Here is a 288,358-nt window from a genome sequence, read left to right on the forward strand (position 1 = left end):
AGCCTTTATCTCACCAGAGTAGGGAAAGTGATTGGTATGGCTTTTTTTTTCCCCCCTATTTCTCCTGGGAAAGGTGAGAGGAGAGTTTGTGCCTTTCCCCATGAAGAGAATTCTAAGAGAGTCAGTCATAAAGATGGAGGAGGATGCTGGGTACTGGTGGCTCACACCTGTAATCCTGGCTACTAAGAGGCTGAGATCTGAGGATCAAACTTTGAAGCCAGCCCTGAGCAGAAAAATTCATGACACTCCTATTTCCAATTAACCAGCAAAAAGGTGGAAGTGAAGCTATTGCTCAAGTGTTAGAGTATGAATGAAAAAACTGAGGGATGGATGGCACCTAGGCTCTAAATTCAAGCCCCGTTACACACAAAGATGGGGGAAGTGATGCTAGATAAATGGAGAATGAACGACATTGTATTTCTTATTTAATTTTTTAGGCAAAGGAGATGTCCATTTGCTTTTTCTACTTAGTTCAACAGAGGCAGGAGGTAACTAGAGTGTTGGCAAGAAGGATAATGGGTCTTCAAAGATGTTGGGGCAACCTGTGGATATGTTTGTTACCTTCCTATATCTGGAGGAACTTTGTAGATACGATTAAGTCAAGGACCTTGGGGTGGCAAGATTATCCTGGATTATCCAACTGGCCTAATCTAATCACAAATCCTAGAAAGCTGACAACCATTCTTGGCTGTCCTCACGAATGAGATACTGGGTGATGAAGAGGCAAAAAAATCAAGTGTCGAAGAACTGGATCTGCCAGTGTGGGCTTGAGAGAAGCCAGGAGGGTACTGTGAGCCCCAAAGAGATGGGCTTCTGGAGCTTCTAGAAGAAGGGGACACAGCTGTCCCCACATTTTCAGATCTTGCTGGCTTCTGACCTACAGGACTTCAGTATGATACATTTGTGCTGTTTGAAGTTACCAACTTTGTGGTAATTTGTCACAGCAGCAATAGGAGAGAGAGGGGGGTGTTGGAGGGAAAGAGAGAGGGAGGGAGGGAGAGAGGGGGGAGAAAAGGAGGGAGGGAGGGAGGGAGAGAGAGATCACACTATTGAATTGGAGAGAAAGTACTTCATTCCGGCACAGCCAAACTGTATGAGCTGTCCATGAGTTGAGTGGACATTTTGGAATGCAGCTAGACTTGAACCATTCTGCCAAGGCTCATCCTGCAAGCTGGCTACAAGGAACCCTGTGGATTCCACAGCAGATCCTAGGAATGTATAGCAAAGAGCTCCTCTTTCTGAGTGGTCTCCTGGAGAGCTCACCCATATTTTCCAAATTTTTTGGACCCATCACATGGGGATTGTTAACAAAGATGGTGAAAAGAGAGCCATGCAATAACCATTAGCCACTAGCATCAGATAATTAGGTCTAGTTTATGCTAAGTAACAAACACCTCCCTCCCAAATCTTTATATCTGTAACAATGAGGGTTGATTCTCTGTGTCTGTTTTCATTCCACCTGGTTGGATCCATGCTCACATGACATTTACTAAAACAAATAATATGGTTCTGCTTAAACTCAAAGGGACAGAAAACAAAATCCTGTTAAGTTCTTAGAAGGGGTTAGCAGTGATTATACTTGTTTGCCAGCAGTTAATGCCTAGACATTCTTGTGTGTGTGTGTGTGTGTGTGTGTGTGTGTGTGTGTGTGTGGACTTGAACTCAAGGCTTTGTGCTTGTTAGGCAGAGCTCTACTACTGAGCCACATCCTCAGTCCTTGATCCACCTTTCTATCCTTGCATCCACCTGCAAAGGCACTTTAGGAGAAAGGGCCTCGAGTAGAAGGGAAGGAACCCAGAAGAGAAGCCATACTTCCTCTTTTACACCAAATTCTTTTTGATTCCCACCTAGCCCAGGAGGAAGGGGAGGGTACAGAGTACTAAATCAGATCCATAACTATGATTTCAGGCCAGACTAGACTTTCAATTTAAATATTAAAAATGAAAGGAGACTGGAAGGCTTTCCCTGTAGTATGATTACAAAATAGGAATTGGAAGATCTATCAGGGCAGATAGATCCATCAGGTGATAGATCTAACAGATCTATCAGGTGAAGATAGTGCTAAGAAAGACACAAAGCTAGCTTTTTTTCCCTTAAAGCTTTCCTGAGGGCTTATTACAATGCCCCAATACAGCTTTATTTTTTCTTCTCTCATACCTGTAACCTTAGCTACTCAGGAGGCTCAGGCTTGGAGGATCAGAAATGAGCTAGGGCAAAAAAACATTTGAAAGATTTCATCACCAGTTAACCAGCAAAAAACATTAGAGAGATTTCATTACCAGTTAACCAGCAAACATCTGCACTGGAGGCATGGTTCAAGTAGTATATTGATAACTATGAATGAAAAAGGTGAGTGAGGGAGATGCACTGAGTTCAAGACCTGGTGCCAGTGCACATGCAAAACAATCCATCCTTGCTTTATTGTGGCAAACCTGATTCAAACAACCCTTCTGACACAGGCAAACAGAGACACGCCTGCAGACATGGGCAAGCCTTCCTCTTTCAGAGGTTCTGTGTGCAGCCAGCTGGCTGTGTTTTTCCTGGGCTGTGGTGGGGCAGAACACCATGGTGGGAAGGCATGTTGGAGCAAAAAGGTGGCTCAAAGTGACTGTGGAGTGCCCAAAGGCAGACAGGAAGGGGCCAGGGATGAGGTGGGCCCGTCAGAGGCATGACCCAAGGGAACTTACTTCCTCTAAGTAGCCCCCCCACACCCAATTTCCACTATTTCCAATAGTGCCATCAAAATATAACTCCATCGGTGGACTAACCCATGGACTGGGTAACAGCACCATGAACCAATCACATTCCCAAGCTTCATCAGCTGGCAATCAAGCCCTTCACTGAGGAGCATTCTGGAGACATTTCAGATTTGCAGTTTAACATATCTAGGGGCAGGCTAGACACTTGGTATGCATGATCTCACAGATTCTTGAGGCAACTCTACAAGGTAAGCAAATCCATACTAATTTGAGGCTTGAACTCAGGGTCTTGCACTCTTCTTGCTTAGCATTGTTTGTTCAAGGCTGGCACTTTACCACGTAAGCCAGGCCTGGTTAATCAAAGTGGAAAGTCTGAGAGTCTGCCAGGGCTGACTTTGGCTCTCCACCCTAAGCTCTCATTCTCCCGAGGAGCTAGGACTTCTAACGTGGGTCATTAGCAGTAATCTTGCAGATGAGCTGAAGTGAATGAAGCCTTGAGGAGATGATGTGGTTTCCCCAATGTCAAGCAACTAGCAGACAACATGTCAGCCCAGCTCTCTCTGTTTTTCAGCTTCCTCCAGCATCAATCATCTTCCAGTGGAGGGCCATTGGAAGAAGAAGAGGCTGTTGTTAGACGGAATTGTCTTGAGGAGGGGGCATGGTGGAAGCCAGGGGTAGCAGGGGAAGGTGCAAAGGCGAGACTACACATGGGGACTTCGGGGACAAAGAGTGTGTGCATGTCTGGCCAGCACCATGAACATGGCAGCACAGTGGGAAGGGAGGGGAGGAAAGGCAGCTGGGAGCCAGATGGCGAGTCCTCGAATGCCAGGTTGAGGAGTTTGGCTTTGTTCCCTGAGGCCCTTGGAGACCATTTGGAGTGAGGTCTGGCACGCTGATGGAGTAGCAATAGGAAGCTGGAAGTCTGGAGTCTGGAGCTACTGCAGAGCCCCCAGTACTGGGGTTCTCTGCTTAGGCACTCATTATCCCCTTAATCAGGTGAAAACAAGAAGGGCCTCACTTGGGCAAAAGATAGGCACTGGAGAAGGGCAGGGTTAGAGGAGACTATGAAGTCCCATGTGCAGCAGGACCAGTGCAGCTTCATGGAGGCTGCGAATGGCCCAGAGAAATGCACCTTCCCTCGAGGGTGTGACTAACCTGGTAGACATCCTCCACCCCTCTCTCATGCCCAGTCTCGGGGCTTGAACTCTGGGCCTTGGCTCTGTGCCTTTGCTGATCTTGCTCAAGGCTGGTGCTCTACCACTTGAGTTACAGCTCCATGTATGGCTTTTTTGGTGGCTGACTGGAGATAAGAATCTCACAGACTTTCTTGCCCAGGCTGGCTTTGAACCTCTATCTTCAGATTTCAGACTTCTAAGGATTATAGGGTCGAGTAATGGGTGTCAGACCTCAACCTTGTTTTCACCATCTTTGTGGCCCTGAACATGTTACTTTTTTTGTGTGTTCTTGACATATGCACAAAACCAATGAAAAAAATGAACAAAAAAGCCCACCAAGGCCATAACCATCACCACTCCCATCACATCCACCCAAATCCATGAGATCATGTGGTAGCACCTGCAGAATCCCTCACACCACCTTTCACACTAACACAGTTCCACATGCAGTCTTTTAATCTATCCAGCCTCCCTGTGAGCTCCTTTCCTCTGAGGAACAGGGAACTTTAACATGCCAAATGACAGTGGCTACCAGTCTCTCCCATTTCCTTTCTGTGAAAATGTTCCTTCTCTTCCCGTCAGGACTGTTTGATGCAGTTTCTTTGGGGTTTCCACTGTAGTTCTCGTGGTAATCACTCCATTTGCCCGGAGTTCACTCCTTCCTCTTTGCTTTTCCAAGATGGTTCCAGGGTTCTGGAGGCATTAACTGGAATGTCAAGTACAGAGAGAGGGGCTTAGATCTGTAAGCCATTGTTCATATCTAGGGATAAGTCTGGGCAGCTCCCTGACTCGTGGCCACTGAGGTATGGCTTACCTCTTTTGGCTAGAGATGTGCTCCTGACTCAGGCCGTGGTACGGTCTTTTGTCCTTAGATCCCATGATCTTGTCCATGTGGCATCATTTGGTCTCAGGTCTTTGCCTCCCACTCCCTCTGTGTACTGTCTTTGATCTCCACTTTGATAGAGATTTTGGTGGCTTATGGACCATTTCCTGTGGTTCCTTCGGTGCCACACTCTTCCATGTTGGAAATTTTAGGATTGAGTGGCTTTTCATGGAGGATGGTGAACTCCTGTTTCATTAGACATGGGAAAAGACCTAAGGTATGGCTTGAGATGAGACTGTCACTGAGAGGGAGTGTAGAATGCATTGCCTGGGTTTCCAACTTCCTCTATCTTCACTCATCTTCTCTTCAAGCACAAATAGATGCATGTCCTGGCTTTGAAGAAATAAATACCTTATCCCAGATGAGGTGATTCTAGGGTGCTGACTCTAAGTCTCCTTCAGCTCATAGACAGGTTAAGTCAGGACTGGACAGTCAGACAAATCCTCCTCTTCTCCCAACCTGGACCAGGGAATGGTTTGGGGACGGGCCAATGAGATAGTTCTGGGAGCTCATTAGAACGTCACGGTCACATTCGCTTTTGCTTTGAATTATGCAATTTATACAGAGCGAAAATGTATACATCTTTAATGTCGTGTTGAAGATTTTTGACAAACCTGTAGCAAACACTTCAGTTACAATACAGATCATTTCTGTCACGTGAAGAAGTTCCTACCAGGTTTGTTTTTTTTCATTCAGGTCCAGAAAGTTCCTTCTTGTCTTTATCCAGTCAGTACTGTCTTTCCCGGATGCACACATGGGTATGTACACACACACCCCACAAACCATACAATATACTACATACCACAAACCATACACATATACCATATACCACAATAGGACACACAGCACATACATACCCCATCACCATACCACATTATACATCCACCATAAAGCACACACACACACACACACACACACATACACACAGAAATTCAACTTCAGGATTCCAGGACATTCTTGAGAATCCTCAAGATCCTAAATTATTCTTAAGATTCTCCGGGTCTCAATTTCCTGTTCTCGTCATTTATTTTCTCATTATTATGCATATTTAGATTTTTTTCACCTCCTGCTTGCTAGGCAGGCACTCTATCACTTGAACCATACTTCTAGTCCAGCATTTTGCGAGTTAATTGGAGATGAAATCTTATAAACTCTTCTGTCTGGGCTAGCTTCCAATCACAATCATTCAGGTCTCAGTTTCCCAAATAGCTGGGGTTACAGGCATGAGACATTGTGCTTGGCTCCAGCTCTTTATTTGCTCTTTTTTGGGGGGGGAATATCTTCATTGTGTTGTCATCAGACTTTTCTTTCTATAGAATAATGACACATCTGTGGAAGTCAAGAAGAACAATGTGGCGGGTACTACACCACACTAACATCCTAGAGGGATAGAAAATGGGAGGTCCAGAGAGTGCTCTTCCTGAGGAAAGCGTCAGTAGCTCACAGGCAGAGACATCATTCGCAATCCCAGCTGCCTCACTGCTAAGTGCTGGTCCTTTCATCTGAAGGCTTGGAATGTCACTACCTGGCAGGCTATTTTCAGCTTCATGTGCAAATGCCCCGGCCATATGCTGATATTTCAAACTGACTTCTACCTCACAGGCAAAAGTTTACAAAACTTGGCTTAGGCAAAACAAAACAAAACAAAAGAAAAACAAAAACAAATAAAACGGCTCAGTCACAAAAGCAAAAAAGAGAAAATGTATATCTCTAGTATAAACCCTGTGTTTGTTTCTCTTATATATATCTAGTCCTGGGGCTTGATCTCAAGGCCCCAGCACTGTCCTTGGGCGTTCTCAAGGCTAGAGTTCTACTACTTGAGCTACAGAGCCACTTCTAGCTTTTTCTGTGTATGTGGTACTGAGGAATTGAACCCGGGTCTTCATGCATGCTAGGGAAGCACTCTACCACTAGGCCAAACTCCCAGCCCTGTTTCCAATATTTTTAGAAATAAACTTAACAAAAGAAGAAAAGGAAATTGTTAAGATTGCTCAGCTGTGACTGAAGGCAAAGCATTTTTGTATGTTGGGGTACTGAATCAATATATAAATATCCGTAACAAAATAGTGTTCTGTCATCTTGAGTTCCCAGAAACATTTCCTGAAAAGGGTATGGTAATTAAGAAAGGCATATAACCACTGTGATTTCATCTTGCCTGGTTACTGGAGAGAATTTCTTGGTTAGGTTGTATCTGAAGCTGCTATATAACTGGATTTGATTACTCTGAATTAATTTATGGCTAAACATCTTTTTGTAAGGCTCTCTCGTGATAATTTACTCGTGTGTGTGTGTGTGTGTGTGTGTGTGTGTGTGTGTGTATTGGTACTGGGGCTTGAACTCAGGACCTGGACAGTCTCCCTTAGCTTTTTTACTCAATGCTAGCACTACTACTTGAGTCATAGCTCCATTTTCAGCTTTTTGGTGGTTAATTAGAGTTAAGTGTCATAGACTTTTCCTTCTTGCCCAGGTTTGCTTTGAACCTGGATCTCAGCTTCTAGTAGCTAGTATTAAAGGAATGAGCCATGAGTACCAAGCTCAGGCATTTTTTTGCTAGTCCTGGGGCTTGAACTCAGGGCCTGGGCACTGTCCTTGGACATTTTTCGCTCAAGGCTAGTGCTCTACCACTTGAGCCACAGTGTCATTTCTGGCATTTTCTATGTATGAGGTACCAAGGAATTGAACCCAAGGCTTCGTGAATGCTAGGTGAACACTCTATTACTAGGCTATGCTCCTGGCCCAGGCATTGTGTTTTAATAACATTTCTTTTGTTATTTATGTAGCTATCTTTTTATCTATATATGTATATGTTTATTTGTGTATCTATGTGTATTAATCTATTTTTAACTTTTATAGTGAAATATTAGAAACAGGTTAAGTTTATTGATTGATTGATTGATTGATTTTTTGAACTCAGGACCTGAGCATTGCCCTTGGGCTTTCTCAAGGCTAGCCTCTACCACTTGAGCCACAGAACCATTTCCAGTTTTTCCTATGTATGTGGTACCGAGGAATTGAACCTGGATCTTCATGCATGGTAGGCAAGCACTCTACCACTAGGCCAAACTCCCGGCCTAAAGTAGTTGGTTCAGCTCATTTCCCTGGAGGCTCAAATGACAAGAAGGGGTTGGCTACTCTTCATGGCAGGAGTAGGAGCATATGCAGGAGTGGCAGGCAACCAGAAAGTGACTCAGGGGACAGATTCCTTCTTACACCACTTGCTCTCTGTGTTGATCAGCTTTCTATGACTGTGCTAAAATACCTGAGACAATCAACTTAGAAGGAAGGACAGGCTCATGTCAATGGTTTCAGCCCATGGTTGGTTGGCTCCATTGTTTTTGGGCCAGTGGTACATCAGGGCATCGTGGTGGACACTTTGTGATGGAGCAAAGATGCTCACATTATGGTGTCTCGGAAGGACAAGGGAAGAACAGGGATGGACATGTCAGGAAGACGCCAGTGTCCTTATATCCTTTTCAAGGTCACACCACCAATGCCCTAACTTCCTTCCATGAGGTTCCACCTCTTAAAGGCTCCACAACCTCCCAATTGTCCAAGCCTTCAACCACATGGTTTTTGGGGGTCATTTAAAATCCAAACCATAACACTCTCACAAGAACTCACTCCAGGAGAACACATTCCTCTTTTGAAGGCCACACCTCAGTGACCTAACTTCCTCTCACTATGCCTTTACCTAGGTTCCATCAGCTCTCAGCACCACACCAGTACACTAAGGATCATGTTCCTAACAATGTAAAACTTTGGAGGACATGCTCAAACCATACCCACATTATAGCACTATATTGTATATCTAGGTGCCGATGTCTGTATATTTCAGGGATGTATAGAATCACCTACTTATGAGCAGGGCGAGGTGGCTCACGCCTGTAATCCTAGCTACTTAGGAGACTGAGATCTGAGGATCAAGTTCAAAGCCAGCCTGGGTACAGAAGAACCTGAGACTCTCATCTCCAATTAACCTCTAGAAAATGGGAAATGGGGCTTGGCTCAAGGATAGGGCAATAGCCTTGAGCTGAAGAGCTCAGGGACAACGCCCAGGCCTAGGGGTTGGGTGGTAGTCTTGAGCTGAAGAGCTCAGGAACAGCGCCCAGGCTGAGATCAAGCCCAATGACCCACAAAAACAAAGAAAAAAAGAGAATCACCTATTTATGTATTTCTTATGGATGCAGTGGTTTACACCTGGTCATCTCTCCCTCTTCTTTTGGCCACAGGAAGCTTAATCTGTGTATTGGTGACATAGGATAGTCCCTCTTTCTGCATGCTGACCAAATCCGTTTGCTTTATGTTTTCCTCTTCCCTTTTGTCCTTCTGCCATTTATTTTATCTTTCAGCATTGGGCACATTCATCCAAGCAGCCTCCTGTTGGAATATAATTAGCTGATTAATTGAGAATGGCTGAGACATTCTAACAGTCAGATGGGCAACAGTATTATGTGTTGCTATGCCAGGTCATGAGCTCTCGGTGGCCAGAGGTGTGCAAGAAGAGGTTGGAGGGCCACAGGCTTTAAGATCTCTTCTGCTCCTAGAGTTTCTGCTTTGTAAGAGTTGAAATAGGTCATGTTGTCACTGTACCCACAGCTGTCATCCAACATGCTGCACCCTTTGCTCAGAATAAGGTCCTTTCCCTCCCACAGGCAGGCCTAAGGTCTGCTGGATGCACAGGCTAATGAGACTTTGGGGCATGGGGATGCAGGCCATCCAGCGCTAGGGCATAGGTACGGCTGACATTCAGAGCATGTGACTACTGGGGGATTGATTGAGTAAGAAGATGTTAAGGTTTAGGCTGGTAATGATTCATTACTGTTTGGGACAACCCGATAGGGCTACTCTCACTCCAAGAATCCATTAGTTTCCGCTTCATCGGTTGTATCGAGTGGAGTGTAAATGGCCCTTTGGAGTGCAGAGCTCTCCAGTTAGAGGAATTAATATTCCTTTCACCTAGAAGGACATAGGAGCAGGGAGCTTTCTTCCACGGAAGAGCAGGCAGAGTGGGAGGGAGAAATGAGGAGGCAACCGGGTGTAGATGCTCTGTGTTTGCCTGCCCAGCCCCCCTCTTCCCCTCCTCCTGTTGGACATCAGAGAATGCTCACCTTGGCCATTTCCAGTCTGTGCTAGAGGGGAGCTCCTCTCTAGCTCAACTGTGTGTGTGTGTGTGTGTGTGTGTGTGTGTGTGTGTGTACCATGTGACCAAGGCTGGGCCAATCAGCTCGCTGTATCCCCTAGTCTTCAGCAATAAGTTTGGGAATGTGTATCTGTGGCCCATTCAGATACTCAGATCAATTGAGACATTATCTGAGTTCTTAGGCAAGACCATTCCTTCACTGTTCCTGAATAGCACATGAGTGGCAATCTGTACTAGTCATTTGTGTGTGTGTGTGTGTGTGTGTAAATATATATAAATATAAATGTATATATATACATATATACACGCATATATATGTATATGTATATATATATATATATATATATATTGAGACACAGTAATTCTATGGACCTCAGGTTGGCCTTGAACTTCTGGGATCAACTGATCTTCCTGCCTCAGCTTCCAGTGGCTAGGACTACAGGTGTGCTATTGTAGCAGGCTCCATTGTGCAGTTCTAGCCCCTCAGCAACTGAGCTACCCCCAGTTGATGTTACACTGAGCAGAGACACTCTCCATGATTTGACCTGACTGGTGGCTTCCTTTATTTTCCTTTTTTTGACACTACAAACGTCTTTTTTTTAAAAAATTATATTATAAAGGTGATATACAGAGGGGTTACAGTTATATAAGTAAGGTAATGAGTATATTTCTTTTAGAACAATGTTACCCTCCTCCCTGTTCTCTCTTGTTTTCCCTCTCCCTCCCCCCACTCCCTACAATTTTTAAAATATCTACTTTTCCATATATTGATACAGAAAATTTGAGCCCTAAGGTAGAGCATGGAAATGATGGGAGACATAGATTTTGAATAAACCTTTACTAAATAAAATAACATGTATGTAATGAAACTAGAAGTACAAGTCTGACAAAAGTATGGAACCCTAGGGTTTGGGAATAAAACCAATGAAAAGGATAATAATAATTTACATCAAATACACTTAATGTTGTCAATTTACTACTAGAATAACATTCACATGTATATGGGCTACCTGAGAAGTTTGTTCATAGTTTCTTTTCTTTTTTCTCCAGTTAACTTTAATGTTGTTTTGGAGGTGATATACAGTGGGGTTACATTTACATACGTCAGGTGTGTTTGCAGATTCTGATGCAGTGCAGATAGGAGTGGATTCACCATTCTTAGCATTCATGAACTACCAGTTGACATCATTCTGCACTGACGAGAACGGGACAAGATTGTTTTATGTACTCAACAATTCACTGATGCTGACATTACCTCCATCTTAAAGAGAAGGACATTTTTAAAAAAGTAGTCAAAGTTGTCTTAAAAGATGCAATGTTAGTGACTGTGAAGTTTGTTTAGCCAATGAGTGTAGCTCAAGAATTAGTGTTGGTGTTCCCCTAAGTAAATGCCAAATGATAAATAAATGTTAAGATTAAGAAATATTTGCCATGAACACAGGCATTTTATCTCTCTGCTTCCTGGCTGCTATGTTGTCAGACAGCTGCTGTCCTGTCACAAACTTTCTGCAGTCATGGAAAGAATCAGAAACTATGAGCCTAAAGGAGACTTTCCTTCCCTTAAGTTATTTATGGCAGGTTGGCAAAGCCATGAGAGATCTAAAAATGCTTTCCTCTTTCTCATGGCCTCTTTACTTAGATTTATATATACTAAAACATGCACTCGAAGAAAGTAGAAACTTTTCAATTTCCAGTACTTAGAACATGGTAAGCACATAAGAAGGATTTGTTTAGCAGTGGTAATGACAAGTCTCCTAAAGTCTGAACCCTCCAGCTACCCAAAGATACAATTTCTCTGGAACCTTCTGCCAGCCAGAGACAACCTCACAATCAATAAACTGTATAAGTCATTCACTTCTATGGACACACAGAAAATATGACACACAGACCTAACAGAAGGCCACCGAAGAGCACAGTGCTCAGCGGGTTACTTGTAACGCCATCTTCCCTCCAGCCCCTCCCACAGCATCACAGAGGGGCTGCATAGCGGCACGGTTACAGCTTGCGTTCACATTCTAGATCCAGATTGTTCTCCAAATTCACTTCGTTTTAGATCCAAGAGTGAGAGTCATGGCACACACCACAGCTCAATTTTAGGATTTAGAAGCTGCTAATTTTGAACTGTTTTTATAGTGAAGGATATTTCTGGTAAGATACAGATTGGAGGTTAATCCTAAAGAGTAGGACTTTAGAAGAACAAGGCCCTGGATCCCCAAGGGGAGGCCAGGGCAGTAGAGCCCAAAGGGCAGAGAAGAGAAGGCCAAATCACCGCCAGCCATCCATTTGCAAGGGTGACTTCTATTGACATTCAGGAAGTGAATCGGCGCCGGGCCTCTTTGATAACTGTCTATGGCAAGTACCTGAGTGCGGTGGGCCCCCAAGTGGAGGAAAGAATCTCAGGGCTATCATCTACTGGGTCTCCCATCTGTCATGAAGGAGCGTTATCAGCCCAGGCCTCCTAGTTTGCCAATTCTGGCAAATATTCCATCACTATGTGTCTCCATATAGTGTAATACACTGCACTCCAAAAGCCCTCATCTGCTGGGGCTCCTGTTTATGCCATGGATGATTATAATCTGTATAGACGCTCCTGGCTTACCAATACTGATAAATATCCAGCCACCACAGGTCCCCATACAGTGGAGGATGGAGTCCCCCGCCACATCATCTGGTGGGGTTCCGGTTTTGGCTTAGAGCATGGTCATCTGTGAGGACCTTCTTGGATTTGGGACCACAAATGTCAGAATTTGCTGTACCCCACTGTAGTGGAGGTCACACCCAACAGACTTTGCCTGGATGACCAATGATGCTGATTGTCCAGCCATCGTGGATACCCCCTCCCCATTTGCATGTGGAGTTTCTATCTCTTACACAAAGAATAATCTGTGCAGACCCTCTTTTATGATCACCACAACAAATTTTCAACGACTGCATGTCTTTAAATCTTTAATGATGGAACCCCCAGGCAGACAGCCTCTGGGACTCTTATCTCTTCCTTGAGGGAGAGAGATGTGCACAGAACCCTTGCAATGACCAACCTCTACCATCTGAATTTAAAACATGAAATCTAGCAGGGCTGAGCTTAGTTTAGAGGGAGTCTAAATCACTGACAGAAGAGATCAAACCCCACAGAACCTCCTCAGCCAATGAGAAATATCATGTTACTGTGAGCCCTGAAAGAAATGCATGAACTCTTGGACTCTCAGCTTCAGCAGTGACTCTCTCAGTTGAGGGCCCAACTGATAAGTGCCAGTTTGCCAAGGCTGAATCTGCTGTTGATAAAGTTAAATTGCACAAGCCTGCTTTGATATCAAGAATATCTCAAATACCATCAGTGGCCAATTTTAATTGAAGGCAAAGGTATTGGTAACCTGGATGCCAGCAAATGTCCAGCAGGGAAAGAGACTAAACCAAGCAAGGATGAGACAAAGGTAAGCAAGACTGTGTGATTTGAGTCCCCACCCTCTCTCCCCAACCTCTGTGCCTCCTGCTGCCAGGAGAGGACATTAAACTTTTCTAGGCCCCTTTGAACATAAAGGAGGGGCATCAAAAGAAGAGTTGCCCATTCACGGACAGCTATGCTGAATTCAAAGCTAGATCTTATTCTATAGGCAAAGCAGAAAAAAAAAAGCAGGCGCATCCTCGATGCCTCTCACCTTGAATACACAACCACTGGAGTAACAAGGTTTTAAACTTTTAAATAACCTATTGACCACAGAGAGAGGGGGGGAGGGAGAGAGAAACCTATGAGCTCTCCAAGAGTTGAGGACAAAGTGGTTGGAGACATCAGCACAAAGGCGAATCCTCCAGCAGAGGACGTTACATTAGGCAAGTCCTCCTCAAAGATCACCAACTGGGAAAGGTTTAACCTGAACCCCCAAATAACAGAGGACCCATTCACTAAACATCTGGTCATCAAAATGCTCAAATGGTGTGGGGCTGCCTCTCCCACCAAGATTGTACACAAAGCCTCAAACCTCCAAAAGCCAAAGGGAAGAACCCCTAGAGCTCAGGCTGCCAAAGCGACTTCGGTAGTAGAGGATTTAAAGCAAGGTGGGGCCATCTTGCTCAGCAAAAGTGTGCAAGGAATGAAGAGCCCTCAGTGGGCTGAGGCCATAGCTGTTGAAACTCAGGCAGCTGCAATTAATTCAACCAAGGACACGGAACTGGATGAGGCCATTAGGAACAGAGATCATGGATCACACTGTTAGAACGCCAAAAGTAGCTGGCCCGCCCACTTGACTCCTACCTACTAGGGCTAACTCCTCCTAAAAGGTTAAGCTTCTCATGCATCAATAGTCACCACAAGTGCAAATACCACCACAAATCTCCAGGGCCAAACCACTGGACTTCTGGCTGCCAGAGCATAATTTGAACACCAAAGAAGCTCAACTACTCACGGATGATTCCACAATAAAATCATTTTTCCAAACCCTGTACCTTGGATGAGTTATATATCTGTCTTCCAGGGTTAATTCAGAAGAATTTCAATGGCAGAGGGCTGCTACCAGCAGGAATAAAATCATGTGTGATCTTGGACTTCCAGACACCAAACTGGAAGAACTGTTAGAACCTACTAAACCTGGATGCAGTGGGAGTAAGTGCTCAATGCCTCAGACTGGTCCATGACTTGGGTGAATTGACAGAGTTCATGTGAACACGTGGATTCTGAAGACATACTTCCTGAGTACCCCAGAAGGTATACACAACCACCAAATGGTAGAGACAGAAATAAAAGCTGCACACAACAGAAACTGTCCAGATTGAAAGGTAACTTAAAAACAAGGCACTGAGGAAGAGAATCTAGTCAAGAAAAAATTCAGATCTGTCAAGGACAGCCCCAACAAAACTGGAAGCATCTATATGAAGGCACTTGTGTTTGTGAAGGGCCACAACATATCCTTTCTGGAACATTCAGTCATAAGTAATGCGCCATCTAGAAAAACATCTGACCAGCCACCAAAAGAAGTTTTTCAAGAATAGACAGAGAACACAGAAGAAAGGATTCTGTATTGAGCTATATGAATCCAATTACAGACCTTAAATAATAATGCTTGAAGGTTTATAGAAAGTTCTCACTGGAGGTGAGGAAACAGTGGCCAATGCCCCTGGCACTTTTCACCTAATGGAGGCATCAGACACAGACACACAGAGCCACAGAATGAGAAAACCGACGATGACAGAGACGCTAACGAATGGAGTGGATGGAGCCCATTTATTCAGTAACAGCGTTTCTATAGAAAAAAGTGAATTAACTAGACACTATCCAACTGGGAGATAACCACAATGAGAACATATAAAGGGGGAGGAGGGGAAGTTGAGGGGTAGGGAAATGATATAAACATAGACAAAGAAAAACTACAAGATGCAAAGCAACCCTCCTTTTTTTTTTTTCCATCCAGAACATAGATAGAAAACCTAAGTAGAAATTGAAGGAGAAGCTGGGTGCTGTTACTGCTCTGGAGGCTGGGATTTGAAAGGATTGCAGTTCAAAGCTAGGCTGGGCAGGAAAGTCTGTGAGATTCTTCAATTAATCAGATAGGAAATGGCATTGTGGCTCAAAGTGGTAGAACACTAGTCTTGAGAGAAAGAGCTCAGGGACAGCACCTAAGCCCTGAGTGCAAGCTATACAACTGAGAAAGAAAGAAAGAAAGAAAGAAAGAAAGAAAGAAAGAAAGAAAGAAAGAAAGAAAGAGATTGAAGGAGAAATAAAACAAAATTACAACAGAATAACAAAAATGTTAATGAAGGAGAAATTAGACTGAAAAATGGATATGAGCATAAGAATAACCTATCCATCAGATACTACAATCACCACACAGAACCATCCAGAAGACACCCCGAATGCATTCAAAGTATTTCTTATGACTACTCATGAGCTTAGAACTGGAACAGATACTTGCAGAAATTGCTCTATAAGCAAGTCTTAAAATTTGCAGATAATAGAACATTTCTGCCACGGATCATCATTTTGAAGTTTTTCATAACATTTTTTTTAGCTATATAACATTGATTTATTTTCACAGAGATGAGCACAGTTGAAATGTTTAGAACCTTACTAGACTATGCTTAACTTCGCAGCAAATGGAAAATGGTAGAAAATTTTATTTGAAGTTTTTTTCTTACTTACAATTTCTGGCACACATAAAGTTGATTCTACTTTCCCATACCTGAAACATTCCCATACATAAAACATTGGTTCATACAGTCAGTCTAGTTCCACAAATGACTGCAAGTGACCCTAGCCTGGAATCATGACCCAATAGTTCAGCTGTGCTCCTGAATAAGAAAGCAGAGCTACCTTTATGTGTTCTAGAAATTGCAGGGGAGAAAAAAAATTCAAATGTAAATTTCCATTTTATTTATAAAATATATTTATTGAAAACTTAGGCTAGAAACAGAATTCTTCAATGTGACTTCAGGTACAGCATTGAAGTTTTTAGTATATATGAATATATATATATATATAATTTTGAGAAATTGTAACCAACAAAAACATAAAAAATAATTTTCCAGAAATCTTCTTTTATTTGCGTATGAAATGAGTGCATATAAAATTGGATGAAAGATACCATTCTTCAATGTGCTTTAGTTTCAGCATTAGCATTTTCCATATGTACTTGACTATGCTTCCAAAATTTGTAAGGATTGCAAAAGTAATTTTCCCTTACGAATTAAAAAAAAATTGGACTAACACTGAATTCTTCTTCAATGCAATCTTAAATACTAGCATTGACATTCTTTGGAAATGTGTGCTGCTGATTAAATGTACATTAATAAAAACAATAAAAAATCCAGCATTCACTGATTGCTCATGCCTGTAAGCCTAGCCACTCAGGAGGCTGAGATCTCTGGATTATGGTCAAAAGTGGTAGAGAGCTAAACTCAAGCAAAAGAGCTCAGGGACAGTGCCCAAGTCCTGAATTCAAGGCCCACAACCAACAATCACAAAAAATCTTATTTGTGATTATAATTTTAAAAAGAAAAATATGAGAGACAGAGAATGGCCTATGTGAGGGATCATGTAGGAGGGATGGAATGCAGGCATGAAGAGAGACAGCCTAATGGAAGGCCAAGTATGAAGGTCTAGGGGGAGTAGAGCAACTTTGAGGAATCTGGAAGAATCCAACTTAGTAGTAAATTTAATGTTGGATAGGGCTGTAAAAAGCCACAGAGAAACATAGAAGGAGATTCAAGAGTGTAGGTGACGGGATAAAGTAATGAAACTCTGCTAATCAGATTTTCATTGCTGATAAGCATCTGAGAAAATAGCTTCAGGGAGGTAAAGTCTGATCTGTCTCACTATTTCAGATTTCATGGCAGGGAGGGGTAACAGAACAGAGAAAAGAGGAGAGAAGATGGAGAAGGATGGAGAAAAAGGGAGAAGGAAAAGGAAAGAACATTCTTTTCCCCCTTCTATTTCATCTGTGCCCTATGGGATGGTGTCACCCTCATTTGGGACAAATTTTCCCCACTTTAGTTATTCCTCACTTGAAATGACCTCATGTACACAACACAGAACCATGCTTTCCTAATCTTCTAGCCACTTCTCAATTCTATTAACCCCACCTGATTAACCATCTACCTCTTGTCAACTCTACACCCAAACAACATTTCATTTAACCTTAAGAGACATCTGATAGCTATACCCCCCCAAAACAATGGATGCTCATGTTTTTCTCAATGCAGAATGTATTCAGTTCCTAATCAAGAATCCTGACAGTTTCACAGTTCTGGTATTGCTCAAATGTTCAATCCCAAAATTTCTTCTGAGACACAAGGCAAACTCTTAGTTGTGGGGCCAGTATCTCATGTCTTTTCTAGGTTGCATCTAAAACATTTCCAGATTCCTCTCACCATATATTTGCAGAGCTTCTGATTCACATCGATGGGAATAGTAACGACACGAAGTCCACTCCTAGTACCAGTTCTTACGTTAGGGACTTTTTCTGTCATTGGAGAATTCTGCACTGCTATCTTTATTCATGGTTCCAGTGCCAGAAGCTCCATCTCTGCATTGATATGATGGACAATCAGAGAGATGGCTTTCTTATTCCCCATTTTCCAATGCTGTAGGCTGGCTCTCCTCCCATCCTGCACCATTTAGTCCCATTGTTTCAGAAATAAGTAATATCTTTATTGATGTGTACCTTTATTCCTTTTGTTGAATGGGGTTTCTACACTTAAAAATCTGTGTGTGTGTGTGTGTGTGTGTGTGTGTGTGTGTGTGTGTGTACACACCTGACAGGGCTTGAACTCAGATTCCTGTGCTATTTACTTGACTTTTTTGTTCACTGTTGGTATTTTACCTGTTGAGTCATATCTCCTACTTAGCTTTTTGCTGGTTAGTTGGAGATAGAGTCTCTTTAGCTTTTCTGATCAGGTTAGCTTATAACTTTGATCCTTCAGATCTCAGCCCAAAGTAGCTAGGATTACAGGTGTGACCCACCAGGATCCTGCTCCACAGATGTGTATTGTCATCTACAAAACGAGGATAAAAATATGGATTTTTCCCCTCCAAGCATGTGGAAAATTTCTCCTGTCTCTTTTACCACTGCCATTGTGAGATCTAATTCTTACTGAAAAATAGACTTTTCTTCTATTTGTCTTGCCTCCCTTTAAAACAGTGCATTCCCAGCAGGCAAGGACTGTGGCTTAGTCACCTTTGTCCCCTCTAGAAAAATGAGCAGAGTGGTATACCTTCTGCCTCAGCAGAATACCAATGCAAAGACAATGCAGGTCTCAGCTCCAAACATCAACAGCTGTGTGCTCCCAGGAAACCAAATTACCATCTTTGGACCACAATTTCCTTAGCTGCTTTTCGAGTCTCAAAGGAGCCATAGTCTCCACAAACCTCAGGAGGTCTGAGAGGAAGAATTTCTGAAGTTCTTGAAAAGCTGAAGACACTGAACAGATTGTGTGTGTGTGTGTGTGTGTGTGTGTGTGTGTGTGTGTGTGTGTGTGTGTGTGTACATGTGTGTATGTGCACAGGTACGCACACACACACACGCTGGTGTTGAGGCAGGACCTCAAGCTTTCCACTCAGATTTCTGGCTTCAGGCTGGTACTCTACCACTTGAGCACTCCTCCACTTTTGGCTTTTGGTTGGTTAAATGGAGATAAGAGTTTCATGGATTTATATGTCCTGGGAGGTGGTGATTCTCAGATTTCAGTCTACTGAGTAGCTATGATTACAGGTGTGAGCCAGCTCTCAGCTAAGGTGGGCTTCAAGAGATGGAATGTTAAGCCATCTCAGATGGAATGGACTACTTGGTAGAAAGACAAACATGCAAGAGTGATAGAATGTCTAAACAGATCTTGTTAGGGATGGGTACGACATGTCCTGCAAGAGGCTCTTGTGCTGAAGGACTGGCTTCTTGTCAGTGGATCCAGTCCCTGAGAGATGACTAGGGTCCCTGAGTCCCTGAGGACTCTGACCTAATCCAAGGATAAATTTCTTGGTAGACTCCTTTCACATGAGGGCATTGTCAGGCAGTGGTGGGAAGTAGGAGATAGGGTCAGGCAGAGGAAGCAGGTGTATGAGCACCCCTGACTCCACCAATCTTCTCTCTGCTTCCTGGCTGCCATGAGGTGAGCAATCTCCTCTGCCACATGTGCCTGCTGCCATTATGATCTGCCTCATCTCAGGCCCAAACAATGAACCCAACCAACCTTGGAGGTGTATCTATATAGAATATGTGCATCCCTATACATCTATATATGTACACAGATGTTATATACATATATATAATCTATATCTGTCTGTCTATCTATCTATCTATCTATCTATCTATCTATCTATCTATCTATCTATCTATCTAATCCATTTACCTGGAGGAAAGCAGTCAGTCTCTGGAAAGAGTTCTTTGGCTTGGCAGACTGAGCTTCAGGCTCAGCAGCTCTGAACTTCCCAGAGCAGGGCCTGGGATTGGCTGTGTGTGCCCATTGGGTCTCACTTTGGTCTTTATGATAAAATGTAGATGATTCTGCTTACTCTGCTGCAGCAGCAGGGAAATATTAAAGGATAGAAACAAAACCCTCAGCATGGAAACTCAGAGTCATTTCATCCACGAAAGATAACCATGTTTACCATTTTAATCTGTTTTCGTGCCACTCTTGTCCCCAAACATAGAAGTACTTCAAAATAGGATCATTCTTTCTGTTCTCTTCTGTAATGTGCTCTTAACACTTAAATATATAGTAAGGACAATTTTCCATGTCATTATGTACTTTTCTATACTATCATTAAAAGAGTAGCTGGGGATCATTCCAGTAGGTGGACTTACGGTTGTTGGTAACTACTTCTGATGGCAGGCAGACATCATGTGATCATGGCTCACTGCTTTCTGATATAAAAAGCACCACTATCAACTTCCTGTTGGCTGCATTTGGCCTAGGCTGCATTTAGCTTCTTTTTTGGGGGGGGATTCCATTTGTAGCAATAGAATTTCAGCCAGGTTGTGAATGAATCCTCTCATCTGCTTGCCTTTCTCCAGGATTTGGGTGCTGGCACATGCAGGAGGATGAGCAACGGGACCCAAGGGTGCTGCTGCATAGGCTTCTGTCTTCCTGGATGTAGGTATCTGAGGGCCATATTCCTACATTCTGGAACTTTGTACTCTCTCTTGGCTTTTTGAAGGCTGACACCCTACCACTTGAGCCACACTTTCACACTGGGCTTTTTAGCTGGTGAATGGGAGATAGGAGTTTTGTGGATTTGTCTGCCCAAGCTGGCTTCAAACCTTGACCCTCAGAGCTCAGCCTCCTGAGTAGCTAGGATTACAGACGTGATGCTAGTATCCAGATACATTGTGCTATTTTCACCATGATAGCAATTCTCAAATCTAGATTAAAAGTTAAGGCTGGAAGACATTGGACTGGACATCAGGTCATTGAAAAACGCACAAGGGACCAATGAGCTGTGCTTACCTACAAGACATCTGCAAGATGTCCAGCAACTGTACTCTGAGTGCAACCTAGACCTTGTGTTTGAAATGCTGATAATTGAGAGTTCAGCCAACAGCAATGACCACCAAAGTTGCTCAGGCTAGTACATGATCCAGGACATTACTTTTCAAGGGGAATATAATACAATCCATATCCATCCATCCATCCATCCACCCATCCATCATCCATCCATCCACCCACCTGCCCACCCACCCATCATCCACTCATCTATCCACCCACCCATCCATCCATTCATCCATCCAAGCACACAGGAAGATGATACCCAGTTTCTTCTGTTGTCTTTCTTTTCTTCATTTTTATTTTTATTTCATTTTGTTGGGATAATGTATAGAGAGGTTACAGTGACATTCGTCAGGTAGTAGGTGCATTACTTCTTGCACATTCACTCCCCTTCTCATGTTTTTTGTCCCTGTTTTCCTCCCTCTACACCCTCCTTGTTGTCTTTCTTAACAACCTACACAGAACACTCCTATGGCTATATACATGTGAATGTGTGTGCATGTGTGTGTATGCGTGTGTCTACAAGCAAGTAATGGAATGTGCAACAGATGCCAGCTGGGTGTCCCTTAATTCCATCCTGACCCCAGCTATCTGGAGAGTGTCAGGTCTTACAGGTTGAAGACTAAGTCCTCAAGACAGCATCTAGACCCCACTGCAGGTCATAAGCCTCAGGTTGTTTAATCTGGGCTTCAATTACTTTCCTTGAGTACATTACAGAACCAAAATGAACAGTGTAACATTCACCAGTTTATTATTAGAGGAATGATAGGGATAAAAGTGTAGTTCCTTAGAAACTGTAATGTCCTGAGTTCTAACCCCTGAATTGTCAAGAAAAAGAGAAAAGAACAAAAGAAATGACAAATGTCCTGGCTGGTGATCATAGCTATTCAGGAAGTTGAGATGGAGGTTTGAAGCCAGTCAGGGCAGAAGAGCCTCAGTGAGACGCTTATCTCCAATTAATCACTCAAAAATCAGAAGTGACACTGTGGCCCAAAGTTATAGAGTGCTAACCTTGAACCAAGAGAGCACATGGACAGCACCCAGGTCTTGAGTTCAAGCCCCACAACCATCCCCCCAAAATTGTGAGGCATAGTAGATGGAGATGGTGTTTTGGTTTGAGTAGAATATGTTACATCTGAACATTTAAGTTGAAACTTCATCTCTAAAACTATGAGCTAAATAAACCTCTTAAAACTTTTCTTCATAAAGAGCTCAGCCTTTTTTCTTTTTCTTTTCTTTTATGGCCTGTGCTGGGACCTGAGCACTATCCTTGATCACTTTTTGCTCAAAGCTGGTGCTCTGCCACTTGAGCCACAGCACCATTTCTAGTCTGTTCTGTGTATGAGGTACCGAGAAATCAAGCCCAGGGCTTCATGCGTGCTAGGCAAGTGCTCTACTACTAGGCCACGCTCCTGGCCTGAGCCTCTGGTATTTTGAAACAGTTGGCTAAGGCAAGACATAGGGAAGGCATATATAGCTTCTATGGCTACCCTGGGTACTCCACTTTTTAGAAAACTTTGCATGTGTGTATGTCTCGAGCAGGAGGGAAGCCTTCTAGGAGTTACAGGGAGAAGTCAAAAGCTTATATTGTTTATTCAAACATCTCTAGGTCTGGGGGCCAGGAGTTTGCCCTAGTGGTAGAGTGCTTGCTTAGCACCCACAAAGACCCAGGTTCGATTCCTTGGTACCACATACATAGAAAAAGCCAGAAGTATCGGGGGTGGTGGTTCACACCTGTAATCCTAGCTACTCAGGAGGCTGAGATCTGAGCATCAAGGTTCAAAGCCAGCCCGGGCACAAAAGAACCTGGGACTCTTATCTCCAATTAACCTCTAAAACTGAAAAGTGGGGCTTGGTTCAAGGGGGTAAGGTGGTAGCCTTGAGCTGAAGAGCTCAGGGACAGTGTCCAGGCCACGTTCAAGCCCCATGACCCCCCCCCCCAAATCCAGAAATGGTGCTGTGGCTCAAATGGTAGATTGCCAGCCTTAAGAAAGTCCAAGAACAGTGCTCAGTCTCTGAATTCAGGCCCTGGGGCTGGCAAAAATAATATCTCCAAATCTGTTGTAGGGAGATGGAGAAGATATAGTCTTAACGGAAAAGCCAAGACAACAGAGGGATGGATATGGATAATTATTCTCTCAGTTCTTATAACCAAAGATCTGCCAGTTGGAACTAGCATCAGTGGCTCATATCTGTGCCCCTAGCTACTCAGGAGGCTGAGATCTAGAGGATTGAAATTTGAAGCAAGCCCATGCAAGGAAACTTCTCAAGATTCCATTTCCAATTAGCCAACAAAATGCTGGGCTAGAGACATGGCTCAAATAGTAGAGCATCAGCTGAGTAAGCAAGGCAAGCAAGCATGAGGCCCTGTGTTCAGTACTGTCCCCAAATCTGGTCCATTGCCCCCCTCAAAAAAATCTGCCTTTGGAAGTTAATCAGCAATCCCATCACAGTTCACTACTTGTAAAATGGGAAAGAATAGTCTATTGCTAACATTGGGTAAGGATTAAATTTGCTGCCTTGGCCATATCACCTCTGGGGTTGGCACCGACTCTGCCCTCCATATCTGTTTCTTTGTAAACTGAGCAAGACTGTGCCCTTAGAAGTGTGGCTATGATGGCTTTCAGTTGTCTTATGATTTGAAGTGGCAGCTTGCATTTTTCAGTTCACACAAACGAACCCAGCCCCCAAGCTGCTACTTCCCACAGGAAGCTCGTTTTTTATTTACAGCTTCAAATTGATCGGGATCGATCTATTCTCAAACCTTTTCATCAAGAGAGTGCAAACAGAAAAGCAAGAAGGGGAGGCCGGGGCTCCTTCATCTTTCCTTTTCCAGCCAGTGATGCTAGGTCTCTGGTTACTTTCCAACTACTGGAGCAAAATATCACCGAGCACCAGGTCACTGGAGAGGGGAACGTGGGTAACTTGGCCCAGAGAAATCCTTTGCATTCCTCTGCAAAACATCCCATCACAGGCTCGCCAAGCCACATCTGTGCTTCTGTCAAATAAACAAAGAGTATCTACTGCTCTCAGGCAGGCACTAACATTAGTCGAGTAAGAGCTCTTTGGGGACCAGGGAAAGGAGGTTCGTGTTTGAAAATGAACCACTGTACGTGGATTTATTGCACTGATTTTCCGATGGAGAGGGGGAAATATTTTTCTCTGGGAGATTAGAATTTACTAGTGGATTCAAGTGTAACTTTGGAGAGTGGCGGAGGTATTAGATGTGGCAGTCTCACAGTATTGTTTTATTGGCAATTAGATTTCAAACTGGCACGAATGTATGAAAATAAGTCTCAATTATGGGCCTGTGAAGTTTTTCCACCATCTGTCAACAGTTCCCTCCTTATGTCACAACATGTGTACCTTTGGAGGGAAAATGATTTAAGAGTCCAAAGGAAGAGGTACAGCTCACCAAATTGTACCGGAGTTTATAGCCAGTGCCTGCACTTATGATTTCTGATGCAGGGAAAGCAAATTTGAGCATCTCTCTGTGTGTGTTGCACACACACACACACACACACACACACACCACACACACACACACACACACACCTGTCTCAGAAGCTCAAACTATCAGAGATAGAACATAACATCCAAAGGGATGAGAACAATCAAGTTCAGGGGTTACCAGAAATACATCTGAGGGTCATCTTCACATCTGGGCAGAGCTGGAGTTCCAGCCAACAGGACCGAGATGCTGTGGGTAAACATATTACAAGCAGTTCTTTGGGACCTTGAAAGCCTCAGCCGAGTGTGTTTGCCCATGGACGTGGTGTAAACACTCCACAATAGCTATCTTCAGACTGTCATGAGAACTACAGTGGGTCAACTCCAGGCTGCCACTGATAAGGCCTGGTTCAAGTGGTGGGATACTAGCTATGAAGGCAAAACAGATGAGGAGAGAATAAAGCTCTGAGTTTGCTGCATGGAATATGTGGCTTACTGTTCAGCATCTGCTTCCTCTTTAGGCAAGAGTTCCTGATCTTCCATAAGGATGTCTGCTCCTACCCTATTCTCAGACTCTGGACTTCGTGCTGGGTGCCATGTCATCCCCTGATCCAGGTGTGGATTGTGACTCAGGACCAGGCTACTAAGTGTATTCTGTCTCTCTAGACACTGACTGGTATAAGCGTGGGCTTGTGACTGAATGCAGCTCTGAGAGTCAGACCCAGGGCTTTTTACAAATTGTTATTATTTTGGTATTTGGTCTTCAACTCGGGGCCTGGACACTGTCTTTTAGCTTTTTCACTCAAAGCTGGCACTTGACCACTTAAATCACAGATCCACTTTTGGCTTTTGTGGGTGGGGAGTGGGTGGCAATGGTGGTTAATTGAAGATGAGTCTCACAAACTTTTCTGTCCATGCTAGCTTTGAACTGCAATCCTCTCATCTCAGCCTCCTGAGTATCTAAGGATTATAAGTGTAACTCGCCAGTGCCTGGCAAAACTTCATATGCTTAGGTAATGTTCAGTTTCCCTTTGGCTGTACTAGGGTTTGAAGTCAGAGACTCATGATTACTAGGCAAACAGCTTACCACTTGAGCCACCACCCAAGCCCTAGACATTATCATGTGAAATTAAGTGTTTAAATATTAATCCAGTCATCCAGCCGTTCCTCTCCTAGACATGAAACCCAGACTGCCTCTCAGGCAGCATAAAACATGCACAAATGTTTGATGCAGTGCTTGTCGTGTGTGTGTGTGTGTGTGTGTGTGTGTGTGTGTGTGTGTGTGTGTATGTATCATATGTGCGTGCACATGCATGCGTGCCAGTACTGGAGCTTGAACTGAGAGCTTTATGCCCTCCTCAGCTGTTTTTCCTTTATAACCAGTATTTTACCACTTGAACCATGCCTCTACTTCTAGCTTTTGGCTGTTTAGGTGGAGAAAATAGTCTCTCATATTTGTCTGCTTGAGCTGCCTTTGAACCACAGACCTCATATCTCAGCCTCCTATAATCCCAGTTAGAATCATAGGCATGAGCCATCAGCAATGGGATCAGGTATACATTTAACATTAGAGCCCTGACAGCTCAAGAATCTGCAGAAGGGTGAATAGATGCAGGAGTGACAATGCATTTTACACAGGGGGACGTTCAGCCTGATGCACAGCCACAGCCATTCAGAACCACCAGGCCACTTCTTCGAGACCTGATATTGAAGGGAATAAACAAGTCTGTAGAAGATCTCATGTAGTATTCCAATTTTATCTTTCATTTATGTGGGAAAACACTGCACACAGCACATAAAGGAATGATACACAATTCAAGACTTGGCACCTTAGGCCTGGAGAAGTATGAGCATGAGGATTTGACAGTAAAGATTTATTTCTCTGTACAACCTGGGTTTTGAGTTGAGAGGGAGAATGGCAATTTTAACATATCACTTAATTCACATTTTTATGCTTATTTTTTCATATCAGTCACATATTATCTGAATATAATTAGAACATAGAAATAGCAGGTAGGGAGGAAAATCATTTTGTGACTCTGGGGATGGAAACCAGGGCCTTGGGTATGCTCTGCAAGTATTCTACCACTGCGTGACAGTCACAGCCACAGCCACAGGAGGTCATTTAGAAATAGAATTTGGCAGAATTTTATTCATGAAAAGTCCAGAGATTTGGGATCTCTGGTTCATCCAGAGAGACCCTCAACTCAGGCAATCCAGCTTCTCCATGCCACACGGGCATGTGAGTTCCCACTGGCCCTACTTCCATGCTCATTAGGGTATGTCAGGAGCTGAGGTGCCTGGAGAAAGTTGGATATGAGGAGGTTGGGCATTTTGAGTATTTGGAGAAGACCACTGTGATGGATGTTTGCATTGGCTAGTGGGTTTGTCCGAAGCTGGTGTTTTGATTGTGTCCCTGAGAGCATAAAGAAGGCTCCATGTTGGTCTGACAAAGTTAAAAAGGTCATATTAGTAAAGTTAGTCTTGTGTGCAATGGTCTCTACCTCCAGTGGAGCTGCAGTCCGCCAGATTCCCTAACCTGCTTTCCAATTTTCAGACTGGAGATTCCAGATCGAAGTGATCCCCAGCACCTGCCCCTGCCAGGAGGCTAGGAGGTGGGACTCTGGCAGGTTGTTCTGTCTGTATGTGTGCACGTGTACATGTGAAGATTGTGTGTGCATGCGTGTGTGTGTGTGTGTGTGTGTGTGTAACTTGTTTTACCATGGCAGGTGCTCTCCCAGCACCCAGACTGCATCAGAAGGGTAGCAAGCACCCCAGGGCAACAGGCCTGTGGTTTGTAGAAAAAAAATGCCAGATGGTAGAGGGCTGGGGTGGGGGTGGGGGTGGTGCCTGGCAGGGCTGTGGAAGCCAAGGATAGGGCTCTCCAGGGCTCTGCAGAGCAGGCCTGGGAGCTGTGCATGGGCCGTGGTGGGGGTTTGTGTGTGGAGGTGACATGTTTTTGAATATTTCAAGGTATATTTCCCATTGGATTTCTATCAGCTTGTTAGAAATGTGTTTCTATAAGGCTTAAGATATTTGGATACAAAGAGAATACAGGTTCCTGCAAGAAAGCCAATGTGGTTTTTCAAGAGAAAATATTTATTGGTGAGTTATAAAGCATAGTAGCACCAACGCGACAGGTTTAGACTAGGTGTTTGGGCTGCCTGCGAGCCTAGGGGTAGGACAGCCCAGTCTCTTCCCTCCCTCTCACCCTTCTCCCTCCCTCTCCCTTCCCCTCTCCCCCTCCTCATCCTCCCCCTCCCTCTGCTTCCTCTCTCTCTCCCTTCTCCCCATCCCCTCTCCTCTTTCTCTCTCTTCTTGGAGTTTGAACCCAGGACCTGGGCTCTGTCCCTTAGTTTTTCACTCAAGGCTGGTGCTCTACCACCTGAACCACATCACCACTTCTGGGTTTTTGTTGGAGATAAGAGTCTCATGGACTTTCTTGTCCAAGCTGGCATTGAACTTCACCCCTTAGATCTGAGCTTCCTGAGGAGCTAGGATTGCAGGCATGAGCCACTGGTGCCTGGCATTGGTTTGTTTCTTTAAAGACTTTACCTCCTATTCGGTGTCTGTCTAAACTTCATGCCTCCCCAATCCCTAGTGCTGTAATGGAGGGAGTTTTCCATGTGGATGGACCAATCTACCTGGGTCATTTCCAGGTGCTACTGGAGGCATGACACTTCCTGACATACAGGCTGGCCTGTGTCACTATCTCTGTAGTGGAACGCAGCACTCTGTGCCTGCAGGATACACATGTGTGAACTGCACAGCCATGAGCAGAGCCTGCAGAGTCCACAGACATTTTTGCCTTATTGGCAAGGAAACCAGCGAGGAGAGGGTGGTGCTATGGGGGCGATGTTCTTTCTGGCTATTGTCTGTTCGGGAGCCCTGGGAACAAAGGGCAAAGCCAGAGGCTGTGTTGGAAACAAGTGGAGACTTCACAACCTCACAGAACCAGCCAGCTACCAGTCTTGGCCTCCATGCCCTGTTCTCTGAGCTGGATATTGTCATGATTACCAGGTTCTGAGACCTCTGATGGCTTCACATCGAATAAAGCTCAAATTCCTTAATGGGGCCATTCAGGCCATCTGTGTAGTCCCCTGCACCCCCTTTATGCTTTATCTGTTATTACAACTTTGTCAGCTTCAGGCTCTCAGTGCCATAGAGCAGGGAAAGCAGAGAACAAGCTGGGCTGTCATACAAGCTATGTCCTCCTCAGAAATGTCCTTTCTGCTCCTCTTCTGTCCAAGGCCTCTTTTTCCTGACTTAGCTTAGATGTCTTCTCAGCCTCTTTTCCCCTCCTACGTGTTTCTCCTCTCCAATTGCTCACACGGTTCCTGTCTAAAGTGACTATTTTCCATGGGATCAGAGGACATGGCTCAAGTCCACCTGGCTGCCCTGGCTGTGGCATGGGTCCTCTCACATAGAAAGTGTTCTTGTTTTCCCCCTTCTCTTCCCTATTTCAAATAACACAAATAAACATATATACAATATACTAGATATATACAAAGTCAGAAACAGTAATCACATTAAATTGACCATAAGTGGAAAAAGAAAAGAAAAACTTCATACAGTATATTAAGAACAACAATTATAAAGATAAACCTTTTGTTTCCATGGAGGGGGTAGGAGTAGGGAAAGGAGGACAAAAGCAGGAGAAATGTTATCAAGGTTGGAGAAGAAATGTACCCACCCATTACCTGACAAATGCAACTGTAACCCCTCATTATCCCAATAATAAAATACAATTAAAAAATAAATAAAGCAATACATGCTGATGTTCCAAAAGTCATCCCCCCCAAAAAAGTGTTCTTTTGGCTGAGCAAATAGAATAGATTCAAGTGCCAGCCTTCTTTTTTGAATGTGTACCACCAGATATAAATACTATAATTCTTAGCCTGGACATAAGAACTGATCTGCCATTATAGGCATATTATCATGGTTATGAGGGGTGTGTCTGTGTGTGTGTGTGTGTGTGTGTGTGTGTGTGTGTGTGTGTGTGTGTGTATGACTGTTGCATGTATATATGCCTGGGGTATGATCCTGGTCAGTGTTGAGGGCATGTGACACTCTGTGTGCAAAAAGATGAGAAACAGCTTTCACTCAGGAAATTATAGACACTGAGCCCAAAGACTTCAGTTATTCATTCACCTGCCACATGTTGACCCTTCAAACTAAGAACCTGGAAGTTGAGCCTCCCCCCATCAAGCAATGGAAACTGAAAGGCTCACAGCTCTTTGGAAATGGGTGTCAGCGTGTGTGTGTGTGTGTGTGTGTGTGTGTGTGTGTGTGTGTGTGTGTGTGTGTGTGTTCAATACATGGCATAGGAACCCTGACTCCTGTACACGTAGGGTTTACTTTATCACACAACAATAGGATTGATGACAGGCAACCTCAGGCAGTACCTGATGGCAGAGCCTACATTTTTCATGTTCTTTCTGTTTTCTCATTATTGACCCAGGATGACTGCTAGGATTCCAGAATCCTAACTATTGCTTAATTATTTCCCAGGCAATGCCAGTCCCACCAGTTTATACTATCAAAACGGTCAACGAAGTCGTTAATATTATCTCCAGCTGACTTCGGTTTGGGCCTCATTGATTTGATCTGCATCACATGACCTCCCGTAGCTGCAAGGGAAGCAGGGAGTAATGAGGAATAAGGTTGCTGTGCTTGCCCCGAACACTTGTACCATTACCCTGCTCCTAGTCCTCATCAGTGAGCTGCAGAAAATAAAATGACCCCAATTGAGTTGAGGTAACCTGTGGAAATCCCCAAGAAGCTGGACAGGGTTATTCAAATCTGGGGGGTGGTTTTTTTCCACAGTGGAAATGGCAGGACTACCGTTTGCTGGGACCTGAGCTCACTGTCTTGGGTTCAAGTCCTCAGCTCAGGGTAGAAGGGACCAGAGTGTCCTCACTCTCCAGAGGGCTTAATTCTTCCTCTTCTTTCCTCTTCCTCTTCCTTCTCTTCTCTTTCCCCTTTTATTCCCCCTTTGATTTCTCTCTTTTTCTCTTCCCTTCTCCTCTTCTTCCTCTCATTCCTCTTCCTCTTCTCCTCCACCTCTTTTCCTCTGCTTCTCTCCTCTCAAATCCACAGCTGATTTGGAATAGCTTGACGAGGGCCACATCTATCTTGGAAGGTACTTATCTCATTTTCATGGTCACTGGAGACAGCCAGGGAAGATAACCAGATGTTCCAGAATCCCCTACTCCCCCGAGCTCAGTTGCTCTCTCTTTTTTTTGTAAATTGAATTTAAAGGGCCTGTTTCTTAGCAACAGCAGCAGTCAGTGATTCCAAAGTCCTCCTCAGCCATTTTGGCGCCCAGGGTTTCTATGAACTGTTGGGCATCTTAGCACAGGCTGGGGATTGGGACAGAGAGCAAGGCTATTGTGAAGTCAACAGTTAGGACTGTATTTTAGGGGAAGGTGGGGGGTTCCCAAAGATTCAGCTGAGTGTATTTGCTCCAGCTCTGTCCTGGATAGGCCATTAGCTTGGATAGTGTTTTGTCTTTGTGTGCTAGAAGTAGGGCTTAAACTTGGGGCCTAGATGTTAACAAATGATTCAGAGGTCTTTTTGCCATATCCCTTTTCCCAGGCCCATTGATGCATCTCTTCCAGGTTTCCTCACCTTCCACCTTCTTCCTTCCAGGCTCTTGGCTTACAAGCTATGCAATTAGCTGCTTCCCATTTATCCTGCCTTGGGCCCTCTCTCTTTGATGCTTTACTTCTACCCATCAAGAGGGTTTCAGGATACTCTGAATTGTGGCTCTGGCACAGCAATACCGGTTTTCATTTTGAATCAGCATCTCTGAACTGAATTTGAGCTTATGCCTTCCTTTGTTAGCTGGCTACAGTGTGGACTGAAGAAGAGGAGATGGTGTGAATGTGTTTGTTACCTAGAGGATGGGCTACCTGTTCATTCAATTCTGCCCTCAGCACTTACTTGAACTTGACCCTGAATCTACCACTTCCATCTTCTGACCTTGTGATTGAGTGGCACTGACAAGTCTGTCACTCACGATGGGTAATTCTAGTCTCTTGGTTCCTTGGTGTCCCAAGGTCAAATTCTCATCTTGTCTCTACCGCAGTGTCTACCGCAGTATGCTATGAGCTATTTGGGAATGATGTATGGCTTGTCACTGTGCCGAGGTAGATTTTGTTTTTGTGTATTTTTAACTCTAGAACCTCATGGGTTTGTCTATGTCGTCTTCTAGCACTTATCAGATTCCACATAGAATTGCTTTCTATTGAGTGAGAATCAGTCCTGAAGCCACAGGGCCAGCAAGATTACATGTCCCAGGTAAAAGGTGCCTTTGTCACAGTAGGAATTTATTGCCTAGGCTTTTGTAGCTCTAGGTCTTGCTAAAAATGCTCAGACTCAAGCATATTTCCAAGCATAAGCATGGTATCTAAAGCTCGGTGCATCTTTATCTTAGTGGAAGGAGATAAAAAACATATTCTATATGTTGGAAGAGAAGCAGGTAGTAAAGAACCAAGCACCGATGATCCTGTCCCTCTTAGAGCTTACACACACCTGTATTTTGTGCCTGACTGGGTGGCTTTGGACTCTGGCAGAGGACAGGATGGGGAGGGAGCCAGTACATTTGATGGAGGAGAGGAAGAATGAGGGGCTGCGGGTAAGGGTAGGCTCAGTGGCGTCATCCTGGAAACTCCAGAGATGCTGCACCAGACTGCATGTGGCTGGCTTCTTGCAGTCCATCCCAGCCCAGCCTCGAAAGTAGAAATCTTAGCGGTGTCATGTGTTTCACTCACCTACTTCTCCACCTGCCTCAGGCCCTGAGAGTCTGGTCCTCTCCCGAATCTCATCTTTAGATCTGCTTCCTAGTTATCTCAACCTTTGAGTTTCGAGAAGACCAGGGAAAAAAGAAGATCAATGGCCTCTCTGGGCATCTGTTGGAAGATGGCTCAGGCTCCCAGACTCCACAGGGAGCCGATGCCAGGCTATATTTAGGAGGCACAGCTGCATCCCACAGTCCCTCTTGAGTCACTGCGTTTTAGTCCTCCTGGCGCTTGGAGGAAACACATCACCTGCCTACACTTTCATTTTTTAAAAAAATCTCTGGGTTCCTCCCCTCCCGCTCCCCGGCCTGGCCCCCATGAGCACATCCCCTCCACTGCACAGGCTCCATGATGAGGGCTCAGGAGGGCTCCAACCTGCCTGCTTTGTAGCAGCCGTGGTTTCCGCCTCTTTGTGATGCTCTCGCAGCTGGGCGCGTGGTTCCCACTGGTGCCCCGTGTGTAGCCATAGCAACCCGATGAGCCACATTTGCTCAGTGTTTCTTGTTTACCCAGCGCCTTCCCAACCCTCCCCACTTGCAACCTCCAGATGGGTGGAGAGCGAGTGTGGCAGTCGCATCACGACCCCCCACATCTCTCGTGTGAGGAAATGGAGGCTCACAGAACATGAGACTTGCTTAAAGGAAGCACAAGCTTTGTGAAGACCTGAACTCAGGATATGCCAGTATTTATTATTATTATTTTTTTCTGTGAAGTTGTCATTGTACTCAATGTGCAATCTCATAGGGCCTAGTGGAAAAAAATAATATTCCTCTATGGCCCCACAACTAGCACAAATGGTGCCTACTCGGGGAAGCCCTCCCTCTTCCTCCAGACGACCATAAATTAACTCATGAGCACTTCACAATGCAATGCAAAATGGTGACAGAGGTGGCGTCTGGCTTAGCACAGGTCACATAGCCACTGTGCACCTTTTGCTGCATCTTGGGCTTCTTCAGGACAGTGTCGGTATCCCTTCTCTCCCTGCACCATCTGCTGTAGACTGCATGAACTTCCAGTTGCAGAAGTTCTGATGCAATTGAATTCCAGTTCTGTGACTAGATGATGCCCAGGGCCTGCCTTGTTGAGTGTTTGATGTTGGTCTGGGTAAGTTGTTTGGGCTGTTTTCACAACCAGTGGGGCCTCAGGTTGCTCATTTGCCATGTGGAATAACCGCAAAATAGTCAAATATTAACAGAGGCTACATGTGGTTTTTGCTCAGCCATTTTATCTGATACTCATCAAATGGCTAATGGATGGTACCAGCTACCCTGCAAAGCATGATTCCACCATCAATTCCTCCTCCTCCTTCTCTCCTCCTCTTGCTCTTTTCTGTTTATACCAGTACTAGGGCTTGAACTCACGGGCCTGGGCACTGTCCTTTGTAGCTTTTCCAAGATTGGCACTCTACCATCTGAGCCCACAGCTCCACTTCTAGGTTTTTCTCTCATTTTCCTTCTTCTTTCCTTCCTTCCTTCCTCTCCCTCTCCCTCCACTCCCTCTTTCCTTTTATTTTTATTTTTTTTTTGTCCATCCTGGGCCTTGAACTCTGGGCCTGGATGCTATCCCTGAGCCTTTATGCTCAAGGCTACTACTCTACCATCTGAGCCACATTCCACTTCTTGCTTTTTGTGGGTTAATTGGAAATAAGACTCCTACAGACTTTCCTGCCTAGGCTGGCTTTGAACCACAATCGTCAGGTCTCAGCCTCCTGAGTAGCTAGGATGACAGGAGTGAGCCAGTGGTACCTGGCTCACTTTTGGATTTATTTTTTTTTTGCCAGTCCTGGGCTTGAGCTCAGGGCCTGAGCACTGTTCTTGGACTTTCTCCAAGCTAGTGTTCTACCACTTGAGCCTCAGCATCACTTTCAGCTTTTTTCTATGTATGTGGTACCGAGGAATTGAACCCGGGTCTTCGTGCATTCTAGGAAAGCACTCTTCCACTAGGCTAAACTCCTGGCCCTCATTTTAGATTTTTGCAGGTTAATTAATTATGGAATTTTCTGACTAGACTTGGCTTCCAACCTCAATCCTTAGGCCTCAGCCTCCTAAGAAGCTAGAATTCATAGGCATGACCCTGACTTTTGATGGACCCCACTGACTTAAGACATTTTTTAGGTTGCACAACTTCATCCATTTGATACGCAATTACTGTGCATCAATTTTATTAATTTGATACACAATTACTGTGTCTTTTCTGTGTCCTAGCCCCTGGTGTCAAGGTATTGACAAAGACTTTGAGGAGGCTGGAGCTTCCTGGAGAGATAAGAGAAAAATCCATGAATCTGTGGCCCAGATCTAAGGTGGTAGACATTTTCTTGGAAGGTCCCTAGAAGGCTCTGGCCGTTTCTCAAGGTTAGGAGGGGGTGCTTTGCAAGCCGCAGGGAGGAAGCAGCCGCTGCATCTGCTGGGGATTGAAAGGCTGTGAAGGTTTTGATTTAGTCTTGGAAGAGGCTGCTCTTAAGGCAGCAGGAAAGGAGGGGCTACATCAACTAAATGTGCTTCCATGAGGAGGATGGCATTAAAAAAACAACCGGAAAGCCAGATACCTGTGGCTCATGCTTATAATCCTAGCTACCCAAGAGGCTAGGATCTGAGGACTGAGGTTTGAAACTAGCCAGGGCAGGAAAGTCCAGGAGACTCTTATCTTCAATTAACCAGCAAAAAGCTTGAAATAGAGCTGTAGCACAAGTGGTAGAGCATCAGCCTTGAGAAAAACAAACAAGCAAACAACTAATAAAAACGGTTGTGATGATAATGCCTAGATCCTGAGTTTAAGCCCCGGTACTGGTGTGCATGCGTATACACACACACACACACACATGTACACCCATAGGGGTGTACAAAAGGAACTGGACGTTAACCTGTAATTACCTGGCAAATGTCAACAACTCCACCATCTATGCAATGTGTTCTATCCATTAAGCTTTTCCTGTTCATGTGTAGTGTGCGAGGCTCCACCCACACACCTCTTCAGGCCCATGCTCCCCTGAAGACCCCTCTTCTGAACCCCAAGGCAAGGAGGGGTACTGCTCATCACACACATTCTCTCTGCTCCACACTGAGGCACCATGGAGGCCCGTTCCAAGAGGATTGGAAATGTAATCACAACAGTTTTTATTAGCAAAAGAACAGCAGGATCCCTTCTGCTGCCCATATGGACGGATCCCAATGGGGATTCAGGAAACAGTTTGCTACTACAGGAACAGCGTGCTTAAAGTGCCTCGGTCCAATTACCTTTGAACTTGCCTCTTCGGCTGTGGTGGCTGTGGCTGCCTGCACACATCTCACGTGCTCCCCTTCCTTTGCTCCTTTCTCTCCAAGAGGGAGGGACTGCCTTTCTCTGTTTCAGGTTCTGTTGCCTTGCAGGCTGTGCAGACAGGAGTGGGCCAGGTAGGATTCAGGAATCAGGGGTCCTGGTCATTCATTATAGATGTCATGATCTCCTCAGTTTCCATCCTAGGTTAAATGGTTCAGTTTTTGGCAAAGTCCCTCTGGTTTGTTGGAGATCAGGACAAAAAGTTAGCGAGAGTAATGCATTACTAATGCAGGCACCATTTCCCATTATACCTGCATGTTGTCTGGGTAGACTGTCATAGGCATAATGACCATACAAGCTGGGTACTTGGCTATGTCCTAATTCCAAACACCCCTTCTAATTGTTCCTAAGGAGTAACTAGCAAGTGGTGATATGTCCCAGTTTTAGGGAAGAAAGTAATGTCGTGCGTGTGTGTGTGTGTGTGTGTGTGTGTGTGTGTGTGTGTATCCTGGGATTTGAACTCAGGGCCTGGGTGCTACCCTCCCTTCCTTCTTTCTTTCCTTCCTTCCTTCCTTCCTTCCTTCCTTCCTTCCTTCCTTCCTTCCTTCCTTCCTTCCTTCCTTCCTTCCTTCCCTCCTCTCTCTCTCCCTCTCCCTCTCCCTCTCCCTCTCCCTCTCCCTCCCTCCCTCCCTCCCTCCCTCCCTCCCTCCCCCTCTCTCTCTCTCTCTCTCTCTCTCTCTCTCTCTCTCTCTCTCTCTCTCTCTCTCTTTCTTTCTTTCTTTCTCTTGAGACTCTACTTTTACAACTTCCAGTTCCACTTCTGGCTTTTTGACTTTTTGATGGTGACTTGGAGATAAGGATGTCACAAACTTTCTTGCTTGCCTAGGTTCAAACTGTGACTCTCAGATCTCAGCCTCTTGGGTAGGGTAGCTACAGTTATAGGTGAGTGCTATGAATGCTCAGATAAAGCACAACTTGTGCTTGTGGAGAACACGACAGTATTAAACCTGGAAGCAGACAGCAGCTGGTGCTTTCTGAAGGTTGCAGGGGCCAGACTTGAAGTTCACAAGCTGGAAGAAGACAGGGAGGGTCAAAACAGTTCCAAGAGGTGAATCCAATCAGGTGAACATCATTTTCTCAGCTGGTGGCTGTGGTCTGAACTTATTTGTTCAGGTAGTTGGCTCTGGGCAGCTGAATGCACATCTGACCTGTCTGCTATGGTGAAGGTCTTATGCCACAACAAAGGTATTCCTTTGGGGACACACTCTCCCCCGATGCAGGCAGGAGGGGCGGTCCCGCCTGGCTTCCTTTCTTTGCCTCTGGGAGAGGCTATGGAGTTTCAAGGATCTGTTCTAGCATGGGTTGACTTGGAGAAAGAAAAACCTAACTTGGGAACTCTCCTTATAAGAGGCTCCAAAGCCGGACAATGGGACACCTGGATGTGTAGATGACCACACACGGGTTACCTGGGCTGAGGCACTGAGAATGATTCCATCTCTATCCAGCAGAATACGGGATCTCTCTCCTCTGGCTGCTTGATGTCAGAACCCACAGAACCAGTGTGCTCAGATCTTCCAAGGAGCCTCCAGGTTCTGACTGAACGAGAAGATCCTCTTCCCAAAGGACCACCCCTCCTGGGTCTTCTCTGTTTTCAATTCATCCCCTCAGGCCTCCTTTCCTGGCTAGGGCCCAACTTCTTGCCCTGGCTGCACAAGAATCAGGCCTCTTCCCTGGTTGTAGTCACATATGGCCATGCCAAATGCTCCTGGCTTAACGGAGTGGCTCACTAAGTCCTGTTAATCATCTGCCTACACACATTTCTGGGGTCTTTGCATTGACCACCCCTGAAGACAGGCTCACCACAGGCTTTGATCTAACATGTGGGCTCTGGGATGAGATTGATCCAGGTCCTTGTCTAGTACTACCATTTCTAGCGAGGACTTAGGCAAGTGGCTCAGCTTCTGTGGACTCAGACTCCTCAAGGAATGATATAATGATGTTTCTCCCACACTGGGTGTTTTGAGGGCTGAATAAGAAAGTTCAGACATAGCCAAGCATAGCCTGCATGATACGTGTGGGAACTGTTAGTATTGTAACTTCTAGAAACTTCTCCAAACAAGTGTTTCAAGCTATGAAAGCAATGTACATCTATTGTTATTCCATTGCATTTCTGTCTTCCTTTCCCTCTGTCATTCCTTCTTCATTGTCTATAAGGACTGGATTTATTTGCTGCAGGTACCTATGTACTTTGAAAGCTTTTGGGCAGAAGCCACAAGTAGGAGTCAGTCAGGAAGCCCAGAGCAAAGAGTTGTCTATGGAGAGAAAGAGCAGAGCTCAGGTGCCAGAGGAAGGGGACTATCCTGCTGAGGGCTTCTGCCTACCACTCTGACCCCGTGATGGGCAAAAATACTCCTTATTTATTTATTTCAAGTACTAGGGCTTGGACTCAGGTCCCTGAGTTTTTGCTCGAAGCCAATTCTCAACCACTTAATCTACATCCCTTCTGGCATTTGTTGATTGGCCTCCTGAGTAGCTAGGGTTATAGACATGAGCTACCCGCGCCCATCACTTACAAAGGTTAATGTGCTAGCCAGCCTATAGATATGTAGAAGAAAAAGAACTACTTAGAGAGAGGAAAGCATGTGTAACTAGTCATACAAACATTGTCTATGTAAGGATGTGCACATATGGGTGTTCACAGCAATTTTGTGCACATCAGTGTGCATTGCAGCTTTCCTTGTAATCATCCAAACCTAGAAATAAAGCTGAGATCAGGAGGCCTGCAGTCTGAGGCCATTCTGGACATACATAGGAGTCCTGTTCTCAGTCAGCCGTAGATGTGGTGGCTTGCACCTCTCATTCCAGCTAGTGGGAAGCTGAGGTTGGGAGGATTGCAGTTCTAGGCCAGCCTGACATAAAAGTCTGCAAGTCTCCATCTCCAAGGAAGGAGTCCACACCATGGCAGGAAGTGTAAAAGAGATGAACTGAAGTCCAGATATGGGTCTTTCAGCACCACGAAAACCCATCTCAAAATAACCAGTGTGTGTGTGTGTGTGTGTGTGTGTGTGTGTGTGTGTGTGTATGTGTAGGCTTGCAGTGTGACTCAAGCAAGATTGCTGCCCAGCAAATGCGGGGTTCTAGGTTCTAACTCAGGTTTCACCAAAAAAAAAAAAGTCAGAAAAAATCTCAACTCCCTGGAAGCAATCCAAATGTCACTCTGCAGAAGACTGAGTACCAGACCAACTCTGGTATGTTCATATAGCAGAATACTGCTCACAATGAAAAAAGAATGGACTGTTACTATGTACAATAATAGAATCTTAACATAATTAGTCAGAGAGAAAGAGCCAGAAAACACGATTCCATTTATATAAAGTTCCAGAAAAAGCGAGTTAATCTGTAATAGGAGAAAGCAGATCGGTGGTTGCCTGGGGATGAGGGGAGGGGGCCGGCAGGGGAGGGAGGTGGGGTTGGGGTGTAGGAAGAAATTTCTGGGATTGATGGATAAGTTCATTATCTTAATTGTGGTGATAGCTTCCTGGGTGTCTATATATGTCAAAACTTATTAACATGTACACTTTAATTATGTGCAGTTTATTGCATGTCAATTATATATTAATAATGCTGTTAAGGAAAGGAGAGAATATGGTTCTCCCACCGCACTTAAATCAGGGAAGGCAGTCTGAGAAAGAGCCGCCCTGTGCTGGGCAAGAGGGAGAAGACTGGGCCACAGGCTCCAATGTCCTTCACTAGTTCTCTGTCCTGATGCTGTCATACATACTTGATGTAAACAAACTAAGGGAGGAAGGACTTATTGTAGCTTGTGTTTGGAAGTTTCAGTGTGTGATCACTTTGTAAGAGGCAACTTAAAAAATGTTTTTGGACCAGAAGATTGGCCTAGTGGTAGAGTGCTTACCTGGCATGCACAAAGACCTGGGTTAGATTCCTTAATACCACATACGTAGAAAAAGCCACAAGTGGTATTGTGGCTCAAGTGGTAGAGCGCGAGCCTTGAGAAAACTCAAGGACAGTGCTCAGGCCCTAGGTTCAAACCCTGGGACTGGCAAAAAAGTATTTTTGCTGGGTCCTGTGAATTGACCAGAAGCCCTCCCCCACAATTTTGTTGATCTGAGCTATTCTCTGTTGCAGTCAACTTTGTAATAATCTTGGGATCCAAGAAAGACAAAATCCACTAACCTGCATCTTGTGTGGTTGGCAAACTACCCCTCAAATAGGCAATGCCTGCTTATCGTCTATTAAAAAAGGTCATTATTATTATAAAGGCAATGTACAGAAGGGTTACAGTTACACAAGTCATTCTCCCCTGGTTTTTCCCTCTTGGCCCACCCACAAGCAGTATAGTACCACTACTGCATTTGTTCACCTTTTGTATCTTCATTTCTGTGCCCTTCCCCCAATGCCTTTTTTTTTTGCCAGTTCTGGACCTTGAACTCAGGGCCTGTGCACTATCCTTGGGCTTTCTGAAGGCTAGAGCTCTACCACTTAAGCCACAGCACCACTTCTGGCTTTTTCTATATATGTGATACTGAGGAATTGAACCTGGGTCTTTGTGCATGCTAGGCAAGCACTCTACCACTAGACCATGCTCCTGGCCCCCTTCTTTAAGAAGACTCAAATTGAAAGACTTGGAAAAAATCATATTAACTGAAGTAAGCCAGACCCAAAGGAACATAGACTCAATGGTTTCCCTCATTTGTAATAATTAATACAAATCTTGGATCTCCTAGCATAGGATTACAATAGCTAAAAACCTAGATACACAAGGCCATATAGGAGGAGGCTAAATGAAAGGACCTCCAGGATAAGGAAACAAGAGCCATATAATGTGATTGTTGTTCTTAATGTACTATGTTATTTCTCATCTCTTTTCTTGTCCATTTTTATTCTCATATTGTTACAGTATCTTCCCTTATTATCTGGTAGATTGTATATATTATGATTATTTGTTTATTTGAAATAGGAAAGGGAAGGGAGGAAACAAGATGATGGGAGGGTGGGGGGAGGACAATGGGGACAAAAACATGAGAAGGGGTATCAATGTGTGTGAAGTAATGTACCTTCTATCTGGTGAATATAACTGCAACCCTTCTATTAATTACAATAAAAAATTAAAAAAGAAAAAAGACTCAAGCCAACTTGTTCTGTAGCAGTAATAAAGGAATAGCAATTCTCCAGAACTCCTCCAAGGACAAAGACTAAGTTGAAGATCAAGCAGGATACACATACCTATGACCCTTTGCCCTTCTGAGTTTTCTATTGGTGTGGATTCTTGTCTTGGCTGTTTTATCATTTCTCATTACACCTGATGGTTACACCTGTGAAACAGAGTAGAAGTTCTCCCTCCCTGCCCCTCTCTCCCCCCCTCCCTCTTTCTCTCACCCCCCCATACTCAATCATTCACAAATTGCTTTTGGCTTTCTCCAAACCATGTCTCAATCAACTGTCTTCTCTATAGTGACACCCACAGTCTCAGCTGTTAAGTCATTGACTGGGACCATTGCAAATTTGGGCCACTGGCTTCCCTATCTCTATTTTTAATGTATGAGTTGTAAAAAAGCTCAGTACCTGATGCTTTTGCTCCTTGGCTACTGCTCTACCAATGGAGACATACTTCCAAACCCTGTTTTCTCTATTTCTAACTCTCCCCTTCTTCACCAACCTTTTCTCAGCTTAGCACCCAAAGGAACCTTCTAAGACTTCTATGTGCAGACATTAGTTAGTTCCTTGTATAAAATGATTATCCATGTTCTCAGATTAAAACTAACATCCTTCACTTTGGTCTACAGAGTGGGACTAGCCTAGCTTCTGCTGAGCTCAGGACCTTGGCCTTACTGGTCTAGCCTCCTGCCTGCCTCATGCATGCCCTGACTCTTCTGTCTTGGGGCCCAGGCCATACGCATGCTCTTCTCTACCTAAGAGCTTCCCGTCTTGCCCACCTACCCTGGCAGGGCCTTCTTCCAAGGGTCCTCTGAATCTCTGGAATATCTATTTAACTCAAATCCCCTCCTATCCCCTCCCTTCCCCTTCCCTCCCCTCACTGTGTCAGGTTCTATTTCTCCAAGTATTTATTTCTCAGATGCAATCAGGTCTACTCCATTCACACAGGGGCCCTGTAGATAGAGTAGAGAGCCAGCCAGACATTCTCTGTCTCTGCTGTGTCCCCAATACTCTGTCCTCAAGAAGTATCTATTGACTGAATAAATGAGGACATTATCAGGCTGGCTTCTTGCCATTTCCTTTGTCTTAATGACCTTGGAGCATGAGGTTATTTTCTGAAGGCACATTGGTACTATCATTGTTGCATATATTTAATGGGGCAGTATTTTTTCTCCAGGAAGCTGCTTACTTAGGGATTCATTCTTGTGATGGAATGTATTATATCGAGGAAATCAAAGTATTAAGTACATTTTTGTGTTGTCTAATAAATGACATGTCTAATAAATGTGGATACCTGTCTCTTTCTGGAAGTTTCTCTTGTTTTTCAAGCTATGGCACCTGCTTTGTTACTTCTTTTCTGCTGCTAAAATCAGTTAGTCAGTAGTTGTATTGCTCATTTTTTCGTCAGTCCTGGGCTTGAGCTCAGGGCCTGAGCACTGTCCTTAGACTTTCTCAAGGCTGGAGCTCTACCGTTGAGCCTCAACACCACTTCCGGCTTTTTTCTATGTATGTGGTACTGAGGAATTGAACCCGGGCAAGCTCTCTATCACTAGGCCAAACTCCTGGCCCCATTGCTCTTTTTTTAAAAACTGTGGTGGCTTCTCCTTACCTTAGATTGTGAGTTTCCTGAGGTCAGCCAGGGTGATTCACACTTTTTTTTTTTTTTTTTTTTTTTTGCTGGGAGGGCACAGTGTATTGGTGCTGGAACTCAGACCTTCAAACTCTCCTCCAGCTTGTCTCACTTATAGCTGATACTCTACCACTTGAACTATGTCTCCAGCCTGTCACTTTTGGTTGATTGGAGATAGAGTCTCTGGAATTTCTCTTCCTGGGTTGGCTTCAAAGTATGAAAGTATGATAGCCAGATCTCAGCCCCTGAGTAGTTAGAATTACAGGCGAGAGACACCAACACTGGGATACCTCTGTTTTGAATATAATGTCATTGCAAGTGATCACATTTTTTGATAGCAGCTGTGATTAACAACTAGTGTGCAAACTTTCTGAACTGTACCAGCTTCCTTCAAGAAGCAGTATACGGGGTCTTCAGAATGATGGCACCATTCTGGCTGCCCACTCACAGATCCCTTTCTTGCTTATTACCAATAGCTGGCTCTGCCTAAGTGCCTGTTGCCATCCAAGTTGCCTCTATTTCCTGCCACATCTGTTTACCTGTGAGTTTTCTGTTTCTGTGTGTGTACATGTGAGCCAGAACTGGGGCTCAAGGCTTATGCTCTACCACTTGAGCAACAGTTTCACTTCTAGTCTTTTGGTGTTTAGTTGGAGACAAGAGTCATTTGGATGTGTCTGCCCAGATTCACTTTGACCAATTCTCCTTAAATCTCAGCCTCCTGAGTAGCTAGTATTTAAGGCAGTGGCTCATACCTATCTGTGTCTGATAGGAAGTGCCAGGTATGTTCCTGGGTATGTATATGTATTCCTAAATCCGTTCCTCTTTCCTTTATTTTCCTTCTTTCCTTCCTTCCCTTTCTTTCCCTTCTCTTTCCTTCCTTCCTTCCTTCCTTCCTTCCTTCCTTCCTTCCTTCCTTCCTTCCTTCCTCCCTCCCTCCCTCCCTCCCTCCCTCCCTCCCTCCTTCTCTCCCTTCTTTCCTCTTCCTTTCCTCCTTTCCTTCCTTCCTTTTTTCTCCCCTCCTTTTTTTGTTAGTCATAGGGTTTGAAGTCAGGGCCTGAGCTCTTTCACTCAGGTTAGTGCTCTACCCCTTGAGCCACAGGTCCTCTTCTGTTTGTTTGTTTGTTTGTTTGTTTTTTTGGTGGTGGTTAATTGGAGATCAGAGTTGCACAGACTTTCCTTCATGGGCTGGCTTTGAACTGTGATGCCCAGATCTCAGCCTCTTGATTAGCTAAGATTATAGGCACGAGCCATCGGTGCCTAACTCCTCTTTCCTTTCTGGCCACCCTGCTACGCTCTTGACTCCAACTTCCCTTGGTGAACCTCGATGGGGCAGCGTTTACTGGAAAAGAAGACAGAGTGGATGAGGGACAATAATAAAGGGTGTAAAAGGGAGAAATGTCACATGACTTCTTGGATCAAGAGGGAGCCAGCTCCAGAAGAGCACCTGCTCTCCTTCCCCTCCCCCAGCCCACCTACCTTGCCAGCATGCCTACTCCTCTACTCTTGACTACCATTCTTAGCATTTCTACTGCTGAAGAAACTTGGCAAATGAATCCCACAAATGCACAGAATTCTCCCCTGCCGAATTCAATTCTCTAACCAGCAGTGAATGCTCACCACTGTCCTGTGCAAGCAAAAACAAAGCACTGGGGAGCTAGAAAGTTATAGACCTTAGAAACCCTGCACATGACCAGGTGATCAAGTGAATTACAAGACTGATGAAATAATATGGAATGCGCTGCCCAGGGAACAGGGACACCTGTTGTAGAGGTTTGCTCAGGGACAGGTGACACCATCAGCAGACATGTCCTGTTCCTTGTGTTCTACGTCTAGGATTGGGAGAGAAAAGGGAGAGAGGAGAAGTAGACTGGAAGATGAGCATGTACAGTGCCAAGAGCAGAGATTTGGGGAGGGACTGGCTTGGTTCAAGATTAGGCGTCATCACTTCCTGTTTGACCTCGGCTATTCAAGACTGACTACCTCTGAGCTTTGGGTTCCTCCTCTGAAAACCGTACTGTAATGAAAGCTTTGGGGAGCCATTAACTCAGTCTCCTGGCTCTCACGTTCCTTACCCAACCTGCTGTGCGTGTGTGTGTGTGCGTGTGTGTGTGTGTGTGTGTGTGTGTGTACCAGTCTTGGGGCTTGAACACGGGGCCTGGGTGCTGTCCCTGAGCTTTTGCCTCAAGTCTAGTGCTCTACCACTTTGATCAGACATTTTGGTGTTTAATTTGGAGACAAGAGTCTCATGAACTTTCTTGCCTGGGGTGGCTTTGAATTAAGATCCTTTGATCTCAGCCTCATGAGTAACTCAGATCACTAGCACCTCACAGACTTGGTGACTTTGGGCCAGCACCTGTGGCTATGTGTCTAAGTGCTTTCAGGTCAGTTTGAGCAAGTTCATGGCAGAGATCAGCTGTCATGGGACCTGATGTATCCCACTCTCCACAGCAAGCCAACCTCTCAGGTGTGCTTGAGGTGTGCTCTGTGTCCCAGCAAGACCTATCCTCCCATGCCTGCATTAAGGAGGGCTCTGTGGCACCCCTTTTCAGCTCCCTTCCCATCACCCACCCACCGTGTTTCCCTCCTGTCCCAACTGGTGCTTTTTTAAAGAATCACATCCCAAATCAACTACTTGCTTATGTTTATCTCCTTGTTTGGGGGATTCTAGGGAGAATCTAATCAAAGAAAGAATGTATACCATAGGATAAGTTTGAGGGATGCTTACATATTATATATATTTAAAAAAAAATTAAAATAGCTTCATCTGAAAACATATGTAAGTATATTTATTTTAAAATACTAGATAAGCTTGGCACTGGTGGCTCACACCTGTAGCTACTCAAGAGGCTGAGACATGAGGACTGTGGTTGAAAGCCAGACAAGCAGGAAAGTCCATGAGACTCTTATCTCTGATTAACAAGCAAAAAGCCAGAAGTGGTGCTGTGGCTCAAGTGGTACAACACTAGCGTCCAGGAATAAAACAAAACAAAACGAAAGGAAAAAACCTAAGGGACAACACTCAGGTTTTGAGTTCAAGCCCTAATATGGGCACAGAACATTAAAAAAATATGGGGAGCCATACTTACTCAGGACTTGAGCACAGACTTGGTCTCTGTCCCTAGTTTGCTCTCTCTATCTCTTTTCCAGATAGAATCAGGCACAGGGAGTCCATCATCTCCCAGAGTTCCTTTCTTTCTGGAGCAAGCAGCCATTGGAGTTCTTGCTCATGGAAGAGGGAGTATGACTATCTTTAGGGCTGTTTCCATTTGGTGCTGGATGCTGAATCTCAGTAGGGTGTGGGAATCCCCGCCCAGGGGGTAGAAGTAGAGCCTCTGGGAGTTCTTTTGGGGGCTAAACAGACTCAAGGATTAATTAGCTAATGCCTGTGGAGTGCCTGGGAATGTCAAGTGCAAGTGTGAAGTGCCATCACGGAGCAGGCTTCCCCTCTTTAAGCCCTCCGAGAGAGATGCGTCAATTACCATGTGCAGAGGAGCTACTGCCGAGTCTCCAGTTGGGGCTCTCAAACTGGCAAATATTTATGGTCCCCATCAGGCACTCAGGGCCTCACAGCACCACTAGAGGCTTAGGCTCCGAGCTCTGCCCCAAGGCTCAGGGGACAGGTGCTTTGGGATTGTGTCTGGGCTGTTGCCTCTTCTGTGGTACCCACTGAGGAATCCACCCCACTGGCATCTTCACCCCAGACCATCTTGCTATCCAGTGATGTAACCAAGGTGTAAAGTAGCTTAAGATTCTCCCTGACCAAGGCTCCACAAGCATCCTCTTTCCTCCCCAGCACCCACACTGACATCTATTTTCCCCAATGTCCAGTCAAGCAGTTGGATTCCTTCCCTGTACCATTTCTGATTTACCTCTCAATCCTAATGCTGTCACTGTCCTGGCTCAAGTCATTGTCCCCTCCCTGGTCTATTATTTTCCCATCCTGACCATTCTCCCATTTCTCCAGTTTGCAACTCACACAGGGAGCAAAGCTTCCTTCTCAAACTTCATTCTTAATCAACCACTGGTGATTCAAGTCTATAATTCTAGCTATTCAGGAAGCAGAAATCTGAGGATCTCAGTTTGAAGCCAGCTCAAGTAGGAAAGTTTGAGAGATTCTTACTTTTATTTAACCACCTCAAAAATTTGTGGCGGAGGAGGTAGAGTTCCAATCCTTGAACGAAAAGTCTAAGTGACAGTTCAAGCCCCGGCACTGGCATACCAACAAACAAGCAAACAAAAACATGGGGGGAAAAAAAAACCTTTCCTAATTCTGAGGGAATCCTCTGTCAATGAACTCATCATGGCTTCCAGAATAAAAACCAAATTGTCTCTCAAGGGTCTATCCCATCGTGATTGGTCCCAAGTGATCTTTCTGCTTATTTTCAACTTTCTTCTGTTTCTACAGCTCCAGGAGTCAGAGTCATTCCAAAGTACAGGACACCCATCTAGCACTCCATCCAGCACTTCATCCAGCACTTCAATGTCTGACCGCACATGCGTGCGTATGTGCATTCATGCATGCACAGGTGTGTGTGTGTGTGTGTGTGTGTGTGTGTGTGTGTGTGTTTAGAAATTACATTGGTGTATCTGCTCACCTCTCGTAATGATCTGCTCCACGCCCAGGGTGGGCTGCAGAGGTATTCTGAGTTTGTGTTCCAGTGAGGAGCAGAGAGTTGGCCTTGCATCTCCTCTATTAGCGCTGCTCCTGGCTCAGAACAGTTCTGACAGCCGAGCAGTGTTGTAATACTGCAATCTCCTTACCAACAGCCAGGAGTCTTGTGTTTAGCCTCAGATCACCTGCTCTCTGGTTGTTAGGTAACTGAACACATGTAGGAGAGTTTGTCTTTTTTCTCCCAGCCTTCAACAAACTCCTTGTACCTAATATTTTTTTCCCTCAGTGCCTGGAAATATTAGTTGTTCAATACTTGTTGAAACTCTGTGAACGTAGGGCTTCTGAGCCTGCCAGATGTGTGAGGAAGATGAATTCTCTCTTCCATAGGATAGACTGTCCTAGGCTGGCTTGATAGAATGTCATAATCAGGTGGAGTAAGGGAAATGTCAGTTGACTTCTAGGTCCTAGATTCCCATGTGGCAGCTCGTAGAGAGGCTTCCACGTGGGGAGAGCTTCAAGCAGGAAGGCGGGAGGAGGAGGAGACAAGCTCCACTGGACTCTGGATGGATACTTAGGAACTTAGATGGAGGGGCCACATCCTTGGCCCCACAGGAGTGGGTATGCAGAGAATGTAGTTATCACTGGGTCCTACTGGTGGGCTGGCAGAGGCTATAAGAAGATGGGTCCCAGCAGGTTCTGTAGGAGTGGTTTCCTTTTGTGTGGGAGGACGACCGGTCTGGAGTTGCTCAAAATGTTTGACAGCATTAGTTTTTGAAAGCATTAGGCCTGGTTTTGGTTGTTTCCTTTCTCCTCTTTCTCCTTAAATTATAACATGATAGAATGTTCTTATCAGTATAACATCCAATTGCCTAATCTTACGCTTCTATTTCTTTTTTTTTGAGATAGAATCTGGCTTATAGTGAGATGAGACTTGAACTCATGACCCTCCTGCCTTAGCCTCCTTAGTGATGGAATAGCAGGGATTGACCACTGTACCTGGCTCAGGGTTCTATTTGATGGGGCCCAGAGAGGTGAGATGGTCAATAGTTCCATTAGTGCCTGATTTAGAAGAAAATTAGGATCCTTATAGAATAGGATCCTTATATATAAAGCTTTTGTTCAACTTGCCAGTGTTTATTCGGAATTGAGCTAACATTTTTACATTGTGACTTTTGCCAGGCACTGGTGGCTCGTGCCTGTAATCCTAGTTACCTAGAATACTCAGACCCAAGGTTGGTAGTTTGAAGCCAGCCCAGGCAGGAAAGTCCAGGAGACTCCTACCTTGAAAGCACAAGCAAAAATCTAGAGGTGCCTCTGTGACTCAAGTGGTAGAAGGCTCACCCTGAACAAAAGAAGCTCAGAGACATCCCCCAACACCCTAAATTCAAGCCCTAGTTCCAGCATGATGGGGGTGGAGAGAGACAAGTGACTTTTGCACACATGGCTATGCATACAACCCAAACAATGGAAGACCTTGCAAGTCTAGTCCCCCTATTCTTATAAGATACCAGGAAGCTTTGCCTCCACAGTGGCTGCTGCATTGACAGAGCATGTATACTAAAGGGTCATGGCAAGCTTCTGGCTTAATTCTTTTTTTTATTGTAATTAGTAAAAGAGTTACATGATATTTGCCAGATGGAAGGTGCATTAATCCACATACATTGATACCCTTTCACATGTCTTGGTACCCATTAACCTCCCCCCCACACCCCCCACCCGTCTTGGTTTTCCCCCCTTCCCTATCAAATTTCAAATAACCAAATACAAAGAAATTCAATATATCAGATAACAAAGTGAGATACTATAACAATATGAGATAACCAAGGGACAGCAAAGGAGATGAGAGACAACATAGCACATTAAGGACAACAATCATTCGTTATATGGCTTTTGTTTCAATATCCTAGAGGTCCTTTCAATTAGCTTCATACTATATGGCCTTATGTATCAAGATTTTGCTCTATTGCAGATCTCTGCTAGTAGAGCCCAAGGTTTCTACTGATTATGACAAATGAGGGAAACCACTGAGCCTAAGTTCCTTTGAGTCTGGCTTACTTCACTTAATATGATTTTTTCTAAGTCTTTCCATTTCCTAACAAATGGGGCGATGTCATTCTTTCTGACAGCAGCATAGAATTCCATTGTGTACAAATACCACAACTTGTTGATCCACTCATCAACTGAGGGACATCTAGGTTGGTTCCATATCTTTGCTATGGTGAATAGTGCTGCAATGAACATTGTTGTGCTAGTGGATTTAGTATGCCCTTGTTTCTGGATGGTTGGGTAAATGCCAAGTAGTGGAATTGCTGGGTCATAGGGGAGCTCTATGTTTAGTCTTTTGAGGAACTGCCATACTGCTTTCCATAGTGGTTGAACGAGTTTGCACTCCCACCAACAGTGTAGTAGTGATCCCTCCTGGCCACATCCCCTCCAGCATCTGTTATTATTCGTTTTCCTGATCCTGGCCATTCTAACTGGAGTGAGGTGGAATCTTAGAGTTGTTTTGATTTGCATTTCTTTTTATGACCAGAGATGTTGAGCATTTCTTCATGTGTCTATAGGCCATTTTTGTTTCTTCTTCAGAGAAGACTCTCTTAAGTCTTTGGCCCATTTTTTAATGGGATGGTTGTTACTTTGGAGATTAGTTTTGGAGTGATTCAATTTTTTGAGCTGTTGATATATTTTAGATATGAGGCTTTTGTCCGTTGTTTGGTTGGTGAAGATCTTCTCCCACTCTGTAGGCTTCCTAATTAATTTACTAGCTATGTCTTTTGCCATACAAAAGCTCTGCAGTTTAATGCAGTCCCACTTATCCAGCTTTTCTCTGATTTGTTGTGATTCTTGGTCCTTATTAAGAAAGTTTCTACCTGTGCCAAGGAGGCCTAGTGTATCTCCTATTCCTTCCTGTAAAGTTTTCAGTGTGTCAGCTTTTACCTCCAGGTCTTTGATCCATTTGGAGTTAATTCTAGTGCAAGGTGACAAAGAAGGATCCAGCTTTAGTTTTCTGCAGGTGCTTAACCAGTTCTGCCAGCACCACTTGTTGAAGAGGCTGTCTTTCTTCCATTCTATTTTTTTGGCTCCCTTGTCAAAGATTAGGTGGCCATAGGTCTGTGGTTTAGTATCTGGGTCCTCAGTTCTATTCCATTGGTCTTCAGGCCTGTTCTTGTGCCAGTACCAAGCTGTTCTGGCTTAATTCTTATTCCAGCTCTTCTGACCATAGCCTATTATCAGTCATGGTCCAGTGGAGGTCGGTCAGAATAGTGCCATCTAGTGGTATGGACCCAAACCACCAAACATCAGGGTTGGAAGGCCTTCCTGGAGCGTTGTGTTTATCTCTCTTCCAGCTGCAGGTGTCTACCCAGAACCTAGAGCTAGAAAAGGGCATTTCTACTCAAGGTCATGAGTTGATGACAAAATTGAGACCCCAACCCAAGTTTCTCCCTCCCCCCATCGCAGTCAGGAATCTTTCCCGGTTAGGGACAGTGCTTCTTGTCTTCCCACCCCCTTCCCTGTGTGCCTCATTTCATGGCCATCAGCTCCATTGCACTCCTGTGTAGGAACCCATGGGGAGACTGTGATGGGGAGGGCTGGGGAATAAAGGATTGGGGAGGCCCAGCGCTTCTCAGAATAAAGACTGAATGCAGGGGCGTTCAAAAGCCACTGGGCACTGAGCGAATTAAGCCATGCCTTGTCTCCGTTGCCCGGGTACTCTTTATGCATTGCACAAAGCCATTGTTCAGACAGAGCCAGGGGCCAGAATGCTCTCTGTTTTTGCAGGTAGGCAGCCAGAACTGGCTTGGTAGCAAGAGAGGCTGGAATATATTCCAGCTTGAAAATAGCAGCTGTATAATAAAGCCAGGCTGATTTGTCTCTGGGCCCTGCTGTCCCTTCTCCTTTCCTCAAAGTAGCAGCATGAATCAGTTCACTGCGGCAATGGTCCAGGCGATGTGACTTGCATCCCTATCAGCTACCTGATTGCAGCCCCTGGATGTACGAGGCGCCGGATGTGCCTGGCATACCAAACTGCCTGCCTCTCAGGAGGCTGCTGGAAATGAAGACTGTCCACCCTGCCCGGACCTGCAGACAGAGTGGGCATACTCCATGGCCCATGGCTGGCCTTTTATCACATCCAAGGCTCTGGGACAGTCATCGAAATCCTGAAGCTGCTTTTGATGGGGCCACAAGCCTGTCTCAGAGATGCCCTGACAAGCCCCTCTGGCCCTAGGCAGACAAAGGCTTGAGAGGAGAAGAATTGTGCATAGACCAGACACTGCTGTGGCTAATACATTATTTTGACATACAATGAGCTCCACAATTTGCTCTAAGCGAGAAACTCAGTATTCAGAATCCGTGCTGCGCAGTTCCAGCAGAATTCGGTGCTGGGCGAACCTCACCCTTTTTGAAGAGCTAGGGATCTACTGGCTCTCCATGATAATGCGGCTGTTTTCGGGGGCTAGGCTTGGACACCTATCCAATGGGGATGAATCTACCTGCACTGGTCCCAGCGTGGGGCAAAGGGGTGGGCAGGAGAACCATGGTATCAGTATGCACAAAACCTCCCATCAGAGCACTCCCCGAACAACAATCCTTTCTAAGATGGTGGCGCTTATCCTGTCTGACAAAAGGCTGATTTGAGTTCTCCCCAGAGGTGGGATGAAGCATACACACCGCCTTTTATCTCCTTGTCGCTTTGAGAAGGGAGATGGCTGGTGCAGAGCAGGTGGGGAGCCCCAGCAAAGGGACTCTTGCATGAAAGACTTAATCTCCAGCTCCAAAAACCAGGTGTTGGGGGGGCATCTTTCATTTCCCACTCTACCCTAACAGCTCCTTCATCCTGGAGGCAACTGAATGGGAGCCCGGAGCTAGAAAGACAGGCTTCTGCCCTGCACAATACCACACAATACTGCATCTCCCTGGGAGCCCAGAGAAGGCCACAGGCACACAGCATCTTACTTTGAAACCATTGCTGCAATCAGCTATTTAAATAAGAAATAGAATCTCACTGACCACTGAGAACGGCCGCTCCGAGACCCTTCCATTTATGAGGCACTTGAAGAAAGTCCCGAAGCCCTTGGTTTATCAGGACAGCCAGCTTAGGACGATTTACTGGGGGAAGAGAGGCACTGGAGAGAGAGGGAGAGGAAGGGAGGGAGGGAGGGAGAGAGGGAGAGGGAGAGGGAGAGAGAGAGAGAGGGAGAGAGAGAGAGAGAGAGAGAGAGAGAGAGAGAGAGAGAGAGAGAGAGAGAGAGAGAGAGAGAGAGAGAGAATGCCGTTAGAAATTCAGGCTGTGCACTTATTAAGGGGACACTCCTCATCCCCCATGTTGGCTCTGTACATGGTGGAGGGGGCTGAGGTGTCCCAGCCAGGAGGATGTTCAGTGAAATTGATGGGGAGTGAGCGACGGGGGGGGGGGAATCAAACCCTTATTATCCTTTTTTGGAGACATCTTTATGAGCATCAACTTAGCTCATCACCACAGCATTCTTTATTATTATTTTTTTTCATAGCCTAGACTCAATAAGACCTAATGGGTGAAATTTCCCTAATGAGAATAGGCAGGACAAGAAAGAAGATAGGCATGGTGAGAAGTGGAGTGGGCAGGACAAGGAAGCAAGGAGGAGGGTGGGTAGGGGAAGGATGGCTGGGTGTGCTAGACTGGATGGAACCTTTGTTTGATCTCATGAGTCTGTCTCCATCCAGCTTTATTTGTCCTAAGTGTTCTGGCCACAGCCTTATCTGGAGAGTCCCAGGTCAATGGGACCGGACTGGAGTCAGTGGCCTCAGCAGGACGCCCGCAGCAGTTCCCCTACCTCGTATTAACTTCTAATCCATGTGCAGCTTGCTCCCTCAGAGCCTCACTTTTCCCATCTGTAAAACCGGCGGTCAGGAAAAGTGAGATGGAAAGTGGAGTATGGCCAGCAGGGCCTTTTCTCTCTTCCAGGACAGCCATGGTTCCACTGTGGAGATAGAGGGCCTTACTTAGCCTCATGGCTTGTCAATCACAACCTGCCTTTCAGGGGCTGGCTGTCATGTCTGATTACCAGCTCTGTGCCAGGATGTCCCACCCCATCCTGCCACGTTCTATCCCATGTGCCATGTTCCCTCCCAAGCCTTCCGTGTTGACCCAGGAAGCCACTGAGAAGTCTCTGGGGAAGAGCAGAGATCCGGGCAGGAGCCATGCAGCTACAGAGCTTAGACGTGCTGGAGACCGTCACCCTCTGTCACGAGGTGGTGACAGGGCACTTTGTGGGCCACCTGGAGAGCCAGTGTTGGGACAGGGTGGCAGCTGCTGTGCATCCTACTGCACTCCTGCTGTGCCACTGCAGAGACAGAGTAGCTGTGACCTGGCATGCATGGCTTTGAATGTGGCCGAGGTGTCCTGTCCAGGGAGAGATGGGCCGCAGGTGGCAGGCACTGGACCTCTTTTCTGTCTTCTCACCTTTGTGTTTGTGTGTGGGGGGGGGAGCATGGCCCAGTCCCCTCTCCTTTCCAGAGGAGCATGGATATGCTAGTCACCAAGCAAGACAGGAGCTTTCACCTTCCTGTGACATTCTGTCCTTCCCCATGTGCCTCTGTGCTCCCGGCCCCAACCCTGCCCGCTGCCCACACCTGCCCTGCCTTGCAAAGAGCTGGCTCACTACACTGACTTCCATTAAACATGGGCTGCATAGCAGAGCTGCCAAGAACCATCCATCATGCCTCTGCTGTCTGCTAGTTCTGTTTCTGGGGAGAAACCCCAGCCTGGCCTGCAGCCTGTAGCCCCCCCAGAAGCAGAGGGTGTGAGGGGAATACCTGGCCCGGGGGACAGAAATACCAAGAGCACCACTTACCGAGGGCTTAGTGGAGCCTGGCAAGCTCTAAGTACTTTATAGATTTCCCCTCATTGGGGCAGAGGCAGTAATATTGACACCACAAATGGGCTTATTCGTATATGGTCACTTTGATGGTGCTCGAGCCCCAATGCGCCTAGCAGTACATCCTCAGGAGGCTGGAGTGTCTCCCTGCATTAGAACCAGTCCCCGGGGAGGAGAATCCTGGCCAGGGTTGGGCTGAGGACCTCAGCACAGAATGATCAGCAGGATCTCGGTGACGCTTATTGCAGGATGGATCGGAACTTAGCCGGGAACGGTCTGGAAGCCTGTGTGGGCAAGACAGGTTTGGACCCTCGGAGTGGTGGAATGTGGAAGGCTCTCCAGTCTGTAATCTAGCTTGTCTGGCTGGGGACTGTTCCAGCCTACTGCCTGGTCTCTGGCTTCATTGAGCCTCTTCCCAAAGTAGCCAGAGGGACTATTCTGGGACATGGAGCCAGCTGCCTTTCCTCTGGTGGGACAAGCTCTCCCTCCTGACTTATTAGCCTGACTCTCAGAGACCCTTGCCTCATCATCACGTTGGGGCTTCTGCTCCTGTCTGTGTCTTGGGGTGCCTGGCTGAGCCCTGCTTCCTGTGCAGATCTGGTTCAGGTGACTCTTCTTGAATACTTGGGCAGGGCTGGATCAGGGTCTTTTGACAGCCACACTTCTTCATTCCCAGTTGTCCACCTACTTCCTCCCATTGTCTGTCTGATCTGGAGAGGCAGAGGGTGAGGGGACCCCTCCTCCTCCCTCACAGGTCTCTCAGTGCAGCCCCTCTATAGCAGGCCTCCAGGAACAAGTGAGGCTGAGATGAATGAACAATGTCTGACATGAGTACAGGATGTGAGGATCAAGGCTCAGACGCAGGTGGCGGCCCAGCAAGGGATGGCCGTGCTATGTGGACAGACTGAGCACCAGGGCTTGAACCAGCTCCCGTGCTTGCATGTATGTATCCTCTGCTCTGCTTCACCAGCCTGAGCTTGCTCACAGCTAACCAGTCTTCACAGTCTTCACCCCTGGGCCCTGTGGCCCCTGAGCCGATGTAGCTCCTCTGGAGCCAGAATCCTGGCTGGATTGGAAGCTTTTCTAAGACTAAGAGCTAGGGCTGGCAGAGGTGGCTGAGTCTCTGAATCAGGGGTACTGTGAAGTCGAAGCCACCGGGACAGAAAAAAATAAAAGCCACACGATGACAATCTCCTGTTTTCCCTGGGCTGGCCTTAGACACATGCAACATGCAGGCTGGGCTCCCATAATTCATCTTCCCTCTGTAGCCAAGCCAAGATTGTTGCTGACTTGAGATTCTGCTCCTGTGTGTGTGTGTGTGTGTGTGTGTGTGTGTGTGTGTAAGATAGTGGGGGACAGAAGAGAGAGGGAAAGAGAGAGAGGGAGAGAAAGAGGAGAGGGGGCAGGGAGATGCAGAGAGAGGGAGGGAGGCAGAGAGGAGAGAGAGAGAGAGAGAGAGAGAGAGAGAGAGAGAGAGAGAGAGAGAGAGAGAGAGAGAGAGAGAGAGAGAGAGAGAGAGAGAGAGAGGGAGGGAGGGAGGGAGGGAGGGAGGGAGGGAGGGAGGGAGGGAGGGAGGGAGGGAGAGAGAGAGACTGTCCTGGGGCTTGAAGAAGGGTGATTGATTAATTACCTGCTCTGGTGTAGAGGTGTTTTCAACCTTCCTGGCTAGGCTGAGAATGGGCACTGATGACATCTAGGCACCTTAACACTTAGGTGTATGGCTGTGTAAAATAGGCCTTCAAATTGCCTTCACAGGGTCACTGTGAGAGGGCAGGGGGCAGTGTGAGGAGGAAACCCCCAGTGCGGTGGCAGCTGCTCAGTGGCTGAAGCGGAGCCTGGCAGACGTCCCTATTTCAGTTTCCAGGAAGGGACATGAGGCCCAGAGAAGGCAGAAGTGAAGGGCCAGGGGTCCACAACCCCCAGGGAAGGGGAATGGAGGGAGGGGTGCTGGCTCCCCAGCCCTCACCCAGGGTAAGCATTTCTTCATTTCAGTACAACTTCCATCTTTAGTGGCTCATCAATGAGTGTGTGTGTGTGTGTGTGCGTGCTCTGCAGAAGGAACTGTGGCTTCTGCTGTCTGGGTTGGGAGCCCCTGCCTGGCTGAGGTAAATGGACTGAAGATCTCATACTCCAGGGGGCCCTGTGTTGGGGTGGGCCTGGCCTTGGGGTCCTCAAGGAAAGGATGTGTGTGTGTGTGTGTGTGTGTGTGTGTGTGTGCCAGGCCCACTAAGAGGGCATCTCAGGTATCTCCAGCAGTGCAGATGGCCTCTGAGATGGTCTTGGGCCTCACAGTGCTATTGAATGAGGGACAGACTACCTTGAAGGTCTGAGCCAGGGACAGAGGGCTCAGGGCTATCATCTCAGCTACTCAGGAGGCTGAGATCTGAGGGTCACAGTTTGAAGCCAGCCCAGAGTCTTATCTCCAGAAGTAGAGCGATGGCAGCTATGACTCAAGTGATAGAGTGCTATCCTTGGGGGAAAAAAATTCCTAGGAACAGCTCTCAGGCTCTGAGTTCAAAACCCTGGACAGGCACCCCTAGCCCTGCCCCCCAACACGCACATCCTGAAGTGTATTGAGTTCTGCCAGGCAGGGATGGAGGAGAAGGACTCAGGGCCACACTGTTTCTTTGCCATCTAGTCGAGCGCCACAGGGTGATCTGCAGTGGATTTACTCTGGGTCTACAAGCAAGAGCAAGGCCAGGGTGGCCCCTGCTGGGGACAGCTGACATTTGGGTGGCCCAGGGGTGGATGAGCCCTCAAAAGCTAAGAGCATGTGGGTGGGATGGGGGAGAAGAGCGTTCTTTCTTTATAATGAGACAGTGGGAGGGGTGGGCGGGTTTGTGGATGGATCAGGGGCTGATAGAGCCCTTGGCCTATATTGTTTCCTTTCCCGCACTTTTCCAGCCATGACTTGTGGCCTTGGAGAATATGCTGCGTGACAGTAGTGTCTGGGGCTTGATGCAAAGGGACACTTACTCGGGAAAGACAATACTTGATTTTCGCCCTTCAGGGAAGCTGGCCACCCTCTCAGTGTGGATGTTGAAGCCCTGGCTCCCCACATACATGGCTGTATTTGGAGATGGACCCTTTAAGGAGGTGTGGGAGGTTAAGTGAGGTCACCCGTGTGGGTCTGATCCCACTGGACTGGAGTCTGTGTAAGACTACAGAAACAGACGCAGGACATTCTGGCATTCTGGAAACAGCAGGGGGAGGCCATGTGAGGACATGCAAGAAGGCAACTCCCTGCAAACCAGGGGGAAAGCCTGGTTGTTAGAAATGAACCCTGCTGGTTCCTTGGGCATCAGGGCAGGCTTCCTGGAGGAGGTGGTGGAGTGTGAGCTCAGAATGAGAAGGGGACAATGTGCAGGCTCAAAGAAACAGGGGGTGACGATGAAATGGCAGGTATGGGCACATGCTATAGAATTCTGCATGAATGAAGAATAGAATGGGAAGGGGAGACTAAGGAGAGACAGGAGACTGGGGAACAGGTGAGGCCCCACTGGAAGGCTGTTTAGAGATCCCTGCCTACTTCAGGACTACGTGATTAATGATTAACTGGCTGAGTGACCTTAGCCACGTCACTTAACCTCTCTGTGCCATGATTCCCTCATTTGTCAAAACAGGCACAGGCTCTGTGGTGCCCTGTTTGCCACCCGAAGGCTTTGTGGGCTCAATGAGCCAGTGCATGTGAAAGCGTGAAAGCACTCTGGCGAAAACCCCACAATAGCGCTGCAGAGAAGGAGGCGGTGTTATTATGTAATCAGCCTGACTCCTGTCAGAGAAGCGTGGAGTCAATTGGAGTCTTGAGGGGTGTCAGGGAATGGGGCTGCTCTCTGAAGCTTGTCACAGAGACCTGTCTTTTCATTGTACTTCGTTCAGATCACTGCTGGCTGCATGAGAGAAGGGGAGAGAGAGCCTTTGATGTGTCTAAATATTCCGCACCCACCAAGGCTGGAGGAATTCCGAGGCAGAACTATTATTAGAGGCTGTGCCTTTGCAGATCAGAGACTGTCGGCGTGCATAAATAGCCTCCTGCTCCCAGCCCAGCCTACCAGGCTCTGCATCAGTGGAGAGCAGGGGCTCCAGCGCCATTGGTGGCTCTAGTAGGGTGGCTCTAGTAGGGTGGCTCTGGGAGGCAGGACCAGCTTCTGGGTTCTATGTTGCATCCACTTTGCTGGGCAACCCAGGGCATGCTTCTTACCCTCTCTGAGCCAAGGAAGATGATACAGTACTTATGAATGCTGAGGGCTTTTTTGGGGGGGAGCATGCTGTGGTTAAATTGTGCATCCAGACACAGGCTGACAGTCAGGCAATGGTGAGGCCAGAGAACGTCATTTCTGAAAAGGTTCTCATAGTGCTTATCTCAGAAATGGCTGGGAATGTGAAAAATAAAATAAGTCCTGTTTCCTGGCACTGCTCCAGGCTGAGTTAGGATCTTTGGGCTGAGTCTTGGACTGTGTTCAGGAAACTCCCAGAAGATGAGCAATGCACGGGATCCAAGAACATCTCCACTCCCAAGTCTGCAGACCTGTCAAGTACAGGTTCTCCATCTGGCTTGGAGACACTATGACCCCATGGGGAGAAGACAGGGCACCCATCTAGTGCATGCCCCATTTTCTGAGTGGGATCCAGAGCTGCCTGCCCTGCCATTGACTCTGTGTGTGTGTGTGTGTGTGTGTGTGTGTGTGTGTGTGTGTGTGTGTGTGTGTGTGTGTACCTTGAACTCAATGCCTGGGCACTTTCCCTTAGCTATTTTTGCTCAAGGCTGGTATTCTACCACTTGAGCCATAGCTCCACTTCCAGTGTTTTGGTGGTTAACTGGCAATAACAGCCTCATAGACTTTCCTTCCTGGGCTGGTTTTGGACCTCAATCCTCAGATCTCCAACTCCTCATTAGTCAGGATTACAGGTGTGAGCCTCCAGTACCTGGCTCTGTCACTGACTCTTGAACCCTGTAGAGACCTTGGGGCAGATTTGGCTGCAGGCAGGTGAAGCAGGATCAGCGCTGGGCACTTACATGGCTTGTCCAAAGCTGGTTATGGGGAGCCTCTGGGGACAGACTGAGCTTTCACCTGATGCCAGGCCTGGGTTCAGGAGAGCCCATGGGTTCTGAAAGGCAACGCTGGCTGTGTCTTTCACCTGTCCTGGCAACTCTGCTCCACCTGGGCTCATGTGCAGGAAGCAGGGGTCTGCTGGGCATCCCAGTGCAGAGTCAGTTTTGTTTTCTGACCGGGGCAGAGGGCAGCTTGGCCTGTGTAGCCTCTGGGAGGCCAGTTGCATCTCCAGGCTTTTTAGAGTTGTCCTGAACTGGCACAGCACCTCACAGCCCCCTCCCTCTGCCTCTCCTATCCCCACACCAGAGGGTACCCAGGAAGAGGCGAAGCCAGGCATCTTGCCTCAATTACCCATTGGGATACCCTGGGTAAGCTAATCACTACCACTCTGCCATACCCCAAGCAGTGAAGTGAGGGTTTCTGAGTGGCACCCCACTTGCTGGCTGTTCTTTGAGCTCTCTGGTAATTTCCTGACCAGCCCAGTGGATAGCTGCTACTGTGGAGTAGGATTCCCTGATTGTAACAACTGGGGAAGTGCTTCTGGCATCCCATCAGGGGTTCCGCAAAACATCCCATAGTGAGTCAGTGCCAGTGGCTCACACCTGCTATCCTTGCTACTCAGGAGGCTGAGATCTGAGGGTTGTAGTTTGAAGCCAGTCAGGGTAGGAAAGTCCATGAGACCCCCATCTTCAATAAATTAGTAAAAATTAAAAATGCTGAGAGTGGCACTGTGACTCAAATGATAGAGCACTAGCCTTGGTCAGTGCCCAGGCCCTGAGTTCAAACCCTAGGATACACACACACACATACACATACACACACACACACATGCACGCACGCACGCGCGCGCGCACACACACACACACACACACACACATGCCCCCACACACATCACACTATAGTGCACACAGTCCTGTTTGGCATGGCTGGAATGGTGATGCATGGGTCAGAGACCCAGGCTTCTTCCATCTTGTGGCTCTCCCCAACCCAGCACTGCTTGATCATAGTCTATGGGGGCTGGGCTCCCACAAGGACAAGATGGAGCACTGAGGACTGCAGTGGGGGTCTTAGATGTGCCCATTTCATAGACAAGGGATCAGGATGTGTGTGCAGAGTTAGGACTGGAATTCAGAACTTCCTCTTTTTTGAATTGGGTGATCTAGCAGGGCATGGAGGGAACCCTCAGCTCTGGGTGTCATTTCCTGAGGCCTTCCAGGCTGACCCTAGGTCTCTGGTATCTGCATACTGACTCTAAGGTACGTGGAGGTCAGATGAGCTAGGAAGGTGGATCTCATGACCGGAGCCATGGCATTTCCCTGGGGGAACTCTTTAGAAGAAAAGATTCATGGATCTCTCCAGGAATGCTGAATCAAAAGCCACTGGGGATGACTCTGTGTTTTAACAACCTTCCAGGAGGTTCTGAACTCGGCACCATGGAGTTTGAATAGCCCTGCTCTAGGAGGTCCTGGAGCCAGCTCTGCAAATTGCTCTCTCTAGACACCAAGGAGGGAGGTGGCCAGGTGAGACAAGTGGGTCAGCAATGCTAAACTCAGCTGGAGCAACAAAGTCACCCTAAGAGTCGGTAGGTAGAACAATATGTCTTGAGGCAGGAGAGGGACGGGGCCCCAGGGACATGGCAGTTTTTCTCAGCCAATCTCTTTGGACTTCTTGTCTTCTGTCAAGAAGACTTTAAATATCATAAAAAAAAGATTACTCTATTATAACCCACGTTCCTTAGAACCATGGAAACAACAGCGTGCGTGCATGCGCGCGCGCGCGCACACACACACACATACACACACACACACACACACACACACACACACACACACACACAACCAAACAAAAATCAGAAGAGACCTAAGGAAGAAGACTTTATGAAAAATGGAGGCAGGAGTTTTTTGTTTTTTTTGTCTTTGCTTTCCTTTCTTCTTGTTTGTTCATTTATCTGTCTTTGGGAGGGCAAGTGGGGCAGAGAAATGGAGTGGAAAATGGTGAACAAATGAAGCAGGGGTACTACACTATGTAGAATATGAACTATAATGTTGTACCTGAATTCCTAGAACCAAGAAAAGACCACCAGAGTCCACAGTCAAAGCTAAAAAGCAAGGGTCGTTTATTACGAGTCTAAACTCAGACCTCCGCGTACCTGTAGCTGGCAACGCTAAGAGGTCCTGAGCAAGGATTTTACACAGCTTTTATAGGGGAATTCCATAGTTAAAATCACCTGATTGGCTGTTTGGTAACTCAAACCACTGGTTGCTTTAAGATTAATCAGAGCTCAGGTGTCTAACCACTGAGCATCAAGCTGTTGCCACCTGGGGTTCAAGTTCATGGGCCCTGAGCAAGGGGGGGAGGGGGTCATTCCCAGAACATGGGACAAACTTGGCACAACAATACAACTTGTGGGTGGGGAGAGGAGGGAAAAACTAGAGTGAGCAAAGGATGGGGGGGCACCAAAGAGAAATGTACTCTACCTGACTCCTATAACTGTAACCCCTCCATACATCACCTTTGTAATAACAATAAAAAGTTTAAAAAGGAAATGGAGGCAGAGGTCAGAGTGATGCGGCCACAAGCCAAGGGATTCCAGAAGCCATCAGAAACCAGGAGGCACACATTCCCCTGGATAGCTTTGGAAGGGCTGGCACTCTGCAGATGCCCTGGTTTCAGATGTCTGAGGGGGCTCCTTTATGTTGTTTTAACCTCAAGCTTGTGGTGATTTGCTGCAGCAGGAGCCCTCAGGAATAAACATCTTATGAGTGGAGAAAACACTCAGCTCATAGGCTCTGCTTGCATCGTGCTTTTTTTTCTCTCTTTCTTTTGCCCAGATAGGCTCTGTCCTGTCTGGCTAGTCCTCTTCTCCTCCTACCCCCACCCCTCACACACACCTATATTAGAATAAGATTGAATTTTCTAGCTTGGGTTACTAAGCTTTCAGATCTGGAAACTGTGGCCATTCGTCACCTGTCGAGGAGTGTCGTAATCATGAGGCTTTAAAAACCGTGTTTGCTTTGAAGGGCGCTAATACTCCAGAGGTGAGCCTGGAATCGTTATACATAATGCGTGCATTTTAATGGACACTCCAGCCCTCTTTAGTTGGAATGATTCGTTTTAATGTTCAAAATAAATATCAGAGACAATTTGCCAACAAAGCTGATTTTCTCCGCCTGCCATTAACTTAATCTTTATACCTCAGCCTAATGACAGAGGGTGGGATGGGGACTTTGGGTTGCCAGTCAGCAGGGAGAGGCAGTCAGGGTGGTCACGAGCTAACCATGGGGTGATCACATGTCCTGATTTAGCGTGTGACAGTCTGGAGGTGGCCCCGTATCATGGAGTCATTCTTCTGAGGTTGGATCAATTGGTGTTGCCAATGCTTCTGACAGACCAAATGGCAATTTCATATGGTTTAATGTAACATGTGAAGAAAGCGCTTGGTTTGTGGGGGAATTACATGCAGTACAAAATAGCTATCTATATCGCCAGAGGCCCTGAGGTCTTTGAAAGCCTAGGAACATTGTCTGAACCGCCTTCCATGGGGGCCAAGCTTCACATTCTGGGTGCTGCACGACTCCTCCCTGCTTAACGGAGTGTACCCACATGTGGCTGTCACCCTTCGATCCTAGCTTCTGCCTGTAGCAACTTCCTGCTCGAATGTCCCCAGCCCCAAGGGCTTCTTGTTGCATGGCTGAAGGCAAACTGTGAGGCTATGCCTCCTGCTCTCCCAGCTTCCTGGGGGGTGTGGCCCATGGGAAAGTTTTCCCCCCAAACCTATGCCTGGTCATAGCCTCACTGTGCACCACTGAACATGGAACCCCAAGGTACATTTTCTGTCCATTCATTCTGGATGATAAATACGGAATGGGAATGAGGCATGAATCTCTGCTTTGCTGAAGCTTACTGAAGGAGGAGGCTCAGGGCCCGAGCCACAGATGTAAACCTTAGTGACCTCACCAAGTGCCTGCCTGTCTTGTCCTGTCCTGTTCTGGGTCATTAATTATAAAGAAAAGAACTTTCAGCCCAGTGCTGGTGGTGGCTTGTGTCTTTCATCCTAGCCACTCTGGAAGTTGAGATCTGCTAATCAGTTCAAAGCCAGATCAGATAGGGAACTCTGAAAGACTCTTGTTTCCACTTAGCCAGCAAAGAGCCAAAAGTGGAAGTGTGGCTCAAGTGGTAGAGTGGTAGACTTGAGAGAAAAAGCCCAGGGAGAGAGTATGATCTTAAATTTAAGGCTGGATGCTGGTACAGGAAAGGAAGAAAAGGAGAGGGGGAGAGAGAGGAAAGGAGGGAGAGAAGGAGGGAGAGAAGGAGGGAGAAGAGGGAGGAAGAGAAAGAGGGTGGGAGGGAGAGAGAATGTCTATTATGCTTTGTCTAGCAGCTGTTGGTGGCACTGAGCTGTGACTCTTTTGTCTAGTCTTGCCAGCACATATCCAGTTGTCATTTGTCACTGGGTCTGCTTCGTCCCAGCAGGCTGCTGATGTTGATGACCCTGGGTGAGTCTTTGCTTCCTGGGCATCAAGCAGACACTGATAGGTACCAAAGGAAAGGCTGGCTGTTGTGGGAATAGACTCTAGATGGCACTCCTGAGAAGGTGCTGGTCTCTTGCTTGCATTTCCACAGCTCCCTCAAGGCTTGGTCTCTTCACCTGGAGACCACTTCGTGCCATCATCTAGCCAAGTTTGGAAAACTGCATCCTCTGGCCCAGATGGTCCAGGGTAGCCATTCCACATAGGTGTGTGCAAAAGTGCACAGAGGGGCAGGTGCTGGGCAAAGCTGACTGATTCAGGGAGTCCTACCCCAGTACTGCAGGGTGGAAGGGGAGCATGGTTGGTGCTGAGGTAGAGATTTGGAGTCAGCTCCTCAGCCACATAGAGCCAGGCACAAGGCAGTGGGCAGGAAACAGACATTGAGAGGATGGAAAGGCCAGTGGAAAGCATAGCCTTTGGACAGCTCCTAGTCCGCTTCTGTGTGACAGGAGACAGTCACTTAACCTCTCAGGACTTAGTCTCCCAGTCTGTAAGATGAAGTGCATGACAGCATCTCATCAGTTAGGAAGCTCAGACGTTCATGAATATGAAGTGTGCACAGGAATTCCCTCTTTCTTTCTTTCTTTCTTTCTTTCTTTCTTTCTTTCTTTCTTTCTTTCTTTTTCTTTCTCTCTCTCTCTCTTTCTTTCTTTCTCTCTTTCTCTCTTTTTTGCCAGTCTTGGTGAGGGGCGCTTGAACTCAAGGTCTGAGCACTGTCCTTGGACTTTCTCAAGGCTAGAACTCTACCACTTGAGCCTCAGCACCACTTCCAGCTTTTTCTAGGTATGTGATACCAAGGAATTGAACCCAGGCCTTTGTGCATGCTAGGTGAACACTCTACCACTAGGCCAAACTCCAGCCCAAGGAATCATCTTAAATTATTACTGCATACATATATCTTTCTTATATATCGTTTCCTTCTCCTCTTCTTTTTTCTTTTTCCTCTTCTTGGCATTTCTAGGGCTTGAACTCCGGGCTTTGTTCTTGCTAGACAAGTACCTTATTTTTGCTCCACCTCCTAAGTAACTGGGATTATAGATGTGTTCCATCACGCATAGTTTGTTTTCCAGACAGGGTCTTGGACTTTTGCTGGTGCTGGCCACGGAATTCTGTCCTTCTGTCTCTGCCTTCCAAGTAGCTGGGGTTATAGGTATGAACTACTATGCCTGGTTAATTTTTTTCCTTTTTTAAAATTACTGAAATAACACATAGATTATTGTCAGGGGTTGGTTTGGTATTGGTTTGTGTGAAAGACAAGACTTTCCTTTTCTTTTATACCTTCATAAAAATGTCAAAAATGACCGGCGCATAGCCTAGTGGTAGAGTGATTGCCTAGTCTGCATGAAGCCCTGGGTTTGATTCCCTGGTACCACATACATAGAAAAGTCATAAGTGGCACTGTGGCTCAAGTGGCAGAGCCCTAGCCTTGAGCAAAAAGTGTTCAAGGACAGTGTCCAGGATTGGCAAAAAAAAAGGTTAAAAATACATCAAAGATGTGTGTGTGTGTCTATATGTGTGTGTTTGTGTGTGTATATGTGTGTTTGTGTGTATATGTGTGTGTTTGTGTGTGTGCGTGTGTATGTGCATGTGCGTGTGTGTTTGTGTGTGTGTGCATGTGTATGTGTGTGTGTGTACATGTGGTATGTGTGTGTGTGCGTGCGTGTGTGTATCTATATGTGTGTGTTTGTGTGTATATATGTGTGTTTGTGTGTGTATATGTGTGTGTGTATATGTGTGTGTATGTGTGTGTATCTATATATGTGTGTTTGTGTGTATATATGTGTGTTTGTGTGTGTATATGTGTGTTTGTGTGTATATGTGTGTGTGTGTGTGTGTGTGTGTGTGTGTAGTACTAGGGCTTGAACTCAGGGCCTGAGCACCATCCCTTAGCTTTTTTACTCATATTTGGCACTCTACCACTTGAGCCACAGCTCCACTTCCATTGTTTTGGTGATTAATTGCTGTCCTATGGACTTTCCTGCCTGGGTTAGCTTTGAACTCTGATCCTCAGATATCAATTTCCCAAGTAGCTAAGATAATAGACATGAGCCACTACTGATTGGCTCAAAGGCATTTTTAATAAGTTGAAAGTAATCAACCCACCAGCCACAGGGGAGGAGAGTCTTCTGTCTGGGGTAAAATGAAGGGGAGGAAAATTGAATAAAGTGGTCACGTAGTAGCTGGACTTTATAGGATCATCCAGACCAAGAAAAGCTTGGGGAGCTAGGTTTCGGGCTCCTCCCTGAGATGAGTGCTGGGTGGAAGCAAATCCAGCCTTCTCCATTTGAAGCTAGGATGGAGAACACACCAGCACAGACACTCACACCACACATACATACTCACTCACTCCTGGCCCCTGATGTAACCATGCTGTGGCCACAACTTTGCAAGTCTGTCCAGTAGTGCCCCACACAGCTCCAGAAGTGCTCAAGGCCATATGTTATCAGGGTCACGTACCTTTCACAGCAACTTGGACAACACTTGCCCATGTGAGGTACTGGACTCTATGTTATCTTCTTGAGGAGCCCCTGAGTCCCCTCTTTGCTGGGCCTCATCTGTTCCTTGCCCAGTGTCCCATGACTCCAGGGACCTCAGCCTCACACACCGGACTGGCCCTGCTGGGGAGGTTTTTCCCTGCCTCTGTTTCCCTATAGGGACCAAATCACCCCAGACCACAGAACAGAGAAGAAGAGAGGCCTGGCTGGAAGGCCTGGTTCAGCCAATCTTCATGTCCCTTCCCTGATCTACCTGAGGTCATCTCTGTGCATGGAAGCAGAGGAGGGGTCCCTAGAGGGAAGCAGAGGAGGGGTCCCTAGAGGGAAGGGGCCCCCATGGGAAAAGGTCCCAGGGGCTGCAAGGCGGCGAGTGGCCAGCAATACTAGGCCAATAGAACTTTCTATTGACAATGAGGGACTGGCACATGGCAATTCCCCTTAACTCTGCCTCCTTGGGGTGTGCTGTTCACTTGCCATCTTGTGTAACAGCTTCTCCCCTCTGTCAGAGGGATGTAGGGGAGAGACCACCACAAAATCCCAGGCATAGTGGCCCAAAGAAACTGCTCTATGACCCAGGAGAATTTCTTACCCTCCCACTCTGCTGTATGATTCCCCCCATGCCTCATCTCACCTTTCTGAGCCTCCAATTCCTCAACTGGGAAGTACAGGGCTTGGACTGTCAGCTCCAGGAAACTGTGATGATCTTTCTTTCTTTACCAGGCCAAGATCAGCTCATTCAGGCCCTGGCTGGCTCACTCTAAGTTGGCCTTCTGGACACTCTCCCTGGTTGGGCCAGCCCCTCTTGGGTCTTCCCTCCATTCTAGTGGGGCTACCAAGCCCCAAGGAAACTACTCAGGAAGCAGAAGCCCTCCCCCTCCCATTTCCAGGGTATGCTTGGCACTTCCTGATTGTCCACATGACAGAGAGCCTCAGGTTCCCAGGCCCCATGTTCTGTATGGCCTCACCCCGCCCTGGGGCACAGGGCTGCCAGCAAGGCCTCTGATCCTCTTTCTCATTTCCAGTCTCTGAACATCAGCTCCTACAGAAAACAAGAGCGGTCCTGACCCCGCTCCTCTCTTTAATGCTTTTCAAGGAAGCAATACCCTGATGGGAGAATCCTTTGGCTGATTTACATCTTTTTTAATGCCAGCCTCTGCAGTGTGGCTTCAAGCTGGGACACTCAGGAGCAGGAGTGAGTGAAGATCAAGGCACAGAGAGAGAGAGAGACTTGGGTGGCCATATTCTCTCATCATTCTGTTCAGGAGCCAGGGCTTCCTGGATTTCCAGGGAAAAGAGCCACCCGCTAACCACAGCCAGGATCCTCTTGTTCTATCCCTATCCAGTCTCACCACCCTTCTCCCGGCATGTTTCTGAGGGTGATTGGCTTGTCCTACAAGTTTCTGACTCAGAAACTGTGGAGAAACTCCCTGGCCTTTTGATTGGGATATGGTTGGAGTTTGGCTCTTCAGTGTTCACGTGCTGTACAGCCTAGTCCTCAGTGTGGAGAGGTTAATTGGCTGGGTGTAGCGGGAGGTGGTTAGGTCATTGGCAGCATACCTGTTAAACTAAGGTAGTTCTCAGTGGGCTCTGGTTAGTTCTTTGTGAGAACTGTTATAAAAGATCACGATTGGCATGGCTGTGCAGCCTGGCTTTCTGTCTCACCATGCATTCTCCCCTTCTTGCACCTGCTTCTGCCATTGGCTGTGTGGTGTAGCCCCAAAGACCCTCACCAGAGCTGGGCAGTAATAGGTACTACAAAGTCTGTGAGCTAACTAAACTTCTTTACTCCATGAGACATTTGGCCATAGATATTTTGTCATAGTGATGGAAATGAAACTAACACAGAGGATAATTCTCTAATCCATGCTAGTTAGGACCACCTCTAGGGAGCAGGGTTTAGAACTCAAGCGATTACGCTTTAAAGAGGAGCTCTACAAGGCATTAATTTTGGGACTTTGCAACTCACCAATCCTTCCTGGGCCTCAGTCTCTCCATCTCAGAGAGAGGCTGCAGAAATGGTGACTTATGTGTGCAGTGTTGGGTCAGTACCATCCACAGACTGTTCATGACAGAAATTGAAATTAAAGTTTAGAAATGTGTATAGCAACTTGACATTACTGTGACATTTTAGTTTGTTTTATCTATAATAGATTGGAAAATAAACCAATTGTAAACTGAAAGACAAAACAAAACAAAACCCTGGTCTCTTTACACTGAGAATTTGAGGTCTTATTTCAGGATGGAAGAAGTCTTAAGAAATAGTTATTTCCATCCATCCATCCATCCATCCATCCATCCATCCATCCATCCATCACTTGTCTATACATGTATCTGTTTATCTAACCATCTATCCATTATCTATCCATCGTCTATTACCCATCCTTTATCTATCTATCACCTATTCTTCATCATATGTCCATTCATCCATCTGTTTTTTAGTTATCTGTCTGTCTATCCATCATCCATTTATCTATCCATCCATCCACCATCAATCCATCCATCTATCCATCCTTTCATCCATCTACCCACTATCCTGAATTGGTGGATGGTAAAAAAAAACCCTGAAACTGGCTCTCTGACTCCTCTTTTATTGAGCCTTGTGTGGAGGTATGACCTCCAGGTCCTTCAGGAGTTGCCAGAGGCTCTATAAAGCTTATGTGACAAGACCTTATATTGTAGTGTATTTGGTATGGGCAGGAGGGACCAGGAAAAGCCCTCCCCCAGATTCCATCCTCTTCTCTGGCTGGGCTCTTGCCTTCATTTCTGTCCTTCATCTTTCCCAAACTCAAAGTCAAAGTCAGAGTTTGTTCCCCCTTCTCTTCCTACCCCCTCCCCAATCTAATTTCTTTTTATTATGAAAACCAGGAAAATGACAAGTAATTGCTCGAAGACGTGAGAAAGATTGCATTTTGTTTTGCAACTATCAGCTTAAAAATAATGTTTAAGAGATTATGAATGGGTGATTAACTATTTTTTCCATTACTCCTCTCTCAAAAGCAAAACCACAATGATTGTAATAGGCGACCGTAAAACCGAGGCCTCACTATCAAACACCATGCAAGCAAACAAAAAAAAAATCGCAACTCTTTGGGGAGTTGTGACCCTTTGGGGGAGAAAATAGTGACTGGGAGGTGGTGGAGGTTACTAAAGACAGACTTGGGGTCCCCATGCTAATTTCTCTGCCCCCCATCCTTACAGGACCACAGTCATATTGCCACCTACTTTCCGGGGTCAGTCAGTGGCTAGAAACATCTCCAGTGAGGCTCTGTTGCGCCATTCCAGGGGATATTTATCATTTAAAAGGAACCATTTTAATCCTTACATTTGCTGTACAGTGTGAGCCGTAAATGTGATTTAGGCTTCCCTTTATAATAGACTCTACAGGCCATTGTGCAGGCTCTCCACATGCTGGCCATGCACACGAGCCCGCTTCTCCTCTGCTCTGAAAGTTTTCCTTTTTTAATGCTTTTGAAATTAATTGAATGGAAACTTGGGCGATGGGCCAACTTGCACATCTGTGTGTGTGTGAGTGTGTGTGTGTGTGTGTGTGTGTGGTGGGGGGAGAGGGAGTCTGGAGTCCCCCAGGAATGTCTTGGGAGAAGACCCATCTCTGACATCCTGGGAAACTGTCATGCACAGATGTGTAGGGCTCTGTCATGTCTCCTCTCCTCTCTGGGTTTGAGCCCTATTTACCTGCAGAGATGATGCCATACCTATGTCAGCACTACAGGGCAACAGACCCAAGAGGTTGCTAAAGATGTCATGCTTCATGTCTACCAGACCAAGCCATCAGATTCCCCAGTGCCGAGGCTTGGTGGTGTGTCGTGGAGATCGTGTAGGTGGTCATGATGTTTAGGTAGTGCAGACTTGGTGGGAGCAGAGCTGGGAGGTGAGCAGATAACCTACTCAATGCACCCACCTGGGAGCTGGAGGCCTACCGAGGAAGGCTTGGGCTTCAACGTGACATATGGCCAGAGTGAGGGGCACAGCCTCAGTCACCACAGACTCTGTGTGAATATTGACAGGTAGATCCATGTACTAAGACCACCAGGGGGATGGTGATGAGTGAGAAGATAAGAGGGACCCTGCACCACGAGAATGTGTACGGGCCCCACGCCTGCCACACACCAGTGCCTCTTGGCTTCTCCAACAGGGGGGAAGAAGTGGGCATGTCTGGCTTATGTTTGATTTCATGTTTGACCTGAAACTTCCTTCTGGCAGTCCCTAGAGGGCTGGATTACAGGTAATGTGGTCCTGGAGTGCACATCTGGGCAGATGTCCCAGGAGGAAGAAGGCATGTCGGGGGCGGGGGAGGGATTGCCAGCATCCAGGGCCTTGTCATCGTAGCTGCTGCTGTGCTGGGAAAGGCCCTTGTGGCCTGACATTCCAGATTCTGTCTCTTCTCTTTCAGTCTACAATTGACCTTTCTTTTATTTGGCTGGGGAGTGCAGTGCTGAGATTTGAACTCAGAGCCTTGCTCTCTACCACTTGAACCATATCTCCAACTCCTGTTTAGTTTAGTTTTTAGATGGAATCTTATGCTTGTCACCTGGGCTAGCCTCAGATGACTGTGATCCTCCTACATATGCCTCCTGTGTCTCTGGGTCTATAGGTGCTTGCCACTGTGCCTGGATTATTGGTTGAGATAGAGTCTCACCCATGTTTTTGCCCAAGCTGGCATTGAATCATGATCTTTCTATTCTATTCCTCCTAGGTAGTTGGGAGTACAGGAAGGAGCCATTGCACCCAGCCCTGTAGCTGCTCTTGTGGCCTCCCTTCCACAGTGAGGGATGGCTGTAGCCACACGAAGAGAAAAAGACCTTCTAGGAGGACAGGAGGCTTCCTGCTGAGAAACACCTCTGCTGAGGAGAAAATGGGATTAGTGTATTTTTTTTTTTTAGTGGAAGCAGCAGTGGCTGAACATGCAGTTTTCAAATTGTTGACTATGATATTAAGTAACAAGCAGACTCCTGTCCAATGGATGTTATTAAAATTAACTGTTTTAGCACTACATTTAGAATCAAACCCAATCTGTCACTCCTAAATTGCTTTCTTTCAACTGCTATTTGCGGGTAAAAATGAACAGTTTTAACAATTACATCTCCAGTGCAAATCATAAACTTGATTTACAGGAAAACACTTAATTTACTGCATTTGACTGGGCACCGGAGCTGCCAATTATCCCACAGGAAATTTCCCGGCTCCTTCATTTAGTGCTTCTTAGACAGCAGCCTTGGCTGTTGCCTCCCTCACCTGGGGGCTCAGGGTCCCACTTGAGGGAGTAGGATCCACTGAGGGTGTGTGTGGAGCTGGTTGTCTATGGGAGTTTGTTTTCCACACTGCTGCAAGTTGCAAGAGTTTACAGAAGCCAGTCCACACCTATAATCCTAGCAACTCAGGAGGCTGAGATCTGAGGATTGAGATTCGAACCCATCTGGGCAGGAAAGTCCATGAAACTCTTATCTCCAATTAAATAGCAATTAATTAAAAAGAAAGAAAGAAAGAAAACTGATAGAAATATGACTCAAGGGCCGGGAGTTTGGCCTAGTGGTAGAGTGCTTGCCTAGCATGCACGAAGACCCAGGTTCAATTCCTCGGTACCCACATACATAGAAAAAAGCCAGAAGTGGTGCTGTGGCTCAAGTGGTAGAGCACTAGCCCTGAGAGAAGTCCAAGGACAGTGCTTAGGCCCTGAGCCCAGGACTGGCAAAAAAAAAAAAAAAAAAGAAATATGACTCAAGTGGCAGAGCACCAGCTTTGAGCAAAATAGCCCAGGGAGAGTGCCCAAGCTCTGAGTTCAATTCCCAGGGCTGGCACCAGTGAACAAACAAACAAGCAAAGTTTCTATTTGAGCTGGGTCTGAAAGGCTGAGTAGAAGTTCTTCGGGTAGAGAAAAGGAAAGTGTCTCCCAGAGATTAGCACTGGCTGGCTTTGGGCAACACAGAAGAGAAAAGGGTGATTTCAGTTGAGGGGTACATGGTCTGTCCTGGCAGAAGTGGAGGACATACACTGGAGTCAGGCACCTCTTTTGTGTGTGTGTGTGTGTGTTGCATATAAGTGTGTGTGTTGCATATAAGTGTGTGTGCACCATTCCTGGGGCTTGAACTCAGAACGCATGCTCTTCTTTGGTTTTGTGCTCAAGGATGGCACTCTACTACTAAAAAATTACCTCTCCAAAGGGGAATGAGTGGATGATTCTGTCTGAGGTACAGCTGAAGGCCTTTTTCTAGCTAAACAAAGGGAAGGTGGGAGCAATGAAAGGCTCTGTGCAGGTCAGCAACAGATGCTATGAAGTGATAGGTTGGGGCTTGGAGGAGGGTAACTTGGTATTGTAATAAGTCAGAAAGCATATGCAAACCATATGCAAATGACATGCAAGCTGGCACCTGCTGTGCATTCTGTAGTCAGTCTGTACTTTGCATCAAGAAGGGCTTTTATTTATTTTATTTTATTTTTTTTGCAGAGGTGAGGGGGCTCCACTTGTCCTCTGGCTGAGTTATGGGGAGCATCAGGGAGCTGAAAATTGCCCTAAGACTTTCCTAGCCATTCCTCTTGGAGAGAGTGTCCTTTTGAAGAAGGAAGAACCTGAGTTCAGGCCTCAGAAAGGCTGAATACAAGTGGCCCCTGCCCATGCCCTAGCACTAGGAGATTGGATGGGAGGGTTGGGGGTGCTCACTCCCTCTGTCCAGACCCCAGTCCTCTGTGACCCCCACAGAGAGGAGAGCCAAAGCCTGAGGTCCATGGCCTGGGTTTGTCCTGTTGTGTACCCTGCTCGCCCCCACCAGCTATGGCTTGGGGATCCTGGGACCCAAAGAATGGTAAGATAAACCTAGGGTATGGGCAAAAAACTTTCTACTCAAATCTCTGTTTCCTCAGAGATTCTGTCAGGAAGAGCAAATGAGGATCCTCACTTCTGTTCACATGGGAGGTTGTGTGGAAGTTTGCTATGGTTGGCTTTTGGAGGCTTTTAGAGTTGATTGCCTAATTGCTAGTGTTGGGTAAGTTCCTTCTATGGCTCTCTCTGCCTCTTAGAAACTGAGCAGACATTTCACATAAGTCAGTCCATTTGATCCCGTAGGATGTGTGTGTGTCCCAAGCGGAGACAGTGTGATACACTGTGGGTCTGTGGTGACACAGGAAACCCAGACTGCAGGGCCGCTCTGAACCCTTAAGATCTTGCACGAAGGGATGGAAGATGACAGGCCAGGATGGCCAGTTTGGGGGAGGGTCTCAGCCTGTTCTGCTGCCCACTTTCCAGCAATCCTTTCCTCCTACCTCCCTATCTGCTCCTCTCCTCACCTATTTCCTAGGATGCCTGTCTCTCCTCCTAGAGCCTATTCTCCAGTCTCTCTCACTTTTTTTGGTGGGGGGAGGTGGGGGCCTTGTCCTTCGCTATTCCTGGCTGGACCATCTCAGCTTGTCGGCTTCTCACCCTGTCTTCATTCTTCCTTTTCTTTGCCCTCTGTGTCTCATTCATCTTTTCTACCCAGATCCCAGACCCTGAATACCTTGGAGGAAACTGAGGAAGGGTCTCAGCCTGCCAAGGGTAGATGGGGTAGGAAGGGAGAGGCTTGAGAATAGCCAGCTTTCAGCAGGTGGCGCTGTTGGGTGACTTTTTGCTTGGAAAAACCTTTTGGTACTGGAAAAAAAATAAAACAAAACCCAACAACATTTTGTAGTCTATTGGCATTTAAGAGCTCTTTTTTCTCTTCTTCTTCTTCTTCTTCTTCTTCTTCTTCTTCTTCTTCTTCTTCTTCTTCTTCTCCTCCTCCTTCTCCTTCTCCTCCTCCTCCTCATCCTCCTTCTCCTTCTCCTCCTCCTCCTCATCCTCCTTCTCCTTCTCCTCCTCCTCTTCCTCCTCCTTCTTCTGGGCATCATTAAACAAAGGTACAGTATTTGTATGCTGTGAGTTATGAGAATAATGAATGTGCACATGCATGTGGGGGGCGTGTGTGTGTGTGTGTGTGTGTGTGTGTGTGTGTGTGTGTGTGTGTGACTGGCTATCTGTTGGGATGACCGTGGTGGCAGTTTGCAGTGTTTGTGTGTGGCCCTGTGGGTGTGGGCACTCGTTGCGCATAGGAGCACAAGAGAGCACGCTGTGATTCAGGATTATGGGTAAGAGGAAGCACTGTGCAGAAAAAGGTCTCACACCTATAGATCTGAGGTTTCTTTCTCTTTTTTGTGTGTGCAGGTACTGGAGCTTGAACTTAGAATACTGGTATGAGTTCTGTCCCTTAGCTTTCTCACTCACAGCTAGTGCTCTACCACTGGAGCCTCACCACCACTTTCAGCTTTCAGGGGTAGTTAATTTGGGATAAGACTTCCTTACTCAGGCCTCAAATTATAATTCTCAGATCTCAGCCTCCTGAGTAGGTAGGATTACAGGTGTGAGCCACTGGCACTTAGACCAGCTGTGTGATCTGACTTGGTCCATGGCCTCTGATTCCCTGCTGGGATAATGGGAATAGCTAGGGCTGCCTCTCCTAATAACTTCAAGGATTAAGCATGATCAGATTCGCCATGACATTGGATACTGGATTAGGGCCTGTTGTGCTGTGAGCCAGGCTGTGTGGGTTTTGTGGGGGGGGGGGTCTATAGGATACAGCTTCCTGCTGGCTAGCTCCATTGGGATGGGCTTGGTGATCCCCCAGCCTGGCTTTACTGTGTCCCCCCAAAAACCAAAGGCCTGAGGTGACTGTGTTCAGAGTCTGTTGGGCAGAACCAGAGCTGGAGACTCAACTGGGTTTGACTTCATAGGTGGTTGACCACAGCTCCTTATGTAATAAGAGAGGAGGGAGGGTAGCCCAGAGAGTCTGGTGCCCTTCCCTGGGCCATGCAGCATACCAGGCCAGGCATGCAGGGCTCCAGATTTGCAGGCCAGAGCCTGAGAGCACTAAGGCAGGCCATTCCTCTGCTGGTGTAGAGAGCAGAGGACTGCTGAGCCTCAACTCTTGGCAGTCCTGACCCCATTCTTGTTTCTTCTTTGTTCCTTCCCATCTGTATGTGGTGACTGAGGGGGTGTGTCTGTTTGCTTCTCCACTGGTATGGAACAAGCACCCCGAATGTCAGCGCTTTAGAGCATTCATCAGCTTGATATTCCTATGGTTCTCTTTTGGGTGTCTGGGACTGTACACTCACATACAGCTCCTCCTGATCCTTGACCTTCTGCAGGTACTGCCCCTTCCTCCCAGCCCTTGCACAAAGCCTTTCCCATCAGGGCTGGCTCAGAGAGATGGCACCATTTTCAGGAAGCCCCTTGATACCAGGAGGCAGGAAGGGGAGCCCTCAGGTGAGTTGCAGGACATGCCTTGGAACTTACTGTGTTGCTCTTTGCTGCTTATAGACAAAATGGTCACAAAACTACCGGGATTTAAGAGGGCAGAGTTGTGGAGCCTCTTATCTAGGGGAGAGTGAGGCTATAGGGTTGAGGATCCCGTGGGCTGGAGGTGGTATCTTTGGCAAGTGAACTGGTCACAGCAAAGGCCAGCCTTAGGATGTGTGGTCTCCATCCCTCCGCTTTGGACCTTGGATAGCCTCCCTCACTCCCAGCACCTCAGTTTCCATATGTGTAAACCCTTATCCTCTTGGTCCGGCCCATCTGGTCCTCAGACGTGTTGTTCTTGTCTTTGGCTGTCTCTGCCCCTTATAGATGAGGAAGCAGAGGCTCAGAGAAGTTGGGGGTTGGCTGTGCACTGCACAGCTTGGGAATGCCAGAGCAAAGCCTGGAAGACTGGCCTGGCTTTGCCACATTGTCCTTTGCTAGAGAGTGAGGAAGGAACAGCACAGAAGAGGAGGCAAGGTGGGGAGGAGTGGTGTGCAAGACTACATCTAGAGACTTGTAGACACATACAGCATGTACAGAGCCTTGTGTTCTAAAGCGGGCACAGACAGGCCAGACTCAAGGAATGACTTCCCAAGTTCTAAGGGCTGTGGCCCTTGGGCAGGTTAGATGTTTTACATTTAGGGAAGCATCTTGGTGGTTCCCAAGGACTTAGGGATGACTGCAACTCCCAGGGTTTGGATAAGATGACCTTTTCGGGGCTTTTCCCAGGATCTCTGAAGTCCCAAGGGAAGGAAGAATTTGGGGACACAGGAAATGAGGGTGGGGAGGCCCGAGCAGGATCCCCCTCAATATCAGAGCTGCAGAGGGGTGCAGAGAGCCTGGTGAGCCCAGCTGTCTCTCTCTCCCCCTTGTTCCGGCTCTTGGAGCCACTCGGCCTCCACCCCCCCCCAGCCCCCACTCACGCACCACAGTTATATTTAGCACGGAGATGTGCAGAACGTGCTCAGAGAAACAGAGTGGAAAATCCACAGCCTGGCTGTGAGGGGGCCCAGGCTCCTCCACCCGGAGCCCACGTGGCTCATTTGCATACTGAGCACATCTCCCAGCTGGGGGCCAGAAGACCCTTGGCCTCCTGGAGTGAGTGTAATCAGGGCCTCAGTCTTGGAGAGGGGGCTAGCATGGGCTCCTGGTCCTGTGGACCTTGTTAGTGGTGTATCTGAGCAGTGGACCCTATCCAGAAAAGCCCACCATCCCTTATGGAGCCTGCGGCCATGTTGGGAAGAGAAAGAGAGAATTTTAGGACTGTTGTTGGGTAGAAGAGGAAAGCAGAGAGGTTGCTGAGATGCTTAAAGCCACACCAGGGACGAAAAAGAACAGAGCGGTCCCAGGGGAGATAATACTTCTGTTCTTGGGAGCCCAGTTCCAAATTGACTGTCTGAGAGGCCTGGGGTGTAAGGATACAGGGGCTAAGACAGGTGCTCAGAGGCGGACATGGCTCCCTTCCCAAGGTGGAGGTGGGAGGGAATTGCATATTTAATTAAAAATTACTTGATGACAAAAGGTGGACAAACGCAGCAGTGGCACTCACTAGGCACTATGTTGAAATTGAATTATGCAACTTGTGGGTGAGGATGGGAGGGAAAAACTGGGAGAGAGGGAGGGAAGGGGTGACATTGCCTAAAAAGAAATGTCATCATTACTTGACTTATATAACTGTAACCTCTCTGTACATTGCCTTTATAATAATAATAAAATACATACTACCAAATTACTTTATGAAAGCTAGGCTCCAGTGACTCGCTCCTGTAACCTACTCAGGAGGCAGAGATCTGAGGATCGTAGTTTGAAGTCAGCCCAACCCAGTCAGGCAAATCTAAGAGAATCTTATTTCCAATGAACCATTAAAAAGCCAGAAGTGGAGCTGTGGCTCAAGTAGTAGAACACCAGACTTGAGTAAAAAAATTAAAAGAAAGGGCCCAGTTTGAATTCAAGTCCTAGTACCTGCACACACATTATCCATAAAACAAAAATTTCTTCATATTTTCCTTTTCTCCCATGACAAAAACAATGTGTGTTCTGTGTAGAAACAGAAGAAAAAATTTTACCTGCTGGGTGGTCATTACCACCTTATGCCTGTAATTGTAGCAACTCAAAAGGCTGAGATCTGAGGATTATGGTTTGAAGCCAGCCCAGGCACAAAGTCTACTGGGACTCTTACTGCCAATTAACCACCAAAACTTCTGGAAGTAGAGCTGTGGTTCAAGTGGTAGAATGCTAGCCTTGAACAAAAAAACTCAGGGACAGTGCCCAGGCCCTGAGTTCAAGATTCAGGACTATCCCCTATGCTCTAAAAAATTTCACCTATCCTCCTCACACTCAGAGATAAGTCTGTGTAAGTATTTCGATATTTTGGTAGCCACACTAAAATCTTTTCCCTTTTCTTCTTTATGATAGGCTCATTGTTTTTAATTATTCGTGTAATTGGTGCAAATTGTTGATAGGAAACTTCCATCAATACAGATATAGGTAAGTTCTGTCCCTGTCACAGAGACAGGTGATCATGGGGACAATTTTGATGTGTCTTTCTCCTGATCTTTATAAAAATGTATTTATACTGGGCATTGGTGGTTCATACCTGTAATCCTAGCTTTTCTGGAGGGTGAGAGCTGAGAATTGTGGTTTGAAGCCAGACTGCATAGAAAAGTTGGACTCTTATCTCCAATTCACTAGCAAAAAACTGGAAGTAGGGATGTGGCTCAAGTAGTGGAACACCAGCTCTGATCCAAAAGGGCCAAGCAAGAGTTTCTTGACCCCCACAAAGTGTACACACATATTGACATTTGTTCGCATAGAAGTACACGGATCTGATTTAAAATTGTGTTGAGCAGAAATGAAATCATGCTGTGTGAATTGCTCTATTAATCTACCACTCAACTATTAGTCTCGGCATCCCATGAGGGGTGCAGTTCTTCCCCGGATATGCTGGCAGATGTGTAGCCAGGTATGTGACTGGCCTTCTGGTGGTAGATGCAGTGCTTTGCTCTGTGTGGCTGCTCTTGTACTCTCGTCCTTGGATCAAGGTGGATTTTGCACATCCTTCTTTTACACACAAGAATGCTAGAGCCATGGGACCAACTGCTAGAATTGCCTTCTGTACCATCCATGCTGGCACCATGTCCTGGCCTGTGCCCAGAGAGACTCTAGCATGTCCTGAGAGTGTGTAAGGAATACTTGAGGAGAAAAGACACTAAAGTGGATATACAGGTAAACCCCATCCAGGTAGACGAATGGGAACATTCCTGGAATGTCACCCATGTCCATTAGTAGGTCAAGAGCTGTCATGGAGCAAAGATGGCATTTCCCCCATTGCAGAGATGTGATGTAGGACATGCGGAGTGCAGTGGACAGAGGCAATGCCCTACCAGCCTGAGGGCTTGCGCTTGCCAAAGGAACAGGCTGGATGTTTAGAGGACCCATTCCTGTCCTCATGCCCCAGCCACCCTTGGTAAATGACAGACAGAATTAGTGTGAAGATGCCCCAGCTCCCATGGCCCTCGGTTGGGATTAGATTGGAGGCAAGATTTCCATATGGACCCTGACATTCCCAAGTGGTTAGCGCCCAATCCCATTGGGGCTGTCGGCTTGAAGGGTGCCTGCTGTGGGTAGCCTCCCTTCCTGGCCTCAACCCCCACTTCTCCAGCCTGCCACTCTGCATCAAGGTCTAGCTGCATTAGAGTCCGGGGTATGCTGCAGGGGAGCCCTGGCAAGATGGATGCTTACCTTTCCTTTATCTTTGTGCCAATCCTGGGGCTTGAATACAGAGTCTGGGCGCTGTCCCTGAGCTTTTGTGCTCAAAACTAGTGTGCTACCACATGAGCCACAGAGCTACCTCTGGCTCTTTTTGTAGCTTATTGGAGATAAGAGTTTCATGGACTTTCCTACCCAGGCTGGCTTTGAACCACAATCCTCAGGTCTCAGCCTCCTGAGTAGTTAGTATTACAGGCGTGAGCCACCGGCACCTGGTTTCTTTTGGGTTTTGGAGGGTGGATCTTGCACTGCTGCTTTAGGCCGATCTGGAACTTGCTAGTAGCTCAGGTTGGCCCCAAAGTTAAAGATCTTTTGTCACCTTACTCCTCAGTGATGGAATTACAGGCATGTATCCCCACACCTGTCTCTGGTGCTCTCTTTGAAGTTTTTTATTTGATTTGTTATTATTATTATTATTACTATTATTAATTTTGCCAGTTCTTGTAAGGCAGGATAGTCTAGGGAAAATGAGGCATGGTAAATAACAGCCAGGATTTTAAAAACTCAGCTTGAAGCAAATACAGAAGACTGATTGCCAAGCATCAGATGGAGAGACCAAAGTCTCTTCAGGGGAAAATGAGGCAGGAGAGCTCAGACACATGGATTTGAACTCAATATCATCTGGTTGCTAGGCAGGTACTTTGCCACTTTTTTTGCTCTTGCTTTTTTCTAATATGGCTTCTTATGTTTGCCTAGGGCCATTCTGATTATTCTATTTCTGCTTCCAAGTGAAAGGATATGAACTACCATGAACTACATCTCCAGATGTGATGAGATGGGGTCTTGCTAACATTTTGCCTAGGTTTCCCTCCAAATTTCTACCTCTCAACTAGCTGGGATTACAGGCATGAGATACCTCCCCAGTCCTATGCTCAGTTGTTTTTTTTTTAGCATAAATCGTCCGAGTTTATTTAAACACTAATCGAGAATATAATTAGAAATATTACACATAAATTTAGAATAATTCAATATAAAAAATGGAAAATGAATACAGGCTGTAGTAGCTCATGCCTGTTATCTTAGCCATTCAGAGATTGAGATCTGAGTATTTATGCTCACTTTTTAGCATCTTCTAGTCACCATCCTAAATATTTTTCTCAAGTAATCCTTTGCAATTGTTTCCATATTTTTAATCTATCTATCTATCTATCTATCTATCTATCTATCTATCTATCCATCCATCCATTGGTAGCTATAATCCCAGTCAGGAAGAAGGGAAATCTTGAGTTCAAGGCCACCGTAAGCAAAATGAGTGAATATCTTCAAAACAAAACACAGAATACCCCCAAACAGTTGGGGTATAGCCTATAGAAGGCCTTGGGTTTGAGTCTCAGCACAACTAACCAGCAAACAGGCATCAAAAGAACAAGACAATTCCTGTGAAAGCCTCCTTAGAATCTGGATTACAGACATGAGCCACTGTGGCCTGGCATGGGCCCCTTCTTGTGGCTGCATGCCTTCTAATTCTGTGAGGCCTATGTCACATGCACTGGGCAACAGCTCTGTAAGAGTCAATGTTATGTGTGGCACAGATTGAGTATTTGATACAAGAGATCTAGGAAACATGGATTCAAGTTCTTCCTTTGCTGTTGATCCCTGGGAATGACTGCTGAATGAGACGCCTCGCCTTTCAGCCTCTCCTTTGCCTCTCTATCTATGCCCAGGAGCCCAGAGCTTGGGCTGCAGCATTGTCTGGAGCCTTTCTTTCCAGCTTTCCAGGTGCAGGTTTCTGGAGACAAATATATTCTCCATCCCAGCCCCTCGATCTGTCTAAACACAATTTGACATGCCTTGCTATTAGCTTAGCACCTTATCAAATAATGCGGCCTGATCGAGATAAAAGGTTTTACAACCCTTGCTGCCTTTGTTTCTGCCTGCCTTCACCCACCGAGACAGCTAATAATTACCACCAAAGACAAAGAGAAATCTATACGCTCAGCTTCCAGGTTCCCCTGTGCATGTTAAGCAGCAGTCTGAAGAGAGATCTGGGAGGAGACGATCCCCCCACCCCCCTACAGTGTAGCATGGGCCTTGTCACCCACTGGACAGAATGGCTCTATGATGTCTGGGAGTCTCCATTCCCCTGGGTGGCTGAGTGAGCCTGTAGTTAGGGGCTGTCCAGTCCAAGAGGTTGAGAGAAAGGTGTGAGGCTAATCTCCAGATCTTAGCCCTGTCTCTGCCCTGGCCTCATGGGTAGATTGGGCCAGATGGGAACAGAAGTCATTTAGGAACAGCTGCTGGAGAGGGGCATAGAGAGACTGAGGCCCTGGACTTCTGTCCTGCCTCTGCTGCTGAGCAGATCTGCCGCCTGGGCTAAAACTCCTGTTCTCTGTGAATGTGGGCTCTGCTTCTGGTACTCTGTGGTAGGAGTCAGAGTTCCTTGGTTCTAAGATGAACTCAGCATGCTGTTCTGGGCCTCAGCTCTCCGTCTGGGAAGTGAAGAGTTCTGGGTACTAGTGATGGGCATTAATGATAGTGATTGACTTAGTGGGTATCTGTCTAATCCATGGCCCGTGGTCCAGCCTGTGTAGGGCTTGGGTATAGAAGCTGGAGAAGAAGGAGTCAGACCTACACCATAATTCCAGGGGACTACTTGAGGAGGTAGCATTAGGGGAGAGCTTGATGGAGACATTTTAGGAATTAAAGTAACCTTGGGGCTTCCTAGAGGAAGGGGATATGCTCTGAGGAGGAGAATGGTGGATTCATAATGTGCTTAGCACTTCTTTGGGGCAACCGGGGAAGCCACAAGTTGGACTTGAGTGTAGAACTCCCAAGGTGTTTCCCAAGGTGTCAGGATTCAAGAGACCAGAGACAGAGTAGGGAACATACCTACTTGATTCCTAGTTGACCTGTGGCAGACATCACCAATCAATTGCACCTTTTCAAATCCCAGGAGCTAGCCAATCCAACTGCTCGAGGTGGCCCCTTCCACCTGAGGACAGTGAGTTTTTTGACTTGCTAACTGCTTCTCATTGCTGATGGGGACTCAAGATCCTGTAGATGGGGGAGATCCTCTTAAGGTCATCCAAAAAGTGGGAGACAGTTAAGGCTAGAATCTCAACGATCAGCATTCTCCAGTTCTTCCACATTGTCCTTTCTCTTGTTGCGAGGAGCAATGAGAGAATGGAGTCCTGCTTTAAAGCAGGGTGGCCTTGGCTGGGTGGCAGTGATCTTCTTTGGAGATAGGCCAAGGCCCATCCTATCCATTCAACCTTGTTATAAAGACTCATCTATAATAAATTATTTCTGCTCCGTGCCCTTCTTGGATGTGTGTGTGTGTGTGTGTGTGTGTGTGTGTGTGCAAACATTCCTGCACACACAAAGACATATTTTTTTTAAATAAAGGGGTTTTTATTAATTTGTTTTTTCTTTTTTCCAGATATTTTTATTGTAATTGTAATTAATAGAAGGGTTACATTATATTCACCAGATAGAAGGTGCATTACTTCACAAACATTGATACCCTTTCTCATGTCTTGGTCCCCATTTCCCTCCCCCCATCCCGCCCCTCATCTTGTTTTCCCCCTTCCCTATCTGATTTCAAATACCCAAATGCACATATATACAATATATCAGATAACAAGATGAAATACTGTAACAATATGAGATAACCAAGGGACAGCAGAAGAGATGAGAGATAACACAGTACATTAAGGACAACAGTCACTCATTATGTGGCTTTTGTTTCTATATCCTGGAGGTCCTTTCATTTAGCATCATCCTATATGGCCTTACAAAGACATATTCTTTTAAGTTTCCAAATACATGGTGACCAACTTGAGGGTCCTCCCGAAAAAGCAGTGCCCTCCTCCACCAAAACAGCCCACCTGCCTGCCAGATTTATGGACAGAGCTGAGCACTGTGCAGTGATTCATCCTGAGATGGACTCTGCCTGAGAAATGTCAGCCGGCTTGCTTCCTGTCATTTGGTCATCCTTAGACGTGGATGGCTTCCCTGATATCTCAGCCTGTCCCCATCCCTAAGCGTCCCTTGAGCCCTGGGACCAAAAGCCATGTTGGCTTGAATGCAGGCATGCCTTAGAGTTACCTCAAATTCTGACAAGAGCAAAGCTCTAGTCACCCTCCAAAGGTTGTCTAACAGGGAAGACATTGCCAGGCCCAGACATCACTGGACAGCCCACGGTCTTAAGACCATGGTGGCCCATGGCAGAAGGATGTGGATATAACTGCTGTAGTTGCCACCCAGGTAGAATTTCTACTCCTCAGTGTGTGTGTGTGTGAGTGTGTGTGTGTGTGGGGGGGTTGTTCTCAGCTCAATTCCGCCTCTACCATGTGGTCCAGGTTACCTGGGGTACCTTAGCTTCTAGGGACACTGGAGACTCTGAGACTCGGCCCCCTGAGGGTCATATAGTGTGGAAGACTCATCTGTCACTGTGCAGTGGGGGCCTAGGGGTCACACAGTGATCTCTCGTTGGTAGAAGTTATTCCTGGGGTGCATTAACTTCTTGACAATCTGCCCACCATGCCCAATAGGCCAAGAGATCCCCATGTCAAGAGGTCAAGGGCTTTTTTGGGGAGTGGGCTGAGAGGATAAGGGTGCCTGCTGACCCATCTGTGCAAGCCCCCAATCATACGGGGGACTTGGGGTTCCAAGATGAGAGAACAGGTGCCAAGCTCTGCCCTTTGGCCCCAGCCGGCGGTTCCCTAGACTGGTCTTGGCAGGAGGCTGTCCTAGAGTATCTGGACTTATTTGGAAGTCCCTGCACAGGCTCATAGATCCTCAGATGGCTAGCTTGGGGGGAGGGTCAGCCTCGTTGTTCAGCTATGGGCTCGGATCCTCCTAGGGACTGCAGAATGAGGTTTTGTGATATGGCCGCCACTAACCTCTTTGCAAGTATTTCATCCCATGGGTCAGTCTGGGTACCTGCAGTTCCTAGGCAAAGATAAGGCCATGAGAGGTGAGAAGACGATGTCTCTCTGCAGTGACCATGAAGGCAGCAACTCATGGCCAGGTAATGAGATGGAGTAGCTAAGGCTTACCCATTTCTGCTTCTCTCCAGAAATGGGCTGGAGCAGCCGGGAGGCCTCGAGTCTATACGCTCTGGACATGGAGAGATGATAACCTGTTAAGAACTCAGACAGGCCAGGTACTGGTAACTCAAATCTGTAATCCCAGCTACTCAGGAGATAGTGCCCAGGCCCAGAGTTCAAGCCCCAGGACACTGCTCCCCCCCCCCGCCCCGCTTTCTCTCCTCTCTCTCTCTCTGTTGATATCTCTGTCTCTATCTCTCTGTCTCTGTCTCTGTCAGACACACACACACACACACACACACACACACACACACACATATGAACTGAGACTCCAAGGGACCCAGCAGGCTGAGACAGACAGGACTGGGCGTGCTAATGGGAGGAGCTGAGATTCTCAAGTGGGGAGGGCTGAAGTCCAACATAGGTGTGAGGGGACAGGTATCCTGTTGATTTGTCAAGTGCTGCATGCTTCTCTGGGACCTTCGCTCAGAAGAGTGGGCTGTGTCCAGCCCCTGTCATGGCACTGCCTTTCCCAGCTGCTGACGAAGGTCTGCTTCAGAACTCCCCACGCCTGTTGTCCTTTATCTGACTGAGAAGGTGTCTGTGTCCCCATTGGCACTCACAGCTGCTGAAGTGGTTTCTCGAGCCGCAAGGATGTCCCTCCTGTCCCGGGACAGCATTGAAACAGGATCTGCAATTGCCTCTCCCCATAGGAACAAATGAGAGAGTCCTACCCCTGCCCTTGGGAAGAGCAGAAACATTTACTGGATGCCCAGCTATGCTTTTGTGTGCTCTGCCAGGCCCTTTAAATACTTGTCACAATGCATTGATTTAATAATTCATTAATAATTTACTAATATTAATAATTTAATGATATGACATAATACTTCCATCTAATTTAATTTATTAATTAATTTATGTTTTTGCCAATACCAGAGTTTGAACTCAGGGCATTATGTTTGTTTGCTTGGCTGGAGCCATACCACTTGAGCCATACCTCCAGCCTAGCTGTTTTGCTTGGATGGGAAGCCTTGTTGAAGTCATATGTGTGTGGGTGTACCCCATCATAACCATTGAAACCTGTGATCTGGAGTCTCCAAAGCAACACATAGGTAGAGCACAAGTCCCAGACTGCAGGCCTGCTGCTCTTGGGTTTTCCTATGAACCAGTATGCTGTAAGATCTCCGTGGCTTAGAGAGGGTTTAGGTATGGGGCTACTGAGTTCTAGATCTTCACATATCCATGAGTGAGACCCTCCCACTCACAATTCATATCCACCCCCACACACTTCCATCCATGGCAACTGCCCTCCAGCAGGCGCCCCTCCCTCTTCAGCATCTTGAACAGAGGTCAAGGGCCATGTCTTCCTTCCTTGTAGCCTATGCTGTCACCTGGGGCAGGGTCGGGGGTCGGGGCTCCAGAGTCCTCAGACTCCTCCTGCCTGAACTCCATGACTGATTCTTGATGCTGATAGCTAGGCCTCTGGGTGGGTTTGTCATTCTTGCACACTTCCTGCCTAGCCAGGAGGTAGAGGGATGGAGTCTGAATCTTTGTTCTCCCTGTCATCTTGTCACCTTGAACATGACACTTAGCATCTCTGAGCCTTAATGTCATCACCCGCATGATGCGCTGGCAACTACATTAGGCTGGTGGGAAGATTAAGAAGAGAAGGTAGGCAGCTTGCTTAGCCGATGGTTGGCTGGCATGGGCCACAGCAATGCATGCAGAATTGTGTCCTGGTGATCTCTTGATTGGTAAACTGTGCCTGTCCTGTAAAGAAGGCTAGAGAACAAAGTAGGTCAGTCTACCTAAGCACTGGGCATGGGTTTTGACTCAAAATGTGGCTGGCCTGTTAGTGTCATACACATGAACATTGACCGCAGGAGTGAGATGTTAACTACTGGGTGCTACTTTCTTGATGTTTGTCTGAGATTACACTGGCTCCTTATGCTACAGTCTATATTATATAATGATAATATTGTTATTACTTATATTTTATCCCCTATATTATATTACCCTATATTATATGATAGATGTTATGTGTTATATAATAATAGGTGGTATATAGTATGTATTCTATTACATTTATTGTATGTGTTCATCTCAGTGAGACGTGTCCATTAGGACAGGCCTGGCTGCTTGTCATAGGGACACCAAGTTAAAATGGCTAAAAGAATAAAGAACGATAAAGAGTAAAGAAGTTAATTTCATTAGAAAAATATAAGGTCATGCTATTCTGCCCAGGTTAGCCTTGAGTTTACAATTCTGCTGCTTCTCAAGTGCTTGGATTACAAGTGGGTCCTATTGTATCTGGTTAAGGGTTGGATTTTTATTTAAGATAGAACTGGAAGGCTACTGAATTTAGTGGTTAAAAAGTATTTGAAGCCTAAAGCCAGACCACCTGAGGTAGAATGGCTGCTATTCACACAATCCTGAGGCACTGGCTTAAACCTCCAGACCTCAGTTTTCACCTCTAAAAATGGGCTATTAACAAGGTCTTACGCCCAGGGCTCCAGTGAGGATTAAATGAATTAATGAATAGAAAGAACTTAGGACAGTGCCTGGCATATGGTAAGTATTCGGCTAATATGAGTTCTTATTTATTCCAGAGCTGTGGATCATTCATGTAGGGGCTCAGCCTGCAAAGTATTGATTATTTCCCCCATTGTCTGGTCTGCTACTGTCCATGTGTTGACTTTATCCTAAGGTTTGTGTCCCCATGGTATGTGATGGCTGCCCCTGCAGCAAGCATCATTCACCATACAGCACTGTGCAAAAATGGAAGACAGATTTTCCCCTCCTCCCTTTCTTCATTTGTTCCTCCTTTCTTCCCTTTAGAGAAAGAATTTTTTTCTTCTTTCTTCCTCCTCTCTTTGTTTCCCCTTCCCTTTCTTTCTCTTCTCTTTCTCCTTATGCTGGGGATGGAGCCTAGCATTACTTTTGCATGCTAAACAGGTTGCTCTACTGTTGAGGGGAAATTTTCTTAACTGATTTCCTCCTAATTTAATTGTCTGGAAATGAATCCGATGCGTATACTAACCACTGAAGGAGAGGAAAATGAAATTGCATATGTGCTGGAGCCTCGTTCCTTCTTCAGCCTTCAGAAACAGCTCAACCTGGTAGGGATAAGGTTGGGGAGTCAGAGTGAGAAAGATGGGGCCTGCGACAATGAGCCAGCCTATTATGGATGTCGGATTTGAGGTGTCAGGTGTGAGTAAGGCCACAGCCATGTGCAACACCTGTGTGCAGGTCAACCTGGGAACATACAGTTGTTAACGTCCACAGGGACAACCCACTATGAGCGAGGGATAGGTATTGATGGCTGAACTCCTCAGCTTGGAGGGGACAATGCCTAAATGTATACCACAGTCCTGTGTGAGCTTGGTGGTACCTGTCCACAGAGAAACATGTCTATGGCTGATCTTTCTCCCTTGCTTTTTCTGGAACATCATCTGACCCCAATCCCGGGCTTAGTTACTACCTTTGGTATAATTAAATTAGAGCCCTCATCCCAGGTTCAAGGGCTGGTAAAACCCCAACAGAGACACACACTATCTAGGCCAGCCCGAGCCTGTGCCATCCTGCCTGTCATTGGAGGAATCCAGGAACAAACAGGAGCCCCCAAACTCCAACCCCAATTCTACCCATTTTAAGCGTTTCCAGTCCCCATGGGGGCCGTGATTCACTGTGCCCAGTACCTCAGCCAAGCCCAGCATTTCCTGTGTGCATGACCTGCAGGGCTCGCGCAGCCAGTAGCAGGGGTCCTAAGGCTGTCTGATGAACTACACCCAGTGACCCCAGAACTCAACCTAGGAACATGCTCCCCTCACTCCCTGAGCTGGCTGCAAAGGAGTGATTATGGACCATCCATCCAGGAAAGAATACATTTCATGGAAAGGACCATAATTATGGAGTATTGAGTAAATAATATGTGCTTTTTAAAAGTCTGCAATTATGTATTTATCCTATCTGTAATTAGGGAATTTTTAAAGGGTGCATTATAGGTAATTTAAAAATAAAATAATGATATCACTCAAAATAAACAGCCCCAAACAGAGACAGTTCAGGTCATCCCAAACTCAGCTCTGTGATGATTTCAGGGGAGTCAGAGTCCTGGGTTTGGGGTAGGGGTGGAGGGAACCAGATGGTCTGTGTTTGACTCATATGGGTAAGATCAACTTAATCTACCCTTTTGGCTGGGTATCAGAAAAATTGATTGGACTATTCTTTGGCAACTTCCTTTCTCAGAGTTCAGCCTCTTGTGATCCAACCAGAAAGTAACAACTAGGTATCAGTAGCATTCCTCACCTCCTGTTCTTCCAGAAACTTCCTCATGGTAGCCACAGGCCATTTAAATGAACAAAAAAACCTCACAACATTTAAAGTATTCAACTTTTCAGTGGCTCTAGCCACATTTTAGGTGGATGTGCAATATGTATGTTGGTATTTTCATCCCTGCCATATGTTATATTGGAAGGGGTATCTACTGTTTAGTGGTGCAAAGAGTACTTCTTTTTCTGGAAGACTTTTTTCCCCCCTACCAACCTGATGGTGAAATATTTCCCCAATCATGACCATTGTTATAGTTCTCCCTTCTTTTACATGTATTGTTTGAATGGGGCTTCTCCAGACCACCACTGGAAGATGGTAGATCCTTTAAGAGGCGGGGCCTAGCAAGAGATCTTTAGGTGATTGTGAATGAGTCTTCAGAGGGGCTTATGGGACTCTGGCACTGTTTCTCTTTTTCTTCCTTGCAATGATGTGGTAAAGGATTTGACTCCACCACCAGCTTCTGTCACGATGCATGACCCTTCCACAGGCTGCAAACCACAGGAGCAACCATCCTATCTGCAGTATTCAAGGGAAGGACAATACCATATTTACTCAGAGTTACTGTGTGCCAGACCACTGGGCCCTGGGCCAGGCATCCAGGGTGTACCCCTGCTCTCTTTGGGGCCCTTCTGGATGTGTGCTGGGCTTGCACCCAGTGTTCCTGCTAATCACCTGTGTGGGACATAGCCCCCAGACCAATCCTTGCAACATTTGAGCTTCTTCAGTGTGAAAACATCTTGTGATATCCCGATTTGCTAGGACATGTGAAAGGTGATTTGGTTACTGAGTTGTGTTATAAACTCCTCAGCCAGGCATGGGGGCTCACATCTGTAGTTTTAAATTCTTGTGAGGCAGAGATCAGGAGTAATAGGCTTCAAAGCTACATGGGACAAGAAGTTATTAGAACCTCATCTCAACAAACAAACCAGGCATATTTGTAGGTCTCTATGATTCCAGTTGTGCTGGAGATTGTAGGTAGCGGGTTCACAGTCTGAGACTGGTCCCAAGCAAAAACTCCAGGACCTTGAAAAAAATAACAAAACTTCTCCATGAAAACAAAAAGTACTGCATATTGAAAAATAAAAGTAAAGTAGATAGGCACTGGTGACTCATGCCTGTAATCCTAGTTACTGAAGAGGCTGAAATCTGAGAATTGTGTTTGAAGCCAGCTCAGGCAGCAAAGTATATAAGACTCTTATCTCCAAGTAATCACCGGAAGAGCTAGAGGTGGAGCCATGACTCAAGTGGCAGAGTGCCAGCCTTGAGCACAAAAGCTATAGTACCATTCCCAAGTCCTGAATTCAAGCCCAGTATCAGGGGAAAGGTAAAAGAAAATTAAGTAGAAGCATCCCAGAATAACAATGCTGCCCACTGTTGTCCATTCATTGTCCATTCCGAGCTGGACACAACAATTTCTTACATCTCTGAGGATTTGTTTTTTGACATGTTTCCATGGAAGCAAGCATGAGTATATCTGGTGAACATGCACTCTGCGCTTGGCTTTGAGCTGTGCAGGGTGCTGTATGCATGTCAGATGCTGATGCTTTTGAAAAGTTGCCACGTCCTAAACCCACTGGATCTTTGACAACAAAGTCAGTGCCCCCCTGGCTCTACCTTCAGGGCTTGCCCAAGGCTGGGCCTCGCAGGCCGCAGTGCAAATCTTTCGAGTCCAGAGACTAACAGTCCTGGTGAATTGGGTGGTTGACTCAACCTCTGAGAGATGGCGACAAGACAACAGGAATTTGTGTGGCAGCCTTCAGAAGAGCCTGGCACCCTATGGATGCTTTCCATAGGGCAGAATCAAGAGCATGGTGGTTCAGGGCACCAAGGAGGTGGTGATGGAGGTGGGCTGGCATTTCCCTTCTACATGAGCAGGATGGGAGCTGGGAGGCTTGTTTACAACTGAGCTGGATGCTTGCACCTCTTCATTTGTGTCACAGGCAAGAGGTAAATCTTGCCTGAAGGGCAGTGGCGTGACAGCTGGAAGGGACCTGTCAGGTCTGATCAGAATCCTAAGACAGATCTCTCACAGTGAGTGCCTGGTGAGGGTGGCACCTGTGGTTTGCCTGCTTCTTGCCACTGCCTCATTGCGTTCCTGCTATTAAGAGGGTTAAAGACCTCTATGACACCCCCTATCTCATGGGAACATTTACACAAGGAAGGCAGAGCCACTCAGAGCCTGCCAAAGTGGCCCTCAGACCCAGGGGAGGGAGGAGGAGGAGGAGACTGAGGCTTAAGTGCTTTCTTGTTGTGTTTGCATGTTTCTAGCAAGCCTGGGTGGGGTCCAGAGGACAAGCCCCGTGGATCCCGCTGCCTGCTCATTCTTGCCACACACATTGTACAACAGACTCTTGCTGCCCTTCTGGTCCTAGGCTGCCCCCTGGACCTGTCCTCTTTGTGATGCTGGACACCCTAGACTCATGGATCAACACTGGCTGTCTTTCTCTTGGGCTGATTGAGTGCACCATCAGCCACACCTCCCATCAATCCTGCCATCAAGTCCTCCTCACTGAGCTCAACATTCAAGGCCTGATAGACAGGCCCTGGCTGGATTCTCTTCTGCTCTCCTCCAGCAGGACTGGGAACCAGGGAAAGCTGGCCCCCACTCCTGGTGTGTTCCCACAGATGCTTCTCATACGTCTCCAGGACTGTCTTTAACCTCCTGCCATCCAGCTCCTCAATTCCTCTCCTTCCTCCTAGTCCACCCCCCTGACTGGACACAGAGAGCCATGGCTCTTTTGGTACATGCCAGTTTGTTCTAAAGAAATAGGATAAGAAGGTAGTTTTCAACAGTGCCATCCTCCCTGGCTTCAGGTCTTTTCCAGGCTGTGTACCCATGTGCCTTAGTTTCCTCATCTGTATTAATTTCAGGGATGCTGATCAGATGCAGTTAAATCACCCTGCTCAGTCCTGAACACAGAGCTGGTACTAGTTAGCGATTAGTACTAAACCATGCATCTAGGATTTCTGTCACCAGAAGGGGTAGATTGCTTTTAACCCTGCCCACTCCACTGGCTGGTGGAGGGGTGGGGACAATCTGTTTTCCTCCACCCATGTTTCCTTACTCCCTATTCCTGTCCAATCACCTATTCCCCATGTTTCCCCCAGAGGGATTACCAGACTCACCAAACACCTGGGCCCTTGTAGCAGGCATCAGGCACCGGAGTGGTGGGCTCACAAGGTAAGGATGTATAAGATGTGACAGGCCCAGAATTAGCAATGCAATTCCTCTGTCATTTTTCTCCTTGGCCTCTGCAGGGAGGAGCTGATTAAATGGATATGCATTAATGTGCATCCAGCTTCAATTTGCATTTCATTAGCTGCACAAAAAGCATAATTTTATTATTTGCCATCGGAAAGCAGATCTCCGCTAACAAGCAGTTCCACGCTGTTTCAGATCTACCGTGTGGCTCACTCGCTCCCCTGTTCTCAGCGCAGCAGGCATCTGCATGGCTGTGCAGAGCTGGACCCGGCAGGCTCAGCTGTATCATGGCACCCTGTGTCTCCTCTAGCCTGGCTGCTCAGAAGCTTCATTTTCCTGTGCACCTTGGAGGGGAGACTGATTACTGCTGTCTTTCTCGAGCGTCACTGTCATCACCGATAACTCCAGCTCCATCCGTGCCAGACAGTGAGTCCACCGTCATGAGATAATCAACCGTACCACCACCACCATCACCACGTGTCCCCACCATCCTGCCACTTCACCCAGCAACGCCAACCACACGTCTGTCACCACCAGCTCACCTCCAACACCACTGCCTACCTCATTTCTATCACCATCACCTCCACACCATCACTTCTCTCCCATCTCCCTAATCACCATCACCACCATCATCATGAGCAATCAGCTTCACCACTGTCTTAGCACCTCCCTTGCCACCAACCACACTTCTACACCACCTGTCTCATCGCCACAGGCTCACTCCAACACAGTGACACCTATCACCACTTCTCTCATTTCTGCCACCATCACCTCCTCTACCATGTTATTCCTTCAATCTCCACCTACCTCATCACCATTGCTTCCATGTGCCAGCTTCCTCGGTCATCACGTCACTTCCGCTACTACTCATGCCCCCACCTTCCCATGCCCTCCAAGGTCAGCACATCATGGTGATGGTGTCATTATTCCTCTATCATCTCCATCACTACCCCTGCACCACCTCCTCCACCTTACCCATCTCACTGCCATCACCATGGTAACCACCCCCTTGGACTGCAGCACTGCCTCCACCTTGCCCTACTGCTGGGAGCCTAACTGGGTGTGTCACTGCTGTCCCTTTCAGCACTCTTCCACTCGCATCCCACGATCTCCATCTCCTCCACCTTTTTCTCTGTCACGTCTGTCAGTTCCCCTAAACCAATACCTGCACCATCTCCTCCCCATCCGCAAGTACTTGAAGTCACAAGCAGTTTTATTTTTGTGACAGTCCTGGTGCTTGAACTCAGGGCCTAGGTGCTGTCCCTGAGCCCTTTATGCTCAAGGCATGTGCTTTACCACTCAAATCATAGCTCAAGTTGAGGCTTTTTTGGTGGTTAACTGGAGATCAGAGTCTCCCAGGTTTTCTCAACTAAGCTGACTTTGAATTGTGATCCTCAACCTCCAGTGTAGCTAGGATTGTATGTGTCTAGCAGGCACAAGCAAGTTTAATCGTCATCTGCTGTCACTGTATACATTAGAATTCCACTGTTATCCAGTCCTATTCCTGCCCCTCATCCGGATCTCTAGCTTCTCCATCTCCATCTCTCCAGCTCTGAGTATGTCGACCACATCATCAACAAGGAATGGAGTGTCTTTTCTTCGGAAATTTTTGCATTTTCTGTTTCCGTGGGAAACTTGTGTCGCATCTAGACTCTGTGGTCTGAGGTCCCTGTGTAAGGTTGATGGCACAGGCAGAATAAATGGAGTCCTGAGTTGGGCAGGATCAGGGAAGCAATGCCACTGAGAGGTCAGTGGAAGGTCAGGAGAGGCACAGATCATGGCACTGAGTGCCTGGTTTTGGAGGCAAATAGAGCTGACTGGTGTGCCGTGAGTGAGCCAGTCACAATTGGAGCCTTCGTTTTTCATCTGTCAAGTGGGACTCATAAACCTCCTTCACTGAATGCTCTCCTAATGATACTACCATTATTAGTGGAACTAATTGTACCCTCATCACCAGCTCAACAGTAATTAAATGACAACATGTATTAAGGATCTACAGGGTGGATATGTCCACTCTGCCTGGGTCCCAATGGGTCTCCTCAAGGAGTCTTTGTGCACACCCAACCTCTTTGGGCATCATTCCTGGCAGCCTTCGGGGCAGGCCTCCTTCCTCCCAGCACTTGTGACCTTTGGCCAGTGGCAGCTACACCTCTCAGAGCTGCTGGGAGCTGGAAGTGGCCACAGAGTCTGCAGCCAGCAAGCAGTGGAGGCAGGTCCTTTGCTTCTAGGAGAGGAAAGTCCCTCTCAGAGCTTTCTGAGAGGCCAGGGGTGGCCTCAGGATGAATTTTATCATCCAGTGGCTGCTTCCCCCTCCCCAGTGTGGATATTTCAGGGTGGATTTTTGGGCACATCTTTGTTCGTGGATATTTACCACAACGTCCCTGTGTGACAGATCACATGGCAGTTGTCCCTTCTTTAGGTCAACCTTGTCAAGTATCTTGTTTCTGAGGGGAACCTCTCATGATGCATACTATTCATTAGAATTTCCAGAAGGATTCTTAAAGTCAAATTCTTCTTATTTTTTTTCACATTTTGTAGATATAAAACTAAGCCCTTGGACATGACAGAGCTGATAAATCACATCTTCTAAACTGAATCTTGCACCTCCTTAGAGCTCGGGGCTGGCTCATGTCTGGACCAGTGTATACTGACAGAGCTTGGGCATAAGCTGCTAGAACAAAAGCTCAGATTCGTACCTCCTTCCTCCTTCAGCTAGAACACTGAACAGTTGCTAACCCCGGTGGGCTCATGAAAGAAGAGGTGATTGGGTTTAAAAGTCACTGCACGGTGACTGGCTCTCCTCTGTTCCCAGGCTGAGCAACCTTGGGCAGGATGACCAAATACCTTTGGTCTTTCCTTATAGTCTTTCCAGCCATGCTGCGAGGCAGAAGCTGCTATCAGGACCCCTGACAGATAGCTGAAAGTCATGACAAAGCCAAGAGAGAGGGAAGCTAGAGCGAGCGTCTTGCCTCAAGAATCTTTGAGCTACATTCTTTTTCTTCTGTCTTTTCTTTTTTACTGCTGATAGTAGAGCTTGAACTCAAGGCCTGGGCATTGTTCATTTGCTATTTTTTTCCGTCAAGGATGATTCTCTCCCACTTGAGACACACTTCTACTTCCAGCTTTGGTTTTTTTTTTCCTTTTTTGGTGAGGGGGTTTGGTTAATTGGAGCTGAGAGTCTCAAGAATTTTCCTGACTGGGCTAGCTTTGAACCTTGTTCCTTAGAGCTCAACCTCCTGAGTAGCTAGAATTTTACAGGCATAAATCATAGTTGCCTGGCTTAAAGCTGCATCTCTAACAAGGTAGCTCTGGCTTTTGGCTGGAAGCTTGCTTTCTGTCAACAGCTTTGCCCTCTTGCAAAGAGGCCCCTGTCAGCACCAGTGGCTACATTATGCACAGCCCTACATAGACTTCTTAAGATCCGCCCCTGGGTTTGGATCAGTTCCTGGCATTGCTCAGAATGGCCAGGACTCAGGAGTTGAAGATTATCTCCTGATCCCTATTCTTTTCTTTCTTTCTTTTCCTGGTTCCCACATAGAGTTGACAAGAAGTCCCTAGCATATCAGCATGTCTCTCCAGATCCTGGTACTGTGTCTTCATGGGCCTGGATCCTTCTACATTTCCCTTCATGTACTTACCTGGTGAGGGCTGTACTTACTTTCTCTCTCTTTTATTTTTGCTTTAACTCAGGGTCTAGGTGCTGTCCCTGAGCATTTTTCCTTCCTTCCTTCCTTCCTTCCTTCCTTCCTTCCTTCCTTCCTTCCTTCCTCCTCCTCTTTCTTTCTTTCCTCCTCCTCTTTCTTTCTTTCTTTCTTTCTTTCTTTCTTTCTTTCTTTCTTTCTTTCTTTCTTTCTTTCTTTCTTTCTTTCTTTTGCTCAAGTCTACCACAAAAGCCATGGCTCCGCTTCTGGCTTTTCAGTGGTTGGTAGGAGAGAAGAGCCTAATGCCTGGCTAGCTTCATACAGTAATCTTCAGATCGCAGCCTCCTAAGTAGCTAGGATTACCGAAGCGAGCCAATAGCCCTGGTCACAGATTCTCCATCTTTAAATCCCATCTTCCTAGTCTTGACTGCCCAGAGGGGATCCCTAAAAGCTGTATAGTGAGTTGGCCTCTGGAGTTAGGAAGACTTGAACTCAGATCCCTGTTCTACTGCCCCTGAGTGACAAGGTCTTAGGTTTCCTTGCTTCCTTGTGCTTTTCCTCACAGGACCTACACAGGAGCTTCTGGCCGACTCTCGGCTGTGTGCTGCAGGATAGAGGAGGCTCTCAGGCAGTGGGAAACCAGAGCTGATCCACCACATGATCTGCTTCTTACCAATTTCTCCCCTTTCTAGCTATCCTCACTGCAGATCCTAAATTGGCATCCTGTGGAGCAAGCTGCCTGGTTCTACCCAGGCAATATTTCTGGTTAAACTGTACAAGACAAAAAGTGATCCCATGGTCTCTCCAGGCTGGGCTGTCCATTATTCACAATCCATTCCCAAGACCTATTGGTGAATTTCAGAATTTATTACCTGTCAGAAGCACTAATTACTAGCTTCTCTCTTTTAGTCTTAAAGCCTCTCTTCAAATTTATTTTCTCTTCTCACCCCACCTGGGCTCATAGCAGAAGCTCTTAAAAGGGAAGGTGCTTGTCTGGGGATGGAGAGGAGATAGTGGGGCTTGCCAGTGTCTTGGGCACCTTCGAATGGTAGAAAGGCTGAAGACAGGAGGAGTCTAATATATGCACGTAGTAAACTTAACATTCTAATTTCAGATTTGATCAAGTTATAGATGCATATAGTTTCAAGAGGTGAGTACTTGTATGTGATGTACTTTATTTTTCTTTTCTCACCTAACTTTCGGGTTTGCTCAGCACCCAAAGCTATTGTGTTCTTTGTGCTTCCTAGTCCATCTTTGCTTTTTACCATGAATTCAACTCCAAAAGCTGCCATTGCTTTAGTTCCCCTTCTCTCATCCGTTTCATCCTGAGGTGTTTCTCTGGAGTCTGCCTACCCCTTGTCCTTAGAAATAGCCACACCGGGTATCTGGACACAAGTGCTCTTGGATTTTCCTTAACTTTTTCTTCAGTTGAAATTTATGAAGTTATTTATTCTTGTTTTCCAGTGATGCGAATAAATCAGTGCCATTTGCCTTCCTGATTCTTTACCTCTTTACTTCCCCACTCTCCCTTTTTGATTTCCTTAATTGAAAAGCTTCTGTGCTGGGGTGCTGGTGGCTCCTGAGGAGGCTGGTATCTGAGGGGTGTGGTTCAAAGTCAGTCCAGGGAGGAAAATTGGTGAGACTTATCTCCATTAACCACCAAAAAGCCATTAGTGGAGCTATGGTTCAAGTAGTAGAGTGCTAGCTGTGAGTGCAAAAGGCTGAGGGGAGTGTTCAGGCCTTGAGTTCAAGTCGTAGGACCAGCATCAAAAATAACAAAGAAAAGCTCATAGTTTGTCTCACTGCTACCAGAGATCTGAAAATTGACCTGGCTGTGTGGTAGTGAAGATCTGTTTTGATTTGTTGAACACCTGATGGAACTTTAAATCTAGACAATCTTACCTTCCATTTTGGGGGAAATTTTCTTATTACATCTTGAGTGACTTCCCTCTATTTTCTTAGGTTTGATCTTCCTGAGCGCATTTGTAATCTATGCATTGGACATTCTGTGTTGATCTAACTTTATCTTCTAAGAATCTTTTTCTCTGTTTTTTTTTCTTTATTGTTATTTAGCTATGAGTTCCAATCCTTTCATTTCATTTTACCACTTGATTGTCTTACATATTTAAATTTTAGATCATTTTCTGTACCATCCAATATTCTGCTAAAACACAGACCCCCATCAGATTGAAACCTTCTATGGTTTTCCTCCACCTTGGTGCTGGAAAGTCTGTTTTTGGTGTAACCTATAGACCTCCGCCAATCACTCTCATGTGGCTAACATTGCAGGGACTCCAGCCACCTTATCACACCGGATACCATGCAACCTCTTACCTCCATGCTTTTGCTCACACTGACTCAGTCTCTCTAGGATGCTTTTTGCTGAGGTGACTTTCACAGTTGACTTTGACTCTACCTTCCCCATTGACTTGAGACGCCCCTCAGGATAGGACCTTATGTGCTTTACTGACTACATAGGGCCTATGCAAAGATGGAGTGAGAATTCACAGGTATGTTCCTGAACACACACACACACACACACACACACACACACACACACACACCCCACCATCATCATTGCACAGTTAATTGTGATCAGTGTGTTGAGAGGAAAATGTAGCATACACAGAGTTAAAAATAAAAACTCTACTCATTGACTGACTCATGTAAGTATAATCCCTTTGTACATCAGCTTTATAACAATAATAAATAGATAATACTTTAAAACTGAAAAAAGCAAAAACAAAAAACAACCCTCTTGCCAGGCACTGGTGGTTCAGGCCTATAATCCTAGCTACTCAGGAAATGGAGATCTGAGGATCTTGATTTGATACAAGCTCACGCAGGAAAGTTCATGAGATTTTTTTTTTTTATCTTCAATGAGCCACCAATAAAGCTAGAAGTGGCTCAAGCAGTAGAGTGCTAGCCTTGAGCACAAAAACTCAAAGACAGCACCCAGGTCCTGAATCTAAGCCCCAGAACTGCCACAAGCAAACAAACAAACAAGTAAACAAAAAAGATGCCTGTGATGGGACAGTGCTAGACTTGGGTGACCATGTGAAATATGCAGCTCAGGAAGCAGCTCCAGGCCCGGGAGGGGGGAGCCTCACCAAACCTGTTTATCTGAATGGCTCATGGTCCTAAAAAGAGATGGCCAGACATGCTCCAAGGACAGGCAACACCTGTTTAACCCCTGCAGCATCTTGCAGCCATGACTGGGGGAGGACTTTGGGGGAAAATGTGGTTACATTTCTCAGTTAAGCAGGTGGGAACTTGGAGCTGCCAGAGTTTGGATATTAATGCTAACCTAACTACATCGACATACACAGCTGTCATTAAATACTATTCAATTAAATGATTTTTAAGAGTTGCCATAGGAATCTATTCTTTGGATGTATTGGGGTTAATAGAATTTATCTGCTGTGTTAGTGTTGGGAAATGGTTTCTCTCTACAAGCAACTCTGTAATAAGTATTTGTGGATATTCATGACCCTATCTTAAGAAGACAGTCTCAGAAGGAGACTTGCCAGGCAATGGGTTTGCAAAATTTTAAATTTGATTTGAATTATTTAACTGTCATCTTGAATGAATATGAGAATTACAGTCATACCCCTGATAAATGAAAGCATCTCCTCACACTTGCTAGGATGAGAGATGATTATTATTGTTATCTTATTTTTGTGTTGGTCCTGGGGCTTGAACTCAGGGCCTGGGCACTGTCTCACAAGATTAGCTCTCTACCACTTGAGCCACAGCTCTAGAGTGCTGGGATTATAGGTGGGAAGAGCTAAGCTGGACCACCTGCTTGAGAGTAAGTTTCTGACATAGCACTCTGTGGTTCCTGGATGCTGCAGAATGCATTTCTACACTAAAGACTTCCACTTACCACCATGCCATTGTCACACTCAGGAGGTTGACCTCAAACGTGCATAGTACCAGCTCTTCTTCCTCACATACCTTTCAGCTTCTACCAATCATTTCAGCCACTCCTTCCATAGGAGGAAGATACAGCCCAGAATCCCTTGTGTCATACACCTGTCATATCTCTTTAGTCTCCTCCATCTGGAATGGTTTCTTTGACTTTTATGACCTTGACACTTTTTAAAGGACATAGGCCAGTTCTTCTGTTGCACATCAGCTAGTGTGTTTTTCTGAGGTCTTTATGGCCTGTTTAAACTTGTCAGTATTTGCCAGGAACATCAGAAGCATCACCAACTTCACTTTGCATTCCATTCAATCCAAGTTTGCATGAGACACTGATATTTCTCACTATTGGAGGGCAAAGATTTTCTTGATAGTGTTGGGGTATGAACTCAGTGCCTCATACTTGCAAAGTGAGTATTCTGATATTTGTGCCACACCTCCAGTCTGAGGTCAAAGCTTTGATTCCTCGACTAAAGTAGTTACTACCAGGTTTGTCTACAGTTAACTTTTTTCCCCATTATAATCAGTAAGCTTTTTATAAAGAAATTTGAGAATGTAAATCACCTGTACCTTTCCAGTTTTTAAATTTATTCACTTGTATATCAACTTCTTTGTGCCAGTACTGAGGCTTGAACTCAGTACATTACACTCCTTGCTCAGCTTGTTGCTGAAAGCTGGTACTCTGTTGTTACTTGAGCCACATGTCTACTTCTGGCTTCTGGTGGTTTAATGAGACATAAGAATCTCATGGATTTGTCTGCTTGGGCTGGTTTTAACCACAGTCCTCAGAGCTCAACCTCCTGAGTAGCTAGAATTGCAAGCATGAGTCACCAGCTCCTGGCTCATTTGTATTTTTATTGATGTAAAGCCATCGGTTTCTACGTGATGCACTGAGATAATCCATTTATGCCATTATTTATTTTTGTATTTCAGATTTCCTAGATTTGGCCAGCTGGTGTCTTTACTGGCAGGCTTCTGTACACTTTTGAGTTTTTTCCCCCTTGACTCATTCACCCCCCACTGCAGATATTTCCTAAGGAACCCTGGTCCTTTTGATTGGAGACTGCTATTTAGAAGCCAAATCTGGATTGTAGATATGCTTATTACCTGGGGTATACCACAATTCCCAAGGTTTCTCAGGGAACCCATCCAGAAGCCTCCATCGATATTTATTATATGTATTACATATAATTAGAGCATGCTGGATTAATTTTTGTGTATACCAATATTAGGACTTGAACTCAGGGCTTAGATGTTGTTCTTGAGCTTTTGTGCTCAAGGCTAGCACCCTACCACTTGAGTGACACTTCCACTTTGGGTTTTTTGATGGTTAATTGGAGATAATAGTCTCACAGAGTTTTCTACCCAGGCTAGCTTTGAACTAAGATCCTCAGATCTCAACCTCTTGATAGCATGAACCACCCACCAAAGGCTGGCGCGTGTATATATATATATATATATATATATATATATATAATATATTTATAAACAAACACATTTGTGTGCACACATACATATATGTGTGTGTGTGTGTGTGTGTGTGTGTGTGTGTGTGTGTGTCTACTTTTCATACCAGCGCTAGGGCTCTAACTTAGGGCCTCACAATCTTCCTTGGCTTTTTCAGCTTATAACTTGAGTTATACCTCTACCTCCTATTTGATTAATTTTCAATGGTTGCTAGAGTGGAGTAAATTTTAAAAATATTTTCAAGATTTCCATATATCTATGTACTATATAGATGACCTGCCATATATATTTAAAATCTATCTATGGTCATCAATATTATATGGTTGGCATCTATGTGAGATGGGGGGTAGGTAGGAGTCAGACTAGGGCTTCAGGGGGTTGTGGGATGTTAAAATTCACATGGGTGTCTTCAACCCAAGTCATACATGTCTTAGTTTGGGTGATTTCTCAATCATAAATATTTACTTTGGCTTATGGCTTTTGGAGCTGTTAACTCTAAGAACACGGAGACAGCATCTGTTGGTGTCTGAGGTAGGCCTTGGGCTGCTTTCATTCCTGAAGGAAAGTAAAGGCCATACAACAACTCTGGGCCCTGCAATCCCACCTGTACACCTGTTTCTTTTTCCTCTTGGGGATTGGTGGCTGGCTCTCCAGTTATACTTGATTGGTTCTTCCACTCTCCTTATCTGAACTCTCTCTAGCCTAAACCATGTGAGTTCTGCAAAAAGCCCCTGGGTACAGCAAGGTGGTGGGGTGCTTGGATGAGGTCATTATTTCTGCCTAGAGACACCACTCTTTTTTTTTTTTTGTAAATTTCAGTCATCAGAAAGAAACAGTGTTGTTTGTTTCCTGGTGGCAGGGAGACGGGATAACTAAAGGTCTGGGATGCCGGCCTGATTGTATAGGTCACCTGCGTATCAGTCCCATAGGAAAAGGAGGAAACCCAAGTTATAGGGATGGCAGAATGGCAATACTGAAGTCAGAACAAACCCCAAGTCTTTTGAACTTCAAGTCCCATCACACAAACATGTCAGCTCTTTCATATGCCAGCCAAGGGCTTGGGTCTGTAGCTGCCTCTCTGCTGCCAAGACGTTGCACCAGTCAGATTTCTGGATCTTCTCTTGGTAGCTGTGGTTTTCTTAGAGCCACTCATCATTGAAAGCACATTGGGAGTGAATCTTGGAGGTTGGTCTGTGGGTGTCAAATCATGCTTGGAGTCATGCTGCAGAGAATGGATACATCCCATGAAAGATAGAACCTCAAGAGAGTCTCTTAGGCCAGTCAAGCTTCATGTGTTTATGGCTTTCATTTTGTCTTGGCTCAGGACAGGATGATTGCAGATGGAGGACTTTTTTTTTTCCTTTTCTTTTGGCAGCTTGCTAACTGCTTTGTATCATTCAGATATGGCAAACTTAGGGAACATGGCTCCCCAACTACAGGCCCACACTTCTGAGACTGCTTGAACAGAAAAACACTCATTTCCTTTCACCAGAGAGGTGCCCAAAGCAGATATTTCAATGTATTCCAATTTAGCCAAGGGAAGCCAGAACATGGATGCTGTTGCCAAGGAAACCACTTCCTTCCTCCCTGTGTGCTGTGGATGTGGGTATCACTCCATCTCGGCTCACTCAGGTAATATCAAAATCCTGTGCTTAGGGAAAGGTTTTTTTTTTTTAAAGGCATATAAAACCTCTCAACATTGGGAAGATTCATTAAATGATCTCACTCCAGAGAAGCTTAAATTATTCTTTTAGACCCTTTTATGCTGAAGACACGGAAATGGCTGAGTCAGTCCTATCTCTTGTAGCTTAAATCAGTGTCTGGATGGATTTTTTTTTCAGAAATAAATCAGGATTTGGAAGCCCAGACAGGACAAGTCTCTCTCTCTCTCCCTCCCTCCCTCTCTCTCTGTCTCTCTCTGTCTCTCTCTCTCTCTCCCTCTCTCTTCCTCCCTCCCTCCCTCCCTCCCTCCCTCTTTCCCTCCCTCTCTCTCTCTCTCTCTCTTTCTGATAGTAAATAGGGCCATCATGTAACTCTAATGTCATCGACTAATCCTTCCAAAAGCATCTGCCAAGACAACCTTGATCTGCAGCCCTCCTTGGGTATACGGGATCACGTTTCACAGGGCAGGCTTCAAAACCAAGACAAGAAAGGGTACCTGTTGTAAGGCCACCAGTCAAAGGCCTCCTTGTTGAGACACTGCTGTCCAATCTGTTCTTAGAACCAAGCCTGGGGCTGTCTGTGTCCCATGCTTGTATCTGGTCTGAGTTCATCTCTCTGGCCTCCTGATCACAGCCTCTTCTTCTCTATTGCTGTCCCCTGTCAGATTCTGGGTGTTAAAGTGGACATAAATCACCCCAAATCTCCCTACCTGAGAGATCAGGTGGACCCAGCTCTCCTTACTCATTTCAGAGTTCCAGTGTGGCTTTAACTTCACACCTGGTTTCTGTCCTGCTACTTCTTCCTTCTTATTGGATGGGCAAATCATTTTGTCTTTGCTCTTGTCGTTAGTGACATGAGCCAAAGAGATTGGCAGAAATCAGTGGTGTCAGCTGGAGTTTAAAGATGTTTGTGGATGACATCTGAGAGGGAGCACTCTCATGTCCTTAGGGCGGAGGCTTGGGATGTGAGGAGAACAGGCCCAGCACACAGGATGGACCTACAGAAGTAGATGACCCAGCCCCAGCGCTGGGAGTTACTGGCTTAGCCCTGCCCTCTTTGCTCATTCATTGCTTCAAGATTCCCTGAGTATTTACTATGTGCTTGGCTGTAAGACCAGATCTGGGCACAGAAACCAGAGAAGATGGAGATGATTTCCCTTAAAGCCAGTAGTTATATGAGGACACGAATCATAGGTGGAATCTTGGCCCTAGTCTGAGTCTCACCTGGTGTGCCTCAGGCCCACCCAGCTTGGCCAACCCTTCTTCTCCCCGTGTAAGCCTGGCTGCAGAGTTGTTTATGATCACTATGACTTCTCCTAGTGGAATGCTTTAGGGAAAGGATAGGGAGGGGGTGGGGAACATGCAGACAACATGAGATAGAACAAAGGCTCAGAGCTGCCATCTTCTGAAGCCTCATCCTTGCCCTACCACTTCTGCTTAGCATCTAGAAGAGCAAACCAAAGTTCCTTCTGCTTTCCTTCTTACTTTCTTTACCAGGGTCCCAACAACCCTGGCCTCTCAGCTTCCAATTTCTATGAGATTCTGTAGTGTTTAGAGTATGGACTATTTTAATTAATTAATTAATTTAGTGTTGTACTGGGCCCGAGCATTATCCCTTAATTTTTTTTCTCATGACAAGTGTTTTATCACTTGAGCCACAGACTCGCTTTGGGGAACTCAGAGTTTTTGGATGCCATGTTGGTGAGCAGGCTAGTGAGTGTCCCCAGCCTGGGTCCCTTGATGGAAAACATGTAGATGCCCATCTCTAGCTTAAGTACCGTGATCAGAGGGTTACAGCCATGATCTGACATCGTCTCAGTCTGTTTGTGCTACTATAACAAGATATTATGAACTGAGTGGTTTATAAACAGCAGATTCGTAGTTCTGCAGGCTGCACGATGCAGGTATCAGCAGATTCAGTGTCTGATGAGGGGCCACAAAGTGCCTTCACTCTGTGTCCTCACAAGGAGGATAGCCTGAGGGGTCTTTCTGGTATCTCTGGTATCAGGGCTCTAATGCCATTCCCAAGAGCTCCGCCTTCATGACCCAATCACTGCCTTTGCAAAGTGATCACTTCCTATAACGTTGTGGGCTGGGAGTCGTTCCTTCTTTTCTTCCTTTTTGTACTTCGTTCTTTCCATTTTCCTCCCTCCTTCCCTGTTCCTTTCTCCCTTCTTCCTCCCTCCCTCCTTCTTTCCTTTTACTACCCCACCCCCAACTCCTACTGGAATTTGTGCTTGTAAGACACAGGCTTTACCTCTTGACTCCTGCCCCCTTTTGGATTTCAACAATATTTTTGAATAAATCTCATGTTTTTGCCTGGAACTGATCTGAAATGGAGATTGTTCTGTCTATACCTCCCAAATAGGGTCACAGGTGCACTTGTTTGTTAAGAGGAGACGGGGTTTGGACCACTTTTTACTCATACTGCTCTTCAACTTGGATTCTCCCCATCTCTGCTTCCTGAGTAGCTGAGATGACAAGAGTTAGGATTTTAATACCTGAGTTTGAGCATGCAAACATTCCACCTGAGCATGTGTGCAGCTGTTTGTGGCCACAGCATTCAAGAATTGGTACCAGGGCCTCTTCATCTGGTTATACCAAGCAGCGATGCTTTAGTAGCTGGAGGCTCTTCTGCCTCTGGGGAGGTCCCAGCGGCCTGCTGCAGGTGAAAGATCTCAATAGAGCTCCGGGAGAGCTTGGGGCCCTGGACCCACTGATCCTCCTACAGAGTATCATGAGCCAGGGCCAGAGCAATGATTGGTTGATGTGAGCTGGGGCTCCCCTTGGCAGTTCTCTATGCTTTTGTCTTTTCTTTCCATGCATACCTGCTAAACTGGCTTACCCTCCCTCTCTTCCTCCCTCTCCCTGCTCTCTCTCTCTCTCTCTCTCTCTCTCTCTCTCTCTCTCTCTCTCTCTCTCTCTCTCTCTCTCTCATTTTCACCCTCAGCCCCTTCCCTGCATTTGTGCTTTATGATGCGAGGACTTGGGTGAGGAAACTCATTAAAGTCATTATTCCGCAAACAGATATGTGTCTTTCATCCCATTCATATTTAATGTTCTCCTCACTTGATCTTTTGATGCTCTTTAATTTCTGATATGACATGACACACACATGCAGCTCTCTTTGGGGAGAATTCTTTTTATGGAGTTGTCATTGCTGCTCATGGCATGAGGAGGGTCCTTGTTATGTATTTATTACTTTCAAAGATGATTTCTGGGTTTGGGATTGATGCTGTCTAAAGCTATTGACTGTAAGTGAGAGTGAGGAATGAGTGACGTTGGCACTGGAGGTGTGAGAACAGGGTGGTGGTTCTGATCCCTGTTGATGGTCACTTGGTCTAGATGTCCATTCATGAACTGGGTAGATGCATATCTCAGGGATTCAATCTTCACATCTGTATCCCTTGGGCTTTTGGGGGTATAAGCAGCTGTTTCAAACACAAAAGGATTATGTGGTGAGTTGATGGGTGACCCACAAAATTACAAAACAAGTTGAGGACCTGGATTGATCTCCAAAGAAAGAGGCTATTTCTGGGAGGAGAGGAAGACACTAGAATCTCATGTGGGTGCCATCTCCACTTTAAAGGAAGGGTGGTGAGTAGGGGTAAAGACCACTGATGAAGCATGAGAGGAAGAAACAAAGCCTCTGGACTTCAAAGCCCCTTTTCCCAAGGGGCATATGCTTGGGCCTCAGAGAAGGGGTAAAATGCCCGATAACGAATACCTTTGATTTTGTGTGGGATTGTTTCAACATGATGCTATGGCAGCTACCATGAAAGCCATGCAACGAATCAAGTGTAGTCATGTTCTAATAAGGCTTTATTTAAATACAAACAAATAAACAGCAGGTTAGAGCAGGCCTATGTGAAGCAGTTTGCTGGTCCTATTCTACCGACTGCCCTCATTGTTTTTAACTATTATAGGAGTTTATTATAAACGTATTTACATATTTAAAAAATGATACCAGTGATCAGACAAGATAAAAGTCTTATTTCTCTACATAGGTAGGCGTGGATGATAGTTTGACATATAGTATGTCTGCACCCTCATTTTTTGTAGGGAAGGACTTCCCAGCTTTAGCAACCCCATCAGTGCAAAGACAATTATTCCCTGGTGTGGTTCTTCCTCAGGCCTCCAATGCACCCACTGTTGGTGGTCCAGATGTGTAAGCCCCTCTCATCCACATCAGGATTCCCGCAAATAGTCCAGGCATCTGGGGCTAGAATGAGCGACCTTGAATTCAGTCCCACATAGGTGATCTTCCGTGCAAAGTGGCTCCAACACATAAAACTGGATGGGCCTGGGAGCTGTGGAGGGCGAGGCTCCAGGTCGGGGATGGGTATGTGAGAGATCCAGGCTGGCTATCTCTGGAGGGCACTGTCTGGGCTGCCTCAGTGTGAGCTCAGCTCTTCCTAGCTGTCAGTCTCTCCCCATCCTGTGCACTGTTATTAATGAGTCAGGAGGGGAGTTGATTAAAAGTCCAGGTGTGAGATCAGAGACATTTAGTCCCCTGCTGAGAGGCTGCCAGGGCTCAGACAGGTTTGCAGTTTGGATCACTCTGAGAGGGCCACACTCACAAGCCTGTCACATCCCCCTGCTGTCTACAAAGTCGCTGGCCCTTTGTGATGGTCACTGTCCTGCCTACACAAAGTTCCTTTGCCCTTACCCACTTGTCATTCTGGTGGCATTCAGGTTCCAACAACTTCAGCTTGATAGAATTTTGACCACAGGGAGTGGCTTTCTCTCTTCCTTGGTTCTCTTCTTTGTATATTTTCTTTTCCAACAAAGATCTCAAATCTAAAACTTCCGGGGCCTTCTCTGCTAAGGGGGCTCAGGGCTAGTCATAAAGAATGGGTGGGATTCTGGCTGGTCAGATGGCAGAATGGTCTGCAGATGAGGATGCTGGTCTTTGGGCTTTGTTCATCCTTCCAGTGAGCCTTCACTCAGCACTGGAGCTAACAGGCCTGGACACTGATGATTGGGTTTCTGGGTTTCAGAGCTTGATAGCCTTGATCAAGGGGTTTCAGGATTGGCAGCTGACACTGGAGCCAATGGCCCTCAGCCCAAGCTCTTGCTGATGAGGTTGAGTGGGACCCAGGCCTTCTGGGCTCTGATGTACAAGATCCACTCATAGTGCCCTCAGATATTAGGCCACACCCTAACTCCAGCTGTCGGTCTCCCAGCTGGACTCCTGTGGAGAATGCCCTCCTTTCCCAAGCCCTCATCACCTCTGCAACATCAACTTCTCTATTCTGGCTCAGCTCTAGGGTTCGGGTGAAGATCCAAAAGTTCACAGCACAGTTTAGTAAGGATGTAACCTTGAGATAAAATGCCAAGGGTCAGATTGTCAAATCAGATTCATATGACTTAGAGATGGGCTCAGTCTGCAGCTTCACTTATAGTCACAAATAGTGAAGTACAGGCAGGCGGAGTGCTGTCTGGAGCTATGCTTGTCACGGGAATGCCGCATGTTATCTTTTTGTGGTCAGTTGGGCGTGAATGGCTCACACTGGTAACTACTCAGGAAGGTCAGATATCAGGACCAGGGTTCAAAGCCAGCATAGATAAGAAGTCCATGAGACTTATCTCTAACCACCAAAAAAATGTAAGTGGACCTGTGGTTCAAGTGATAGAGCACTAGCTTTGAGCAAAAAAGCTAAGGCTTGAGTTCAAAGATAATAAAATGAGGCGTATCTTCTGGTTGTCTATGGCTTTCCTGTATTTTCTGCAGGCTCTGAGGAAGTAGAGTTGAGCCTCCTCTGAAGAGGACTGGCTGGGGCAAGGAGAGGAAGGTGGGGGGTGGCTCCCGCTCCAGGTTGAGACTGATTTCTTCTAAACCATCAGCAATCAAATCCACATCACCACTGTGAGAATTAATTCCTCCTCAAGCTCCCTTCAGATAGGTGAGAAATTTGTATGCCTCCTATTAGCATAATTGTGACCCCATTTCTTGAGAAATGACAGACTAGGCCTGATTATGCTCTGGGAGCGTCCCACCTCCTTGCCCCAGGCTGAGTGATAAAAGTGTCCTCACAGTCCCTGGCAAATGAGCTTTGCTAGACCCACCCCTTCACCGTGATCCCTTAGGCAGGGCTTTTGCTCCATCCCAGCCACAGTGAGGTCCAGAGCCCTAGTTTACCTCACCATAGGGTGCATGGGGTTAGTCATAGGTGTGGCTGAATGTGGGGAGGGCTTCCAGTGGGGTCCTGGGCTGGAGCCACAACATGCAAACTATGTTTTGGGAATCAAGTCCCCCAGTCTCCCTGGGGGCAGAGGGATGGCTCATTTGAGATAGCCAGTTCATCTTAGGTCATCCCTGATTTCAGTGCTGGGCTTCCGATTTCAGTGCTGAAGGAAAGTTCTAGAAAGTTCTCTGGGTAACTGTGTTTAAGAACAATTGTATGTGGTTGGAGAAAGGCCATCCTCCAAGGTACAACTCTGCTCAGGGCACCAGAAGCATCCTTCCTGAGGGCAATACAGTCGGCTTAGCACGGAGCCCAGCTCTAGTCCGTGTACCTGGTGGGAGACACATGGCAGAGATCTGGGTACAGGAATGAGATGGGTGCATATTCCATTGTTTAGACATCCTCTGGCTTATCAAGTATCTGTTGATCACTTCCTGCCATCCAGGGAGAGGCCAAAGGAGATCACTAGGCAGTTTAGAAGGGACAGTGATGAGTGGTTTGGTAGCACCCACTCTTCTTTCTGGAGACCCTGGGAAATGGACAGTGGCCCAGTGGAGACAACACCCCTTCCTCTTCCTGATGACAAGATATGGAGAGACCAGGTTAATGGCTCGGATGAAAGCAAAGCCCCTGACTATCTGGGAGCAGACCAGCTCCCCAACCAGATGCCAGAACAGCTGAGACTTGCACAAAGAGGTTATAGAAAAGGAACTCTGCAAGCCTACATGGGGCTACTGATATCTAGGCCCCACTTCTCATTCTCTTACATTGAAAAATTTGTATTATCTTCCTGCTCCTCCGTCTCCTTTTTATCCCCCCCTTCCTTTATTTTTGCCTTAGAATCAGGTGGATAAGACCTTATATAACATGAGATAGCTTTCATTTGGGAATCTGGGTTGGGGGTTATACCAACCTACCAATAGTTAAGATGCTTTCCCTTAGTTTCTCCTGGCATTTTATTCTTACTTCCAAATAAACTTAGTCTCTGCTGCCACTTCTCCTGCCTCATATTTTTTTATTTGGTGGTGAGAACGAATCCAAGCCCCCTAGGTGGAATCACAATCAGGAAGCATGAGAAAATGGAAAGAGGGCCGCAGTCAGTTGGAGCACTGTGGATGCCCAGCTGAGCCATTAACTTGTCTGTGAACTAGATACACAGTTCCTCGCTCCTGAGATATGGCTGTCCACCTGTCAGTCCAAGCTAAAACTGAAATGTCAGACTCCACCCCAAACTCCACGAATTCTATATTTCACTGCCCAGAGTTCCCAAATAAGGAGACCTGTGGAAGGGCAGAGAAAGAAGATTCATCATGGGACCCAGGAAGCCATGAGAAGAGAGATGAACTTCAACTACTCACCCTCAATCATCTTCAGGGTACAGACATAACCTACATAAACTGCAGGATTAAATAGATGAAGACTTGGAATAGAAGGAGAAGGGTACACACGATTATGAAACAGTCCTATTTCAGTTATGTTCTGGTTAATATTATTTCAGTGGGTGTACATGCATGCGTATGCAAATACTGAGGCTTGAACTTAGGGCCTGGCCATTATCCCTGAACTTTTCTGCTTATAGCTCATGCTCTACCACTTTGGCCACTGCTCCATGTCTGTCCTCTTGGTGGTTAGTTGTAGATTAGCGTCTCACCAACTTTCTTATCCAGGCTGGCTTTGAACTGTGATACTCAGTGGCTAAGTAGTTGGATTAAAGGCAGGAGTCACTAGAACCTGGCTAGTTTCAGACCTTTTACTTAAGAAATGGTCCTAGGAAAGTTGTTTTCAGTGCTGTATTTGGTCAGGATAAACAAGTCATCTTTGCCTAGTGGGTATCTGTCCTGAGCAGGCTTGACTGGTTCTTAAGGATAGTTTTGATCCTTTGTCATAAAGGTACTTTGGATCAGTCCTGAAGCACTTTCAACATGACTGCAGAGAGAATGGCTTAGAGCAGACTCACATACACAATGAGCTTTTCTCCTGCTTTTAGTTAATTCATGAGCACAAGTAAGGAGATAGTCACTTTTCAGCAAAAGACATTTTAAGTATAGCTATTTTGTTTTTTCCAGGAGAGGATGAGCTAAACAGGGCTCCTGAAACTGATTAGGCCTCAGACCACAGGCCTCATTCATGCTTTTCTCCCTTATTCCTCTATGTGGGGAAGACATCGTTGATGACACTACAGAAAACACTGAGGTCTTTCAAACAGTGCCCTATTCCCAAGTACACAGGCACCTGTAGCAGGACACCATGGCCCAAAGCCCCTAGCTGCAGAGCCAGAAATGACTGGTACTCCACAGTCTGGGGAGAGGTCTGGAGAGAAGCAGCCTCATAGGTTGGTACTGCGAGGAACCCGGAGTGAGTTGGCATTGAGAGGAGTGGAGAGGGAAGCTAGAGGCAATGCATGGATGCTCAGAGGTACAGAGAAACAAGCAAGTCAGTGGGGTGTGTGTGTGTGTGTGTGTGTGTGAGAGAGAGAGAGAGAAGAGAGAGAGAGAGAGAGAGAGAGAAAGAGAGAGAGAGAGAGAGAGAGAGAGAGAGAGAGAGAGAGAGAGAGAGAGAGAGAGAAACTCCACACAAAGCAGTGTTTCTCTGCAGGCATTTGGAGGGTAGGAGTTTAGCCACTATGGCATGCGTGTCAGGGCCCATCTGGGCCCCCTGGGGGCTCTCTGCTGGGGTAACACTGTCTTCCTCTCTCTTCTGCACAACCAAACCCTGTCATTACCCTTCACTGTTATTTTACCTTGCCTTAGCTCTTATGCAGGAGAGCAGCTCCGATACTGAATAATATGCCATCTTCCTTGGGAAAGAGCAGCCTCTACACCAGCCTTCCTGTCCCATGTCTCTATGGAGTATCCTCCCCCTTCTTATCACCAACTTACTGGTTCATTTTGTTTCCATGAAGGCAGACTCCTGGTGGCTGGCTTGTAACAGCGTCCCAACGACCTTTAGGAACTGGAACAATCTATGCCTATTTGACACGTCAGTGGGTGAGTGGCATCTGGGCTGGTAGTTTCTTGGTCATTGCCCATGTAGCAGATTGGTGTGGCAAAAGATCAAGCAATTCATCTGGACCTTGGAATGCGCACACAGCTGGGCTGAAAATGTTCCAGGACTTGGGCCGGGATTGTGGCCTAGTGGAAGAGTGCTTACCTAGCAAGCATGAAGACCTGGATTCAACATACATAGAGAAAAGCTGGAAGTGGTGCTGAGGCTCAAGTGGTAGAGCTCTAGCCTTGAGAAAGAACGAAGACAGTGCTCAGGCCCTGAGTTCAAACCCCAGGACTGGCAAAAAAAAAAAAAAAAAAAAAAAGGAAAATGCTCCAGGGCTCTCTCCTGGAGGCTGCCTTACATGTCTCCTGACAGGCTGGCTTGTCCTGGGTGCTGTGGATTGTGGTGACAGCCTGGGAGAACTGGCTGGTGATAGAATATTTGCCAATGGTAAACAAAATGTGCGCTTGACTCCCAGACAACTTGGTTGAAAGTTAGATGGAGACGGGCATGCCTTTGGTGTTAGTGGGTTGATGCCTGTCATGTTTCTTATTCCCCTTTCAGTAGCTAGCCTGCTTTCTGTCCTCTCTGCTACTTAGACTCCTTTGAGACCAGAGACATTCACAGGAGGGAGGGTGCTAGTAGAAAATACAGCCATCCAGCCTCATAGTCACTTTCCCTTGTCTATGGTATGCTCACTAGATTGCCTGCCCCATCTTGACCTTCAAAAGCTATTTTATATGAGTCTCTACTGGCATCCAGCCTCTTGCTGGACCTGGAGTGGGTCCATAGTCTGTTGCTAGGGGACCCCAGCTAGTTAGGGAGACAATGGCAGGACAGCTGGCAAGGCCAGGCCCAGATGAGATTGAGCTGGAGAAGAAGGACTGGACAGCAGGAAGGTGAAAGCTTGAGGTGCTTAAAATGCACTAGGGGGAGGAGACTCAGCCTTTAGGACATGATTCCAAAGAGTTCTAAGGCTGTGTGAGTTGACATATGAGCAGAGTATTTCAGGCAGCGAGAATAGCAAGTGCAATGGGAAAATGGTTGTTACCTCACATAGCAAAAGAGGCTTTATACGTGGTGAAGCTAAGCATCTTGAGATGGAGAAGAGGATCTTGCGTTGTCTATGAGGCCCATACAATCACAAAGGTCTTTGTAATGTGGAGACAGAAGAGAGTAAAGGAAGCAGAGGTGACCATGGAGGCAGAGAGCAGAGTGCTACAATCATGGATGGAAAGGTGCTGCAAGCCAAGGAATGCAGGATGCCTCTAGTAGCTAGAAAGGGCTACAAAAAGCATTCCCCCCACCAACCCCTGGAGCTCCCAGGAGGCGTACAGCCTTGTCCAAACCTTGATTTTATCCTAGTGAAACTCACTTTATACTTTTGACTCCTGTAACAGTAAGACAAAAGTTTCACGTGGTGTTTAGTCACTGAGTCTGAAGTATGTTGTTATAAAAGCAATAGGAGGGGCCGGGAGTTTGGCCTAGTGGTTAAAGTGCTTGCCTAGCATGCATGAAGACCCGGGTTCGATTCCTTAGTACCACATACATAGAAAAAAGCCAGAAGTGGTGCTGAGGCTCAAGTGGTAGAGCTCTAGCCTTGAGAAAGTCCAAGGACAGTGCTCAGGCCCTGAGCTCAAGCCAAGGACTGGCAAAAAAAAAAAAAGCAATAAGAAACTCATACAGTGACAAAACTCCAAGACACTGGAAATCTTAGGAAGTGTGGATGGATCCGTAGGGGTTGGGCCTTAGCACTGCTCAGGAGTCTGGGTGCACCCAGTGGCTTAGACTGCTCAGGTTTGCATACTAGCCTTGCCCATGACCAGCTTTTTGTTACTCCAGAAAAATGCATTTGCCTCTCAAAGCTGAAGTGTTCCTATTTCCAGAAGCAGGTGCAGTCACTTCCATTATGTCAAGCTAGAGCTAGACTTCAATGAGAAGATGCCCAAAAGATGTCATCCAAGCATAAGTTAGGAGAGGAACCAAATACCCTCATGCTTGACAACCTTGTTTTAATAGCCTCTACCCCACATCTTCCAGCCTGAAGCAATATCTTTTTTTTTTGAGGGGGTAGGTACTGGGGGTTGAACTCAAGGCCTCATGTTTGTTAGGCCACTTAAGTCTCATGCCAGCCCTTTTGCATTTGGTCTGTTTTCCAGGTAAGGCCTTGAATTTTTACCAGAGCTAGCCTTGAATCATGATCCTCCTACTTCTGCCTCCTACCTATCCCGAATCACAGGCATGTGCCACCATGCTCAGCCTGGCATACGTGGACTTTTTGGATGGAATGTATTTGAAAACATCTGGAGAGGAATGGTAGCTTTGTGTGTACCTCCCCCATATGCCTCCTTCTTGGAATGGAGCTTCCCATCTTCCAGGAGTCGGGTAGGAGAAACAGGTGCCTGTTTACTTGACTGCCAACCCCTCCTGTCCCATCTGTCTGTATCCTTATGCCCCTCAGGGGCTCTTCTTGGTCCTGTTCCCTTGAACTGTGTTTCTGGTTCTTTCAGCTACACAATCCTTGAAATGCTCCACTTCCCCTGCCCACCCAAGCTGGCCTCCCCAGGCCCTGATGCTGAGTATTGATTTCCCCTTTAAAATATTACAGCAGCCCAGGAGCATGTATGGATTAATTGACAAGGCTAGGCTTGTACCTGCACACTTCATTAACAGCTGCTACTAATTAGCCGAGTAGTCATTAAGAGACCTACTGGGGTTTTGAGGATAATAGTTTTATTTTTTTTCCTTATCACAACAAATTGAAGAGTGAAATACCCTGGTCCCAGATTGGCATGGAAGTTCTAGGGGTGGCCATTGCTCAGGCCCAGCTCAAAGACCACCATGCAAACCAGAGACTCATAATGGTGGGAGGGAATCAAAGTTGAGAAAGACTTAGGGTCTTCTGATCTACCTAATGTGGTTGCTTATAGCTGGGTCTAGGTCAGGGCTGGTTCTCAAGGTCACACAAGGACAGAAAAGCAGACCTGGGATGCATACTCAGAGATGATGGTCTTACTCAAAATCAGGCACCTGTTTGCTAAATGAGGGCTCTGCTGTGTAGACTTGGCTAACTCAGCAGAGGTTTGTTCAAGGCAGAGGGTCTGCGTTGTCTACCAGTCTAATCTCAAGGCAGTGCCACTTCCTTTTCCTCTTTCTCAGCCTCCTCCATCCCTCCTCCTTTCCCTTTTCCTAGTTGGAATCCTCTTGTAACTTGCTCCCAGAAACCCTGCCACTGTCTATAGCATGTGGCCTCTGGGTGAGGGAGGATGAAGTCGCAGGCCCTTAGGGTTGATGGAAACACCCAGTGAATGGGATTAATCCTCACATGTGAAGATTTGGGCCACCACAGACCATCTTGGATTTTCATCCTCATTGCCTACTGGAGAGGATCAGTGGGTCAGGTTACATGGAGAACTGACAGGGATGGGCCCAGAGGTAGACACTCAAAATGGATCACGATAGGCTGTGTATCTGTGTTCTTAGGAGGAACTTCTGTGGTAGAGTCATACCTGAGTTTGTGCAGGTTGAAGCCTCAACTTACCATTGCCTTTTGGTTTTGGAGATAACACTCAAAGTACTGTTCACCACCAACTTTCCCTGTGAGCCAGGAGATGCTGTGATAGAGCTTTCCCTGTATTAATCCATCTTCCAACAGACCTTGAAGACAGGTATTTTCCTTTCTCTACTTTTTGTTTTGTTTTATTTTATTTTATTTTTGCCAGTTCTGGAGCTTGAACTCAGAGCCTGGACACTGTCCTTGGACACTTTTTGCTCAGGCTAGCACTCTACAACTTGAGCCAAGTGGCTTCTGCCTTTTACTGTGTATGTGGCACTGAGGAATCAAACCTAGGGCTTCGTACATGCTAGGCAAGCACTCTACCACTAGGCTATGCTCCTGGCTCTTTATTTTTTTTGTGCCAGTCCTTGGGCTTGAACTCAGAGCCCAAGAACTCTTTTTGAGCCATTTTGTTCAAGGCTAGTGTGCTACCACTGGAGCTACAGCTTCACTACTGGTGGTTAATTGGGAGTAAAGGTCTCACTGATTTTTCCTGCCTGGGCTGGCTGAACTATGATCTTTAGATCTCAGCCTCCTGAGTAGATAGGACAAAGCTGTGAGCCACTGGCACCTGGCAGGCTCTTACAATATTTCTTTCACAGAAGTAGCAGTGAATGTACTAGCTTGCATTGGAAGGTGAGGAAGAACCCAGAATTCCAGTTGAGGCTCCAAACCCTTCACTGTGGAAGTCCTGGCTAAGGAGAATGCTGGTAACACAGGGTCACCATATCTCAGCAGATTGATCCAAGGTAGGCACTTGCAGTCCAAATCAGCCACATCATATATTTTGGGTGACCTGACCCCGAAGCATGGCTGTGCCAGTCTGGGAGAATGTCTGGAGAAAGGCAAGGAATTGGTGGAGTGTGGAATAGGGATCACTGGGACGTGTACCTCAGAGCTGGAGAGCCACCATAGGCAGCTTCTCTGAGCAAGTGAAGGGAGCTGACTGGCTGAGAAAGAAGCACCATGTAAAGAGCCCTCTCTCCTCTGCTCTCCAACAGCCCCCTGGCATTTCTCCTCATGGAGCCTGGCTGCCCTCAGCCTTCTCCTGGGGTTTCTGGTTATACTGCATTAACTTTCATTGTGACTCTCTGGTTGGGCTAGCACCCTTGGAGATCTTTCACATAAGAAGAATGGTCCCAGGTGTGATGACTGAACTCTGAAGTATTCAGAGCTGGAATGTGTCAAGATCCACTGAGATGTCTGTACTGCTCAGGGCAAAGATGCCAGATAATTGAGCAGCATAAGGAGAACAAATCTACTTTCTTCCTCTCTCATAGTTCTAAGATGAGCAGCTGAGCACTGGGTCTCACGGTCTTTCTGCGGCTGCAGTCCTCAAGCCATTGCCTGGCACATCCTCCACACTATTCCCCTTAACCCACTAAATACTACTGCTGAGTGACTCTGCCAGTCACACAAGAGAGCTGGAAGGAAACAGAGGAGAGAACTCTGCATGGCTGACACTTCTCAAATCCTACAACCTGCATAACTGCATAGTTGCAAGGAATGCTGGAACATGTAGTCTTAAACCTGGACCAAGGAAAGGTTTTCTGTGGAGATTCAGGTGGGAATTATTTTGAGGGTTAGGGCTATAGACTCTGCTCTGATCACTAAGAAGCAGGTTTCAGTGACACATGAATAAATAGACCCCACATAAACACAGGGCCAGAGCAGGGTCACTCTCAAGGTTATACAAGGACAGAGAGGCAGAGCTGAGATGCACACCTGGGGCTGATAGATATTTGAATTTCTTGTCATTTTCATATGTTTCCAGCATTATTCTCTTCAGTGTTTCAGTAAAAGCAATTTTTAACTCATGGGTTTTTCCTGTAGCTTGAACTTATTCTATGGATACTGTCCCTACGCTTTTTTTTTTCTCAAGGTTAGTATTCTACTGCTTGCGACATAGCTCCACTTCCAACTTTTTCCAAGTGCATTGGAAGTAAGAGTCTCATGGACTTTCCTGCCCAGGTTGGCTTTGAACTGCAGCCCTCAGATCTCAGACTCCTGAGTAGCTAGGATTATATGTGTAAGCCGCCAGAACCTGAGTCATGGCTCACTTTTGCTGTCCGGGCTGGAGCTGGCCAGTGGGTCATGGTATGTAGATTCCTTCTCTGGAGGATGATGTTGATTGTGGGCATTCTTAGGCAAGACTGGGTTTTGGTGGAGAGTGGGTGACCCAGGTGTCCTCAGAGTTTACTAGATGGAAACAGCCACGTGTGAGGAAAGAAGATACACCACCGGTGATCCTGACCTCCAGTGGTGGAGGGGTGGGTGTTCTGTCTGCAAGGGACCTGGTGGTCTTCTTGATTGGGTCACCGGCTGTTCCAGCTCTAGGGACTAGTTGAGGGTGGACACCATCAAGTAGAGTCAGAAGACAGGTGGTGGTGTCTTGTCCCTAACAGTGTGACAGCCAGACACTCTCTTTCAGAGCCCTTCCTTCTCTGCTGCTAGTCCACAAGGAAGAAATACAAGGGATGGCTATGAACTAGACAATGACACTTCCTAATAATTCACAAGTGACTGCTACAAATAGGAAATGTGAGCAGGAAGACTTCCAGCACAGACAAAGATAGCACTATTTTGGCAAGTTTGTTTCCTCTCCCCCTCCCTCCTCTTCCCTGTCAACTGGCAGCCTGTCTATATGTGTGTGGTGGTCGTGGGGGGGGGGGGACTTGCAGAGCAGAGCTGGCATCAGTTATTGAGAGAAATGGAATCACTTCGTGTTTGTACATCACAGAGCTTGTGCTGTCAATCAACACGATGATAGGTATTTTTAGCATCAGCTGCCAGTTATTTATTCTGTGCTTCAGAATGAATCAGAACCAAAGATAGAAAATGCACCTATGGGTATAGACTTGGAGTCAGACCAACCTTAGTTTGAGTCCTGGTTCTGTCTGGTCCTGCATGACCTTTACAAGAATGTTGACCTTTCTGGGCTTCTATCCTGTCATCTGTTCCAGAGAGGAGCCAGAAGCTCACAGTGCAGGCTTGTGGGAAGAAAGCCAGTTCAGAGCATTGCCCAAGGGCACAGGATGACCTTGGCCTCCCTCTGGGCCTCCTATATAAGAGTTAGATGCTACAGTCCATTCCTGAGTGACAGTCAGCACTGTGTCACTGACGGCTCAGTCTCTGGCTTCGGAGAAGAATCTGTCCTTCCAGGCGATGCCCCTCCAGCACATTCAAACCTACTTCTTCCACTGGGTCCTTCCAGGTTTCTCTAAACCCCTGAGTTCAAGGCACTTTACCACTTGAACTATATAGCTCCAGTATTTGGCCTTTTTTTGTGGTTAGAGAAGATTTCCTCAAGGACTTCCCTGCCTGGGCTGACTTTGAACCATAATCTTTAAATATCAGCATTCTCAATAGCTAGGATTATAGATGTGAGCCACCAGCACTCAGCCTAAGGATGAACTGGCTTAGACAACCCACACAGACACATTCACTGGCAGACTTAGTCCTGGGTGCCTGAGCCTGTCTATTTTACCCTCATTTCCAGCTCTAAAAGTATGAGCTTCCTTGTTATTGGTTGTGGGGCCAGCCTGATAGGAACAACCTATCAGATGATGGGGGCCAGAGGCACCCAGACCTCTTTGCCAGGATCCCCTGTTGATACCCATGTCCTCCTGGTCCTCAAGGTGACATGGAGAGGACTAGGAATAGCTGGTCACAGCCTATGCAGCCTGCGGGGACCCAACAGGCCACACGCTACCATAAGCAGAGCTCTAGTCACTGCATCAGTGACATAACCGTGTCCACGCTGGGGAAGTGACTTTATCAGTGGACATGTGACAATGTGAAATGCTGCCAAGCCAAAGGTGACCCTGTGGCCTCATTAGATGGCCTAAGGATGAAGCCTATTTTGTCATTAGACCTATCCATTAGTTCATCCATATGCTCCTGACCACAGGTGTGAAAGGAGACAAGTGAGGGAGGTCAGGTGGGCCTGGAGAACTGGAGGGAGAATAGTCTAGACAGCAGGCATGGGGGTGGGGGGGTAATAGGGACTGTGGAGGGAGGGAGTGAGGGAGGGAGGGAAGCAGATGACAGAGTCCAGCAGCTCTGAGCAGCATGACTTCCCTGAGGGGCAAGAGTAGTCACCAGCCTTTCTAGCAGCTTCACAGTGGGTGAGTTTTCACTTTTGAAGGGTTCCTCTGGCCACTGCATCCACCCCAGTGCACTGCTGGGTAAGAGCAGGGAGAGAGAGAGAGAGAGAGAGAGAGAGAGAGAGAGAGAGAGAGAGAGAGAGAGAGAGAGAGAGAGAGAGAGAGAGAAAGAGAGAGGCAGAGGTATGATTGCAATGGAGGTATTAGGCACACAAACTGGGAGGTGGAAGAACCTGGAAGGGGAACAGGGAGTGGAGACACACACACACACACACACACACACACACGCGCGCGCGCGCGGACAGTCAGACAGGCAGGCAGGCAGACAGACAGACAGACAGACAGACAGACTATCCCCAGCTCCCTGTGAGAACAACTGGATGGATGGTGGCACCTTTTATTGGGGTTGGGAATGGGGAAAGAAACTTTGGGAACAAGGCATTCGATTTCCCTAGGGGATGCCAAGTGAATGTGGAATTTTACAAATGACAACTGGGGAGAAACCAAGGTAAAGCAGCAGATCCCTATCAGGGCAAAAGGCAACCACAGGTCAGATCCATTATGACTAAAGTGCAGAGAACCTTGGAAATGTGAAACAGGGTACAGGAAATGTCTCATGTTCCATTGGCCTCCTTGAAAAAATGAGTCCTGGAGGTCAAACAGAGGAAAAGCACGATAAAACAGAAGGAACGCTGGACCAGGGAGGCTCTGCCATCTTCGCCAGCATCCTAGCTTTGATGTTAGCAATGACTAAAGGGCTGCTGGGACCACCATTCCTTGGACAGTTGCCTGGCTGGCTCCTCATGCATCCAAGATGAACTTGCATTGTTTCCTTACCCTCACCAAGGAGGTCTTCTCTGGCCCCATCTCAGGTGGCAGCACCTGACTTGACTTCCCCCCTCCGTGGCACTTTCTAGAACTGGTCACAGCTTCCTGTCTGGATTTACTTCCTTGTCTTGCCTAAGACTCCAGAGGCAAGGACTTGGTGCCACCTTTGGCAAGACCTGCAAGCCGGCTCTCACTTGCAGCTCTTTTGGGTCCTTCTATTTCTTTATCTGTACCCCCTCTCTCTAAACCCAGTCAGTGAGCTGTACTCGGGTAACTTCTTTATCTACCCTCTTCCTTGGAGAGTTTTATCAGCTTCACAGTCAGACTCCATATGGGGTTTCAAAAACACCACAGATGCTCTGTGACAATACAGAGGCCACTAAAGTCTAGCCTCATCCTACCTTCTAGCTTTGGCTGTCACACGTTTGCCTTCCTTCTGAGCCAGACATAGAAGTGCCACCTACCCCTCGCCCCCACCCAACTTGCTGTCTTTTCCTAGGCCCATTATTGTCTAGGACACATTGTAGAAGATCTATAAATACTTAATAAATGACAAATTCAGCACTGCAAGGAGAGAGTGCCTGGTCAGCGCAGGACATATCATCTTTCACTTCCCTTTCTCTTAAGAGAGCCCATGAAGCATCTCAGTGCATTTCTCTCCCTTAAGCTTCAAATACACTGGTGCCAGAGGCTCATGACTGTAATCCTAAGTACTCAAGAGGCTGTGATCTGAAGATCAAGGTTCAAAGCCAGCCTGGGGAGGGAATTCTGTGAACCTCTTCTCTCCAATTGACTACTAAAAAGCCAGAAATGGAGCTGAGGCTCCAGTGCCAGCCATGAATGAAAAAGCTAAGGGATAGAGCCAGGGCCCTGAGTTCGAGCCCCAGTACCAGCACACATATACATCCAAAACACCAAACAGAAAAAGCCAAGAAGCCTCAAAATACTTTTCTTCCTCCTCCCTCCTTGGCCTAACCCAGTCTCTCCATCTACCTCCAGGGCCCCAGCCATCTCCACCCCTCTACCCCCGCTAGCCGTAATTAATTGTAAACTTGATTAAGCAGCCCCCTTTGTTAGGTTGGGCTGGTGTTTATTTGTGTTTCATACTATTATCCTTTTATACTTCTCTGGGCGCCTTCAGCTCTCTGCTGACACCTTTTATTGGGGAAATGTTAATTTAAAAATCATCTATAATGCAGGTGTCACAAATCAAAGCTGTTCGGTAATGAGTTGCTCTTATGTCGTATAAAAACAATTAATTAAAACCTTTTCTGAGAGCCGCATCGGCAGATTTATGTCTTCCAGTGTCTCCCTGTCGACCTTCCTTTCTACGGACCCTCTGCACTCAGCCAGCTTCCAGGGGGAACCATTTTCTCTCGCCACTGCTGGGCAGTGCACAGAAGGTTCCAGGTGGTGTCTGATCCTACCTCACAGAACGCAGAGAGGGACTTGGCTGTGGTTACACAGCAATGGCCGTCTCAGCAACTCACACTCTCTGGGCCTTGTCTTCATCACTACCCTATCTCCTGCTGGACCTCTTCACAAACTTCCAGGCCAGTGGACAGTAGTAACTGCGGGCTGATCTAATGCATGTCTCTCATTCCTTACCGATAGACACCCGCCCAGCTGTCTGCCAGTCATTTATCGGGAGATAAATGTCAGAGACTCTGACTTCCAATCTTGCCATTGATCCTGTACCTTTGGCTAAACCACCTCTAGAGGTCCTCAGTTTCTCTTTACAAAATGGGTACAATGGTTTACAGGAGGTTCACAAATGACAAGTTTTTGCAAGTATTGTTCATGCATCTGGCAGATCTAGGGAACAGAAGAACTAGAAAGAGCATTCATCATCTGAAAGGGCCAGCCTTCACTGCCAAGTCTTTGTGGCTGAGATGGCAGGCCAGCTGTGGTGTGTGTGTGTGTGTGTGTGTGTGTGTGTTGTACTAGTAGTGGGCTTGAACTCAGGGGCATATGCCTCTTTTTAAATTTTTAGTTTTGTTATTATTGTTGGAGTGATATATAGAGGGGTTACAGTTACATTCATCAGGTAGTGGGTGCATTGTGTCTTGAACATTGATACTCCTTCCCGTGTTTTTCTCCACCTTATTCTCCTCTGGCTCCCTTCCACTCATCTTGTTTTTCTCTTCCCTTCCTTACTACAAATAAACAAATAAACGTATATACTGATATATTGAATTTATTTGTATTTGGATATTTGAAATTTGATAGGAAAGGGGGGAAAACCAAGATGGGAGGGGGGTTTGGGGGGGGAGGGAAATGGGTACCAAGACATGTGAAAGGGTATCAATGTATGTGAATTAATGCACCTTCTATCTGGCAAATATCATGTAACCCTTTTACTAATTACAAGAAAAAAAAGAAATTAAGGTTTTGGGTTCCCAAATGAAAGCTTCATTTCACCAACAATCTACTTCTCATCATCCAAGCTCCCACTTTGCTACTTGTCCAAATATGCACCCAAACCATCCACAGACAGACAGCCCCCGCCACCTCAAGTAATGCCACCACTATTACCTACGGGTACGAGCAACTGGGCCTGATTTCCTGTCACAATGCATCACAACTCAGCTTGTAGAGATCAAGGGGCCTCTGCTGGATCTTAGCCCCATCTGCTTCATGCTTCCTGGTTAGCCCATCTGCAGTTTCTACATCCACAGAGGTAAGCATAGCTATTTATTTATCTGCCCAACCTGGCTTCAAAGCAAAATCCTCAGATCTCAGCCTCCTGATAAACTAGAATTATGAATTTGAGCAACCAGTGCCAGATGTGAGCAAGCAGCTCCCTGCACATGCAGTCTTTTGAAAAAGCTGGAAATTTAGCAAGGTGATTTGAAAATATTCTCAAGGATGCCAATATGTTGACTTTTGTGGTCTCTGTGAAGACCTCCCTGCCTCTAGGGGGCAGCAGCTTGGGGGTAGCTTGGCTGGTCTTCTGCCCTCTATACCATCTGTCCTTGTATTTGACTTCCCTCTATTTAAAATACAGAGTAGCGATGAGTCTTATTTGGACCTTGATTAACATAGTTCCTCATGGAATCATTTGAGAAATATATGGCAAAATGTTTGTGGGCATGATGCTGACTGGTCTGAACCAGCTTGAATCTCAAGGTCACCATTTTGTTCAAGAAACTGGATGGTATCAGTTTCTGCACCGTGGGAAATTCGGGTCTTGATGGGCCATGTGAGCATACTTTCCTGCCTGTCTCAATTGTGGCCTCCTGGCTCCCTGGAGCCTCTTCTGGCCTTCTCCTTCCTGATAGTGCCTCCTTCTGGTGATGAAGTGGCACTCCACTCCGAGCAGGTGGATGCCAATAGTAAATGATTTACCCTACCCTAACCCTTCTGATGCCTTCACCAAGGCCCAGGCCACAGTGAGGAGAGTCAGGCATGGAGCCCAGGGCTCTTTTACTCAGAGTCATGACTCAAAGGCTCCGTGGGCCATGCCCCAAGTCAAGGATTAGAGAGAGAACCTACATGTGGAATGTTCTTCCCCATTCACAATGACAGAACTCACGCCCTGGGAGGGGGCAGTGCCCCACTCCTTGGGGTAGAGCCCCCTTCCACCTTGGTCCACCCCCCCAGCAGATGGAGGCCTCCCCTCCTGCCTATGGGGCCCTCCCTTGGAGTGGGGGCGGTGAAGTGTCTAATCCAAGCTTTTATCTGGCATCCACAATTACAATGTCAAGATTGAATAATCTGCCTTTATCTCTCGGGTGACAGCCATGTAGAAACTTCAAAAGAAACAGTTTTGCTGGCATCTAACGGCTTTTGTTAATTACTATATCCCAAAGAAAATGAAATAAAGGAGAAAGAAAAGTGATATTTCTGTGTGACAACTTTGTACAAATATCAGCGATGAAGCAGTGCCAGTTTAAGGGTTTTAAATATTCATACAGCTGAGATGGGGGTTCCATCCACCCACTTGAGAACACAGCTGGAGAGGGCTTTAGGCTGTGTGTATACGCAGACACACGTGCACACACAAACACACCCCTTACTCATTGACAGGCTCACAAGTACCTTGTTTGTCTTTCTTTTTCCCCAGGACCAGGGCTTGAACTCTTGATTTCAAGATTGCTCAGCTTGTTTGCTATTACTCTACCACTTGAGCCATGCCCCCAGCCTGGTCTTTGGCTTTATTTTGGCAATAGAGCATCACAGAGTTTTCTATATGGACCTGAGTAGTGAAGATTACAGTGTGAGCCACTGGCACCTGGCTCTTACAAGAACACACACACATGCACGCTCATACTCACTATTTTTTTTCTTTCTTTGCTGGTCCTGGGATTTGAACTCACAGCCTGGATGCTGTTCCTGAGCTTTTTAAATCAAGGTTAGCACTCTACCACTTGAACCACTGCTCCACTTCCTGTTTTCTAGTGATTGATTGGAGATAAGCGTCTCACGGTCTTTTGTGCCCAGGCTGGCTTTGAACCACGATCTCAGCCTACTGAGTAGCTAGGATTACAGGTGTGAGCCACCATGCCCAGCTTCCTTTGGTTTTTCTTGATACAATTTTTTTTGTCAACACTTGAACAGGGTGTTAGGTTCTCTGTGGAAGGGATCCTGGTAGATCCCAAAAGGGGGGTCCAAGGAGGACGAACCATGGTGGTCCCTTCACACTTTGGTGGTTGGGTGGAACTGCTTGGCGGGCTAACTTCATTCTCTCTGGCTCTGGTCTTACAAGCCTGCATGATGACACTTAGGTTGTAGGCCACAGATATCGTGGGGAGGAAGACATGGGATTGGGGTACTCTGATTCTTAGGAAGAACACTTTTCACTAGACTCATGGTGACTTCACTTAGGGAATTTGAAGCACAGGAGCCTGTTCCTCCAGCCTGGAGCTGTCCCTGAGGGTGGAGTTAACTTCTCCCCACTCAGGAATCTACAGGGGCATTTTCTGGCATGTGGAGGTGGACATGAACCCTGGAGATTGATGGCCTTTCATAGCTCAAGGGTGGGAGTCTGGGATAGAAAGTTTGAGACTTGGAAGAAGCAACTCAGGCCTGTGGAAACCCCACCATCTTTGTCCAGCTGTCTGCCCCAGGGACCAAATGCTGGATCTTTTAGGGATGTCCCCAGAGGAGGTGGCCTAGGACAAACAAGATGGGGGGAAAAGGGTAGTGAAATTTCTGTTGCTTGAAAGCCAGAAGCTTTCAATCATTCAGCCCCTGAACTCTGCATGGAGGTCTATCTAGCTGAGTTCCTCATAACAGGTAGAAAGAACTTGCTCTAGGGCAAAACCCAGAGGAGTCCTACAACAGAAATCAGGAATAGTGCCCCCTGTGGCTATGCAGGGAAAAGTCCTTTCTGCTGCTTGACTCTCCCTTTGTCCAACTCACCTCCTAGTTGCTCCCAAAGGCTCCTCATCCTGACCAAGCCAAAAGCAGGACCTCAGTTTGGCCAAGGGCTCCTCTGGTTATTGGTGGCAGAGCTGTGTGGAGCTGGCTGTCTTTATAGATCTACACAAAGACAGAGGGCTTCAGATTGCATTGTGCAGGTTTATTAGATATACAGAAGCACAGTACTGTGCTAAAGGGCTTGAGGTCACACAGTACTCTAGCAAGAGGTCTCCCCCACACATCCCCCACCCCCCAACACTCCCATGTCCTGTCTGGACCTTTGTGTGCATCTCTGGGGCTTTCAATCCTCTCTCCAGGGTGCTGATCCCAGAGTCTCAAAGAACTCACAGTCCCCTGTCTCTTGGGGGCTATATCCAGAAGCTTCCTCTAGCCCTGGCTGTGTGTATTCCCCTACAACCAATCTTAGAATTCTCTACAGAGTGATAGGGAAGGAGCTGGGGTTCTTTTCATCCCCCTCAATTAACTCTGCTGGGCTGAGGGGAGTGGTAGCTCAATCCAGATCCAATCTCAGCCTGTCTGGAGACTCCTAGGACTGTTCCCTCCCTTGTACTAGTCAGCAGTCCCTCTCCAGTATTCCCCTCTCCCCCACCAGCCCCTCACTGCAGCAGGTAGACTGACAAGCTGGCTGTGAGCTCCTGAAAAGGCCTTTGTTTTATCATCATTGGTTCAGATGCTTCAGAGCGGTAGCAGGCCATATTTTAATCTCAGGTCTTTGCAAACAAAATCGTTAAAAGCAGATGGCTGTGAAGACTGCCATGAATATTAATAGATACTGGGGGAAAAAAGGCCCTTAATCTTTCCATAAATCTTTCCGAGGAGGTGGGGGAAAGACACAGAGGAGAGGAGGACTGCAGGTACCCGGGCCCTCCAATGCAGGCTCCATCTCTCTGGTAAGATAATGTGCATAAACTAGGTGGTGTTAGCCCAGAGAGGGGCATGGAGAGGGGCATGGAACAGCAGGCCTGGGATAGGTCCCCTGCTCTCCCCGCCCCTTCCACTGCACTGCTGGGGTAGGGACCAGGTTTCCCCTCAGCTTCCCTGTTGCTGCAAGGCCAGCTGCAGATGGGGTACTAGCGGTGCTTTCTGCTACCTTCCACTGTCTTCCAGCTTCTTGTCGCCCTTTGAGGAGGTACCATCAACCTCATTCACAGATGAGGAAATGGACTTAAGACATAGAAAGAAGCTGGGTGTTCACAGCTCACATAGTCCTAGCTGTGGAGAAAGCTGGGAACTAAAGATCTTGATTTGAAGCCAGTCCAGGCAGGAAAGTCCATGAGACTCTTATCAGCAAATCAACCAGCAAAACAACAACAACAACAACAAAACAACTGGAAATGAAGCTGTGGCTCAAGTGGTAGAGCACCATCCTTGAACAAAAAAGATAAGGGATGGAGCTCAAGCCTTAAGTTCATGCCCCAGTACCAGTAACCCCTTAACCTCTCCCTGCAAAAAATGGAAATAAGGGGCCGGGAGTTTGGCCTAGTGGTTAAAGTGCTTGCCTAGCATGTGCGAAGACCCGGGTTCGATTCCTTGGTACCACATACATACAAAAAGGCTGGAAATGGTGCTGAGGCTCAAGTGGTAGAGCTCTAGCCTTGAGAAAGTCCAAGGACAGTGCTCAGGCCCTGAGCTCAAGCCCAGGACTGGCAAAAAAAAATGAAAATAAAAATAAACCAGAAAGAGTTGATCTGAAGACTGCTGGGTTGGGAGGTAGAAGAGAAAATACTTGACCCTTGATCTCCTTGGTCCTTAAGCCTGTGTGATGATAGGGCTTTTAGGAGGCCCTCACCCCTCTGGCCCATATCAAGGCATCACCTGTGTACATGTAGTGGATTGACACCTTCCACCATTCACCACCCATTCCTTTGAAGTCCACATTTCTCTCTCTTCTTAACTCCTTCAAATACAATTGTCTTTGGGACAGGCTTGGATGCTGTTCAGCAGCGTACACTGAGACCTAAGCCCAAATCCTAGCTCAGCTCTTTCCTGGCACCGCAACCATCGAGCAGTGCTTGTTTCTGTGGAGTCTGTTTTGTCTGAGGAGGGGAAAATGAGACCTATGCACCCAGCCTACGATGCACACGAGCTACATGGGACCTGGAGAAACTTGCAGATAGGAAAGCACTGTGGAAGCCATGTACCAGGCTCTCCATCCGAGGGCTATTGCTCTCGCTGTTGATGGCTGGTACGGGACAAGAGAGAATGAGTAACCAAGGAGAGAAGAGGTGATGAGATCTGGGGCAGAAGCACACCTCTACCTGGGCAGGGGGAGGGTGACTCATCGAAGTATACGTGGCATTAATTCCAACCCGTCCTTCTCTAAGCCTGTGCTTTGTGTTGTCCCACACTTCAAGTCTCATTCAGTCATTTTCTTTCTCCTTCTTCCCTTTCTGCCCTCCTTCCCCGCACCTTAACACAGTGAATGTAAGTGCTAGACAAATAAACAGGTAAAACACACACACACACACACACACACACGAGTGGAAACTGAAGTCAGAGCTGAGGAAGAGTAGCAGGGAGGGAGGGGCAGGGTGAGCAATCCAAGGTCCTGGGTCTCTTCCTCTGCCAGGCCTTGGCCCTGACTCACTCATCTAGCAAAGCTCCTTTCTATTGTCTAGGTGTCCCCTTTGACTCCTCTTCAGCCAAGACCTGCTCTCCCCTGACTCCTCCCACTAGACCAAGATTCCACCCCATCAGGCCACGCCTCCGTCTGACCCTCCGTTGGCCTGGTCCTTCCCTTGTAAGCATCCTCATGATATGAGGTACTCTAGCCAATCTCTGCCCAATGCCGTGGCTTTGGGGTGAGGTGAAGAGGCCAGGAAGGGGATGGCTCCCTGAGATTCTCTGGGGGTAAGTTTGCAGAGGACCCACAGCTAGGAAGAGTATGGACCAGTTTTCAGAGAAAATCCAGAAATAGAAGCCCACCATTCAAGTCCTATTACTCAGTTGCTGTTCTAAATGAAATGAGTTCTCCGAGCCCAAGTACAAAGATGCAGAAGTTTGTCATGTTTCAACAAATGTACTTTATCATACTGTATAATTTAGGGTATCGTTTTTATCCAGGTGACATTCAAACATGTGAAAAACGGTTGCATATGCCATTGCTATTAATGAAATCATTACGTACAAATGGTTACGCTTTACCAAGTCATTCATTAAAAGTAAATTAATGAGGGGGACAGCATTAAACTATTTCACAATCATTCCCAGGTCCAGCCTAACCCACTTTTATAAATATTCATCAACAAAAACGTGCCTCAAGAACTCACCCAGGAAATTAAATTCTCGTCTTGAAGTGTTTTGCTTCTATTAATGGAATCGGCCGGGGTACTTTCTTTGATTTGTTTTCCGGAACTTTGGGATATATTGTACAGAAATAATGACAAACTCTGACTAATCACTGATAATTAGGCCAAATCTATTATTCCCATGGTATTTACATTTTGATTACTCTCCCCTCCCCCCAGCCAAAGGCACTGTCTTGAATCTTATTCTCATGCAAGACAAAATGGTATCAGGGTTGGAAGGAAACTGAAATTAACTAGTCTAAGCTTTACTTGTCCTTTCAATTTCCTGTGAAAATCACAGCCAGGTGAGCCCTTGGCCTCTACTCATAATGCCTCTAGGATGGGGAACTCACTTCCAGTCTTAGGAGCTTAGTCTGCTCTTAGACCCTTCTAGATTGTCCATTGTGTAGTTTCCAAGAGCTCCCTGAGCCCTGTGCCCGGGTAGAAGTGAAAACATTGAAACTCTCTCTCTTCTTTCCTGAGGATTGAGGCCTTACTCCAAAGGCCCTGCTGACCTGGCCTCTGCCTACCTTGCTTAGATTTATTTCCCACTCCACACTTTCCTCTGTACTTTAATCCAGGTTGGTATCCCTACACAACCCGTGTACTAACTATGATCCCTTAAAGCAAGGCCTGACATGTTGCTCCCCCTCTTTATCTGCCTGATAAACTCCTATGAATACTGCAGAATCTCTGCATCACCTCTGTGAAGCTATCTTGCGAAGTTGTTTTGCAGCATTACTTTCTTTCGTTGGGAAGCACTACCACCTTCTAAGGGACCAAGAGAGAGGAGGCAAGAGAGAGGCGTATCTCGATAAGAGGCTTATGAAGGGTGCCCAGGTTAGACTTGGGGCGTGGGGGGGGGCAGAGGGGCAGAGCGGGAATCTTTTTTTTTTTTTTTTTTTTTTTTTTTTTGCCAGTCCTGGGCTTGAGCTCAGGGCCTGAGCACTGTCCTTGGACTTTCTCAAGGCCAGAGCTCTACCCCTTGAGCCTCAGCACCACTTCTGGCTTTTTTCTATGTATGTGGTACCGAGGAATCGAACCCGGGTCTTCATGCATGCTAGGCAAACACTCTACCACTAGGCCAAACTCCCGGCCCCAGAGTGAGAATCTTAAACAACATAGATTCATTATCTTAAAACTGTAGATCAGAAGTCTTTTCTTTGGCTCATGGCCTCCTTCCTTCATCAAAGCCAGCAACATTGGTCTGACTACTCCCCAGATTAGACTTTCTGGGTCCCATTTCCAACCAGCCTCTAAGAAGGTTAGACCACAGGATGACAGCATGCAAAGAGGGAGGCAGCCTGCATGGCACCGGCTGCCCTGTCACCAGCCCCATGGCTTCACGCACACAACACAATTTTATTGGCTGGCATGAAGAGCATAACTTTTACTATTGTGAATCTACAGCTGAAAGCATGAGTTTGTGCAATACAAACATCCACTACAACCCACATCCAGGGGCTGATGGCTCACACCTATAAGTTAACCAGTCAGGAGGCTGAGGACCGGGAATCATGGCTCAAAGCTAGCCTAGGGTAGACAGATCTGTGAGACTTGTATCTCTGATTAACCAGCAAAAAGCCAGAAATGAAGGTATAGTTCCAGCGTGAATGGAGAAAGCTGAGCTCTTGCCCTGAGGTCCTGAGTTCAGGCAAGACAGTATGGAGGGGATAGGGGAGGCAAGGAGGTGAGACCCTGAGCTTCTGGAATTTCTCATCCTTCCCATCCCAAGTCAAGTATCACCTCCTCAGGGCCAATGTCTTCCTTCCTCACTGGTCTGTGTGCTACACAAGGGGTGGGGCTCAGTGGTGGACAACTGTCTAAGACTAACATGGGGATGGCAGCAAGTTCTTTTCTGATTATTATTATTATTATTATTATTATTATTATTATTATTATTATACCTAACCAATACCATGCCTCGAATATAACAGGCGGTCAACAACACAGAATAAGGATCTTGGAATGCCTGATCTTTTTGATCTTTGTACATGGGGAAACTGGGGTTCAGATGGGCTCTAGAGTGACTTGCATGACTCCCCAGCCAGGTGACTCATCAGAAGACTGACCCGGAATTTTCCACCATGCTCTGACTCCCACGCTTGCTCTCTACCCCATATCCTTTTCAACTTCCTGTCCATGGCTCCCTCCCTCTAGGTTTCTCTAGCTAGACACTTCCAGGCCTCCAGTATTTTATACTCTTCCTTCTTCCTCTCCAGCTGGCTGAGTGCGGATGCCTGGGGTGGCTGAGAAGGGGGTGGGAGGTGGGGAGAGAGGCACAACTCAGGCAGTGACAGCGACAATATTAGGAGTGAAAAAGATCAATTAAGCCCATCGAGCTGATTTGTGAAGCTGATTAAATTAGGAGCCTCCCTGGGGGCAGATTCTCTCTTAGGTTGACAGGCCAGCTGCTGGCTGCTGTGCAGTGTGAGGGTACTCATCATCGCCCCCCAGAGAGCCGCGGGGCCACTTTGTGGTGCTCTGTGCCTAGAGAGAGGATGAGAGGAAATGACATCTGTAAAGGCCAGGCAAGCAAGCTCAGAGCCAGACCGTGGCTGCAGGCTGACAGAGCCTGGGGGTAGGGCAGGGCCGGTCCTTAGAATAAAACACATAGGGACCTGTGAACAGTCATAGAGCTGGTAGGTACAGGTGAGTGATGGAGCTGGGATGAGAACCCAAGACTTGTTCTTTCTATAGCCTGTCTTCCTTTGGCTTCAGCATCCTGGTTGGTATACCCCCCCTCCATCTTCCTCCCTCCCTCCCTCCATCCCTCTTCTAGGCTCAAAGCTCTGGTTACCCTCTAGCTCCCTTCCTTGGCTGGCTATAATCAGATTTTCTCTGGCCTCTCTGAACCTGTCTCAGAATCCTCTTTCAGGAGAGATTCCCAAGGCAGAACATCCTTGTATTTCAGACCCGTTCATTCTCCTAACCCTGGCAGGATTAGGACAGAGCGCGTGTGCGTGCGCGCGCGTGCGTGCTTGTGTGCGTGTGTGTGTGTGTGTGTGTGTGTGTGTACAATAGATCTGGGAAGGTCACAGGAATGAGCTGAGCAGCTACAAAGCAGGGAAGTCTAGGATAGGGAGAACCTTGAATGTCAGGCTGTAGAAACTGATTATAATTAAATCCATCTCTAGTGCCAGTGGCACATGGAAAACCCTCAAAGACCAGAGTACCATGGATGGAAATGGAGCCAAGCAGGTAGGAACACATAGGGCCACAGAGGTCCACAAAGAAGCATTGATAACTACATGGTGCAGAGGGCTTCCCAGCAGAGGTGACCTTGAGTCTGGGCAGATGGGGATGGGGGGGGGGGACAGACAATGGAGAGACCTGGAAGGAAGGGCTTTCAAAAAGTTCTGAGAAAGCTGGGTGCCATTGATTCATGCCTGTAACCCTAGCAACATAGGAGGCTGAGATCTGAGGATCACAGTTCAAAGCCAGCCCAGGTCCACGAGACTCTTATTCCAATCAACTAATCAAAAATTGGGGAGTGCACTGTGGCTCAAAGTAGTAGAGCACTAGCCTTGTGTGAAAAAGCTCAGGGACAGTGCCCAGGCCCTGAGTTCCACAATTGACCAAAAAAAAAAAAAAATTCGTCTGAAAGTCCCTTAGCTTCCTAAAGAGCATCTGGCCTTTAGACAGAACCTGGTTCCAAATCTATAATTAATTAAAAAGCACACACACTCAAACAGCATTCCATGGCCGGAAGTGGTAGAATGCCGTGGCGGGAAGTGGCAAAAGAAACATTCACACCCAAGTCTGTGGGGATTTGGGGGCTAGGGATGTTTCCTGGGCTGAATGCCCAGACCTCAAGAGCTCTGAACTTCTGGGGTCAGATAGGTTCAAGGAGACCACAGGCCTCCAGAGGCCGGGTGAGCTGATGAGTAAGAGAAAAGGTTGGGAAGTCAGATTCACTCTCTCCTGGCTCTGCTGCTTGCTTGCTCTTGCTCCACTAAGTTAATTGGCTTCTTTGTGGCTTACTTCTCTCTATAAAATGAGGATAAGAAGAGCACCCGCCTCTTGGGGTTGTTGAGGATTAAATAAATGTATACATATAAATAATTTACAACAGTGCCTGTCGCTAGGTGTCTGCCATTGTTGCTTGGAATGGAAGCTGGCTGAAGGGGTTTAGTAACTTTGAACCATGATCCTCAGATCTCAGCCCCCTGAGTAGCTAGGATTGTAGGCATGAGCTACCAGCGCTGGGCTTCAACACATCTTGCAGAATGCTACAGGCTGCCTCCTTTGAGACTCTTGATGGGTCTGTGCTCCTGTCAAGATTGGCCTCAGATAGGAACCAATCATCCCTGGCTGTGCAGGTTAGTCCTTCAGCCTCCTTCCATTGAGTGGACTGGGAAACTGAGCTCAGAGTTGCTACAAATCTAACTTAAGTCTCTGTCTTAGGCCCAGACTTCTGAATTGGGGCTCAGGGTATCCATGCTGGTGTCTGACACCGGTGTAATTTCTTCCAGTCATGGCAGGAACATTTCCTGTAATCTTATTTGCAATTGCTAATGAGAAGCAGGGATCTTCTCTGTTTCTAAACTACGTTCTCATCTTTAATGTGTTTCCAGAGGCTGGACTGAGACTTCCGCTGTCTCTGTGAAATATTAGCAATTATTTCTCAATTACTTCTCACTGGAAGGCAACTCATAGAGATGGACGAAGCCATGAAAACGAGTGTTTGATCTGGAGTGAGCCCTTGCTGGGAGGCACGTAGTCTTGGTTGTGCCTGTTGTACAGAGAGAGGGCTACATCGGGTGGCAAATGACTGCTCTCCTCCCCTTCTTCACCTGGCCTCCAGCCCTGTCTGCATGGCTTCCCAATACAAGGGCTGAAATAGGTTTACAGTGCTCTGGAGTAATGGAAAGGGGGAAGGGCAGAAACCAGTCTTCCCTGCCCTCTCAGGAAATGGCAACTCTGGTCCAGCAGTGTGGGTCCCAGAGCTTTTCCTGGCTCTTTCTTCCACTCCACAAATCCAATCCAGCTAGGAAAACTTTTGGCTTTGCCTTGAGAATCCCCCCAGAGTCCTCACGCTTCCCAGGGAACTCTCCTAGTGGAATCTGACATGGTCACTCCATGGATAGTTGCGGTGACTTCTTAACTGGTCCTGTGAAGCAGCAGGGCCCTTGGGAAGCCAAAGGACTGGAACTGTCTCTTTGGCTGTGCAGCTGGTCCTTCTTCTCTGTGATCATGTCTCTGATACTGTCTAGGGGGTCTTAGCTTCTTTCTTTCTTTCTGCAGCAAAGGAAGAATTCTGAGGCAAGAGAAGTGGACGCAGAGGTGAAGTTTATTTGGACATGAGAGTAAGGTGCCAAAGGACATGAAAAACAGCTTCTTGGCTACTGGCAAGTTAGTACAAGCCCCCAATGAGGATTCCTGGGGGTTGAATTCAGAGCCTTGGTTTTCAAGGCAGCTACTTGAGCCATGCCTTGAGTAGGGTTTTACTTTGTGCCCAAAGTGGCCATAATCCTTTAATTGTCCCACCTTGTATCTCTGGGGATGACAGGAGCGTATCTGTGTCTCTTGGATACCCATTCTCTTCTGTCTGAACAACTTCTTTTAGAACTGTCTTTCATTCAAGACAAAGTTGCTATATTTTCTTTCCTCCTTGTTTTCTTTCTCCAAGAATATTCCCTCTGGATTTAGAAAGTTGGGTCGAGGATTTACAATCCGAATTTCAAATTCTAAATTTAGTAGTTTAAAAAATTCTGCGTTGGCCCTTTAAATGATGTTCCTAGATTTTTTTTTTCCCTTGCCTCTTTAGTTTCTGCAAAGGAATATTTGGCTCTCTGAATCTCTGTTCTCTCTTGACTACCTGCTGCTTTGAGAACTCTTCTTAAGTTTGGATTTTTAGCAATTTAAATGTGTACATGTAAATCTGTTTTGACCAAATTTATGAACTGTGTGTGGGGTTTTTTGCCACTGTTCAAAACAAGTGTTTCCTAGTGCTTCTCCTTTCCTTCTGAAACTCCAGTTATGCATATGCTGTTATCTTTTATTTTTTTTTTACATGTTATGTCTTTGATATAATCTTATCCCATGGATCCTTAAGGCTTTGTTCAACTTTGAGTCCTTCTTTGTGTCTGTCTGTCTCAGTGTGTTTGTCTCATTCTGCTCTGTCCCTTTCTTTCGCTCTCCTGTATCTCTCTCTCTCTCTCTCTTTTTTTTTTTCCGCCAGTCCTGGGCTTGAGGTCAGGGCTTGAGCACTGTCCTTGGACTTTCTCAAGGCTAGCACTCTACCACTTGAGCCTCAGCACCACTTCCGGCTTTTTGCTATGTATGTGGGGTACCGAGGAATCGAACCCAGGTCTTCGTGCATGCTAGGCAAGCACGCTACCACTAGGCCAAACTCCCGGCCCAACTCCTGTATCTCTTGATCTGTTTTTTTCTCTTCTGCTTCTTCACAAACATTAACATTTCTGTTGATGTACCTATGTTTATAGGCTCTGTTAACTTTCACCTTCATCCTGTTTTAAGCCTGAGTGCAAGGATGACACAGAGCATTCCAGTAGCTGTAGTATGGCTCAGGTGGCAGAATACTAGCCAAGGAGTAAAAGTGTCAGGTACTGAGTTCAAGTCCTGGTCCAGGATAAAAGACATTCCAGATATTGTATTTTAGTGCTAAAATTTCTATTTCATTCCCCTTTCTCTCTGTGCCCAATGGTCCTCTCCTGAGAGGTCCTGGTCTAGGGAGGCAGAGGGCCTCTGGCAGGCCAGTGGGTATTGGGAGTGGGGGGTCAGAAGTCACACTGAGAAGGACTTTTCCCTAGGGAATCCTTTCCCTGGACCTCTGACCCTATGGGCCTTCAGGGAAGATACTGGGTTGGCAGACAGGACAGGGCCTCTAGGGTGTCTGCTGTGCATTTCAGTGCTCACCTCTCTATATGTTCCTTCCAGTTCAGAAGGTTACTGAATCTGGTGGTAACATGTAGGACGCAGGGACCTTATCCTTCAGCCTTCACAGTGTGAGCTAGGAGGCCAGAAAGAAGTGCTTGGGGTGTATGACTATAGGTCAGCCTTTGTGTCCCCTGTTCCCCACTCTGTAGATCAGCAGGCCACACCCAGAGAAGGCAAGGACTGGTCTAGGCCACATAGCAAAGCAGGAACTAGAATCCAGGATGCTGTCCTCCAGGGCTTAAAATAAAAGCGAACAAAAAGCCCCACAACCAATCATGAACCCTCTATCCTGGATTCAGTCTCTTTGAGTTCTCCTGCCTTATTTCAGAGCCCAAATTCAAGTGTTCTAAGAATCCTAGAGTTTAAGGCCCTGTGAGATCCCATAGCTCTCACAATATAGGTAATAGATTTTATGTATGTGTGCTGATGTTGGGACTTGAACCCAAGGCCTCATGCTCTGGTTTAGCTTTTCTTTTTTTTTTTAACTAAAGGTTGGCTCAGTTTTGTCTAACTTGGAATCTAAATCCTCAGATCTCAGCCTCCGGAGTGGCTAGAATGAGACATACATGAGCTGACCTTTATGTTTTGAAAGAATTACAAAACCAAACCCCCAAAGATTATAAGACAGACACACAATACTTGGCTGGCAGAGCCTAACAAACATGGCCTTTTACAGAAAGAGTTATAGAGCCTTGGATTCCCAAGCTGTGGTTGGAAGGAGTGGGTGGGGGTGGGTCTGGATCTGCATGTGTGCCTGCTCACCTCCACCCTTGGTGGAATATGCATACGCACTGCTGTAGGCCACCAACACTGTCTGAAGTAGTAGTGGGCATTAAAAAAAATCTGGGAAGAATCTGATCTGTCATTACTTAAGGCTACTGCTTAAAGCTACAAAGGAGGTAGAGTCCCTTTCCCAGGGCCCAGGGAGAAGGGTAGTGATTCCTTGGCTCGGTTTTAAGCTTGTTGACTCCCCTTCTCCCCCTCCCCCACAAAAAAGGGGTCAAGTGTCCTTACATGGACAGATCATGGCCAGGTCCTGTTCCCAGGAGAAGAAAGCACTGCCGGCCTCTGCTCACCACACAAAGCCCAGCCTGGGGAAGAGGGGTGATCCCTAGGCTGGTATCGAGTTGGGGGACAGGATGGAGATGGAGGAGGGGCGGGCAGCCGGCAGGAAGCACAGCCGCTGCCTGGGGCTTTCAGCTGATGCCCGGAGGGGAACGCGGAGCAGGTGGTGCTGGCGAGGCCAGGCCTTGGCTAAGAGCCCAGGGGCAGCCTGGCAGCCGGCGGCAGCTGGCATCTTGGAGCGGCAAAGGGCAGCGGCGGGTGGGCATGGGGCAGGAGGGGTCGGCGGAGGCCTGGCTTCGGGGTCGGTCGTGCCCGCCCCTCGACCGGCGCGCCCATTGTCTGAGTCCGGTGACATCTGGTGACTGATGGCCGCGCCGCGCGCCGCCCCGCCCGCTGGCCCGCTCCTCTTCTTCCTTCCCCATCCTAAGATCCGCTCCGCCGGCGGCGAGCACACAGTGGATCTGGCCGGGGACCGGGGTGGGAGCAGGGGTGGGTCCAGATCTATTGGCGCGCTTGCGTCCTTCCCAACCGCCGGCCGGTGATTCTGGAAACCGCCTGGCTGCCTCCCTGGCTGGTGCAAACCCCTGCCCGTGCGTGAACACAGGTGCGCACACAGGTGCGCTGCCCGGGGCCACACGGGTTGTTATGCACGTCACACCTGGGCTCAGACGCAGATGCGCGCCCGAGGCCTGGCTGGGCCCCCGGGACCCTCTGCGCGACGCCGCTCCTGTCGTGCGTGTCCCTGGGTGGGGAGGGGGTCCCGGGGCCAGGCACACCCAGCCGAAGAGTACCGCGCGATGGCCTGCAGCTCTCGCAGGCCCGCGGTGGACACAGACACCGTGCTCACCCAAGTGCAAGGAGGTTGCAAGGACTCATTCCCATCCTAGCCTGGATCTCCACCAGGCTGGCTCCTCCCCAGGCCTCATTCCTGAGAAGTTAGCTCCATTTAGGAAATGACACTGCCCAGCCCACTGGCTTACACCTGTAACCCCTCCATGGGCTGAGATCTGAGCATCAGGGTGAGAATGAAGCCAGCACTGGAAGTCTGTGATTCTTAGCTCCCTAACAATAGGTGGTGGTGGTGACTCCAGTGGTAGATCAGAAGCCTAGAGCTAAGGGATGGGGGAAGCTCAGGGACAGCACCCAGGCCCTGAATTAAAGCTCTCTTCCCCCCGACCTCCTCCCCCACCAAAAAAAACCCTATAATTAAAAATCCCTGGATTTCTGGAGTGATGGAAGCTTGAGCTTGTAGGTGTAAAATTGTTACAATGGATCTCTTTGAATTTGAATCTTTGGCTTCTCTTCTAAGCCAAAAACATCAATACTGCTGGAGCCAAGCACAGGTGGTCTTTCCTAGACCTAGATCCATTTCTGCTGTCTTCGTGCCAGACAGGGCTTCCTAGAGTATATGTGGTGGTGGGGGGCAGCTCCAGTTACCTTTGGAGCTGGGACTCCCTACTAACTCTAGCCCTGAGGCCCATAGCAAGCAGACTTTCCCCACTGTCCAGTGTTGGGGGCGCTGCCAGGCATGTGGGTACCCTCTGTGTCCTTTTTTTTTTCCTGTGGGGGCCATGTTGGCCCTGCAGATGGCTCTGAGAAGAGAGATCATTGTTTCCATCCTAGGTGGAGACTGAGGTAAAAGGAGGTTAGATGAAGGCTGGTGGAGTTTTAGATAGAGTTAGTTCTTAGTGGAATCTTAGGTAGATTTTAGCTGGAAGCCTCTGTGGAGTCAGGTGGAGTCTAAATGGAGTCATAGGTAGAGTCCTTGTACATCAGATCTCAGTCTCCTGAGTAGCTAGGACTTAGATGCGAGGCACTGGCCCCCTGGCCGAGTGTCTGAGCTTCTAACAAGCTTCCTGGATTGCTGAGGTTGAGGCCAGGGGCCTAGGATGTAGTTTAAACATTAAGAACTTGGACAGTGAATCTCTTCAGGGCAGCAACTAGTGTATGTTCAGTTTATATTGAGGGAGAACTTGGCAAGTAGGGAAGCAAATAAATACAAGTTGAAATGATGAAATGATATGAATAAATGAATGAAGCCATCATATTTATGTCAGGATTCTTTCTAGAGAATCTTCTGACACTTCTTCCTTTCTTGTTCTCTTTCTTTCTTTTTTCTTTTTTGTTATTTGATTTCTTTAAGGAGAAACCTGGAGGAGATATCTCTTCCCCCCAGCCAGGGAGAAAGGGCAGTGGTGGCCTGAGTGAGACCTTTGGATGACCATCAAGGCAGAGACACAGGAAGGAAGGCTCAGGGAAATATGGGAACATAAGCTTTGACTCTCAGGGTGGTAGGCGTGGCCAAGCCATCAAGGGCCAGCAAAGGAGGCCATGCTGTCTTCTGGGTGCAGCCTCTGGGAACAGCATGATGCACACCAGGATCCACTCCTGCAACCGGATGGGAAGAGAAGGCAGAGAGGAGGTACAGAGCTGTGGCACTGCCGGAATCCTCACTGCCATCAGCATGGGTCTCAGGCCAGTCGAGGAGGGTGGCGTGAGGGCATCTCACCTGATAGCTCATGTCTGTAATCTTAGCTGCTCATGAGGCTCAGACCTGGTCAGGAAAGTTCATGAGACCCATCTCCAATTAGCTACCCAAAGAGTTGGAAGTGGTGCTGTGGCTCAAGTGGTAGAGCCAGTTAGCTCAGGAACAGTGCCCAGGACCTGAGTTCAAGCCCCAGGATTGGCACCAACAAAACAAAACTGAGGACAGGTAGACAGGTGGAGGGGCACCTGGTGAAGGATGACATTGTTGAAGACAGGGGTACAGGAAGAGAAGCTGTTTGGAGATAAAGAGGGGGAATTTAATTCTGAGGCTGGCTGAAGATGCTTGTGGGATGGCCACAGCATCTGTGTCACCACTCCTGAGAGAGCGGGGACATGGAGGGTGTGGGGCTGGGGGACAGAGGTGACAGTAGATGCCATCAGATGACAGATGCTCGTTGATGTGTGGGAGAGAAGGAGATCAACCAGGGAAATCTTTGACTAAGAAGGGAAGAAAATGTTGGAAGGACCCTGGAGGAAAAACCATTCATTTAAAAAGCCGGAATTAATGACAACGTGTTAGCAGATGCAATGGGAATAGAAAACATTTATAGTAGCACTGAAGAAAAGATAGGGGGAAAAGAAAACCCCTAGGAATAAACATAGGGAGAAGTGTGTATAGTCTTAAGTGGAAGAAACATACTTCCAACGGACAATTTTTTTAAACCATTTGAATAATATTCTTGGGTGGGAAAATGAACAATGTAAAATTGTCCTTTTCCCTCTCCGATAATTCAGAATTTAATAAGATTCTCAACAACAGCATCAAGAACAAAATGAAGCCGTTGTCGGTGTTTATACAAATGGATTCTAATGTTCACATGGAGAAGTCAGTGTATTGTCAGCAGGTCCTCCGTGGATCTTTCCTGTTGTCATAGGAGCTGAAGCCATCTCTGCTCAGCCTGTCCTAGATTCTTTATGTAATCATCATGCCGGAAGGTGGAGATGGCGGTGACCCCATCTGCCCAGGTGATAAAGACAGCACCTCCTTCTGGGTAGAAACCAGGCAGGTGCAGTGCACTGTCTGTTATAAGAGACTCCGGAGCCTCAAGCCCTGGTGGCTCATACTTGTAATCCCAGCTATTCAGGCTGGCGTCTGAGGATCATGATACAGAGCTAGCACAGGAAGATATATCTGTGAGACTCTTATTTCCAATTAACCAGCAAAATGCAGAGATGTGACTCAAGTGGTAGAGTACTAGGCCTGAGCAAAATAAATAAGAGTCAGGCAAGAATGAGAGGCTCTGAGCTCAAGCTGTAGTACTGGTACACACACACACACACACACACACACACACACACACACACACACACACGTGTACTGCACATGTGAGAATGCTCTTTATGATTATTCTCCATAATACAACGTTGTTTTCAAACCCAGTTACCTGTTCAGCTCAGTGTGGTGGAGTGGATCATGGGCTGGCTCAGCAGGGGTGCATAGGATCTTTGGGGCATACCCATGCCTCGGAGACAACCACCGCCAGGGGGCCTGGGGGCTGCTTGAATTCAAGTGACCTCAGCTGGAAGGGCTTGTTGCTCCTCCACAGGTCTCCCTGAACTCAGCTGTGTGCACAGGCCACTGTGCAAGGTTCTAAGAAAGCCACCGGGAGAAAACCAGTTCCCCCAAGAGTTCCACGAGGTAGTGAAGCAACACCGAGTCTGCTGTCCACTGCCCAGCAAATCAGCCCTCATTCAATGTGCCTTCCCAAAATGGGTGGAACAAGGCCAATTATAAATATCCTTCCTTCCTTCCTTCCTTCCTTCCTTCCTTCCTTCCTTCCTTCCTTCCTTCCTTCATTCCTCTTTCCTTCCTTCCTTCCTTGCTTCCTTCCTTCCTCTTCCTCTCTCTCTTCCTCCTTCCCTTTCCTTCTCTTCCCTTTCCTTTCTCCCTCTGTGCATGCCTCCCTCCCTCCCTCCCTGCCTCCTTCCCTCCCTCCCTCCCTCCCTCCCTTCCTTCCTTCCTTCCTTCCTTCTCTTCCCTCCTTCCCTTCCTCCTCCTCCCCTCTTCCTCCTCCTCCTCTTCCCCCCTCCCCCCCTCCTCCTCTCCTCCTCTGATCCTGGGGCTTAAACTCAAAGCCTAGGTGCTGTCCCTTAGATCTTGGGCTCAAAGCTAGCACTCTATTACTTGAGCCAAAGCTCCACTCTCAGCTTTTTGGTGGTTAATTGGAGATAAGAGCCTTGTCTACTTTACTTCAAGTTCTGGCTTCAAACCCCAGTCCTCAGATCTCAGCCTTCTGAGTGGCTAGGATTACAAGCATGAGCTACTGGTACCTCACCAGAGCACCTACTTCTTGTATTAAATCCAGTCCTTCTCTGCAGACTTAGAGTTCCCTTTTCCCAGCCTGGGCAGAAGTGCTGTCACTCCTCTCTGTATGATCGAAGGCGCCAAGGTGAGGGGCTGCAGGTCCCCTTCCCCTAGCTGTGACTGTCTGTCCACAGTTTCAGTTACCTGTGATTAACCACCATCTGACAATATCCAATGGAAAAAATTCCAGAATTAAATAATTCATGTTGTAAAAGGTGTGCAGTTCAGAGTATCATCATGCAGTCTGTTATTGTTATTCTTTTTCATTAGTGGATATTAATTGTGGGTTTCATTGTGGTACTCCCATACATGGCATATAATGCATTTTGATTATACTTACTCTATTATTATTTCTTATTCCTTATTTTAAAAAATTGATGGGTTTCAATATTTGTTTTCCTTTTTTCTCCTTTGGCTGTATTAGGGTTTGAACTCAAGGCTTCACCCTTACTAGGTAGACACTCTACTACTTGAGCCATACCTTAGAACCCTTTTTGTTTTGTTACCTGTTTATATAGAGACTGTTTTTTTTTTCTCCCAAGGCTGGCATTGGACAATGATGCTCTTTCCTATGCTTCCCACAGAGACACATGCTACCAGGCCTGGCTTATTGGGTTTCCATTAAGTTTGTCTTCCTGAGTCAGCTTCATTGTGCTTAACAGGATGGCTTCCATTTCCATGGGATTTCCTGCAAATGACACAGTTTCATTCTTTTAATGGATAAATAATACTTCCACATATTTACTTTATCTAGAATGTATATACATATATGCAATATTGTAATAGCATGTTATCTGGTACATACTTATATGCATGCATGTACATGAGTGTACACTCAAGTATATGAACACACAGACATATTTTTTTAAAGCCATACATTGGTTGCTGGGCATCAAGGTTTGTCTGTTGTGGGGGTGTCATTGTGTGGTGAAGTGAACTCTTTTCTGCCTGGGACATAAATAATCCCTCTATCCAGAATAGCCATACCACCCGCTCATATGTCATTTAGTGGTTATCTCAGTTATCAGATCAACTGGTGTGTCAGAGGTTATGTTTAAGCCCAGCAATGGAAGGTCTGGGGTGAGAGGAGACATGCTCAAATAACTTTTTTATTATAGTATGTTGTTGCAATGGCTCTACTTTAATATTAAAAGTTGTGACTAACAAGTTAAACTTTACTGTTCCTCTTTAGTCAATAGAGAAAACATGGCTTATATACAGTTTAGTGTGTCCCTGGAGATGGAGGCAACTCCTACATTTAGATGTAGATTCAACAGTGGGTTTAGAATTAAGGATTTGGGTTTAAGTCCTGGATTGTTCCACTTACCCTGATTCAACTTTGGTCCATTTGTTTGCTCTACCTCTTAGAGTCCTGGAAGTCCTTCTCTCTCAAGGTTCAACTCATGTGGACAGAGAATGGAATAGTTTTAAAACAAGTCTGCTAGGTTGTCTGTGGAAAAGCTCCCACCCAGGGTGGGAACTGACGGAACCAGGCCTGGGACTGGGGCAGAGGCTTCCTGATGGGATGGAAATAGGAACGTTGTTTCTCAGTATTTCTCTACCCTCTCAAGTTCTCTGAACATTTGGAGACTTTAAAGTCAGGAATGGATCACCAGCCAAATTTTCCATTTGAGGCCTCAGTGTTGAACTTCTGCCAGAACTTGGAAAAGGCCTGGATTTCTGGAGCCAGAACAAACTGAAGGACCAGCACCTCCCATCTGCCCTCTTGTCTCTGGGTGGGGTGAGGCACACGTTCTCGCCAGACCTCATGGACCCTGCTGACTTCAGGACCACTCCCCAGCTCCCTATTACACCCCGACTCAAGCTGGACATGAGTCACAAGAATAATGAGCTCGTAAATAAATTCCTGCTGCATCAGCTCATAGAGCTGGAGGTTAGGCTGGGGACGAGGCCAGGGCAGGCAGAGGGACCCTGGCCCTGAGATCCATTTGTACCCATCTGCTCTTTCCAGGGCATAGAGGAGCAGAGAGTTCATTAATCCACCACCAGTCTGTCACTCAGGGGCAGAGATCCTGGATCCACAATGCTGTACTCCATTCTGTCCTCAGAACCCAGCTCTGCCAGAGACTGACCTTGGGCCAGTGTCCAGAGGCAGTGTGTGCTCAGGGCGTGCCCAGGCAGCCAGCTCTGGGAAGCTGGAAGAGTAGGGACGTCTTCACACTTGCTGAGCTTTACCATTAGGTTGCAAGGAAATAAAGCTTAATACAATCTCTACATCAAACCAGAGGTCCTAAAAGTGAGAGAAAGAAAAGGAAATGGACCAGGCACTGGTGGCTCATGCCTATAATCCTAGGTACTTAGGAGGCTGAGATCTAAAGATCATGGATCAATGCCAACCCAGGCAGGAAAGTCTGTGAGACTCTTATCTTCATGAATCCCCAGAAAACCATTAGTGGAGCTGTGTCTCAAAGTGATAGAGGGCTAGCCTTGAGCCAAAATGCTTGGAGATGGTGCCCAGGCCGCGGAATTCAAGCCCTACAACCACCGCCATCACCAACAACAAAAGGAAATGGTTAAGTAGATGGGAATAAAAAGTGGTGGTCATAACATGTGGCTGATATAATGTGTTGCATCAGACTTCTTCTTCCCATAGTGCCCGAGCTCCTGATCAAACACCTCTTCCCATGATGCTCTTAACCAATGAATAAAGCCAGAGAAGTGAATGCACAGCCATTAAGCAATCATTGCAAAGCCCAGAGTGGGGAGATATGGAGGAGCAATCTGCTACTCCCTCGCCCAAACTTTACTGAACTCCTCTTTGGGACCCTCTCTGGATGGAGAGTCTTCTACTTTCCTAGCTTTCCTTTCACTTTAGAGTAAATTTACTCTGTTTACCTTTAAAACTTTCCTGCTATTCTATCTATCTATCTATCTATCTATCTATCTATCTATCTATCTATCTATCTATCTATCTATCTATCTATCTATCTTTGTTCTGGTCCTGGGACTTAAACTCAGGGCCTAAGCACTGTCCCCGAACCCTTTTTGCTCAAGGCTGTAAGCTCTACCACTTGAGACAAAGCTCTACTTTCAGCTTTCTGGTGGTTAATTGGAGACAAAGAGTCTTGTGGACTTTCCTGTCTGTCTGGCTTTAAACCTTGATCCTCAAATCTCAGCTTCCTGAGTAGCTAGGATTATAGGCTTTTTGCTCTGTTTAATTCTTTGGTGGGCAGAGCAAACAACGGTATCCTCCTTGGACAGCATTACAAGGAAACAGTCCTGCCGATGGTTGATAGAAATTCACTGGAAGAGGCCATCCATCAAAATAAGGAACCATGCCACAGTAGCTGAGGCTGATTAGATGCTTTTGGTAACTCCACTATCTCCCCATGGCTATACTCTGTCTTAATATTTTGGATATGTTTGTTTCTCCTTAAACCCTTCTCCCTTCCTCCCTGTGGCTTTTCACCACTTGGAAAAAAAAAACATGACAAATGCTCTCATATTGGCAATAACTTTAGTATTATTCAGTCCCTTCTCTTCCCTATGAATTGTGCTCTAAACTCCTTGCTGTAGCAATCAGAGAGACTATGGGTGCTTGGTAACATACAAGCCTGTAATCACAATGGTTCAGCCCCTTCTGTATTTGTTTCTTTACATACTACCTGTGTGGACAGGATTGTCCGTTCTCAATCCGGTGACTCAGGGATCCAGGAGTTGACACAAAATGTGGCTTCCACAGTGGCAAAAGTGGGAGATAGATTAGACCCAGAATCGACATCTGTCCCTTGTCCCCACAGTAATTGGATAGAACTGAAGACATGTCCCAAACATGAAGCTGGGCAACAGAGGGGGGTATGTGAGTCTTTTGTGTGTTCTTATCATCGCTGTCATATTTTCCTGTCCTGCTAGGGTATGTAACACAGAAAGTAATGGAAGACTTCTTGCATTCCATTTCTTTCTGCTACAAGCAGAAAAGTGTTTATCAAAACATTATCTCTGGGTATGTAATAGGATTACTTGCTTGTAATCCGAGCTACTCTGGAGAGTGAGGTACAGAGGATTTTGGTTCAAGGCCAGTCTAGGCAGAAAAGTCTGTGATTTTATCTTCAAAAGGACTAGCAAAAAGCAGAACTGTAGGCATTGCTCAAGTGGTAGAACATCAGCCATGTAAGCAAGTCAAATAAATACAAAGCCCTGATTTCAAACCTTAGCTTCATCGAAATAATAAACAAACAAACAAACAATGAAAACAACAAAACAGCCAGAAGCCAGTGACACTTGCCTGTAATCCTAGCTACTCAGAAGGCTACGATGGGAGGAACACAGATTAAAGCCAGCTCTGGCAGAAAAGACTATGAAATTCGTATCTCCAATTAAACACTGAAAAAAAAAAACAACCCAAGTGGAGCTGTAGCTTAAAATGCTAGCCTTGAGCAAAAGAACTCAGGCACAGCATCCAGACCTTGAGTTCCATTCCCACAACAAACAAGCAAAACAACAATGAAACCATTCCTGAAGTCAGAGAATCTCCTGGAAGTGCCCAAAAGCTGAGCCTGGAGACTTTACAACTGCCGATAACTCATGTCCAAATCACACTTGCAGAACACATCTGAGACATGACTGCAGTTTATGGCCTGAAGGCATCCTTGCCATAATTTCTGCCATAAAGCCACAGCCACTGCTGCCCCCTGCAGCCTAGATAGAGCTACTGCACTGAGGCCACTCTGCTGCAGGCTCAGGAGCCAGCCTACAGCAGCCCCAGGCTAGCTGCAAGGGAGGCTGACCAAGCAGAGTTCATCAGACTAATGGCCCTGACTGCCTTGGAAGAGGAGGGTGGCCTCCACATTCTAGAACCTGCGTGCACCCTGGATAGAAAAGGTTTACGCAGCCTGCCTGGCTTACATGAGACTTTGGGCCTTCCTGATTCATTGGAAGGGGATAAAAAAATGATTTTGGCGTTGTGATTCTTGGCATGCCTACTTCCTCCTTTCATGGCCATAGGCAACTGTGGACAATCGGCTGGTGAGCAGGTATGCCTGTGTTCCAGAGAAATCAGGGCTCATGCTGAGACATGATTTCCTGATTTCCATGTGCCAGGAAACTTTTGCTCCTTCCCTGACCTGGTGAGAATATGAAGAACATGCTTAGCTTGCACACAATACAGAAGTAGGTAGAGGGCTAGGCTTGCTTTGCTGGATTTAAGACTAGATTGTCAACCGGGCACCAGTGGCTCACACTAGTAATCCCAGCTGCTCAGGAGGCTGAGATCTGAGGATCATGGTTCAAAGCCAGTCTGGGCACGAAAATGCAAAAGACCATGAGACTCTTCTCTCCAATTAACCACCAGAAAACCAGACATGGCATTGTGGCTCAAGTGGTAGAACACTAGTCTTGAGCTGAAGAGCTCAGGAACAATGCCCAGAGTTCAAGCCCTATGTCTGACCAAAAAAAAAAAAAAAAAAGACTTGATTGTCTCCCTTCTCCTCAGAGATCTCAGGGCTGAAGTGGGTATTTGCCCTCCAAATTACCAGTAGCAGAAGTTCCAGGTCTCCCATGCATGTCTCATTGGCTGCTGAGGGCTGGTGTAGTGGATGCTGGGAGCACCTGACAGTGGGGTGTCAAGTGTGTCCTCTTTGGTGGGTGTCAATGGGCCCTTGCATGGAGATGTGGCCCTTTCCCCAGCCTAATTGTGTGACAGAGAGCCAGCATCCAAGCCCGTGGGCTTCTCTCTTCTTGCAAGCTGCATAGACCTGCTAGCTTTGCTCTCACACTTCTGGGGACAAGGATGGTGGTGCTTGGGGAACTCTGCTATCTCTGTGCCTTCTCATCTCCTGTTGTCCCTGGCATTTATTGGTTGCTGGATTGGCAGTTACTGCAGTGAGCATCTTCATGAGGTGGACCTTGTGAGCCTTCCTGCAAGACTCACCTGGAAAGCTGACGCCGTTGCCCCCACACACCCACAAGAAATCCAGCATCAGCTCTTTGGGGCTATATTTTCACAAAGTCTAGTTGTTCATATGAAGGATTGGCCCTTGAATATTTTGGAAAGGTGTGTATGATATAGTAAATGAATTTATGAATCCCTAACTTAGCTTCCATTATTTGTGCTTGTCTGTTGGTCCCCTGAAGCAAGGCCTTGTTATGTAGCTGATCTGGGGTTCATGATCTTCCTATCCCAGCTTTTCGAGTTCTGGGATTACAGGCATATGCCACTACACCTGACCCATTGCTTATTTTTAATGGCTACATAACCATCTATTACATGGCCTTTTTGTGATTTATTTAAACACCACTGGATTCTTAATTCTAAGAAGTTGCTATTGAGCCTTTAAGATGCAGTTACAGGGCTGCAAGCACGGCCGAGTGGTAGAGTGTTTGCTTAGCATGCAGGAAACCCTGAGTTTGATTCCTCAGTACCCCATAAACAGAAAAGGCTGGGAGTGGTGCTGTGGCTCAAGTGGTAGAGCACTAGCCTTGAGAAAGCCCAAGGACAGTGCCCAGGCCCTGAGTACAAGCCCCAGGACTGGCCAGAAAAAGGAAAAAAAAAAGGCTCAGCTTCAGAAGAGGTTGGAAAATGGAGGTCAGCCTCTAGAAAGCACTTGAGGTGCTAGACTGGCAACCGTGGATTTTATGAGCCATTGGAAGCCACGGAAGATTTTAGGGCTGAGTTGTGGCACGGGAAGATGTTGGAAAGTCACCATGTGAGCGGCCAGGGAAGGAATAATAGCTGGGCAGGTGATGATCTCAGAGGCAGGGAGACCTGTTGGAAGGTGGGGACCAAGTTAAGAGGAGGTGATGGGGTCTGGATCTCAAGGTGAGACCCCAAATGTGCTAGGCATTGGCTCACACTCAGAGGAGCTTGCTGCTGGATACCCGAGTCCTTGGAGTAGTTCATGGGCTGCAAGTGAGCGAGCTAATTGGCCCTCCACTGAGCCTGACTCATCCAGCATCTGAGCCAGTTATTCCTAATGCTGGGGAGAGGAAGGAGAGAGGATAAAACAAACCCAGCACGGTGGGGATTCTCGCTGATTGAAATGTTCCAGGGCTGGCCTCCCATTTCAGACAGAGGGGACCTGCTGCGTGGGGACCAGCAGGAGGGAGGGGTGTGGCTGTACAAATCAACGTTTCCTCGGAGCTGCTGCCGCTGGAAACTTCCACATCTGCTGGAGGGCAGCTGGGAGGGCTGGATCTTTCCTTCCCAGAAGCCCAGGTTTTCCAGTGACACCCAGGGTGGGAGAAGCAGGCTGTGAAGGTCAGCAGAGGAAGGGGGAGGCAAAGGTGGGGACATGGAACTGGTTCTTTTTGTTCATGTTCTGAGCAAAATCTCAATGTATTTGTTGGTGATTTCTTTCTAGATTTAATTATTCATTTATTGGTGCCAGTCCTGGGGCTTGAACTCAGGGGCTTGGCACTGTCCCTGAGATCTCAAGGATAGCTCTGTATCATGTGAACCACAGCTTCACATTTGACCTTTTGGTGGTTAACTGGAGATCTGAGTCTTGCACATGTTGCTGTTTCCGCTAACTTTGAGCCGCAGTCGTCAGATCTCAGCCTCTTGAGGAGCCAGGATTACATGCATGAGCTACTGGTGCCTAGCTACTTTTGTTCTTTCTCTTCAGCTCTTACAGGGAGAGCCCAGACTCTTGGATGGCCTTGAGGACATGAAGTCAGGAACCCAGTGCCGATAAAGGCCAAGGGCTCAGCAGAGGAGTGCTTTGGTTTTTGCCTTCTAGTCGTCCAAGAAGGAAGTTGTGAGGTTAAGGGTCAGATAAATGCTGGTGAGTGTTAGAGGCCCCAGTGGGCCCATTCTCTTTACTTAGTTATACTATTGGAGAAATCTCTGTAGTAAAAATCTTAGATTGTAGAGGTCTAAGATTACAAAAGGAAGGAGTGATAGGTGCTGGTGGATCATATCTGTAATCCTAGCTACTTAGGAAGCTGGGATCTGAAGATTATGGTTCAAAACCAGCCTGAGCAGGGAAATCTATGAGACTCTTATTTCCATGTAGCCACTAAAAAGCTGGAAGGAGAAATGTGACTCAAATGTGTTAAGCACCAGCCTCAAGCAAAAAAGCCAAGGGACAGAGCCCAGGTCCTGAGTTCAAGTTCCAGTACCAATATATACACAACTCTCCCCTGCCAAAAATGATCTAAAAAAAAAATGGAAGTGGAGCTGTGGCCCAAGGGGTAGAGTGCTAGCTTTGAGCAAAACAAGCTAAAGGATAGTGCCCAGTCCCTGAGTTCAAGCCTCAAGAACTGGCACACACACACACACACACACACACACACACACACACACACACACACACACAGAGGAAAGACAAACAGTGAGAGCTCTGGAATCAAGAGGACAGGATTCAGAGCTCCATTTTATTGTTTACTGTATGACTTGTCCTTTGAACCACTCTGAGCCTTGGTTTCTCCTATGGAGTGAGATTACATTCAGTGTAACCTAGTGAAGGGATCCTTTGTGTCTAGCTTGAGACTGGGAACAGGGAGGTCATATGAAAAGATTTGGTTGTACCACAACTCCAGAGTCAGAACTTACTTCCCTTTCCCCAAAAATGGGGAGGTAAAGGAAGCTTAGAAATGGAGAAACAATCCAGGTGCTAGTGGCTCATGCCCGTAATCCTAGCTAGCCAGCCAGGTGGTAAAGTCTGTGAGACTTTTATCTCCAATAAACTACTCAGAAAAAGCCAGAAGTGGTACTGTGGCTCAAGTAGTAGACTGCTAGCTTGGAGCACAAAGAGGCTCAGCGAGAGCTTCCCGAAGTTCAAGCCCCAGGATTGGATACAAAAGACAGAAATGGAGGATCAAATCCAAGATTCCAAAGCTGGCCTTGAGGTTGAACCTGCCTAGAAATCTTCTGAGCAAACTGCTCCTTTGTCCCCTGAGATCTGCCTCCCAGAGAGGCAAAGGGGAGGAAGACTAACCCACCAGAGGCTGACCCTGACCAGCTGTAGTCACTTGTGTTTGCTCAGCTGCAGGGTGCAGGTGGCCAGAGAGGCGGCTGAGTGCAGGCTGATGTGCTTTGAAAGGTGACGGGGCCGTAGGAAGTCGATGGTCCACGGGGCATTGCTCCACAGGAGTTGTTGGTTTATGGATGACAAAGGTCTGACACACCAACAAAGGGAGACCACAGGGGAACTGGCCTGGACTCATTGAGCCCCTGGCCTTGCCTCAGCTCTGAGGGTTTCCAGAAAACTGTAGTCCTAATGCCTGGCTGGGGTCCTGGTGCCCTGAAACTCTGGGGTCAGCCAGGATGGAGGAGGTGCCCAGAGACACCTGTCAGTCTAGGTGTAAGCCGGGGCAGGGGGTGGGGGGGACAAGTGAAGGGATGGGCAGGGTGGAGAAGGGGAAAGAAAGGAGTGCTCGGTGGGGTTCATTGAGCAGGGCTTGTCCCCAGTTCTGCCTGCCTATGGAGCTGCAAGACAAGGGACAGGGCCCCAAGCTGTATCCCAACCTGGAAGCTGGGCCCAAGCTGGCCTAAGGAGAAGGCAAGGAGGTGCTGGCGTGCAACCCAGGCAGGGCCTTCTGGGTCTGTGTGTGAGTTCAGGCCTTTGGCAGGGAAGAGCTCACCTCAGATGGTTCCAGTGGAGAGAAAGCTATATTGCTTAGAGATATCGCCAGAGTCTCACACTTGCCACACAGATGTCTACTTATTTCTCCCTTCCCCTGCTTTCACCTCCCCTCCTTTTCCCTCCCTTTCCTAATCCCTCCCCTTCCTTCTGTTCTCTTCTCAAGTCTTTCCACAGTCAATTTGCTACTTCCCAGGTTTTTTCATTTGTTTGTTTGTTTTGGTGAGTGTTAGGGCTTGAACTCAGGGCCTGGGCACTGTCCCTGAGCTTTTTTTTTTTTTTCCCTCAAGGCTAGTGCTCTTACCACTTTGAGCCACCACACCCATTTTCCCTTTTCTGTTGCTAAATTGGAGATAAGAATCTCATGGACGATCCTGCTTAGGTTGGCTTTGAACTGCAACCCTCAGATCTCAGCCTCCTGAGTAGCTAGGATTACAGGTGTGAGCCACTGGTGCCTGTTTTTAAAAACACATTTATAGTTACCTGGGCATGTCTGTCAAAGACGGCACAGTTTTAATGTTTTCAGATGTATCACAGTAGCTTAAGCTTTGGTTTTTTAAATTTTTGGTCATTGTACAGTGCTGTGAACATGGTTATAGCTATTTTTTAATTTCCCAATCCTTTCATTATTTCTTCTTAGAAGCAGAACTGCTGGGATGCAGGCTTTGTGCTCTCCCACATCTCACCAATTGCCTGCCAAGGAAGCTGAGTTATAGACTTCACATTCTCCAGTTGGGCACATAGACCCTGCCAGATGAGGCAGTTTCCACCCACTGGAGACTCTCAGAAACTCCAACTGCCTCTCAAGCCAGGTATCCCAATCAGGATGTGACAAACTGGCACTCCATGGGTCATCTTCTTTTGAATCTAAGCTTCTTAAAATTCTCTGGATTAGAGCTGGGGGCTGGTAGCTCATGCCTGTCAGCCTAGCTTCTCAAGAGGCACATACAGCTCCATAGGACCATGGTTTGAAGCTAGCCTGAGCAGAAAAGCCTCAAAAAAAACTGGGAATGGCTGAGTAATCAAGTGAAAGGCTTTGAGTTCAAACTCTGGCCCCACCAAAGAAAAATTTGAATTATGAAATAGCTTTATAGATGGATACATTTTTTTCATATATTTTTTATTGTAATTAATAGAAGGGTTCTATGATATTTGCCAGATAGAAGGTGCATTAATTCACATACATTGATACCCTTTCACATATCTTGGTCCCCATTTCTCTCCCCCCACCCCCACTCCTCATCTTGTTTTCCCCCCTTCCCTAACCAATTTCAAATAACCAAATACAAATATATCTGATATATCGGGTAACAAAGTGAGATACTGTAACAATATGAGATAACCAAGGGACAGCAAAAGAGATGAGAGATACCATAGTACCTTAAGGACAACAATCACTCATAATATGACTTTTGTTTCTATATCCTGGAGGTCCTTTCATTTAGTGTCATACTATATGGCCTTATGTATCAAGGTTTTGCTCTATTGCAAATCTCTGATGGATACATTTTTATACAGAAACCTGCCTTTCTGGCTCCTGATTTGAATGGTGATATTCTCTCTCTCTCTCTCTCCCTCTCTCCCTCTCTCTCTCTCTCTCTCTCTCTCTCTCTCTCTCTCTCTCTCTCTCTCTCTCTCTCTCTCTCTCTCGATGAAGTGTATCTCAGTTTGCTGTGGTCCCAGTCCCTTCCTCTCCCAGCCTGCTTCATTTCCCTGCATGCTTCTTGTTTTTAGATAGTTCACGGGTACCTCAGCTCTTTCCCCCACTGAAGACTGGCCCACCAGCAAGAAACTCCATGGTTTTCAGTCTGATTAACTACAGAATTAATTTTTAAAAAAACAAATCCTATTTGTAATAATAATATTCAGGTTAATCATTTAGAAAGCTGCTTTGGAGAAGCCCCGAATGTCTTTAACCAATATAAAAATACCATGAATCACTGGGTTCCACGGAGCCTTATGTATTTAAAAACAGAAAATTAGACACAGGAGAATTCATCTTAACTTCATTATATATGAAATATTAATTCTCTTCTGGCTTTCATATTATTTACATATTTAATAACATGTTAGCTGCAGTCTTTGACGAAGAGCAATTAGGGGCCAGGGGCTGTCTCCTGCCTGGATGTAGAGGTGTCTCAGCGAGGTGGCAATGAGGGGAGAAGAGAACTGGGCACAGTGTCACTGTGGCTTTCCTGTCTGTCCTAGCGTCGTCATGTGTTAGCCAGATGTCCCTTCTAAAAAGGGTGTGGATGACAATGACTAAGATGACACCATGTGGACTCGGCCAGCAAAGAAGTGATGGTGGCCATTTTGTTCCTTACAGAAACAAAAGACAAATGTTGATCTAGGGGATTTTTGTTGTGGTTGTTTTTGCCTTTGGTTTTATTTTATAGAAGGCCTCCCCAGCTGTTCTGGAATGGTGGCAGCCTGCGTGTGGTATTCGCAGGACCATAGTGGGTTTCTAGCCCAGACAGGTACACCAGCACCATGCCATCCTGGTGGATGCAGGAGACACTGCCAGTGATTTGTCACCTGTTATAAACGGTTACTCATCCATCACAGGCGGAAGGAGGAGGCAGAGACTCTAGGGGATGGTGGGAGGAGCCAGGTATCTGTTTTAAGGTGCTCTGGGCACCTGAGATTCCAGGGAGTAGGGGGTCCCCAGGCAGAGGTCCAGGCTGGTGGGTCCCTCAGGGCCATTAGAGACCTAGTGAGGCCCACATATGTTTCTATGAGGTCCTTTTGCTCCAAGTCTGGGGTTTGGGATAAGGGCTGTGTGGTTACACGTAGGGGCACAAGGAGTCAGAGGCTCTGCACAGCACGTGACTGCTCACTGAATGGAGAGCTGTTGTACTTTTGGCTCTGCCAGCTATGTGCTATGTGACTTTGGGTTTGCTTCACATCCCTTTCCGGACCAGAGTTTCTCTCCTTGTAAAATGGCAAGGCTAGAACAGAGAGCCTCCTCTCAGATGCTGTTCTAGCCCATATTTTAGAAGGTATGTGTTTTCTTAAAAAAAAAAAAAGGAAGCAAAACTTTAAAATGGCTTTCTTGAGATATGATTCACATGCAACACAACCCATAAAGTCAGTTCAATTCAGGGTTTTTTTCTTTTTTTGCGTATTTATGGATGTGTACAACGGTCTATAGTCAAGTTTAGAATATTTTCCTCACCTCAGAAAACAATCAAAAGTCTTCTGCATCCTTCACCTATTACCTGACTCTATCCCATTCCATACCCCAGCTGTACCCCATCTTGTCCCCTGTTCCTACTCCACCCCACACCCCAGCTCTCCCCACCCTGCACCCCAGCTCTCCCCCGACCCATGCTCCATCCCGTACCCCATCCTGTGCTCCTTCCCACACCCCGTCCTACATCCTATCCCACAATCAATCCATTACCTCATCCCATATCCCATCCTGGTTGTCACATACTTTTTTTTGCCAGTCCTGGGTCTTGAACTCAGGGCCTAGGCACTGTCCCTGGGCTTTCACAAGGCTAGAGCTCTACCACTTGAGCCACAGCACCACTTTCAGCTTTTTTCTATGTATGTGGTACCAAGGTATTGAACCCAGATCTTCGTGCATGCTAACAAGTACTCAACCACTAGGCTAAACTCCCAGCCCCTGTCACATATTTTGTACTCCATTCCTCTGTATGGCCAAATAGTATTTCATTCCACGGACACATGTTACTTATCTGTGCATTCAGTGGCAGACATTTTGCTGTTTATTACCTTTGGTCTATTTTAAACAGTGCCACTACACGCTGTGCAGAATTTTCTGTGTGGACATGTTGTTATTTCTCTGGGCTCTCTGCTAGGGAAATGGCTGTGTCCCATGAAACATTGTGTGTTTAGGCAACACACAAATGCAGATGTACACACATCTGACATGCAAACCCAGCACCTCACAGTCAACACACATGTCGATGTATGCACATATGACACCCACAACACGCATGCAGTATATGCATATAGCACATACCAACACACACGTGCAGCACACATCACTCAATACATACATACATACCAGCATGTACATGTGCATATTCTAAGCATAGGAACACACAAAAATGTGTCAGCACACACTTATACACAAATGCACATACATGCGCCCATGGGCACACACTTGATTGTGACACAGGCTGAGGAAGTCAAACTAGATGACACCAGAGGAGCTCTGGGTTAAGAGTGTAGTCTTGAGGGCCACCAAGGAAGACTTCTTGGAGGAGGCAAGCTGAGTGGTGAAGGATTGGGAGACTTAGGAGTAAAAGGATTCCTTCACCAGGCCATCTTTGTGTAGAGATGGGCAAGGCTTGCCATTTTCCTTCCTTCCTTCCTTCCTTCCTTCCTTCCTTCCTTCCTTCCTTCCTCCCTTCCTCCCTCCCTCCCTCCCTTCCTCCCTCCCTTCCTCCCTCCCTTTCTTCCTCCCTTTCTTTCTTTCCCAGGCTCTGTGGAGCCAGCCACCTTCAGCAGCTCACCCCACGAATCAGCTCTTCCTCTTCAACAGCAGCCTCCAGTCTGCTCTGCCCCCCATCCCCTCCCCCTGCATATCTTAAACTCCTCTGTGAAATTGCATTTCTAACCTTCGCTGCCTCCACCCCTCCATCACTGCCAGGGAAGGCCATCAGTCCCCTGACCCAGCCTGGCCCACAGAAGGCAGTCAGATGACACCTCCATTATTTTCCTAACAACCACAGTAGTTTGAGGGGAAACTGGGAGGCACTCAGAAGAGAACCTGGGCTCCCAGGGGCTTTAAATTCCACAGTGTGCCCTTCTCTACCTCCAGACTGCCTTTTGCCTCTCTTTTCTCTCCCATATGTAAACAGGCTTAAAGCTAATGAAAGGCCAGGCCCTGGTAAGGCCTCCCTGTAGGGTCAGCCCAGTGGAGAGGGAATCAAAGGATGCTGCCCTGGGAAGGGTCTAGTGGGAAATGCTGGGGGTCTGGGGTCAGAAGAAACAGATCCTTGTCATAGCTGTTTCATTAGCTTGCTGGATGACCTCAGGTAAATTACTTCACCTTTCTGGGCTACTTGTGCTTCGCCTGTGAAATTTGGAGGGCATCTATCCGGGATCTCTTACCACACAATAATGGCATCTGGTAACTCCACTGGCCTTTAACTGAAAGGCCCAGAGCAGAGAATTGGAAAGGAAGTCTGCACTTCTCCCCCTTTCTTCCCCAGGCATTGGTGGCTACAGCTGGGAGCTGATGAGACCAGCTGAGGTCAGCCCCTCCTTCCTGATCCCATTCTTCCCTCATGGTCACATGAAGGTGACATCTACTCTGGGAAGCCTTCTTCTTCTCTTCCATCTTCAGTGTTCTTGACCCTTGTGTTTCTGGCCTGTCTATAACCCAAATCCAATAGCAGACTGTGTCACCCACAGGGCGGCAACAAGCATCTGACCATCGGGCCAGCACGATCTGGGCATTGGTGACTATTGACAAAGAACGGCAGCCAGGGGCTTCTGTTCCATAGCAGTGCCTCTGCCCCATCTCTCCTAGCCAGGGCATAGGGTCCTGGGAGAGAGCTGTGTATCATGGAACAAGAAAGGATGAGCCTGTCACTCCCAAGGGCTGGCTGGAGAGATGGTCATCGACAAATCCCTGGGCACATTGGTAGCTCTTGAGTTGGCTCTAGAGAAATGTTTTCCACCCTTCCTTCTTTCCTTCCTTCCTCCCTTCCTTCCTTCCCTTTCTTTTTCTTTGTGCCAGTCTTGGGGCTTGAACGGAAGGCCTGGAAACTGTCCTTGAGCTTTCGTGCGTGAGGCTGGTGCTCTACCACTTGAGTCATAGTCCCACTTCCAGTTGTTTGGATGAGCTAGGACTCCTTTGTTTTCCCCCTGGACTTATCCTTTTCTCCCTTCTGTCCACAAAATATCAAGTTGGGATTTCAAATGTTGACATATAATTTTTCTTATCTTTTCCAAAGCTGGATGTATATCCAAACTCCACATAGCCTGGTAGAAGAAGTGCCTGCCATGGCAAAGGTCATAACAATGGCTAGATCTATGGGTTGGGTCTTGCACTTGTGGATGAAGATGCTGAGCAGAAGCCCTCACTTCTCTGGGCTAATGCTGGCTTGGCCACTCAATGCAGGTGACCTGTGATTGTGTCTTGTTGGCCTATGCCTCTCCCCAAAGCATTGGCACACCACACTGGAGTCTTTCTACATCTTCCAAACTAAGTGATCCATCAAATCTCTGCGTTTCCCTTCTATAACTTCTCTTCTCATTGCCTGACTTGGCAGGCCTGTGGGAAAGAGGGCTCGGTGTGGCTCTCAGAGGCTTTTCTCTGCCCGCTACCAAAGGAGACACCCGGAGAAAGCATTTATCACAGCAACTTGCATGTGCTGGCTCAGCCTGATGCCCCGACCCCCAGATGGGAAACCTCCAGCCCCTCTCCAGATGTGCTGTTCCTGTGTCAGGCAGAATCAGGGCCATAATCATTCTACCTCCAAATTAGAGATTTATGCTCCCTGACCAAGGTCTATGAAATTGTCACCCGGTGAACAGTTCACGGACGTCCAGAGGTTGGCTGAAAGAGTTTTTTTTTGAGGGACATTTGGGAATATTTTTTGAAGTGTTCTGCTGCTCTGTCTTTTCTTGGCAAGTAGTGAAATCAGACAGAGAAAGGCTCCCACGCTCGCTCGTGCCTACCACCAGGCTGGGGAGGGAGGGCAGACTCCCCCATTCCCGGCCTTCTCCTCGTACGATTTATGGCCCGTGGCCCTGGGATTACTGTGAGGAGGAGTGGAATCTGTGGAATGGTATGTGTGTGTGTGGGGGGGGAGAACACATTCCTGCATGTTGACGTGGGCTTCTCTGAACCGGAGAGCCAGAAGCTTATGCTCTAAATGGTTATAGGCAAAGGTAAGTGGTATTTGAAATCTCCCCTCTGCTCTGGGGGTAGGGGAGACTGGTGGTGAGGAAGTCAAAAGCCTTAATGACTGATACAGAACCAGAATGCCCTGCTTGGGGACTTGTACAAGGCCCTGGGGTCTCAAAAAGCTCAGAACTAGGATGGAGTTGGCTCCCTTCAAGAAGACCTTTTTCAGCCAAATAGGGTCCTGGCTGGGAGATGGAACAGAATATGTCGGCATGAAAGCTGAGCAAGGCTGTGGATCCTGCCTTCCATTACTATGGCTTTGACACTCCCGAGTCACTTGATATTTCTTGTTGAAAGATGAATGAATGGCAAGTGAGTAAATGAATGGTTCCAGCGTTAAGTGGAGGGACAGTTCTCTGCTCAGTTTCACTTGTGTACATCTTTTCACCTAAACCTAGGTTTTCCCAGAGGACAGCTGGGATGGTGGGAGATGAGTTTTAACTGTGAGGAGTAGCAGCAGTAAAGGAAGGAGGATACTCAACTGCTAGCATAACTACTACCATCAGATTTCTGAGGTAGAAGAGGGAACAGGCTACTGACACTTTCAGATTAGAACCACAGTAGAACCTGGGGTCTACCCACTAGCAAGTGCCCATGTTTACTGAGCATTTACTCTGTGCTGCAGCTGTCTCTGTTACCACTGCAGATGGTGGACATAAAGGAAGGAAGCTGCCTTTTTAGTTTTATTATTTTGTCCCAATAGTGGGCCTTGTACTCTGTGACTTAAATTCCAGAGCCTGGGTGCTGAGCTTTTTGCTCAAGGATGGAGTGATACCACTTGAGTCACAGCCCCACTTTTGGATTTTTGGTGATCAATTGTAGATAAAAGCCTTATAAACTTTCCTGCCTAGTGTGGCTTTGAACCAAGATCCTCAGACTTCAGCTTCCCTGGCAGCTAGGATTACAGGTGTGAGACAGAGACTCTTGGTGAGATTTTCTTTTATAAATGATCACAAACCTGGTGACTTAAAACAATAGAAATGTATTCACTTACCATCTGAAAGGCTGAGGTCTCAAAGTAAGGGGTAGCCACAGTCAGTATTTTGTCTCTGTGACCAAACACCTTGGCTCCATTCCTGTGAGCTCGAGGTGAGGCAGGAACATCATGACAAAATTCCAGCTCTAGTGGAGGAAAGCTGCTCACCTCCCGGCTGTGGGAAGCAGAGAGACAGAAAGCAGAGAAGGGGCCAGGGACAAGGTATCTCCTCAATAATAGGCCTAGTAATCTACTGCTGCTCAAGAATGCCATCAGATTGTGAGCCCTCTGGTGGATGAATCCACCAATCCACTCAGGCCTTTCCTCATCCTGTCACTTTCTGAAAGTCCTACCTCTGAATGTTGCACATAGATGAACCTTTGAACACGTGAGCTCTTACTATTAATATTTTTTTTTTTAGAGTAGACTGGGAAGGGGTATAATAGAGTCAATCCCTATCAAGGTGGAAATGCATTTCTTCCAGAGCTCAAAGAGGGGAACTGGAGGTGGAGTGAACGTAGCAGAGCACCAGCCGTGAATGAGAAAGCCAGGCAAGAGCGTGAGGCCCTGAGTTTGAGTCCCGGAGTTGGAAAGAAAAACAGAGCTCACAGAGGAACCCTTCCTTGCCTTCCCAACTTCTGGTGGCAAGTACTCAGCATTCTTTGGCTCACTGGATTCCAGATTCTCTTCTCATGGTTGAGTTCACTGTATCTAGATCTGGATCTGGGGCCATTCTGACAATCCAGAAAGACACAATCTCAGGCTTCCAAAATGAGTTACATCTTCTGAAGCCCTTCTTCTAAATTATACCTCATCTACACATTCTGGGCAGACATTTCATTTCAAATGAAGTCTGAATGTTTGCATCCTTCATTACATGTGTGTGCTAGAAAGTTTACCTCCTGAAGGGATGGTATTTGGGAATGAGGGAGGGTATTTGGGAAATTCAGGGTAGATGAGATCATGGGAGTGGGAGAATCTGAGTGGGATTATGGACTTCATTCCCAGAGCTTGCACAAAGATGGGGTCCTGTGGACAGACAGCCTAGGAACCAGAGGGATGGGCCTCAGAATGAACCTACCTGGCACCACCCTGACTATGGATTCCAGATTTCCAGAACGGTGAGAAGTTAATTCCTGTGTGTAAGTTACCTGATTGACAGCATGGTGAATTTATTTGTTTAATTTATTTTTGTAAGTGAGAATCTTCATCCTTTTAAGAATTTAATTTTACGTTGTTATCATAAAGGTGATATACAGAGAGGTAACAGTTACGTAAGTCAGGTAAAGAGGATTTCTTTTTAGACAATGAAACCTCTTCCCTCACTCTCTCCCAGTTTTTCCCTCTCATCCCCAACCACAAGTTGTATAGTTCCACACAGTGTCCAGTGAATACCACTGCTGCATTTGTTCACCCTTTGTCCGTCCATTTCTGTGCCTCCCCTTTAATATGACTGTATTGTCTTTAAGTGGTTGGGATTTCAATTCAACGTTAGTTTATGAGTAACATGCGTCTTGATTTATGTCACCCCTTTCATTATTCTTCCCTCTCTCTCCCAGCCCACCTATTCATTCTAGTTCCATTTTCACACACATACATTGACTATTATGGCTGCATTCTCCCGGCTGATCTCCACCTCCCTCCACAAACACCCTGCAAATTCCAGCTCCCTGGCGTTCATGGTGTTAGGCTGTCAATTAGTTGCTCAGAGAAGTTACACCATTGTATTCCTCTCCACACTTCCGCTAATACATTTGTCTGTACATATGTATGGTCGTCTATAGGTTCATATGTGCATTCGTAAATTATAACTAACTTGCACATATGAGACACAACGTGTGACCTTTGTCTCTCTGGGCTGGCTTACTTCATTGACTATCATTTTTTTCCCCAGGTAGTTGTTAGCACTTTTTAACGGCAGCCTGAGATGACCAATGCATCTGGCTGACCATTGTTCACCCTGCTACAGATTGGTCAGCAATGGGGAGGCCAGTGGTAATCTGACTCTGTACCACTTTCCATAAGCACCTGAAAGGCACCATCAGTGCTTGGCAGGCAAGATGCTTTCCTTGAAGTACTGAATTTTCCTATGAGATTCAACTGACTCCACCAATCTGGTATCATGCAGTGGGATCCCATGGGTTCCATGATGACTTCTGGACTCTATACACCAGCGGCGAGTTCAGAACCACCAGGCGAAGTCACCAGCATGGCTGAAGGATGACCTTCCATGTGGGCCTCATTCCTGACCTCAGTGGATATTTTTGATCTGCCCAGGTGCTGGTGACTCATACCTGTAATCCTAGCTACTCAGGGAGCTGAGATCTGAGGATTGAGGTTTGAAGCTAGCCCTGGCAGTAAAGTTTGTGAGACTCATAGCTACATTAAACTACTCAAAAAAGCTGGTGATGAGTCTGTAGCTCAAGTGGTAGAGCTCTATCTTTCAGCAAAAGCTCAGGACCAGTGCCTAGCCCTGAATTCAAGCCTCAGGATAGGCAGAAAAAGAAAGAAAAGAAAGAGAGGAAGGAAGGAAGGAAGGAAGAAAGGAAGGAAGGAAGGAAGGAAGGAAGGAAGGAAGGAAGGAGAGGAAGGAAGAAAGACATGTGAAAGGGTATCAATGTATGTGAATTAATGCACCTTCTATCTGGCAAATATCATGTAACCCTTTTATTAATTACAATAAAAAAAAGAGGAAGGAAGGAAGGAAGGAAGGAGAGAAAAAATAAAAGGAAGAAAGGAAGGAAGGGAGGGGCTGGTCTGGGCTATTGTTGTCAGTCTTTGGGATTTAGAGGAGCAAGAGGAAGGAACAAAATGTCATCAATCACTCAGAGTGGTTGAGAAGTCAGAGGGATCTTCCAGATCTTTCCATTCTTTTGACAAGATGGAACCTAAGGAGAAAGTTCCATTTTCTGTGTAGGCTGGGTGAAGGGGTGGAGCGGGGTGGGGGGTGCCGGGGGAGGGAGAGGAAGCTGTCTTAAAGGTCTCACCAAATGTGAAATCAGCATCATCTTCCCCTCCTCCCTGCCTCCCAGCCTCCCTCTGGCCTCCCTGGCGGCATCTCTAATTCCGTTTGTTGTGCTCGCAAACACCATGTTGGAAGATTTCATGCTAATGAAAGGGTTTCTTGATTAGGTTATGCTGTTACTGTAAATGTTCTCTCATTATCTATGTTATGGTAGGAATTTGAAAAAGTATAAATTGAGCGTCTTGCATAATTTATAAAACCTGAATGTTTCCTAATTAGTTCGGTTAGGTTAATGATGGGGCCTCGTCATTTCTTCCAGGTCTCTGCTTAATGACCTTTCTCCCCTCTTCATTTGGAACCCTTCCTCGTGTTTACAAACCCCTTAGCCAGATCCCACCACTGGCTTCCAGATGAAATGAAATGTCTTGCAACCTGTGAATAGCTGCTTCCCCCACCTCTGCCCCCACTTTTCCCCATCCTGCCTTAAGGGAGCCTGCTTGAGGCCAGCCAGCTCCTAGCTCAGAATTTGGCATCACATACCAATTTCATCAGGAAGGCTGGTATGAAGTGCCTTTCACCTAGCCTTGCATAGAACTGGTGTTGGCCTCCATTAACTGAGAATTGAAAACGCTGAAGGAGATGGGGTGGGGAGGGAAGAAACCCCTCTCCAAAGGATTCTAAAATAACATTTTGCATCCTCAAGTAATTCCCAGTTCTCCCTGGCAACCATTCATTTCTTCCGAACAGCAGAAATTTGCAATATCAAAGTGGATTGGCTTCTCCTTCCCTTGGGGCCCCTGTATCTCTTCATCCAGCGCCGTGGGTAAAAAGCAATGCATACGTTTACAATATAAATGTGATTTAATCGACCTCCCTGTCAGGGAGAAATGGCAAGCATATCAAACAAGACCAAGATGTTAGAAAGAAAAAAAAATCATAAATTATTCCAGTGACGAGTTTCTGAGCCGCCTCCTGGACTACTAGATGATGCTGTATAAGACTGTTCCTTGAAATGATAATTAAGATAATTCTCTATGACAAGGAGAAAAATGTCCAGCTTTGTATGAAATGTGCTTCGTGTTAGCAAGCTTCAGCTTGGTATTGATTACACCCACCCCCTCCCCCCATGGGCTCCCCCATCCTGCCGCTACAATCCAAGGCTAAAATTAATTGAATGATGAAACATTTCTTTCCTAGAATCCTTATGTACCGTATATGCTTCCTAGAAGCCATGCAAAGTGGGCTGGCTCTCTAATTCTCTAAATTGATCTCTTCCCTTGGCGGTGTCTGTCTGGACAACCAAGTATGTACTTGTGTACACAACACACACACACACACACACACACACACACACACACACACACACACACACACACACACACACCCCTTAGCTGGGTGTCCATTGTTCTCCTCTTTGGAAGGCACCCTGTTGATCAATACAACAGAGCCCTAACTATTCCCCTGCGGGGCTACCATGCGGCTCTCCTAGAGAAATACGGTCAGTGCCAGAGGTCCCCTCAATCCAGATGGCTACACACAGGACCGACACCCCTCACCCGCTCCCCCCCCCCCCCCCTGCAATCTACAGAATGGCATCTGGCTTATGTCAAGCAGCAGAGCATCCTTTTCCTCTCCCCCATTCCCCACCTCCCAGCATGCAGTGTGGCCCAAAGAGGGACCCCTCAGTGCATCCCCCTTCTGTCTTCCATCCTGGTTGCCATATCCTGAGACAGTCATCTCCCTCCTGTGACAAATGGTGGGCAATTCCTGGCAGGGAGAGATGGTTTATGGCCTTGTCTCTGTTTCACCCTGACTGCAATGCTGCCGCAGTGGTGGCTGGTAGAGAATGAGGCAGGTTCTCAGGTACTTAATCCAACAGCAGCCTGGGTTCCTGCAGCAGCACCCAATATCTTCCCTGCCCTAGGGAAAAAAAGCAAGGCCTGCAGAGTCAGCACTGGAGACTGGGGCCTGACCTGGAGCCAGGCTCACCTGGGATGGCTGCACCAATCCCTTTTCTTCTCTGACCCCCAGCCTTTTCTCCTCTGAGCTCAGCATCCTTCTGCTGAGGGCTGCTGTGCTGCGGTTCTGGGAAGGCTGAAGCCAGTGACAGGTTTGGCACACTGCACACGCAATCGATGATTTTATTTATTTATTTTTTGAACCTGAGGCACTTAGGCAATTGTGAGATGAATAAATGGCTCTCGGTTTGACAATCCTGTTTGTGACAACCCAGAGCCTTGCCCCCAGGGAGCCATTCTTTCCAGAAGGATGACAAAGGAGGGCTCTTTGCTTTTCTGTATGTAAAGGGGCAGTGTGGTCCTACTGTCCCTTGTGGGACCACAGGATACAGGCCACGAAGAAGCTCATAGACCCCTAGCTTTGTTGTCTGAGGTGTGTGTGTGTGTGTGTGTGTGTGTGTGTGTGTGTGTGTAGGGTCCGGGGGAGGGGGGTGGGAACAGATATAGGAACACTATTTGGCTGTTGCTACAGCTGGGAGAGTCAGGTAATGAAGACCAAATTGTGCCAGGGACTCATCAGGCCGACTTGGAGCCAGGTGGGGTGGGGCGGAGCTAGAGGTCAAGACAGCCAGTGGGTGTTGGATTCATGGCTTTTGCCTCATCCACTAATATGGGCTTTTAATTAGCTGATCACCGAGTCACCAGAAAATAAACTCCAGGACCAGGACTGTATATATCTTGTCTTCCCCTCCAGGATGGAGCATGGCACCGGGCATGTAATAAGCACTCAATAAAGGAGGGGAAAAGGAAGCTGGAGCCCAGGAAGAAGCCCTGTGCAGGGGAGGTGAATGCCAGAATGCCAGCCTGCAGCTCTCCAAGGCCACAGTACCTTGGGGATACATGGAGACCCTCTGCAGCCCCCAGTGTCTCTCCCCACCTTCCCTCTCTCTGGGGAGGGGTAGAGTAGCACCCAGAAGGCTTGGGTCTTGCTTTTGTTTGGAAGCCTCACATCTGGCATGAGGCCCACCCCAGAGAGTTTGTGCAGTGTCCTCTTCTGACCTCAGATGATCCATCAAGTGCTCAGACATCTTGAGTCCCCCCTGCACAGCCTGGTACCCGGCAGGAGCTCGACAAGGACTGGCTGAGTGGTTGTCTGCTTGACGAAGAAGCAAGCAGCCCTTTTCTGTTGATGAAAGAGCAATTAAGACTTTAGGAGTCTGCAGTCTAGACAGGGCGCTGTCAAGGCTCACATAAGTGGGTCTGGGAACTGTAATACGAGATGAGGGGGGCTCCTGGAGGCTGGCTGTAGACCGTCATGAGCAGGGGCAGCCATAGGCAGGGCCAGGGGTTAGGGGTGGGGCCAGGGTGGGGAGGGCCCAGTAGAAAAGGGGAAGGGCCTGTGCTCTCCTAGGGGAGCAGAGAGACTTGCACACAAAAAAAGCATGCTGGTCCTCTTTGCCTGCCAGCTTTGTATGTCTTAGGGGCTTGTTTTTACACCATTTTCTTTAATGACTTTTCTCCACAGTCAAAACAACTCTCCTGTCAACTTATTACCTTAAAAATCGTTGAAAAGATGACACCTGCAGAGAGAGAGAATTTAGAAAGAACAGTGAGTTTCCTTGATCCTCCTCTGGTTTTGCCTCTGTGTTTGCGGACTGAGGCATTCATCTTGGCTGTCTCTTCAGGTGACTGTGTGGCCTTGGTCAAGCCATGGTACCACCCTGGACCAGGGCTGAATTTCCCAGTGAGTAGCTCCCTCCATTCCTGTGTGTCCCTAGCCTATTCCTCTTTCATGCAGCAGTCTGGGAAGGCTTTTTGGAGGAGGTGGCAGAGAGTTCCTGGGTCAAAAGCCAACGCTGAGAGTTTGACCAGTGCAGATTGAGATTTTCTGAAACTCCTAAGAACAGGAACCCAACAAGGGCTCCTCCAGTCCTCGCCGCAGCTCCCGAGTCCTCTCACAACCTCCTCCTCACTCTGGTCTAAGCAGGGCTAGCTGAGAGAGTGTTCACAGCTCCCCTCATTCCATCTCACCTTGGAAACCAAGAGTGAATACACAGATTGCATTCAAGGAACTTGGCATTTATGCACCAGCCCACAAGACTCATTGTGCAATGTTTGGTATACCAGCCTTGATTGTTCTCTGATGGGAATTGGGAAGCTAGGGAGGGAGGCACAGGTCTGGATGGTATGGCAGGGACCTGGACACTGACCTGGAAAGGGCTTCTGCTGGCCACTTCTGCTGGCCCCCTCTGCTACTGCAGCTCTTTATTGTCTCACAGCTCATGCCATCTCCTTCTTCTCATAGCCCTCCCTTGACCCTCTTCAGGTTGCTTTAGTCTGCTTGTGTGGGTGTCACTTCTGGGGTATCTGAGTCAGTGGTGGAGGGTGGGCCCTGACAGCCTGCATTTCTGACAGTTCCCAAAAGCTGGTGGCCCCAAGCCACCATGCCTTCTCACCCTGGCAATGCAGGAGTCCCCCAGAAGCATTACAAACCATCCTTTCCCTGCTCATCCCCTGAACTCAGTATGTTGGGTTGGAGTAGAGACTGAGCTGGGTGTTTTTTAGACTCCCTGTGTGATTCTGTCGTGTGGCTAGTCTTGAGGGGAGCCAGGACTGGTTTTTCTCAGCTCAGAGGAGGCCTGGTACAGTTGCTCTGGTGATCCACTTGGGTGAGCTACAGCTGGCAGGGTGGGGGTGCTGGTTTTGAGGGCTGCCTCCACGCCCTACCTTCCAGTTGGCCACACCTTTGCTCTCTTATAGCATCTCTTTCATATTCTGCAAGTGGTTTAGTAAAATGCACGGTGTCCTGGAGGCTGCAGTCATTGTGGACATGATGGGAAGTTCAAGTCCAAGGGCCATTCATCTCCCTAGGAAATGCCTTGATGTACCAGCTCACACTTGTCTAGGAATGGACAGGAACATGCCATCCCAGGGCCGCTCTCAGATTTTCCTCTGGGACCTATCTCTGCACCTGACTCTTTCTTATTCTTGGCAGGCTGGTGTGGGAGCAGGTCCTCCTTGGTTCCTGGCTGCCTCTTCTCCCTCGCAGACCCGAGCTTTCCTGGCATCCCAATAGATGTGGCTGACATTTCATGTTTCTATGGGAACAGAGTCTAACTGTAGCCAGACAACTAACTAGAGGGAGCTGAGGAGGTGTGTGTGTGTGTGTGTGTGTGTGTGTGTGTGTGTGTGTGTGTGTGTGTGTACATGTGCATGCTCTGGAAATCCAGGGTTCTGGCAAGGGGACTGGCTCTATGTTCTGTCCTGGCTATGGCTGACTCCTTCTGGTGGTTCTCTGGTTCATTGGCTGCTCTTATATCTCCATCACTGACATAATATCTCACGAGGGCCCATCCATCTGCATAATCACCTTCACCTGCTCCCACAAGAGAGTTTAAGAGGCCTGGGCTGTTGGAAAATGACCATAAAGCCTCCATGCAGTTACCTTCAGCAGCTACACCAGCATCTATCTATCACAGGGTAATTACCAGCAGGGAGCTAGACTCCAGGCCCCATGCCTAGTTTTTGTATAGGGCTGAGACTGCTCTGACTGTTGAAAGGGACAAAAGAGAAAGGGAAAGCAGGCTGCACACCAGGTTCCAGGGCAGTTCTGGGTCCTCTGCACACACTGGATGGACTGTGGTGTTCTGATAAAAGAAAAAGAATGACCTGGGAACCAAGACATGAGAAAGGGCATCAATGTTTGTGAAGTAATGCACCTTCTATCTTCTATTAATTACAATAAAAATATATGAAAAAAAAAGAAAAGGAATGACCCTACCAGCTGGTGTGGTGGCTCACAACTGTGGTCCTACTTAATCAAGAGGCTGATATCTAAGGATCGAGGTTCAAAGACAGCTCAGAAAGAAAAGTTTGTGAAATTCCTATCTCCAATTAGCCAGCAAAAAGGTGGGAGTAGAGCTATGGCTGAAGCGGTAGAGTACCAGCTTTGAGTAAAGAAAGCTAAGTGACAGTATACAAGATCTGAGTTCAAGCCCCAGTATTGGCACAAAAATAAAGAAATAAATAAAGATCCTACTCTACCTTCATGTTGTGTTCTATGTCCCCATTTTTTGTTTTGTTTTGTCAGTTGTGGTATTTGAACTCAGGACCTGGACACTGTCTTGGAGCTATTATTATTATTATTATTATTATTATTATTATTATTATTATTGCTCAAGGTTAATGCTCTACCACGTTAAGCCACAACTCAACTTCTGTTTTTTTTTGTTGTTGTTTTTGTTTTCAATGGTTAATTGGAGATAGGAGTCTCATGAACTTTCTTTACCAGGCTGGCTTCACATCTTGATCCTCAGATCCTAGCCTCCTGAGTAGCTAGGATAACAGATGTGAGCAGCCAATTCCTGGCTCCAAATGTTTCTTTCCAATGCCTGTGTGATCTTTTTTTCCATATATTTTTATTGTAATTAATAGAAGGGTTACATTATATTCACCAGATAGAAGGTGCATTACTTCACATACATTGATACCCTTTCTCATGTCTTGCTCCCCATTTCCCTCCCCTCACCCCTACCTGTTTGATCTTGAACAAGCCCTTTCCCTTTCTCTCTGTCTGCCTCTCTCTGAAGCCATTTTCCCACCTACGAAATGAGGGCATTGGACAAAACCATTAGTTTCCAATGGGTGTTCCAAGAAACCCTGAGACTTACTGGCAGGGTTGGGGAGAGACGATGGGGTCAAAGGGAAGGAGTCATCCTCACGTTCTGAAGGCATACAGAGTCTACTTTCACTGACCTGACACCCAGGATTCTACAGGCCACCCATAAAGAATGGTTCCTTGCTACTGGAAGAGGTCTGTGAGGGTTCTGGGATTTATTTGGTGAAGGCAGAAGGTTCAGAGAACCCTGAGATGTGCTTGTCTGCTTTCATTAGTGCCCGTTCAGTACCCAGCTCGATTGTGCTAGATCTAACCTCCCCTCGGGAAAAGAGTTGAGCTCACTGCAGAAAGAGATGAGAGAGTAAGGGTAGCAAAGGTCAGACTCAGGGCCAAAGACAGCCCTGCAAACACAGTGGCGAGAGCCAGCTGCCTGCTGGCCCCCCCCTCACCCCCCGCCCCACGCTGGTGGATGCCGATTCTTATGCTCTGGCCACTTGAAAACTCATGGCATCTGCCTCAGCCCCGCTGCTGCCCCTCAGCTTCCTCGAGGTCAGTGCTGTAGCAATCCTGACTGGGGTATGCCCCATCTTTCCACTTACCCTGGAAGACACTTCAAGGTCCAGAGCTATCTTCTAACTTCTGCTCTGGGGTCTTGAAACTTCAGCCTGGATGTTCCCAATCCCTGGAAGAATGAAGAAAGGCTGGGTGAGGTTGCGGATGTGATGCGGTCATCCTAGGACCCCCAGAAATTGCACTTGGCATAGCTCTTAGCCTGTTCCCCCAGCAGGCCCTGTGGCATCCCAGCCTGGTTCTGCATGTGGGCATGTCAAGAAGGAACAGGATACTCTTTGACACTTGCCATGATGATGGGCTGTGTTCTCGGAACTCAGTTCTGGATCTGTGAACTGGACTCTGCTGTCCAAGTGAAATTATTTTCACTGAGACACACAGTGCATTGTGGAGTTTGCCTAGGGTGCAAGGGGGAGCGAGAGAGAGAGAGAGAGAGAGAGAGAGAGAGAGATGAGAGAGAGAGAGAGAGAGAGAGATGAGAGAGAGAGAGAGAGAGAGGGAGGGAGGGAGGGAGGGTGGGAGAGGGAGGGAGGGAGGGGGGAGGGGAGGAGGGAGGGAGGGAGGGAGGAGAGAGAGAGAGAGAGAGAAGAGAGAGAGAGAGAGAGAGAGAGAGAGAGAGAGAGAGACTTATTTAATGAGCTACGTTTTCATGATTGTAAAGAGCACCTCCAAATGAAAGACTTTTCAAAGCACAGCTTCCAGGTGAAAACAGGGGAGGAGACTTTTCTTGTCCTGGGCCCACATGGATCTCTCACCCCTCCATCTTCATTGACCTTGACTGTTGTCCAGTTCGTGACCGGAAGGGGATCTCTGCCCCAGAAGGGAATTGTGAGACTCTTGTTCTTTCGATCTCTTTCAGGTGGCATGAGCCATTCACATCCATATCCATTCCCTGCTGCTGACATCTGGCACTCCTGTCAAAGGCCCAAAACTACAAGGCAGGCCTCTGATCTTGGACTGGGAAATTTCCAGAACATGAGCTAAATAAACCTTTGCTTCTATGTGCATTAATTGCCTCAAGTATTCTGTCATAGTAGTGTGAAGCTGACCTTCTGCCCTCAAAGAGGCCCCTCTTCCTTTCTCATTAAGACAAGCTCTGAGCAGCAAGGCAGGGCCAGATCAGCCTGGGTTTTCTCCAGATCAAAGGGAGGGCTTAGCACTGAGCCCTGTACCATGTGAGATATACTGCCCTTACTCAGTGGTAACGCCTCCTCCGAGACTGTCAGCTTTATATCAGCTTCTTTTTATCAATATGGGCAAATAATTCTCTAGACATTTATCATTTTAAACTGTCACAGTCCAGTGCCTTTCCTGAGGACCAAAATCAATACTGATCTTGGTTTGAATACTTTTCTGACAAGGTTCCTATTTGTAGATTCACAAGTAGAACTAATGTGTGTTAAAGCTATTCAGTTTGGCATTTTGCAGCCCCATTGACACATTAAATATAGGCGTTCACCACGACGATTAACCTTACAACTATTAAGTAATAAAAATCCTGCATACATATTTATTAGCTGAACATCCGGCTCTAGCATGATGCCTTCCTCGACAAGAAGGGAGTCAGAGAATCAGCTGGGGTGGGGGGGGGAGGAGCTCCTGGCTTACAGAGAGTGGCTGAGAGGGAGACAGGATGTAGGGTCTCCAGGCTAGACATCTTAGTGAGAGGAGACTGCTTTGGCAATGGGGACCCTGATTAAGGGGTTCAGGTTGATGGCAGTAGGGCTGAGGTTATACCAGGATGAGAACTCAGGAAGTCCTTCTGAGGAAGAAGGAAGCCTCCTCTTGGGCCTTAGCTTTTTCATCTGTATGACGAGGTCAGACAAGAACCCAGGGTTTCCTTGTAGGCACGATGTATACACAGAGGGGTCATTCTCTCACCTATTGGGGTCACAGTGCTAGGGGGAACAGTCTGGGGGACTCTGGTGGTTCAGGGGACTGCTCTGGCCAAAGGGAGGGTTGAGGGGATCTGCACCCCACAAACTTTTGGAGTAGACATGAGCGTAGATGTTCCACACGGGGCCGGACTCGTGACTCTAGGAGGCTGTGCCTCTCCTGAGCAGTGTCTGGAAGGGTCCAGAGCACACGTCTCACCAGCATCCTCCATGGAGATGCAGGCAATGCCTTGCCTGTTAGTCATCATTTATGTATTCCACCAGGGCTTCATGATGGCATAGGCGAGGCCTGGAATATGCACTGTCCAATCCTCATAGCCTAGATCAGGTACCCACCATTACAGCCCTGCAGTATGCATGAGCCCTGGCCCAGGCCCAAAAAGAGATCCAGCTGGCCTGCCTGGAAGCAGGGACCTCCACTCTGAGCCTCGCTGGAAGAGCTGGAGTGGATCAGTCGGGTCTGGAGTGAAGAGAAATGGCTAGGCAGGATGAAGGACAACATGGAGGAGTTGGGATATGAGGGCTGCTTGGAAACCGCCAACACCTGTGTCCCCAGCAGTGGCCTCGATAGCAGGAAGGCCACAGGTGTGCATGCTTGGGTCTCGCCAGAACTTGCTTGTGTGGCCTTGCTTTTTCTTTCAGGAGTCAGATCTGCAGTGGAATTCGGTAGGCTCCCCCTGCCTTCAGCACTCCCTCCGGTTTCCTCTCACATTGGCATTTCCATAATGCATTCCCTGCACAGCAAAGCCCACTCTGGGCATCTGCTCCTCAGAGGGTAGTGCATGAAATCCTTCAGAAGTGGAAAGGTAAGGGATGAGGATGAAGGCTGAAGTTGTCCTTTCCATGCCACAGAACAGGAACAAAGACTCAGCTAAGTTCTAAATGAAGATTCTGTGAGCCACAATGGGGAGGGAGTACTATATGTTGTGTATATATACGAATGTGTATGTACACATATATAATTTATATATACTTGCATATTATTTATAAGATATATATGTAATTACTGGGGCTTGATTTCAGGGCTCAAAGTGCTGTCCCTTTTTTCTCTCAAGGCTGGCTCTCTCTCCATCACAACTCAACTTCTGGCTTCTTGCTGATTAGTTGGAGATAAGAGTTCCATAATTTTTCCTGTGTAGGCTGGCTTTGAACCGTGATCCTTCAATCTCAGCCTCCTGAGTAGCTCAGACTACAGATATGAGGCATTGAGCTTGGTGTTCATAACATTTGAAGAGACTGAGGCTCAGAGAAATAAAGACCTTTGGTCAAGGACATCTGGCTTGGCCAGCTGTGTTGTCCTTCACAGTGTCTCTGCACTGACCAGGCACCTGTAGACACACTAAACCTCTCTCCTCTGACTCTGGCTGTCAGGAGGAGACTTCTGCCAGACCATCCTAGGAAGTACAGTGGCCTGGGATACTGAGCCACTTGGAGGAAAGGCCACTGGCTGGGCTATAGAAGATCCTTTACACATGTCAGTTACAAGCCTGAGAGAATATGGGCAGCTTTTACAGTACCATGATTCCACTCAAGACACTTGCCCCCCTGACCTGTCTTGCTTCTCACTGCTCTCTGGGGAGAAGGAGTCCTTAGATAAGGCTTTCTCATGGCCTCAAAGGGTAGGGGAGGGTCCGAGTTTGGCAATTCCACAGGCTGAGTGGCCAGTCACATTACAACCCAGTCCGTGTGGGGGATGCTTTTTTTTTTTTTTTTGCCAGTCCTGGGCTTGAGCTCAGGGCCTGAGCACTGTCCTTGGACTTTCTCAAGGCTAGAGCTCTACCACTTGAGCCTCAGCACCACTTCCGGCTTTTTTCTATGTATGTGGTACCGAGGAATCGAACCCGGGTCTTCATGCATGCTAGGCAAACACTTTAACCACTAGGCCAAACTCCCGGCCTGTGGGATGCTTTTATGCCCAAAGGAGGATAGCCAGTAGCCAGTGGTGGGAGCAGAGGGATGAAACACATTGCTGCTGCCTCAGATGGAGCTGAGGGAGCCTGATGCTTTCACCTGGGGTGGGAGCAGGCAGAGGTAAAGGCTGGCATAGCTCAGCCTTGCAGTTTGGGGGTCAGGGCCATGGATATCTTGAACTGACTCCTGTGGTCTTTTCCAAACCTGCCATGGTTAACAGGTAGGTGCCAAAGTGTTGCTGGTTTGCCTCTGTTTCTATTTTCTATCTTGATGGAAAAATTGTGATTTTCACACTGTCAGGAAACCAATAGGTCTCTGACATGTGTTTTTGTAATCTGTGTAGCTGGTTTCCTGTACTTCTGACAGTTCTATTACATGTCTGACAGTTCTATGAAATTTTTCCTCTGGGAAGCTGAGGGGGGGTGTGTGTGGCATGTACCCCACCCCCCCACCCCAACTCCTCAGTCCCCCCAGGCTAACTTATGTTTGGAGATTAAAGACCAGACTGGATGCCTCTCTTGTTCCTGCCCTGTGTTGGCTGCCAGCTCCCTCCTGAGAGAGGAGGGTGGAATTCATACCAAGAAACCTGCTTGGATGGGAACCTGACAACTCAGCAGCAGAGAGAAACTCTGAGAGGTGAGAAGGGAGGACTCCAGTGCCCACCGGTATTGACTCAGAACTCTGCTGGCTCCACACTGGTCCAGTTCTCTTCTAAAACCAGCCCCACCCCTGTCAGACCACATAGGACAGTGCCAGAGCAGGGAAGTAGCCACATGCTAATGCAGGGTGTGGATGGGGTTCTCTGATGGGTGAGCAGAACCATGATCGCAAGTGCTTGAATGTCCATGCGTGTGCATGCTGAGCTCAGGGTTGACATCAGGGTTGGCTCAGGCCAGGAGTAGTGAAGCCCCAATAGGAGTGTAGGGGTGGAGTTAGTGCTGCATCCACAGATCAAGTGAGTTCTCTGAACACGTTCTCTCCTGTGACTGTGGGCCACACCTGGAAAGTATTAAAGTCCACGCTGGTCTTGGGCACCTGTCAGTGCGCAGTCTACTAGAGGATGAGGAGATCTGCCATCTGGAGTTAAGAGCGTTATCAATCTTCAGGTCAATCGGGGAAAGAACCCAAGCACTGGCTGGGTGTGGTGGCTCAAGCCTATCATCTTAAGTCTTTGGGAGGAAGAGGTAGAGGGGTGGACGATGGTCCAAGCCATCTGAGCATAAAAGTATACTACACTCCAGTTCAACCAATGGCTGTGTACAGTGGCTCAATAACAGCAGCAGCAGTAGTAATGCTATAAATAAGCTTATAATTCTAATTATTCAGGAAGCAGAGACGGAGGAATCATGGCTCATGTTCACTTAAATGGTCACTAAAAATCAGGGACCAGTGGTTCATACCTGTAATCCTAGTTACTCAGGAAGCTGAGATCTGAGGATTGTAGTTCAGAGCCAGCTCGGGCAGGAAAGGTCATGAGATTCTTCTTTCCAATTAGTCATAGAAAATAGCCAGAAGTGGTGCTGTGGCTCAAGTGTTAGAGTGCTAGACTAGAGCAAAAGGAGCTTAGGGAATAGGGCCCAAGCCCAGAGTTCAAATCCCAAGGCTGGAAAGAAAAAGAAGTTCACTGGACTCCATCTCAACCAATGCCTGGGCATGGTGCATGCCTGGCATGACTGTTCTCCTCTAGCAATGTGGAAAATCACACAGGAGGCTCACAGCCCAAGATAGCTGCAGAAAGAGGCCTTGCATCGGAAAGCAAGATGAATAATGCCAAGAGAGGCTGAAAGGGTAGCTCACGTGGTAGGGCACATGTAAGGCCCCGAATTTCATCTCCCTTACTACCAATGAGAGGGAGGGAGTGGTGGAGGGGGCACTGGAAGGAGGGGAACAAGGCTCAGTATCACTGATACAGTGGACCACCGGGCCCCATCCCTGCCTTGTTGGGTGGCCTCTGAAAAAATGAGGAGGGGGGGTGTACATCGTTTCGGGGTTCTCCACCCCATGAAGCACAGGGAAGGTGTCCTTTAGGGGATTCCCCCATCCCATGATAGCAGAAACCCATGCCGCGTCTCAGTCTGGTTTCCAGACATTGTTAAGGGGCCTCTCCATCGACTTAGCCACTCTTGATTTTTTTTTTTTCCCACCATCTATGGAAAACGAGGCGTTGCCATGGCAACTGCCACATTACATGGTGCCGTCCTGACGATGCCTCTGAGATACAGAGCGGCTTCTCAAAGAGATACACTTTTCAACATGTCATGTAGGATTCTGTACTTGTTAGGGAAAATCGCATTTCCAGCAAGATGACATGCTTCTCCCGGGCTTGCCGACGCCGGGCTCACGCCTTCCTTAAACAAAGAATTTCATTCACTGCCTCTCTGCTGTCTGTCTGGGCTGCCACTGGCTAGCCATGTCTCACGAGCCCCTGCTTCCCTTTTACATTAAACGTGAAGCTGGAGTCGAGGGGCTGGGGAGAGTGCAGGGCTCCATCCGCAGGGCCTGGATGCTCAGAATGAGCTTCCCTGTGGCACAAGGGCTGAGGTGCCCCAGATGTAGACCCGAGTAGGTGACTCAGCCCTGGTGCTGCAAGTCAGCTGTCTAGACGGAGCAGGCCTGGGCGCGTGTCTCTGATCTTTCTTCTGCTGGCTTCCCAGCTAGATCTGATATGGTAGGAGAGTGACTGGAAGATGGAGGGTGAACAGCTTTGCCTCATGCCCAGCCCAAAGGGCCTGATGGCTGGGGCTGTGGCCTGGGTACTCAAAGCTCCCCATGTGTTAAATACAACAGTGATGGCGGTGTCCTCTCCACCAGAAAGACGAGAGGGTGTTAAGGACAAGGCTGTCTCAGCTCTGTCTTCCTTGGTGTGATTTGGGATCCTATCCGCCACCTGCCCAGTCCATAGAAGACTGAATTATGCCAGAAGTGACTAGAGAGGCACCTGCAGCTCCCCCTCCCTCAGGACTAGAACCCCCCTCTTCCAAGGACCAGTGCCTCCCTCCCCCAAGGGCCAGAGCCCATCCTCCAAGGACCAAAGCCCTCCTCTACCTTCAAGGATCAGAGCCTCCTTTCTTCCAAATAGTACAGTACATGTGGTTAACTGGCAATGAGAATCTGATAGGCTTTCCTTCCTGGGATGTCTTTGAACCACTATTCTCTGACCTCAGTCTCTTGAGAAGCTAGGTTTGCAGGTATATGCCTGTACTGAGGTGCTCAGCAGACGCCTCCTTGTTATTCTTATCCATGGGGTCTCTCATTTTGATTAGGCTCCTGGCTGTTCTGGATAAACATGGCCCCAGGCTTGCCTCCTAGCTCTGTCTTGGCTTTGCCACTAGGTTCTGGTGAATGGGATGTGGATAGAAGTGCCCCTGGCAAGGAGGGAGGGGTGGATGCTGCTCCTCCTTTTCTGCTAGCTGGAATGCAATCGTGATGCCGTAGCTTAGGCAGCCTTCTTCGTCATGTGGCTGGGAGCCACAGGATAAGGATGGTAGAGTAAAAGGAAAAGAGTGGCTTGTAGCTCTGACAACTTTAAAGCTGCCCTCACCACACTGGTTTGCTTATCCCCAGACTTCTTTTATATGAGAGATAAAAGCTTCTGTTTGCATAAATCACTGTTATTTGGGGGGGGGTTGTGCTTTCTGTTAGTCACAGATGAATCTAGTTCTAATTGATGCAGGTGCAAAGAGCTGAATACCTGCAAGAGAAAATGCTGTCTTAGTTCTAGCCTTTGCATAGACACTTGGAAGATGGGGCTGGTCCAACCAGGGAGTCACATTCCCTTCCTCTTCCCCCCCCCGCCCCCCGCCTCAATCCAGTATGCTGTGATTCTCTTCAGCTTTTACTCATGGTTACAAGATGGCCTCAATAGCTCCAAACATCACATCTTTACCCACCAACTTCCTGAGCTGGAAAAGGTTAAAGGTGCTCTCTTCATCTGTTTGCCTTCTAACTTTAGAGGAAAACCCTCTCTGGGAATTTTAAGCAGAACTCATCTTCCTGGCCAGAACCCAAACTCAAGAGAAGCTGAGGTGATGAGCTTCAGGCTATTTGGCCCTGCAGTGGAGGGAAGCCGGCACTAAGGCTGGGGTGGCTTCTGGACGGAGGGCTAGGACGCCTCCACATGACCTCTCTCCAGGGCAGAGGCTTCTTGAACTTGAGGATGGTTAGCAGATCTCCCAGCAAGCTCCTACCAGTGCAACTCAGATGCTGAGCTTCCTGGGCCCATCCGGGGCGTCCGTGGGCTCCGTTATTGGAAAGGGGGTGGTGTTTCTTCCTGGAATCAATCAGTGCGGAGTTGGAGGACCGAGTGAGCTCACACACGTGGAATGCTGGCTGCTTGTTGGAATTGTGTGTGTGGGGGGGTAACAACGTGACTGGCATTGTTCCTGTCCTCCAGAGGCTGCAGTCCAATGGTCCAGGGTCTGGCTCAGGTGTGGGATTTTTGTTGTTGTTGTTTTTTTGCCAGTCCTGGGTTTGAGCTCAGGGTCTGAGCACTGGCCTTGGCTTTCTCAAGGCCAGAGTTCTACCATTTGAGCCTCAGCACCACTTCCAGCTTTTTTTACTATGTATGTGGTACTGAGGAATGGAACCTGGGTCTTCGTGCATGCTAGGCAAGCACTCTACCACTAGGCCAAACTCCTGGCCCCAGGTGCGGGAAATTTTTTTTTAACAGCATCCTCCTCCTCTTCCTCCTTTTCTTTCTTGTCTCCTTCTTTGCCTGGCCACCCTCCCTCCCTCCCTCCCTCCCTCCCTCCCTCCCTTCCTTCCTTCTTTCCTTCCTTCCTTCCTTCCTTCTTCCTTCACATCTGCCTTTATCTCTCTCTCTTCTTTTCAGTATTGGGGTTTGAATTTAGAGCCAGGCAGTCTACCACTTGAATCTCACCTCCGGCATTTTATTTATTTATTTATTTATTTATTTATTTATTTTTATTTATTTTTTTTGCCAGTCCTGGGCTTGAGCTCAGGGCCTGAGCACTGTCCTTGGACTTTCTCAAGGCTAGAGCTCTACCACTTGAGCCTCAGCACCACTTCCGGCTTTTTTCTATGTATGTGGTACCGAGGAATCGAACCGGGGTCTTCATGCATGCTAGGCAAGCACTTTAACCACTAGGCCAAACTCCCGGCCCCGGCATTTATTTTTTATTTTTATTTTTTTTGGCTGTGGTTGCTTTTTTCAAATGGTGTCATATAATTTTGGATGGACCAGCCTGGACCTTGATCCTCTTACTTGCACTTCTCACACAGCTGGTGTGTGTGTGATACATGAGAAACACCATGCTCAGCTTTATTGGCTGAGATGAGAGCCTCACTATTTTTTGCCTGGGCTGGCCTCAAACCTGGATCCTCTTAATCTCAGCTTCCAGAACCACTGCAATTACAGACATGAGCACTGCATCTGTTTGCTACTAGTTACTTTTAATGCAGAGCCAAGAATAATGGCTGGCACAGAATAAGCATTCAATAAACCTGAGTTCTGTGCACCGTTGTGATCCAGGAGGTAGTTCATGGCTTGGCTCATAGTGGGCTGGGAGTAACTGTGGGTTGAATGAATGGATGAAATGGAGGTTCAAACAAAGAGTGGAGGGCATTATCTTGCCCTCCAGTACTGGGAATGTCACTAGGTCCAGTTCGTGAACATTTGTGTGAACGTCTTTCCCAGGGTCTCTGGGATGCCTGCTTTTTCCTATTCCTGACACAGCCCTGGGGCTGAGGGACCAGCCATCCTCTCCCTCACCCATGGGGGAAATTAAAACCACCATAAGGATGAAGACCCTTGCTTCGAACCCCATAGGCAGTTCTGAGGCTGTGAGCTGGGTTGCCGGGCCCTTCCTGTCCCATCTGGCCACCAGCTTCAGTCTCTGGAGGATGTGTCACAGTCCTTAAGGGGGCCCTGTCCCTTTATGGGGTCCTATCCTGGCTGGGTGGTATGGATTTGTGCTGTAAACAGGACCCATCTGGGAAAAGCCCAGGTGCTGAGTCTCCAACAGCTCTGAGACTAAAAGCTCAGAAGGCTTTGAAATGCAAATATTTTGAAGGAAACATAAGGTAAACATGAGAGCTTACTTTCCCCCTGATGAAAACAATATGCTGTTTGCTCTGAAATGTAAATAGGGCCTAGATCGCTTTTCAAGACAGCCACAGCTCATATTTTTAGGTCTAGGGTAATAGCTATCCTAAAAATACACACAGGCGGCAACCTTCCCACCCCACCAGAATCTGCACCCAGAGAGTCCCACAGCCTCTGTCCAGGCTCACCTCTTCCCATAAAGCTCCTCCCCTTCCCATCCCCCACTCCATAGGCCCCCAACCCTCTTCTATGTCCCCCACACTCCCTTGGAGTTCCTTCTGGATAGAATATAGTATGTGTGTGTGTGGGGGGGTATGATCCACCAATCTGTAGCCTAAGGCATTTCATTGACTTGAAAGAGATTTTATGGTGCATTGAGTTCTAATCAACTTTAATAAGTGTTTAATGCAGGAAGAAGGCTTTGTCCCCTAGCCCTCCCAGCTCCCCCCGCCCCCCCACCTTCCCCAGGCTGGTCAGGAGTGTCGTTGGGCCCCCTGTTGGCCATGAGAGAAAGGACTTCTTCTGGGGCTCGTAGTTTGGGTGGGCCCGGCAAGTGACAGCTGCGGAGAAACGAATAATTAGTGATTTCAACCCTTGATAATGAGTTGTTCCACTATCCTTCTTGGAGCCATGAGAACATCTATCTTATTAATGATCCTGCTCGACAGCCGCCGGCCCAGGCGCCCGCTCCTCAGCCCAATACTCAGGAGTAGAGGTAAAATGTGGCCATTTGTCACCTCTTACGGTGCAGGGATTTCTGGGCATTGTGTGCCTCTAGGGCTGGCTGGGACTATCCATCCCCAGGCTCTGTGTGCCACCCACACTGGGTACTTCTGGTTGCTCCCAGCAAAAGGCATGGCAGAGGCTTAGCATGGCCCCCGTGTCACTTGTGTCTGGAGGGACTTCAACCTGTAGGCTCCTCTTTGAGCCCTTCCTTCCTTCCTCAAACTTAGGATGCTCTGTTCTCACGGCCACTGTGCGTGCAGGCACCTGCTAGGGGCTCAGGGCCCTGCCCCAGCTCTGCACACTTCATTCTTAGAGCTTGGACAGGAAAGCCTGTCTTTCTGCCAGCTTTCCCTGCTGCCCTGTGCTGTCTCATGGAATACATTTAAGGAAATAACAGCCCTTCCTGGCTAGGTTTCCTCAAAGGCAAAGCCCAAGCCAGGAGGGAGCTACAGATCTACCGTCTACCAGCTCCATCTGGTTCACAGATAGGAATCTGTTTGACCTGCACACATCTTAATAATGGAGAAATATCCCCATAAAATTCCACATTTATTGAAAAATTGCAAGACACATTACATTTGTCTTCCCACATGGTTATATCTCGGGCCGGTTGATTTTTCTTTTTTTCTTCTTAAAGACACTTCACCACAGGTCTTACCATTCCCGATGTCCTCCACCTTGCCTGACTGATTCACTTATCTCCTCTTTCTGTTCTGCTGTTTTGAGTACATTTTCATGCCTTATTTTTGTTTAATCAGTAGCACCTGTTTATCAAACGATACTGTAATAAAGAATATCATGGTTAATGGCAATCTAGACCCGAGATCTCCAAGCCTTCAGCCACTTTCTACCTCATGAAGTTCTGAAAACTTTGAGAAGACACAAGAAGCAGTTGACAGATCATTATCAGAGAGATCAAATCAGTGACAACAACCTAGGGATTCATGGGACGCAGCAGAATGTGCCCTACAGTTGCCAGGCTGTGGGACTCAGGTCTGGAGAAATCCTGAAATGCCATTGTTTTCCAGAGGGTGGTGGAGAAGCCTGGTAGGTGGGCAGATTCTGAGATCAGCAGCTCTGCCTTTGACCATCCACCCAACACTATTTGGGTCACTTTTTCTTTATGCTATTCTTGGACTTAGGTGCTGTCCCTTAGCCTTTTGGTTCAAAGCTGTCTTTTACTAATTGAGTCACAGCTTTATCCAGCTTTTAAGTGGTTAGTTTGAGAGTAGAGTCTCCCAGACTGGCTGTGAAACATAATCCTCAGATCTCAGCCCCTTGAGTAGTTGGGATTCCAGGTGTGAGGCATGGAATCTGACCAGTTTGGGTCTCTTGGTCCATTCCTCCCTGGCCTCAGCCAGTATGACTTGGGTTTCTGACTGCCACATATCCCAGGTGGTTGGCACTGGTCACAAGCACAAAGGCACTGAGTAGATAGTAAGACGCAGGAGGCTTTATCAAGTAGGCATGGAGATAAGGTTCATCTGGAGGAGATGAACTTGCATGAATTTCTGTATGACTTTCCAGTATTTGAAGGGATGTCCTCTCCTTGACCCCAGATGTCACCCAGCCTGCATGTGCCTTGGGGTGGACTCATGACCCCCAAAGTGGATGCTGACATGTCTTCACCTTGAATGTGGGTATGAGTACCTCCAGAGGTCAGGGAGAGGCTTCTAACCTCCAGTTGAAGCCTGCATGACAGGTTTAGTGTGGATACACCAGAAGCATCGTACCATGTAAGCAGGGTGAAGGAGAGAATGGTGCCCAGCTCCTCTGAGCTTGATTCTTTCCCCACTGTGGCAGGATGGAGCTTCTGCTTCAGAAAAATCCCAGCAATTCTGGCTGTAGTGCAGCATGGTTCTTTCCAAAGCTTCCTCTCTGCTCAGAGTCTTTGATGAAGACCCACACTCTGACTATGACAACTTGCAGCCTGATTCCAGGAAGACTCAGAGAAGGACAGACTATCAAGATTCCAAAGCCAAGGCCAGCTCTTCTCTCCACCATGCCAAATCCCACTTCCTTATTGGGGGGAGGGCTAGAGGAGAGTACTGGGGTTCAAATTCAGAAGTTGTGCTTGGCTAGTAGACACTACCGCTCGATTCACGCTCCCAACTTTGTACTTTAGTTACATCTCAAATAAGATCTTGTATATTATTTCCATACTGGTTTTGGAATGGGATCCTCTAAATATCAGTCTCTAGAATAGTTGGGATTACAAGCATGCACCATTGTACCAAACCCAATTCCTGTCTCTTATACAAGGCAAGCCAGTTGGTGTCTTTTTCTACTCTACAGTCTCTTGGTCTTGGTCTCTGTTTCTGTCTCCTGCCATGCACGTGTGTGCACCATGACCACTGTAGCTTAGAAACCCTGGGGAAGTGTTTGCCCAATGAAATGTGGACAGAAAGAGCCCACAGACCCACTTCCCTTGCTCTTGTCTCCTGGGATGGGTCTCCTTTGAAAACACTCAGCAACTCAGAAAGGAGGTAATGGGACACCCCAGCACACAGTAGGTGCTTAGGTAAGTGTTAGCCTTTGTTGTGGCAGGCTTGCTGTCTTCCAAGGGCAGCCCAGGTGTTCACACAGGTGCTAATTCATTTAATCTCCCCAACAATCCTGGGAGAGCCGGGGACTGCTATTAACCCCGTTTACAGACTCACCGAGAGGCTATTAGGTTGGAACATACAAAATTGCTGGTTTTGTAGGTCAAACATAGCTTTGGATCGGCAGTTACGTGTGGCTCACAGCTAGCGTGGTTGCAGGTCTCAGAGCTGGGCAGCCTGGCCAAACTACACAGCCTGCACCAAATCGGAGTCCCTCCTGGGTGCCGTACAGTAGGCGCCTGCTCCATTCCTGCACTGAGATGAGGCAGCAGGGCTGATTAGGCAGTAGATGCTCAGTGCGCATGGAACAGGGGCATGTGGGCTATTTGAGGTGATTTCCCTCAAATCCATCTTTACTCATTCCTTCAGTGGCTGGTGTGGATCTTGTCACGTCCTTCTTGAAGCCTTCCCTGACTTCCCTAGCTGTGCAAGGAAGGGCTCAAGGGGAGAAATGGGGCCCTGCTCATCCGGGGACAAGCTAGTGTGGTCAAATGTAGGAGGTGGGATGAGGGCTGGAAATGACCTGAGCCATGGAGAAAAGACCTCTGAGGCCCTGAGGACTTCAGCTCTGCTGTCACTCTAAGAAAGAGCTCCTGTGCCAGACAGCTATGACACAGGCCTGTAATCCTAGCTACTCAGGAGGCTGAGAGCTGAGGAGCATGGCTTGAAGCCAGCCTGGGCAGAAAAGTCTGTGAGATGTATCTACAATTAAACAACCCAAAAGCAAGAAGTAGAGTTATGGCTCAAGTGGCAGAGTACTCACCTTGAGCAAAAAAGCTCAGGGATTGTTCTAGGACTGGTGATCTCTCTCTCTCTCTCTCTCTCTCTCTCTCTCTCTCTCTCTCTCTCTCTCTCTCTCTCTTTCATACACACACACACACACACACACACACACAAAGAATGAGCCTATAGAGAAGTTGCTCCTGGGTCGGAGGCCTCCCTCCAGGGAGGCTTTAAGGGGGTGCAGGAGAATTACCCAGTTTGCCTGGTACCTTCTGGACCTCACTACTCTAGCCTAGTCCAGAGGCCCTGAAGAGAGACAGAAGGTCTTTACTCTGTTCTGGGAGAGCCAAGGGTTTCTCCCATCCCCTGCTTTGCTTCCTTACCTGACTTCCTGAGCCCTGCTCCGGGCTTTAATTTCAGTTCTGACTTGGTCTCGGCGCAGGCCCCATGCTACCTGATTCAGCCCCATTTTCCTTCCAGTCTTTCAGCAAACATACCCTTGGTGCCCATGGCACTTTCAGCCCAGGCTCCATGTCTGTCCTGGCCAGAGCCCCATCTTGTCTGTGGTAGAAAGCGACAAAATACACCAGAATATACTTGAGGGCGTACCTAGGGCTGCCTACGAAAACTTGGGGGGGGGGGGCAAGGAGCCACCAGGTTGCCTCAAATGACTTCAGAGCCAGCTGTCAGAAGAATCCTCCGTGTGTCTCTTCTGGACCAGCTTCCTGGTCTCCTTGCTGGGAGGGCACCTTGCTTGAGGTGTGGTTTAACAACTGGCCCCTGGGATGTGGTCTCTACCGGAAGTTGGTTGGTATTTTTTGTTTACCTTGAACCATGGAAAGGTGGTGGCCCTCTGTATCATCGATGTCACTCACTGCTTGTCCACATGTCAGTGAGGCAGCCGATAACGATTCTCCCCACTCTTTTCTTGAGTTAGAAAACTCGATCACAAGGGAAATCAAGCACTGATTTGTAGCCTTTGTCTACACTAAGTGACATCAGCCACCCCAGATCTTCTGGTGATTGCCTGGTAGTGATCACCCTCATGCCATGTCTCCAGCTCACAGATGCAGCCGAGGGGACAAGCCAGGGGCAGAGAGCAGGGAAATGTCGAGTGAGCCATTGGAAGGTGGGAAGTAATGAGTCCTGGCTTTTGTTGTTTTTTGGTTTTGGTCTAACGTATTTAATTGTGGGTTTTTGGAATCTATTTTTTAAAAATAACATCCATCTTTCATATCCATCTTACACAGTTTCTAAAATGCTGACAACTGGCTTTTGTGAGCTACTAGAAACTGGCCCCAGAATGTCACCCCAGAGTTAACGGGGAGTGGGGAGGAATAAATAATTCAGTGCTTTCAAAATGCTCCAGAGCCCACAGCCATGTTGAGAAAGTCCTCTGCAAATGTCAGTTAACCTTCTGATTTACTGTTATTTTTCTTGTTGAGAACTGGTGTGCTAGAAGTCAGGTTAGGTATAGCTGTTTTTTAATTTTAATTTTTTTTTGTCAGTTGTGGGACTTGAACTCAGGGCCTGGGTGCTGTTCCTGAGCTCCTTCTGCTCAAGGATCATACTCTGCCACTTTGAGCCATGGTGCCACTTGTGGCTTTTTTTGATGGTTAATTGAAGATAAATCTCACAGACTTTCTTGCCTGGTCTGGCTTTGAACCATGAACTTTAGATCTCAGCCTCCTGAGTAGCTAGGATTACAAGTATGACTTTGAGCTACCAGTGCACGACTGGGTTAGGTATATCCTTAGCGAAATTGGGTTCTACCTGAGGACAGGACAGGCAGATACTTTGGAGGTGTTTATTTTTTGTTTTGTTTTGTTTTGTTTTGTTGTTTTTTGTGCTAGGAATGGGGCTTCAATTCAGGGTTTTGTATTCATGCTTTGCTTTTTCATTCAGAACTAATGTTCTAGCACTTGAGCCACATCTCCACTTCCGGTTTTTTGCTTGTTAACTGGAGATAAGAGTGTTAGGGATGTGTCTTCCTGGACTGGCTTCAAAACTTGGCCCTCTGATCTCATCCTATCTCATTCTCCTGAGTGGCTAGGATTACAGGCTGGAGAAGGCTGGACACGTTCTCCTGAGTGAAAGGTTTTTTGTTGTTGTGGTGGTGGTGGTGGTTGTTGCTGTTTGATTTGGTTTGGTTTTTAGCTTGGTCTGGGCTGGGGCCTTTTCACTTTGTCTTCCTGCAGTCACCCCTGGCTCCAGGACACCTGGAGCCATAGGTGCTGCTGGGTGGACCCAGCCTTCCCGAGGGCTTGTCTGGAGGACCTCACAAGGGAGTGTACACATGGGAAGCCACACTTCTCAAGTGCTGTCCATCCACCCTCCATCCGTCCATCCGTCCTTTTGTTCATTGTTGGCTCCCTCCTGCTTTGCTCCCTTGAAGAGTCTGGGATGTTTGCGGCGCCTAGCAACGCTGGGAGTGACATGTTTGTAGAGAGTGGCTCCGTTCCCAGCTCCCTGCTGAGACCAAGAGATGAATCACTGAATGCAAGGAAAGCTCTGAACTTTGGGGCTGAAATCCTGTCCAAATCTCTCTCAGCAGGGAGGGCCAGAGGAGGAGCTAGGAGCAGAGAAATCGGATGAAAGTAATGTGAAGGCTTTCTATTTTATTTACAAAGAACAACCGACAGAAAGACAAAAAGAGATGGGGGCAGAGAGAGGGGAGGGAGAAATATGCCATCCATTTCTACCTCTTGTGCTCTTGTGGTTGCTGGTACCCCTGGAGCATCCACCGCTCTGAGTCTGGGCCTTATCTGGGTATAAGTGGGAATCCTGGCATGGAGGACCCCTTTTATAGAGAAGGGGACTTTCACGTCTGCACTTGCAGTAAACACCAGCAGCAAACTCTCCATGGCTGTGCTGAACTTGGGAGGGTCAAGGGGAAGCACAGTAGAACACCAAAATGTCTTTGCTGGTGGAGTCAAAAGGAGAGGGTTTCGAGGGAGCGGAGGAAACAACAGAGACCCGTGATATCGAGAGAAGTGCTGGATAAAAGGTTCAAATAGTGCCCATTGGATTTGTATCCACTGGGCTTACATTAGGGACCTCTCACAATGATGAAGTCAAAGAGGTCAGGGACAGCCAGGTTGTGCTACGGTGGCAGATGAGAGGACAGCAAGACATAGACACAACATGACAAGTGACTTCCTTCCTGGCTCATTAGCTAAGACAGAAAGGAAGGGACTGGGTGCACCGTAGGGAACTTGCTAAAGGGTATAAGGCAGGTCATGGGTCAGGGATCATGGTGACTTTAGCTATTCAGGAGTCCGAAATAGGAAGAACTAGGTCCAAGGCCAGCTCCCAGGCAAAAAGCAAGAGACTCTACCTACTATGTAAAAGTACAAAGGACCAGGGATGTGATTGGAGTAGAAGAGTGTCTGCCTCTAAAGTACAAGGCCTGAAGTTCAAACCCTAGTATTACAATCCATCCATCCATCCATCCATCCATCATCAATCAAACAAACAAGAAGATAACCGTGACCTTGAAAGAAATGTCACTGTTATTTTTTCCTTTACTATATGTGCTTGTGTGTATAGAACTAAAGACAAGGATAGAGAAGTTGCTGGTTTTTGGAGACCTCTTGAGAATATAGGTGAGTCTAAGTCCTGAGCTGGAACAGGGATCTAATGTGTCATTCTGGACTTGCCATGATGGATCTGGATCATGGACTAATTTTCTTGGAGCCTCAGTGTTGCCATCAGTCCAATGGGGACAGCAACATTTTTCTCTCCTAATAGTGGCAGGCTTGGATGGGAGAAGGTTTGAGGAAGGGTAGGATACATGGCCAGGCCAGCTCCTCAGAGTATTTTGGCACAGAGTTTTGAGCCACAGTGCCTTGGCATTGGCCAGGCAGCTTTCAGGTTTGAAGGTTGAGAAACCTTCCCTAATTTTTACTTTTCTAATTAAGGGCAGTCCTTTAGCTACCGATATACAAATTGCTTTGTAATCTGATTCCACACATGTCTTCGGTGAACTCTGTCCTCCCTGCCATAGTAGACTGCTCTTTGGGCTGGCCTGAGTAGGCTTTAGCAAATATTTGAATAAATGAAGAACGAATGAATGGATGAGAGATGGGGTGCTTCATGAAGATTTGTTAGGTTAGGAAGAAACAGGGATCTCATTTTGCCCTTATAATATTCCTAAGGCAGATGGGAGAACAGATAATGGGGCCTGGGTGGGGATGGAGTTTGATTTGCCGAGAGTGCTTGCTTCTCAGTTCTATTAGCATGAGGTCCTTTGTCATAGAAGGATAGGCTGGTGCTTGCTGGAGATGCCTACTTGAGTGTCACCATGCCACACACTCTTTCTCAGGGTCACCTGGACTCTCCCCCATGAAGAGATGGACTCTCACTCTCCTTTGAATCTAGGCGGAGCCAATCAAATGTGATGGGAAGAGATGCTGTGAGAATTTCAAGGCTGGTCCCTAAGAAGACTCACAGCTTCTGCCTGTGTCCCATGGATTTCTCTCTTGAGATACTCTGTTCGGGAATCCAGACACCGGCCTATGGAACGATCAAGCCAAAGCCAAGCCTGTCCTCTACCCTCTAAGGCTCTGGGTAGGTGCTCTGATGGGAACCCACAGGCAGCCCAAGGGCATAACCCAGGCAGCTGGGATTCCAGATCAGCTACATCTACTAATGCCTTCAGCCTCAGGGAACATCTGCCTGCAGTAGCCTTATAAGACCTGGAGTCAATCCACAGAGCATGGATGATGAGGACAGATGCTTGCTTTAGGTGCTCCAGTTTTGTGGTGGCAAGGGGTAAACTTTGCCTCCAGCTGGAGGTGGGCAGTGACTGCGGGCCATCCCCCTGCCTTTGGAGTAGGATTGGGGATGGATGATGACTTCTGTGGATATGGAGAAAGGTTTAGGGGTAGGATGGGAACTCACACATTGTGTTATGAAGATCCCCTTTAGACTACCCAGGAGCAAAAGATCGAAGGAAGGTTGGGACAATTTCAAAGTCTAGTTTTCTTAAGCAATGACAAATAACCCAAGTTCAAGTGCTTAGGACAAATAAATGTCTTTATGTCCATTCTAGTCTAGTCCTCCATGGAAGACTCCTGGCACAGGGGAAGAATGGAGCATTCTCTTTGGGACAGGTGGCTGACCTCTATATTGCATTTAACTTTCACAACCATCTACAATTATCCCCGTTGTGCAGATAAGGAAAACTGAGTCAGAGAGGGTCGACATGTCCATTCGGCAAATGAATTTTAAAGCTGCATTTCCAGCAGCTGGGCAGGGCCTGACATCCCTATTATTGCTTTGCTGACTTTGTTTAAAACCTGGATCCCGGCAATACTCATCCCCTTGGAAAGGTGGGGCATTAAGGTGTTAATGAACCACTTACCCCAGTTGGAGTGAAGTCCGGTGCCTCTTCTGAGAGTTTGCTGTGGGGAGGGAGCCTAGAGGGGTTATGGGGCTACATTCTGCCTTTGCAGAAGAACAGTGGGACCAGAGCAGGTTGATAGCCCGGCATGGAGTTTGATGGTAGGACTGAACATAAAGAAACTAAAACTCAGCATTTGGGACTCAGAACAAGTCCCCCTAACTAGGTGATGTTTTCCAGGTTCAGAGGTAGGATGTCTATTCCTGCACACAATGGACTCCATCCCAGGCCTGGAGATGCCAGCTTGCCCAAATTGGTCAGCTTCCCTCCTGGGAGAGCTCTGTTTAAATGTAACCTTCAGGGACTGGAGCAAGGGCACAGCAGCAGGAGGGCAGGCAGGGAGAGGTTGGCTTTCTGGTGGATCCTAGAGTCCCTGGAGAGCCATCTTCCACTCGGAGAATTCTGTGCATGTCCGGACTAGGCCCATAGCCCTAAGTCTCTTCCTTGGGATTATCCAAGTCCTAAGAAAGCAGAGGTTACCCAGCAGAGTGATCCTGAGGGGGTACTGAGGAGAAGGCCTGCTTGTTTCCTGGGCTCTGCAGAGAGTGTGCCAGGTGAGCTCAGAGACTCGTGAGCTCAGATACTCAGCATCTGAGAAGGGCAAACTCAGCCTGTCCTGGTATTTGAACCACCTGGCCTAAAAGGGAGGAGCCAACAGTCTGGGTGTTCTGGGAGTCTCTCCAAATCCTAACCTCCATTTCAGGTTGCTCTGTTTCCTCTTCCTCCTCTGCCTCCTCCTCCTCCTCCTCTTCCTCCTCCTCCTCCTCCTCTCTTTCTCTCTCTCTCTCTTTCTCTCTTTCTTTTCTCTGTCTTGCTCTCCCCTCCCTTCTTCCTTCCTTTCATTCTTTCCACAGGTATTTATTGAGCAGAGTGCTAAGTCTTGGGAGAATCTGAGGGGTGCACTAAATAAGTACACACCTTTCAGGAGGGAAGAGGGGAGTGACAGAGGATTATAGGGAATCCTGGTCAAAGCCAGAAGTCTAGGCAGGAGGAGAAGGGTCCAGGATGGAGATACCTAGGATGGTCGAGGAGGAACCCCTGAGGTCATGAAACGAGGATGGATGGATTCAAAAGATAAAGAGCAAAATCTTGGCAGAGCTTAATGAAGCGTTGGTTGGAGCAATAGGAGATCAGAGAAAGGTGTCATCGAGGACCACCAGTCACTGGTGGGTATAGAGCGAGGTTCCCTCAGTAGAGACACCTCACCCTCATCAGGGTTGATCCACTTGTCTCCCTGGTTGGCCAAGCTAGCCCCAAACTTGGACAAAAGCTCTTGTGCGCTTGTGCAGGTCTAGGAAGGGAATCCAGTTGCTCTGTGGCATCCTGGGGAGCCTGGGAGGTCTCAGATAACACCCTTTCTCAGAATCTGCCTCCATCCTTCTGCCCTTGCCAACAGCTCCCAGAAGCTGGACTCTGTCTGGCCATGCTTCCCTTCCCCTGTGTCTGCCTTCCTTCCCAGAGCTTCTCCCCTCCTCATTGCAGAGCAGCCATGACTGACATACCCAGAGACCAATGAACTGCCTAGCTCCGCCTACTACTCAGGGCTTCTGCATCCCTGCTCCTAGCTCTCCTCTTGTCATTCCCCGGATCTCTCTCACTGTGACAGAATAACAGAACCAGTCAGAATAGAACAAGTCCCATTTCTCGGGAAGGAGGAGGGTGAGGGTCCATCTGCATCCCCTTAGAGCAGTCTTGATGTACCCCACCTGGTCACCGGATGCAGGCTTCACAGGAAGCAAAGCTGGGGACCACAGCCTGTAAACATTCCTGCTCCTTTTAGATGGTTGCCAGATGGATTTGGGCCTGGGAGGACTGGGGGAGGGGCTTTGGCAACTGGACTCTCCCCCCACCCCGTGTGTGTGTGTGTGTGTGTGTGTGTGTGTGTGTGTGTGTGTGTGTGTGTGTGTGTGTGTGTGTATCCCTGTTCTTTTCCTGTGAAGAAGCCAGTGTACCACTAACCCACCACTTTGCTTGCATAAGTGTTTCCTCCCTGTGAGCATGAAGTCTTGGTGTTTGATATGTGGTCTCCAATCACGACAATACCTATCTGTATATTACTTGCCCTCATTTTCAGTGACAAAAGTGCTGCATAGAAGGGTGAATGGCTGGGCCCCTTGCATCCTGCTGGAAAGGTGAGCTTTGCCTTTGATCACAGATGCTTCTGCCCTACCTCCCATCCCTCAGGTTTATGAATGCTGAGCTTCTGCTCTTACCAGGAATCCTTCTTACCCTGCAACAGCCATCTTTGTGTGATTGGTGCCAGAGACCAATCCTGTATTGCTGATGGGAGACAGAGAGCAATAAACTTGCCCAGGCCCACACAGCTACTCCGTGGAAGAATGAGAATTGGAATTCACAGGTAGAGACCACCCCCTGCCTCCCCCCCCACCCTTCTTCGGTCATAATGCTCCTTCCACTAGGTACCACCTTCAGCTAACCACAGAAAGTTCCCAGTGGCCTGAAAACATGTGCAGGAGAGCTAGACTGGATGGATAGTGTGGGGGAGGCAGCTATGAATGGGCAGTGTACAGGGCTGGGCTGTGAGTCCTGTCTTGTTATTGGCTTTGACCTTGAGCATTTTGCTTCCCTTCTCTAAGCCTCCTCTGTCCTGAGTGTCAAGTGAGGACATTGGACCAGTGTATAATTTTCCTTAAGCAGTTGCTCTGTGGACAAAACTGCCATGTGAAAACTGGCTCTACAGACAGGCAGGGCAGACTCCTCCCACCCCCACTTTCTTTTCATGAAGCTCCCTGTCCTAGCAGAGCCAGCTCCCTGTCCTGTAGGACTGCCCTGGGGAAGCTGGCCTCTGTCTCCTGGATGAACTGAGCCATCAGCTCTTGGGGGACTCTGAGTGGCTATTTTTCTATCTGGATGCACCACACATAGGACCCTCTCCGTGTGTGTGTGTGTGTGTGTGTGTGTGTGTGTGTGTGTGTGTGTGTGTGTGTGTGTGTGTGTGTGTGTATGTATTTTTCAAGCTGTCTGGCAGGAAAGTAGGCTGGTCTTATCAGAAGCCCTGGGCTCTGGTTTCTGGGAAGAGTCTGAACTCTGTAGCTTTCTTTCCCAGAGTCTGGTGCCAAGCAGGCTGAGCTTCAGTGTCGGGCAAGGCTCCAGGTATTCCGTCAAGCCCTTGTCAGCAACAGTAGACAAAGCAGCTTCATGAGCAACCCAAGGAGCTACAGCAGCAAGCATCAGCCTGCTCTGCTGAAGCTGCAAAATGGGTGCAGGGGTGACATCTCCCAAGGAGAGCCGACTTCCCAAGTTGTGTTGCCTGGGTCTGGATCATGTCCTTAGCAACACCAGGGAAGAATCTGCTATGAGTTTTAGCGAAGACTGAGACAGCTGGGGATGTGGCTCTGTGGTAGGTCACTTGCCTGGCCAGCACAGGGCTCTAGGTTCGATTCTCAGCATGCAAAATGAAACAAAACAGAAGACGGAGACAAGGTGGGAAGCTTTGCAGGTCACTCAGCCTTGTGACTGAGCAGGGTTTGAAGAGCTGTGGGCAGCTTTGTAGAGCAACTGCTTAAAGAAAATTATACACAGGTAAGATTGAGCTGGGGAGTCTCTAGAGCAAGGTGGCTTCTGTGTCCTCTGGTCCCACAGCTTCTATCTATACCATGCTTCATGTAGAGCAGACCCAACACAGCTCAGTGGGTGTGCTACCAGGTGCACTATACTAGCCAGGGTGCCCTGAAAGAGTGATGGGGACACAGAGGGGGTGTCTTGGAGGACTTGGATACATATGAGGGAAGAGCTGTGTGCTGGTGATGTGGTGGCCTTGAGGTGGTGTGTGGGTGGCTCCGCCCTCTGCCTTAGTCCCCTGAGTGGGTGGGCAGTGCCATGGGTTGGCATCTAGGCCCAGAGCTGGCAAGATGCTGTCTTTGTAAACACCTCTCTGGTGTCATGGCTGCCTGGCTATTACAGGGCCATTTATCTCTGTCACCACCATCCTTCCTCTGGGCTTGAGGAGGAGCATCTCAGGCCACCAGAGAGCATGTCTGAGAAGAGGACTGCCTTCTGCCCTGAGCTTCTACATGAAGCTAGGACACGAGGTAGGAAGGAATGGGCCAGGATACTACGGGGGAGGGCTCCATGGCTTTCCACATCCCTTCTGGACTGGAAGATCTTAGAGGGCAAATTCCATAGCCTATTCAACTGCAGTTTCTCACAATGTATATGAGGCTGAGGGTGAGGATGCATGAGCCCAGGGTAGCCTAAACCATGGTTTAGGCTGGGAATCATTATCTTAACAGAGTAACAGAGCTGGTGAGATGTTTGTATCCTTGATGGTGTGTATGTACATATATGTATACATGCTTGCATGTATACATGCTGCTCCTGGGGTCTTGAACTCCAGGCCTGAGCACTATCCTTTAGGTGTTTTTGCTCAAGGCTAGCACACTATCACTAAGCCATGGTTAGTTCCATTTCCATCTTTTTTGGTTTTTGTTTGTTTTCTGGTAGTTAACTGGAGGTAAGAGCCTTAGGGACTTTCCTGTTTGGGCTGTTTTCCAGTCTTGATCCTTCAATCTCAGCATCCTGAGCAGCTAAGATTAGAGGCATGAGCCACCCATGCCAGCCCTCGGTGTGGTTCTGTTTGGGTGCCTCCATGGACCAGCCTTTGGAGGACACTTGCATTTTATCCAGAGTCTGCACCCCCCCCCACCTCCAGGAGGAACTGGCATGTGGCAGAGGGCTTCAGCTGCTATAGCAGGCTGCCTGGGGTCTGTCTGACCTGTCCCACTACCGTCCTGGTTCTTGTCCATGAGAGGGAATGCTTGTGCTATGCTGTTGACTCTCAGGAGGACCTTCTTTTTTTTTATCTTGCAAAAGAGGCTGCTCAGAGAAGTGTGACCCTTCTTTTGCAGAGGGTCATCAGGGTGGTGACATTTTAAAATACTGTTAATAGCTGACATTTATCCAGTGCCACTTGCAGGCGAGGTGCTGAACGTATCCGCATGGCACATCTACACATTATCTAATCTCATCTCCACACCAGGCATGGGCGGGTGGTGGGACAGGTGGGAGGGAGAGCCCCATGGCCCCGATGCTCCACTGTAGCATGGGGACCTCATTTGTCTGCGTGCCTGGCCCCGATGCAGACACAGGGCAGGCTTGTTGCTGCTCTATGCCGGGGCCCCTGAGTGAAAATGGGTGCCTGGGGCTGATGGGTCAAATGAGAGGTGAATGAGTGAATCTCAGACACTTTGATTCTTCCCACAGGACCAAACTGAATCTGAGGCCAATGATATTAGGGATGTGTAGCACTTTCTGTGAGAAGGAGTGTAAGCACAAGTCTGTACAGAGAATGGTCATGGGTTCTGCTCCTCTGGTAGGTTCTGATTCTCTATTCCAACTTTGACTTGCAACTCCATTTCGTTTCTGTGACATAGGGATAATAATGGCATCTATCTGACAGGGTAATTGTAAGAACCAAAGCAGTTGTCATACATAGTTCCCAGAGCTGCCATTTGGCAATAAATGTTATTGTGATTAGTAATTAGTTAGACTCTGGAGTTTACAAGTCAGGTCTATTGATAATGGTATATGTCCATCAGCTGGCAAAATAACAACCAGTATGCTTTCCTTCTGGGGTCCTGGGTTCTTTTGCCTTTCCTACAACCCAGATTGGGCAGCTAAGGTCTGTGAGCCTTCAGCAGAGGGTGTTGAAAGGTTACTCAAGGATCTGGTGGGTTCTGGGACATGACTGGGTCTTCTGGAGATCATGGGAGGTGGCAGGAAAAATACAGAACCAAGCAAGTGGTCTGTGTCAGGGAGAGACATGGACAGCTTCATGATGGCCATGGTGAAGTACCAGGGCAGAACAGTGGACCGAAATCTCTCCATGTGCCCACACGTGTATGCCTGAAGCCCCTCACCCCCAGCCTCACCAGAGACTCACACCAGCCTATCAGGAAAGCTGAGTTACCCAGGCTGTGACTTGCATTTACCAAGGTAAGCCTTGAAGTGATTGAATTTACCTGGAATGGACGAGATTAGAAATTCTGCTTTCAGGACAAAAGAAATGAGAGATCAAGAAAGAAATGAAGTTCAAAGAGAAGAAAAAATGCAAATTATATTTCCTGTACATGGCTTTTGGCTTATGAAAATCCTTCAGCCGTGCGTTTTCCTTCTTGTGTATACAGTCATGCATGGCTTAACTATGGAGTACAGGCTGAGAAATGTGATGTTAGGTAATTTCCCCATGGTGTGAACATCCCAGAGAGTACTTACCCAAACTAAGAGGGTGGTGATTAGGCAATATGTAATCACATGGAACCACACGGTAGTGTAGTGTAACAGTGATTGAGGTGATTACGCTGTGTATGACTATATATATATATATATGTTCTTACATGCATTTATATACATAGTATATAGAATATATGTGCACATGTTTATACTGTTAAATATGCACACACATATTTATTATATATTTATTATATATATTATATATATATATTTCAGTATATATTCCAAAGGAAGGAGAGCAGCAGAAGTTTATTGGCTGTCTCTAGTCATGTCCATCCCATAATGCCACCAGGGCAAGGACAGTGAGTCCATACATTGGGGCTCAGGGAAGGGCAGTGACTTGTGCAGGGCCACAGTTAGGAGCAGCAGCACTGGGGCTGGAACCAGAGTCCAGCTTTAAACTCATAGCTCTGGTTGTTACTTCTGCTTGGGAGTGGGAAGAGGTTATGGGATAAACCTATAGTCCTATGGCCCCAATGCTGGATGGGGAAAATAAAAATTTCTAGGGCTTTAAACCTTGTTCAAGGTCACATGGCAAGAGCAGAGGTGGAATTAGAACCCTGGATCTCGATGCCAGAATAGGAAGATGCTGAGGAAAGAGGCATGGTATGGAAGAGCAAAAACAAACAATGATAAGACAGGAATGACATATAAGACTACCTGAAATAAAGTACACAATCCAGGGATGTTTGCGCATGTGCATACCTGTGCAAGTATGCTTGTGAGTACATGCATAGCCACACATGTACACATGTATATGCATATGGACAGGTATGAGCAAACATTGCATGCTTTGTACTATCTCTGTGCACTATGTGCATGCAAGTATGTGCTTGAATGTGTATATATGTGTGTCCATGCATGGGTATGCATGCATGGGTGTTCTATGTGCATACACCTGTGTATACATATGTGTATATGCATGTACAAGTGTGTATCTGAGTATATATAATATATATATATGTTTGTGCATGTCTGTGTGTGTGTACGTGTGTGTATCAGTTGGAATGTATGGAAATGGCACTGTGACATAGAAGAAGCCAGGAGGTGAGAATGACAGTCAGAGAACGGGACAGACCGAGGGAGAAGAGAGACAGATGGGAAATAGTCCATGAAAGCCAAAACCCTCAAGTCAGACAAATGTTTATTTTATATAGTGTTGATAACAGGCACAAATGCTGATGGAAACTCACAAATAGCATAGTTAGTGCCAGCTCTTTAGACCCTGGTAGAAAGTGCTAGAATATACCTATTCCTAGGGAAGGTCTTGACTTGGCTAGCAGCCCTGGCATTGCACATTACCTGTCAGAAACCTACCTGAGGAGCCTACTTCAGCAGAAGGGGCCTGGAGTTAGAGCCTGGGTGTAGTGCCAGCATGCAGGACCCCAGAGCCATATTCTGTGCAATGGGCATAGCCCTTCCTGCCTTGCCACAATGGACAATAGAAATCAGGCGTTGTAGCTAGTAATGGCTAACACATCAACTGCAGCAACACACAGACTCCAGGAAGGTACAGGGTTTAAGTCAGGGGCACTGTTTTCCTCCAAGGGAAGAGAAACAAAGCAAGGTGGGCCAAGATCACCCCAGACACCTGCTGGAGAGAGCCTCAGGCGGCAGCATGACAGAAGGATCCCGAATGGAGTCTGAAGGACTTCACAGAGTCTGGGGGACTTCCTGATTTGATGAGACACAGCTGAGTATGCAAAGTGCAGAGACAATTAGGGGTGCTGGGATTCCCAGATGGAGGGGTAGGAAGACTAGGAGGGAGGGGAGGGGGAGACCTGGAGATCTGTACAGACATATAATTAAACACCCCTCAAATACAGATCAGAGTTCTGATTTGCACATACATGTGAGAAAATTGCCTGAGGACAGGGACAAAGTCACCTGAAAGGGGTACAGAGACAGAGCATGGGGCATGCCCAAGGCAGGAGTTGATTTTGTTCCACAGGCCAGAATAGAAGCACTTCTCAGTCAGAGAGCACTGAGTACCCTAGTCTATAATCCTATGTCCTGCTAGCCTGAGCAAAACCTCCCTGGTACTTAGAGTCAAATTCTCTGTCTCTGTCTTTCTCTCTATCCCTCCCCCCACCTCTCTCTCTGTGTCTTCTTTTCTCTTCCTCCTCCTCTCTTCCTCCTCCTCCTCCTCCTTCTCCTCTTCTCCTCTTCTTCCTCTTCCTCCTCCAAATCATCATCATCCTTCTTCTTCCTCTCTCTCTCTCTCTGCCCCCTCCTCTGTCTCTCATAGGCTGGAATTGCCCCCAGATCCTTGTACATGCTGAACATCATTCTGTCACTTAAGCTGAACTCCTAGCCCTAACCCCCTCTTCTTACTTTTACTTTTAGGTTCTAAATGGAACACCCTCTCATACCCCTCCCCTTGTCTCTCCTGTTCTGACAATAGGGGTGCTCTATCCCATGGAGCATCCGGCATGGGGTGGACTTCACTTTGGTCTTGTGGTGGTTAGCTAGGCTTTCCATTCTGGGTATTTCCATGTATATTGGATGGGGAGGCTTCAATTCAGGTTCAATTCTTCTGCCTTCTGGAACCTGCTCTGCTGGCGTTTCCCCTTCCCTGGCTCTAAGCATGGGAGAGAGACACTTCTATGGGAGAGCTTGCCTGCCCTTACAGCTTCTTATATGGAGGGACAGGGTGCCTCGCCCCATCCACGGAGGGTGAACCTGCTACCCTAACCCATGGGACAAGATGTCACAGGGGAGCACTTTACAATGTCCTTACCTCCCTGGCTCCATCCTCCCTTTCTCAGAACTGACCTTCCTGTCGGGTTTAATGCCCACAGGGGCTAAGTACCTACGGATGCACCAGGCATTGTCTCCCTGCCTTCCCCAGTGTCTACTGTCTCCGCTCTGCCACCTAGTTTACAGACAAAGGAAGATGCTGCCTTCGGGTCAGCCGTTATGACAACAGGAAGGCAACTACTGCCGTCTCCATGGTGTCACAGTGCAGCACATGCATCGAGGAAGGGGGATAGAGGGTGGGACGGTCTCTGTGTGTCATGTGATTTCATAGGCAGAGGTCTAGACAAGGAATATCAACTGTTGTCATTGGGACCCAGCCATGTGGAAGGATGAAGAGTGTACAGGTCCTTCCCCGGTCCAGCTCCAAACACAGAGCAAGCCCTGCGATGCACAGTCTCCACAATCACCTGCTTGTGTGTGTGTGTGTGCACATGGACACACAGTCTCCACAATCACCTGCTTGTGTGTGTCCATGTGCACGCACACACACACACACACACACACACACACACACACACACACACAGACTTGAGTGGCCAGACACACCACAGGCAAATGCATAGCCTACACACTCAACCTCATTTGCACAATTCTGCCTTTTAAAGAGAGACAGGCAAGTGAGCCTCAAATTCTCAGCAGTTTTCTGCCAGCCCTGGTGATTCTTCCAAAGACAGTGAGCTGTCTGTGCAAAAGAAAGAAAAAGCAATAGCAAAGCTGGGCAGGTAAGTGTCTGGGGATGGGGATGGCAGCCGGGGGGGGGGACGGTCCCTTCAGGGAGCTAGTTTAGGTCCAGGGGATTACGTAAAGTGAGAGCTCCCCTCAGTGTTCCAGCCCATGCTGGAAAGCAGCCATGCAGACAAGTCCAGAGTTCTCCGCTATCCATCAGAAGGTCTGCTGGCTCTCCTTCCTCTGCTGGCCCCGGGTTGGGTACATGTGCCACCCACCCCGGTAAGGGACAGCTGCCAGGTCACGCTGTCAGACTTGGTGCAGAATCATCCCTGTGAAACACTCCTCTTATTTCACAGGTGAGGAAACTTAGGCCAGCACTCAGCACTGACCCATGGCTTTCTGGTATCCCTGGTGACACATGGTGATTTTCAGGTGACTGCCGTACACTGCGCTTCTACTATTGCAGAATCAGCCATGGTTGCACCTGAAAACTTGGAGCCAGAGAGCTGGGTGAGACACTATTCATGCAAATGCCTGTGGGAAATTTGCATGCTGACCTGCAACTCTGGTTCTGGGTGAGGGTGACCGCTTCCTCCCCTCCATGTGCATACCTCCTCCAGGAAGCAAACATTCTTTACATACTTGTTTACCACCCCAGACATGCACGCACGCACGCGCACGCGCGCACACACACACACTCACTCATAACTCATACAGAAAACCTTTCCCAACATGATGAGATTTTCAGAAATAGCTGAGGGGCAGGGCAGGGGTCTTCTTCCCAGGCTGCTTGCCCCTCGAGTCCCAACTATGTCTCCAGGCTGGTGGGTAATGATGTGAATTTTAACCCAATTCCCCCACAAGCACAGACTTTCACAAGGGTGGGGTGAGTATATTTAGCTCCTCTCTTCACATCACTTGTAGGCCATGGCTCAGAGGCAGGCCAACAGGACACACGTCAGAGCAGGGTCCCAAGGCTGCTCTGAGGAGGGAGATGGAGCACATGGACTCCCTGGGGGGAACTTGAAGGATTGTAGGATGACCCACCCTGGGCTGTCCCAGGCCCCAAGAGCAGTGTGTATACCCTGGCCAGAGGCTGAAGGCCATAGTGTGCTTAGAGTGAGATAGTGGCTCACGTGCCCAGAGCCTGGGTCTGGAGGCCTGGAGGTCTAGAGAGGCCATATGAGGTTAGAAGAAAGTTTGATTTGATTCTCAGGGCCAGGAAGTGTTATCTGGAATAGATTAAAAGAGCGAAGGGACAAGCCCTGCTGGGGAACTAGGAAGCTTACCTCGGCAACCTTGACAGAGTGGAGGGCACTGGCATCTAAGGATTACGGAGACTGAAAGGAAGCCACTGTAAAATGGAGGCAGGATAGATCTGGAGAAATATGACATAGTAAATAGCAGATAGGATTTTAAAAACTAACCACTATATTTAGAAACATAGAAGTGGAATCCTTACATTCCTTTGTAAGCTGCAGTATTAGTACATGGAAAAAGGAAAAGAATGAGAGCAGCTTTCTCCCTCTGACCTTGCTTGCTGGAGCCAAATACTTAGTATGCTCTGAAAGCCAAGCAAGGATATCATAACAAAAACACATGTATTGTGGAAAACAAAATACTTGGGAAAATGAGTCCACTCTGGCACAAGTACTTATTTCAAGGATGGACTTCTGTCTTGAAAAATGTATGTCAGCATGCACCCTGTCTCTGAAGGGATGCACAAATATACAGATTAAAGGTTAGTGAGTGGGTCAGTCTTAGACACCCTGAGACAAGATGATAAATGTGGAACATCAGGAAGTGATCAGATGAGCTGATACTGGTAACTCATGTCTATAATCCTAGCTACTCAGGAGGCTGAGATCTGAGGATTGTAGTTCAAAGCCAGCCTGGGCAGAAAAGTCCATGAAAGTCTTATCTCCAGTTAACCACTAGAGAACTGGAAGTAAAGCTGTGACTCAAAAGTGGTAGTACACTAGCCTTGAGCAAAAAATGCTCAGGGATAGTGCCCAGGCCCTGAGTTCAAGCTACATGACCAAAGGATAAATAGGGAGGGGGGCGTGATCAAATTGCCAGGTGTAAAGGATAGAAAGAAAAAAATGAATATCCTAGAAAACTTTTAGTCAAACCCTGCCTTTTATTATCTATACTCCTGCTGTCCAAAAAGCTTGGTGAGTCTGCATTTGAGCACCCATACTATCTGTTTGAGTATGCCTCTGACTTTCTCCTTGCCCAAAGCCTGATGACATGCTTGCCTACTGACTCAAGAAATCGCTGCCAAGTTTTCTTACCATTGTGACTTGTCTAAAAGTTTTCTTTTCTTTTCTTTCTTTCTTTCTTTCTTTCTTTCTTTCTTTCTTTCTTTCTTTCTTTCTCTTTTCTCTTTCTCTTTCTCTTTCTCTTTTTTTCTTTTCTTTTTGTTTTTCTGCCAGTCCAGGGGCTTGATGAACTCAGGGCCTGGGCACTGTCCCTGAGCTTCTTTTGCTCTAGGCTAGCACTCTACCACTTGAGCCGCAGCGCCACTTCCAACTTTTCTGTGTATGTGGCACTGAAAAATCAAACCCAGAGCTTCATGCATGCTAGGCAAGCACTCTACTGCGAAGCCACATTCCCAGCAATTGTCTGGAAATTCTTAGGCCCATAACTGAAGTCAAGAACTTGGGAGTAAAACCTTAAGTGAAGGGTCCTTATGATGGTGGGAAAACTTGGCCAACCATCTCCTGGAAACAATGACACAACCTCTGCCCCTGGGGAATTCAGGCTTGAGGGATCGAATTGGAATAAGTAGGCAGCTGGTAGGTATGTGGGAAGGATGCTGGACCTGAGCAGACTGAGGAGAGCAAGAGGGGCATAGTCACTGAGACAAGTGTCAGGCAAGGATACAGACATGGGATTGGCTGGGGTGGGGGCAGCCCACCATCCCTATGCTGTAGGGATGGGAGACAGGCAGCTAGGGACCCTTCTCCCCTCCCAGACAGCCTCAGGCAGGCAGCATCCAGCCATTGTTTGTCAGCTGGGCTGTCCTGGAGCGGAAGCTTAGAATATTAAAAATCTTCCTTAGGTTTATCTCCACCCCATCTCTCTCATTTGAAATCCCTACAATCAGGGGAGAAAAGTTTCTTTAATCCTCTGGTTCCTATCAGCCTAATTACAGTTTCAATAGACAAACAGGCAGGGCTCTAAGTGACATTGGAGAACACAGAAACACTTCATGGCGGTGCTAATAATGATGTGTGTGTGTGTGTGTGTGTGTGTGTGTGTGTGTGTGTGTGTGAAATCATTTTATGTTGTTGCTTCTCATTTTGGCTGCCTGAATTCATAATGCCTTCAAGTGTCTCATGGAGATTGTTTCCGGGACACAGTGGCAGACTTGCATAAGAAAATAACTCAGCCCAGTGCCTTGCAGCAAATATGCCAGCCACCATTTAAATTTCAATCAGCCCCTCTGTTTGTGTGTGAGTTTCTTGGATGGTTGAAATTAGCAATTTTGAAAAATTGATTAAAATTGCTGGTTTTGTGAAGCCTCCAAGCATCAAAATCAATCTTTCTTTCTTTTTTTCTTTCTTTCTTTATTCCTCTTACTCTTCTCTCTTTTTTAAAAAATATACTCAATTTCTTGTTGAACTCACCACATCTATAATATGAGAAAGCCAGAAGGGTGACAAATAGAAAGGTAGCTTTAGGACTCGATGGGCTGGGCTCCCCTGGCTTTTCTGCTAACCAGCTCTGGTGTGACCTTCTTAATGTTTAAGTCTTTATGAGTCTCTTTTGACTTTTGTCTGTGGAATGAGAGGGGTTGACTGTTCGAGGCATCTCTAGAAGGCTGTTCTCTAACCCTGCTACTACATAATTATAATTATGTGGCATAAGTCAGGCAATAAAATGAGTGGACATGTACAGTGAGAATCTGCATTGAGATGAGTATTCAAATATAACAAATCATACATTTGCTAATATTTTTAAGTTGTAAGCCAGACACGTTGCATGTATTATTTATCTCTATTTGATTATTATGAGAAAACACAATTACCTTCATTAAAATTTTCATTTATTCCCTCATTTATTTATCGTTGTCAGTCATAGGGCTTAAACTTAGGGCCTGGGTGCTGTCTCTGAGCTCTTTTGCTCAAGGTTTAGCACTCTACCACTTTGAGCCATAGCTCCGTTTCCCGTGTTCTGGTGGTTAATTGGAAATATGAGTCTCACAGACTTTCCTACCCTGAACTGTGATCCTCAGATCTCAGCCTTCTAAGTAGCTAGAATTATGGGCATGAGCCACCAGTACCCAGCTCATTTTTAGGTATTAAAATGGTAGCTCACATCCTTTCTGACATCCAGATGAATAGATTCACTTGTCCATGTACAAATTGCTCTGACCTGCCCAGAAATAGGTTTCCTGAGGGTTTACTAATGGTGCTGGGATGTCACATACATTGGTGCTAAATGAATGTCTCCACAGCTTTCACTGGGGCAGTGGATGCTGGCATTGGTGTTTGAAGCAGTCCTGGCTCCTCTGCAATGTGAGTTCTGAGTTGCTATCTCCATTAACTAACAAAAAGCTGGGAATAGAACGTGGCTCAAATGGCAGAGCACCAACTGGGTGTGTGAGGCACTGAATTCAAGCCCGGTACTGGTTCTTTTCATGAGCCTCCACTTGTCTTCAAAGAGGAGCTAGCTGGCTGTCCCTCCAGGTCAGCCTGAGTCAGACGAGTATCATGGCCATTTTCTACCCTTTCCAGGTTACTGAGGCATAGTTGCCAATAATTCTTAATCACAGGAATAATCCATAACCCTTTTAAAAACCAGAGCAAGAATTTTAAAAACTCATGTCTAGCATCTTAACTACTCAAGAAGCTGAGATCTGGAGGATGGAGGTTCGAAGCTAGCCCATGTAGAAAAGTCTGTAAGACTCCAGCTCCAGTCATTCGTCAAAAAGGCCAGCTGGAGGTATGGCTCAAGTGGTAAAGTGTCAACAGCTACCTCAGTGCTTGCCTCAGACTTGCTGGCTAGTTTGAGAATTTCTGGTTTCTTTTTTGAAAAGTGTTCTGATAAGGGAGCTCTGGGTGTATGTGTGTGTGTGTGTGTGTGTGTGTGTGTGTGTGTGTGTGTGATCTCTCCTTTTCAGTGCTCTGACAAGATGGCTTTTAGGAAGATGATTTCTATTATGTTCACAATTTTATATATAGTTATTCAGTCCTTTCTAGGGTTAGGGGGAAAAGAGAGACACTATGAGAAGATCATGTTTTCTAGATCTCAAACTGAATGCCAGTTCATGACCAAAGTTTGTGGCTGTTGGAAATCAGAGATGTCCCTGGACCTTGCTTTCTCAATTGTCAGATGAGCATGCCATCCCACTTTCTGGCCCAGACAGTTTGGAGGGTGTGCATATGGGGCATGTACCTAAATGGGATGTTTGCTGCAATGTCTGGAGCAGGGACAGCTATTCAACCAACAGTGGTTACTGTTTCTTACTAGAGTAAACTGGGCACTTCTCAAGGGGACCCTTTGCAAGCTGCTGTCACCCTGAAGTGTCTGGCCTCTCCATCCATCCAGTGCAATTTCTCCTCTTAAAAGAGGAAGCTGCAGCCCAGAGCAGTAGGTGAAGGAAGCTCATTTCACCAGGAAATGACTTGTTCCTGCTGCCAGACTCTTATTGTAACACACTCAAATTTAGTATAAATCCTTGTGTGTTATGGACCTGCAGGACATTCCTGAATTGTCACGATAACAAACACAGCATCTCCAGTTGGGACTCGCTTGAGCTATTGAGATTTGATCAGTGGGGAGAGTGGCACTAGAGTTTGACTACTTTCTTAGCATAACAATATGCTAAGAAATAATATGGTTCAAGACCTCAGAGCTGGGGAATGCTTTCAATATGTGTGCTGGTGACCACCAGAGTGAAGAAGAGTTTAGAGGCAAGTCCACTGACACCTCCGTCTACTTCAAAGCCTGCCACCAAGAAGGCACTAACAGCTGTGTTTCCCTGGGAGGCTGTGTCTTGTCACCCAGCTGTGTGTAGATGTGACAGGGTTTCAGGCCCCTGGCAGCATGTGAGGTGTATGGCTTCCAACTAGCAGGTTAGCCCAGGGTCGTGAAATCGCTAAGGTTAGCCCCAGCCCACTGTGTCAAGCCATGGGTGTCTGCGTTCCTATAGGGCATGGGGTCTATTAGCCTTATTACCACAAGAGTGCCCACATATTGACTTGGCATGGGTCATTGATTAGTTTTGATCATCCTGATGAGAATTCTGATATTTAACAGATTTTAGCACTCCAGGAAACTCCAGGGAGTCACCTTCCAATGTCTGTCCCCAGGTTTACATTGGCAGAGAAACCCCTAGCTTGATTTCTCTTATAAGCACTTAAAAAAAATGTTTAAGTAGTGTTTTCACTGAGCCAGCGGGAGCCAGACATTGCCTAGATTTTGGTGTCAGAATCACTCTGAGATTCGTTGATTTATGTTCAGACTTTGAGGGATTCTAAGATTCTTGGTGAGATTGGAGAAGTGCTTTTCTGCTTCTTTCTCCTCTGGTTCTTTTCCCTGTCTCCTTCCCAGCCCCTTCCATTTCATCTGTCTTCCCCTTCCTCCTCCTTTTGGATGTCAATCTCACGTTGGTCACACTTGAGCAGGTGGAATGTGTGGCTGTTGACACGTGGGAGAGAAGGATTGTGCCAGCGCCCCTTCCCGCCTTGCTGCTCTGCAAAATCCACAGTGCCTCAATTTTTCTGGCCTCTGCCCTGATAGCTCTCTATTCACATAGATCGAAAAGCAAAACTTGAGCAGATTGAAGGCCTCACCCCTAGCTTTTGTCCTATGCATATATATATATATATAATATTTTTGGTGGGTACTCGGGTTTGCACTCACTTGGCTTTTTTGCTCATGGTTGGTACTTGAGCCATGCCTCCAGCCTTGCTTTATGCTATTTGGCTGGAGATAGAGTCTTAGGGACTTTTCTGCCTAGGTTGACTTCAAACTATGACCCTCCAGGTCTCAGCTTCCTAGGTAGCTGGTATTACAGTCATGAGCCATTGGCATCTGGCCTGAACATTTGTGTGTTTGTGTATGCACACGTGTGTGTGCGCATGTGTGTGTGAGTTTTGTTTTGATAACTTCCCACAATGTCCTCTTTCCCTAGTGTACGTTCAGCCTGGAACCCTGTTCAACTTCAACCCTTTCTACAGCCTGTTCCCAGCAAGCTGGCATTTTACAGACAGGTGAAGGCTGGCGTGCGAGGAGAAGACTGGCCAAGAACTAGCCCTTATGGAGGGCACCAAGGTGCTCTCACATGCGAACCTCAGAATCAGGCTGTAGATGAGCAGCAGAGGTTGCTATCTTCTACGAGGAAGACTCGGGCCCAGAGAGAAGAAGTAACTCTTGTACGAATGCACAGGAAAGAAGTGGCAGACCTGTGATTTGTGCCCAACCATCTAGACCATTATTTGTGCAAAGGAATAACCCCTGATCTTCATCGAGGAAGGAGGCAGCTGGTTATGGAAACTTCTCTGTGAGCTACTGTGTTTGAGAAAGGGCATCAGTGGTCAGAGGCTGGGAGTTCTGACAGACTCTGCTAGATGGAACCTCTGCTTTGAGTAGAGTGGCCCTGATCCTCAGCCTTCTCATCTGCATATCTCCTCTGTGGGGCAACAGGAGGATTCCATGGCCTTCGCACTCTAAAGAGAACATTGGTAGTTTATGCAGAGTCCTTTGGCTAACATTTGTCTGAGCTCATGGTTATGATTAGACTGAGGTGATGCATCTGGCAAGAATGCCATACAAGGGAAGATTCTTTCTCAGGCACTTCCTGCCCGGGGCACATAGCGAGTCAACATAGCTCAGGGCTGCCAACTTTGACCATGACCGTGACCATTTGTTTATGTGGTATTTGGTGGGTTTCCCCTCTGCAGATTACTACTGTGATATCTACATTTAGCCATATATTGCAGTTATATATAATACATAAAAATATTTTTGGGGGGCCAGGAGTTTGGCCTCGTGGTAGAGTGCTTGCCTAACATTCATGAAGACCCAGGTTCGATTCCTTGGTACCACATATATAGAAAAAAAGCTGGAAGTGGTGCTGTGGCTCAAGTAGTAGAGCTCTAGCCCTGAGAAAAGTCCAAGGACAGTGTTCGGGCCCTGAGTTCAAGGCCCATGACTGACAAGGAAAAAAATGTATTTTTTGAGGTTTGAACTTGGGACTTCATGTTTTTCTAGGATGACACTCTACCACGTGAATTCCATTTTTCACAAATTATTTTTGATGCAGGGATCTCATTTCCTGCCCTGGCATGAGCTTAGGCGGCCATGTAACTATTTCGAGCTTTCTGTTATTGCTGGGATGACAGGTGTAGTATTTTCTTTTTAAACTCCTCGCAAAGAATAATATCTTGGGAGAGATGCTTTGACACCATTGAAATACCTAGTTTCTTTGTAAACTTTCATGTGTACTGTACCTTGTCTGCACTAATTGTTGCCAGGTTGTGGTTGCAGTGGTGACTTTCACGTTATCCTCTGCTAACTGAAATTCTTCTCAAAAGATGAGTTGCCCTTATTTATTTTTAATTAACAAATTATTAAACCATAGTGGTGTTAAAAATTCTGATTACAGTTTCATAATCTTGTTATTTGTTTTATTGCTCACACTGTTCCAGGGTCTCTTGGGGTGCTTCCTTTTGGTCTTTGGTTTGGGGGGACAGCAGTCTGTGACCAGTGGAGGTCCAGGACCTGGGGCATCCGACAGGAGTCAGGCAGCAGAACTTGCTTCATGGATGGAGGGCTGGGATGTGAAGTCCAGTGTGTGGGAAGCAGAGGAGAAACAAGCATGGGTTGAGCTTCTGGATGCCCTTCGCCACACAGCCTCTGCCTTGCAGCTCTGACTTCGTCCTGGACCACCAGTATCTCTGGGACCCATCGCACCCCTAGGGAGACTCAGGCTCTGGAAGGAAAGGGCTTGTTAGAGGCGCCAGGGGAGGTTTGTCCTGCAGTACGGGCTATATCCAGGACCTTCATGGCTCCTGAATGTAGGGCACAAGGCAGTTAGAGGCCCAAAGGAATTTGTTCACTGGAGAGCCCAGGAAATGGGAGGCTCTAGTGTACAATCTTCTCCAGAAGGCCCAGGGCAGCTGGCACTGTGCTCTCCTCTCCTTTTGGGCCAGCTGAAAGGGACTAGTGGTCTATGCCAAATTTGGCACAGTGGGGGGTCTCTAATCCCCTCCTGGCTCAGGAATATGGCTTAGCCCATCTGGTGGAGGTGCACCCTGCAAGCCAGTGTCTGCTGGCCTGGGTCTAGGATGCCATGCTGCTTCTTTAGCCCTGCCCAGGCAAGGCCTGGGAGTGTTAGCAGGAGAGCACACCAAAGCCCACCCTGGGCTAGAAGGTGATGACGAGTTCAGTGAGAACCAGGGGCTATATTAATAGAGATCCAGCAGGCAGAGCCTGACAGATGACAAGCCCTGGTGACAGAAGAGCCTGTACCAACTTGTCCAGCACCAGAGCTCTACCAGCCTACGCTGTACAGAGACATAGCTCATCTCATGGAAATAGAAATGAGTCCCTGTAATCCTAGAGTGACATGTGGAAAACAGAGGCTGTGACATCTGCCCAGCTGTTCCAGACCAATGAGGACTTTTCCTTTCTAATTCAGATGTTCCTTGACTCAGAGCAGGGCCAGAATCCCCACAAATCCATAATAAACAGAAAACACTGCAAACAGAAAAAGCATTTAACACATCAAACGTACCAGACTTCATAGATTAGCCTCGCCTAGCTTGAATGTGCTCAGAGCTTACTTCTGCTACGTATAGTCAGCACAATCACACAACACAAAGACAGTTTTTATGATAATGCATTGAGTATCTTATGCAATTTATGATTAAACACTTGTACCCCATAATTACTAGCTGTAGAATATATGGTAGAGTAAGGGCTGATTTTTACCTTGACAGTGCGACTGACTGAGGACTCACTGCCCTGCACCATGAGAGAGAATCATGTCTTAGCCCTATTCTAACCCAGATCCACAATCCCAAGTTCAATTCCCATGGAATGAGCACCACTTTCATGAACTGGGCACCAATTGTATCTACCTACTGGTGTGTGTGTGTGTGTGTGTGTGTGTGTGTGTGTGTGTGTGTGTGTGTGTGTGTTGATACTACATTTGAACTCACTCAGCACTCATGCTCACTTTTACTAGAGTTCTATCATTTGAGCCACACTTACATGTGCACGTTTTTGCTCATTCGTTATTGGGACATCAGAGTCTCCAGTTAGCCAGTGAGTGATGTTCAGGGTTCCATCAGGGTCTGGCAGGTGTATAATTGGTACAGGAGGGTCTGGGTCTGCAGAAAGTGCTGTATATTAATCAGTGAGGGGCACAAGAAGAATGGTGCATGCACGTGTGTGTGCATATGTGCACATGTGCGCCTCTGCTGGGCTGGGGGGTGGCATGTGTTGGTGGAGCTGGCAGCATGAACCTTGGCTGGATCCCCACCCTTGTCTGGCTTTGGCTTTGTGCTTCTTTTCCTGACAGGCCTGAGGAGGCCAAGGCGCGCAGATGGCCATCTGGCTGGCACTTTACGCACGGCCCAGTGCTCTCTCGCAGACTGCTCCTCCCCCGGCTTGAAGCTTCAGTAGAGCCCACAAAGGAGTGACAGCAGGTCATGCAGGCATTGGGGGTGGGGTGCAGAGGGCACAAAAATGGCCTTGGCAGAGCTCTCCACCCCACCCACAACCAATAAAGAGAACTCCATGTCTGTGGTACCCTGGCTCTGAAACGGGGGGTGTAGGGGAGGGAAGCAAGGCCACAGCTGAGAAACTCCAAGACTACTGCTAGTAGGAGAGCTGTGTTCATGAGGCATCCTTCAGCCATCCCTACATTCCATTCCCAGGGACCGGACAGATGGGCTAGACTCAACACATCATCTGTCAATCCATCTATCCATCCATCCATCCATCCATCCATCAATCCATCCATCTATCTATCTGTCTCTTCATCCATTTGTCCTTTCATCTGTTTGTCCACCCATGTATCCATTCATTTGTCCATCCATCCATCCATCTATCCATCCATCCATCCACCCACCCACCTACCCACTATACATACATCCATCCCCACAAACTTGATCGATACACATAGCATGCTAGAATTTATTCTTGGCTCCAGCATGACACCAATATGAAAAAAGGTTAGTGATAAAGGTTATAGTAATATAGTTATAAAGGTTATAGTAATATAGGTTATAGTAATAAAGATTAGTAGCCACTTCTTCCAATTTAATAGTGAATAGCTAAGGAGGATAAGGACAATTCCTCTCAAGCTCTCTGTAGTGATCTTGTCCCCTACAGAGTTTTAGGACATCAGAGACAAGAGGTGCTTGGGAATGAGGTGAGGGTTTGGGGAGCTTTGGCTCCCTGTACTTGCTGTGCCCTGGTAGGGCTACTAAAGTTAGCAGAAACCAGAACTCTACTTCCATTTCAACCCCAGTTACAGTGTGAAATGTGTTTAGCGTATGTCCCGTTGGTATATCAGAGACAGACTAAAATAATACAGTGCTCCATCTTTAATTAAACCTGATCCGGGTACCCTGTGTGTTGCTGGCAAGGCTGTGTTGCAGCCATGCGAGGTGACTGCCCTTCTCTACCTCATCAGCACCATGGAGTTGAAGACGAGGAATATGGCCAGTGGGAATTTGGGACTAACATCTCCACAGGGGGCTGGTTCACACTAATCCATGGCCCACAGACAGCTGGTGGGCAGGCCAGATGCCCCTGGTAACAATGGAGAGGAAGCTGTGGTCAATAAGTGAGGCCTGTTCCCATAAGATGATTTCTGTTCTACCTGATGGAACAGCCCAGTCCCAGGGAACCAGCAGCAACCAAAGCATGACAAGACCAGTGCTGGGATGGCTGTGAGTCACTACAGTCCCCTTCCAAAGAGGTCCTTAACATCTGACCCTTTCAATTCCTCTCATCTAACCCATCATTTGACTTCTCTGAAAGAGGCTAGCCAGAGGCAGTCCTTGCTAAGGACAGGTAAACATTCAGCAGTGGAGCACAAGTGGACCTCTTTCCATTTGTCCCCCTGCCCAGTGTTACTGGGGGCACACACTCATGACCTTCAGTGTTCTCTTAACCTTGAGACCATGGAGATTCTGCCCAAGGAGGCTTAATAGAGTGCCAAGGTTTTTGTCCCAAAGGTGTGTGGGAAGCCAGTCTGGGAACTATTCCATATGTCCAATGAACTGATCAGTCACACAGAGAAGCAAGAAGGAATCCAGGTTAGCCAGAGAACCAGCAGGAGAGGCCCAGCTGAGAGAAATTATCAAGACAGTGTTTCCAAACACTGTCCTCTAATGAGAATCTTTCTAGCTGCAAGCATGTGCCTTACAAATTTCAGACACTAACGTATTGGACAGAAACAAACAAATAAACAAAGTTGAAATGCAAGAAATCTGAGTCTGACAGAAATCTCAATGAAGTCCCTGACTGCTTTGCTTTTTTTTTTTTTAAAGGCAACTAGCAATATCTGGCAAAAAAAAAAAAAATCCCTGTACAGCCTGAATGCCTTTTACCTATTGTTCCATGGGGGAAATGTCACAGACATCTAGACAACGATCACTAGGAAGGAAGAGCTCGGCCCACTTTCTTTTCTTTACTAATGTTCCTTTTGTTGAATTCCGATGAAGCACAAGGAAGACAACCGCACGCAGTTTCATGGAAAGATGGCTGTGTGGAAGGTTGGGGTCTTGTTTTGTGTGGGATCGTCTTTCCCATCTGTGGATGTTGAGGTACTGTCTCCCTGAGTATGAGAGGTGGGGCTACAGGACAGAACAAAGGGGGGCTGAGGTGTCCTGCTGTACCCTCTCCTTCAGCCTCCGTGGGCTAAGGTGGCCTTAAAGAGCTACTCAAGGGTCTGAGCTCTGAGGATCACAATTCAAAGCAGCCCAGGCATGGAAGTGTGTGAGACTCTTAGCTCCAATTAACCACCAGAAAACAGGAAGTGGCGCTGTTGCTCAAGTGGTAGAGTGCTAGCCTTGAGCTAAAGAGCTCAGGGACAGCACACAGGCCCAGAGTTCAAGCCCCATGACTGCCAAAAAAATAAAGGGTAAGCCTGGGCAAGAACTACCCCAGCCTAAGGGCACCACTTGTTCCTCTCTTTTCCCAGCCCTCAGCTGATGGGTAGGGGCTCAGTTCTACCCGGGGCACTATTGTGGGATTTAGGGGCCTTGTAGGCAAGGGTTTCTGGAAAGGAGAGTGGCTCCTTCCTGCCTCTCACCCCTCCTGACCACTCACTCGATCATGAATTGTCTTGATTCTGTTGTGTACAGCAACCATACTGCTGTTAGAAGACTGGGACCTCAGCACTGTGACATCACCCATACCAAAATCAGAGTGCCCTCTGTGAGGGCACCAGCTGTGCCCTCTCTGGTGAAGGCTGAGATGGGGCATTTAGCCAGCATCCCAGGACCCCACTCCAAAATGCTCCAGTGCTCCAGAGTTCTACCTTCTGCAAAGCAGGTCATGTGTCCCCCTTCCCACTTCCTACCCATGTATCTTAATTTTGCCTGCACACACACAAACACCACACACACACACACACACACACACACACACACACACACACAGAGTAAAAGTATCTTGTGCTTCACACCAGCTCCTTTTAGTGTCAGCCACTTTTAGTGTCTTCTTAATGCATCTACCTTTCTTCATAAGAGTTTATTCATCTGTATAGCTTGGATGAGTTTCAGATAAGGCAGGCTCCAGACTAGCCCTTGTTTTTGACCCATCAAAACCCTCGTAAATCAGGATCAGTCTTCTAAGTCAGGCTTCTCTGTTCATAGGATTCTTAGTGTTTCTTTTCACAATGTTCCTAGAAGCTGAGTGCATGAGTTCCACACAACAACTGACTATTTATGTCTAAACTTACTTTTGCTTACTTGATTTTTGCTCACAAAAATCAATATATATGAACGAAAAGGGAAGAGTTATAGTTTAATGCACACTTTTTAAAAGATAATTTTAAAATTGCTGTATTTTATTTTTTGGCAAGCAAGTAGCACTTTGATTTATGCTATGTATGTATGCTTTTAAGTAGATCAAATTGTGTATTTTTGTGAAATAACATGATGTGTTGATATACAAATGCCCTGTGGTACAATTAAACCACTTAACATAGACATCACCTCACAGACTTAACACTTTGTGGTAAGGACAACTACAATGTAGTGTGAGAACCTTTCAAGGGTATTAAGCATTCTTTCCTCCTCCTCTTCTTCCTCCTTTCCTCCCCCTCTTCTTCCTTTGCTGGTACTAGCCTGAGGCTCTTGAGCATGCTCTGTTTGCTTATTTATGACTGGCATGTCACCACTTGAGCCACGCCTCCAGTCCTGCATTTTGCTAGTTATTTTGGAGATGGTTTCTCACAGACTTCTTCTCTGGCTGGTCTTGAACTGTGAACCTACAGATCTCAGTCAAGATTACAGATGTGAGCCACCCGTACTCAGCAATACAAAACATCCTTATTAACTCTGGTCACCACACTGCACAGTAGACCTAATCTGTTTTTGAATAACTGTGATTACTTACGAATGGAATCTGTGTACCTGCTAGACATGGCACTGTTTCTCCAGCTGGTGGTTCCGATTGGATGCCCCCTTCCCCTCTCCCATTCCACACAGACACTCTTGTCATCCTTTTTACTTACTGTAAACTCAGCCTTCTGACTCCTCAAAAGGCTGCAGTGAGGGTAGGGGGGTAGGATGAAGTCTTACAAGCTTGTTGCTCTCATGGGTAGCCAATGAATCTTCAGTATTGCAAGAGTTCTCTTAAATTTTTAGTATGCCCGTCAGTACCTCTGAGTTGGTTGTGAAAATCTGGGGTGACTTAACCCTCAGTTTGGGAACCACTTTGGCAGGTACCTGTGATGTAGCACTGACTGTTGAAATGTAGAGGATGTCTTTGGAGATATTGTTGAGAATGTTTCTCTCACCAGGGAGGAGAAAAAAACCAAAGGTCTCTGCTCTGTTCCTGCCTGTAGTTGGGTCAGCCAAGGAACCCAGCACACTGTGACTGACATCCTGGTCCAGTGGGGGTGAGGACCATGGGAGAAGAGATTGCAGACAGTGCAGGCATGTGGGCTGCAGAGAGACTGGCTGCTGATCCGTAGCTGGTGGTCTCCTCTTAGAAGCACCTGTCTCTACAGTTGCTCAAGTGAGCAGATTCCTTGCCAGAGAATTTATCCTCTGGAGGGCTAGATTCCCAAGAGACCTGCAGCTGCAAGTATCTTTTCTAAAAATCTAGCAAGGCACCTTCAAGAAACAGTGTGGTACTGATTAATTGATCGAGTGACTGATTGCCCATACAAGGGCTTGAACTCAGGGTCTGAGCACTGTCCCTTAGCTGTTTTCATGCAAGGCTAGCACTCCACCACTTGAGCCATAACTCCACTTCTAAATTTTTGCTAGTTAAGTGTAGCTAAGAGTCTCATAGTCCTTCCTGTTTCAGCTGGCTTTGAACCTTGATCTTCAGATCTCAGCCTTCTGAATTGCTAGGATTACAGGCATGAACTATGGGCTTTTTTCTCCCCTGCATTTCAGGTCTACTGTCAACATCTTTAAGACAGCCTGCAATTTTCCACTTGCTTTGCAGCAGAGCACATTGCCAAATTTATTTGACTGAGGAAACCTTTTTTTCCCCCACGGAACCTGATCGTATCTCACACAGTGCTTGTGTGCCAAAAAACACACTTCTGAAAAGATGGTTCAGATCCTTCTTTACAGCTCAGCCCCTACCCGCCCACAGGAGCCTGCAGAGGACTCACACCTCAGCACAGTGCACAACACACATGTGTTTCTGCTCAGTGGGGGAGACTAAATGGAGCCAGATGTACCTGCGCAGCCCACTGCAGAAAAGGCAGTGATTTAATGTCCCAGCTATGCAGGGATTAGTTTGCCAGAGAGCTCCCATGGAGGGGCGGGGCTTCCTGGCCAGCTTGCTAATGGATTCAGCAGAAATGGCTCTGTGGACTGCAGTGTGCCTGACACTGCACATGAATGCCATGTGCATGACACTGAACATAATTTTAGCATCTGTGACACTACACGATGGCAGTATACATGAGTAACATGCACATGACATTGTACACGACTATGGTGTGCATGACATTGTACATGGCTGCAGGGTGAATGACATTACACATGACTGCAATGTGTAGGACAGCAATCTCCACGATATTGCACGACTGCAATGTGCATGTGACTGTAGCTTACATAACCGCAGTGTGCATGGCGCTGCCTGACTGTTGTGTGCCTGATGCAGTACACGACCGCAGGATGCACAACACTGTATGTGACTACAGTGTACATGACTGCAATGTGCAAGCCGCATCCACGAGCAACAACTATGGCCATGTCTGTTCTGTCCTTGATTCCTATATTCACAATGGCTGTGTGGTTCCTGGATGGCCGTGCATTGTACGTGTTACCATGTATCATAACCCACTGGCAATTGGGATCAGACTGTAGCTCCTGGGGATGACAATTAATTATGGCTCTCTTTGGAGCACTTGTGGGCAGCACTCTGTCTTGCCCTAGTTTCTGATCCCTTGGCTTCTGTGGGCCCAGTGTCACAGAACTCTGCAGCCCTCTTAAGGCAGGAACTAGGCCATCCCTCCTCATCTTGGATGTGATTTTCTCCAAGTATTGTCTAGTATCTTTTGGGGTTCTACTCTTTACCCATACCTCGTTTCATCTCTATCCCTACAGGGGAAGAAAAGGTTTCATGACAGGACAGAAGTTCTGAACTCCCTTTTTTGGTAAGTTGTAATTTTGCAGAGAACCCAGCCTTCTTTTTGACCCTCTGGCATCCCTGAAGATTTGTGGGTGAGCTAGATGGGGTCAGGGCAAGGGATTGGCAGAGAGAGACCACAGTGGCAGATGTCTATTCTCCCCGCTGGCTTTGCCTGCTATGGCCCAGGAGAAAACGCCCTGGAAACTGTCTGCCAGGCAGCCAGGCAGCCTGCCAGCAAGCCATACAAAGCCTCCTCTCAAACTCTGGGTCCCTGATGGGGGAGCAGAAGGCAGGCTGGGAGCAAGGTGCAGCCTTGAAAGTGCATGCTCTTATTTGCTCAGCCAGAGGCCAATGCTGACCACCCAATGCTGGTTCTGTCACCTTCAGGTGGGAGTGGGGACTTTCCACTTTCTTGGCTCTTTGAGCCTGTCTTATTCCAGTGGCACAGATTCAGCGGTAGCTTTTCCTTGGTGCTACCTACAGGGCCACAGAGAACTCATATCTATGGTCTGGGGTTCTGGGGGGTGTCTCACAGTAATGTTCCTATATATTTTATCTATTTTTTTCTGTGCCAGTAATAGAGCTTGAACTCAGTGCCCAGGTGGCACTCTACCACTTGAACTACAGCTTCGCTCTCAGCTTTTTCCCAGCTAATTGTTCACAGGAGGCTTGTGGACTTTCTTGCCTGGGCTGGCTTCAAAACACCATTCTCAGATCTCAGCCTCCTGAGTAGCTAGGATTACAGGCATGAGCCACCAGTAACCTGTTCTCTCAGTAGAGCTGAGTCAGTGGTTTCAGGGCTGACTCTGGACCAGTTCAACTGTACCCAGGACCGCTGGCAGAGCAAGGGGACTCCCGGATACCCTCTTAGTGGGTACCAGGACTTGGTCAACTGCACTTGAGATGCAGGCCTCTAATTTAAGGATGGTCAGGTGTAGGAATTATCTAGACTCAGGTGTCAGTGAAAGCTCTTCTTACTGTTCCAGCCTTCTCCACTCCATCCCTGCCTTGTCACTGGATGGGGTCTCTAGGAGGTTTAAAATTACTCTTAGAAAGTCTCCATTTCCTTAGGTTTGAAAATGTAGAGGCTCCAAGTATGTCCTATTCTCTTGTATGCTGGGGAATCCCCACCAGGGCTTGTGGAATCTTTTATTAGGGTTTTATTAGGAAAGGAGGACTAGAGACTTGGGGTGATGACCTGCAGGTACCCCTGTTTGAGGGAAGCTGGAGTGGTGATTCTACTGCTATTGAGAATTCACTGCTTAAAAATACTTATTGTTATTACACAGGTGATGTACAGAAGGGTTACAGTTACATAAATCAAGTAACAACTCCCTTCCTTCTCTCCTCCCTCATTCCCTCTCTCTCTCTCTCTCTCTCTCTCTCTCTCTCTCTCTCTCTCTCTCTCTCTCTCTTTCTTTCTTTCTTTCTTCTTTCTTTCTTTCTGACAATGCCACTCCTTCTCTTGTACTTTCCTACTTTTTCCCTCCCATCCCTACCCACAGGTTATATTGTTTTCAACATAGTTCAATGCTATTTTTTTTTGCCAGTCCTGAGGCTTGAACTCAGGGCCTGGTCACTGTCCTTGGACACTTCTTGCTCAAGGCTAGCACTCTGCCGTTTGAGCAACAGCATCACTTCTGGCTTTTTCTGTGTATGCGGTACTGAGGAATGGAACCTGGGTCTTTGTGTATGCTAGGCGAGCACTCTGCCACCAAGCCAAACTCCTAACACTGTTCATTGCTATTTTTAAGCATGTACAGTCCTGTAATTTTTGTGAAATAGACTTTGGTTTTAGATAGGATTTTCTGAAAGTAATCTTAACATGAGGAAGAGAAGGAAGAGGAAGAAGAAGAGGAGGAGTAAGAAAGGCAGGAGGAGAAAGGAAAAGAGGAATTAGGAGAGGAGGAAGAGTAGAGTTAGGAGAAAGGAGGAAGGGGAGCAGGCGCACAGGAGGAAAGGGGCTGATGATGGGTTCTGGCAAATCTCTCTCCACTTGGTTCCTCCCTCCCTGCCCAGTGAGAGAAGAGCCTGAGCTGGTAGGCTGGAGGACTGGAGACTATACCCCTGCACAAGGGCTCTCCATATTAGCGCCTCTCCCTCTCTGGTCCCAGGCTCTCATTCCACGGATGCCACTGGTACTAGCACTACGTTCTAGCCCCATTTCCCAAGGACACATAAGGAAAACAAGCCACAGCTCCCTGAAGATAGGTCACCTGCTGCCAGCGGACCCCGTCAGGTTCTCCTTTCCCCCCCTGAAGTCTATGGCTTTCATTTCCCCCTTATTTTAACAGCAGTGGAAACTTACTATTCAAAAAGATACCCACAGGAAACTGCCAAGGAAAACAAAGGCAGAAATGATCCCTGTAAATCCGAGCCACCCACCCAGAGGCAGCAGGAGGAACACTGTGGTAGGTACGCAATCCCCGGATCACTTCCTGTGCAACAGATGGGTGGATGGATGCTCCCCTTCAAACATGTGCAGACAGAAGCACAGATGGGCTTTTTAGCCCTCAGAGCTACTCCAGGAGGGGTCTCAAGAGATGAGGTGAGGTGAGGTAACCCACAGAGGTGAGTGGGAGCCATGGTTCCTTCAGCAAAAGGAAGAAGCTGGTGTGGTTGGGTGTGCATGTGTGCACATGTGTATAGGATGGCCGGAGGTGACTACTGACTACAGTGAGGCTGTGGTGAGCCATGAAATATCAGATTGAGCAGCCCAGGTTTCCTCCTAAGGTAAATGGGAGCTATGGAGGGCTCTTGACAAGATACAGGCGGATCTTTTAGGAAAACACTCTGGAGGCCATAAGCAGGAGTTAAGATGTCAGTCACTGGACACTTGAATCTATTGTCTGACCCTACCTACTGCCTCCAGGAAAATCTAGTACCTCAGAAAGAAGGGGAGTACTGGGGACCTTGGCAAGGTGACTGGGTGCTTGTCCAGACAATCTGTCCTTAGAAGCCGATGAGGAGGGTGGAGAAGACAAAGGCTGATGTAAGCCGTGTGGCCCCGAACCATCCCACCTCTCAGAGTGGGCAGCGGGGAAACAAGGGCTGACTGACAGCAACCATCCAGGCTTGTTTCTGAACTTCAGCTTGTCACCCCCCCCCCCCAATACTGTACGTTCCATGTGAGATGAGACCAGGATGGGCTGGGTGTTGCTGACGTTTTCACGTGTCTGGTTTCTGACTCAGGAGATCAATTTTCTGTGTTGGAATCAGCTGAGCTGGGCACTTGCTCCATGTTCTATTGTTCCTAGAAGTTAGGAAGATTTTAAACTGAGTAGGTAGGGGTGGGCTCACAGCTATTGGAAACCAAAGGAGTCTTATACCAAGGGCCAGAGCAGGCTGAGAGGCTGATGGCAGAAAGGAATGAGTGAGTGAGGGTAGAATAAAACAATAACAAAAAATAGAAAAAGTGCCGGATCCTATTATCACACACCTATAATCCTGGCTACTGCAGAGGCTGAGATCTGAGGATTGTACCCAGGGGAAAGAAGATTCACCAAACTACCAAATAGCTGGAAGTAGAGCTGTAGGTCAAGTGGTACCAAGCTGGAAGAAAAAAGCAAAGGGAGGAAGTGGTGCTGTGACTCAAGTGGTAGAGCACTAGCCTTAAGCACAAAGAAGCTCAGAGACAACGTCTAGGCCCTGAGTACAACTGACAAAAACAAAACAAAACAAAAACAAAACTAAGGGACAATGCCCAGGCCTCTAGGCCCTGAGTTCAAGCCCTGGTGCCAACACAAACAAACAAAAGTCAAGCAAAGCAAAGCAAAGCAAAGACACACAAACAGACAAAAGGTATGTTTGCATGGGTGGTCTTTGTCCTTTGTGAGTGATGTCCTCTGAGAAATCAGCTCTAAATGGAATTAGATAAGCCTTTTTTTATTGTAATTAATAGAAGGGTTACATTATATTCACCAGAGAGAAGGCACATTACTTCACATACATTGATACCCTTTCTCATGTCCTGGACTCCATTTCCCTCCCCCAACCCCCGCCCCTCATTTTTCCCCCCTTCCCTATCTGATTTCAAATAACCAAATATGTATATATATAATATATTAGATACCAAGGTAAAATACTGTACCAATATGAGATAACCAAGGGACAGCAAAAGAGATGAGTGATAACAGTACATTAAGGACAACAATCACTCATTCTATGGCTTTTGTTTCTATATCCCGGAGGTCCTTTCTTTTAGTGTCATCCTATATGTCCTTATGTATCTAGGTTTTGCTCTATTGTAAATCTGTGCTAGGAGAGCCCAAGGTTTCTACTGATTATGACAAATGAGGGAAACCATTGAGCCTATGTTCCTTTGAGTCTGGCTTACTTCACTTAATATGATTTTTTCTAAGTCTTTTCATTTCCTTACAAATAGGGCAATGTTGTTCTTTCTGACAGCAGCATAGAATTCCATTGTGTATAAATACCATATCTTCTTGATCCACTCATCAACTGAGGGGCACCTGGGTTGGTTCCATATCTTTGCTATGGTAAATAGTGCTGCAATGAACATCGTTGTGCTAATGGAAGAGAGCCTTCTCTGAAGAAGAAATAAGAATGGCCTATGGACACATGAAGAAATGCTCCACATCTCTGGCCATAAAAGAAATGCAAATCAAAACAACTCTAAGATTCCACCTCACTCCAGTTAGAATGGCCAGGATCAAGAAAATTAATAACAGATGCTGGAGGGGATGTAGCCAGGAGGAATCACTACTACACTGTTGGTAGGAGTGCAAACTCGTTCAACCACTATGGAAAGCAGTATGGCAGTTCCTCAAAAGACTAAACATAGAACTCACCTATGATCCAGCAATTGGTAAATTGGTATTTACCCAATCATCTAGATAAGCTTTTATTATAAGAATGTCTGGGGGGGCCGGGAGTTTGGCCTAGTGGTAGAGTGCTTGCCTAGCATGCATGAAGACCCGGGTTCAATTCCTCGGTACCACATACATAGAAAAAAGCTGGAAGTGGTGCTGAGGCTCAAGTGGTAGAGCTCTAGCCTTGAGAAAGTCCAAGGACAGTGCTCAGGCCCTGAGCTTAAGCCCAGGACTGGCCAAAAAAAAAAAAAAGAATGTCTACAAAAGACTGAGAGCAGGGGAAGATGGGGAGAGCTTTCAGCAACCACACAGATATGAGAACCATAAGAGGAGAGATTAAAGGAAATGTAGGAAAGAGGTGGAGACAAAGGCACAGGTCCAAGAGTCCAGAGCAAACTGACTGAACGGCCTCCAGTTGTTTGCTAGTAGAATCCCATCTTGGGCAGGCTTTCTCATTCTAGGACCCACATCCTGGGCACCACTTTTTCAGGGAGCAGCTGAGTTACAGCAGGTGGATCACCAGAGACACAGGCACAGCCACTAGCCATTGGCACTCTTGCCACAGGCTTTCTGGAGGGAGCTTGGGTGGCTGGGAACTTGGCTCACCCATTCTCACTATGAAAGCAACTCTTTGGAAGAGCCATTGTCTGACATCTTTGTGACACAGGGAACCAGTCTCCTGAGAGCTGCACGCTGGCGTTTCCATCTTCCTCCACAACAGAACTGGCTGGGAAGCTCCATGGATAGAATTTTGCAGCAGAAATACATACTTACGAGCAGCAATACTGTCCTGGACAAGTACATGTCCAGCTCTGCTGCTGGCTTCCTTCTCTCAATATTGAGTTGTAAATGCTAATGCGCCAGCAAATTTCCTCAAATTTCCTTGACAAACTCATCGAAAATAACCTGAAAACCTGCCCAATAGATCCAACTACAGACATACCCTAGTTCAGCTACAATGAAGCTATAGCTTTACACTTATGTGGGTGACTAGATCATGCCAAAATGTCCAGCATGCGCACTATAACAAGAGAGTGTTGAAGCTTTTCTCAGGGGCAACACTGTGGCAGTATTGAGGTTTATCTGAGGCACAGTTATTGCTAATTGAAAATAAGAGTGCTGGGGAGGAGATAAAGGCAGCGTCAAGTTCAGCCTCTGAGTGCATATAGCACTTATTATTATTGTTGTTGTTGTTGTGGTTATTATCATTATTTTGTCAGTCCTGGGTCTTGAACCCAGTACTTGGGCACTATTTCTGAGCTTCTTTTTGCTTAAGGTTAGCACTCTACCACATGAACCACAGTGCCACTTCCAGCATTTTTTATTTAGGTGATACTGAGGAATTGAACTCAGGGCTTCATGCATGCTAGGCGAGCATTCTACCACTAAGCCACATTCCGAGCCCATTTATTATTCTTGCACCAGGATCAAGTTATATTTCAGTAATGCAAACCATCCTAAGTCAGGAACCATCTATATTTTGTCTCCAGAGCATTCTGGTGTGTATCGCTGCCTTTGATACCCTCTGCTGGCCTCTGTACATGATGTGGTGCAGTTAGAACCTCAGCCTTTTGCTTCCTCCCAGATTACAGGCTCATAGGAGAACCCTACATGGACTAGGGACCATTAGAGGGAGCAAAACTATCAGAGCTAGAGCCTGGATCCCTGACACTGGAGTATCATTGACCTGGAGCTGTAGTACCCAATGGGGCAGAGCAATGGGCAGAGGGTTTGAGGCTTGTGTCTTTTGTAGATCTGGTACTGCTTATCTGGCTCTCCCACTACTCCATGCCTGCCCAGGGCAAGCCCCTGGGGGACATCGACGAAGGCATAAGGCAGCCTTCCTGGTTGGAGCTGCTCATGGCAGCCTGAGGATGAGAGGATGGCCGTGTCCTTTGCACCAATCCAGTTGAGGAGGCTCTCCGAGACCCAGGGAACAGGCAGGGTGAAGCCATAAGCTCAGGGCTAGTCTGCAGAGAGATTTGCAGGAGTGGGGGGGGGGGGGGGGAGGAGAGGATTATCTGGCTGTTTTGCTGTCTCCTGGCTTCCCAGGACCACCCCTTTGGGATTGGCTCCAAAGAAGCAAGTGACACCATCATTAGGCCTAAGGAGTCACTAATCCACCCTCCCACTCCGCTGCCTTTCTCCTTTCCTACCTCCCCTTCCGTACACTTTCTTCCGCTTCCTTCCTTTTCCTTCCTCCTCCTCCTTCCTGCTTCCTTTTCCTCCCTCCTCTATTCTCTTCTCTCCTCCTCCCCTGTTCCTACTCCTCCCTCCTCTTTCCCTTCCTCTCCCTCCATGACCTCTGAGAGCACAAAGTATGGCTCCGCCTCAACCCCTCCTCCCAGCCCCATGCTCACTTGCAAAACAAGCACATGGTTCCCCTGACCTTGAGGATCTTCCTGGCCTGGCCACCTTCCAATTATGTGTGACCAGAGGCAGAGGCAGCCCTGCCCCTCTACAGTCTACTGGCTTCACACTGTGTAGGTCAGCTCATGTTTCTTTCCCTACTACCAGGTGCCATGGTTGGAAGGGTGTGAAGACCATGATGTGGCTTCAGTGAAAAACAAAGCCATGCCATACCCAGATTGAGCAGAGCTCCTGGAGGTGAGATGGCAGAGGGAGGTGTGGATGTGGGGTAGGCAAGGAAGGGGAGAGGTCAGTGCAAGGACTTGCAGTGGTCTTTGCTTATCAAGGGCCAAGAGCTTCACAATATGTCACATCTGATTTAATCCCCAGAATCAAAACCATGTAATAGGTTGGGACTCAGTGGGAGCCAGGCTCCTGTGCAAGGCTAGGTAGAAGGCTACAGGGAGAATTCTCAGGACCTAGAGGGAGCTCAGCACACCCTACTGTGGATCGAGAATATTTTGTTTATTCACTCTCTCACTCATTTGATGTGTATTTCTTGGTGCTAGAGATTGAACCTAGAGCCTTGTGATTGCTAAGCAAATGTTCATCACATGAGCCATATTTTCATATTGCCTGTGCATATGTGAGAGAGAGAGAGAGAGCCAGAGATGAGAGCCAGGGTGAGACAGAGTGAGACAAGGTGATGTCACTGAGGGCTTGAACTCAGGGCCTGGAAGTTGTCTCTTAGCATTTTACTCCACACTGGCACTCTACCACTTGAGCCACAGCTCTGCTTCTGGCCAAAATAATCAGGAAAAAGCCAGGCTGGGGAGTGGATCAAGTTGTAGAGGGTCAGCTGAGTGAGCATGAGGCACTGAGTTCAGACCCTAGTACTGCAAAACAGAAAACAAACACAGAGTCATCCACAGCGGAGAGATAAAGGGGCAGGTGGTGGGAGGCAGAGAACGGACCTAAAATGTAGAGGAGTAGCCAGGGCTTTCTTGGATCTTGGCACACCATCCCACATCTCTGAGTCTGTTTTCCTTGTGGATAAATGAGAATGACCTTGCATATTGCTAGCCTTTGTGAGATGGGCAGGACAGGGAGTTGAGCAAAATGCTGACCAGTGTAAAACATGGCTTCACTTCCACCGCCACACAAGGACACTCCAGGTGAGTGTGTGTGTGGGGGGGGATGTGCTGTACATGAGACCCTCGTGTGGCTCTTCCTAAAGTGGGTCCATTAAGCTCCACACACCAAGCCAGCACTTAATAGATGTTAGAAGGAAGGGGTATGCAATCAGAGAGGCTGGGCAATGCTGATTCACGCATGCCTGGTTATTGTAGGAATCCATAATTACATCCTACTGTTTTTCCTAAAGTCCCTGGGGAATGGTGTCTGGGGTCCTGGAACTTAATTTTGTCTTAAGTACTTGAGTGTCACTGGACACCAGTGTCATCCTTTTAAAAAGCAAGGCTGTGCTCATGGTTGAAAGTAACCCCTTGGGAACCATGAGCAGACAAGGAATGAATGAATGGGCTGCAGGGGAAGGGCAGGGGCACGCCAGCAAGCGTGCTTGTGCCTGGGGTGTTAAGAATGTGGCATGTGGAGGTAGGCACATGTGCTAAAGGGTCACTCAGACAAAGATCCACGCATTGAATTATGGCTTAGCGCTTAGCCTGTGGCACCAGTGGGATGTGGTAGAAACTTTAGATGGGAGGAAAACTCAGGAACATGCCCTTGATGAGAATAGTGAGACCCCAGCACTTTCCTCTTCCTGTTTTTCTCTTCCCAGCTATGTGGTGAACAGTTTTGTTCAACCATTGCTCTAATCATGATGGGTCTCCGTGGACCCCAGGCAATCTAATCCTCCAAAACTATGAACCCCAACAAACCTTTCTTCTGTGTAAGTTGATTTTTCTCAGGCATGTGTTACAGCAGTGGGAAACGGACCCAGGGGGCCATTTGTTGGTAAGGTATGTAAAAGACATATCTGCCCAGTGGGGCTGAGGCCGCCTCACAAACCAAAAAAAGGACGATAGAGGTTGAAGAAAGAGGCTTGGGCTTAAGATTGAGGTTTAATGGGTAGCAGAAGAGATAGCTTGCTACTGACTTCTAGGGCCCACTGATTTCTGAAATGAAGATAAATGCCTGGCAGAGAAAAAAAAAAAACCTCTTTGCGAAACACCAGGCTGTGAGTTCCCCTTTGTCAAGTATAGTTTCCCACTGAGCACTCTTTTCTGACAGTCTAGAAGCACTGTTCTATTCTTCCCATGCCCAAAGACACCCCCACCTTAAAAAAAAAGCTTCAACTTTGCTCCAAAGGCAGGAGGATGAAGCAACCCCTTCCAGACCCCAGGAAACCTGAATGCCTGCAGTGGAGAAAGCCAGACTGCTAATTACAGCCCATCTGGGAACTTGCCAAATGGAAGAGAGAGACTTGGGGCCAGGAGCCTGGGTGAAGGGAAGGAAGGAAAATGGTGCAGGGTTATTTATAATCCACTGCTGGCACTGTCTGCCTGAGTTCTTTCAGCTGAGGAAATGCTCCTATCCCTGATGCCAGCGTCTGATCATTATACCCCTGTGCTTGAAGACAATTTTAGTCTCCTGCAGTCACATAAAATCTGCATCCACCACCCAGGATGGAGGCCATAAAGATTCTATAAAAGGGTCACAGACCTCCTTGATGGGTTCAGGCTGTCCCTGGCATTGGGCTCCAGAGCCTCTGCTTACACCAGCCCCACCTTCAGCACCGATAGGAGTCTGTGCATGGGTAGACTTCACCCACCATGGGGGACTCACCTAGGCCTCTCCCCTAGGGCCCCATTCTGGCGCATCCTCACTAATTATCTCAGAGCTTTGTGTACATTTCACCATGGTTTATATATTTCATCTGATGTTTCTCTGGGCTATCTTGTCCCTGGTCACCTCTTATAACCATGCATTCGCAGGTTACCAGCTGTGAACAGGGAAGTGTTGATCTTGGCCTACCTTTGATGCCCCCCTGTATACTCCTAGCTGCATTTCTTCCTACTAGTTCCTAGGTGATATTTCCAAAGCATTTCAGAACTATATGGCCACTTTCAGGAGTAGAAAGATTTTCCTCTCGGGTTTCAAGAAGGTCCATTGTAGTTCCAGGAAAGCCTCTGTCAATATTCAATTCAAGGATTCTCTTTTCAGGGAGTCTAGGGTCTGACCATGTCCCAGTGTGGGGACCAATGTGGATCTGAGGACAGAATGCCATGCATTCTTTCCTCTTTCTTTGTGTCTATTGTCAGGGCCAAGCTGTGTCCTTTCAAAACATGTGTATTGGTGATTGGTGTCCACAGTGTTTTAGATTGAGATCTGACTTTGAAAAACCTTCTCCTTCTCCTCCTCCTCCTCCCCCTTCTTCCTCTTCTTCCTCTTCTTCCTCTTCTTCTTCTTCTTCTTCTTCTTCTTCTTCTTCTTCTTCTTCTTCTTCTTCTTCTTCTTCTTCTTCTCCTTTTGTTTGTCTAGTTTGTTTTCCAGGCTGGCCTGGACCTTGCCACCTTCCTGCCTCAGCTTATGAGCACTGGGATTGCAGACATAAACTATGGAATTCCTTTTTTTTCAGTTCTGGAGCTTGAACTTGGAGCCTGGGCATTGTCTGTAGGTTCTTTTTCTTTTTGCCAGTCTTGGGGCTTGAACTCAAGGCCTGAACACTGTCCTTGGGCTTTCTCAAAGCTAGAGGTCTACCACTTGAGCCACAGCACTATTTCTGGCTTTTTTTCTAGGTATGTGGTATCAAGGAATCAAACCCAGGTCTTTCCGCATGCTAGGTAAGCACTCTACCATTAGGCCAAACTCCTGGCCCCTTATAGGAGTAAATGATGTTTGGTTGGAAATAGAATCTTTACAGAGGTGACCCAAAATTTGGTATCTTCAGTGCAGCACGACTGATTTCTTGACAAGACACCCATGTGACTACAGGAATATATCTGTAAGATAAACAATGCCCAGGATTGAAGACACAAGAATCCTCAAAGGGTCTCCTGAAGCAGACAGAGAGAGCACAAGTCAGCAGCCTGAACTGTGAGAAAAACCTGTATGTTATTTGTAGCCCCAGGAATGTGGGGTTTTGTGCCAGCAACCCTAAGAACTGGTGCATGCTCATGTTTGCAGATCTGCTGCAAGGAAAGTGAAAGGGGGCCCTTGTGGGAACCCAAGCCCCTGGGTGCTATGATGGGTGCAGCGGTATGAGTGGGCAGTGTACACAGAGAATATCTGATGCTAGTGGAAAATCTCTGGCTGTGTGATTGCTCATCTTGTGTGTCTCAGTAAAGACACAGAATTGATTCGGAGTGTTTGACTTTCTGTAGCATTCCTCTTGAAAGATTGGCTAAATATCCACTATCCTTTTAACTGGCCTTTCCTTTGTGCCCTTTGATCTATAACCCCAACTGCTGCAAGCCTATACTTTCTTTTTTTCATATATTTTTATTGTAATTAATAGAAGGGTTACATTATATTCACCAGATAGAAGGTGCATTACTTCACAGACATTGATACCCTTTCTCATGTCTTGGTCCCCATTTCCCTCCCCCACCCCCAAGCCTATACTTTCTAACCCCTAAAAGTGGTAGATGGAAAAGACTTCTTCAGTTTATTATGATTTCTAACTTTTTTATTGTTATTATAAAGGTGATGTACAGAGGGATTCCGGTTACATAAGTCAGGGAAAGAATACACTTTTTGCAACAATGTCACCCTCCCCTCACTTCCTTCAGTTTAATCATGTCAGTCAATTAAATTCATCCTTCGATCTCATAACCACTCATCATTACCGTGTTGCCAGATAGAGCCGGCAGGCCCTAACTTTCCAGGTAACCATTGCTCCTCAGCTCTTCCCTGATTCTTGTAGTCTATGCCCTGCACTGGGTGCCCATTGCTGGGTGTTTTGTGGGCACTCACCACCCAAAGCTAGGCTGTGGACTCCCATGGCTTCCTTGTGAACTGGAGAAACTTCTTTCTGTAGCACAGTGGTCCTGAGGGCAGCTCCTACCATCTCATCATTCCCCACTCCACCAGGTCACCTGATCTGAGCTCAGGGGCAGACAGCATTGTCCCTGTGCTCACTGGGGCACTGCCATCCCAACCCAGGGGTCTGTGATAAAGGCTCCAGCCAGTCCCTGTGCCCTGGGTAAGAGTGTGTTGCTGCAATGCTCTAGGCTCTGGCTGGGAAGTGAGGGGATTGTTTCTCTTTTCTGGAGACTCCCCAATCTTACAAAGGCAGGCAGACAACCACTCTAGCATCTTATGAAATGCAGGGTCCCCTCATGATTGCATGGAACATTCCTTTCTTCTAATTGAGAAGAGTGTGGGGGGTGCTATGAGGGAGTCCGACTGGGTACACACATCTTGGCAAGTCTGGGGAAAAGGGTTCTGTCCACTCCCTTTTGGGATAGGGGAGACTTTGTCACCAGTGTTCCCAGCTTTGGGACTTCAGTAGTGGTTCCATCCCAGCTGGTTCCACAAATCCTGTGTGGCTAAATAGCTTGCTCACCACAGGGGCCACTCTCTCTTCTGTGGTTACCCACAGGCATGGGAGACAGGGAGACAGGAAAGTGAGGCAGAGTGGGTTGGAGTCCAGGCTCTGCAGGTGTGAAGACTCAAGTTCAAGTCCCTGGGCTAAGCTCCCTCAGCCGCAGGTGTGGGTGAAGGGACTCAGTCTTTCTTAGCTTCTAGGATAGAAACAAAGGAAGTGCCTCAGGCCTCCAGCCATGGGCCTCAGGGAACAGAGAAAGGATGGAGCTGCCTGCCAAATCTGTCCTATGTGATTTAAATTCTGAATGTTGGGATGGGCAAAAGCCTTGTCACTGAATCACAACTCATGGGAACTGCTAAGCCAACAACAGCAGCACCAGATTAAGGGGGAAAAAAAGAAAGAAAAGGTTGTGTTATTTTCCAGGCCCTGGTTTCTCACACCTGTAATCCTAGCTAGTCAGGAGATTGAGATCTGAAGATCATGTTTGAAGCAAGCCCAGGCAGACAAGCCTGAGAGACTCTTATCTCTCCAATCACCAGCAATAAGCTAGAAACAGAGACATGGCTCAAGTGCTATTACACTAGCCTTGCGTAGAAAAAAGGTAAAGTGAAAACATGAGGCTCTGAGTTTGAGCCTTAGTACTAGCATACACACACACACACACACACACACACACACACACACACACACATTACTATTAGCTTATTGGAATACACAGGTATCTGAGGTACTAACAACCTTGTTTAACACCTTTTAGAGAGCCCAGGTATAAATTCCTGTGGGATTTTGAAGCACACAATGTGTATTATACCTTCCCACAGTACTCTGGGGCAATCCAGTCCTTGCTAAAACTTGCACAATTGCACGACTGTACATTCAGCAATGTGCTGAGATAAAATCTCATTGATTCTTAAAGGAAGTTAGTGCATGTTGTTGAAAGGACAAAATTGTTGTACACCCCCAGAATGGACTAAAATTATTTTTTATTGCATTGTTATTTAAATTATACAAACATAAAAGTATAAACTCCTTATGCCTTTAGCTCTTACACATACATCAACAGAAACACAATTACAAATTAAATGCAAACAAAACTACAAAACCATTAAAATTCAAATTAATGATATTAATTTACTGTGACAGATAACGTTTGGCGGAGAGTAAAATACACAATGTGGATTGAAGAACATTCCATTAGAAAATCAACCTGTTGTAGGTCATAGTGTCCTGGTGGCTGGGCATGCTGTGACTTCATTAGTGTTATTATCAATATTATTTTATTTTTCATGTATCATAATGAATACACGTTTAACCCCATACTCCCTATTTTGTTAAGCCTGTCAACTTAACAGCACTCCAAAACATAAGAACTTAAAAGCACAAAAAATAGGTAGGTGTCTATAACTCATGCCTGTAATTTTAGTTACTCAGGAGAATGAGATATGAAGAATGAGATTTGAAGCCAACCTGGTCAGGAAAGTCTGCAAGACTCTCATCTTCAATAAATTAGAAAAGGCTGGAAGTAGCACTGTGGCTCAAGTGGTAGAGTGCTAGCCTTGAGTAAAAGAAGCTCGGGGACAGTGCCCAGGCTCTGAGTTCAAGCCCTAGGACCAGCAAAAATAAAAAGCTGAAAGTGTAAGTGTGACTCAAGTGGTAGAGTACCAGCCTTGAGTGAAAAAGCTAGGAGACAGCGCCCAGGCCTGGTTCAAGTCCCAGAATGGACACACACCACTCACAAAGTACAAAAATATATTGTACTGCACAGTGTTTCTCAGTTGGGCAATGCTTATCCACAGTACAGTCTTGCAAGTAGTGCTTACTCAGGCCCTGGCTTGAGAGGTATAAACTTCAGTTCTGTACTGCATGTGGCCCCAGTATGGCTGCATTATTAAGTCTTCTTCCTTCTTATCTCTGTTTTAACAAGCCTAACTCTTTGTTTGCACAGCAGCCTAGGCAGCCATTTGGGCTCTGTTTCTGAAAACAAAACAAAACAAAAACAAACCATAATAGCGAACCCACATATAAACATAAGCTGTGTGTTCCCAGGGCATTATTTGGGCATCACTGAGGGCCTTGCTAATGTTTTTCACATGAAAATATTAACTTAAAGAAGGATAATATTAACTTAAAGAGTACATATCCTTACCTTATTGGCTTCAATTCTCAGGTCTGTGAATTGACCAGTCCATCATTAGCCAAATTTCCCACCTCTCATGAGCATTTGACTAAGAAGAACGTGTTTGATTGAGTCCACTCTGAAATCCCCAGGACAGGGCCAAGAGCTGTGGTTTGGAACACAGGACCTAGGTTTCCATTCTTGGTCCTTCACTGCTGTGCCGTGATCTGTGACATGATCTTGCTAGATTTTGCCTTTTTTATTCTGCTTCGATTTATTTCTTTTCTGAAATACAAATCCCCTCTAGTACACATGCATGGATGGGCACATGCAAATGCATATATGTACATATGCACATGCGGGTATGTGTGTCCTTGAAGGGAGAGACTGAAAGTCCCTGGAGCAAGGGCTCTGCTGCAAACACAATTCCTGACTGCCTCTTTGGGGCTAGAGCATTGTCCAGCAGGTCATCTTCAGAGAGCAGCTGTTTCCCTGGGGCCTTGACCTCTAAACTCTTCAATCATGCCAGGAAGACTGTGGTGGGATTCCTTCTTTTGAAAGCCATAAAGACTCTTTGTAGCTCCAACTATCTCCGATGCTGGGACAAACACTATAGCTCTGGAGATTCTGCCTTCAGGAAGACTCAATATGCTCCTGTCTGGCAGCCTGGACAGACAGAGCAAGTCCAGGGCCAGCTCATTTCATTAGTAATTTGCAGTTTGGCCCTGTGGTAGGAATTTTGTGGTTGGATATCTTCTATCAAATGCATAGAAGGCATTTTTTTAAATTTATTTTACCGTGTGTGTGTGTATGTGTGTGTGTGTGTGTGTGTGTGTGTGTGTGTGTGTCTGTGTGCGCACGCATGTGTGCGTGCCACTACAGATGCATGCACTCAAGACCTAGGCATTGTCCCTTAGCCTTTTCATTCAAGGCTAACACTCTACTATTTGCTCCATAGCTCTCTATATAGCATTTTTTGCAGGTTAATTGGAGATAAGAGTCTCATGCACTTTCCTGTCCAGGCTGGCTTCAAACCTCAGCACTCAGATCTCAGCCTCGGAGTAGCTAGACTCAAGGTGTGAGTCTACTGGTACTCAACGATCAAAGCAATTTTTAGGGATGATCGTCTTAGACAACGCATCCCTCCTACTTCTACTTGTAAGGTTTTTTTTTTTTCTTTGTAAGATGATTTCTTTGAAAGGAAGTCTAAGTGCTAATGAACTCATTCTTTCATTCTGTTGAAACAAAGAAGTCTACACTTGCCCCTCAGACATTCTAATCGGCATGTGGCTCATGCTTGTGAGACCCGCAGAGTCGATAGACTAACAGCTCAAAGACATTTGACATTTTAGTTATTCATGTAGCCTTGCTCAGGGCATATGGACAATTACAACACCGAAAGAGGGATCTTCCAGCACTCACTGCCACCAATCCGGCATTGCATCCCAGGAGAACCCAGGGACAAGCAGGTGAACAGAATTCCATGTCCATCTGATCTGGGGTTAAATGCTCTGGTGCAGAGTTTAAGGCAGGGTTTTGCTAAGGAGACTTCCTGATCCAGGGTCCTGACAGAATACTTGGATCTGCAGTGCCTGAGGCAGATTCTGTTGCTCTGGAGGGCAGAGTGGTGTTTGCAGGATAGGGGACAACTCCAGTTCTCCTGTGGGACTTCTGTAAGGATCCATCAAAAATGAGCACTGGTGGCTTGAACCATGTGAAGCTCTCCTGTGGCTCTGACAAGCCCTGGTGGGAGGGGGAAGGCCTGAGAAGGCTCCAGGAGAAAGAGGGGGCAGCCGTTGGAGATAGGGCATAAAGACAGCTCTCTGTAGAAGTTTTGCTATAAATGGAAGTTTTATTTTCAGCCTGGTGTTGATAAGGAAGCATTTTGTGTCACTTTTTAATGGGCAGACAGTATTTTAATCCCTTCTATGTATTAACTCTTAATTTACCAAGAATTAAAAATTAGAATTTCCTTTGCCAGGATGAAGCACAGAAAGGTGAAATAACTTACCTAAGGCCACCCACTGACTAAGGAGCAGAGCTGGGATTTGAACCTTGGCAAGAGGCTCTAAAGCCATGCTTGGCTCTATGTGGTATGTGCGTTCGTGAATTCAAGGAGAGAGGAAATTGATGGTGTAGGCTGAGCGTGGAAAGATTGCTAGAAGCTTGTCCTTGAAGCAGATGAGAGAGGATGGGACTGTAGGCAGGTGGAGGAGCAGTCCACAGCTGACAGGACGTCACAGGAAGATAGAGCAGGGGCAGGGACACAAACTCTCAGAGTCTGTGAGATCTTTGGTACAGGGAGCTGCTGATGGCTTGCAGACTTGGTTGGTGAGCCCAGGAGGAGGAAGTCAGTTCTAGACAGCACAGGGAATCTGCTGGAGGATGGAGGGCACGGGGTCAGACTATTTCCTTCTAGTGCTTATTAGTATTAAAGTGGGGTCTCTCTCTTCCCGTGTGTATGTATATGCGTGTATGTGGACATGCATGCCAATACTGTGGCTTGAACCTCAGGGCCTGAGCATTGTCCCTTAGCTTTTCCATTCAAGGCTAGTGCTCTGTTACTTGAACCACAGCTCCTCTTCTAGTTGGTAGTTGGAGATAGAGTCACGGCATCCAGCATGGTTTCCAGGAGCTAGGATTGTCAGCTCCCAGCTTCTTGAGTAGCTAGGATTCCAGGAGGGAGCTTTGGTAAGGAATCTTTTGTGTTATCTTGTCTCACAGTTCTGGTCCTGGCCTCCCCTATGAGGTGGCCTACATGTGGGTAATGGGAGATCTGAGCCAGGATGCTCTGCAGCTGGCTAAAGCTCAAGCTCAGGATGCTGGGCTGGGGGATGGAGAAGCAGGCAGGGTGCAGAGGGATGCTGGTGGCAGTGACCTACAAAGCAGTAGCCTGGAAACCTTTATACCTCTTCATCTGGGGTTAGGGTCCCCATAAGCTGGCCAATAAACCACGAGGGATAGCTTTCAATTATAGATGTAGAGGTACCAAATCAGGGTTGGGATAAATTATTTATGCTGAGACCTGCTAGGGAGGGAGGAAAAGGAAAGAGGGAGGGAGGGCCTGGTCTGCAGAGCTAGTTTGTTTTAATAAACTGCCTGGGAGGTTGCAGTGGGGTGGGTGGGATGCGAGAGTGGCTTAGAAGAAGCCCAGTGTACTTAACACAAGAATCTTTTACTGCCTTTTGTATCCTGCCATCTAAATCCACACTGGGAAGTCTGTGAAATACCATCGAGATTGATTTCTTGGAGGGATGTGTAGGGGGTAGGGGAGCATTTAGAGAAGTCCTGCTAGCTTGAGAGAGGCAGGGTGGATTTGAGGCACAGGCTCACTGAGCACTCAGAAGCTAGAAGGATTTTGCATCCTGGGTCATTGGAAAGTCGTGGTGTCCACCATTCCCTGCAGAAGGAAGCAGGCTGCAGAGTCCATGGGCAATGGCGACATATAGGACCTGCCTTCTCATTCTCCATACCTGGACATGAGGTCAGCTGCCCTTCCCTTCCTCTCCTGTAAACGTGGGACCCCACCGGGAATGCAGAGCTCCATCTTCCCCTGAACCCTGCACAAGAATGGCAACAAATGGGCTGTGCTCCCTGGTAAAGATGGACTCAAGTTCTCAGGCTGTTTCCTCACCCCCAGGTACCTTGGTTGTCTTGCCAAGTGACTTCTCTGTGATCGTGGGGGTACAATCAAGCAAAGTTTCTCAGAAGAGGGGTCCTTGGGCTAGGGGCTGTGAAGAAATTCAGTTCAACAGAGATGGAGTTAAATCCTGCATTTCACTAGGTCACAGGGTTGAAGGGTGTGGATGAGCTATAGTTATAGGTTGAGAGCTGATTTGTGTGTTCCTGAATTCTCATGGCTCCAGGCTACTGCATGAGAGGAAACCGCTGGACTAGCCCAGTATATGACCTAAACATCTGTACATGGCAGCTTTACTTGCATGGGTTACATACACCTGATGCTTGTTCAACCTTATTTTCTGATGAAGAATGTTTTGTTGAATAAGAAATCATCTCTGTACGGCAGTACTTTGAATCTATCTTTAGGAAGTTAGTCCTGTCATTTGCAGGTGACAGGGCTCTAATTGTAATTGGCTTTCCACATGAGAGTGTATTATTTTAAGTAATTAGAGAGTCTGATTCATGAGATACAGCCAGCTTCAGGCATGGCTGGGGAGATGGGGCCCTTCAGATGCAGAGGGTGGTTTTCCTTAGCTAGACTCTGCAGGCCTTTGTAGACTGGCAGGATCTCCCATGCCATAGCAGTGGTTGCAATTCGTGTTCTCTGGGTTGAAAAGAGCCTCTTCAGAGGGACATAGCATTGACTGGTGGGGGGGAGCAGCTAGAAGTTTGGGGTCAGGAAGTGTCCCCACATCACAGAGACCAAATGCTCCCCCAAAGAAATAGGAGGTTTAATTGTGAACAAGCCAGGAGAATGGATGTAGGGCCTACTTTTTCTGCACCCACTTGACAACCCTTCATTTAGACCATGTAGTAGTGGGGCCACATCAGGAGAGCATTTTCTGGGGGTCACTGCATCCCCAAAGTGGCTGTGAAGTTCTGGCACCTGCCACAATTGAGAAGCTTGCACCCTCAATTGTAATCTATGCCTTCTTATACACCTGTGCTCCCCTCATCACTATGTACCCGTTCCCTCACAAGGTAATTTCTTAATCCTGACTTAGGGTTTGAACTCAGGGTCTGGGAGCTGTCCTTGTGCTTTTCTGCGTTAGGCTAGCAACTCTACCACGTGAGCTACAGCTCCACTTTCAACTCTTTGCTGGTTCGTTGAAGTTAAGGGTCTCACACACTTTCCTGCTTGGACTGGCTTCAAACTACAATCCTCAGATCTCAGCAATCTCAGTAGCCAGGATTACAACCGTGAGCCACCAGTGTCAAGCTTAAATACTAATTTAAAATCCTCATGCCTGTGTAACTGCCTCTGCTCTTTTTTTTCCTTAGAGCACACATAGTGACCTGAGTTCTGGCTTCTCCAGGATAAGAGGGAGGGGACAGAGGTGGGACCAGCGATGAGTTTTCTAACGGGCCACCATCTGGGTTCAGTATGGATCAGAATAGAGGTTCTTGATGAATTCAGGTGAAGGAGTCCGCCCTGGAGTGGGGAAGGTAGTGCCACAATGAAACACATGTTGTAGGGGTCTCAGCTTTGGCTATCGGCTCTTCTTGGCTGGCTTCAAACCATGATCCTCAGATCTCGGCCTCCTAATTAGCAAAGATTACAGAAATGAGTCACCAGTGCTGGGATCTTCCTCCCTTTCCAATCCTTTGGCCAACCCCTGCAGACCTCTGTAGCCTGGGCCATGGAACAGAACTTCTGGCTTTCACTGGAGTATGTGGGGGGGGGGTGTTTGGGACCTAGGACCACCTGGATTCATGCAACTGGACCCCTGCATCTCAGGCTGCCATCTGCCCCCTTTTCCCAATCTTTCCATCACCTCTGCCCCTGTGCTCAGAGGACAGGCGACCCCTGGGATCTATTTGTTCAGATCAGCAGCTTCCAAATCCCCCGTGGGGTCAACAGGTCTGTCCCCCGCACATGGCATCTGTCACTGAAATGAATGAAGCTCCAACAGGGGAGGGCTTCCCCAGATGCCGACCTCGTTGAGCTTCCTGCTTACCCAGGAAGGAGAAGCTTCTGGGCAATTTCTGCACCCTAATGGTAATGACAGCCCTTTCCTCCCTCTCCGAGGACAGCAAAAAATGGCGCCTGGAACCTGAAAGACAGACTCACAGGCCTGTGCTAATGAGTTCACAGGCCTCTAGCCCTGGAACCTAGAGCTCAAGTCTGGCTCCCAGGGACTGCAGAACCATGATTGACAGCTGTATAGGCTCACAGCCCCTCCCCCCATGCCTTCTCTTTCTCATTTTGTGTGATGTCTGCATCACTGCCCAGACCAATCTGTCTCTTCACACTGAATTTTTCCAACACAATTTGGGAAAAATGGAAAGTTATCTATATACTATTCCCCCCCCCCGGGCTCCAAATGGTTCCCTGTTAGGGGAAGAAAAAGGCAGTTTTAATTTATAATAATAATTATTATTATTATCATTATCCACAACAATACCAATGCCAATAAATTATGCACGTGGGTAGTGTGTGGTGCATTCAGTGTTTTTCCAGCTGTGATTTCATCTGCGCCCCCCTCTTCCCTGTAAACCTGCCCCCTCCTTTGTCTGTAACCTGAGGAGGAGGTTGATAGCCTGGAGACTCTCAGCTGGGGTTGAGCAGGGAGGCCAGCTTCCCCCAGGGATCTGGGTCCAGGTTTTCCCATGTTCTGGTGAAGAAATCACATTAGCAAAACATTTTTCAGTTGGCGTGGCAGAGCACCTGTTTATAGACAGGCCGTGGGCATGGCAGAAGAAGACAGGTCTTTGCACTCTCAGGGGTGCTGGGATGAAAACAGGCCTCTTTCTCGGTGCAAGGGCTTTCAGGGCCCTTGAGAGTCCCTGAGCACAAAAGTTAGAGTCAGCTTGGGGCCTCCAGACTGTGCTACTATTAGTCCTATTGCACAATTGTGTTCACTCTGCCATTGCATTTTTGATGTTTGTATAACATTACACATCATACAATGCATCATGTACAGAGATGCGGCCCAGTAAATTTTCTCAAAATGATTTTGTCCACAGAACTAGCCCCACAGGAAAAAAACACAGGCCTCCATGAGCTCTTCCACTTGAAGCCTCAGCTCCTCTCGTGACTTCAAAAGCATGGACCACTGCTTGCCTTTTGCATTTATGTGAATGTTTCATACAAACCAGCGATTTTCTGTGTCTAGCTTTTTTCACCTAATAGTATGTGTGCAGAGGTCATCAGTCATAGTATAGAATCGTGGGTTATTTTTTTTTTTACTTCTGCATGACATTTCTCTGAGTGATGATGTATTTATCCATTCATCAGGAATCAGCATTTGAGCAGTTTCAAGCTTTGGGCTCTTTTGAAGAAAATTGCTACAATATTCTTGCGTTACTATTTTTCACCTGTGTACACAATTCTGATAAGCATCCATCCATCCATCCATCCATCCATCCATAATACCATCTACTTATCCTTCTATCCCATCTGTTCTTCATTCTACAAACCCATCTGCCATTCATACTTTCTTCTATCCTTCCAATCAACCATCCATCCATCCATCCATCCATCCATCCATCCATCCAACTGCCCCCACCAACCCATCCATCCATCTGCCTATCTCAGGAGTGGAAACATGGAGTCTCAGTGGATATGTATAGTGTTAGGAACCACCAACAGTTCTCCAAAGTGATTGTATCAGTGTCTATTATTGATTCTCAAGACCTCATATACAGGAGTTTAAATTTCATGAATATATATCATTTCTCCCCCCGCCCCCACCCTGATGTTATAGACTGATAGAGACCAAGAAATTTTTCCTCCAAAAATAAGCTCATTGCTTTTCGTCCATTTAATTGCAGTAAACTCCTGGACTCTGCGAATGCAAGAATCAGGTACAGGAGGTCATTTGACTAGGGTGTTGGTGGACTGAGGCCTCAGTTGTCCTTTCCCCTGAGGTTTCCTGGCCTCCATATGAAGTTATCTTGACTACACTCAGGACTTCTGCTGGCTCTCTGGAACTTGGCTCACATATAGCACCTCCCAACCCCAGGCTTGGCAGATGATTGGGTGCCTAAATAAAATGTCCTTGTTGCAGCTGGATCAACAGCAGTGTCTACAGTGCTCAACAATGACTTACCTTGAGATGGGTTCTTAATAGAGGAATGAATTCAGCTGTTTCCTTTTGTTTTTGCATTCTAAGCAGGAGGGTGACCTGCTTTAAGGCACTAGAGGCTTGAAGCCAGTAGAGTGAAGTATCCAAGAAAAAAGGAGATGGCAGCCAAAAGGGGAGATTGGTTACACACAAGGAGATTGCTTGAATCATTAAATCCCTTAGGTATAATGCAAGTCAAGTTTTGGACTGATGAAAAAGAAAATTACTAATATCAAAAAAGAAAGTATCTAGAAGTATTTATGAAGATATTATTATGGAATTGACTGGAATTGAAGATGCCATGGGCTCAGAGTTTTCCAGAACTGTAGAAACAAAATTTGAGGGTAAATATATGTGCCATATGTGTAGTTCAGCTCTGTGCTCTGAGAGATCCTGGAGAGTGCTCAGGCACTGAGCACATCTAGGAGAAGTGCCTACTTTATATACACCTCTGTGCTAGTTTTTGTTCTTACTATAACAAATCATTACGCACCCACTGACTCAAAACAATACACTATCTTATGGTTATCCCAGTTAGAAATGGAAATGGCTGGGTGCCAATGGCTCATGCCTGTAATCAAAGCTACTTGGGAGACTGAAACCTGAGGATCACAGTTCAAGACCAGCCCAGGCAGGAAAGTCTTATCTCCAATGAAGTACAAAAAGAAAAGCCAATAGAGCTGTGGCTAAAATGATAGAGGGCTAACCCTGAGCACAAAAGCTCAGGGATAGCACCCAGGCCTTGAGCTCAAGCCTTAGGACTGGCAGGAAATTGAAAAAAAAAAAAAAGAAATGAAAAAGAGGAGTTGCACAAGGCTTACAAAAACAGGTTTTGTAGAAAAAGAGGCTATCAGTCACTCTGAGGTGCTCATGGAGAATGTGTATTCTTTCCTCCATCCAGTTTGTAAATGGCACACTTGCCCCTTAGTCTAAGGCCTTCTGTTTCCAGTACTGCTACTACTCGGTCCTCTGCTTCTATCCTCACATTTCTTTCTCGGGCTCTGACTCTCCAGCCTGTAGAGATTCTTTACTTACAACATCTTTACCAATACCATTTTTTGTGTGATTGTCTTAGATCTCCCTAGGTGGTCCAGAGTAATCTGCATATCTCAAGATAAACATCATCGTAATTGCATCTGTAAAATCCCTTTGGCATGTAGGTGATGAAGTCACAGGCCTTGAGGATTAGGACACAAACACCCTTAGAGGTTCCCTTAAATGGCCTTTGGAAAAATAGTGATATCAGGGCTAGAAAGTCTTTTTTTTGTTTGTTTGAGACCAGGATTCGAACTTGGTATCTGATGTTTTCATTCCTTGGCTGGCATTCTACCACCTGAGCCTTGGTGCCAGTCTTGGCAAGAAGGTCCTATTGTTAGGACAGAGGATAGGATTTAAAGCACTGTGGAGGCCTTTTCAAAAGGTGTAGGCAAACACTGATTATTAAAGGTTATAGATTAGCATAAAAGAAGAATCCATAAATGCCTATCAAGATAAGTAAGTTAATGAATGAATGTAAAGTTTGAAAAGGAATGGTATATTGATATAGTTTCAAAGAGCTTCCCCACAAAAATATAGGCTCATTCTAACAAGGTGAAGAATAACATCCTAGCAGGGAAGGCTGAGAGACCCCTTTACTAAAGGACCACAAGTGAATCTTCTCGGTAAGGGCCCACATTGAAATGATGCACAGAGGTCGAGAATCAGCATGGCTTCTGGAGAGTTCTATGAAAAATGCAAAGTAGAAATCTAGCTGTGAAGAAACAGCAGACAAACCAGAAAGAAGTATCCTGAAGGAAACTCTTATTTTTAAGAGTTCAAAGTCATCAGAGTCAAGGAGAGCCTAGAAAAATGGAGACTACCCAGACATAACGACGAAATGTGGCATGCTATTCTACACTACAGGCTTTGACTATAAAGGAAATGACTGGGACAAATGATGACACTTGACTGGAATCTGAAGACTAGGAAATACTACTACCTGATCTCAGTGTCACTGCCAACCTTTCAATAAAGACCAGGGAGAAATTCTCTGAAGAATACTGATTTATTTAGTTTTTTAATTTGAGGGTTGGAGTATGGCTCAAGTGGTAAAGCGGTTTCCTGGCAAATGCAAAGCCCTGAGTTCAAACTCTAGTACCACCAAAAATAAACAATACTGTGTATTTTCGTTGTTAATTTTGTTTATTTGTGTTTTGAATAAATAAGGAGCATTGCATTTTGAAATACTCATTCCATGGAAACTATGTATGTATTCAGAAAGGATATAGTAAAGGGAAACATAACCCAAACAAGGAGATGCTTGTGATTTGTTTTAAAACAATAATGGTTGGTCATGAGGACTTATAGCAAAGATGTTCAAGGATCAGTAACAAGGACAGTACCCATCCAAGGCTGAACAGACTGTAATTAGTTGTCCTTGGTCTGGATGTGTGGCTCAAGTGGTAGAGTGCCTGTTTATCAAATGTTAGGAAGGCCCTGAGTTCCAACCCAAGTACCACAGACACACAGAAACACAGATACAGGCTGACAAACAGACAGACAGACAAACAGACACAGACACAGATGTTTCTCTGGAGGTATTCTTCCCGTGTGGATACAAATATGGAGGCCTTTGTACAAGGTTGTATTTCCGATAGATTCTGTGATGCTCTTCTTATCAGACATATGCAATTGAGATGTCTTTCCCCAGGTTTATTTAACTTTATTTTGTAATGGCCCGTCTCTAGTCACTCCATCTTTCCTGGTTCTACTGGGAACACTGTAAGAATACATACATAAAAAAGAATACATATAAAGCACACTAAAATATTCAGGGGTGATAGGTATTAATGCTACACTTTATTTCAGTAATTTAGGCAAGATTCCTTTGTAGAAAGCTTCTAGTAGTTTGGAAGTTTATGATTGCTTTGAAAATTAATGAGGTAAAATTAAAAATCAGAGTGTGCATTAGGGAAAGCCACACTGTCATTTTTGTTGGGATTGTGTTAAATTTGTAGGTTAAAAGAGTTTTGATATGTTCACAATGCTCCATTGTTGGTGAAATAAAAGAATGTGAATTTCCATTTATCCAATTGTCGTTCACTGAAGTTCACTGCTGATTTAAAGCTTTCTCTGTGTGAGTCTTTAAACATTTTTATTGTGCTTGTTGCTTTGTATGTTAATTTTTACAGTATTGGTGAATGGGATCTATTATTTAATTATATTTTCTGAGTTTTTAATTGACTATCCTAAATGGGATAAGGCTAACTTGGTATAAAAACAAAACAAAATAAAACAACAACACCCAAAAAAACTTTGTAATTGCTCTATGTTCCTGTGGTAAAAATACCAGAGATGAGTTGATTTAACAAGAAGATTTACTTTTGCTCACAGTTTCAGAGGTTTCAGTCCATTTTCAATTAGTCCTTTTTATTAGCTTTGCATATATTGTTGGCTCAGTGCATCATGATGAGAACTGAGGTCTGATCACCTGATGATTCCTTTGGGGTGGGAAGAGAAGAGAGTGAGGGCCGGGAGTTTGGCCTAGTGGTTAAAGTGCTTGCCTAGCATGCATGAAGACCCGGGTTCGATTCCTCGGTACCACATACATAGAAAAAAGCCAGAAGTGGTGCTGAGGCTCAAGTGGTAGAGCTCTATCCTTGAGAAAGTCCAAGGACAGTGCTCAGGCCCTGAGCTCAAGGCCAGGACTGGCAAAAAAAAAAAAAAAAAGAGAAGAGAGTGAGGAAAAGACCAGGATTTTAATATTACTTGAATGTCAATGGCCTAAGACCTCCCTCTAGGCCCCCAGGCCACACCCTTTAAAAATTCTACCACTTCCCAGTGGTGTCACACACTGGTAATCAAGACTTTCATAGATTTGTCTTTGGGAGAATAATCAAAATTTAAGGTATAATACAGTCTTACTTTTAAGATTTTGTTTTTCCTTTCAAACAGTTTTTTTTAGTAAATCCTTTTGAAATTTCCAAATAAAAAATTATCTTATTGACCAAAGGTTAAATTTTGCCCCTTTTTTTCCAATTTTTATACTTTCACACAGTTCTCTAATGAAATTTCAGTGCATGGCTATTTTCAAGAGAATATTTGCTAAAAGTATCGTGATGGCCAGCCACTTATGGCTCTATGTCTATAATTCTCCCTGTTCAAGATGCTAAGATCTAGAAGGTCATGGCTCAACACCAACCTATGCAGAAAAGGTCTATGAAATGCCCTCAGTAGTTAAATACAAGAAATATAGACTGGAGGCACAGCTCAAGTAGTAAAGCATAGCTGTGGACAAGAAAGCTGAATAAGACTTGCAAGTCCCTGAGGTCAAGCCCCAGTACTGGTACAAAAAGTATACTGCTGGAAATCTTTGTGTTTTGTTTTGTTTTTTTCACAACTTCTCTGTTAGGATTGAATTCTGGCTAGGCAAATGTTCTACCACTCAAGCCACATTGTCATAACTTTTGTTTTCTTATTTTCTAATTCTTTTCCAATAACATCTCAAGCTGACGTTGCCAGTACTGGCTTTGAACTGAGATTCTTTGATCTCCACATGTTTTGTAATTTGGATTATGGATATGTGCTACCATGCTTGTTTCCTTTTCAAATCTTTAAACATTTACTATAGTGCTAAAGTTTGCCATGTTATATAGAGGAATGGTCAAAATAGTCATATTTGAATGAGACTTTCTTTTGACTTGGATTTGCCTTTTTAATAAACATTATTATTCCATCCTGAAAATTTTCTTTCCCCCATTAACTTACTAATTATTTTTTTGTAGCATCGAACCATCCTATATTCATACTAAGATCCTTGCTTTATCATGTTGCACTATACTTTTAATATGCTTCTAGTTACCCTGATTAGATAGTATTCAAACGGTAAAGGCTTTTGGATCAATTGTGTAACCACAATAAGAATATCTTCTAGGTCAGATGGTGTCACTTCTGTAAAATCACCATCTGGTTATGTGTAATTTTGTCTCAGCAACACAAAGGTGTGTATGAATATGGAAGACCATTCAGGTCAGCAATAACTAAATAGGCAAAGGCTCTTGACAAAGATTTAACTTGGAGGATTGAGCTGACTCTTTACTGGCAGGAAGAAAATATGGCTTTTATATGGAGAACTAACTCTCAAGGAAAAATAGCAATCTAGATGCGGATCAAGCCATACCAGAACTGAAATCCACCATCAGGCTGGATAGGAGCAACAAATCAGCTACTATTCCATTGGTAATTGGAAGAAAGGGTTAAGCTTTGTGTTAGGCAAACTGATCTGCTGTGTGTGAAATCCAGAGAGGAGTTTTCCTTGGGAAGGAGAGTAGGGTGATTAAAAGGATCACTTAATGAAATCCTGGGAGTACCAGGCGTGCCTGGTGTGGTTTCCTGTCACTTACTGGTCACACAGAGGGGTTCTGCATATGAAATCTCATAAAACTGGACATTTATCATCTGCTTCTTTTTCCACAAGTATATTATAATTTGTTTAAGTGTGCCTTAAAAATTGTCTGGATTACAGTTTTCAGCCAAGAGTGAGTGGTCCCTGTCCTCCCAAGTCCTTCCTTCCTTCCTTCATTTATTTATTTATTTATTTATCTATCTCTCTATCTATCTATCTATCTATCTACCTATCTATCTATCTATCTATCTATTTATTTTCCAGTCCTGGGCCTTGAACTCAGGTCCTGAGCACTGTCCTTGGGCTTTCTCAAGGCTAGAACTCTACCACTTGAGCCATAGCACCATTTCTGGCTTTTTCTATGTATGTGGTACTGAGGAATTGAACCCAGGTCTTCGTGCATGCTAGGCAAGCACTCTACCACTAAGCCAAACTCCTGGCCCATCCTTTTATTTTTTGAAACTGAAGAATGGTTGAGTCCTTACAATAACTATGTGCATGAGACCACCAGAGGTGGTAGGAAGAAAGATTTTTGAGATCTGAAGAATAACATGGTGGTCTGTACCTTGAGGCCTCTGGTTGCCCAACATGTACTCCAGGCAGGTGCTGGAGATGTCTCTAGAACGTCCAATAGGCATGGACAGAAACTCCAAAAAAAACAAACCAAACCAAACCAAACACACACACACAAAACCCAACCCTACTGCCCTAGTCAAGCCCGGGTACCTGGCTGCCTAACAGGAGACAACTTAAATGGCACTGCTTTCTTGCTGAGCAGCACTGTGAACCCTGCCCGTAGATGTCTATGGTTCTATAGGTCAGTCAGAAACTGGGTTTCGACTTTCCCCTCTTAGATCTTTCTTCCTCCTCTTCACTGGAGCACACAGTGCTGACATCCTCCCTCCAGGTGACATCGGAAACTCCCATTCTCCCCCAGAAGAAACAGGCACTATTCCTATCTCTATGCCGGGACAGCAATGTCTGAGTTGAATGGGGAGTTGATCTTCAATTCTGTGTTCAGTGGAAGCAGATCTCGCTAGGATAATGTCATTGGCCTTAAGCAGGGACATGGCTTAACCTCAGAGCAAAGAGAAAGAACTGACCCCTCTTTCACTACGTCCCTCCTATCCTGGTGTCAGTGGGTCCTAGAAAGGAAGGGTGCCTCCCTCTACAACCCAGCATCGTGATAGCAGGGCGAGTTGGCACTTGGGTTCTTCAGCTTCCTTGCTTGGTGTCATGGTGTCGGCAGGGCCCCATGGTAGCTGAGTTACCTCCCTCAGCCCCCAGCAACAGAACCCTGTGAGTCACCACTGCGCAGACCCCTGCAGTGGCAGTGGAGCCCAGCACAAAGCTGAGCACACCCACCCAGTCAGCCTTCGGCTGTACTTCAAAAGGAGGACTGCCTGGAAGCTTTTCAAAACAAGAAGATTAAATAGGATCGTTTCTCATAGCATAGTGTCCAAAATACCCAGAATATGGGGGGGGAATCCCCACATAATTACTTTTACACAAAGAACCAGGAAGCCCATCTTGCAATTAGCAATAGACTATCAACCCAGAGACAAATCAGAGATTGGAATTACCTGCCAAGGATTTTAATTAGGAGTTCTCTCACAGCAAATGAAACCAATAGAATATCTCACCAAAGAAATAGACATTTTTTTTGAAAAATGAAGTAAATGGGTATTATAGAAGTGAAAGATATAATAAAAATAATAAAAGCACAAATAAACAACAACAACAAACCCTAACTAATGGGCTTCAGAGTGAAGTGGGCCTTGAAGACAGATAACAGCATTTACTTGATCATGTCAGCAGAGAGAAAAATAATGATTTCAGGGACTTGGGTGATGATAACAGAACTGACATTTGTATCACAAATCTCAAGGGGGTAGGAGGGATAAAAGGAGGTCAGAACAAGGTCCTCACAATACCCAAAAGAGTAAAGGCTAGGTCTTCCTAACTTCTTCAGAGGATACAAAGTGACAGATCCAAGAAGCAGAGAAAATGTCAAATGGAATACCCCATATGAAATCATAAAATCAAAATTAGACTTCTAAAGACACAGTAAAAAAGAGTCTAACAGCACTGAGGAAAAAAAAACAACGTAGGAAAACACCTCACTTCTGCTTTAAATCTAAACTCACAGTTTGTTTTAATCTAAACCCACACACAGCCCGGATGGAAAGAAGCACAGAGAGAAACTGTGGTGGAGAGATCACAATGCAAGCAACAGAATTCGTTGCCCACCACTGCCAAGGAAGCCAAGGAGGCCAGAACAGAGCAGACTATGTTTAAACACTTAAAACTAGAACGTGCCAGCTTCAAACTCTGTATAGAGGGAAGATGTCCTTTCATAATTAAAGGGAAATAATGAGATTCTCAAAAGAGGGAAACTTAAGAGAACATTTTTTTACTGGCATCTATCCTTAAGAACAGCATAAGAAGCCTGGTGGCCTAGCTACTCAGAGGCTGAAGTTTGAGGATCGAGGTTTAAAGCTAGCCTAGGCAGGAAACTCTGTGAGACTCTTGTCTCCAATTAACTTCCTAAAAGTGCTAGAAATGGCAGGGTGGATCTAATAGCAAAGCACTAGTGATGAGCAAAAACACTAAGGGACAGCATCCCAGACCCTGTGTTCAAGCTCCAGTACTCACTCAACGGGAAACAGAGAGACAGAGAGACAGGTAGAGAAGAATGGTGTAAGGAGATGCCTTGAATGGAAACAAAATGGTTACAGAAGTTTTGGTGCTTTACAAAAAAAACCATATTAGAGTGGGTAAATATAATAGACTAGATTTTTTAATGTTTCTTTTTTTTTTTAAAAAACTCTGATCTAATTCATTCCTTTTCTTTGAGTTTCTTAAATGATATTTAATGGCAGAAGCAACAATTGTCACACCTCCTTTTCTTCTGGGCAGAGTGTATGTACTACTTTATTGGACCTTTAGATCAACATGACGTTTGCAGAGCCTGACAACATGAAAAATTTTGCTTTTGATAAATTATTTTTATTTGAAAATGCTAAAAAGCAAATAGGGGTTACAATGACACGAATCAGGCAAAGAGACTATTTCCTTTTGGATACTGTCACCCCTACCCAGTTTCTCCTTTCCATCCCACCAACAGGTTGTGTAGTTCATTTGCAACATAAAGTCCAGAGAGTCTCACTGCTGCATTTGTTCACCACTATAACACCTTCTAATGTGGTACTCAGTGAATTAGGTTTTTAAAGAATAGAATCTAAATGTAAAAAGAGTAATAAAATACACAGGTGTATTGAAATACCAAGAGTGATCACTAAAACAACGCAGATAAGTATACTAAAAAAATCACTGCAAATAAATTAAGAGGGAATTCTCAAAAATCACTGAATTAACAGATATAAAGTGAAGAACATAAGAGAGGAATGAGATACAGTGGTCACAAACAGAAAGCAAGTTAATGAGATGGCAGACATAAGCTCTAATGTAACAATACACTTAAGTGTAAATGGGTCAAATTCCCTGAGGAAAAGATAAAGATTGACAGAGCAAATACAAATTATTAAGTGGTCACTCCTTCTAGGAACTCCTCTAAAAACTTTCCTTACTTATTTTCTGATTATTTGTCTGCAGATATCAGTCATGTTTTTCTAGAAATCTGCTCAAAGGTTAACAGTGTGTGTGTGTGTATGTGTGTGTGTGTGTGTGTGTGTGTGTGTGTGTGTACACACATGCATGTGTGAGTATGTGTGTAACAAGCAGTGGGGTTGAACTCAGGACTTCATACTTTTATTTGGCTTTTTTGTTGTTGTTCAAGGCTGGCACTCTACCACTTGGGTAATAGCTGCATTTCCATTTTTTTTTTATTTTTTGCTGATTAATTGGACATCACACTCCCTCAGGCGATCCTGCTTGGGTTGGCTTTGAGCCTTGGTCCTCAGATCTCCGCCTCCTAAGTAGTTAGAATTACAGACATGAGACACTGAAAAATCAATACCTAGTGGAAGAGTTAACTTTTATGTATTTCTTATGGATAATTTAGTTTGATTTGTGTCTGTTACTATATGTCCATTTTCTTCAACTGTGTGTATTTGTGATTTCACCACATTTTTAAAAATATTAATTTGATTAGTTGTTTTTTAAAAATGAAAACAGGATGCTTCCCACCCACCATGGACCTGCTTTTGAACAGACTAATTTCTCTGTCTCTCATTTTATAATTGATTAATTTGTGCTTTTATCCTTACTAATTTTTTCCTTCTGTTTTCCTTCTGCTTGATATATTGTTCTTTGTATGACTTTTAAATTGAGTTATTTTCATTTGTTCTTACTTAGTAAAATAAACTAATTAAGGCTATAAGTTTTCTTCTGGGCACTGCTTTAGCTATGGCATTTCTATTGTTGACATTTATTAGTTGATTTTCTTTGACTTGGACCACAGGTGCTCAGAAGTAGAACAGTTACACTCTTGGTTTAGGACATACAAATTTTTAAAATATTTTTATTGTGATTAATAGAAGAGTTACATTATATTCACCAGATAGAAGGTGCATAACTTCACAAACATTGATACCCTTTCTCATGACATGGTCCCCATTTCCCTCCCCCATCCCCCCACTTATCTTCATTTCCCCCCTTCCCTATCCAATTTCAAATAACCAATTAAGCACATATAAAATATATCAGATAACAAGGTGAAATATTGTAACAATATGAGATAACCAAGGGATGGCAAAAGAGATGAGCGATAACATAGTACATTAAGAACAACAGTCACTCATTATATGGCTTTTGTTTCCTTATAGGATACACAAATTTTTGAGGTCTGTGCATATCTCCCCTTCCCAACCCTGCCCTCCCTTCTTCTCCTCTCCTTCCCCCACTCACAGTTATCAATTATTACTTTATGTATTTTAATAGAATTTTATTGTTATTTTAAGGTATTGTACAGAGAGGTTAGTATTTCCTAAGAGTCAGGTAATGAGTACATTTCTATTTCTGGACAGTGTTGCCACTTCTGTTGTTTTCCTCAATTTTCCCCCTTTGTTTTTAATTATAATATAATGACCTGGGAACAAAGCACAAAATGAACAACCCAGAACTTTGATAAAAATGTGAATCCAGTCGGGTGCTGGTGGTTCATGCCCATAATTCTAGCTACGCAGGAGGTTAAGATCTGAGGATCACGGTTCAAAATCAGCCTGGGCACTAAAGTCCATGAGACTCTCTCTCCAATTAACCACCAGAAAACTGAAAGTAGCATTGTGGCTCAAGTGGTAGAGCACTAGCCTTGAGCTGAAAAGCTCAGGGACAGCGCCCAGGACCAGAGTTCTAGCCCCATGACCAACAAAAACAACAACAAAAAAAGCCCCATGGATTTACTTCTGTGAGCTCATCCATCTTCATTATCTGCTTATTTTCACTTAATGAAAGCTCAGAAAAGGGTTAGATTGATTGTTTTTTCATATTCCCTCACTCCTAGTTTATTTAGAGACATTTCATACAAATCCTACCATTCATCTATTCAAAATATACAATTGAGTCATTTTGATGCATTCTGGTGGCTCTGAAACCATTATCAAAATTTAATGTTCGATTGCTCAGGAGGAATTCCCACCTTAGTTATGTAAGTCTTCTCATTCATGAACATGGTATGCCCTTCCCTCTTTTCATTTTAATGGGTTCCAACCATTTTGAAGTTTTACTGTGAATGTCTGGCACTTCCTTTCATTTAAATTAACAGTATTTTGGTCTGTGACATTTTAAGTGGAATTGTTTCTCTTTTTTCACTTTTAAGTTGTTTCTTGCTATTTTGTAGAAACTGGTTTGAATTTTATGTTCGTACTGTATCTTGCTGGCTTCCTGAACTCATTCACTCAAATGGCAGTTAAGAATTTCTATATACAAGATCATGTCAGCTGAAATTAGAGTTAGCTTCTCTTCTTTCTTTCTAACTCTCATGGTGTTAATTTATTTTTCTTGCTTAGATGTTTGGTCTTGAATCTCCAGTACAATCTTGAAGGTTTGAAAGCAGATATTTTATTTAGTTTCTGATTTGGGGAGCCTGTATCCAATGTTTACCATTAAGTATGACTTCAGTTGTATCCTGTTCTGAATAGTGTTATAATTTCCATGGTCCCTTATTCTAAAATAATAACGTTTGGTACTTTCTTTTAATAATTGTATAAGCACGGTATCAGGAGGTGTATAATCTTTGGGGAATTTTCCCACTCAAGGTGCTATATTATAGTCATGGCAATATTGTTGCTTATAGCTATTGTGTTTTTTAAACTATTATATATTATGTACTATTTCATCCATCATATAATACTGCTACAGTTTATTTAGCCTCTCCTGTCTGTGGCTATTTTGGTTATTTCTATGTTTTATTTTTTGCCATTATGAAGAGTGGTTCCATGAAAGCATTCAGCAGTGGGTCCATTTTCAAGAATTTCTCTTGAGAATATACCTAGAATTCTGAAGGACAGCTAAAAATGTCTGATTTTGATGAAGATAAGGTCATTTTCTTTTCAACATGGTTCTGCAAACATACCTTTCCACTAGTATCACGTATAGGGTTTGGTTGCTTCATCTTCTCCCTTTGCATGCGTGGTCTCTAATTTTTGCAATGAATTGAGGGTGTGAATGGCCTCTGATCTTTGCCATGAATTGATTATACGGTAGTGCAGAAGTTTAGGGTTTAGTTTGCGTTTCCCTGAAAGCTTCATGGGGAGGGACATGTCATAGATAAAGTGAGTGGATCCCACATAAGCATTGATTTCCTCAAGCTTGTGAGCCACACACAGGCGTGGACACAGCAGGTTGCCCCTCGCTGCAGAGGCAGCTAATGGGCAGAGGGAAAAGTGCTCACACTTGTGGTACCAAGAGATGTCACTTAGGAATTTCAGCCCCCAAAGCCCCAGAACCCCAGGAGCTTCAGGGAACTGAAGTCAGGGGTGCAGCTCAGCAGCTGGGAAATCAGTCATGTCTGTCATAGGCAAGTGATTATTGTCTTGTACTTTGATCCACAAATAAGAGTAGTTTTTTGAATAATAGATGAGAGTTTATCCCATTATGTTTATGATATGACAGGGTAGATTTGGTCTCTGTTCTGTCATATTACTTTATGCCATGCTTTCTGATTTTAATGCCTCCTTGAGAAGTCTTTTATTTCATGGTCTTGATTTTTGTGGCTTGCTTTATGTATTGGTTTTCCCTCTAATAATTTGGAAGGTTTATGGAGGGGGGGTTACTTTTAGTTCCTTTAGTGGTTTTCTTGTAACTATACACAATATTCTTTTATGTCTTGTTTATTGAATTATAACTAAGGAGATTTTTCTCACTATTGAAAAACCAAAAACTGTAATGTGCTTTTTTTTTTTACCACAGTTCTCATATTATCTTCTTCAAGTATATTATTATTTACTCTTTTTATGCTTCAATTAATAACACTTCCTCATTGAGTAACTGATTTATCAGCTTCTGATATGTTTGTCCCTCTTTATATATGAGAATTGGTTGATACGTATCATGTTTGGAATTCAGGCAACATCTGTCCTGTAAGAATGCATGTAGAAGCTGGGAGTCCAAGCTACTCAGAAAGCTGAGATGTGATTATTGAAGTTGAAAGCAAGCCTGGACAGGAAAGTCTCTGAGACTCTTTATCTCCAACTATCAGAAAATCAAAGTAGTGCTGTTGCTCAGAGTGGTAGAGCACTAGTCTAGGGCAAAAACACTCAGGGACAGTACCCAGGCCCTGAATTCAAGTTCCATGATCAGTAACAACAACAAAAACAAAAATGCATATCCATCTTTAGTTCTGAAGGATTGTTAGTTTTTAGACTCCCAGCCCATCTTCTAAAGATGCTGTATCCTATCTAGGAGATGCCATTTCTTATCAAGGAAATGCCATTTCTGCCTTTATCTGTGCCACAGTCCTGAGGTCTCCCCTGCCAACAGACAGGTATCAGGGTCATTATTTTCTCCTATGGTCTCATACGCAGTAGTTGGTACAGCTTTACGGCTCTCTCCGTCACACGTAGTATAGATATAAAGGTTGTATTTCGCTCTGGTGTCTCCTTTCTCTCTGTCAGCCTGAGAAGGATGATTCACTTATGTGAGCAGTGGGCGGTGGGTTTCTGTTTTCATTTTACAAAAAGGACAACTTTTCTAGGCTCCTGGCTTTGGGCAGAGCTTCTTTTGTGTACTGGACCAATTGTCTCATCCCTCTTGCATACTAAAGCAGAAGCATTTTTGTCCAGCTCTTATACCTCTGTGGGCCATTTCCTGTGAGCTCCTGCCTTTTGCTCTGGCTTTGGACTTCCTTTTGTTCCTGGCCTGGGAAGCTTCTCTTTCCTGTTCAACGATGACGGGATCATAAATCTGCTTGTGTTTGGCCAGTTAGCATTGGTCGGGTCTTGTTGTGGATGGTATGGAGGATGCTGGGGAAAACCTTCCACCACCACCACCTCAGCCTGCCTAGAGCACAAGGGGCAAAGGTGAGGCAATGGGAAGCTGGCTTGTTCCATTGTCAGAGTCTGAGAAGAGTCCAGTTTCCCCTCCAAGAGACCTGGAGGAAGTCACTGAGGGTCAGAAGTGAGAATGAGGAAGTTCTGAAGTGAGTGGTCATCACACCTTCTGGACGCAAGCCCAAGTGGGCCACTGTCACTCAACCTTCAAGGTGAGCTGCCTTCTCTGAGCAGTGTCAGACAGGCTCAGAGCACAAGAAATAAGACTCTTCACAAGCTTGGACACAAAGTCGGAGGGAGTGTGTGTGTGTGTGTGTGTGTGTGTGTGTGTGTGTGTGTGTGTGTTGTGTATATACTAGTACTAGAGCTTGAACTTATGGCCTGAGCTCCGTTTCTGAGCTTCTTTTGCTGAATGCTAGCGCTCTGTCACTTGAGCCGCAGCTCTGACTTTTGCTTGGAGATGAGAGTCTTATGAATTTTCCTGCCTGGGCTGGCTTCAAATGATGATTCTCATATCTCAGCTTCCTCAGCAGCTAGGATTATAGGCGTGAGTCCCAGGTAGGATGAAAATTTTAACTATATTTTCATATAATTACAAATGTAATTTTATATAATTATAACCATAATTTCATTGTTTTTATTAAGGTATTATACAGAATGGTTAACATTTCATTACATTTCATTGTCTTTTGGGACAATGTCATCCTTTCCTTCACTTTCTCCCTCCCATCCCTTCCCACAACTTGAATAGTTCATTATCTATGTAGTGCATACAGAATACCATTACAGCATTTATTCACCCTTCCCCCACTTCTGCATCCCCTCCTGTTATCCCCCCCCAAAAAAGACAGAAAAAAAAGCCAAAGCAAAAACAAACACCATTTCCACCAAACAACAAAACCATGTGGCAAAATGTATGTGCCTTGTCTAGAGAATGACACACACGCCTATGGCTGGTGTCACAGATAGATTCCCTTGCCTCTGCCCCAACTTCCTGGACTTGGGTCTTGAGCAGTATTGCCTTAGAACCAACATTTTGGGACAATTGCATCAGATGCCCAGGTCATCCAGGTCATGGCATGGATGATATGAATCTGAGAAGATGCCTGCAGCTTTCTGGTGATGGCGAATGAACTGATTCTAGGGTGGCATTTGCAGACGGATTCCTGCAAGCTGAGTCCAGAGCCTCCATCTCCAGTCCCAGAAGTGGGAACCCTTGAACTAGGCAGGGTGGTGTGGATGTGGGCTAGGATTTACAATACAGCCTTCTTTAAATGTCACCGTGCAATGCTTTCCCATTTAAAGGGAGATTGACAGCCACGAGCAACCTAACAAGACTGCTGCTAGGTCCTCTCTTAGCAGAAAAAGGGCAACTCATGGCTGGAAATCAAGAGGCACCTTGGGGAAAAGATGAAGAAGCAAAGTGGCTCCATTTACCGCTTAGGTTCATGTCTGGGCTCTGACAGCAGGCAATTATTCAAGCCAAGGTTTCTGAAGAAAGGGGTGCTCAGCTTGGCGTCTCCAGCAAAGCTTTCTACATAGCTACCCAAAAGATGGAGTGGCTTTCTGGGGGTATCCCCTGGACATGGTAGAAGGGAGGATGTTCTGACTAGAACTTGGATCCTGGCTCCAGTCTCTGCTGTACTGCTAGTTTGCTGTGTGACTTTGGGTAGACCAGGCATCGTTGAGCTTTTGTTACTTTTATAAAATGAGTGAGATGGATTTTGGTTTTGTCAAATGTAAGAACCATCTGCTGTGCTCAGCCCCTCAGTAGAAGATGATTCCCTATCATAGCCAGCAGGGCAGAAGAACCAATTTCAAACTTTGTGGTACCACCCTGACTGCACACGCCTTGTTTCCTCATCCTTCCGAAGTGGAAAAATCCTGTTGGGCCATGTAGAAATAAAACTCGAGGAAAGTCACAGAAAGCCAAGCATGGTTGCTTGAGGCCAGAGTTAGAGAGAGGGGTAGAAGGCAAAGGGGAAGAGGAAGCTAACTATAATCCTAGCTGCTCAGGAAGCTGAGATCTGAAGATGGCAGTTTGAAGCCTGCCTGCCTGGGCTTGAATCCTAATAAACTACTCAGAAAAAGCCAGAAGTGGCACTGTGGCTCAAATGGTAAAACACTAGCAATTGAGCAAAAGAAAACTCAGGGTCAGTGCTCAGGCCCTGAATTCAAGCTCCAGGACTGGATATATGGGTGTGTGTGTATATCCTCTCTGAGTCTCTCGTGACTCAACCTGGTTCCCCATGGTTCTGGGGCCAGGGCCCATAGCTACTAACTTACCAGAGCTGAAGGACCCAGTTCCAGCTCTCACTGTGAGTGAGGACCACTGATCCAGGGAGGCATACAGCCTCACTGTGGCCACCTTATCAACCTGATCTCATCCATATTTCCCTAACCACACATCTGCAAAATGGCAGTCTCTACTGTCACCTGCTCCATGACAGCATCTCTCTTCAAGCTTAGAAGTGATCACTCGTCCCCTAAAATATCTCAGAAGTCTTAGGTGTGGCTAGCCCTTGTCCTGGTAAGGCTTCACAGACTTATTTCCCCAGCAACACAGAGGCACGTACGCTGTCCCATTGATCTTGGCTTCCAAGGTCAAAAGTCATCTACTGGATCTGTTCCCCTGACACAATTCAGAGCTTTCCATGTGCAAGCTAGTGTTGTGCTCCTGAGGCACTGGCCTTGAAGCTTCTTCCCTTCCCTTTTGCCTCAAACTTTGCAAGAAATGCTGCTATCCATATTCCTGCTGAGAAACATCTGATGTCTGCTAGAAAAATGTTCCCTACTAGATAGGAAATAAACTATGGAAACAGATGCCAGTGCCTCTGGGTGGGGTGTGGCTTCTCTTAGAAGTAGAAAAAGACTTGGAGATGGGCTGGCACACCATGATCAAAAGGGTGGCTAGGGCCAATGTATGGGCTGTCTGATTTGCTTAAAATTTGGTGGCCTCTGATATATGCCCAGGGATCAAATATGTCCCTTTATGTGAGCTCTATCCAGGGGACAAAGGTGGCCATCGGGGACCCAGGGCTTATCAGGGCCTGGCTCTGTGGCCTTCCAGCCAATCTTATTTCATTGTGTTTACTCTTTTCTGCTTCTGTACCTTTGTTCATGCTGTGCCTTCCACCTGGGGCATCCTTCCAGACCCTAACTAACTTCTGATTTGATCCCAGGCCCCATTCTAGAGGTCTTTGAGAAGCCTTCCCTGATCTGTCTGGCAGAATAAATCATCTCTCCTGTGTTAGTTTTCTGTCACAGTGATGAATACCTGAAGGAAACAATTTTGAAGGAGGAAAGATTTATTTTGGTTCATGGTTTCAGTCCATGGTTTGCTTTGTCCATTGCATTAGGCTTGTGATAAAGCAGAACAACATGGTGGGGTAAGAGGCTGCTCACTTCACAGTGGCCAGGAAGCAGAAAGCGTGCCTATGTTAGTGAAATTCCTCCTCCTTCTTCTTTTACCCCATCCAGAACCTCCGCCAATAGGATGTCACAGCTCACATTGAGGACAGGTCTGTGACTTAGTTAATCCTCTCTGCTGTGTCCTTACATGCCCAGTCAAGGTTGCTAATCACTTAGGTGTCTCACTACAATCTCAATTACCCATCACACCTCCTCTGAGTGGCAAGAACACCTGGCTTATTCTACTGCGTATTTCCACATTGTGTCCCTGATCACCTCCTTTCCTGAGGGCAGCTTCTAGGTCTTGTGAATCTCCAATCACACGTGCTCCTGGCACGGTGCAGACCAGGTAACCCCGAAATGGTGTAGAGGCACTGGGTCCTCTTGATCCATACTTAGATGTCTCTGTGAATGCTGCCATGTGGAGTGGGCAAGCCTTGTGTGCATGTGGGGTGCTGAACTCTAGCATTTGGGGCAGGACCCTGGGGCTTGCTCCAATCAGTGAGGTTGGCCAGCCACAAAGGGGCAGCCTTGGAAGCAGGAACCTGCTCTGCTAAGCCTGTGATATTTACCAGACTGACAGTTTCCCCGCCAAAGCAGCCTGGAGATAGGCACTAGCTGGAGAAAGTGGGTCATCCTGACTTCCGCAAGCACCAGAGAGAGCCCTGGGGTTTAGCAGTGTCAGTGATGGAGACCAATCTTGTCATTTGCTAGCATCCAAATGAAAGGGATTAGTGATTGCACCAATCTACTAATTTTCTGTGCAACATAGGGCAAGGAGAACCCTTGGAGAATTTAAAAACTTCCTTCCCCCCTCTCTGTGCTACAGATGCATGCACACTGCTCATGCCCACTTTGTGTGCACAGTTTATAAGTGCAAATACCCACATCTCACTGAAAAGATCAAGAAAAGATGGAAGGAAGCTCTAGTCCTGAGCCTTGCGTTTTTCCTCCTTTGGGGACACAGACACAGTGATTAGGGCAGCTGCACTGTGACAATGCAAGCTCCTCCTCTTCAGAGGTGGGTTCTGCCCTGCCATTAGATCTCCCAGGTCCTCCTGTGTGCACATGACCAGTCAGGGACTGTCTCTCAAGAGTTACCTTCAGCCACAGGTTTCTGACTGCAAGTGGAAGCCAAGAATGACAACCCTCTCCCCTGAGGGAGCAGATGCTTATGTGTGCACGGATCTAGTTGTCACCTGTTCAGTGGCCCCTGAGGGAACCTTCGTCCTCATCCTGTCCTCAGTTTCCCATTTCCCATTTTATGCAGTGCCAGCTTTGGGCCATCTGCTCATTCTTTGTATCTTGAGATCTCTTGGGAACAGAGATAGCAGGAGAGGTTAAGAACACAACTGGGCAATCACAAGCATGGTAAGGCAGGGTTAGGAAGCCCCTTCTCCCAGGGAGATCACGCCAAATTTCATATCAACCCACACTAGAATCTTGCTCTTGTCCTCACAACTGCCAGCTCTTGCCCTAATTGCAGAAGAAGTCGTGTTTTAATAAAGCTTCCCTCACTTAGACCATGAGAACCTCCTAGCTTATAATGAGGCCCTTTCACACTGTGAGGGCTTGAAGGTGAGAGCCCAGCTGACGCTCTCCTCCTTTCTGCTTGGCAGACATGGTACCACATCCCTCCTTCTTTCTTCATTTTTCCTGTTCTTGGGAAGACAGTGGAGAGGGAAAAGTCTTCCTTCCTGTTTCACAGTGAACACGGGGCCTTCCTAACTCACCTTGAGGCTCTCAAGCATCCAGGTGCTGCCCACAGCTTCTACCCAAGGAAACTTCCAGCAAGGCATGGAATCAAGCCCTTTGGGTATCCCACTGGTGCCCACTTCCAAGACACACACTTCTCCTTTCTTAGCCTCACAAATTCTGTACACCCGTGTTATAGTTCAGATCCTGTGGTTATTAGGAAGTGGTAGAACATTTAAGAATGCACAGCCTAATGGAAGGAGGTTAGGTCTTTGGGGATGTGCCTTTGAAAGGAGCATTCAACCCACTTCCTGCCTTTCTCTTTGCTGGGCTCAAAGTAACAGGGCCTAGTGATTGTGGGATGAAATCGATAGTCAGGTCGATTATTTCAGGTATTTTATCATAGTACCAGAAACTCAAATCATTGTAGGCTCAGTCCCAGGTATGCCTCTGCAGTGTGTAGTTGCTTGACCCATTGTGCTGGCCTCCCCTTGGTCATAGAGGGCAGCTAATTGGTATAATAGTTCTTTGAGCTTCTTTCTCACAAGCTCTAGAACTAAGGCCCAGAGAATAATGACCAGAGCCAATGAGGAGTGATTACTGCTTCTCTTGATTTGGGAGCATGGAGCAGGGCCTTGGCTGCCAGATGGCAGCTGTGAAGCTAGTTGTGGGTTTTGTTTGTTTGTTTGTTTTTTGTGTGTGTGTGTGTGTGTGTGTGTGTGTGTGTGTGTGTGTGTGTGTGTTAGTCATGGGTCTTAAATTCAGAACCTGGGCACTTTCCCTGAGCTTCTTTTGCTTAAGGCTAGTGCTTTGCGACTGAATCAGAGTTCCATGTCTGGCTTGGTGCGGGGGGGGGGGGGGTTGCATTTGCCAGGCTGTCTTTGAACCACAGTCCTCAGATCTCGGCCTCCTGAGAATCCAGGATTTACAGGTGTGAGTCATCAGTGCTGGGATTGGGCTTCTTTGTAAAGAGATCCATGGCCCTGTGTTGAATCTGCTCCCCAGATCCCAGCTTGTCCTCCTGAGGCTACCTTGAAGGGATGAGCTGCAATTTGTCCTAGGTTGTCCAAGGTATGATTACAAAATACCCTAGACTTGACGGCTTGTAAACAACAGAAACCAGCACACTTACAGTCCTGGAGGCTGGAAGCCTGAGATCAAGGTAGCTGTGGGTTTGCTCTCTGCTGTGAGCCTACATTCTGGTTCTATGTACTCCTCAGTGGTAGAAGGGGCTAGCTCATCATAATAAGTGCTCTAATGACAACCTAATACTTTCTAAGGGCCCTGCCTCTTGATACTTCTGCCCAGGAATGGGAGGGGGGATTCAAGTACATTGAGGAGTGGTGTGCAAATGTTTAAACTATTACAGCACTCATCTGGGTTTTGTATGGGATTTCTTTCAGGCCCTGCCTTCAATTCACACATGGGGAGGCAGCAGAGAAATATAATAAGAAAATAAACACAAAAGATAGAGACTCAGGACAAGACAGGGGGAAAGACATAGGTCAGAGAGAAAGGAATAGAGTGAGAGAGAGGAAGTGGTGGGGACAGGGAATGAAGGGGGAGCTGTTGGGTGGGTGGGGGCATGGGGAAGAGGCAGCTACACACAGCAGGTCTGGCTTGGGCTGCTTTGCAGCTGTACTAAGGAGTGTGCCCGCCTGGCAGTGAGTGCCCGCCTCTTGTGCAGGCCCTGTGTGAGGTGGTGGCAGCTGGGTCTCACACTTGGCTGTCTCCTATGAGTCCAGGCCTCTGTCCCTGACCTTAGCCCAGCTGCTCAAATCTTCCTGACCTCTGTGGCAGCTGCCAAGTCCCCTGCCTGCTCCAAGGCTCTAAGGCTCAAGAGGGGGGGAGCAGAGCTCCTCTGGGTATGTGGGCCAGGGAGGGAGGCAAACCATCACGTGCCACAAGTGGGGCCTATCCGAAAACTCATTCCATTTGGCTTGAGTTGAGACATGTGGTTCTGTGACAGTGAATCGCCTTCCTAATTAGGGATTTACGGTGGGCTGGGGGATGCTGAAATCAACTGGCATTTCCTGAGCTCAACAAACAAGAAGTCTAGTATCTCACAGCAGAGCAGCAGTTTTCAGGTTTTCAAAAGCTTCCTCCAATCTTGTTTCTTGGAGGTACTTCCCGTGACATCCTGCATTATGAGTGTCCTGTCTCCTCCAGAGAGAGCAGGGTTCTCAGAGGTTATGTGACTTGTACAGGCGCAGGCTGCCTCTGAGGGGCACAGGGAGGCCTGCCACCAGTGGTGGACACTGAGCTTCCTTGTCTGTGTGGTCCAGCCCTGGCTAACAGGTTGGGAGCTAACTTTGGGTGGGCCTCAGGAGCCAGGCTGGTGGGTGTCAAACCACTACAAGGACAGCCTGCTTCTATATTGCAGAGACCACCTCATAAATTTAGGGATGCTGGATGAGTCAGCTCACAGAGATCTTACTCCTCCTCCTCCTCCTCCTCCTCCTCCTCCTCCTCCTCCTCCTCCCCCTCCTCCTCCTCCTCCTCTTCTTCTTCTTCTTCTTCTTCTTCTTCTTCTTCTTCTTCTTCTTCTTCTTCTTCTTCATCATCATCGTTGTCTTCAACTTCTCTCCCTTGAAGTTGTTGTCTCATTCTTTGTGCTTTCCTGAATTTCACTGAGACTAAAACCCAGAAGTCTGTGGGAAGGCTGGGAACACAGAGAGCTGGGACATAAAAATGTGATCAGATGAAATTGACCTGGAATGAAATGAAGGAAATATTCTCTTCAATTACTTTAGAAGTCAAAGCTAAGATTCCAAGTGGAGGTAGGTAGACCAACAGAAGGTGCATGAAAGGGATTTAAGGGAGAGGAGGGGGAAGGAAAGGGAGAAGGGGAGGTGAGGAGGGATGGCAGGGTCAACTTTTGAAGTGAGGGATTTGTGATTGTCCCCCACCTTGTCCAGAATGGCCTTAAATAATTATGGTGTGCACTACCATACCATAATTTTGGGGACATTTACCTGGGAATGGAAGGGGGTCAAGGACAGAAGGCCAGGGGGCTGTTACAGATCTTGGAGATAAAAACCCAGGGTGCAAAGGCTTTAGCTGACATGTGTGTCCTAGATCCATGAAGCCAAGGGTAGGAAGCAGGACTGCAGGATCCTGGGGAGATCCTGGAGGGTGAATCATGATCCATGCTGGGAGGCCACAAAGCTTGGGATGCTGAAATATACTTGGCAATCGGCGAGTCTGGTCAGAATGCTGATGAATCTGACACAAGACTGCCCCTCCCTTCCTGGATGCTGTGCTAGATGAAGGAGGAGGTGACAGAGAAGGAGAGAGCTGGAGCCTTGCTGGCCCAAAGTAACTGGCATGCATATGTGCTAGAGTTGCTAGATGGGGACAGAAACTGAGAAGGGCCCAGACCTGGAACTGGGCTCCTGGGGACAGCTAGGAGCCAGGAAGAAGTTATGTCATCTATGGCTGCAAGCTAGGGTCACCCCCTGTGGGAGATGAGACAACTGGACCCTAGTATTGAACGCCCTTCTCCACTTCCTCATGCCATGACCCTCTTCCCAGACAAAATATTTTCCATGCCCTTTAACATGGGCCTTGTTTTGGTCCCTCTTTAAGATTCCCAAATAGAATCTAGAGAGATGGTGCAAGTAATAGGAGGGCTGGAGACCTTGGGCCAACATGGCTGACAAAGCTGATCGATGGCAGTAAGTAAGTAACAACATTGTTCCAGGTTGTAATTCTGGTTCTTCCGAGTCTCCACCGATGTCTTCAAAAGCTCAGGCCTCAGCGAGCTGATGCTCTGAGAAGGTGGAAATGGGAACAGAGAGACCTAGGTAGGTCTTTAGCTCTCTGAGTTTTGTCAGGACTGAGGGGTTCCCTGAGATGTAGGAATTTAGTGATGTATCCAAAGAAGACCAGACCAGGATGAGAAGACCAACCTACTCACAGCCCTGCAGTGAAATATGACCTCCCAACTCAGTCACCAATCTCATGAAGACAGCTCGTGCGTTGTGTACTTCACTGGCTGGTGTGTGGTCACCTGAGAGTGGACATCACACCTAACGCAGTGGGGGCTGCTTTCCTGGCAAAGCTCCTTAGCTAAGCAGACTTGATTCCAGATCTCTCATTAAGTCTATGCTCATTCTGATGGTGGGACCCTGGTCTCTTGGGGATCACTGCCTTGTTGCATCCCTGGGCAAGGCCCATCTCGTCCCCAGTCCTCATTTTCCCCTTTGCAAAAGGGAATAGGTGTGGACAGTCTCTCCAGCTCTGTCTTTCAATAACACTATAGGAAAGTCTGCTGCTTAGCTTGCAGGCACCATGAGAGAAGCACAAATCTGGCTGATTCAGAGACCCTGTGAGCCTGACCTTTCTCTGAATGTCCTTGGAACTGAGCTGAGAACCATGAGTTGGGATGGGGGGGGGTAGGGGGGGAGTGGATGGTGCTGCTGTAGCCAACCTGTGTCAGGCATCTCTGCTGCCCCAGGCTGTGAGTCAAATGGGGGTGTTTTGCCCCCCCCCAAGGCCCAGTCCATCTGGAGCTTCACACATCTCCCTCCCTGGCTTTCCTTACTGCCCTCGCCATGGTCCAAGCCTACTCAGACCTCAGAAATGGGGGCCACCAGGGAAGAGGAGGAGCAGGAGGAGGAGGAGGAAGAGGAGGAGGAGAAGAAGAAGGAGGAGGAGGAGGAGGAGGAGGAGGAGGAGGAGGAGGAGGAGGAGGAGGCTGTGGCAGCATGGGAGTGAAGCAGCTAGGGGATAGAGCTCATGGGGTGGGTGGAGCGATGCACAGCATCCAAATACAGACTACAGATTACAGGCCTGGAGCTGGTCTAGGGGCAGGGAGATGGAAAGGATATCTTGAATTATTCTGTGATAATCAGTCTCCACAGGTTGGCCCAGAAGGCCTTATTTCTGGTTTATGTGTGCAGTTCTGCAGGCATTGGCTGAGAGCTGCGCTCCACATAATCCCTCAAGAGATCCAAGCTGGGGGTGACTTGTCATCTTTTTTGGTGCTGTCTTTGCAGCAGATGGCTTTGGGATACCCCAGGAAGGGAAGAAGAATCAGTAAAAACAAATAAAAAAAACGTAAATGCTTGATTGAGCCAGGCATGGGTGGCTTACGCTTATAATCCTAGCTACTCAGGAGGCTGAGAGCTGAGAATCTCTGCCACACAAGGCTTCCTATTGTTGACCCAGTGTGGAGCCCCCTCTATGAACTGGGTCCATGCCTTTCTCCATTAGGGAATCCATAGTTATTGCTATACCCATTGTTCAGATATACAGACTCAGGGACCAAGAAGGGAGATGATTTCGTGGCATCACACAGCCAGGAGTTGCCAAAGGTGATATTCAAACTCCATTCTGCCTGCCTTCTCTCTGTTCAAGTCCATGTTCTGGGAAGTTGCATGTCCCCTTGGATAAGGGAGACAAGTTACATATTTCCCCAGATCAGGGAGATTGTGATTCCCTTGACATTCTTGCAACAGGGGATGTGGTGACAGTAATCACAGATAGGTGTGTGTGTGTGAGGGGAACCACAAACTGTCTCCCAGGAGGGAAACATGGGAGGGATTCTGTATTCAGTAGGAAGTATTAACTGTAGGGACAAGTCTGGCCCAGCCCAGCTCAGTCAACCTCATAAGTCCCCTGATTTCTGCCAGGCTTCCAGGTGTGATGCCAGCAGAATTGGGCAGAGCTGTGGATGAACTTCTGTGCTGGGCCTGGCCAGAAGGGACTGGCTTGGGTACGGCAACAGCTGCCAGCTGCCCACATGGTACAGGTGGAATCCTGGGTCTGGTGGGAGGGTCCCTCCATGAGCCTCCCAGCACATGGGGCACTGTGGCTACCATCAGGTCCCCAGGGACATCCTATGCATGAGTCTCCGACTTCTGAAGTCCCCGGCTGTGAAAGGCAAAGCCAGGATGGAACATCTGCCTCCTGGAACACTTCTATCAGAATAACAGAAGCTAGAGGAAGCAAATCATCCTGACACCCAGGCAGAGGCAGAGAACACTGTCCCTTTGATGACTGAAGCTGCTCAGCGTCCTCCTTGAAACCTGGGCCCTGGCCAGGCCGGGAGTCCCTGCCAGGTCTTCTCCTGGTCTTCCCTAGACTGCTGGCCGGGACACCATGGCCTTCCTGCCTCCACCTTGTGCTGCTACAGCTTAAGGCGGATCCTGACATCTTGCTGGTTGCGGTTTGGCCAACACACCGCCTGGGTACATGGAGGGTCATTTTCAAAGACCGGTTGTATTTCATGGTGTATGTGGAATTGGCTGTGTTGGAAACTGCCGGCTGTTGAAGAACCATTACAAACAAATGTTCTGTGTTTTCAGTCCCTCTCACCTGCCAAGAGCTCTCCTTGATGGCGCGGACCCAGGAAACCATGGCAGATGACGATTAGATTAGAATAAATTGATTTAGAAGTGACACGAGGCTCCTCAGGAGAGGCTTAAATATTTCATACACGTCTAGGACTTACATTTCAGCTGGGGCAGGGAATGAAATGACAAATTTTACACCCAGATTCGGTGTGACTTTGGAGAGAGCAAGAGAGAAAGAAACTAGAGGAGACAGGCTGGTCTCTGTCACTGCTACATATGTACCCTTCTCTGCCTCAGTTTCCTAATGATGCAGAATGAGGACAGAGTGTGTCCCCAAAATCAGTGCCTATAGGAAGCTGAGGCTGCCAGATAATCACATATCAAGTGGGCCAGCATTCCCAGGAACAGAATCATGGCCTTCTTACTGCCCCTCCCCCACTGTCCTCATGGTAGGAGGGGTGGCCCAATCTCTCCTGGTTATTCCAACTCTTGTCCATGTGCCAATATTTCTGGGAGACAAAGCTTGAGACTCTTTCAGGGACCATACCCCCAGTCTCAGCACTGTCCCCCAATCACCATCCAGGGAAGTTAGTTACTAGAAGACTTTGCTTATCAAATTGGAAACCACAAGTGACCCAGGGCTATTCCTTGGTCTCAATGTACAGTGATAACTCTCAAAGACAGCCATATAGAAAAAGGAATTTAGGTATCATCCCTGCTCCCTAGACTGACAGCATGGAAATGTTCTGAGAGGTGGCTGTGGTTTGGATATTTGCCCCCAAAGGCTCAGAAGCTTGGTCCCCTATTAAAAGTATTAAAAGGAGACGGAACCTTTAAAAGGCAGGTCTAGTGGGAGGTGATTGAGGGGTCATTGGTCCCACAATTAATGTTGGACTCAGTAGATCAGGTCTCACAGGAGTAAATTAGTCCCTGTTGGACTAGCCTGTTATAAAAGAGGGAACCTGGCTGCCTCCCCCAGGCTGCTGCTTTTGGGCTTAACCAACAAGCTCTCGTACTGGGACTCTCTCTCTGTCATGCTATCCACCATGTTGTGATGTGGCCAAGGGACCCTTGCCAGATGTGGTGTCTTACCATTTAGACTTTCTAGTGACCTGAATCATGAGCCAAACAAACATTTTTCTTTGCAGGTGATCCGGCATCAGGTATTTTGTTACAACCACACAAAGCAGATTGAGACACAGAAGGTTAGAGGGGTGTAACTTGCACCCCACTAAATGCCCTCTTGGGGTCAGAGAGACCTTCCTTGCAGAGGCACTGAGGAGCCAAGAGGGACTCCTGCAGACAGAAAGAAAGAGAGAGACAGGAAGTCTCCACAAGAAGGGAATCTGAGGTAAAAGCTTTGGCTTCAGTTGGACCAGTGTCTGGTTCTCAGGGAAAGAAGACAAGCAAAGTAAAGAAGGACGTGGTTTCTTACAGCCTTAGAGAAAATTTATTTCCATGAAGAAGTCTCTTACAGTGTGTGAGGTCTCTTTAGGAAGTTGTTTTTTTTTTTTCACTCCTTAGGGGCATGAAGACTTTTAATGTGGGTTTTGAATGTCTCGTAAATGAGTTAATCATAAGAGACAAAGATTCTTCTTTGGGACAACTTGTGGGGCCATGAGCCTCACTGGACCTTCCTGCAGACTTGGGCATGGGTCATGGAAAGTCTCCACGAGACAGGCTGGGAGAGCCCCATGTTGAGAGGCAACAGAACAAGACTGAAGAAGCAAAGCTGGGCCTGAGGAAACCTGACCCAACCCACGTGAGACCCCATGGCTTGGAGAGGTTGGAAGTGAGCCAGACTTTCATTATGGTCAACAAATCCCAAATTCCCATCTCCCAGGAAGTCCTGGGTCCCCAGGATACAGCCCAGGACAGGATAAGAAAGGACTGGAGGAGAGAGCAAAAGAAACGCACATGGAAACACAGGTAAGTCTGCTCAGCCATGACAAATATGACAAGGGACTTAATACAGGAAGATGGCCAGAGGATTCACAGTGGAGTGGCTTTCACTGGGTGGTCACTGGTACGGTTTGAGGGGTAAAAAGAACAGAGAAGATGGACAAGAGGAGATGCAAAAAGACCAGCTAGAAGGCAGAGGTCACTGTCCTATAGTGGATGGCTTAGACAGCAGATCTGAGGCAGACAGAAGGGAGGCAGACAGAGGTGGGACATGTTTGCAAAATGTAACTGACAAGATGGGTTGACAGATTAGATTCAGCTTTTCTAGGAAAAGGAGAGGGAAAAGGTCTGACAGAAAAAGCAGACTGAGTGAGAGGAATTACATTCATTTATTCTCTGTTCTTTTCATCTCACCTAAGAACACAGATGATAAAAGCAAGCATTGAATTTCAAGAATTAAAAGCAGAGATGAGGAAAAGGCACAAGATTCACCTTACTTTGTGGGCATGTAGAGTTTTCATAGTCAAGTTTCAAGTTTGGCCACATTTTTTGCAAGTAAGGGAACAAGAAGAAAGAATATATAGTCAAGATAATGTTTGAGACTTTTGTTTTTAGGAAGAGAAACCATGAATGCATCTTTTTTTCCCTTCAAAGTGAAGATCTTCTTAGCATTGATGTCTGTATAGATTTTGCCAGTTATACCTTTTTTTGCTCCCAGTCCTGTAGTTTGAACTCAGCGCCTAGAGGTTGTCACTGTGATTATTGATTGATTCATTGGCTTTAGGCTAGTGTTCTAGCACTTGAGCCATGGTTCTTCCAGCTTCTTTTTGTACTTTTTGGAGATACTAAGAATCTCATGGAATTTTAAGATTGGGCTGGCTGGCTTTGAATCTTGAATCTTAGCCTCTGAGTAGTGCCCAGCTCATACTGTGTGTGTGTGTGTGTGTGTGTGTGTGTGTGTGTGTGTGTGTATCAGTCTTGGGACTATAACTCAGAGCCTGGGTGCTATTTCTTAGTTTTATTTGATAAAAAGCCACAGCTCAAGTGGCTTGGCTTTTTGATGGTTTGTTGGAGATTAGGGCCTCAGAGACTTTCTTGCCTGAGCTGACTTTGAACTGTGACTTTCAGATCTCAGTCTTCTGAGTAGCTAGGTTTATAGGTGGGAGCCATTAGTACCTGGTTTGCTATTTGTATTTAACATTATTTCAGTATGAATATTGTCGCATGCCTTAAAGTATTCTCTGAAGATTTGGCTTTTAGTAGGGTGCTTAGTTCTCTGTTATTGAAATGGGCTGTGTTAGTCAGCTTATCATTGATGCAATAAGATGCCAGAATACATGTTAAAAAGACGATAGGTTTATTCTGGCTCTTAGCTTTGGGGGTCCAAGTCCATGGTCACTTTGAAACTGTAGTGGCCTATTCCACATGGTTCAGAATGTGGCAAGGAGGTCTTCTTACCTCATCATTGCCAGAAGTAATACAAGAAGGAGCTGGGATCCCAATATCTCCTCTCAAGAACATGCCCCAATGACCTAACTTCCTCCCATAAGGCTCCTCCTCTTAAAGGTCCCCCCCCCCCCAACACACACACACAGCAGTGCCATAGGCTAGGGACAAAGTCTTTAAAATATGCCTTTGGAAGACATATTTAAGAACTCAAGCTACAATTTCTCCACCATTTAGTGATAAAAATAAGCTAGTCACAAACTTAGAGAAAAACTACATACCTCTGACAAAGGGAGTTTTCAGAGGGTGCAGGTGGCCACTGACAGGGGCCAGTGTGGTGGTCTGGATCTGTGGGTTCTCACCTCCTGTAGAGGAGTTGAGAGGCTGGAGCTGGGGTTCAAATTGACCAGGTTAAAAATAGCTCCTCTGAGCTCTCTCTAGCCAGGCCACCAGTAGGAGGCAACAGAGCTGATGATGTCATTGTGAGGAATTGAAGGGGTCTGTGTTGATGTTCCTAAGTTCCTGCTGTGGGAGATCCTGTGTTCCCAGAAGAATCCCTGTAGGGCCTGGCACCTGGACCCTACCTTCTTCTCAGCTCTGTGTCCTGCACGGTCATCTCTATGAGTGATTCCATATAATAGGCCAGGTAGATCTTTACAATTAAAATGTCAGAGCTTTCCCAGGGCCAGAACCGCCTCAGTTGCTGGGATCCTGAGCAATGCCAACCCCAGGGGAATTTTCAGCTCTGAACTGGCGAACGTTGGAGAAAAGGATGTGGAGGTGGGAGATAAGGTGCTTTTCTGCCTTGTGTGAAATAAGTGCTCCTTAAATATTAGTTGAATGATGAGCTGCTGAAAACATTGAGTGGGGCTGCCAAAAACAAAACAAAAAAAGGAGCATGGAAATATCCGGGCTTTGATGTTAGGAGGAAGGAGAACTGTGCAGGTTGGTGTGTCCTGTACATTCTAGGAGAGTCTTGGCACCAGAGAGAAGGGCAGTTATACCCTCAGCCCCCAATTCCCAGGCCTGGAGGAAATAGGTGAATCAAATCAAATTGAATCCAATTGGTGCAAACATCAAGGAAGGAACGAGCTTCCTTTGGCACAGTTACACACTATTGGGTTAACAGCACAAGAGCTGCTGCCATCTTGACTCCTCTGCATTCCTTTGTAGGGACCTTATGGGAGATGAGGGAGGGGCTTTAGGAAGATTGAGTGACAGGTCCTAGGTTATAGAGTTACTAAGTGACAGAACCATGGCTCCACTCCCTGGCCCTAACTCTGGATCACTTGCAACAGAGGGTAGCTAGCACATGCTCCATATAAATCTAAGCTATAAGCAAGGCCCAGGGAATGGGATAGGGGAAGGTGGGCCAGACAGGAGATGTTAACTGAGGAGAGGAGTGCATATAGTCTTGTGCAGATGGAGGTTTGGAGATGCCAGGGCTACCTGCCAGGACATGCAGAGAAGGCAATTTCCCTCAGAGAATTATTCTCCCCAGATCTTGAGAATTGTCTGCTTCTGGTTATGCAAGTCATTTGACAAATCTTTCCTAATTATCAGTCAGGCAAGACAGTGCACTGCATCCAGATTCTAATAAGTGGCCAGGTTCAGTGGCACCTGCCTATAATCCCACCTACTTGGGAGGCAGAGATTAGGAGGATGGTAATTCTGTGTCAACTAGGGCAAAATGTTAATGAGATTGCCATCTCCACAAACAATCTGGGTGTGGTGGTTTCAGCAACTGTAATCCCAGCTCTGTGGGAGGCATAGATAGATAGAAGGTTGTAGTCTGAGGGAAGCCTGGGCAAAAACGTGAGACCTAAGCTTAAGAAACAAAACAAATAAAACTCTAACACCAAAAGGATTGCAGGCACGGCTCAAGATGTATAGAGTCCTTACTGAGCAAGCACAAGGCCCTGATTTCAAATCATAGTACCAACTGAAGCCAAAGCTTTTTCTTCAGACTCCCTTCTTCAGGAAACTTCCTGTCTCTCCCCTGCCTGCAGGTTGAATGACCTCATTTGCTCTTTATCTAGGGGCCTGCCACTGGGCAATATCTTCCTGTGTCTTGGCATGCTTGCTAAACAGTGCCATCTGAAGTGGATAGGAAACTGGAAGAAGCAAGAACCATTTTGAATGACAAGTGTAGGACCCACAAGATAGAGTGAGGGGTCAATCAGCCAATAGTAAGCTCTAGGTTCTCTGGGGTTTCCCTAAACCCATCCTCCACCAAACAGCAAGCCACGCCTCATGTTTGTGTGAGTAGAAAGAGGCATTCAAGTTTCAGTTTATGGATTCATTAATAAAGGTAAAGGGAGGTGATCTTGGCTTAGTTTGTGTATTTCCATGGCAGTGGAATTACTAAATTACAGGCTGAGAGTGCTAATGCCCTAGACTGGCACTCTCCTGAGTGACCATCTTCTGGTCCACCTCTCCACAGCCACACTTACTCCAATACCAGCCTCATGTCAAATAGAAATAAAATGATTTTCTACTTTGCAGTCCCCCCCCACACACCCTAGCCCACTGTCCCTGCCTCTTTTAGGCTAATAAGGGAGCTTGAATTCAGGACCTAGGAGCAGTCTCTGAGATATTTTGCTCAAGATTAGTGCTCTTCTGCTTGAACCACATGTCTACCTGCAGCTTTTGGTAATTAACTGGAGATAAGAATCCTGCCCAGGCTGGCTTTGAACCATAGTCCTCAGATCTCAGTCTTCTGAGTAGCTAGGATTACAGGCATGAATCACCAGTGCCTGGCTTGCATTCAGTTCTTATACAGGAAGAGAAATCTCATTTTAGGTGTAGCCATGTTTGGGGTTCCTTTAGGAATCATTTCTCTATTTCCCAGCTTACATTCAGGGGATGCAGGGAGTTCTTCACTTTTTCCTTAACAATCTGAACAATCTCCTTACTTGACCAATATTTCCTCTCATCTGCTGCCTTGGTTGTCAGTGTTGCAAAGGGAAAGACATGTTTTCTGCAGCTTTGCCTCCTGTCTCTGGGTCCCGGTTTTCAATTGCCTTGGTCTAGGCTTGTGTGAAACGTCCCGTGAAATTCCTGGAGAGCCTTCCAGGCCATATGCTCGCAGCTCTGCGGCTCACATGCCACAATGTCTGTGGCCCCTTCTCCCCTGCTTCTGCCACCATATGTGCCTGGTCCAATCTGACAGGCAGATGGGCAGCTGGGAGAGGCTGAGCCACGGCTGGCGAGGGCTGCCTGGCAAAGCCTGATGCTTGGGAAGAGGAGAGGGCCACAGAATGCACTTTCTAAGAATGCAAATGCATCCCTTTGTTCTGAAAAGAATCATGGATTTGGAACTTTTAAATAAACCTCTAAATCAAGCTGGGACTATCTCCTACACAGAGATACTAGGACAAGTTCTGTGCAGGGATATAGTGTCAGGTGACAGTCCCTCTCCTGCATGTCACTGGGGACAAGTCACCTAACCTGATTTACTCCTGTGTTTTTTTCCAGGGGCTACTTGCTCCTAGATGCAGGGGGCTACCCTTTCTGTGCTAAGCCCTTGCCCTAAAGAGACAAGCTTTCACATCTCTTACACTCCTACCCACAAGGGCCTAGACAGTGTGTAACACAGGCTTCTGAGAGATCTTCCTGTTCTATCTGTTGGGGGACTGATGCTGCATGCTTTCACTGGGAGTCTCTCAGGCTCAGGAGGAAGGCCTCTCCCCATATAGGATTTGGTTGCTCCTCCTCTTCATCCTCCTCCTCCTTCATCCAAAATTGTATTGGCACCTGACTATTTTTGTTATGGTTTATTTTTTGTTCTGTTTTAAATAACAAGCTCTACTTTGGGCTTTTTTTTCATGGTTAGTTAGTGACAGGAGCCTCATAGACTTTTCTGCCAGAGCTGGCTTTGAACCCAGATCCTCAGATCTCAGTCTCCTGAGTAGCTAGGATTATAGACATGAGCCAGTAGCACCCAGCTGCCTGTAGTAGGCAGTTTTAAAGCTATTCTTATGTGACTAGATAAAATGTTAGCTACTCCACAGTTTCCCAACATAATTAGACAATTGTATCCATTTCTGTTATGTCCCAAACAGGACCACAGAGAACCTACTTTGGAAAATCCTTCGGAAGCCTTCCACAACCACTGTCTTCCTCTCTCCCACCACTCTTTGCCATTCATTCATCTACCTGTTCACTCATTCAGTATTGATATATGTGCTTATTAAAGAAGCACCACAGACTATGTGTTACATCAGAGGAATTTGAGCTCCCTGACCTCAGGCTACTTCCCTTCTTAAAGATTACTGAGGAGCCAGTACTCGTGGTTCTCAACAGTACTCGTAATATCTCAGGAAGCTGAGATATGAGGATCGTGGACCGACAGACCCAAGAGTCTTTTATCTCCAATTAACCAATAAAGAATAAGAAGTGGACCTGTGGCTTAAGTGGTAGAGCACCAGCCTTGTGCAAAAAAAGCTAAGAAAGAATGTGAAGGCCTGAGTTCAAGTGCCACTACTGGCACATGCATGTGCACACACACACACACACACACACACACACACACACACACACACACACACACACACGGTGCACACAAGGGTTAAAGCTTAGTTAAATGACTTGTTCTGCTTCATCAAAGATATTAGGGACACATTGCTTCACCCCAGGAGCACTTTAGGATCCAGTGACGGTGGGTCCTCTTGGGTTACCATGCCAGGTCTGGCACCAGCGATCTCTCAGATAGCTTTCCTGCTATCCCAACAAACAAAAAGCAGAGCCCATCTTGGCAAATTGCCAAAAGAAATCTGACCCCATGGACTTCTTGAAAGGGTCTCTCAAGAGACTCTCAAGATCCCATAGGCCACACTCTTGAATCTACTACGTTAGAGCCAGTGCAAGATGCATAGATAAATGAGCACCATTTCTTAGCATCAGATGAGCCACCACCTGATGGCAGAGGTTAAGAATGAAAACCCAAGTCGGCATGTTCCATACTAGACAGCATGAAATTTTTTGCTGTGGTAAAATACATATAACAGAGCTGAGCATCCTGGCTCATAACTATCACCTTAGATGCTCAAGGGACTGAAATCTGAGGAATGAGGTTCAATGTCAACAAATCAGAGAGTCTTAGGTCCAGTTAACCAGGAAAATCCAGAAGATGGGCTGTGGTTCAAATGGTAGAGTGCCAAGCTAAGGGACAGCACCCAGGTGCTCTGAGTTTAAGCTATAGTCTTGGCATTATAAATACATTTTTTTTATCTTGGTGGCTTTAAGCACACCTTTGACACTCTCCAACTCTAGAACTTGCTAATTGTCCCAGCTAAAGCTTTGAACCCATTAACCTGTACTCTCTTTTCCCTCCTTCCTGGCCCAGGGAAGGACCATTTTCTTCTCATCTCTAAGACTCTGGCTGCTTTAGGTAACTCAGATCAATGAAATTCAGCGTCTGTCCTGAGACTGGCTTGATTGCTCTGAGCAGGAAGTCTTCAAACCAATCCATATTCGAGCATATGTCAGAGATTCTTTCCCCTTAAGGCAAATAATATTCCTTTTTATAAAGGTCCTACGTTATATCCTGTCATCCATTGTGGATATGTGGACTGTTTCCCCCATTTGGCTACTGCAAATTAAGACATGAAATTTCCCCCTCCCCCCTCTGTGTAAAGTCAGGTCTACCATTCCAATTCCTCATGCTTATTCTTTTATTCTCTGGCAGTAAATAAGTCACCAGGGGCTTTCATAGACTGGACCTTCTTTGCATTCAGTCCAATCTTCACTCAGCCCAAGTGCATCCACAGGGTCAAGAGCAGCAGTGCTATCTCTCTAGAACATACATCCCAGACCCTAGGACTGGGCTTCCTCTTCCTTCAGTCTGCATATCCAAAGAGGATTCAAGAAGCAGCTGTTCTCCATTCCTTTCCATCCAACAAGTCTTTATTGATCGGGTATTATTTGCTCATCAAATAGATCTGCCATTTCCCACACTCCCAGCCCTGGACTTGGTGGCACGTTTGCCAGTTAAATCGGTATTTGCACTCAGCAGAGTTGGCAGTTCACCTCAATAAAGACAGAAAGGACTGTGTGCTTAGTGTAGGTGTCGAGGGGAGCCTTTCAAACTGGGGGTGTCATTAGACTGGCTGCATACTGCCTCAGGTTCCACAGTTTCCCTGAGCCATGTTAATTAATCATTTGGATATTTTACTACCAAGTTTACCATTCTGCCCAGTATTGGCTGTTTTGCTTTGGCATTCCATAAAGCCAGCGTCCAACGGGAGATGGGTAAATTGGACATTCCGTAAAACACAGGAAGGTATCTTAAATTATGTTTGGACCATGTACATCACACCAAGCCTCCAGGACCACAGCCTACAATTTGCCCTTGTCCTTGCAACAGATGTGCTGTTAATGACATTAACGATGAACCTCTGTATACATATAGAACCATGTGGCTTTGAGGAGGAATTCTCTGGGAGACTGAGGGAAGTATTGTCATTTAAAGATGGGTCTCGGAGAGGTAATGCCAATTAGCCAAAGCCACACAGCTCATATACTGATTTGCACAAGTCTCACAGAATGCTGCCTCCACTGGCAATTTTTTTTTCTCACTGTCAGAAACAAGAGAGTGTTCACACGTGACCCAGGACTTGACCAGGTATCAAAGTCACTTGAAGGGACTCGTAGCTTTTGTGCCTCTGTGTTAAGATAAGTCTTATCCCAGTAAGAGGTCTGGACAGGAAGAGGGAAAGGTAAACAAGCAAAAATGAATCAAGTGTTTCCTAGGTGGGTGGTGAGAATCCACACTACATAATTTCGTAATTATCTTGAACCCCAGGTGAAGGCCACCTCCTTGTTTTATAAACAAAGAAAATAGGGATCGGAAAGGTTAGAAGCTGCCTCCATATCACACAATTGATGAGAAAAGGAGCTGGGATCCTGAACCAGGAATGTTTAATTTCGTGCTCCTGTTCCATCCCAAAGCTAAGCACTGGGCACAGATATAGGCTCAAGGAAAGGGTAGCTCTCTAAAGCTATTTAATCCAGCAGCCCGGGCCTAGACTTTGTAGATGTCATGTGTGTGAAGCTGGAAGAAATCTAAGACTCATGGATCTATCCCAACATCACTTTGTAAGCGGAGAAATGGGCCCTCCAAGGAGTTGGTCCCAAGCTTTGCTGCTGGCGGGAGGGCTGGAGCCCCTCCTTTAGTCTCAGGATGCCAAACGGGGGGGGGGGGGGGGGGGCGGGGGGGGCAAAGGTCATCACTGAAAAAGTTCCCCACTTGGAAATGGACCGCCCAGGTGTCCTTGATGGACCTGTGCCCGTGTGGTCTCAGAAAGCACACAAGATAGCATAGCTTGGCAAGGAGGGAACAAAGCATTCATTGGCATTTTATCAAAGCTCAAAGAAGCTTCCATTTGAAGTGTGAGAAAGGGTGGGAACTTACCCTGTCTGGAAAGGGTGGCTCCGGTCTGGGCCTTCCTATCTCCCAGGTTTATAATTTCACCTTGTTTCTCTCCCGACTCTACCATGCTTGTCAAAAAAGCACTCCATGGGTGAAAGGCAGGTTTGTCTCTGCAAAAACAATTGCTCTCTTGTCTTCAGAATGCCACCCAATATGACAAGTGAGATGTCCACATTCCGGGAGAGTCCACTGGCCTGGGACTTACTCCCTTTGCCTCAGTCAGCGTCAAGTTCGCCCTACAGACCAACAGGTAAGTTAAAACTCTTACCTGTTGGCCAGAAGCGATGCACTGGGATGTGGTAATGGATCTTCGTCATTGTTGTGTAGGCCTCTGGACCTGCTTGGACCACACACACTGAGAGTCCATGTGGACCTTCTTGATCCATGCATGCTTAGAGTTGATTCACAGGGACCCACTGGGAACATACATCCTCAGAGTCGGTCCTCTGGACCCATTCAGTTCCACCAAGTCAGTTAATGGCTATGATATGACCCATGTGCGGTAACATTTGGCACAACTCAGAGTCTGCAGCTGGCATTCAGTGGTACAGGCCTGGGGTGAGGATAAAAACCCTAATGTTCACTGGACAGCCCCTCAGCAAAAGTTGATCCAATTCAAGTGTCAGCAGTGCTGGGGAAGGAGCCCTGGGGTAGAGCTGCAGGCTGGGTGAAGGTGTCAGGGTGACAGTGCACTTATTGTCATCTGCCACAGCTGCCACACTGTTTACTAGTAAAGTGTCCACTGCAAAGAACCATCTGGAGAAACTTCCAGGTGGACTGGTTGAATCTAACCCATCTAAACTCGAAGCAAGCTCCAGTCAAGGAAGGCATCAAAAGGAACTCTTTGGAAGAAGTTGGGGCAGCCATAAGAGGGAGAAGACTGAGTTCCAGGGCTCAGAAAGGGCAGGAATAAGGCAGCTCCAGCACAGCCATGCAAAAACCAGGCTGCTGTTTTCTACTCCTTTTCCTATTAGCATCAGAGTGTAAATTCCTGGGCGAGAGAGGACTTGACCAGTAGGCTTAGGCTTGGCATTAGAAAGGTCAGAGAACCAGCAAACCTTCATGCTGGGGGCAGGGAATACTTGTAGAAAACAAAGCCAAGGGGCTTGGTGCAGCAAAAGGCCAGATATGGGTGGGCAGAACCAGTGGGTACCACCCATATCTATCATGGGCTCTTAGCATGAGAAATGACTCTGTGTCCAGTGACTCCACTCAGAAGAGCCAGACAGAGCATAGACTATCCTGAAATTCTTGGAGGACGGAAGCAGGGCCAGCCAGAACTGCAAAATTCACTAGAAGCCATCTTGAAAGACTCTGTAGATGCCCAACCAGGGTCCCTTTGTTTCTCTTTTTTTTTCTTCAGCTAACACTGGGTTTTCCATAGTGATTTGACAAGCAGTAAGGGGGTGCCTATAATGCTGAAGCCAGAATTCAGGATACAGAACAGCTACAGAGGAGTAACTGGTGGTGGCAGCTAGCCAGGGAATGCTGGGAACCCACCGGAGATGCTGCACGTCTGCTGTAGACTTACCTATCAGCAAGCATGGAGGAGTTAGCACAGGAGGACCAGCAGAAGTGTTTTTTTCTCACAAGGATGCTTTGGGGGTGATTGACTGACATCTCAGGTGATGTTGTCTTCCTGTCACCCACATGTGCCCCACCCAACTTATACCCAAAGAACCTGATAGAGGCCAGAATATTATTGGCAGAAGCCTCGCCCACCCCTTCCTTTCCCCTGCAGCTGTTTCTTTTTATTTATTTTCTGCACAGAAAAGGCCCAGAGAGGGTGGGCAGGGATCCATTGACTGGTCACAGGGCAATTATTTATTATGAGTCTTGAATACTTGCCCAAGTCTGTAAGGTTTTATTGTGTTTTTACACACACACAGACTTGGGGAGTGTTTTGGAAACCATAGGAAGGGGAGGAGAAAAAGCTCTTAGGGTTCATTCTCAGAGTTCCAGGGTCACCTCTGGGTAGAGGTTCAGGAAGGAGTTGGAGGAGTTTCCAGGGGCCCTGACCAGACACTTACCAATTCTTTTTGTGTCTTACCCTGTAGGAGGTGTTACAAGAGAGCTAGCTCCCTTTTATTTAACAATTATGGAATATTCCAGATATGTAGCCTAAAACTTGTTGAATCCTAGACAGTCAATAGGCCAAATGTTTTAGGTGTGTTTTCTCAATTAGTCCCCACAAAAATCTTATTATTGGCTCTATTTATCTGGAGAAAAAGTCCTAGGCTCAGAGAGGTTTCACAAGTGATCTAGGGTCACACAGGAATGGAGAGTCAGAACCAGCCTTGGAGCCGGGGAAGAGTGATACGGGCCCATGTTTGAATCTGCAGGCTGTGTACTATGACTGGCCCCAAGCCTGGGTCAAAGCCAACATGGCTCTCTTTCTGGACACCAAAGACCGGCTGATGTGGCTGGAGACCACTGTTTGGGGCAGGCTGCTGGGCTCCAAAGGATGGCACATGGAAACCCCAGTTTCTTTGTCTTGCCCCAGGATTACTGATTATGACCTAGGGCAAAATCTTCTCTGCTTGAGTTTTGGGGGCCTGCAAAGTGAAAATAACAACATACACCTAGCTCGATTGACATGACACTCACTGACCTACTAAACTGGGAATGTCCTGATAAAAAAGAGATACACTATGTGATTATTTACTATGTCCTATCTCTGATTCCTCTATGGCAGGTCACAGTCTCCTGGGAGAGGGGAGGGCCTGTCTGAATTTCTTTATTCCCAGTGTGGAATATAGAAAGGACACCAGTTTAAGAAAAGAATCTTGCAGAGCACTGACAAACTGTCCTCAAGGACAGAGCTGTGCTGCTCTGTACCTCGAGCGGGAGCAGTAACTGGACAAGCTCAACACTTAATTAGTAGGTAAAACTTCCCATGTCCATGTGGCTCAAATGTGTATCTGTCTTGTTAGGAACTGAAGCAAGCCCAGTTGCACATGTGAAAGAACCCTTTGTGCATCCTATTTACAGAGGGCCATGCCCAGGACTGAGGTCCTGGTCTTTTTCCTCACCGATTGTAGGGTATGGATTTGGGAGACTAAAACAAATATTTGCAAATATTTGCAAATATTCTTTCCCAGTATGTTGTTTGATTTTTAACTTTGCTCGTGGTGCTACTCAGTTTAAAAGGAACAGACAAAAGCCAGGTGCCTGCGGCTCACGTCTGTGATCCTAGATCTTTAGGAGGTGGAGCTCTGAGTATCATGGTTCAAAGCCAGCCTGGGCAGAAAAATCTGTGAGACTCTTGCCTCTAATTTATCAGCCCCCCCCAAAAAAAAAGCTGAAAATGGAGGTGTAGCTTCAGGTGTATCCTAGAGCAAAAAAGCCAAGTAGGAACCTAATGCCCCAAATTCAAGCTCCAGTACCAGAGCATGTGTACATGTGTGCACACACATGCATACACACACACACACACACACACAAACACACTTTCATGCACAACAGTTAAGGACAGGACATAAGGTCAGTGGATACTCAAAGGGTCTGCATGAGCTTCACACATGTGCCTACTCCCACTACATGTCACCAAGAAGACATGTGTGCGTGTCAAGGGAAGGATGGAGATACAGGACACAGAGGTAGAAACTTTCTATCTATATAAACTTGCACCATTACTTTATAGTAAAAAATAAACATGGTATATGGATATGCTATGGTATAGAATTCAATATTTGTAAGAACTTCACCATTAAAACCTTTTGCAGTGGGGCTGGGAGTTTAGCCTAGTGGTAGAATGTTTGCCTAGAATGTATGAAGACCTGGGTTCATTTTCTCGGTACCACATTCGTAGAAAAAAGCCAGAAATGGTGCTGTGACTCAAGTGGTAGAGCACTAGCCTTGAGAAAGCCCAAGAGCCCAAGGATGTTATCCAAGCCCTCAGTTCAAGGCCTAGGACTGGCCAAAAAAAAAAAAAAAAACCTTTTGCAATGTCAGAGAAATATGGCACTTGCATCTGAATGCCTAGGTTTAATTTTCAGACACAGTTAGGGGTTCCTACACGAGAAACTGGAAAGCACTCTGTCATGGATTCATTAAAGCCTGAGTCTTGTCACAGGTAAGCTGTGTGACTTAGGTGTATTCCAGACCTACCAGACTTTAGGGGCTGGAGGTTGGGGTAACTGTTGACAGCCAGATCCCTGAAGTCCATACAAACACCTGTATGTGGTGTGGCAGTGACTCTGTGAACAGGTGTGGAATTAAAACAAAGCACCTGGGCCCTTCCTGTGCAATTATGTTCACAGTGTGGAGATAGCTCTGCTCATGCCCAAGGCCCTGTGTAGGTCTTAGGGCCATAAAGATAGGTCCCTGCCCTTCCTCCAGGCCAGTAGAGGAAGATACTAGAGCCTTGCATGTGCAAATGACTCTTGAAATGAAACCAGATACCCCTGCAACAAGAATATTCTTTCTGGCTTTCCATCTGCCCTTTCTACTCCAGTCTTGCCCTGCTAAGAATAAAAACATTGTCACAGGTGACCAAGAGCTCTTCCCGACTTGGGCTTGGGAGGGGTGGTCCAGGCCCCAGAGAGCCTATCAGCAAGGGTGGTCGTCTCCTTCAGGGTGGTCTCAGACCCCTCTCACCCACCCTGCCCTGAAGACACCCGATCTGGGCTGTTTATGGGGTGTGGGCTCTGACGTGTGGGTGGCGGGTTCCCGAGCCACTGGGCAGTAAACCCTCAGATGCAGGCCTGTTTCCAGCTACAGCTGCCACATCAAAGGCCATGCTCCCTACAAACTTGGCCTTAATTAAAAAGTTACGGTAATCCTCAGGATGGAGGCCAGTCAGGCCCCCTGGAGATGGCAGCTCTCTCTGTGGCTGTAGACCAGGCCTTTCCAACCAGCCCAGGCACTAGTAAAAGCCGTGTGGCACTGTGGGCAACCCAGGCCCTGGGGGACAGGAAGGGAAATGCCTCCTGGACCCTCTCAGCTCTCGTAATTTGCTTTGGAGAGATCTAGGGCCAAGCCTTCCGGAAGGGGCTCTTGGTTTCTTGGACCAATTTCTGTTCCTCACACATCTCCGTATTCTTTGGGGTCTTTCCCAGCTGCACTTTGAAATGCCTTAAGATCCCCAGATGTGTATCCTGGAGTCCTGTGCTTACAGTCTCCAATCAGCACCATCTCTGAGATTTTTATCCTGTGGATGATGAGCCACAAACCCTGGGCAACAGGAAAGGGCATCCACCCAGTATACTGGAGGACAAGACTGAGACTAGCACCAGGGCCCACAGACAGCATCTGTCAACTGTGTCCTGAGTCAGCCCCAGACTCACAAGTTATTATAGCAGGCATCCACAGGACCAGCCACCTGCTTCCTCACATTGTCCAGAATCTCTTGTCCTAGCCTGGACCATCCACTGGACCATCCCTGCTGCAGCACGAGACGTCCAAGGCAGGACTGTTCAATCTCTCTCCCTGGTAAACAGAATAATAGTTGAAATGCACAGACTGAAATCCTCACAGGTCTGAGGCCTGTGTGAGTGGATCCACCCATGAGCATCCAGATATTGGTATGAAGTCCCCACATTAAGTCACTGATTTTTCTTTTTTAGACCTGACAAGCTCACCTAATGTAACCAAAACACTGAATGTGCCAATGTGCCCCTTGAAACTTATGAATTCGCTCCTTCCAAAGAAGCACACCTCAAGACGAAATGAAGTAACAGACGACTTCATCTCTTACAGAGGACAAAACTTCCTGAACCGTAGGGGAGGGGAATGCCCCAGGACCCTGTGCTCTCTGTTCCTGTGAGAATTTGTGGCTGAGGCAGGAAGATGACTGAGAGCCCAGTGGCTTGGTGTGGAGTGGGAGTAGAGAATCATCTCCTTGTCCTCGGGGGTCTCCTTCCTGCAGGTCAGCATTGTGAACTGCAAAGAGACTCTTTCACTCTGTCTGGGGTATGAATCATCCCAAACCTTTCCCCAGTGACTGCATATTTTTCTTAAGGGCCTTCTAGAGTGAATTAGCAAATTAGAAAAGCAAGGCAAGGTATTGGCTCCAGACATCCCTCAGGTGGACATCTCTGTGCAGCACAGAGACTGCGGGATTGTATACAGTAGTCTAAGGTTTGGGGAAGCTTTCTCAACATTTTATATGTGCTCTTTCATTCTCTGCCATAATCCAGCAGGCAAGGCATTTTTAGTCCCTTTGAGCATAATAGAAAACATTAAGACTGAGCAATTAAGTATGCTACCTATGTCCCACAAGAAGTGTTCTGGTCTACCCTGTCATTCTGTATCCAAAGCTCTTACTGGCTTTCAGAACTGTCTCCCTTCACCTTAGACACCCAAGGTCAATTGAAGGGTGTGAAATAGATAATTTGAGGCAGGCTCTTTCCTCCACCTCCACTGGGGATGATGTGACAAGTATGGACTCCACACAGGGCTCTGACATATGTTAGATTGCTTTAATATTTTAATATATTATTCTATGACAAACATAGAAGGAGAAACACAAGGAAATATTTACCTCTGTAAGCCATCAATAGTCTCCCACTCTGTCTGGGGATCGAGGAACCCAGAGAAACACAACGTGCTTGCCTTTCTCAAATGCACCACTCATGGGGAAAAGAAAAGCCAGAGCCAAGCAGAGAGATCTTCTCCCTGTCTCCTGGGGCAGGTGATTGGATTGCAGGATTGTGCGCTGGGCCAAGTGATTTTGTTTTGGAGATAATGGAATTAAGCGAGCACCTCCCGACTTAATCCTAAATACACTAGGACTCTGTGTTTATGTTTCTGGAACATGAAATCAAGAGAATCACAACTGGGTAAAGAAAGGGAATTAGAAAGAAAACCACCAATCATTCGATGATACACCAGTGTAGAAGTGTCCACAGGGTGGATTGTGCTTTGTGACTGTGTGCTTCCGATGGACTTTTTTATGTAAGAAGGAGCTATAGCAGCTGGGGAGAGAAGCAAGGTGGAACCAGGAGTGGGCCTCCCATTGATACAAGGTCTCCCTTAACGAAGTAATCCCATCCATGTTGTCTGTGCTTGCTGTGTGCCGGCTCATGCCAGGTTCCTAATCATCCTTGTTCCAGCTTTGTGCTCTATGTAGAGCTCTCAGAATCCCAAGGCACACACTGCCTGCCTCACCCCCAGCTGCCTGCAAGCAGACTGCAGGCTGCAGATGATGCTCACCCATTCACAGACCTCTTTCGGTGCGGCCTCTTCCTCTGGAGGCCTTCCTTGATTCATACAGAACTGGCTATAGTCCCTCCTCCCTGCTCTTTTGTGCCCTCCATCACCAGGAGCTGATGGCAGGCCTGGCTGTTGTCTGGGCTCTGAGGATAATGAAGCACAGGGACATAACACTTGGTTCAGAGTCTGCTCCCAGGAAGCACTGATTGAATGGATCCTTGAAGAGTTCCTGATCATACAGAGGGCCAAAGGGGGCAGTCACTGGGTCCTGGGTGCCCAGGGTATTGGAGATGTTTTCAGGAGCTAAAGTCCAAGCTGGGTAACTCCTGGCATTCCACGTGCTGTGGAGCCCAAGTTCACTCCTGGTGGGCAGATACCTGGGAGATGTTTTAGACTGCGGTTCTGGGGAACTGGGCCTTCCCTCTGTGAAGTAGAGTGATCTTGGGGTGGAAATGTTATGCAATGTCACTGGCCAGCATTCTCTGTATTGAGGGCTGTTGGGAGAGGGACCCAGGGACTTGGAGATGAGTGTTCACTTGGTTTGACTCCGGTGGACTTCAGAGAGAGGGACTAGCCAGGGTAGAGGGGGAAAGGATGAAGTAATATCAACCTTTGTCATTGTGAGCTTTCCATTTTCCAGACACTTTCTGTTTCTGGTAGAGCTGCAAGGCGGGGTTGAAAGGAGGAAAACATGACAAGCGAGGAGGACACAGAAGCAAAAGGAAGATAATGTTTGAGAGAGAGAGAGAGAGAGAAAGAGAGAGAGGGGGGGGGGCGTATTAAGAGCTACCCATGCTGGGAGTTTAGCCTAATGGCAGAGTGCTTGCCTAGCATGCATGAAGACCCAGGTTTGATTCCTTGGTACCACATATGCTCTAGCCTTGAGAAAGTCCAAGGACAGTGCTCAGGCCCTGAGCTCAAGCCCAGGACTGGCAAAAAAAAAAAAAAAGCGCCACCCATGGTGAAAAAAGAGACAGAGAGACAGAAAACGCATAACCAGGACTGAGATTTCAGTAATGACAGCTGCCAACAGCTGCCTGTGAACCACTGATTAGGCCAGGCTGGCTTTCTCAGCAGCAGGGCCTCCTTGGACAAGACCATGAGCACCATTCATGAACCATCTCTCTCCTGAATGCCTACTGTGTGCCTCCCTGAATTCCCACTGTGTGCCTCCAAAGACCCAAAAGCCCCTAAAAATAATAAGGAACTACAACAGAGAGTACATTGCTTAATGGCAGGGCTACTTTCTGAGTGGTGTGCCTTGAGACAGCATGGCATCACTTCACAGGAATCATTTTTTGTTGTTATTGTTGGTCCTAGGGCTTAAACCGAGGGCCTGGGTATTATCTCTGAGTTTCTTTTGGTTCAAGGCTAGCACTCTACCACTTGAGCCACAGTGCCACTCTGGCTTTTTTGAGTAGTTTATTGGAGATAAGAGTCTCATGGGGACTTTTCTGCCTAGGCTGGCTTTGAACCACCGTCCTCAGATCTCAGTCTCCTGAGTAGCTAGGATTACAAGCGTGAGCCACCAGTGCCCAATTGGTAGGAATCTTTCAGCCTTTGTGGGAACCTTAAGGACCGTGGTTCCATCCATCCTGTTGCAGTCCATCAGTGACCAGAATGTCGTCACTGAGACTGACCCTGGTAAAGGAGAGGGAGATCTACCCAGGTGAGAATGCCAGGAAGTAGGAAGCCAAGGGCCATTTTATGGCACCCAGCATCCTGTGCTGAGGTCATATCCATGCTCTGGTCCACAACGAACCACACCATGGTCCTAAAGATTCCCAGTGGACTTGGGCTTTTTTGTTCTGACAAGGAATAGATAAGATGATGGGTACTAGGTGTTTCTGGGAGAGACCAAGAAGCTTGATTTCACCCCCTCAGAGAAGGTCCATCGGTCTTCTCCTATAGCAGAATGACCTCCAGAGGATCCTGACTCACCCAGTGCCCCAGCCCTGCAACAAGGCGGTCTGAGATCAGTGAGCACATTAGGTATTTTCAGCCATGGTTGTCGGAGCCAAATTCTCCAGGTATAGTCCAAGAGCTGTGCTTAGAGCGCTCTCTCTCTCTCTCTCTCTCTCTCTCTCTCTCTCTCTCTCTCTCTCTCTCTCTCTCTCTCTCTCTTCCCTCCCTCCCTCCCTCCCTCCCTCCCTTCCCCCCTGTCTCTTCATGTGCCCACTTCCTCAGGTTGCCTCCTATGTCTCCTCTGAAACCATCACTAACATCTCTACCAGTCACAGACCAATCAGAGTCTAGGTGGGCTTCTCTGTCAGGATGCAGAGAAACACAGAACTAGTGGGTCCTGTGTGGCTTGAGGTTATACTGTAATTACTAGGTCTTTCTGCTCCTGTGAGACACCCACATGCCTGCAGAGAAGCAGACTCTGGGGATGGGACCAGAACATACCTAAAATTGACTGACCTGTTTGCAATTAGCATTTCATTAGTGGGAACACCTTCCATCTCCACCACCAAGACTGATTGCCAGAGCATTGACGGGGTCACTCACTCCTGTTTGACCATACAGTGGTCTTTATAGAACCCTATTGGACCACTCTCCTTGCTTCTCTCTGCTTCTAGGTAAATTGAGCTTCTACTAGGCTTGTTAGGATGGTGAGAGACCTCTGCCTGCTCCCCAGTTTTGTGGGCTCCATGCCTCCCTACACCAACCCTGTGCCTTTCATTTTCTCCTGCAGCTAGATACGCTGGTGAATGATCGATGCTGTCTTTCACCTCATCTCAGTCTCGAATGCCCTTCCCTTCCCAAATAACCTCCCGTCCGGCTTTGGAATTCATTTTCGCTCTCCCATCCGTCAACCGGGAAGCCTTCCATTAACCATCTCCTAGGTGAATGCTCGTCTCCCTTCCTTGCTCCCACAGTACAAAGGAGGCAGGTGGCTTCTGGGATGCTCTAGACATCACCCCCAGTCCCATGTATCCCCCCATGCCATGTTCAGAAGCTCGCTGAAATGTATCCTATGAATTGTCACCCTCAGAGGGAGCCTGCCCCGTTCAATCCCCAGAAATTCCAGGAAACCCAGCTTGCCGTGGCCCTGTCAATGCAGTCGTGATGTTTTGGTATCCATGGAGATCCTGACCCAGTCCTAGGACAGAGTTCTTGGGTTCATTGGTGCTCGCCACCCCCCCCCCCCTCGCTTCAATTCTTTGGTCAAGTCAATTTGCTGTTCAGGGTCCATTGTTTTCATTGTCCATGTGCATTGCGACACTGGCGAGGACTTTGGTTACATGGCCTCAAATCTCCGTGTCCTTGTTGGCACAGACATGGTCTTCGGCCACTTCCTGACTCTTGAATCAAGGCTTCCTAATGCTCAACAAAAGCAACATTCCCTATGGTCAGCTGGAAGGCTGGCATCAGTGGTGTCACTCATGGTTGTGGGATGCTTTTCTGGAGAAGCCATAAGCTCATGAGAGTCTAGGTCTTAGAAGGCCCAGTGTGGACTCAGAGCCAGTACTAACTGTAGCCCCAAGGTCCTGCTCCCTGGCTGGCATGCCCAGTCCTGTGTACAGGGGAGGAGCTCTGGGCTGCCGGACAGTGAGAGAGACAGGGGTAGGGAGAGTGAGAACAGTCAGTCACTTGTGGGGATCAGGCCTTTCTCAGAGCCTTTTTTTTTCTTTCTCAGGATCTGAGGAGGCCTGTTTACATGGGTCCCCCTGTGGTCTCTGCTGCTTAATATGCCTTTTGAAAATGACGCTCAGTGGGAAGTGTGCACATTTGTAATTACAAAGAGCCGAGCTGGCTTTCACAACCTGGGCTTGCTAATTTCTCAGTCACAGGAAGGGAGATAGCAAAACCTCCTTTTGTGGACCGTATTCTTCAGTGGCGTGATGATAAAGTGCTCCTTATTCACAAAGCATGTTGATTCCTTGCCAGAGAAGACAGACCCATTTCTGTCAGCCCTGGAGCTGGGAGGGGCAGGGGAGCAGGTGGAGCTGAGATCCATGAGGGAAGAAGGACTTGAGTACATGAGTGAGAAGAAGAGCAGGCAAGACAGCACCCTGTTTCTCCCGGTGGCCTAGAAGCCTCTGGCTGAGAATGAAGACACATAAAGCAAGAGGTTCCCAGAACCAGAGCTGTTTCCCCTAAGTGGTGGGTGCGGCACCTTGCCACTGAAAGTGACTTACTGGAGCCCTAGAGGGGCAAGACTTCCCAGGAACTGGGACACAGCCTGGGGCTGGCTAGAGCAGGAACTGAGCCTCTGATGGAGGGAGGGTGGGCTGAGTTTTCAGCCAATCCTTTGAAATTGAGCTGCCATTGAAGTCAACACATTCACAAGGCGTTTAGGGCCCTATCGACATCTGGGTGGGAAACCCACCCGAAAGCTGTTGAAATACGGGGCCCAGCACAGGTTTTGCCGAACAGTGGCTCTTTTGAATTGAAGGTGTTTAAGAATTAAGTTTCTCCAGTGTTCCCAGGGCTCAGACTTAAAGGGAAAGGGAGGGGGAAAGGGTACAGGCAGAGGGGCCTCCAGTCCTCTGATGGAGCCACAGATAGAACTCTGCTGACTAAAAAGTGACGACATTGGCAAGAAACTGATCTTTCTGGGGAGCAGAAACTTAAGAGCACTCAAGTGCAGGACACAAGACAAGTTGTGTTCCGAGCTACAGTGCCCCGGCTTCCATGCCTCAAGAGTGGATGGAAGAGACTACTTAGGACTGGGTATATCCGGAAGGACAGGTCAGACCCCCTCCCCTAAAGAGGCAAACCACTGGAATGAGACCTCTGATTTTTTCATCTCCTCCTTCTAGAACATTCTCAGGCAAGAAGCAGGGAGAGTACAATCCATTTCCTCCCCCTGTGACATGGATAGAAAGAGTGAGGTCTTGTGGCATTAGGAGACTTGTCTTTGGTCAGAAGCCCGTCAGAGATGAGACTGCGAACCATAGCTCCAGGTCTCCCACCGCTGTTGGTCTGAACAGTTGGCCTCTTGTCATCATGAGGCAGGCTACAGGCATCGCACACCTCCATCTGGTCTTCTTCACACTCCTTCCATGAGCCTGCCGAGTGTCGTTCCCTGCTGTAAACTGATGCTTGTACACACATGTCTGGCCAAAGCAGATTTCAGCTGTTGGGCGGTGCTTGTTTAACTGAGGCAAAGTCAGTGTATGCAAAGCCATCCCTGCTGGGCTTGGCACGGTCGCCTGCTAGCCAGAGTCTGCTGGAATGGGGAAGACTGAGGACATCCAGTGTGCTTGTCACTTGTGTCCAATCAGAGAGGCTCCTGGTTTAGAGCTGCTGACCTGGGCTTCAGGATCTCAGGTCTGAAAGTCATCATAGGTACAGCAGGGCTGGTGTTGATGCAGAGGTAAATCTGAAGTATGGTTGTGTTCTATCTATTTTAATAAGTATACCCCCAGACAGGGTAGATTATAAGCAACAGAAGGAACTAAGTCTCAGACCATCTGGTCAGCACAGTCTAGTTCTGGTGAGGGACCTCTTTCAGGGAGCAGATTGCTAAATTTTTGTGTCCTTACAGGGCAGATTAAAGGACAGGTGAATCAGGCTCTGGTGGCTCATGCCTGTAATCCAAGCTGCTCAGGACTTTGAGATCTAAGGATTGTGGTTAGAATCCAACCTGGAGAGAAAGGAGATTCTATCTCCTTTCAGTTCAGGAGATTCTATCTCCAATTCAACAGACAAAAAGCTGGACTGAAAGTATAGCTCATGCAGTAGAGCACCAGCCATGAAAAAAAAAAAGCTGAGTGAGAGCATGAAGCTCTGAGTTCAAGCCCCAGTGCAACACACACACACACACACACACACACACACACACACACACACACACAGTAGGAGGAGGGGAATGAGAAGTAGTCTAGGGGTAGGCTCTTGAGTTGGCTGAGAGTAGACTTCTGAGATTACAAGGAGTCTCTGGCTTTCATACGGTTTGCAATGCTGATCTCAGGAAAATCTCCACAGCCTCAATGTAGTCATGTAAGACATCACTGGTCCTGCCTGCATCCTCCTCGGGTATCACAGTATGAGACCTGACAGCCCAGGATGACCTGGAACAGCCTTTAAAAATGCAAGTTTTGGACTTTGGGTCATGGCTAGGTGATCTTGGCTTCTGAAAATTCTTTCTTTTTAAATGTCTGTGATTTTTTTAAATGTCAGATATTGCTTTCTTTTGTCCTATGGTAGAAATATGAGGTCAAAGGATTTCAGAAAGGAGATTTAAACTCTCTTCAGTACTAAAAGAGCCTTTCTTCTTATAGTACAACCTGAAAACAGTCCCCCATCAGAGAGGGCCATACACTTCCTGTGTAACCTATATAAATGTCCCTTAGCAAAAGCCACAGTTGTTCCTGGGAGATAGTGAGAGTCACAGGGTCTTATTCTCTCTCTAAGCCTTGTTCCGATTAAGGAAGGACTTAGAACTTAAAATGGAATACAATGCAATACCAGACTTACGAAGAATTTTAGTTTTATCCACCATGAGATGACAATTTGTACCAACCCATAGAGGTCATGGGAAAAGCTGACCTCTTGACTATCTGTGAAATGGCCTCAAAGCCCCATGGAGAATTGTATCTCCTCACATTCTAGCTGGGATGGTCACCATTTGAAACAGCATGGTGGAGTCACATGAATGAAGCAGGGAAACTTCCCATGTTCTTGAATGCATTTGCAGCGAGAAGTCATTTTGTGTAAATCTCTCTCCCAGTGACCAGGTGCTTTCTCTAAAGTTGCAAACTCCTTTAGGCTTTGTCAACTGTCTCAGGTCTTTGGTTATGGTGTCAGAAAGTTGACTAGCACACTGATGACTGAGTTGGTTTTCAAAGTGAGGAGTATAGTGAATAAGCAAAGAAGCCCCTGACTATATTTTTTTAAGTTCTGGGGCTTGAACTCAGGGCCTGGAAACTGTCCTTGAGCTTTCTCAAGGCTAACACTTTACCACTTGAGCCACAGCACCATTTCTGGCTTTTTCTGTGTATGTGCAACCAAGGAATCAAATGCAGGGCTTCGTGCATGATAGGCAAGCACTCTATCACTAGACCACGCTCCTTACCCCAGAAGCCATTAAAAATTACTGTATTATTATTTTATAGGTGATATACTGTGGGGTTACATCTCATATGTCAGATAATATCCTTTCCTACAGTGTCATCCATTCCTTCATTCTCTCCTATTTTCTCCCTCCCATCTCCACCCAGGAGTTGCACAGTTCATGTACATCAGTGTCCAGTACTCTCTACTGCTGCACCAAAGAAGCCATTTCTGCACAAAGCTAGGCTTCTGGGAAAAGCCTTGCATCTTTAAACCCCATTTAATTTGCATAAGCTGCATTGGATCAGTGAAGACTAAGAGTACTGGCCAGAGCTGAGCATGAGAGTTCATGCTTGTAATCCCAGCTACTCAGGAGTTGTGATTGAGAAGCTCAGAGTTCAAGGCCAACCTCAGAAAATGTATCATGAGACTCCATGTCAATCAATAGAAGCTGGGGGTAGTGGCATGTGCCAGGTTTTCCAGAGACTAGGGTAGCATAGATAGGAAGATCAAGGCCAATATGGGCATAAGTACAAGTCAACTAGCCTTTATTCAGAAACATAATGAAAGCAAACGTGTTGGGGGAGCGTGGCTCCTGTCGAAGAGAATCTGCCGAGCAAAGGCCCTAAGTCCAAATCTAGTACTACAAAAGGAAAAGGAAAGCTGTCCAGAGCAAGGGGAATTGGGTGTGCATAGATGCTGGAGGCCATAAACTCTATGAAGCCTTATGCCCAGGCAGGTTCTGGTCTCTCAAGTACTCCATTTCAGAACCAGCTGAAGCCAGGGAGCCACTAACTAAGGTGCCCTGTGCCAACTGGGCTGGAGCTGGACTTCCTCGGAGTCTAAGGGGCCCCTGCTGTATGAGCAGCACCATAATGTGACAAGAACAGCATGATGTCACCTGTTGGGCTCACTCGGACCCTGAATCCAAACCTGCATCTTTACAGGCTGCTTGGACAATGCCTATATATATTGCATTTGAGAAGCCCGGGTTTGGGAAACAGCAGACTTTGGACAACGGAGCAAAGGCTGAGAATGGAAGGGTGAGGATCAGGTGGTAACTGCACCCTAGGATCAAGTCCCCGTCTGTGGCCTTGGAAAACACTCAGAATGGCTG

The sequence above is a fragment of the Megascapheus bottae genome, chromosome 15, assembly GCF_031878675.1.
Source record: "Megascapheus bottae isolate mThoBot1 chromosome 15, mThoBot2.hap1, whole genome shotgun sequence".
Taxonomy (NCBI): Eukaryota; Metazoa; Chordata; class Mammalia; order Rodentia; family Geomyidae; genus Megascapheus; species Megascapheus bottae.